The 288358-nt window shown below is 43.6% G+C and overlaps 6 protein-coding genes and 1 pseudogene across 21 annotated transcripts in view; 2 read left to right on the top strand and 5 right to left on the bottom strand.

Moving 5' to 3' along the window:
- The window catches only part of LOC113923649 (centriole, cilia and spindle associated protein), a 21414-nt gene extending 18755 nt beyond the window's left edge, over window positions 1-2659 (bottom strand). Inside the window, exons 1-3 of the mRNA XM_027596630.1 lie at window positions 2624-2659; window positions 2117-2270; window positions 1249-1677 (exon numbers count right to left, since the gene is read on the bottom strand). Coding sequence (XP_027452431.1) covers window positions 1249-1630 — 382 coding nt within the window. The 5' untranslated portion in view covers window positions 1631-1677; window positions 2117-2270; window positions 2624-2659. The remainder of the gene's footprint in view (window positions 1-1248; window positions 1678-2116; window positions 2271-2623) is intronic.
- A 68006-nt stretch (window positions 2660-70665) lies between these two features.
- Window positions 70666-73559, bottom strand: ACTA1 (actin alpha 1, skeletal muscle). Of its 2 annotated transcripts, none has more exons than XM_035724221.1 (7): window positions 73446-73559; window positions 72441-72581; window positions 72010-72334; window positions 71738-71899; window positions 71442-71633; window positions 71151-71332; window positions 70666-71068 (listed from the first exon to the last, which is right to left on the bottom strand). In XM_035724221.1, exons 2-7 carry the CDS (start codon window positions 72567-72569, stop codon window positions 70925-70927), a joined length of 1134 nt encoding a protein of 377 aa, XP_035580114.1. In that variant the 5' UTR covers window positions 72570-72581; window positions 73446-73559; the 3' UTR covers window positions 70666-70924. The 2 variants fall into 2 exon arrangements, with proteins under 2 accessions (XP_035580114.1, XP_035580115.1); XM_035724222.1 differs by having other exon boundaries at window positions 73464-73525.
- Window positions 73560-77838: 4279 nt separating this feature from the next.
- NUP133 (nucleoporin 133) lies at window positions 77839-137122 on the bottom strand. 2 transcript variants are annotated; one of them, XM_027596286.2, is made up of 26 exons: window positions 136843-137122; window positions 134472-134590; window positions 131997-132100; window positions 130544-130651; window positions 128835-128969; window positions 128041-128211; window positions 126032-126187; window positions 125654-125724; window positions 120915-121062; window positions 119781-119928; window positions 118669-118826; window positions 115226-115317; window positions 109263-109426; window positions 108310-108404; window positions 103389-103613; window positions 97288-97410; window positions 96636-96735; window positions 95706-95957; window positions 94973-95106; window positions 93092-93250; window positions 91912-92047; window positions 88521-88639; window positions 87485-87565; window positions 86672-86736; window positions 84880-84968; window positions 77839-80588 (listed from the first exon to the last, which is right to left on the bottom strand). In XM_027596286.2, exons 1-26 carry the CDS (start codon window positions 137022-137024, stop codon window positions 80452-80454), a joined length of 3471 nt encoding a protein of 1156 aa, XP_027452087.1. In that variant the 5' UTR covers window positions 137025-137122; the 3' UTR covers window positions 77839-80451. The 2 variants fall into 2 exon arrangements, 1 of the variants encoding a protein (XP_027452087.1); XR_003520342.1 differs by lacking the exons at window positions 77839-80588; window positions 84880-84968; window positions 88521-88639.
- Window positions 137123-142313: 5191 nt separating this feature from the next.
- On the bottom strand, window positions 142314-177087 carry ABCB10 (ATP binding cassette subfamily B member 10). 5 transcript variants are annotated; one of them, XR_003520386.2, is made up of 14 exons: window positions 176405-177084; window positions 165893-166093; window positions 164808-165010; window positions 162128-162262; window positions 160999-161145; window positions 159768-159903; window positions 154953-155048; window positions 153593-153802; window positions 151464-151543; window positions 149543-149723; window positions 148734-149004; window positions 146917-146960; window positions 144891-144925; window positions 144116-144178 (listed from the first exon to the last, which is right to left on the bottom strand). XR_003520386.2 is itself a non-coding variant. In XM_027596627.2 (13 exons), the coding sequence occupies exons 1-13, from the start codon at window positions 176919-176921 to the stop codon at window positions 143947-143949; spliced, it is 2331 nt and encodes a 776-aa protein (XP_027452428.2). In that variant the 5' UTR covers window positions 176922-177087; the 3' UTR covers window positions 142314-143946. The 5 variants fall into 5 exon arrangements, 4 of the variants coding, with proteins under 4 accessions (XP_027452428.2, XP_027452427.2, XP_027452429.2 ...); XM_027596627.2 differs by lacking the exon at window positions 148734-149004 and having other exon boundaries at window positions 142314-144178; window positions 146917-147077; window positions 153593-153799; window positions 176405-177087; XM_027596626.2 differs by lacking the exon at window positions 148734-149004 and having other exon boundaries at window positions 142314-144178; window positions 146917-147077; window positions 176405-177085.
- On the top strand, window positions 160900-160983 carry LOC113924015 (annotated as a pseudogene).
- A 34181-nt stretch (window positions 177088-211268) lies between the features above and the next one.
- Window positions 211269-242116, bottom strand: TAF5L (TATA-box binding protein associated factor 5 like). Of its 5 annotated transcripts, none has more exons than XM_027588583.2 (5): window positions 241894-242116; window positions 231457-231601; window positions 227904-228008; window positions 219443-220167; window positions 211269-213283 (listed from the first exon to the last, which is right to left on the bottom strand). In XM_027588583.2, the coding sequence occupies exons 2-5, from the start codon at window positions 231596-231598 to the stop codon at window positions 212486-212488; spliced, it is 1770 nt and encodes a 589-aa protein (XP_027444384.1). In that variant the 5' UTR covers window positions 231599-231601; window positions 241894-242116; the 3' UTR covers window positions 211269-212485. The 5 variants fall into 5 exon arrangements, with proteins under 5 accessions (XP_027444384.1, XP_027444398.1, XP_027444393.1 ...); XM_027588597.2 differs by lacking the exon at window positions 241894-242116 and adding an exon at window positions 241593-241699; XM_027588592.2 differs by lacking the exon at window positions 241894-242116 and adding an exon at window positions 241516-241644.
- An 85-nt stretch (window positions 242117-242201) lies between these two features.
- URB2 (URB2 ribosome biogenesis homolog) lies at window positions 242202-270411 on the top strand. 6 transcript variants are annotated; one of them, XM_027588551.2, is made up of 10 exons: window positions 242202-242324; window positions 247010-247148; window positions 248566-248742; window positions 249721-253042; window positions 256704-256864; window positions 258763-258873; window positions 260679-260921; window positions 263643-263730; window positions 266149-266288; window positions 269857-270410. In XM_027588551.2, the coding sequence occupies exons 2-10, from the start codon at window positions 247023-247025 to the stop codon at window positions 270052-270054; spliced, it is 4566 nt and encodes a 1521-aa protein (XP_027444352.1). In that variant the 5' UTR covers window positions 242202-242324; window positions 247010-247022; the 3' UTR covers window positions 270055-270410. The 6 variants fall into 6 exon arrangements, with proteins under 6 accessions (XP_027444352.1, XP_027444361.1, XP_027444334.1 ...); XM_027588533.2 differs by having other exon boundaries at window positions 242228-242422; XM_027588523.2 differs by having other exon boundaries at window positions 242229-242452; window positions 269857-270409.
- The last annotated feature ends 17947 nt before the right edge of the window (window positions 270412-288358 follow it).

The raw sequence follows: 288358 nt of genomic DNA, 5'->3' as shown, positions 1-288358 counted from the left end.
AGCAATCTCTGGGAATTGACAAGGAACATGAGGATGGAGAGGCAGCTCTGCACTGAGATGTTGCGCTGAGAATAACTGACGATGACAGATCAAGAACTAAGTCTCCTGGCTCTTCCACTCAAAGATTACATCTCCCAGCCTCTTGCAGAGAGTCGAGGGCGACGAATTGCAAGGAGTTGATTAATTACCACTTACGATGCCATAAACAAAAATAAAGTCACTGATCATTTATCCCGAGTTCCCATTTCTTCATCTATAAGATTGAGACAAAAATTATGCTACCACTTAGAATTATTTTGAACGTTAAACGAGAAAATAACATATTCTAAGATCAGTGACTGGAGGCATAATAAGCTCTCAATACATTTCGGTTATCCTAATCGCCAGAGCCTCTTTAAAATTGAGTGACCCGGGGTGGAGAGTGTGAGGTGTCTGGCCACCGTTAGAAAGTAGAAGGAAGGAACCGCTCGTTACTCCAGGCTGTATCCTGCCTGAGGCATTTAATTCGGCCCTGAGCACCAGCGACCATCCCCCGGGCCTCTGATGCTGAGACCCCAACTCTGCAACCGTCTGGCCAGGAGACAAGGTGTAGGGCCGCGGCGGAAACAAGGCACGCGCCGCCCGTGAGCCATTTTCCAGCGGCTGCTCCGGCCCTGCATCTCGGCAGCCTTTTGATGAGATGCGCGCTTTGGCTGAGCGGAGGGGCAAGAAGCCAGAGGACCTAGCACTTACATCCCACCAACCAGGAGTTACGCAACAGCCTGCGTAAACAAATTCAAAATATTCTTTAGACACAATGCAGCGAGGTCAGGGAGTTAACACAGAAAACAGCGGCCCCGTTCATAAGACTGAAAGCTTGGCTCCGTGATTCTTAACCTCTCGGGGTAGGTCCTCTTTGAGAATCCGATGAAAGCTGGGCTCCTCTACGGAAAAAAAAAATGGGCGCTTAGATATAAATAGATGGGATTGTGGAGCTCACTCCGGCAACCAAGGCCCCCGGGTGAAGAGACGGAGTTCAGCGGCACTTCAACTCTATTCACAACCAGAGCCACCCTAGTACGGAAATAAAGGGTGGGAGGGCAAAGGCGGGGCTGACACCACCCTTACTTTGTCAAGGGAGGTGGATTCTTCATCTACCAGGGGGAAAAAAGAAAAAGGGAAGGGCTTGCCCTGAGCGCAGCGAGACCCTGAGCTGGGCAGCTCGGCCGCCAGGAGCAGGCCCCTCGCAGCCCCCTCCCGGCCCGGTACCTGGCAGAGCCGCAGCGGCCGCCTCCTCCACGCTCTCCGCGTCCCGGGCCTCCTCGGCCTCCGCCGCCTCGGCGCCCCGCTCCTCCGCCGGCCCGCGCGCCCGCCGTTCCGGCCCCTCCGGCGCCGCGGGCTCGGCGGGTGGCGAGGCGGGGGCGCACTGGGGCGCGGGGCCCCCGGCGCCGGACGACGCCGATGACGCCGAGTCGTCCGAGGCTCCGGCCGGGCCCCAGTCGTCCCAGAGCCAGGGCGCGTGCGCCTGCTCCAGCAGCCGGCGGCCCAGGCGGTAGTGCAGCAGCTCGCGGTAGCACGGCCCGTACTCGTCCCAGCGCGGCTCCCGGTAGCGCTTCATGTACTCGCTCTTCACCCCGCTCCCCGGGGACATGGTGCCTCCCGCCAGGCTGAGTGCGCGCCGCTCCGAGCCGCCGCCGCCTACGGACCGGGGGGACACGACACAGAGGCCCGCCCCGCCCCTCCCGCCGGCCCGGCCCGCCGCGACGTTTAAACCCGGAGCCCCGCCCGCACGGGGCGGGGCGCGGGCGGGGGCGGGGGCGGCGGTGAGGGGGCGGAGGGAGCCGGCGGCCCGCCCCCGGGAAGGGGCGGGTCCCGGGAGGACCCGCCAGGTAGCGTCGCGTCTGGTGACCCTGTCCTGAGAGCCCGGGCAGGGTACGGGGCGGGAGGTTCCCGGAGGCGGGCGGAGCGGCCAGCATCGCGGGGGACGGGCGCCCCCTCGGGGGACGGCTCGGGAGGTGGGACGCCAGAGGCTCTGGGCTAGGGTGACAGGGCCGCGGGAGGCCGGGGACAGGCGGGCGCAGGAGCGAGGCAAAGCAGGAGCGGGCCTAGGGGTCCTCGGGGCCCCCTCCAAGCTTACCTCCTGGGTGCCGCCCCGCGCTGGCCCTGCGTCTCCCGCCCCGCGGCGCCCGGCCGGTCCAACGCGCGCTGGGCGCTGCAGCTCCGAGCGGCCCGCCCTCCCCCGCGCTTTCCTCCCGAGCAAGATGTCGCCGACGGCGCGGCGGCCCGCGTCCCTGCGGCAGCGGGCAGGCGATGGCGCCGCCTCAGTCCCCGGGAGCAGACACCTCCCCCGCGCGCTCCCGGTCCCGGCCCCCGCCCCGCCGCGTGGGGGCGGCTGCTTCAGTGCTGAGCGCCGGGCGCGGGGATGCGGCGCCTCCGCCAGCCCCGGGCTCCGAGGCCCACGGCCCCGGCCCACCCGTCCGAGACGCCCGCCCGCCCAAGCCCCCAGTAGGCGCCGTCCCAGGCGCCTGCCACCGCAGGAGGCCTCGGTTAGGGTCTGGTGTTGGTGCCGGGTCCGGGGAACGGTGCCCTCCGCCCCGCCATCCTGCCCCGGCCGGCGACCCGCGGCGCTCCCCTCCTGACGCACCTGCCCTGCTCGCGTTTCCCAGAGACGAGTGCACGCGTTGGCTCTTGGCTTCCCTCCTGTGTTCACAGCACCTGTTACTCTGGTTTTAACCTCTTTTTAGTACAATTCCTTTCTGGTCGATACCCCAAACATTTTTTTAAACTTAATTAAAACCGCTAACCCACCCTCTCAGAGACCTTTGTACAAAAAACCTTGACAGATTTCAGTTGTGTTGTGCGAAAGTATACAACGTTGCTCTAGTCGCTACAGTTTCCAGAGTGGCCCCAGGCAGATTCTTAACTTCTATTGAAAGGAGCCTTGATATGTTCTTTACAAAAAGATCTGAAAGAAGCTTTGGAAAATCAGAAACAATTAGCAGTTGAAAAGCAGGCCTAGGCCCGGAGTGAGAACCCAGTTCTGGCTTCCATACTGGGATTCCCATCCCCCACCCCCACCCCTTCACCTACCGTGTTTTTCTCACCTACTATTTTGCTTCTCCCTTTGTGGGGCAGAAGCCCCAGCCCCTCGTAGCTGAATGATCCAGAGGTAGATACTGCTCAAGTGGGACAGGTCAGACTATCCTGAGAACTTGAAGTTAGCAGTCCAGGAGTCATTACCCCTGGGCTGTTAATGGCACTTTTCTGGACGGTCACTCCATGACCCCCACTGTTGACGTCCCCACAGTGGCCCTGAGTTTTCCCCTCCCCAACTTTACCTTTTATTCCTTGAAACTTCCTAATGCATTTCACTTTTGTTTAAGCTGTCCAGGGTTGGTTTCAGATGGTTGCAACCAAGAGAATTTTAACAAGTAACATTAATAACCTGGGGGGGAATGACCACATGCAGTTATATGAAACATGCAGAATACAATCTGTTTCAGTTGGCCTTGGCTGCACAATTAACCACCCCAAAAATTAGTGGTTTAAAACAATTAAGATTTGTTATTTCTCATAACTCTGTGGGGTCAACCAGGCAGTTCGTCTGCTGGTTTCACGTGGCTGGGTTAGACTCATTCATACAGTTGCATTCGGCTGGAGGGAGAGCTATCCTGTAAGGCTCCAGAGGGCCTGGTCATGGACCTGGCTGTGTACTGGCCCTAGTTTGGTCTCCTCACTGTGGCCTCATCCTCCAGGAGGCTAGACTGGCTTTTTCACCTGGTCCTCTCTTCTGAGAGGCTAATGACAGAAGCTGGAGGGCCTGGGAAGTTCATAAGTGTCTCTTCGGCTGCATACTAAGATTCAAACCACAAGGCCAGCCCAGATTCAGAGAGAGAGAAATAAACTCCACCCCCGCACGAGAAAAGCAGCAGCAAACTTACCTGGCAAAGGGGCATGAGTTCTGCACGGAGAAATGTGTGATCATGCCTTACAATCACACCTCTACACACAAAGTGTATAAGGTAAGATAACATTTTTTGTATAACAAAAAATAGAATTAAGAACAATTTATTTGTTTTACTTTCACCTGTTCTGCACAATTAAGGGTATTACTTTCTAATTTTTTTAAGTTGTTATTCATCAGGGCTCATCCGCTTGGAAGTGACAAAAACCAATTCAATCAGCTTAAACAGAAAGGATATTTAGGGGTGCCTGGGTGGCTCAGTAGGTTAACCATCTGCCTTCAGCTCGGGTCATGATCCTGGGGTCCTGGGATCAAGAGCCTTGCATCGCAGGGCTCCCTTGGGGAGCCTGCTTTTCCCTCTGCCTCTGCCACTCCCCCTGCTTGTGCTCCCTGCCCCCCCCATCAAATAAATAAATAAATCTTTAGGAAGAAAGGAAGGGAGGGAGGGAGGGAGGAAGGAGGGATATTTAGTGACTCTAGCAAAGCTAAACCCAGCAGGGACCTGGTCAATGTCATTGGGATTCTGTTTCTTTCCGTCTTTGAGCTCTGCTTTCCTCCTGGGGCTGGCATCTTTGTCTCCCACCGTAAATGGACTTCCTCCACATAGCTGAGGAAATACCCTTGTAGCCCCAAGCTTGTGATGTCTTAGCACTGGATCACCAGCAAGAGAGAACTTCTCGGTATTCCAGTTATAGAGAAAGATTCTTTAGTCACATGCTTAGCTGTTGCTGGGTGTGGGAAGGGATATGACTGTCCAAGCCTGGGTTACAATGCCCATCACTATGGAAGGCGATAGGGTGGCAGGCTGAGAGTGACAGCCCCAGGAAAAGCACATGGAATAAGGAGGGAGCGGCTCCTCAGAAGGAGAAGTAGTAGGCAGACAAAACTGCGTGTGCCCATGTGTATGTTTGTCTTTGTGTCTAAGAACAGGAGAAGAGCGTTCTAATTTCACAGCACTTGTTGGGGGCGGGGTACTGGGAGGTAGATGATCACAAGTAAGGTACAGCTGTTACGAAATTGAATACAGGGCACCTGGGTGGCTCAGTCAGTTGAGCGGCTGCCTTCAGCTCAGGTCATGATCCCAGGGTCCTGGGATGGAGCCCCGCATCGGGCTCCCTGCTCAGCGGGGAGCCTGCTTCTCCCTCTCCCTCTGCCCCTGCCCCCCCCCCCGCTTGTGATCTCTCTCTCTCTCTGTCAAATAAATAAATAAAATCTTTTAAAAAAAAGAAATTGAATAGAATCATAAGCAGTATCTATCAAATTGTATTTCTCTATCAGGGTGGTAAACATTCCCTCTAAAGAACCCTCTGTTCATATAGTACTGAAAGCCAGTGTGGATGAGAGAGCCCCTTTGTTCTGCAGGCAGAATTGGGGCCACTGAGCAGAGATAACACGCCACAACTGTGGAAAACGTTGTGGACTTGGATCTGATTTCTAAAGCAAGAGGGAAATTTTAGGGATGGCCTGAGAAGCTCACAGAAGAAATAGGGAGGGTGGAAAATGAGCAGGCATCGAGGAGACCCCCGAGGCCTGGCTGCAGGGTCCTGGACAGACAGGAGAGGGAAGATCTGCCCCCTCGACTTTGGGAGAGGCAGCCCTAGCCCCCGGGGAGAACCTCTCCCCCCCCCCCCGCCCCGCCCCCGGGGGACTGGGGAGCCAATAGAAGGGAATGCTGCACTCCCGAAGATTATAGGAAAATAGTGTATATTTGCTACATAGGCATAGAGATCCCATCTAAGACCTGCTAGGATAAGTCTGGCCAGCCGTGGAATAGCAGCCTCACAAAAGGGGAGCATTTCAAGCTGTTCTCCACCTTTAGTGGCGCACCCCTAATTCTTTGAGCTCCCCACTTCTCAGAGCCCTTCCACCCAAAGCCTCTGGTGCTATCACCCCCAGGGTGCTACCCCGTCCTGTGTCAATAACCTTGGCCTGAGCTGGGGAGGCTGTCTTGCAAGTGCTTCCTCCACCTCACTCTTCCTTTCTTCTGAGATGTTCTTTCCATGTCATATGCTCTCCTCTCAACTCTCCCTCCCCTCTACCCCCTCTCCAAATACACACATACTCAGAAGTCCCCTGTCCACTCTGCCCTCTTTATAACCCCACCTCCCAGTGGAGAAGCTACAAATGCTCCATATTTTCCCTAGTCTCTCTTGCAGCCAGAGTGCTGTTGTGAGGCCTTAAACTCTGATCATCAGTTACTGCTGCCCCCAGGCTCGGCATCAGGGTTTACTGTTGCATGGAAGCAAGGACCAGGAGACTCTGGCTGAAATGCCAAGTTCAAGCCTGAATTCCTGGAGCAGCGGTGACCACGGTGCTTAGAGAAATGCTGGCATCCAGAGCTCAAGGGAAGCCAGCCGCATACCTAACACTCCTGGGCAGTGGCGGTCTCCGTTACTGTTCTTCCTCTCAGAGCTCTAAGCCTGTTTTTTGTTTTGTTTTATTTTGTTTTTCAAGATTTTGGAAGCCACCCAGGCAAGTTTTAAATAGGTGTCTTTTCTTCTAAAATTAGCAGAGTTGATTTCTCTGATGAATAATTAAGCACTTTGTTGAATACACTGGAAGGTCCTGAGTCTTCCTCCTCTCTGCAGGGGTCCCCAGGTTCCTTGGCAGCTTCCCATTCCTCCTTCTCCTTGTTTAAACTAAGGATTCCCCATTCGCCCCTCGCCTCTTTCCTCCTGCTGTCTCTGCACAAGGGATCCCATAGCAGTGATGACCTCTCTCGTGGCATCGACGCCCCCACGTCCTGCCCCTCTCTGCAGGGCCAGACAAACTTGCAGCTTATTGTCCACTATCTCCTTGTGCATAGCTCGCTAATACTGAGTGCTCCGTGTTCAGATCTGCCATCTTGCTCCCTCCACCAAGCCCTTCTCCTGCATTCCCACTTGCTACTAACAGCATTTCCTTCTCCCACTCGCAGAGCCAACCTGTCGGAGTCATCTTTGCGACTGGGTACTCCACATGCAATCACTTGCTGGTGTGATCCTATCGGTCACACAGTGGCTCGTGTGCCCATCCTCTCACCACCTTATCATCCCAGTTGGGGGCACACTCACAAGCACCAAGCCCCCTTCAGGGCCCTGCAGAGAGCAAGGACCTGAGCAAATAAGGGTCTACACCCAGGGGCAGGCCTAGCTGAGTTACTGTACCCACAGGGCCTCCCCCAATCCTCAGCTGGAGGGGAAGCCAGGCCTTTGCCCTGGAAAGGAGCTTTCAGAGCTGCAGGCTGATCTAGACTCTAAATAAGAGCACAGAAAAAAATAACACTTAAACATTAAACAAAATCATCAAGTGGAGCTCAGAACTGTTGAATCGCCTTCTTTCCCTCCTTGTCTACAATGAACACAGCCAGGAACGATCATATACAAAATACAGATAGTTCCTTTCATATGAACAAGATCTAGACTAAGCAATTGTTTGACTGGGTTACTCCTGGTAGTCATAACCTTATTTCTCAAGGCCATACCAGCCACAGGAAAAATGAAAATATGCAAACTATTTAGCTTGAATATTTGCAAGCTAAAATGAATATATGCAAAAAAGTATTTAGTTTGAGTTCCTTCCTACCAAGAAGCCTGGGGAAATCCCCCCGACTAGGTCTCCTGGACCCCTGTTCACAGGGAGAGGGTGGCTGCACAGAGAACACCAGCCATATACACTCTCTCTGGGTGGAAGTCAGGTTACTCAGACTCCTCCCTACCAGGGGCTTCAGCAGTCCCACAAGGAAAACCACCCTAAGTCTTTCACTTACTGAGAATAGGCAAGGAGAGTTTCTGTGCCAGGATCCACTGACCCCAGACCCTGAGCTTGACCACTAATTTGAGCTCCTCTGAGAGGCTACTCAGCCCTGGGGCTGGCTCTCAGATGGGGACCCCCGTCTTAGGCCATTCAGGCTGCTGTAACAAAGTCCCATAGGCTTTGTAGCTTACGAACAACAGAAGTGCATTTCTCAGAGCTCTGGAGGCTGGATGTCTGAGATTAAGGTGACAGCACAGTTGGGTTCTGGTGACAGTCCTCTTCCTTGTTCATGGCTGGTGTCTTCTGGGTCTTCCCATGGCAGGACAGGGGGTGAGGGAGTCCTCTGGGGCCTCTTTTATAAGGGCACTAGCCCCATTCAGGAGGGCTCTACCCTCATGGCGGAATCACCTCCCAGAGGCCCCATCTCCTAACACCAACTGATGGGGTGTGGGAGGGGTTGGATTCAACATATGAGTTGGGGTGGGGGGGTCACAAACATTCAGACTGTAAAAACCCCTGTATCCTCCCTTCCTCCACCACTGCCACCTTCTACCTCCTGTTCTTCATGCCCTAAACAGTCATACAAACTCTTCCTCCTCCTTCCCCCTCCCTCTCCCCACCCCCTTCTCCCTCTTTCCTTGACTTCCAGCACAGTGCCTCTGACTCCCTCCAGAATGATCCCCTTTCCCCCCGTCTTCCTACTCTTGGTCCTATCTAACAAAGAAACAAAAATATCTCCAATTACCTTGACTACTAGATAATAAGCCATCACATCCAGAAACACAGTGGGATTACCATGGCAATTTGTCAGACCTTGCAATTCTGTGTGCAGTCTCATCCGGCTGCATCGGTAACGCCTGCTTTGAAAGAGTGCCCAGACTGTGATTCTTGCTGTCTTGCTCCATGGTGTTGCCAGCTAAGCCCCAGGTTGCCTGTTTGTGTGTGTTTCTGTAGAAATTCTTGGCCCTATCTGCATACATTCTGTCAGCCCACCCCCGTGAAGATCAGGATACGCACCTTTTTTCTGAGGCTTCGTAATTTTTATGAAAGGATGGACATTCTACTCACCACTTAGTAAAGAGCATCTATACTCCAGGTCTGTCTCCCAGAGAACAGAGCCCCCAGCTCTACAGGGCTTGGGAACAAGAACATATTTTTCATGGTGGATTGCCTGATGGATATGCACTCACTCCATTGCTCCAGGTGATTCTTTCTCTTCCCCTCACCTAAATCTTTTCCTTGCGTTCTAGCCAACCCATTAGAAGAGTGTTCTTCAAGAGCATTGCTGGTGCCTCACAGAATTGTTTTTTCTGAATTGCATGTGGTGTTAAGAGTATTGGCTTCACTGGGGGACTCTACAAGAAATGGCTAGATACTCTTTATTAACGCCATGCAAGGTAGTTGCAGTGATCTGCCCACCGCTTCACCCATTATCTCTTTGTGAAATCCCATAGGAGAAATTTGTCTTAGTCCTCGATTGACAAATTGACTTATTTTTTTACCTTTCAGACACTGAAAATGCTGTGGTTTTTCTTTCCTTCGACTGCTGTGTAGAGCCAAATTTGTGGCCCACTCTTGTGCACTGACCTACCACAACTTTGTTCTTGTTCTTGCTCTGGTTGCCTCTCTTACTGATCTTATTCTATTGTATGACGTGTATTTTGGATGCTTACTAAAATCCTTCCTTAATCTATTAATTCTTTATTGTTTGAAAATTATTACTTATCCTTCAGAATTGATGTGAAATGTAAACTTTTTTAACTCAACGAGATTTACAGGAGTATGTAATATAAACTACCAGATCTCACATAGGAAGCCTGGGTATTATTAAAGACCTTAATTGGAAATCAATATCTAAATGTACTTGAATCCTTTTTAAATTGAGGATGGCTGTAACAACCCACAAGTAGATGGATAAAAATAAAAACGGATGACTTGTGTTTCCGTTCTTTGGATGGTAGTCGCTATTGTTTCAAGGTGTTTGCATGAGGAAAGAGCAATGGGAGCTCATAGGGACATACAGACCCACCCCTGCCACCCACCTACCAGTCCTCCAGCAGGAGATGTCATCGTGCTGTTTGATTGGTGTAATCAGCGTCCTTCTCCAGTGCAACATTTGGAATACTCAGCTTTGGATAATTGTTGTCAGACAAAAGAAGTGATTTTGGAAATATTTTCACAGTGGACATCTTTGTATGGAAGGAAGGCAGGCTGGCAACATCAGGGACCCCACCATCCTAGGGCTTGACACCCACCACTGAATTCCAGTGAAATTCAATTTTGTGCAGTCACGGAGAGCTTGCTGCGTGTCCAGCACTGTGCTCAGGGGAGGAAAGCTAAAAGACCCAGGTCCAGCTATGTGCCCAGCTGTGCTGAGGGCAGGAAATGTGAAGGATTCAATTCAGTTCTGAATTCTGAAGGACTCAGGTCTCAACCTCCAGGCTCACTAACATTCACTGGTTCCCAGTTGGCAGTGGGGGGCTGGAGGGGGGGGTCACCTACTCTTCTGGGAATATGACTAAAGCTATAGACTCTTTCACCAGAAAGGAATAGATGTACACACAAGACATTTGCCTGCCTGTCGTCCCGTGCTGGTTTATGGATCCCAGGAAAAGAACCCCTATCTCCTATTTATGAGACAAATTATATGATTAGATGTCTAACAGCTAGCATCAAATGCCCGCTAATATCAGGCGCTTTACTCACATTATCTCAGTTAATTCTCAAAACAACTCTGTGAAATAGACTTTTTTTTTTTAAATAAATGATGACACTGAAGACTAGCCCTAATAAGTACCTGGACCAAGATTACACAGCTAATAAGTAGCAGAGATAGAACTGGAACCCAAGTATGGCTGACTCCAGGGTTATCATTCAATTTTAGTATATGTGCTGCCGAAGCGAGCACCAGGGTTATCATTCATGTTGCTAGAAGGGAGGATTAGGACAAAAAGAATTTGTGGGGCGCCTGGGTGGCTCAGTTGGTTAAGCGTCTGCCTTCAGCTCAGGTCATGATCCCAGGGTCCTGGGATCGAGACTGGCATTGGGCTCCTTGCCCAGCGGGGAACCTGCTTCTCCCTCTCCCTGCTGCTCGAGCTCTCTCACTCGCTTTCTCACAAATAAATAAATAAAATCTTAAAAAAATAAAAGACAAAAGGAATTTGGCCGAGGAGTATTTGGCCAGATACCCTGAGGCAGAGAAGAAAGACTGTGGAGACAATATGGTATGGGGGGTAAGTAGAGCAAGTACTAGGGCTAGGTTGCCTGAGTTTGAATCTTGGCTTTGCCACTATGTGACCTCGGTCAAGTAACTTAACTTCTTTGTGCTTCAGTTATAAAATAGACATAATGGCAGTTCTTGCGAGGATTGGATAAAATTATAGTTTATGAAGTAATAGAACTGTATATTCACTTAATAAGCAATCGATAGGTGGTAGCTCTTTTTATTAGAAAGCGGCAGCGCAGGATGACCCTGTGCCTTTGAGGAGTCTAGGTCAGAGGAAGATGCTCAATTTAGAAGTCTAACCAAGGGGGACCTGGGTGGTGCAGTTGGTTATCCAACTCTTGGTTTCGGCTCAGGTGGTGATCTCAGGGTGGTGAGATTGAGCCCAGCACTGGGCTCCCCACTCAGATCCAAGTCTGCTTGAGTTTCTTTCTCCCTCTCCCTCTGTCCCTTCTGCTCGTGCTCTCTCTCTCTCTCTCTCTCAAATAAATAAATAAATCTTAAAATAAAAGTCTAACTGAGAACCAGCTTCACCATCATGCAGGTCCCTTCACTGAGAGTTTAAGTCAATCTTTGACACATGTTCTTTCTGCATTTGTAAGAGAGCTGTGTGGACCCCTTCGGGGGAATTATACCGTGTCGGTCAGCTCTGGCTACCATAACAAAATACCACAGACAAGGGGCTTACCTAACAGAAACTTATTTCTCACAGTTCTGGAGGCTGTAAGTCCAGCCTGATCATTTGCTGGTGGGGGCCCTCTTCCTGGCCCTGGCTTGGAGGTATCTGCCTTCTCACTGTGTCCTTACATGGTGGAGAGAGTTCCGCATCTTCTTATAAGGGCACCCGTCCTATCATATCAGGGCCTCACCCTTAGGACCTCGTTTAACCTTTATCACCTCCTCAGAGGCCCTGTCTCCAAATACAATCATATTGGGGATTAGGGCTTCAACATATGAATTTGGAGGGAACACAGTTCAGTTCATAGCATATACTCTGATGGTTCTGGAGATCCATTGTGATGGCAAAGTGCACTCAACTTTCAGAGCCAATTAAACTTTATTGCCCAAAAAAGTGACTCAGGAGTGTCAGAGAGTTGCTCATCTTCTGAGCCCAGAGAGGAGAAAGTGGGTACGTGACAGGGAATTGAGTGACAGTGACAAAATAACTACAGGTTCGGAGGCTGCTGACATTGTCCCACATCCCATTATGCCTTCTTTTCAGAACCCTGGGAATTGGCAACCATGACAAAAATGGCTGGTCAGAAGCCAGGTTGAACCTTTGGCACTGTGTGGTCAAGGGGTGATAAGACCTCCGTAACTTCAGCCAGCCTGCGCTGCTGGCACATGTAAGCACGTCCGCCAATAGATAAGGGAGCGCTCAGACATTGTAGGGTCAAATCTGTCAACAATTAACACAGGGTTTTCCAAACACCATAGTAGATGTTCAAAATGCAATTGCTTTTGATGATGCAGTTGACTCTGTTTTGTCTCAAATGGAAAACAAGATTTATTTTTTTAATAATTTTTATTGTTATGCTAATCACCATACATTACATCATTAGTTTTTGATGTAGTGTTCCATGATTCATTGTTTGTGCATAACACCCAGTGCTCCACGCAGAATGTGCCCTCTTTAATACCCATCACCAGGCTAACCCATCCCCCCACCCCCCTCCCCTCTAGAACCCTCAGTTTGTAGAAAACAAGATTTTAAAAAAAAATTGGTCTTCACAAACTTATCTAAAAGAAAACTTTTCTACATGCATAATAAGGGTTTTAACCTTGCTCAAAAGGAGGTCTGGCCTTTGTCCTCAGCTCCTGGTAGGTAATCTCCAAGCTCCTGGAATGTCTTCACTGATGAATGTCTTTGTTTACGTGGGGGTCTTGGACAATACCAGAATGTCTAACAATGTGATTTATGGTGGGGGCTTTTAGTCATGCAGTATCAGCTCAACCTCCAAAAGATCTGGAGACTGAGGCCAGTTACATAGACAGTTGACTATGGAGCCACCATATAGACTGTAGACACTAAAGTGTGGGTGAACTTTCTTGGTTGGAAATATTCCACAAATAATGTCAGCATCATAGCTGGGAGGAGTTAACACTGCCCATGACTCCATGGGGAGGGGACAATCAGAAGCTCTGTGTTTGGACTCCTCCTGGACTACCCCATGCACCTCTTCACTTGGCTGATTTTAATCTCTATCCTTTTGCTGTTATAAATTGTAACCATCAGCTTTCAGTGAGTTCTGTGACTGCTTCTAAAGAATGATCAAACCTAAGGGTGGTCCTGGGGAGTCCCAAACTTGCAGTTGGTATCCAAAGCAAGGGTCTTGTGAACTGTGCACCCTAACTTCTCAATACTAGAAATTAAACACAAGTACACAATGTATCAAAGAAATCTTGATTTGAAAGTAGAGAAGAAAGTGCTTGAACCTTTCTGATCATTGCTACAAAGTTAAATTAGAATCTTTGTTGGCAACTGCTTTCATGGATCTCCTGAAATTCAGAGGCTGCTTACATTTTGGTTACTCCACAGTTCTCTAGTCTTGAAAACATGTTTATAAGGTCATTTAGTGAAGGTAAGTTTTCTCAAGATCATACACTTATTGCCAGAACTGAGACCAGAATTTACTCTTTCATTTTACCCATTCACATGGAAATATATATATATATCTTTGGGGTTTATGTCAGGTGTCCTCTCCCAGGTGGGCTCTCCCAGAATACTGTTGTTCATGGTTCACAATAAAAATGTTTCAAACATATAATTTAGATATACAGGGTGTTAAAATAGCAACAGAGGTACAGCCCAAGGGGACTGCAGATCCTGAAATCAGTACTTCATTCCTTGCCATGATGTTGAAATACACTATTTTATAATAATACCTCTCTCTGCAATGGAAGGCTGACTGGAAACTCTCCTTTAGCTCTTTCCTTTTCCTGTACAGATCCTTTGTCTTCTTAAAATGGAAAGATGCATACATAATATAGTGGTTCTAGTGTAGGACTCGATTCATTAAGCATTTATCAGAGGGCTGGGAGGCAGATTTCACCTCAGGATAAAGAACTTTCTTACAAATTAAAATGGGCCAGCAATGTGATTGGCCCCTACTAGGTAGACCACGGAAGACCCTTGTTGGGGATTCAGGGGTTCAGTGGAGTCACTTACCAGTTAGGAGCTAGGGCTCTGTGGTTGGACAGAGCTGGGCTGAACACCCAGCTTCCCCACCTACTCCTGGCGTGCCCCAAGGTTAGCCATCTGCCTCTGTGAGCCTCAGCTTCCAAACCCTGAAAGATGGGAATAGTGACAATGCCTCTGCCATAGAGTCATCGTGAGGATTAGGTGAGATGCACACTGAGGGCTTCACAAGGACTCCAGAAATGCTAGAAACTTTTTGAAATTTTATGCCTTAAAAAAAAAAAAAAAAGGAAATCGGGGCGATTGGGTGGCTCAGTCGGTTAAGCGTCTGCCTTCGGCTTGGGTCATGATCCCAGCGTCCTGGAATCGAGCCCCGCATTGGGCTCCCTGGTTGGTGGGGAGTCTACTTCTTCCTCTCCCTGCCTGCCACTCCCCCTGCATGTGCTCTCTCTCTGTCAAATAAATAAATGAAATCTTTAAAAAAAATGGAAATCTTTTATTAAAGAAAGTCTGACCAAGGAAGCTTAAATAAGTGACACAGATCGAAATAGAGTTCTTTTATTTTTTAAAAAAAGATTTTTAGGGCGCCTGAGTGGCTCAGTTGGTTAAGCGTCTGCCTTCTGCTCAAGTCATCTCAGGGTCCTGGGGTCAAGCCCTGAATCTGGTTTCCTGCTCAGCAGGGAGCCTGCTTCTCCCTCTGCCCCTCCCCCTGCTCGTGATTTCTCTCTCTCTGAAATAAATAAAACCTTTAAAAAAAATTTTTTTTAAATTAAAAGATTTTTATTTATTCATTTGAGAGAGAAAGAGTGAGCACAAGTTGGGGTGGGTAGAGGGGCTGAGGGAGAAGCAGTCTTCCCGCGGAGCAGGGAACCCCATGCGGGACTCGATCCCAGGACCCTGGGCTCATGACCTGAGCTGAAGGCAGACGCTTCACCGACTGAGCCACCCAGGTGCCCCAAAACAGAGTTCTTTTAGATGAAGCTAAGGTAACAATCCTTACCCTCTAGAAAAGTAGGAATATCTGATAAGGTTTTTACTTCCTGTTCATTTCATCTGGATAAGGGTGGTAGTCTCTGAGAGCATTTCCTACCTGGTCAGACCAGCTTCTATAGTAGACTGATTCCAAAATCTCAGTCTCGGAAAACAATAGAAGTCTATTTCTCACTCACACAAAGAGGGGGCTGTCCTCCCAGCAGTGAGTCAGAAATCCTCCGTCTCTCCCCCTTGTGACACAGCCATCCCAACACAGAGCTTCCAGGTCACAAGGAGAAGGGGAGGGGGACGACGTTGGAAAAAAACACTCTGTGTGTTTCTCTTGTGCTCTCCCACGACCTCCACAGTCGCAACTCCTCTGACACCACATATGTAGGGCTTTCCACATCAAGAAATTCTGCAACACCAGCCAGGGGTCCTACAATTGAAACTATCTACCTGGTGTTAGCATCAGATCCCATGGGTTAAGGACTCCGTCCCACAAGACTGCCCCCACTTCAGAGGCCAATCACAGGTCATCATTTGTCCCTCGGTACCCACCTGGCTGCAAATCAGAGGTTCCCGTGACCCCTCTGCTCCTGTAGTTCCTTGGGCAAGCTCCGACTCGTCTTTAGGCTCCGCTCGAGCCTTCATTCCTCCAGCCCCCTGCACTGCCTCTCTCATAGGAAACCCTGAGCACTCCTTCTCCCGGATGCACTGGCATGCATCTGCAGTCAGGTGTTACCCGTGGAGTCAGGGCTGTGTCCTCTCTCCCTGCCGGACCAGGAGGTCTCTGAGGCAGTAACCAGACACATTCGCTCAGCTATGGCCTGAGCCTCTGATGTGTGCTATACCAGCGATTTCAGTGTAAATCGCTCTCTTATGGATTTCAAAATACAGTAGACCCTTGACCCCCACACAGTTGAAACATTAAGTATAACTTCTGACTACCCCAAACTTCCCTGCTGATAGCCTCTGTTGGCCAGAAGCCTTACCAGTAACATAAACAATCGATTAACACATATTTGTATGCTACATGTATTCTACACTGTATTCTGACAATAGAGTAAGCTGGAGAAGAGAAAATGTTAAGAAAATCACAAGGAAAATACATTCACGGTAGTGCACTGTACTCACTGAAAAAAATCCCCGTGTGAGTGGACCCATGCGGTTCAAATCCATGTTGTTCAAGGGTCAGCTCTATACCAAATCCCTTTTCACTAGAAAGTAAAAGCAGAAAGGAAAGAGCAGGAAGGAGGGGCAGTAAGATGGGGAAATTTCTGTGAAAATTTTTGAATTATAAAGGGTTGGGGTTTTTTTCTAGTTTATTTATTTTTTTCTGGTAATCTCTGCACCCAACGTGGGTCTTGAACTCATAACCCCGAGATCAAGAATCACATGTTCTTCTGACTGAGCCGGCCAGGCGCCCCTGAATTATAGAGTTTTTTAAAAAGCTCTGTTTTCTGGGCATATAAGGCAAATTAATATGCATCTGTGGCAGCTAAGCTTGTGATTAGTTAGTTAACACTACCAGACTTCCAGAGCCCGGCTGCTTTATACACAGCCATGCTATGAAAACAGAAAGCCTTCCACAGGTATCATCTCAGCTTGACTGGGGCCTCAAATGTGTGGCAAAGATCTGCAATTCTCTGGGCTCTCCCTTTGAAAAGGTCTTGGAATTCGGTAACTTTTTCGTTTTGTGTTTAAGGTTCTGAGAATGTGGAGGAAGACATTATTTCAACACTTGTAGCCTATAAGAATCTCCTTTCTCAGTACATGTAGTTTCTCACTAAATGGGGATCTGGGTCGATGAGGCTTTTGTAGGGGCTGGGCTCATGGAACTTCGAGGCAACTTTAGAAATCCTCTCTTGGCCAAACTGAAAGTGACAAGCCATGGGTAGCCCATGGGCAGGTACTCGGTGCTTGACGAGCAGTCCTCCCTATTTTGGGATAGTTCTAATTATTAATAAGCTAATGAAATGTATTTATTATTATAGCTATAATAATAAACAAATATGCATATAATTATATAAATATATAAAATTTACATCATATAATAATTATAATATATTTATATTATACATTCTATAATAATTATATAATATATAAAAATGTGTAATATATATAAATATATAATTATATATAAATAAATTTTTATATATAATCTTATATATTTATATAAATAGTAATACATTTTAATTAGTGATAAACTATATTAAGCTTTCTTAGTTTACTTAGCCTTCTGATTCTAGTTTTATCTCCCAGAATCTGGAATAGCGTTGATCAATCTACTCCTTTGATTACCTGACAGCCCTTCAGCCTAGGAGACAGTCTTGCCCTATCAGTAAGCCACTCAGAAGTGGCCTGAGGGTCCCCTAATCAAGCCCTTCATCTTGGTGAAGAGGAAACTGAACCTCAGAGGCCAAGTCAGTACTCCTGGGCCCTAACCAACTCCCCTCCCAACCACAACCAACGCCCCCCCCGCCCAGGGCCCCTCACCTTCTCCTGTCTAAAAACAACTCTTCCTTGGGGAGAATGAATTTCTTTTCTCCACTCCTCCTTAGTTTTCCCAATTTTTATAATGTGTTTGTTTTTCTGCGGTAAAAAACTAAAACACGTTTTAAACATTCAAGTTTCCTTCACTCTCCGTTGTATGACATTCCAGATGCCTCCTTATTCTGATTGGCCCGCTCAATGTTCTCTGGTTTGTCACTGTTCCTGATCTTAAAATGCAGATCCCAGGATTGAACTGAGATGTGGCCTAACGGGAACTAGGTGCAGGCCATTTTTCATATATAATGGCCTGGACACGATCTCGACAAGGATGCTCCAGGAAGGCGGTGCAAGGTTGTGTCTTTTAATCACAGCACACTGTGGTCAGTCTCTTTAACTCCTTGGTGATTTTTCACATGAATTGCCAAAATGTTTCTCCCATATTTAAAAATCTAAATCCAGGGGTGCCTGGGTGGCTTAGTCGGTCAAGCGTCTGCCTTTGGATCAGGTCATGATCCCAGGGTCTTGGGATTGAGCCCCTGCTGAGTGGGGAGTCTGCTTCTTCCTCTCCCCCTGCCGCTCCCACTGCTTGTGCTCTCTCTCTCAAATAAATAAATAAAATATTTTCTAAAAATTAAAAGAAAATAAAAATCTAAACCTAAACTTGGCATTTGTCCCGGTTGTCATTTTACCCATTGATCTGAGTCCACCATTTCAGGTTGTCAAGCTTGATGTCAAGTCTATTTATCTACAGACTAGCTTTCCCTGTCACTTCTATAGTGTCTACAAGGTTATCAAGCAAGTTTTCCATTTCCAAACACTGAGAAGCTAGAACAGAATACTCCATGCTCCACTATGATATCAATCCAGTTTTTAAACATAATTGTTCAACCCACTCATCTCTCACCTGTCCAGGTGTGCCACTATCAAGCCAACATTTCTCCATTTCATGCATAGGATTTTATGTCAGACGCCATATGAAACAGACAAAATGCTCTCTGAGGGATTCCTTGGTGGTATTAAGTGAGCACCACGATCTGAACACAGAGTGGCCCGAGTTTGGCACAACCCACGTGCTCTTTCTGAATTAGTGCAGACTCCCAGAAATCTCCTAATCCCTTCCCTCATAGTCAAAATCATACATTCAACAATCAATCCCAGGAGTTTTCTGGAAAGCAACGTCAAGCAGACCTACAGTTTCTCACACTCTACTACATTTTCCTTAAAAAAAAAAATGAAATGCCAGTCCGATTCTAATCTTTTTTGATATTCCTATCATCTGTGATTCCTTTAAAATCACCAAAAAGGGTTCCAAATTATATCCAGGAGCATCTTCAGAATGCCCAGTTATAGATTATCTGGGTCTGAAGTCTGAAACTCATAAAGCATCTCACTCTGCCCTGGATTATGTTTTTGCTTAAAAGGACAATGCAGAAGATGGTGAGGCAAAGGGAAACTCTGGTTTTCATTATAACACATGAGGACTTCTCTGGGGTCATCACTTGACAAAGAAAAGCGAGTGCCCGAGTCTTCTCCAACCCTAGTGCATGTTATAGGTTCAGACATTTCCAAACCTACCAGCTGGGGTCCTCAGGGACTGAACTTTCCGCATGGAGCCCTGGATCTCTCCAGGGCTCAGATGGCATTTCCCGGGCAGCGGGCCACCACGACTTAGAAGGTAAATGCTATCATGGCCAGATTCGGACTAGGGTATCTGTTTCCTCCTCCCAAAACTTCAAGTTCTGTGTGATCCACTTGCCAAGGCAGACATCATCATGTGTCACATTTATAAATAGCTCCAAACATCTCTGCAAGGGCTCAGGGGGCCCCTGGACATAAAGGGTTTAGCTGAGATGAGAAGAAGGAGAATTTTTTAAGTTCTTCAGCAGTTGTTTTGCATGAAGTGAAAGCATTGAACCAAGCCCATTACAGAAGCAAGGATTTTTAGATGAACTCCCTTTTGGAATTAGATTTGGGCTTTTAGGACAGCAATGATCAGCACTTAACTAGAAAATTTCTGGGAATTGAGGGAACTAATTTTGGGAAGATCTGTAAAGGACTGAGGTACTAAAAAGAATATAGGACTTAGTTCTTAAAGAGGCTGATGGCCCAATTTATTTAAGAAGCTAGAACCCCTTTTTGTGGCTTTCTGACCTGATACTCTAGTTCAGCCCAATCCTCTCCAGGGGTCTCAGCTGGGAGGTCAGATTCTCACCTTCTCATGGATGGGGCTGAAGGTCCAGATTTGTCTTCTCCAAAGAAACAGAAGCGGACTTGGTTGGGGAATTATTTGAAGAGTGGCCAGCAGAATTGATTATTTTTTTTAAGATTTTATTTATTTATTTGACAGAGAGAGACACGGTGAGAGAGGGAACACAAGCAGGGGAAGAGGGAGCGGGAGAAGCAGGCTTCTGGCGGAGCAGGGAGCCCGACGCGGGGCTCGATCCCATGACCCTGGGATCATGACCTGAGCCAAAGGCAGACGCTTCACGACTGAGCCACCCAGGCGCCCCCAGAATTGATTCTAACTACAAAAGTCCTTACCCGGTGGTATTCTGTTGAAACCCAGGTAGCAGGTAAAGCACCCTGTGGTCTGAAACAGACACATCGTGCACTCAGAGATCTAAGGTCTCAAAGATGGAGACTGACCAACCCTCCACTGAGGGCTCTGCATGCCTGGGCTGGTGGGCTAAGCAGGAGGCTGCTCTAAGTATTGATTTAACCCACATAACACCACTACATTCGTGGCCTTATCACTTTTCACCACTGACTACGTCCCCAGAGGTGAGGGGTGGAGGGCAAGGCCCAACTGCAATGGACAGCGGAGCCAGGTTCTAGCCCCGTCCCTCGGTCCTGCAAGAAGTGAGAGCAAGAGCAACATGGGGGAGGGAGCAGACCTCCACTGTCCACAAGGCCATTTATGTTGTGAAACGTGTGCCCTGTCCCTCTCCCTGCCTGAGGGATGTGGGAGCCATGTTGGGTGAGTGCGAGGCTGGGGGAAGGTTTTTGGTCCCTAGAGAACTATGCTGAACCAGATCCCTCTTGGGGGCAAGTATGCACTTGCTGGAGGAAGGGTGTTGATGTCTAAATGAGTGCTTGGAATTGCTTTCTGGCCAGCAGAGCACACAAAGCCTCCTGCTCAAGAGGTGGCAGGCTGTTTTGAAGCAAATTGTGTGGCTGTTGTCTCTTAGGTGACCCCAACTTCGCCCCCTCTGACCCGCCCCTCTGCCTCAACTACAATTTTAATTATGATGGCCATCCACTTAACGACCTTGGTTTCTACACCCACACCAGGAGTCCATGAAAATACCTTCCCTGTGTCTGTCCTTCCTAACCAAGAGCTCATGAATCTGAGCCTTCGGGCTTCACCAAGTCCTTTGAACAAATGGGCCACGTCCCCCATTTCCCCTTTTAACTGCCACACTGGTTGGGAAAGTAGGAACTAAGGTCCTGTTCTCAACAGCAGCCCCCAGTTTCAAGTTTTCAGATATAAGTGTGAGGATTGTCCCCGGAGAAAGATTCAGAACAGTGACTCGAGGGACCGCTTGTGGATAGTGTTTCAACTTTCTAAGTGACCCAGAATTTTTTCTGACTCTGAGGTCAGCTCCAGGACCCCTGCTGCTCATTTGATGCCCTGAAAGACCAGGAATCTAGTTTGGGACAAGATGCCCTGGGTCCCGCAGGTTGGGGCTCTGAATTAGAACCTGAGCTCCTCAGGGCTGGGTTCATGTCTGATGATTCTAGTACCAATTCCAATCTGTGTGTGGTTTTCCCTCACACCACCAATAAGAAATTCTCAGACACCAGCTGGGTGTCCTACAATTTAACTTAATTCTAAATCGATCTTCCTGGACATGGTGTTAGATCCCACGGGGTAAGGGCTCAGTCCCCCAAGACTACCCCCATTTCAGATGCCAGTCACAAGCCCAGGTGGTTCCCTGTGCTTCTGACCAACTAGCTATGGATCAGAGGTTCCAACGACCCCTTCCTTGGGTTTGATTAATTTGCTAGAGCAGTCCACAGAATTCAGAGAAACATCTTATTTACCAGATCACCAATTTATTATAAAAGGATATAACTCAGGAACAGCCAGTGGGAAGAAATGTATAGGGTGGGGTATGGGGCAGCAAGGGTGAGGTGGTCCCATGCCCTCTCTGAGCTGGCCACTGAATCTTCACCAACCAGGAAGCTCTCCAAAACTCTGTCCTTTTGGGTTTTATAGAGGCTTCATTACATGGGCATGCTTCATTAAATCATTGGCCACTGGTGATTGAACTCAACTTCCAGCCCCACTCCCTTTCCCAGAAGTCAAGTTGTGGGACTGAAAGTTTCCAACCCTGTATTCACAGAGCGGTTCCCCTGGCAACCAGCCTCCATCCTTAGGTGCATTTCAAAAGCCATCTCATTACCATAAACCTAGCTGTCTATGAATAACAAGATACCCACCTCACCTACATGGATCTGAATTTCAGGAACTGAGGACAAGAGACCAAGTATTATAGCAAAAGCTCCTTTTTCTCTTATTGCTCGGGAAATTCCAAGGGTTTTTGGAGCTCTGTGCCAGAAATGGGACAAAGACCACCTATATATTTCTTATTATAAATCACAATATCACAATGCCCTTTACTCAATTCAACAAATGCTAACCACTAAGAAGATGGATTCACAGTAAACCTAGTTAAGCTCAAGTGTCAGGGACACTCACTTGCCTTGGTCCCTATCAAGACTCTGAGAGAGACTCTAACAATGCTTTTAGGAAGTCCTTGGTTTGGGTACAATTTACAAAAGTAAATAATTTAATTGCAACTTTCCCTCCAGTGTGCTTCCCTTCACATGGAATAGGGGTAGCTACAGGTAATTTGGGATCTGGCTGGTAGGATGTTGAGTTGGGGAGACGTAAGTTTGGGTTTGGTGAGGTTTGTTTATGTGGTCATGGGCACTTCCACACATAGGCCCTCCACGGGGACCGATGACACAGTGACACCGAGCACTCCGAGCACCTGGCCAACAAAGGGCCACCTGCCACTCCATCTGCCGCAACCACAGCTGATGCCAGCACCAACCTGCTGTACCTTTAGGGACCACGTCACTTGCAGGGGCAAGTAGGCTTTGTAGGCTAATTTTAAAAAATTAGTAAAAAAATAGTATTTGTCATAGAAAACTGTAAAACACAGGGAAATGGCGAAATTACATTATAAGAAATGCTCACTTGGAAGATTATTATAATTAATTATATATCATTATATATATATGATATATATTTATGATATTATATATGATATATAATTATATATCATTATAAGAACCTCCTCACTTGGATGCATGTCCTTATGATATTTAAGCGTATACTCATTTTATTTTTTTAAGTTCAATTTAGTTAACATATAGTGTGTTATTAGTTACAAGGGTAGAATTTAGTGATTCCTCAGTTGCATGCAAAACCCAGTGCTCGTTACATCATATGCCCTCCTTAATGCCCACCACCCAGTTACCCCATCCCCCACCCACCTCCCCTCCAGCAGCCCTCAGTTTGTTTCCGAGAGTTAAGAGACTTTCATGTGTTGCCTCCCTCTCTGTTTTTATCTTTTTATTTTTCCTTCCTTTCCCTTATGTTCATGTGTTTTGTTTCTTAAATTCCACATATGAGGGGTGCCTGGGTGGCTCAGTTGTTAAGCGTCTACCTTCGGCTCAGGTCATGATCCCAGGGTCCTAGGATCAGGTTCCCTGCTCAGTGGGGAGCCTGCTTCTCCCTCTGCTTGCCGCTCCCCCTGCTTGTGTTCTCTCTAACATGCTCATGCTCTCTCTCTCTCAAATAAATAAAATCTTAAAAAGAAAATTCCACATATGAGTGAAAGCAGATGGTATTTGTCTTCCTCTGACTGACTTATTTCACTTAGCAGAATACCCTTTAGCTCCATCCACTTCGTGGCAAATGCAAGATTTCATTATCTTTGATGGCTGCATAATATTCCATCACACACACACATATATATATATATATATATATATGTACACATACACATCTTCTTTATCCATTCATCTGTCCATGGACATCTGGGCTCTTTCCATATTTTCGCTATTGTGGTCATTAAGATTGGGGTTCATGTGCCCCTTCAAATCACTATGTTTGTATCCTTTGGATAAATACCCAGTAGAGCAATTGCTGGGTCATAGGGTAGCTCTATTTTTAACTTTTTGAGGAACTTCCATACTGTTTTCCAGAGTGGCTGCACCAGCTTGCATTCCCACCAATAGTATAGGAGGGTTCCCCTTTCTCCACATCCCCGCCAACATCTGTCGTTTCCCGACTTGTTAATTTTAGCCATTCTGACGGGTGTGAGGTGGTATCTCGTTGAGGTTTTGATTTGGATTTCCCTGGTGCCGAGTGATTTGAGCACTTTTTCATGTGTCCATTAGCCATTTGGATGTCTTCTTTGGAGAAATGTCTGTTCACGTCTTCTGTCGATTTCTTGACTGGATTTTTTTTGTTTTTTGAGTGCTAAGTTTGATAAGTTCTTTATAGATTTTGGATACTAGCCCTTTATCTGATATGTCATTTGTGAATATCTCCTCCCATTCCATAGGTTGCCTTTTAGTTTTGTTGACTCGTTTTAAAAAGTGAAATTGAGACCATGCCGATTTTGTGGTTTAATCTACCGGTTTTATGTGAGACCGCATCATGGTCATTTTCCTCAGCCATTTCAAGATCTTGCAGTACATACTTGTAGTGGTTGCTCAGCAGGGCCATCTTACACCATGCACCCAAGCTTATCCAGCTGGGCTAGGCTTGATCCGTGATTTACCTCTTCCAAGTTAGGTTTGTCAGAAATAACACCGCGGGGTTCTTGTACATACACATCTTTGCTGCCTCGTTCATTTTTTCCTTAAGATAAATTCCTGAAAGTAAAATCACAGAACAAGGCATTGTTATGGTGTTGGGTTTAATTGTCTAAACTGCTTTCAGAAAAGTTTCCAGTTTCCATGGCCGCCCCTGGCAATGTTGGAGAGGGTGCCCATGCCACCAGCCTTCTCAGTACTGACTTGTGTGTTAGCTTCTTAAACATCGCCAATTTGATATATGAAAAGCAGCAACTCTCAGGGCTTGAATGGTCATGACTTTGATCAGTAATAATATTAAATAGGGTTAATTACGTGCATTGGTTTGTGTATTTATTTTATGTCCTTTGTGCTTCTACTTATTATTTATCTTAAATTATGATTTGTTCGTACATGTCCTTTGCCTGCTTTTCTATTAGGATTTTTAAAGATCTGTTTTCTGTTTTCTTTAATTATGACTGTATGAACCATTTGTCTATCTAATTGTGGCGAGTATTTTCCCTGTCAATTGTCTGGAAATGAGTTGGTGGCTGGGCTCCATCTGTCCTAATGTTTCCATCTTAGTGCTGGATGGATGGCCTCTTTGTCTTCCCTGAACGGATCTATCCAGGGCATCAATACCCTTTCTCAATGGAGCTTGAAGGACAGTGAGTGAACCGACCCATGATGGACACTGAAGTTTGCAAAAATCGCTACTAGTTCAAGGGCAGAAGTGATTCGCCAACAAGGCCTTTCTTGCCGAGGCAGTCAGCGGTGCATGCCTCCTCCAGGGCCTCCTCCTCACGGCCGGCCTTAGGGAGGCTCCCCTGCTGAGCACCTTCCAGGGGCTTCTGCAAGAGGGAAAGCCAAACCCCTTGGCAGGACGTAGAAAGCCTTTCCTGATCTGGCCCCTGCCTGCCTTTTTAACGTCTTCTCCCCCAGCCCCTGCTTATCCTAAGTGCCCCAGGGCTGTGCTGTTTGCAGTTGGCTGTGTGGGAAAGACCTTCTAGCCTTAGTGCATCCAACTCCGGCTCAGCTTCCAGGGCTCAGTCTGGGCACTGCCTTCTAGCAGCCTCCCTCCCTGCGCAGCCCAGCGCACATCCTCACCACTCTTGCGGCGCTCATCACTGCGGTTCCACCAGCTTGCTCGTCCGTCTGTCTCTGCCCACACTGTCTACTCCGTGACCTCCGTGGTATCAGGAGCTGTCTCTTCTCTCAAATGCCCACTCAACACATCGCAGGCACGCACTTTGTATTCATGGGGGGGAGGGAGGAGAGGGAGGAGGAGGGCTAGTTCTGGGTCTCCGTAGATCTGGCACCGTGGAAAGGTGCTTCGCAAAATATCGTCCCTTTCCACGCAGAGGACATTATAGTCGCTCGCGGAGGTGGTGGCCATGTTCGCGTTGCTATTATCTTCTACATTAAGATGAAAGTGGAAACCATCTACAGTCTCAGGGGCAGGCAGACAACCTTCATGGAAGAGAAAATCATTGTTTCAGGGTGAAACTTCTCACTGGGCAAGAGAATCACAGAGACGAAGCAAGGTGGTTTATTTTCTAATTACACTCTCTAGGGTTTCAGCAGCACCAGGTGTAGACGTCAAGGGGACCGCACCATCTACTCCTGAGACTGGACCCATGTATGATTTGTCACCTGCGTTTTTCGGGCATCGGACCCGGCACACATCCTGGGCGGGGGGGGGGGGGGGGGGGGCGGGCAGGAGGAGCACCTGCTGTGCTAAACTGCCCTTCACGGCTGTGCTTTGTGGTGGATCCGTGGGCAGGCCCTGCCCACCCACCGCAGAGAGAGGTGGCAACCCCAGGGCTACGTCTTGTGTTGGCTTCCAGAGTCCCGCCCGCCAGCTCTGCGCGGTTCACCGCTCCCCTGGCCTCCTCGCCTGCTCAGGTGATTGCCCTGTGCCCAGGGCTGCAAGTGCAAGGGATGCACCGTGAAACAAAGGAGGGCGAGGGTCCTTCCCCACCTGCCGCACTCCAAGGGTCTCCTGAGCTCTTTTTCCTTTAGACAGTAGTTCCCTCCGGGGCTTCTTTATGACAATTTATTGGCTAATTATTGGAGCCATCCCATGAAACAGATCTATTTCGAGGAGTCAGGAGACCAAAACCTGGGGGCACAGAAGGAGGACGAGGTGCACACAGTAGCAGCACAAGCCCATGGACCATTGCAACCTAGACTCTGCCACGAGTGACTATAGTTCTCTTCCCTGCAGCAGCTGCTCACCAACATCTGTCTGCACTAGAGTCATCTGGGGCTTTTATTAAACTGCAGATGTCAAGTGTCCTCCCCTAGATTCTGACTGGGGTTGGGAGTAGACCAGAGATCTGCATTTTCACACACGCTTCAAGGGACTCTGATGCACACGGCCTGAGAAACACACACTGGGAGACATGGCCTTGCCTGGGTTGAACTGGGATTCAGAGATTCACTAATCAAACTGTGGTCCACGGACCACCAGCAGCATCTCATCATCAGGGATCTTGCATTAACTAGACTGTCTGAGCATCTCAGATCTACTGAATTAGAATCTGTATCTTAACAGAATCCCCAGGTGATGTTATGCACCAGAAAGTTTGAGAAGCACTGATCCAACTGCAGTAGAGGGAAAATGAGAAAAGGCAAAGAGGAGTCTCACAAAACTCTTAAGGAAGCACAAGTCCCGCTGGGAAAATTTTGGAGGTATTTGGAGTTGCAAATGTGTTTTTCTAGAGTAGAATTTTCAGTTCAGGAGAGAAGCTATACTCCGTCTGCCATCGACAGGGATGGGTGTGTTACCTGAGCCATGCAGGTGAGGCAGAAACTGGTGCTGTCTCTGGAACATCAAACAGTTCTCCTTGGAGAACATTCAAAGACCAAAGCCCACGACTCTGAAATGGCAATATTCTCAAGTAGCAAAAAAAGGAAAATGCAGGCTGATTTTGCTTTTCATTTCAACTCACTTGTTTATTCGTGATAGAACACAGATGTCCGCTCGAGTCTCCCTACGGCATAAATTTGTTTATGCTAAATTGGTTTGGCTGAGACCCATCTCCAACCCCACCATCAGTCCTGGGGCCCGTCAGAGTACAAGCCCTCCTCATGATGTGTGACGGCCCTCTGCGTCTGATTCCTACCTTAGTGCATGCTGCTTGTGTCTGCCCCCCGGGCAAAGTGAGCCTCTTGAGCCCTTCCCACCACAAGTCCACTCACCCTGAGCATTTGGTGAGTTTAGTGCCCTTTATTGGAGATTTGGGGTCATAAAGGGGGCTCATCCTTTCACTGGCCCCTTTCCCTGTATCTCTCCCTAGCCCCCCCTGCCGCCCCTTCCCCAAACAAAACAAGTACCTCTTGTTTCATAACAGTTTTGCAATCACCTTCTGGGATTTCACTCCATGGGCAGGGTGGCTTATGGACACATGCTTCTGAATAAACACCTGCGCTTTCCCTAAGAGAACTTCTGATAAATAACATCTGCTCCACTTGTGGCAATGGGGCGACTGAAGGCGGAATAAGGTGAACTGAAATAGATCCTTCACTTATTTCTCAGACTAAGATGAAGATTCACTAGCCAAGTCTAACTCCATCTCTCCACATCCCTCCCCTGATCCTAAACACTGAGGTTTTCTGATAGGGATAGGAAACAGAAGAGAAAATATGAGTACAGGGTCCAGGGGGAGCCCCTCTGAGGCTGTGTCTGTGGCCTCAAGGGTAGATCTGACAGGTGACCGATCGGACCTCGGGTTCTAGGATTTTCCTGGGCTCTGTCTATTGATCATCAGGGGCCATTCCCTCACACCACATCCAAAATGCACCAGACTAGGACCTCTGTGTTGGGGAAAACACTTCATCCCTCTTTCATCTGTGCCCTAAAAAAATACCTGTCAGTGAGCGTGGAGTCAGGAAAGGAAGGGAGCCTTCCTGCGGGGCTGAGCACGGGCCACGGTGCTCCTTCCTGGAAGGCATGTGGCCAGGGATGGGGAATGGGGAGAGGTGTGGTAGACAAGGCTTAGGGGACCAGGAATTTGTGGCCTGTGTTTGCCCTTCTTTTTTTTTTTAAGATTTTTTTTAAATTTAATTATTTAAGAGAGTGAGAGCACTGAGGGAGAGGGAGAGGGAGAAGCAGACTCCCCCCTGAGCAGGGAGCCCGACTCGGGGCTTGATCCCAGGACCCTGGGACCATGACCTGAGCTGAAGGCAGACGCTTAACAACTGAGCCACCCAGGTGCCCCTGTGTTTGCCCTTCTTATAAAATCATATGGTGTGTTCTTTTTCTGTAGGAAAACTCTGAGAACAATTTTTTGCAAATGAATTCAAGGAGAATAGCTGGGCGGAGAAGCAGTTAGGCCTCCCACTCAGGATGACGTGTGAAGAAATTGGCCACCCACCAGTCTGTATTCAGCGCGAATAATAAGCACCCTTTCTCTTCACCACGAAAGCACGGTGCCCCCATCAGATGCAATGACATCATAACTTCCGGGAAGCATCTTGCCTTTTCAGGCTTTTCCCTTTCATTAGATTTTCTGTGAGGAATTCTGACATGCACTAGAGCCAGATGCATGAGCAAAGCCACATGTGGGAGAAAAGGGGCCTTTATCACAGCCGACAATACTTTTGCTGCCTCACTGTGTATCAGAACAGACACGACCCTCCACCCACATTTAGCCATATTTATCCACACCCCGCCCCCCGCCATGCCCTGCATGAAAGCACGGTCCAAACATGAGTACTGCCAGGCCTGACGCACCCCAGCCATGGGCCAGGCATCTGCCTAATCAGCTGAATCCGGATCAGGGAGCCCCTATGATCCGTCTCCCTAGGGAGGGGCAGGCAGGGGGCTCACTTTGGATCTGTTGGAGCGCAGTGTTCCCTTACTCTTTATTTCCCGACCTCTCCTGCTGCCTCATCTGTACTTCTACTTGACTCACGCACAGAGGGGACAATTCTGGCCACCCCGCTCCAGTGCCCAGAGAATTTAGGCAGGAAGCCGGAAGGCTTCCGGGGGTGCTGGGCAGGGGGCACAGTGGCTGCCCTCCTGCCATTGTTTCCTGGCCTGGGCCCCACTAGACTCCACCTCTGGGCCCCGGGACTGGGAGCAGGGATGCTGCTTGTCCTCTGGGTCCCAAAGGGAAGGGGCCAGGGAGGGAACAGAAACCAGGCTGGCCAGCAAAGGAGGCTGGGGGACAACAGCGGCTCTCTCTGGGTGGTGTGCCACCAGGGAGCCACCCAGCCCCTCACCCCTCCTCAGGCCCCTCTCTGCTGAGAGATGGAGGTGGGAGGTAGTGTGACCAGCAGTCAGCACCCTGTCCCCTGGCAGGGCGCAGGGGTGAGGCTGGAGCACCCCCAAGACCGCCTCCCCAGATGTGTCAGGGCTAGGCTAATCCCCAATCCCAGGGCCTAACTTCGGCCCTTCCCTCCCGCTCAAGAAAGGTCACTGTCGTAGGAGTTAGAATGGCATTAGTAGAGGGATAATCTTACCTCCTTATACACTCACTCCATCGTTTACAGCTGGGGAGGGTTTACTTGTGGGGCAACAAGTCATGACGAGCAGCGGCCGCCTCAGGACAGGCTGAGCTGGGCAGAGTGCATGGCAACCCTCCCCCCTGCACCCAAGCATGGGTGACAGGACAGGTAGGCAAGCGCTGGAGGGATGACAGTGAGGTGGGCTGGGGGTGGAGGCGAAGAGGGCCACAGGGAGCAAGATCCACAAATCCAAGCCTGAGTTTTGCCTCAAGCAGTGCTCAGAAATGTGCATCTGCAGAACTGGGACAGGTCCCCTGGGGATCAAGGAACAGGAGGAAACATCGGTGACAGCCCGCCAAGGAGGGCTTTGCAGAGACAGAGTTTTTTAAAAATATGTTTTCTGCTAGCAATGTTGCCCAGTGCTGAACTCCAAGGGTAAGTAATTCTGTTTTCCCGGCCTGATGCTTTGATCCTTTATGAGGAATCACCTAGCCCACAATTACCCCTAGGCCTTGAGTGTGAATCATTGATCAATATTAAATCCCTCAGACGCAGAATCACAGAATCTTCAAGACGGAATGGTCTCAGGGAACACTGAGCTCAAAGCCCTCATTCTACACAGAAGGACTGATCAACCCCTGAGGCGCGCAGAGGCTTGCCACTGCTCTATGGTGCCCCGGGTTTGAGGCCCTCTCCAGCCAAAGGAGGGTGTCTCCAGTACCTGTCTTGACACTACCTGGCATATCATAGTTGCCCAATTACTGTTTGCTGAATTGGATTGACATAAATGAAGAACTCCTAGCGTACGGTGCCAGAGGTTGTTCCTTATTCCCCAAACCGGTCCCCTTTCTCTCATCTTTATAGAATCCCCACATTTTAGTTGAGCATATCAGTGCTCAGAATAAAAATGACTTTTCTGAGTTACCCTTGAAGCAATGTATTTTGGCCAAGTTTTGACCAATAAAGCATAAATAGCAGTATCACATGACAGCTTCCAGGAGCTTTCCATAAAAGATAGCTAGTCATGTCCTTTGCCTTCCTCCTTCCTGCTAGCTGCAACGTGTGTGTGATGACCGGACCTATGCAGCCCTCTTGGACCGGGAAGTGGTGACGTGAATTGGGACCACATGCAGCAAGGTAGATAGTCCTGGGTGTCTGAGGATTTCGTGGAGTAGAGCCTCAATTCCAGCCCTGGATGAACTATCCTCAGACTTTTAGGGGAAAGAGAAATAGATTCTTATCTTGTTTAAGTCACTATTGTGTCTCTTACTGACAACTGAACCTAATCCAAACTGATGCACCATGCCTTTGCTGCCTAGAAGTCCTCAGTAGTGCTTATTGAATGAATAAATGCCAAAGCAATAATGTTTGTTATTGAAAAATAACAAAATTAAGGAAATATAGACAACCATTTTCCTGCAAGGATAAAAGAGAAAATTTGAGTCTCATGCTTGAGTCCTGCCTACAGTTAATAATCAATAATAACTGGGTAAGAAATAGTACAGAGGATCATAGGGGAAGGGAGGGAAAATTGGGAAGAAATCAGAGAGGGAGACAAACCATGAGAGACTCTTGACTCTGGGAAACAAACAGAGGGTTGCTGGAGGGGAGGTGCGGGGCAGGATGAGGCAAGTAGGTGATGGGCATTAAAGAGGACACGTGATGTGATGAGCACTGGGTGTTATACGCAAATATGAATTACTGAACACTACATCTGAAACTAATGATGTACTATATATTGGCTAATTGAATTTAAATTAAAAAATATAATAACTGGGTAATTGTTGGCATTGCAACAGCTATTGAGATACTAAACACCAAAATACCCTACACAGAGCTTCCCTATAACTAGTGGGCTCAACTGTGCAAAAATGAAACAGTATTTTCTTTTTTTTTTTTAATTTTTTATTGTTATGTTAATCACCATACATTACATCATTAGTTTTTGTGAAACAGTATTTTCTGTAATCATTTTATACTTTTTCTTGAGCCCCTGTTTTCTCCCAAGAGCAAAAACAATCTTGTTGGGGCGCCTGGGTGGCTCAGGCGGTTAAGCATCATTCTTCGGCTCAGGTCACCATCCCAGGGTCTTGGGATTGAGTCCTGCATCAGACTCCCTGCTCAGCGAGGAGTCGGCTTCTCTCTCTGCCCCTGCTGTGCTCCCTCTCTCTCTCTCTCAAATAAAATAAAAATCTTAAAAAAAAAAAGATCTTGTTATTTCTAAATAAATTCCTTTAATGACTATGAAGTCATTTTAGGATTTAAATTCAGATGTTTCTGCCCTCCTTTCCGTGGGGATGTGGCAAGGCTCTAGGGGACTTGGGTAAGTGCTGAGGAGGAGGTGCCGACCTCAGTCCACCTTTGCCCATGTGGCCCTCCTGTGGGGTCCTCATTCCCACAACTCTGCATCCTTTGCAGCTCTGCAAGGAGTTACACCCTCCTCAACAAAACTATGGGACTCCTTGAGGTTCCCTAGCCCTCTTGGCACTTCTGGGACCTCCTAGGGTCTCAGGACCTTTCCCTGGCCCAGCTTGAGCACCATAACCTTGGCCCCCGGAAGACCCCACTTAGATGCTGCTCCAAGCGCTAGTTTATGCTGGTCACATCAGTGCACAGCTCCCAGGGCTCAGGGGTCCTTGTCAACTTATCAAGGGGTCATTATCATGGCTAATTCAGCCTGCGTGTGCCTGACACAGAGTTCCTTCTCCAACTTGCAGCATGGGTGGCCTCCCTACTACCCTACCCCACCCTCCCAAATTTGAAAAAACTCTCTTCTTTTCGTCCCAGAAAGAGCTTTCCTCCCCTCATTCTGTGGTGAAGAAAATAGGCTTCCACATGTCACTTCCGAGTGTCTTCCTGTCACTTATATGTGAACTTCAAACACTTAACTCTTCATTTCTTAGCCTTTTAATCCCCAAACCCGCCCCCACCCCCAGTCTGACCAAGCCAGGGGATCCTGCCAATCGAAATCCTCAGTTTCTAAGACATTACTTAGCTATGGTCCACACAAGCCTATTTTCTTTAGTGCCAAGGCTAAGAATGTGATTGTTTTTGGTCTCTGAACTTAGCCTCTAATGTTGGAAAGAAGGGCCGTGGAATAGACAGGAATACCAAGAATTAAAATGAGCAGCTAATATTTCAAAATGTTGTCCTACCCCATTAAGATCAACAGATCTTCTGTGTCTCAGAAAGTGCGCAGGGGTGAAACAAAAAGCCCAAAGGGTCACAGAGAACCCAGGCTCCCCTGGAGTGGTAAATCCCAGGGAACCACCCTCCCCTCTGAACGTCGGTGCTTACGCTGCTTCAGCCCGTTTTCTATTACTTGCTGCTGAAAGCATCCTATTCAAGTATGAATTTGTCTTTGAGGACATTGCTTAGTGCATGAGGCAATGTCCCTTTCAAGAGGGCTACAGGTGACAATGACTTTTAGCCTCACTTTTCTGAGCAATTCTGAGCATTGGCTTGTTTTTCTCACTGGATACCGTAATCACTGTGATAGTATGTGCCGGGGATTTGTTTTATTCCGGTATGATAAGACACAGGAAAGGTGTAAAGGGGAGTCTGCTTCTCCCTCTGACCTCTTCCCTCTCGTGCTCTCTATCTCTCATTCTCTCTCTCTCAAATAAATAAAAATAAAATATCTAAAAAAAAAAAAGAAATGAAAGGTGTACAGGGAACACAAGTTCAGTGAGGAGGTGGGGGGGGTGTGGGGGAAGATGTTGCCAAGAGCCTCCATTGTGCCTTCCATTGGAAAGGCAAAATGAGGCAGGGGAAGCAGGTTTAGGATTGGCTGGTTTGAATAACCTCCATGGGTTCGGGGGGCATAGGAGCTGTCCCCGATTGTCTGCTACGTGGGCCTTGGTGATTAGGGCAGGGGGATAGTGGCCCGGAGTATGAGAGCCCACTGAGCAGGTGACTGGGGTGTGGGCTCTGGATTGGTGGGTTTGCCTATGGAAGGTGCTTAAAGATGGGTTGTTGACTATCTCTAGGAATTAGCTAGCCCTGGGACAGGCATTGGCCTTTGCAGGCCCCAAGCATCAGAATAAAGACATGATTAATACAATCATATTGTATCTCCCTCTTTGCATAAATTGTTGGTGAACTCAGAATTAAACTTACGGTGTGTTTCTACCTGCCTAACTAATCTCCCTCCTAGCTTTGTCTTAGCTTTCCAACCCTCTATGTTCCAATTTCTTCGCTCATTTTAATTTTATCTTTTATAATCTTAAATCCTTTTTAGAACAAGAAAACACTGCAGCTTCCCACGAGGATCGGCACAAATGAAAGCATACAGTAAATTTGTAAGAGGTGATCACAAACACTATGGAACATGTCCTGTAGCTCGGACAAGAGGCTCTGCTCTTAGAACATGAACGTGACCTCCTACTGTCCTGTCGTAAGAGGTATTTATGACACACTGATCTTTTTTTTTTTTTTAAGATTCTATCCATTTATTTGACAGAGAGAGACACAGCAAGAGAAGGAACACAAGCAGGGGGAGCGGGAGAGGGAGAAGCAGGCTCCCTGCCGAGCAGGGAGCCCGATGCGGGGCTCGATCCCAGGACCCCGGGATCATGACCTGAGCCGAAGGCAGATGCTTAACGACTGAGCCACCCAGGCGCCCCTAGGACACATTGATCTAAAACAACTCTGCCTTGGAATCCAGCAGAAAGTTTGGGGTGAGGGGATTTCCTTTCTTAGCGGGCTCTCTGGAGGAATGGGAATGGCGGGGCTCTTTCCAGGTACGTTCCCCTGAAAGCAAGTAGAGGCCTTCAGATTTATCCAGTTACACTTCAAGCTGCCTCAAAGATGAAAACATTTCTTTCTCGATGAAAGCTTTTGTTTGGAGCACCCAGCAGTTTGGAGGCCTTGAAAGGACTCGGTCACAGTAACTGACAGGTGTCACACACGTTCTGCTCATTATACTCAGGCACGACTCACAGACTCTAGGAATGCGCTGGCCCATCTTCCAGCCGAGGAAAGGGCGAGGTTGCATTATGGCCTGAGAATTATCCATTTGGAGAAGTGGAACCAAGATCAGAACTGAGGCAATCTGATGCCGAAATCCGTGCCTTTAACCACCAGGGGCACTGCCTCAGTTATGAGGGGCTCTTAGCCTGGACTATTTTAGGTGAGAGTGGCAGAAACCCCAATCAAACTGGTTCATACCAAACAAACAACAGTGGGAAGGAATTTGTAGACTCCCCAGTTCCACTCTGAGCATCCCCACCCGACTCTCCGCGTCCTAGCTCCCACCCCAGGGGCCACAACTGCCTGTAACCCCCACCCGCCCGTCCCCTACCCCCCGACTGCAGCCCGTTCGGTGTGTCCAGGCCCAGCAGAAGCAAGCCTCCCTCTCTGAACACCACAGACCAGTCTAGGCAAGGACTCTTACTGGACAGTTTGGCTCATTGGCTCATCCAGGACCAACTGCTGTTTCCAACTTGGCTCACGCTGCATCATGGGCCTGGTCCCAGTCTTTGGGGCTGGGGGATGGGTGATGCACAACAGTGTGCTTGATGGCACAGGGAGGAAAGAAGGGTATTGGCAGATGAAGACACAGATGGTTACCAGAAAGCGTCCATACCACCAGCATGGCGCCTGCGTGAGCAACAATGTGCTTCCTAGGAGAGGCACCTCTGCCCACCCCTCCCCAAGCGATGAGCAGCTCTTCTGCTTTCCCCCCAGCTGAAGGGTCCATGGGAGGGGGGGATTCCAGCACTCAGGTTCTCACGCTGAAGCTGAACAACATGACGCAGGTGTGTTCTGCTAGCAAACCCTCACCACTGTGAAAAGTTTCAATTAAGGTGTAATGTGGGCATGCTAAAGACAACTGCCAGACGACCATGGGTGCATAGGAAGGGCCCTAAGAACCCCAAGGCTTTGACGCTGAACCAGAGACACATTGACATGATGGCTTCCCATGAGAGCTAAGATCCCTCCAGGGACAGCTTTCTGAATTTTCAGTGCAGAGTGGTTTCAAATACGTTATGGCTGGCCCAGGTATCAGGCCATGCATCCCGTATTTTCTTCCAAATACATGGGTGCCCTACAAATGGCCCCAGTTTGAAGGTCACCAGAGTCTTCCAGGACCCACTCATCTTCTTACCTCCCTGCAGTCCCAGGGCTAGACAGTCCTTTAAGGAGATTAAGGTGCACACTGTGGGTTGCATGGAATACTCTCGGACCAAATGAGACAGATCCATGATGTTTCCATGATTCCAATGAGGCCATTTCTGTCCCTTGGGCCTGGTCAGACAGGGGCCCTGACACCAGTTTATGGGGAAGGAGAGATCAACCCAGGGGTGGTGGAGCCATGGCAAAGCATGAGGCACCAGGACTCTGGGGCCCCTTAGATGTTCTGTGTGACTCTGCATAGTGTCATGTGTATCTGGCTTTTTTCTTTTCTTTCTTTGTTTCTTTGTTTCTTTGTTTCTTTGTTTCTTTCTTCCTTCTTTCTTTCTTTCTTTCTTTTTTAAGAGGGAGAGAGTGAGAGAGAATGCGTGGGGGTGGGGGGGAAGGGGGAGAAAGAATCTTAAGCAGGCTCCATGCCCAGTGGGGAGCCCAACACAGGGCTCTATCTCACGACCCTGAGATCATGACCTGAACCAAAATCAAGAGTCAGATGCTCAATCAACTGAGCCCCCCAGGTGCCCTATGGCTTTTCTAAAACTGTGAAATCAAATTCATGTATTGTTATCTGTCAAGAGAAGGTGTAGAGATGAAAAGTGCTCCAAAAGGAGAAAAGAAGTTTATTTACAAGAAGGGGCAAGAGAGCCAGACTTCAGTAGCACTCTCTCATCCAATAAAAAATCCAGCGAATATCTCATATTAAAACTCACAAGACTACCATGTTTACATCTGTCTTTTCATGGTGGAAAAGCAAAAACCCCCCACACGTTGTGTTACATCCTCAGACAACAACTCTGAAAGCCAGGGATGAGGTGGTTTCTGCCGAGAGTCCGGGCTTATGGGAAATGCTCAAGATTTTGTTCTTTGGGGATCAAAACTAGCCTGAGTGACTGTATTGTTTTAATTTTGTATGAAGGTACAGAGTGTTTTTCCCTCCCTGACTGGTGACTGTGGAAACTGATCTGCACGCACACTGGTAATGGGGGCTGGGTCTAGTGCTGGTTTGCCCGGGGTGAGTCATTTGTTTGCATTGGGTCCATTTCTCTCCTTCTTCCAACATGGCTCCCGGCCCTTCAGAGACATGATCAAAGTTAGTACCCCTCCCAAGAGGACACTCCTTTTTCCTACTGGCATCAGGACAGTCCTAGGGCCATAAGGAAAGGTGGCCTCGACAAAATGACACATGCCATCTGCCATTAAAGAGAAGAAATAGTGCCAAAGCTGCGGATTTCTGCTTCTTTCAGCTTTTTTTCTTATTCCCTGAAATCATCTGAGATGCATGAATCATTACATCTGTTGATCTTAATGAGGTAGAAGAATATCTTGAAATATCATTATTCTTGGTACTTCCTTCCTACCCTGTGACTCTTTCATCAGTAAGAGCCTGAGTTTGGATGCTTCAGGGGAGGCTGAGCTGAGAGAGCAGAATATCCTTAAGGCCTTTGACTTCTAAACTGAGGTCGTGAAATACATCCCAGAGACACAGTATCAAAGCTCAAGCACCCGACTTCCTGGGTAAGAATAATAAAGGCATTAGAGTCTCAGGAAGGACTCAGAGCTAAAGCTTGCACACACACACACACACACACACACACACACACACACACACGACGCATGCACACATGTACAGGTGCGCACGCATGAGCACACACTTAGAAGAGTCTGTTTTCCCACCACTCCAAGAGGAGAGAACTTTCTGAGTTGGGGACTTGGGCCTGTTTTGCCAACAAGACCCAATTTATTTATTTTTTTCATGTAACATCTTTTTTTTTTTGTAAGTTTTTATTTTGAGTGAGTTAACATACAGTATACTATTAGTTTCAGGTGTGCAATATAGTGATTCAAATCTTCCATACAACACCTGGTGCTCACCACGACAGGTGCACTCCTTGATCCCCTTTCTATATTTGACCCATTCCCCCCCCTTTCTGGTAACCATCATATTGTTCTCTGTAGTTAAGAGTCTGTTTCTTGTTTTGTCTTTCTGTTTTCCCTTTGCTTATTTGTTTTGTTTCTTAAATTCCACATATGAGTGAAATCATGGTATTTGTCTTTCTCTGACTGACTTATTCCACTTAGCCTTATACTTTCTAGATCCAACCATGTTGTTGCAAATGGCAAGATTTCATTCTTTTTATGGCTGAATAGTCCATTGTATATACATACCACCTCTTCTTTATCCATTCATCAGTCGATGGACACTTGGGCGGCTTCCATAATTCAGCTGTTGTAGATAATGCTGCCATAAACATAGGGGTGCATGTATTCCTTTGAATTGGTGTTTCTGTATTCTTTGGGTAAATACCCAGTAGTGCAATTACTGGATCATAGGGTAGTTCTATTTTTAACTTTTTGAGGAACCTCCATACTGTTTTCCGGAGTGGCTGCACCAGTTTGCATTCCCACCAACAGCGCAAGAGGGTTCCTTTTTCTCCACATCCTTATCAACACTTGGGGTTTTGTGTGTGTGTGTGTGTGTGTGTGTGTGTGTGTGTGTGTGTGTGTGTGTGTGGTTTTTGATTTCAGCCATCCTGACAGGTGTGAGGTGGTATCTCATTGTAGTTTTGACTTGCATTTCCTTGATGATGAGTGATGTTGAGCATCTTTTCCTGTGTCCGCTGGTCATCTGTATGTCTTCTTTGGAGAAGTGTCTGTTCATGTCTTCTGCCCATTTTTAAATTGGACTATTTGTTTTTTGGGTGTTAAGTTGTATCAGCTCTTTATATATTTTGGATACTAACCTTTTATCAGATGTCATTTGCAAATATTTTCTCCCATTCAGTAGGTTGCCTTTTAGTTTTGTTGATTATTTCCTTTGTGGTACAGAAGCTTTTTACTTTGATGTAGTCCCAATAGTTTGTTTTTGCTTTTTTCCCTTCCTTGGGAGACACATCTAGAAAGAAGATGCTTTGACTAATGTCAAAGAAATTACTGCCTGTGTTATCTTCTAGGATTTTTATGGCTTCAGGTCTCACATTTAGGTCTTTTATCCATTTTGAATTTATTTTTGTGCACGATGTAAGAAAGTGGCCCAGTTTTTTTCTTTTTCATGTGGCTGTTCAGCTTTCCCAACACTATTTGTTGAACAGACTGTCCTTTTCCCACTGGATGTTCTTGTCTGCTTTTTTGAAGATTAATTGAACATATAGTTGTGGGTTCATTTCTGGGTTTTCTATTCTGTTCTATTGATCAATGTGTCTATTTTTGTGCCAGTACCATACTGTTTTGATTACTACAGCTTTGTAATAGAGCTGGAAGTCTGGAATTGTGATGCCTCAGCTTTGCTTTTCTTTTTCAAGAAACTTTTTCAAGATTGCTTTGGCTATTTGGGATCTTTTGTGGTTCCATACAAATTTAGGATTGTTTGTTCTAGTTCTGTGAAAAATACCGTTGGTATTTTGATAGGAATTGCCTTACATGTGCAGATTGTTCCGGGTAGTATAGACATTTTAACGATACTTGTTCTTCCAGTCCATGAGCATGGGTTGTCTGTCCATTTCTTTGTGTTGCAACAAGACCCAATTTCAATGGTAGTTCCTGTTCTTTTTATCCTGTAGCCTCTGAGAAGTCCATTGCCTTTTTCATTCATTCATTGAATAGTTATTGAACATCTGTTTTGTCCCTTCTAAAACAGAATGTGATGGCTCTGGATTTCACCTTGGAACGTTAAAGAACAGATTCTGAACTCTCTGTGACGGTGATGCTGATGGGGATTCTACCCTCCTATCATGCCAATGGGCCCTCATGCCTCCATTCAGCTGGGACAGAGACTCAGAGAGGAACTGCATGGGCTGAATTTTGCACCCCCCGCCACCACCACCTAAATTCATATATTGAAGTCCTAACCTCACAATATGACCTTATTTGGAGATAGTGTTACAGAGGTAATCAGACTAAAATGAGGTCATAAGAGATTAGAGTTACTAATCCAATATGACTGGTGTCCATATAAAAAGAGGAATTTGGAAACAGAAATACACAGGGGGGGAAGGGCATGTGAAGAGGAAGAGGGCCACCTATAAGCCAGGGAGAGAAGCCTGGGACAGATCCTTCCCTCACAGCGCTCAAAAGAACCAACCCTGCTGACACCTTGATCTTGGACTTCTGGCCTCCAGAACTGTGAGACAATAAATGTCTATTGTTTAAGCCACCCAGCTTGTCAAACTGTGTTACAACGGCACTAGCAAACGAACACAGAAACCAACCCAAGCCCTTCGAGCCCTTCCTCTCGTGACCCACACAGATGCCCCTGGGGCACACTGAGGACCATCGTTGTTTACTGTCTGTGCTTTCCCTAAAGACTCTGTGTGTCCTACCCTTCCTTCCCTGCGAGTGAAGAGGTCTCCAGCAGTGGATGGGGCAATAGGATGTGGAGTCACGGGGCTTTTGGATTGCTAGTCCTTCTGTTACGCCAGTTCTGCTAAGGGGTATCTGTTGGGGTGCCTGCCAGCTCATAAGCCGCTGATGCTCTTCTCTGGGAAGTTTTGCCTTTCCCTTATCTCTATTGGTGACAAAGAACACCCATTGGCCATGCTAATGCTGGGGCACCCTTTTTCTTAGCCATTGCTTATTGAACTAGGGATGGAAGTTTGACTCAAGCTAGGCCAATCTGATTTTTCCTATTCTTGGAAGTGTCAGATGGAACTGAGACAGAATCTGAACTTTCGCCTATGGCTGGATCTGTAAGTGTAAATTTGGAGCTGCGGGGTGTCCATTGTCTATGGTGGGGCAGATAAGCAGGAAGGGAAGAACAAAGCAGACATTCAAAGAGGAGGAGGGTGGCAAACAGAGAGAGCCCTTCCAGCCCTCCTGTGCATTCCCTCCCTGAGACCTGGCTGCATCCCCCACATCCTGGTAACTCCCCTCCCCACCTTTGCTGAAGCTAGCTGGGCTACTTCATACTCACTACCCAATCTCTACCATAGCTCCTTCTCTTAATGTAGCTAAATACTTCTAAACACTAATTTTATAGCTAGAAACAAGCATCATAATCCAAAATCATGCATCTATTTTTTGCCAATTTCCTTTTGATTGGAAATAAGCCAGACTTGAATTCAAATCCCAGCTCTGTGACTTACTTGCTGTGTGATGTTGGACAAGTTTCTCAGTCTCTCTGGGCCTTCATCCCCTCATCTAAAGCGGGTAGGTGGTAAGGGTACCTGCCCCGATAGATTGTTGTGAAAGACAAATTTCACACACAATCTTATCACTTCTCTTCCATAAGCCTACAAAAGTGTGATCTCAGGGTCCTGAGATTGAGGCTCCCGCGTCGGGCTCCTTGCTATGCGTGGGGCCTGCTTAAGATTCTCTCTCCCCGTCTCCCTTTCCCCCTTCCTTCCCCTCCCCTTCTTTAAAGACAAAAACAAAAAAACAAAAAGCACTTCTCTTTATGAACAAACTAAACAAGTATTTACAAGAATATTTGATATATATCTGCAACTTCCTTTGAAATGCATCAAAAAATCAGACAGATTTAAGGGTGGGTAGAGGGCTGAGTAGGTGGACAGGTAGGTAATAAAGCAAGTGTAGTCAGATGTTAGCGGTGGATCCTAGGTGGAGGGCATATGGGTGTTCATGCACGATTCTTGTACCGTTCTGTACACTTGATGTTTTCCATAATAAAACTTCGGAGAAATTCATGAACACATGGAGGTTCTAACGGCCCATGTGGAGCAGAAGCAGACAGAGGGAAAAGTAAGAGTTCCCCTTCATGTGTACTCCCCACTCCCACGCTCTCTACCCAGGGAACCTCTCTAAATTCCCATCATCCCCTCACTTTTTAAATGAGCTCCCAGAGGCCCAGAGAGAATCCACTTTTGGCCAAGATTTCACTGCAAGTTAGGGAGCCCATCCAGCGCTCTCAGCCCCGTTCGGTGAAAGACACTTGAGGGAAGCAAGTTCATCATCCCCTGGTGACAAGAGTTTTTCTCACCAGCGTGAAACTCGAAACTAGACTCGAGCCATAGACACACGCCACTATGTTAATGGATAACGTGTAAATAACTGCAAATCCACCTCAGCTTGGCCATTCAGAAAGAAGCTGCCTTGCAGCGAGGAGCCAGAAACAATGATTACAACATATAAACCAGTCCAGAAATTAGCATGTAGACGGTCCTTACAAAGGAGAGAGAAGAGTGGGCATGCTGTTCAACAAAATGGGCAAAGCGTGCGAACGGTCCAGTCACAGGAGGACAAATTTGCCAAGTAAGCATGTTCTGCACACACTACACAAAAAGTAAAGTTCAATGTCACCAGGAAACAAGCAATACAAACAGTGCCTTTTTCTCACCTGTTGCATGTCTAAAGAAAAAAGTGATCATAACCAGTGTGGGGAGTGGTCTCCACACTCCGCCTGCCCTTCTCCTCACTGTTTTACTCTTCTCTGCCCTTCTTCCGCAGGGAGGGCTTGGCGGCCTCCTTGTCCTCAGCCCTCATCTTCTTCCAGTCCCAGAAGACTCCACAGCCTAATTTGAAACCTCTAATTTGACGCCCCAGCCAAAGGGAATTCATCCACGTTTGGGGGAGTGCCTGCTGCATATTAGGCCAGTTTGGAGAATTACGTGGCCAGGGAGTTAATTCTACAGGAATTAGCACAAGTGTTTTGTCCCATTAGAGGCCTGGTCTAGAAAGTATTCAGCCGGAGATAACACATCCCTTCAGTGAAAGTACAGCCTTCCCACCGTCTTGCCATTTTCAAAGCAAAAAATGCCGACTGAAAAAAAAAAAAGGAGCTGGTAGGAAAATAGGGCATGAGAGACAGGTGTTCTGCCCTACTTCATCCCATACTGTCCCCTCCAGGCAGCACTTCATTGCTGACGTCATGAGTGGGAACATTTGTCAAAACATTTGGGAGATCTGACCGCATGTGGGGCAGGACAACAGGGGAGGAATGCACTCCATTATGTCCAACTAAAAAAAAATTACATATGCACATACACACGCACAATTAGGACTTTAGGAGAACAGACCTTAACATTTCAGAGATCCCCTAAACCAGTAGGATTTGATTCATGTGTTCACTAATTCACTATTTATTGAACATCTACTAGGATACACTGGCAAAGAAGACAGGCATGGCTCCTCCCCCCAGAGCTTCCACTCCAGTGAAGGAAACAGATCCAACAGGAGAGACAGGAAATACGATCAATGTTATTGTTCTGGGAAGGCTTCCGTAGTAACCAATGTCCTTTATCTTCTGGATTCTGATGCTTTCACATCCGGGGCCTTGCTGACCCTGGAGGGAGTCTTCCAGGGTTAGACACAGTAAACAACTTGCCCCAAGAGTGTGCTTTTCAAATGCGAACCAACCAACACAGAGCCCACACCCCTGACCGCCTCTTCTGTCCGGCTGTTCCCACTCAGGATCACTACCACTCGCTCTAATCAGCTGGGGACACCCCTCCACCCAGAGTCCACTGAAATGACTCAAACCAGCCAAGCCAGAGCCCGCTTCTTCTGCCTCCCACTTTCCTTCCCACAGAAACCGTAATAAAGCCTCTTGCCCACATTTCCCCCTTGTTCCCTCCGTCTCCTGCCAAAACCTGGGACGTCCTGAGTAGCACTGCATAGCTTGGTATGCCTCCTATTTCTAGGAAACTGCTAGTATAAAAAACTTCTTTTTTCTTCAGTCATTTCCATGTCTGCCTGTGTTACCACACCTGACTTAACACACATCTTGGGCCCCTTAAAACAGCCTCTCTGTAAGCTGGTGCTTCAGCCCCTCTCCGAAGGATGAGAAGGAGCCAACACACCCAGACCTTGGGTCCATAGGAAATAGAAACAGTATGAGCAAAAGACTCAAGGCAGGAAAGAGATGGGCTTATGTGAGGGCCTGGAAGTGACCTCAGTGGCAAGAACATGGCGGCATGGTGCATCCTCCACATGTGCTTTCTGTACGGACATATGGGAAGCCTACCCAGAGTTCCTTCTTGGAGTCCTTGATGCCAGGAGCTCAGTACAAATCCACACAGAGTGTCCTTGGGCTCTAGAGGCCACCATGAGCTCCTCACACACCACGGTGATGGAAGGGCCTTCGTGCATGAACTCATGCTCACGAACAACCTGGCACAGGAGAAGATTCTCTTAGAAGTTCCACGAAAATTATTTTAGAGCATATTTTATACCAGTTAACATGGTGTTTAATAACCAAGGGCAGAAAGAACCTTCCAAATATTAAGCACTCATGCCCATTTCCCTTGCCATCTGTTTTCTCATAAAATATTCCCTCGGTATATTACCTATTGCCTTCTGCATTAAGATTCAGCAGTTGAGTAGATTTTGAGAGCTTAGCTATGATTTCTAAGGTCTCTGGTGTGAGCAACGGAACTCTCTTAAGGTCAAATCTGCTACTGGTGAGAAGATGAAAATACTCCCTCTCCCCCGATAGCAATAGGGAAGGGAGACAAGCAAGCAGGAGGGAGGTGGGTGAGGGAGGGTATGGGGAGGAGTGGAGATTAGTGGGTGTTGAGCCTCTCTTATGCTCCAGGCATTGTGTTAGGCATATTTTTTTCCTTTTATTTAAGATTTTATTTATTTTATTCATGAGAGAGAGAGAGAGGCAGAGGGAGAAGCAGGCTCCCCAAGGAGCAGGGAGCCCGATGTGGGACTCGATCCCAGGACCCCGGGATCATGACCTGAGCTGAAGGCAGATGTTTAACCATCTGAGCCACCCAGGCGCCCTGGGCATATTTTTTTTCCATTTTAACTTTATATAGATGTGTAATATACATCCAGCAAAGTGTCAGATCATAAATGTACAGCTCAACAAATTTTCACACATTCAGTATCCTTGCATAGTCCACATTCTAATTAACAAACAACATTACCAGCAACCCAGAAGCCCCCAGCGTCCTCTTGCCATCACTATATCCCGCCCAAGGAGAATTACTATCCTAATTTTTCTTGTTGAGATGAAATTAACATAACATGAAGTTAACCATTTTCAAGTGAACAATTCAGTGGTATTTAGTACATTTACACTATCATGCAACCACCTCCTTTGTCTAGTTCCAAAACATTATCATCACTCCAAAACCCCATTACCTATTAAGCAGTTACTCCCCATTACTCCCCTCCCCACCCCCCAGCTCCTGGCAACCACCATCTACTTTCTGTTTTTATGGATTTATCTATTCTGGATATTTTATATAAATGGAATCATGCAATATGTGACCTTTCATGTCTGGCTTCTTTCACTTAAAGTTTTTCAAAGTTCATGTACATTATAGCATGTGTCAGTGCTTAATTTTTTCTTTATGGCTGAATAATATTCCACTTGTATGGATAGATTACATTTTGTTTATCCGTTCATCTCTTTTTTAAAAATTTATTTATTTATTTGAGAGAGAGAGAGAGTGTGCGTGTGCAAGCAGGGGAGGGGCAAAAGGAGAGAGCGAGAATCTCAAGCAGACTCCCCGCTGAGCACAGAGCCCCACCTGGGGCTCTGTCTCATGACCCTGACATCATGATGTGAGCCAAAATCAAGAGTTGGACACCTAACCGACTGAGCCACCCAGGTGCCCTTATCCATTCATCTCTTTCTCTCTCTCTTTCTTTTTTTAAGATTTTTATTTATTTATTTGAGAGAAAGAGAACGAGCAGTGGGGAGGGGCAGAGGGAGAGAAAGAGAAAGAGAAGCAGACTCCCTGCTGAGCAGCAAGCCCGATTCGGAGCTCGATCTCAGGACCAGAGATCATGACCTGAGATCATGAACCAAAGGCAGACGCTTAGCCGACTGAGCCACCCAGGCGCCCCTCCATTCAACTCTTAATAGACATAGGGTTATTTTCACTTTTTGGCTGTTATGAATAGTGCTGCTATGAACATTCATGAACAAGTATTTGTTTGAGTACCTGTTTTCAAATCTTTTGGATATAAATTGAAGGAGTGGAATTTCTGGACCATATGACAATGATGTCTCACTTTTTGGAGAACTGCAACAAACTGTTTTCCAAAGTGGCTACTGCATTTTACATTCCCACCAGCAATGGGAATGAGTTCCAGTTTCTCCATATCTGTGTCAATACTTGTTATTGTCTGTCTTTATTCACATCCTAGTGGGTATGAAGTGGATCTCATTGTGGTTCTGATTTACATTTCCATAATGACAAATGATGTTGAGCATCAAGTGCTTATTGGTCATTGTATTTTTTTTTTTCAGAGAAAAGTCTATTCAAATCCTTTCCCCATTTTTAATTAGGCTATTTATTCTTTATTGTTGAATTTTAAGTTATTTATCTGTTCTGGGTACACGGCTCTGTAGTGTAAGCCCTACTTGTTTTTTTTTTCTTTTTTGTAATGTGAGTGCCTGACAAGCTTTGATAGCTTAAGCATCCATTTCAATGAGGTATCCATTTCAAAGGTGGCTATCTTGAATAAACATATTGCCAGCCACATGATTAGATAAAGAGCCAGGCCACCTCTGCCCACTGAGGCTCTGTTGTTTTAGAGATCTTGGTTAATTTTGATAACTGGCCATTTAGGTCACTTGTCTCTTGTCTTCCTATGCTTTAAATTCCCACTCTTATGCTTTAAATTCACCAATAAAGGTCGAGCCTGTGAAACCCTAGGCCCCCACCCTCAACCCCAAAAAAGCAGAACCCCAGGCTTATGCACTTTTCCTCACCCTCAACCTCATATGGCCCCAAGTATGCTGTGTAATTTCTAGGTGTTGTAAGTAATAAACTCCTATTTTTTCAAAGCTTCCTGATGGTTGTTGCTGGAGGGCATCTTGCAATCATAGTAAGAAAGATAAAGGCCAGTCCAACCACAACACTGGTTATTGGTAAGTTGAGATCAGCACAAAGCTGTCCCTTATTAGATATATAATTTGCAAATATTTTCTTCCATTCTGTGGATTGTCTTTTTACTTTCTTGATGGTATCATCTGAAGCATAAAATTTTAATTTTGGAGTTCCAGTTCAAGATGGCAACTCACTTCCTCCCATGGATACACTGAAGCCACATATGGAACAATGCCCTCTGGGTGGAGAGGGGGACTAGCTGAGTGACTCCTACAAATCAGGTGAATGAGAAAAACCCACATAGAAGCTGGCAACAGAGTTAACTTTTGTGTATAGTGTGAGGTAGGGGTCCAACTTCATTCTTTCATATGTGGATACCCAGGTTGTCCCAGGACCCTTTGTTGAAAAGACTGTTTTTTCTCCACTGAATTACCTTGGCCCCTTTGTTGAAATCAGCCGGCCATCAAAGACTACAAATGACGCAAGCTAATCCAACTGCAGTTTTAGGCCCCAGAGTGAGGCAAGTGATACATCTGACATGGGTTCAGGACAAATACTTGCTTCAAAAGGATGCTGTGAGGGCCTCCATCATGGTAGGCATTCTAAGACCCTCTTCATTCTAAGACATTTACAAACATTATCTCATCTCATTCTCATGGTAATCCCCTGAGGGTAAATACAATTATTCCCTCCTATAGAGGAGGAAACTGAGGCACAGAGGGGCTAGGCGATTTGGGCAAACCCATTCAACCAGTAAGGGGAGAGGGTAAGAGAGCGGAGCCAGTAATCAAATCCAGGCAGTTTGGGTTCCCAACCACTACACTAGGTAAGAAGCCTAGCACAGCCCCTGGCATATCTCAAGCTCTCAGAAAAGACCAAAAAAGCAGCTCTTATTTATAAAATGAAAATAATAACACCTACGTTAGAGGTTTTAGATGATGTGTGCAAGTGCCGCTTTATAAACTCGAAAGTGCTGTTTTACTGATGTAGGGGAGATGCAGGATTTAGGCATTGTCATTGGCTACATCTGTGACATGACCCAAGACTTCTTTTTCTGGAGGGCTCTGCTGACGGAGGAGCTTTTCTTAAAGGTACATTTTTCTGCTTCAATTTTAAACCAGCTATGATGCACAGAGAGTAAAGTAGGTTTGTTGTTTTTAAAGCCTCTTCAATCTCATGGGAAGTTTGGCTCATCTATTTCTGGAGAGGTTGAGAATACATGGACCCCACACCCTCACAGACACGTGCACACACAGAATCATCACAGTCCTGCATACCCAGCTCTGGGAAGCTGCCTTTCCCTTGAGACACTTTATTGTTTAGAAAGGAAAAGTAACGTGAGAAAATAAATCCTCAGGCTGCAGAGAATTTATCTACAGAATACTGTTGTCATCCTGATGTTCAGGGACTAAAAATGCTCTAAATAGCAAAGGCAGATAATTACTGCCTTCCAAAGGGAAGTTGGCAAGAATTTCAAAGAAAGGAAAGCAAGTTTGCTTCCATCAAGTAAGGTTGCAGATAATAAATTTGCCGTTGATGTGGAGGCGGGGGGAACCCGCATAAGCGTCAGTGTTAATTCCCCAGGTAATCTGTATGTAATGCAGATATTTGTGATACAGATCCTAAGGAAAACATGCCCCCTCTACCACATGGACTCTTGCTTCTGTGGGAAGTTCGGTCTATGCTTGGAAGAGGGAGGTCAGCCCCAGAAAGGATCACTTTGCTTAAGACACTTGTATTAGTGTCCTATCATGGCTGTAATAAGTTACCACAAATTTGGTGGCGGGAAGAATACAAACATATCGTCTTGCATTTCTGGAGGTCGGAAGTCTGAAATGGATCTCAAACCCTGGGGCCGGCAGGGCCGCGTGCCTTCTGGAGGCGGTCAGGGGAGAGTCCATTTCCCTAGAGGCCGCCTGCGATCCTGGGCTCCTGGTTCTCTCTGCAACACACTGCATCACATCAGAGCATGTCTGCTCTCACCGCCACCGTCTCAACTCCTTCTCTGATTCTGACCCTTGCCTCCCTCTTGTATGGACTCTTGTGATGACATTGGGTCCACCCAGATAATCCTGGGTAACCTCCCCATCTCAAGGTCCTTACCTTAGTCACATCTGTGAAGTTTCTTTGGCCACAGCAGCCAACAAGTTTACAGGTCCTGGGGATCACAACATGGCCATCTTTGGAGGCTGTTTTTCTGTTCGCCTTTTCTGCTTTCAAGAGAACAGGTCAGGAACCCAGTTTGCCTGGCCTGCTCCAATTTCAGGCAAGACCAGAAGGGCACAAGGTTGTACTTGTATTCCTAAGGGAGAAGGCATCTTGGAAGATGCCCTGAGAGCATGTGGTCTTGGACTTGACCTTCTTTTTTATTTATTTATTTATTTTTCTTTTTTTTTTAAATTATGTTATGTTAATCATCACCGTTAGTTTTCGATGTAGTGTTCCATGACTCATTGTTTGTGTATAACACCCAGTGCTCCATTCAATACGTGCTCTCCTTAATACCCGTTGTTTAAGTAAACTTTTTTAAAAAAATTTTATTTATTTATTTATTTGACAGAGAGACACGGCGAGAGAGGGAGCACAAGCAGGGGGAGTGGGAGAGGGAGAAGCAGGCTTCCCGCGGAGCAGGGAGCCCGATGCGGGGCTCGATCCCAGGACCCTGGGATCATGACCTGAGCCGAAGGCAGACGCTTAACAACTGAGCCACCCAGGCGCCCCATTAAGTAAACTTTTTATTTGAGAGCGGGTTTTGATTTACAGCGAAGTTGTGAAGATAGTATAGAAAGTTCCCATATACGTCATACCCAGTTCCCCCAATTATTAACATCTTAAATTAGTGTGGTACATTTGTTAAAATCAATGAACCAATACTGATACATTATTATTAACTAAGGTTCACACTTTATTCAGATTTCCTTAGTTTTTACCCAGTGTCCTCTTTCTGTTCCAGGATCCCATATTTCATTTAATCCTCGTGTCTTCTTGGGCTCCTCTAGGTTGTAACATTTTCTCAAACTTCCCTCATTTTTGATGACCTTGACAGTTTTGAGAAGTACTGGGCCAGGTATTTTATAAAATGTCCTTCAGTTGGGATGTGTCTGATGTCTTTCTCATAATTATATTGGGGTTATGCATTTTTAGGAGGAAGACCACGGACATAAAGTACCACTGTCATCACATCGCACTCAGGACATGCCCCATCAGCCTGACCTAACACTGGGGATATTAACTTGGTCACCTGGTGGAGGGATGTTATGTTTGTCAGGTTTCTCCACTGTGAAATCACTCTTTCTTTTTTCCTTACCATACTTGATAAATATGTGGCTTCCCATGGGCCACAGCTTCATAATTCTGAGACCACCACACAGGTATACTGGGATCGAACAATTAAGTAAACGCATGACAGTGGGACTCAGTGTTCCCCCTGTTGGAGGGAAGGTTACAGAGGCGAGGGAAGGTGGCTACAGTGACCCATGTGGCAATGTACTGCAGTTGGAAACATCAGTATGAACTCGTGCAGATTGCTTGATAGAGCAATACTTAGAGTTGTGTGCAGACAAGGTTTATAGCACATAAATACTTTCTTGCTCTGTCAGCTGAGAGGTTCTCTAAGCAATGATACCCAACTAGCAATAAGCAGAGCCAGCCCCAGATCTTTATGTTCTAAAACCATTCTCCAATAAAAGGAACCAGAACTCCGGAGAAATGGCTGATTCCAGGACTGGGGCAGAAAATATACAAGGGGAAGTATCTTGTAGGGCCAGAAAGTAAGGGAGTGATTTAAAAAAAAAAAAAAATCCCACAGTGATGAGGTAGATCAAACTGACACAGGAGCCAATAGACAGAACTGGAAGAATCGGGCCTTCCCTTTTAACTGTCAGTGATAGTTACTACCAGGCGCTGCATGGTACTTCACACCCAGCTAAGGCTATGCAGACAGCATCACATCAGTCCTCACAATATTCTTGTGAATACTTTCCTTAGTTTTATGGACAAAGAAGCGGAGACTTGAGATGGTGAAGTGAACCAAGATCACACATCTGGGAAGTGACCTCTAGGATTCACGACCTTCATACTCAGGGTCTGCTCCCAAATGCCACTCACGGCCTGCTCCCACGGCCTCTGGGAAGCCCTGGTCATGAGTGGCCGACCCACAGAGGCCTCACAGGCCAGAACACATACTCCTGGTGCGGTTTCTGGTGCATCTCACCTTCCCCAGGAGATGGTAAGCTTGTCAGGGCAAGACAGATGTCTCCCTTTCCCTTGCTCTCTCCCACCCCAGTGGCCAGCAGAGTGCTCGATACACAGTCCAACAAGTGCCTGTTACCTTGCCTTACCTGTCTCTAAGGTAAAATCCCACTTCTTTCTCCAGAGAGCACACAGTTCCCTGCAGGATCAGCACATACTAACCACCACGCCTGTAAGAAGCCTAAAGCAGAAGGCAGAGTTATGATACCTTTCTCTGTTTTACAAGTCACGTCTCTTAAGACTCTTTGTGCCTCAAGCCAAGATTCCTTTCCCTTTAATTTAGGAGCTTCCAGAATCTATGAGCCCTACACGTCCCTCAGATGTATCCTCTATCCTGACTTAAAGAGGGAGATGCGAAGCTCAAGCAGTACAGCCCTTTGTGCCCATGCAGAGAAGGGGGAGCCGGGGAGGGGAGCTGGGCTCCGGCTGCCAGGTATGCCCCACCACCTGCCACAAAATCCCCTCCAACAGGCCGTGGTGGCTGGCTGTTAGTCACTGCCATCTGCCCCAAAGCTGAAGGCAGGCCTCAACATAACAGTAAAGCCTCGGCCACCGTCAGACTGAGGAACCAGAAAACCAGCATTGCCTGGGCCAGACTGTGCTGGGGGCAGACTGAACTGGCTTTTTCCTCAAGGAGTGAAGACCGGCTTTCTCGTGACCCTTGTGGAACGTCTCCACCCAGGCAAGGGGGCTCTGTGGGCCCTAATGACCCCACGAGGGTCATGAGATGCTGAAGGTGCCAGCATCTAAAGTTGTCAAGGCCCCACCGGCAGAGCAGGGGGAAAGGGCAGTGCCCAGAGCTGAGAGAAGGACATGCCCCAGAAGACAAAGACCCAACTGCTTGGACAGCACTGCCTTCCTACCGTTGAGAGAGCTGGCTCTGGAATGGGGGAGTTTTCCTTTCCTTATGTGAGGATGTGTCATTTAAGTCTGTCTCCATCTGTATCTATATAATGGCAGACAACTGGCTGAAAAGTGAAAATGCAAAGTAATGAAATGCCCTCTCTGTCATCCAGACGTCAACTGGGGCCATGTGGTCTCCTAAGATTGAAATAAGATAGGCTTGAACCCTCATTCCATCCTGTGGAAAATCCAACATCTTCCCTCTACATGCCAGGAATGGATATTCTTGTTTTCATGTTCGTCTTTTTCTCTGAGCTAGTACCACTACCAGTAGGAACTCATGTTTAACTTAACACATATGCAAATGTATATATGGAGATAATTATAGATGTATGTATACATGGGTTAATATACACATCATTATTCCCTAGCTCTGCCTGCTAAGAGGTCCTAGAAACAACAATGAACACCCCAGGAGCGATGAGCACACTAGTGGCCCAGATCTTGGTTTCTAAATATCATTCTCCAATAAAAGGCACCAGGACTCCTTGGAGACATGATGGGTACTAGGGCAGCGAAAACACAACACGCGCCTGGAGCGTATTGCAGTAGGAGCAAGTAAGGAAGTGCTCCATAAACAAAAGTATTGTGATGTCAAAGGAAAGAGCACCTAATGGCCAAAGCCAGAATGATTTGACAAGAAAACAGATAACATAGCATTGGATTATAACCCAGAGTGTGTATATGTAAGTGATGATTGAATTAGTAAAATAATGGGTGAAGAGAGGCAGTTCCTCCTTACGGAAAATTCTAAACAATGTATGGAGAGACCCCCCCCCCCACGCCGCTGCAGGGTGTGGGGGGAGCTTTAGCCTCCTCCTTTAAGCTCTAAGCCTGGGCTCTAAAAAATATTGTAGGGAAAGTAAAAAATAGTAAGTTAGGGTGGAGAAACCTGGCAGACATCCCCTTAGCCACATGGTGAGGACAAATGCCAGAAAGGGTGGCACACCATCTCATGCAACCTTCTATATGATGTGCTGAGAAGGGCACTTGGCCTCTTTAGTATTCTTTCCAAAAACCCATAATCCCAGTCTGATCATGAGAAAAAGATGAGAGAAACCCAAATTGAGAGACCGTCTACAAAATACCTGACCAGTACTCCTCAAAACTGTCAAGCTCATGGAAAAAAAAAAAAAAAAAAAAAACACAAAAAAAACCCAGAAAGGACTTGAGAAACTCTCCCAGGCCAGATGAGAGTAAGAAAACATGGTAACTAGATGCAGCGTGGTGCCCTGAATGGATTCTGGGACAGAGAGAGGGCATTCATGGGAAAACGGCTAAAACCCAAAGAACTTTTGGAGTTTAGGTGACAGTAACGCACCAAGCCTGGTTCCTTCGTGGGTATGAAGGATATGAAGACAGGAACAACAGGAGGACAGGGTGCAGAATACACAGAAAGAAGCTCTATGTACTTCCCCTGCAACTTTTCTGCAAATCGAAATTTTTTCCAAAGTAAGCGTTTAAAAAAAAAAACAACTCTACTTGAGCTTTGAAATAATATATCCTGAAGGCACCAAACACGCACATCACACTTATTCAGGAAACGTTTCGAAGAGCAGCCCAAGTATTAAGCTCTCCTTCTGACGTTATTGCCGGCACGCCGAATCTGTGCGAGGCCTGCATTCTCGAACACTCACTGCCTTACCTCCCCGCTCAGGCCCGCTGCCCTGGCCTGCACCGGGCCCACTGAGGCTGGTCACAGACCTGCTTTGACGGCCACCTAAACAATTCCCCAACACAAAAGCAAACGGACCCAGCTCTTTGTGTGTGGCCAACTTTACTAAAGATGTGGAGAAATGGAGAGTTCTCCCATGTCTAAGCTCATCTTGAAAAGCAGTGCCTGGGCCATCTCCACCCTGCAGAACTCCTGCCACTGCCCCCCCCCCCCCCCACTTCCCTCCACCCCAGTTCCTGGCCATATCTCCTGCTGAGGACTTGAACCTGCCCTTTATTTACTGCCCCCGACCCTGTCTATGTGAGGGGAGTTTTTCCGCAGTTGGCTTTTCCCCCCCACAGGGCACAGGCTGGCCTGACACGGGAGTCCCTCCGCAGTCAGGGGGCCAGCCCTGCATGGACTCGCTCCGGAGGTGGGAGCACTGCAGGCCAGGAGGGCACAGAGCTTCTGCGGGGAGGCGCGCCGAGGCTCTGCCCAGGCGGCCACAGGCCATCATGGCCTCAGGAGCCGGTGTGTCCCAGAGCTATAAACAGCGATCACAGGCAGGAGCGCAGAGCTTCTGGGCAGCGAGGGACCCTGGAGGGGACGCTTCTGCCCCTTGTGTTGCAGATGTGGAAGATGAGGCCCGCAGTGGGAGCACTGAGTCACGGAGGGACTGTCCCAGAGTGAAGTCAGGAGAACCCCGGCCATCCGGCTGGGAGCACAGCCCAGGAGGAGGTGGGGGCACCCCGAGGCTGTCCGAGCAGAGCGCCCGGTGAGAGTGGCCCAATGGGGCCCTGCTGTGGGGGACCTGGCTGTCCAGGGAGAGCAGCGCCACACCCATGCATCCTACAGGGCCCAAAGGGTCCAGGCCCAGGGTCCCCATCTCAATGTCCCCCCCAGCTCCGCAGACGTGGCTTCTCCTGCGGCTTCTCGGGAATTCGCCCCCGGTGACCAACTGTCCATGTGTATTCCAACCAAGCTTCGGAGCGGTGGCCATGAGTTTCGGTGAGGCTTCCGAGAATGAGGTGAACGGAATCGTGTCAACTTCTGAAGAAGACAAGACAGAGGAGGGACTGGGAGCTGCTAGTTTGTTCTGTGACTGCTCTTCACTCCTCCGTTCATGGAGCTGATAAAACCTACCTGATGTTCTTAAGCGGAGCCCCTTGGACACATCAGCTGCTTCCCATCCTTCTTTATGGGCCACTCACCCTCTGCAGCTCATTAAGCTGAAGAGGCCTGGGAATAAGGTTTGAAACGAAGGTTAATGAGACTCTTTGTCAAGGAAGGAAGGAGGGAGGGAAGAAAGGAAGGAAGGAGGGAAGGGAGGGAGGGAGGAAGACAAAAAGAAAGAAGGAAAGAAAGAAAGAAAGAAAGAGAGAGAGAGAGGGAGGGAGGGAGGAGGGAAGGGAGGGAGGAAGGAGGGAAGGAAAGTCAAACCAGAGCTGCGCGAGGCCTTGGCTCTGAGCCCCTGCAGAGGCGGAGGGCAGCTCCTCTGTGGCTAAATGCCACCAGTGAGAGGGGCGCCTGTCCTCTTCTCTCACTGCCTAAAGATGCTGGTCACTTCCAGTCGTCCCGTGGCAGAGCTGCTCAGCCTCTCTGCGGCTGCCAGCCATTGTCAGATCACTGGGGCGCTGGGGCCGAAAGCAAACACGCGTGCCTCCCTCCCTCCCAGAGCTGGGCAGCTCAGGGCCCTGTGTGGGGGCCCGGGGTGGGGGAACTCAGTGCCCTGCCAGGGCCCTCGGCCTGCACCTCCAGGGCAGCGTGCTCCCGATTTCCAAAATTAACTCTGCTGTCGTGACATTAACCGCCCTAGTAAACATGCTCATATGTTACCAGGGAGAGAAGGCCATGAAGCCCCCTCAGCCGCGAACTAGGTTAATTTCTGGAACCGAAACAAGCCAGGGGTGGGGGGACAAGGGGGGAATGGGGGGGCAGCTGAGCAAGGCAGGTCCATGCGCGCTGGGGCCGTTGGGGGCACAGCAAGAAAAGGCACTGATAAAAGTACCCAAGGCACTTCTTCAACCCTCCTGGAGGAGGCGGGGGGGCCTGCTTTCCCAGCCAGGCTTGGAGGACCCCCAGAAGAGCTCAGGTTGGGGGATAAATTCCCTCGGCAGGCTGGGTGGCGCCCTTACCCTCTGCAGCTCCCCCACGGCCGCCGGAGTCCCTGGGACCTAATAATACACACAAATCAGAAGACAGGCTGCAGGCCGTGGCCATGCAAGGAGAGGGAGCAAGCTGACGCCTGCCCTAGGCTGTCCCCACTGGCCTCGCCCTCCAGCAGCAGGGTGTCCGGGCCTGGGGACACCCTATATTGAGAGGATGAGAGCGCCGGGGGGAATGGCAGGCATGTGGCCCGTGGCAGGCATGTGGGGTGAGCTGTCAGTGAGCCCGGCCCAGAAAGCCTGTTCTCTCCCCACACCGTCCTTCCTGCCCGCGGGCTCCAGAGCCAGCTCCAGCTCCCAGAGGGTACCGAACCCTGCGAAATGGAAAATTGGGCGCGTGGAGTGAGCGGAGGCCGCTAGGAAGATGGAAACGTTCAAAACCTGCTTAAGGAAGGCGGTGCCCTGACTGAAGGGATCTAAGAGAGAAATACCCTCTTTATCCACCCTCCACCCAAAGACGCCCGACAGCTCCGCATTTCCAGGGCTGCCCTGGACGTCTCCACCAAGCCCACCACCACACTCCCCAGGCATTCCGTGGCTCGTGGCTCATGGCTCTGGAGAAGTAGCAGGCTAGAGATGCAGGCTTTTTGATGCAGTACTAGCCTGGGACTTTGTGATCTACCCTCAGTCTTGTCTTTCAAACCTGCAAAATGGGAACACTTGTAGCTTTCTTCCTGAGCAGGCTGCTCCTTGGCCACAAAGGAAGATGCCCTGACCCTGGTTCATGAAGGGCAGAGACTCCACCAGCAGACCCTCACTGAGCCAGCCCTGGAGGAAGGAACCTCGTGGGCTCTGGGACCACGTTATTGGGGGGGGGGGTGTCCTAGCCATGCAGGGCCAGGCTGCCTTTCCCCCTGGGGCCACTAAGAATAGACAGGAAAGGGAAAAGATCAGATGCCTGTCAGGAAAGGTGCAGGTACTTGGGGCGGCGGGGGGGGGGGGGTGTCTAGTCTGAGCACATGGGCAAGCCGGGCACCCGAGGCATTGTCCAGGAGAATGGGGCCCTCGGCTCAGATAGGTAGGGGACAGGGCAGGGCAGGGCGGGAGAGGACAGCACAGGCGCTGAGCCTGGCTGGCCCCTTGCGCTTTCCCAACAGGGTCTGGAAGCTCTTGTCTCTCCCCCAGGGCCTCCCAGAGCCACTCTTGGCTTTAAAGTTTGGGTTTAAAGCTGTGCTTACTTGTGTAAGGAGAAAGGGGGAAAAAAACCCAGCGGCCTCCACTTGTCAGTGTCCCTCTGCTTCCTTCTAGGGTCAGGCAGAGTGTATGAAGGAGAGGACAGCTGCCTATTCTGGGAGGCCCCAGAAAAGGGAGGTCTGTGCCAGTGGCCAGGCACCTGCTCCTGGAGGCATGGCCCTCAGGGCACTGTGCTGGGGTCTGGCGCTCAGCCTCTCTGGTCCCAGGCCTTAGTGCACAGGCAGGTCCTGGGGCCCTGGGTCACCAGGATCTTGCTCTGAATGTGAGGATGCTTGCCATGGAGAGACTAGAAATGCTCATGCCTCTTCTCCACCAGACCCAGGAGCTGGGAGCCTGGGGATACAACGGCACGATGCGTTCTGGCTGTCCACCCTTTGCAAAGCATGGCAAGAAGGATGCATGGCTCCCAGCTCGCCCAGGTCCTCCCAACAAGAGTAAACCCTAATTCTCCTCCTCCGAGTACCTGTAAAGCACCAGGATTGACATGATCGATATTCCCGCCATGATTTGATGCGAACAAGTTAACTTCAGAAGGCAGGGCTCAAATAGCTCAACACCTTTCACCCTGGAGATTATGCAAAAGGAAGATAATCCAGGGAGGCTCAAAGCCACATGGCAGCGCACCCCTTGCCCTTGACCCCTGCCAGTGGCCTCAGAAAGGCTGTTGTTCGCACCGCAAATCAAAGAAAAGCGGCCCTCATTCTCTAGAAGGCACTAGGGCGCAGAGCTCTTCTCAAGACTGGGCCCACCGGTCTCCCCCTCGGCAGAGCAGAGGACAGTGACACTGGGGATCTCTAGTCACTCTGCTGTCATCCTCCAACCCTGCAAGGCTGGGCACACCACCCCCGTTTCACAGATGAGGGGATGGAGCCTCAGAGAAACGCAATGACTTGCACAGGGTAACCGGCCGCGGATCTGACCTCCAGCCCCGGGCTCCGGCGTTTGTCTCTGACCGGCTGCGATCCGCTGGGCCCCGGGGAGGGCGGCAGCCTTGCCCGCCGGCCGCCGAGGAGCCCTGTTCTGCCGGGGGTCACAGTCAAGTGCCTAGCAGCACGGCCTCCCAAGCCCCTCCCGCAGCCGCCGCCACGCCCGCTGCCAAAGCCCAGGCGGCCGCTCAGGGCGCCGGACCCGGGATCATCGGTGCGGCGGCCGCCCGGGGCCTGGCGAGCCTTCCCTCCCGGGGCCGCGGCGGCTCCGAGCGCCTGCTTACTAAAAAGGCGCCGCTCTCCTAGCAAGACAGAGGGATCGCTTCGTAATTCCTATTGCGACTTCTCCAATATTCCCTCGGTCCTCATCCTCGGCCATCAGATCCGTCCCGCCCCCCCACCCGCTGGGAGGCTTACTCAGCGAGCCAGATAGGGGCAGGCGCTGATACAAAAATAGAGGCAGGCGGCGGGAGCGGGTACCGTGACTCACCGCGGGGCGGGCGGCGGCGGGCCTCCCGCTCCGCCCCTCCTCCTCTGCCCCGACCCGCGCCCGCTCTCCCAACTCCTCTTCCTCCCCTGCCCTGTCCCTGCCTTTCTCCTCCGCCTCCGTCCTCTCTCCTCCCCCGCCTCCCCTCCACTTCCCGGCCCCCAGAGCGCAGGTCCTCCGAGCAGACACTGGATAAAGCAGGCCTATTTGAGGCAGGCTCCCCCAAGGCTCGCTTACCATTTAAGATTCCCCAGCCTTCGTGCCTGAGATGGGAGGAAACGCCAACATAGCACAAACTCATTCTCTTGTGGTCTTCCTGGGTTTTCTGCAGAGAACACTCCAGTTCTAATGATCCTCCCCGCCAGCTCCAAGGTGGGAATAGACTGAGAGGAAGTGGAAAGGCTGCAGCCCAGGCCGCACCCCCAACTCAGGGCCCAGGCCGCACCCCCATCTCAGGGCCCAGCCCCCCATCTCAGGCCCCAGGCTGCACCCCATCTCGGAGCCCAGGCAGCACCCCATCCTAGAGGCCCAGGCCACACCCCCGTCTCGGAGCCCAGGCAGCACCCCATCCTAGAGGCCCAGGCCACACCCCCGTCTCAGGGCCCCCGGCCTGATCCCCCCTCCCCACCCGCGGCTCCTTCTCCGGCACTGCCAATCTGCCCGGTGTCCCACACCCGCCAGAGCTCACTAGCTCCCCTGTTTCAGTGAGCATGCTAATGTGAGTCAGAGGCCTGAGAGTTGTCATGAAGTCTTTCCTCCTGCCCCCTGTGATGCCAGGTTCTCTGTCTCTCTCTCTCTCTCTCTCTCTGCCTAAAATGGTTCAATGGCTTTCCATCACTCTTAGATTAAAGAAAAAATATATCCTCTGCCATGGAGGGTCTGCTCAAGCTGGGTGTGGCTCCTTCTGCACCCCCAGCCACAGCGACCTGTCCTCCTGGCTGGGGGCCCCACCTTCAACCCCAGCCCCGGGAGGAGCTGTTCCTTCCCATGACCCTTCGGAGGCACCTCAACCTGCTCTTGCTCATCGAACCCCTCTGTGGCCCTTGACTTCTCCTATGCTGTCAGTGTGAGCCAGATTTACAGAGTTACATTGATTTGTGCTAACATGTCTCCCCTCACCCTGATACTGTGAGCCCCCTGAGGGCTGAGACCCTGAGCCTTTGGCTCATCCTTTTATCTCCTAGCTCAGTGCCCGGTGCATAGTAAATGCTCAGTAAAGGTTGGTTGGTTGAATCAGCAAATTAACTGCTGACCGGTGGGTGTGCCAATAAGTAGGCGAGAGTGGAATTACAGGGTTCTGGATCCTTCTGGAAAATGAGGGGACTAGATTTTGGATGTCTTGACTTCTCAGACTTATGAAAAGGACAGCCCCCACGCCTGTGACCTTGGACAACCAGGAAGTCGGGTGGAGGAAAAGGGTACTTCCCTGGCTGTGAGCCATGACCCTGTATCCTCCCGTGGCCTCGAGCAAATGTTTGCCTCACAGTGTCCACATTGTCCTTTGGAAAAAATACAGCCACTCGGCACAGGGCTGGGGTGAGGGTGCGGCAAGGGGGTGCCCAGGGGGGCAGGGAAGGAAGAGAAAAAGCCCGCTGTGAGGACAGCGCCCACCCTCATGCTGGCCCAGGCCAGACTGTGTCTTCCCCGTGAAGTCCCTAAATCTCAGAGGTGCCGAGACCCTGGCTCTCAGATTCCTGGCCTCCAGTGCCAGTGTGGTGGACGAAGAAACACCGGGCCCCCGTCAGGAGGCAGAGCCGGGCAGGCAGTTTCAGCCTCTGTGTCCCCGGCGGTTTGAGCACACGTCCTGCCTGGGCCTGGCCCTACCCCTGCGGCCCTGCCCTCCACCTGCCTGCTCCGCCCTGCACTCTGGAAGTCTGAAACAGAAAGTAGAGGAAAACCCAAGGTGGGGTGGGAGGGACGGCGTGGCTGGGTGATGGACATTGGGGAGGGTATGTGCTACGGTGAGCGCTGTGAATTGTGCAAGACTGATGAATCACAGACCTGTACCCCTAAAACAATACATCATATGTTAATAATAAAAAAAAAAAAAACAAAAAAAGCAGAGGAAAACCCAGGTTCCAGAGAACCTTCCAGAGATAGATGTGAAGGATACGAGGCATCCCTTTTAAGCATTTACTGAAGAAGTTCAAGTACAGTCAAGCGATTCCTTCTCGGTGCCTACAGTGGAAGAGATACTTGGCAACTATGCGTTGGGAAATGGACAGGAGGGGAGGGACAGAGCGGGGGAGAACTTGGAGCACTCTGGCTTAGGAAGGGCCAAGCGTGAACTGGAGCCTCGGCGGAATTTGCAGGGAATCTGGGCGTGGAGACGCTCTTCAGTGGCACTGCGTGTCCCCCTTCTGCTCGCTCACCAGCTTGTCCTGCTCCTGACGTAATTCCGAACAGCCTCTCCTTTCTCTCCCGTGTGTGACACTGTCAGAGGAATGAGGGGCCAGCAGCCACGGCGGCTCTTCCCCCTCCTGCTAGAGACAGGGCCAGGACCAGAAGGCAGTCTCTGGCACCCCGGAGACTCTTCCCTCACTGCTGTCTGCCCAGCTCCCCCAGCACTGCTCTGGAGCTCAGGGCAGGGGAATGGGAGGAGCAAGTTGCGCTCCTTTCAGCCACTGCCCCCTGGGGACCACGCAGGACACAGTGGTCCTCTGATGCTTTGCCCAGCCCAAACCCCGGGGCTCCTCCGTCTGTCTCAGGAGCCCAGCCTCTGGCCACCAGGCGGCTTGTGAGTGGCTCTGCCCAAACCCATCCCCGCTGCTGGAAATACCATCCAGCCCCCCCCACCCCCACAATTGAACTACTGAGGCCTCCTCTCTTCTGGATTTTTTTTCCCCATTTTTCACTTGACTATTTTTAACATTAACATAATACACATTTCTTGAAGAAAAATAAAGTTAGAAGAAATATTGAAGTATAAAAAAGGCAGAAAAAAATCACCCATCAACTCACTTGCAGAAGTTGTAGGGTGACTTATTACTTTGACCCAGTTCCTTTGTCTCTTTTGCCCTTCATTTTTTTTTTTTTCATGGTTCAACTGATCCCTGTTGACACATGGCACATTAGCATTGGGCTGCCAGGGCTCCAGGCACCTCTGCCTCCCAGCTGGTACCCTGTCAGCCTGGAGAATATTTCAGACCCAGAGCATTTTTAGACCCAGAGGGAAAAAAAAGCTTTAAAATAAGGCAGCAGAATTTGGGGCAAAATTCCTGAAGACTGCATAGGAGATTTGTGCTGTTCTTCAGAGGTGGCTCAAGCCAAGCCTGAGAAGTAAGAGATGTGGAGTTCTATTTTTAGAGAATATGGCAGGCTAAATTCTCAGAATCAACACTCCTGTTGAAAACAACTTTTAAGAAGCCAGATAAAGTATTTTAGAAATCTTACAGGCACTGAAGAGTTGACAAGATACTAAAGCACTACTAGGGCCCAAATCTAAGGGAAGCCAGAAGTGCAGTAATTCTAGGAACAGCTCTTTCCCTGAGAGTGTTTGCTTATCTAGATTACCTTGCACTTGGGGGTTAACAACTCTGTAAAGCTTGGGGCCTTCCTACCTGAAGCTGAAGGGCTACCCCACAGGGGAAGAGGGAAGGAGTTAACCAGAGGTAAACCCCACCCCACACTGACACGCAAGCATCTGAAAGGTAAGTTGCCTTAACCCAGAGCACGTGGCGGCGATGTTGGTGTGGGGGGCAGATTTCCGAGAAACTGTGACAACAGCTGGGTCCTCACAGGTACCTGCGGTCCCGATTTGTATCACCTGGGAGGACCCAGAGACCTCAGGCTGTGGAGTTTATCATCGTTTCAGATTAGTTGTATCTTAGGGGATCCCTGGCAGAAGCAAATACAAATCCTTTCTGGAGAGAGGCACTTGTATTCCAGGTTTCCAAGTGTTCTACAAGTAATTCCTCAAGGACAGTGAACATGACTCTGTCAAGAAAACACATGGAAACAAGGTAGTATGAACAAGAACCCAAACAACAGGTAACACAGACTCCAAGACTCCGGTTACTGGGATTATTAGGTCCACATTGTTAAAAGAAACAAAAACAAAAAAACCTGTGGTTACAGGGGCACCTGGGTGGCTCAGTCAGTTAAGCGTCTGCCTTCAGCTCAGGTCATGATCCTGGGATCCTGGGATTGAGCCTCACATCGGGCTCCCTGCTCAGCGGGGAGTCTGCTTCTCCCTCCCTCTCTGCCCCTCCCCCCTGCTTGTACTCCATCTCTCTCTCTCATTCTCTCTCAAAAAAATAAATAAAATCTTTAAAAAAAACCCACCTTTGGATCCTTTATTAAGGAAGTAAGAGAAAAGCTAACAAATATCCATTGGGAACAGAAAGTATAAAAACATGACCTCATTGATTTGGAAAAAAACAAAAGAGAATATCTAAAAATTTCTATAAGGGAAAAAATTAATAACAGAAACTTAAATGTCCACAAATGAGCTTAATGATAGAGTAAAGGAAGAATTAGTAGATTGGACGATCAATTAGAGGAATTGCCCACAATGCAATTCAGATAAACCCCTTAAAATGAAAAGTAATGAAAAAATTTTAATGTAGAGCATATCTGATATTCTGGGGCATCTGACTGGCTCAGTCAGAGCATGCGACTCTTTTTTTTTCCCCTTAAGATTCATTTATTTATTTCAGAGAGAGAGAGAGAGAGAATGAGAATGCCCAGAGAAGAGGGGCAGAGAGAATCTCAAGCAGACTTCACACTGCATGGAGCCTGACACGGGACTTGATCTCATGACCCTGAGCTCTCAATCCTGAAATCACCACCTGAACCAAAATCAAGAGTCAGTCACTTCACCAACTGCACACCCAGGTACCCTAGTATGTGACTCTTGATCTCAGGGTCATGAGTTTAAGTCCCATGTTGGGCATAGAGAATACTTAAAAAAAAAAAAAGTTCTGATATTCTATTTTTGCTTGCAATTTTTTCTTTTGATTAAAATGTGCATTGAATGAAATACACAGATCTTAATTGTATGCTCCCTGATCTTGATCTGTTTGACATAATTTATATTTATCAAAATATAGACCATTTCTATCACCCCCAAAATTTCCCAAATGCCACTTCTCAATCTCTACCCCACTCCCCAGAGACAACCACTGTTCTGTTTTTTTTTTTAAGAAAAAATTTTTTTTTAGATTTTATTTATCCAAGAGAAAGAGAGAAAGATCACAAGCAGGGGTGGGGAGGGGTAGAGGGAGAAGCAGACTCCCCAGTGAGCAGGGACCTCAACCTGGGGGTTGATCCCAGGACGCCAGGATCATGACCTAAGCCGAAGGCAGACGCTCAACCCACTGAGCCACCCAGGCTCCTTGTTCGGTTTTTTTCTATATCATCGACTAGTTTTGCTTGTTCTCAAATAACATATAAATGGAATATTACATATAAAGGCTTCTGTGTACATTTTCTTTCACTCAGTATGTTTTTGAGATCCATTCATGTTGTGTGTCTGTAGTTTGCTCCTTTCTATTGCTGAATAGTATTCCATTATATGACTATATGCAACTTACCTATTTTTCTACTGGTGGATACCTGAGCTGTTTCCAGTTTTTTCTGTTTTTTGTTTTGTTTTAAGTAGCCTCCATGCTGGTCAAGGAGCCCAACATGGGGCTTGAATTCATGACCTTGAGATCAAGACTTGAGCTGAGGTCAAGAGTCAGAGACCTAACCAACTGAGCCACCCAGGCACCTTGCTGTTTCCAGTTTTTACTATTATGAATAAAGCTGCTATTAGCATACTGGTACAAGTCCTTTTGTGAATATATGTTTTTAATCTTTGTGGGTAAATTCCTAGCAATAGAATTATCAGTTATTAGAGCAGATGTATGTTTAGTTTTATAAAAAACTTCCAAATGTTTTCCAAAGTGATGGTACCATTTTGTATTCCCACTCAGAGTATGAAAATTCCAGTTGCTCCATATGCTTGTCAACATCTAGTGTTGTCAGTCTTTTTAATTTTAGCTGTAACAGTAGGTATATAGTAGCTTCTGATCGTTCTTTAATTTTGTCTCTAATGGCTAAAAATATTGAGCACTTTTTCGTGTGCTTATCTTTTCTTAAAATTGGGGTAAAATATACATAACATATAATTTGTTATTCTAACCATCTGTTCTGTGGCATTAAGTTCATTCACTTTATCATGCAACCATCACCACCATCCATCTCCAGAGCTCTTTCATCTTCCCCAGCTGAAACTCTGTGCCCATTTAACAACTAACTCCTTTTTCCCTCTTCCTCCCAGCCTCTGGCAACCACCCTTTTACTTTCTTCCTCTATGAATTTGACTACACTAGGTATATCATATAAGTGGAATCATATAGTATTTGCCTTTGTGGGACTGTTTTATTTCACTTAGTGTAATATCCTCAAAGTTCATCCATGTTGTAGTGTGTGTCAGAATTTCCTTCCCTTTTAAGGTTGAATAATATCCCATTGTACAAATATACCATATTTTGTTTATCTGATCATCCATCACTGGACACTTGGGCTGCTTCAATTTTTTGATTATTGTGAATCACGCTGCTATGAACATGGTTGTGTAAATATCTCTTTGAGTTCCTGCTTGTATTTCTTTGGATATATGCTCAGAAGTAGAATTACTGGATCATATCTTCTGTCTTTAATTTTTTTAGGAATTTCCATGATATTTTCCCCAAAGGCTACACCATTTTACAGTACTACCAGCAATGTACAAGAGTTCCAATGTCTCCACATTCTCACCAACACTTGTTATTCTGTTCTCTTTGTTTGTTTGTTTGTTTTTGACAATAGCCCTCCTAACAAGTATGATCATGTGCTTATCTTATTGGCCATTTGCATATCTTCTTTTGTGAAGTGTCTGTTCAAAATATTTTGCCCGTTTTACTGCATCTTTATCTGTTTGTTATTGAATTGTAAGGGTTATTTATATAGCCTGGATACGAAACTTTGTCAGGTATGTTTTGCAAATATTTTCTCCCAGTACTAGACTTGACTATTCATTTTTTTAAAGATTTTATTTATTTATTTGAGAGAGAGAGAATGAGAGACAGAGAGCATGAGAGGGAAGAGAGTCAGAGGGAGAAGCAGACTCCCCGCTGAGCAGGGAGCCCAATGTGGGACTCGATCCCGGGACTCCAGGATCATGACCTGAGCCAAAGGCAGACGCTTAACCAACTGAGCCACCCAGGCGCCCGACTATTCATTTTTTTTAATGTCCTTTGATGAACAAGTATTTTAAATTTGGTGAAGCCGAATTTGTCAATTCTTCAGAACGAAAGGAGAGAAAACATGGGACTGGAGCTAGTATTTGAAGAAATAACGGCTGATAATTTCCCAAACCTGTTGAAAAGACACCAATCCACATATTCGAAAGGCTCATGAATTCCAAAGAAGATAAGTAAAAAAGAAACCCACAATTAGGTACATCGCAGAGAAACTGCAGATTATCAAAGGCAAAGAGAAAACTTAAAAAAAAAAAAAAGTTGAGAGGCGGGGAGAGAGAAATACAGCTTGCCTCAAAGAAATACCAGGCTGACTGTTGACATCTCAACAGCAACAACGGCACTCAGGAGATAGAGAAATGTCATTTTCAATATGGTGAAAGAAGTAACTGTCAACCAGGAATTCTATATTCAGGAAAAAATTCTCTCAAGAATGAAGGAGAAATAGACATACATAAACAAACAAAAACTGAGAGATATTGCGACCAACAGATTCTCATGAAAAAAATTCTAGAGACTATGTGCTCAAGCAGAAACCAAAAATGATCCCACTTGGAAAGGATCCACAGAAAGCAAGAAATGGGCAAAGAAAATTGTTAATATACAAGTAAATCTGAACTGTATAAAACAATTATAATATCTTGAGGAGGTTAAAGCCATGGCTGATGTAGAACAAATGATAATATCTGGGGGTTTAAAAAGATAGAATGGGGACGGCACATGGGTGGCTCACTCACCTGTGTGTCTTGATTTTGGCTGAGGTCATGGTCTCAGGGTCGTGAGGCTGAGCCCCATGGCAGGTTCCCCACTGGTTAAATCATCGATTCAATCCAAATATGTCAGTGATTACATCAAATATACATGGACCAAGTGTTCCAATTAAAAGACAAAATTATCCTGCTGGAAAAATTATTTAATCATATGCTGTTTACAAGAAATACATATAAAGTATAAGGACATACCAAGGTTGAAAATAAGAGAATAGAGTCAAGAGTTCCATGTTCAAGTCTTTGCTCTACCTCTTTTCCTAATTTATAAACTTGGGCAAGTCATTCAATCTTGAGGTCTCAGTTTTATCATGTATAAAAGTGGCATAATAGTCTCTATTCTAGCTACCTTGTAGGTTAAAATCAGTTCATGTATGCGAGAGTGCTTCATAGAGCATAGACACAATATTAATGTAAGAGATGCATGACTTATTAAAATGAATTGTTAATGTTAATACAAATGAGTTGTTATAGGGTTTCTTAGGTACTATAGAGGGTCAATTTGCTGCCCCTATCTGAGGCTGAATTGTGCAAACCCCCCCATTCATATGTTGAACTCCTAACACCCAGTACCTCTGAATGTGACTGAATTCAGAGGCGGTGTCTTTAACGAGGTAATTAAATTGAAATGAAGTCATTAAGGTGGGCACTAAATCCAGCAAGACTGATGTTCTCTAAGGAGGAAATTTGGACCCAGACATGGAAGGATGGAAGACAAAGTGAGGACACAGGGAGGGAGAAGATAGCCATCTATAAGCCAAGGAGAGAGGCCTCAGAAGACACCAATCCCACCACCACCTTGGTCTTGACTTTGTAGCCTCCAGAACTGTGAAAAAGTTAGATCCTGTTGTTTTAAACCACCTGCTTTGTGGTAATTTGTTACAGCAACCACAGGATCCTCATACAGGTGCCATGAAGGAAAGAAGTGAAGATGTGGTAGCATAAGGATCCAAGGGTGTTATGGCTGCCCCTTGGCCCATGATACAGAGAATCTGCCATTCTTGAGACCAGCTCTGGTCACCAGGAACTCTGCAGTGATTAGGTTTAGGAAACGCCAATCATCATACAAAAGGCAATCCTGATACTACTATTGGTGCATATGAGGACCACCAATGTCATCTTCTCACCTTCCACAATCTGTCTTTTACTCACATATCACCCTCAGAAGCTGTTCATTATCAGGAGGAGCCATTAAGAAACTGATAAGAGGGGCAGGGTCACCAGAAGGCTCGGGGCTCCTTCACCCAGTGCAGGTCCTCCAGCTTCCTATGTGACAGGACCACCCTTGGTGAAGCCCCAGCATGTTCCTCATTCACATCTGACTAACCTTCAGCTGCCTTTGCCTCCCTAACCCACCTTTGGAAGTTGCAGCCCATGATGGCTTGGGAGTTGGCTCCGGCTCTGGGTGGCGAGGAGGCAGGTGGCCCAGAATCCTGCGCTCTTACTGTGCTGCCTACCCAAACGGAGAGCCATCAAAACCAGATTTTCTCAGTTTCTTTCTGAGAGCTGCAGTTGAGGCATGTATCATCGGCTTATGGTAATTAGTCCAAAGCACTATGACATATCAACGGTGCTGAAATGGATGCCTTCCAAATAACAGTACAGGACAGAAAGGAAATGAAAGTGACAGAAATGAGACAAAGAGGAGAAGGAGGCAGTCAGGTAGGTAAGCTGATGCCCACATGGCCGTGCCGTTCTGTGGCATGAGCCCATTTCCACCTCCAGTCCTCGGGGCTGAGGCACTACCTGGTAAGAGGCAGTGCTACTCTGTGTCCCCAGCACCAGAGGCAGGGCAGACCCTCTTGAGCACAACGAGGGATGTGTTTCCCTATAAGAACCAATATTTGGAGCCCATGGAGCCTTGTCAGAAAACAATGGAAGGGAAGCCAGCCTCATAGTGGCAAGTGGCTGAACAGGCTACAAAACAGCCACTGTATCCACAGCATCAGAGGGTTCACAGTGCAGAGTGGGCCCGGCCTCTAGAAGCTCCGATAGGCTTTGTGGTAATCAGGGTCAAGGCGTAAGTGCCCGGTGATATTGGGGATCGTGGCACCAAACTCTTAAGGATGGGACTGTATCTTAGCCCTCTCTGTACCCCTTGCACATGGTACGTGGGCAACAAAATATTTCATTAACCTTTTGTGGGTTTGACCACATCTGGGGCAATAGGTCAGGGGACAGATGCAGCTGGGAGGGACCCTGATATTCCATGGTCCAAATCGAACTTCCAAAGGTTTAAATGATGGAGCCTAGGGTGTACTGGGGTACGGGGTCCTTTCCTTTCTCCCACTCAAACTTAATCCTTTTTAATCCTGACACATTCTCTCTTCTCATGTTCTTCTCTATTCCTTCTTTCTTCAACTGAACACTAGTCATATAGATTTAGTGAAAACAAATTGGTGGCAACTTCACAAGCTTTTGTGAGAAGGAAATAAGATCCCTGATAAGTCCCACTGCCACGTCTAAAGAAACACACCATAAGCAATGGGTGGGGAAATTTTTTGATGTTTTCAATTCTCTCAATGCTCCAAAAACTGATTCTCTGAGATGGCTGTTCAGTTGGGGAATCGGTTGTAACATTATTCGCTCCACTACCACCACACAGGGACTTCCTGATTCCTCTTACTACAAACACTCTTAGAGCTGCTGGACTCAGTTTTTCTCCTCTCATCCAGCACAAACATTTGTATATGCTCTAGATATATATTTTCAAACGACTCATTCTTTACCACACCCAACATCCTCTTTCAGGACAAATATAGGTAATACAATTTACCAAATACCTATAATCATGACCTAATAGGAAAGCAGGAAAGCTAACAGAACACTAATAAAATGTGTGATGTTTTGCTGTTGTTGTTGTTGTTTTTAGAGACGTGTCAGTAAGGAAAGTAATTTTTAGATTTGGCGCATTCCCAGTGAAACCACAATTGGTAATGTTTGCACATTTTTTCAGTAGAAGAGCAGTATCAAAGGTAGTGCACAAGGAAAGGCTACCAGATTATACTGAAAACTTCTGTGAGTTCTAAATGACCATGAGTCACGTAATGATTATGATCACAGGAGAAATGGGTCATTATCTCTTTACCTACCTTACTGAAATCTTACTTAAGGTATTTTGGGTTTTGGTTAGAAAACACTTAACAATTAGTTAACTCGTGTAACTCTGACATTTTTCCAGGCGGCTGGCTACATGAATTATTCAGTCTGTGTGTACGTGGGTTTGATTTGCTCAGATATGCCTATGTATACTTGTCATTATCAATAAAACCTAGATCCCTCCAAGAGACTAGAACTTGGGCCATTTTTAACATTTATCCACCCTTCATGGGGCAATAATACATGGAATCATAGACTTGTTTTATTAAAATTTTAAATTCTACTGAATTACTGATTTTCTTGATATCTGGGTTTGGCAGTATTCCCACATTAGAGGCCTCAAGGATTTCAGAAACTTTTCAGTAGGCCATAAAAGGAGACAATGAATAAACACATGTGGCTATGTGGCTTACAACATTGCATAATGTTAATTCTACTTGCAAACCTTCTTTGAGTCAGAATCTATTTTATTTAGGTACCACTGTCCTTGGTCATCTTGACTAGAAAACATTAAGCTAGCTCTTAAAAGTAGGTACTGTGCTCTCCCATAGAAATTCCACCTCTGTTAGTATATTTTGTACCTTTAGACTACGGCCAGTGGTGGGAAGGAGAGGGTGGTGTTCCTCCTCCTTTGGTAACCCCTCTTCTTCCAGTGCCAGTCTCAGCTCCACTCCCTGCAGACATGTCCTTGTTGGGCTGCCCTCGGTGTTTGTGCATGCCCAGCATACGCTGTCCTTTCTGGGCCGCTCATTTGGCCCTTGCTCACCCTCCTCCCACCTCTGGGCGTGGCTCCTCCCCAGCCCCACACTGGAAGAGGCACATTTTTATACCACCATCACCTTGGCATGAAGCAAAGGACTTCCCGGTCTGGTAGAGAAGTGATTGTCTTCACTGGTTCATTAAATGCAGAACACAGCCCTTTCAGTTAGACCTCGAGATTCAGGAGGGAATACTGATTTCCTCGAGGGAATGCCCGACGGGCCGTAGGGGGAGCAGCTCTCGGGCGCCAGCACCGCGGACAGCGCCCGATGCCTGCGGCGGGCCGGAGCCACCCGCCCGCGGCCCGCCTCGAGCCTACTGCTCAGTGCAGCGCCCTGGAGAGGGAGAGGTTCCTCAGCTCACACCGGACGGCCAGGTCGGGCCCTCGACGGGACTGCCAGTGTCTGGGAATGGATCTGATCGGGGGCCGGGGGGGCGGGGACCGTGAGCACGGGAAGACTTAACTAATGGTGTGGCTCGGAGCGCACTCATTCCGCCCTCATTGTGAAAAGTGACACAAGAAGATGGGGCCCCTCTTCCTCCCCTGTGCCCCACCAACCCCCGCAAGTAAACACAACGAACAACTTTAGGCAACAGACAGAATGGCTGAGTTTAATGCTTCAAGTTTTCCATTTCCTTCCACAGGGCTTTGTTTTAAAAATAACAAAATGAGGTAAATAAGTTAATGTATGTACACTTTATAAACATTGTGTCGCGTTGCGGCTGCCAGCAACTCAAGTTGTTAGAGACGAAGTTGCTGCGCGGTGGCTCGAGGTCAGCCACCTGCAACCTGAGCCGATTTGTCGTCCTGAGGAGAATTCGAGCGCTGTTGGTGGAATGGGGTCTAGAAGCATTTGCGGTGGACGATGGAGGGGCCGGCCTCGTCGTACTCCTGCTTGGTGATCCACATCTGCTGGAAGGTGGACAGCGAGGCCAGGATGGAGCCGCCGATCCACACCGAGTACTTGCGCTCAGGGGGGGCGATGATCTGAAAGACAGTGAGCGCGTCAGGGGGCGAAGGCCGCACCCCCGAGCCCACGCGCGGGCAGGGGGCGCGGGCCGCCGCCCACCTTAATCTTCATGGTGCTGGGGGCCAGCGCCGTGATCTCCTTCTGCATGCGGTCCGCGATACCGGGGTACATGGTGGTGCCCCCCGACATGACGTTGTTGGCGTACAGGTCCTTCCTGATGTCGATGTCGCACTTCATGATGCTGTTGTAGGTGGTCTCATGGATGCCCGCCGACTCCATGCCTGGGGGCCGCAGGGAGGAGCGTGAGCCGGCGGGGGGCGACCCGGGGGCCGGGCGGGGCTGGGCGGCGCGGCCCCGGGGCTGCTGGCGAGGCCGGCGGGCGGGACTCACCGATGAAGGAGGGCTGGAAGAGCGTCTCCGGGCAGCGGAAGCGCTCGTTACCGATGGTGATGACCTGTCCATCGGGCAGCTCGTAGCTCTTCTCCAGGGAGGAGGAGGACGCGGCCGTCGCCATCTCGTTCTCGAAGTCCAGGGCCACGTAGCACAGCTTCTCTTTGATGTCGCGCACGATCTCGCGCTCAGCTGTGGGGCGGGGGGGGGGGGGGGGCAGGAGAGGAGCTCTCAGCTCAGGGCCCCGGGGCCCGCGCGCCACCCCGCCCGCCCGGGGTGTCCGGAGCGCCGCGCACCTGTGGTCACGAAGGAGTAGCCACGTTCAGTGAGGATCTTCATCAGGTAGTCGGTGAGGTCGCGGCCAGCTAGGTCCAGACGCATGATGGCGTGCGGCAGGGCGTAGCCCTCATAGATGGGCACGTTGTGGGTGACGCCGTCGCCAGAGTCGAGCACGATGCCTGCGCGCGGGGAGGGGCGGGGGACAGGGCGGCGAGTGAGCGGGCGCCCCCCGGCCGGCGCGGGCCGCGGGCGGGAGCGGGGGGGTGGGGCGGCGGGCGCGCGCACTCACCGGTGGTACGGCCGGAGGCGTAGAGGGACAGCACGGCCTGGATGGCCACGTACATGGCGGGCACGTTGAAGGTCTCAAACATGATCTGGGTCATCTTCTCGCGGTTGGCCTTGGGGTTGAGGGGGGCCTCGGTGAGCAGGGTGGGGTGCTCCTCGGGGGCCACGCGGAGCTCGTTGTAGAAGGTATGGTGCCAGATCTTCTCCATGTCGTCCCAGTTGGTGATGATGCCGTGCTCGATGGGGTACTTCAGGGTCAGGATACCTCTCTTGCTCTGAGCCTCGTCACCCACGTAGGAGTCTTTCTGACCCATGCCCACCATGACGCCCTGCGGAGCGGAGACACCACGCGCACGTTACCGCGGCTCACGGTGGCCCGGGGCCCGGCTCCACGGGGACCCCGGCCCGGCTTCCTCCGCCGGGCGGCAGCCTGACCTGGTGGCGAGGGCGGCCCACGATGGAAGGGAACACGGCCCTAGGGGCGTCGTCGCCGGCGAAGCCGGCTTTCACCAGGCCGGAGCCATTGTCGCACACGAGGGCGGTGGTCTCGTCTTCGTCACACATGGTGTCTGGTTTCTGCAAAGGACAGGAAGGCCGTGGAGACACACGGCGCGTCAGGACAGGCGGCCCCGCTGGCCCGAGAGCCCTCCCTTCCCGGGAACCGACGGACGCCCCCAGCCGGGAACGGCGCGCAGCCGGCCAGGGGAGCAGCCGAAGGGACCCTGCGCTGCCCTGAGAGGGAGAGGGGCACAGGATCGTCGTCGCGTCGTCGCGACCACACGGAGGATTTCTCCACCCCGGGAGCCCCGGCCCGGGGTCCGCCGAGACTTCTCTGCCTTCCTGCAGGCTCCCCGCGGCAAGAGCCAGGCGCAGGCGCCCACCCTCTCCGCGCCTCCGCGGCCTCGCCTCTGAGGTTAGGGCCGGCGATACCCGCTCGCTGCGCACGCGTGCGGCTGCAAGGGCACGGCCGTGGGAGGGGCTTTGGTGCTCCATCCCGGGAGGAATGGCCCATCCCGGACCCTCCTGACATTCCAGGCTCAGAACAGAGGCACCTTTTCGTCTGCTGGCCAACCCAGAGGATTGTGGCCTCTGCTGATCTTTGGGGGAGGTTCGTGGGGGAGGTATTGCCTTTGGGACGACTAAAGCAAAACCTTTAATCTACGGGGCACACGCTGAGCTGCCAGGTAGCGGAGCCCAAAGGGGCTGGGGATAAATTTGGAGACGTTTCCAAAAACTGATTGTGTCGTGTCTCCTCTATAAAGCGCGTGTGGCTCTGAGGACCAAGACGCAGGGGGGCAGAAAGTAGGCCTTGGGGCTGCTCAAACGAGTCGGCTGGGTTCTACCCCGGATTCTCCAGGCTCCCCTCGGTGGTGCCCTGTCACCTTGTCCCCCTGTCCTACGGTTCTCCTGTCCCCGACCCCTCCCCCACTCCCGCCCTACCTGGGCGGGTGGCTACACCTGCTGCTCTCCGGCTCGGGCCCCTGTCGCCGCGGGAGGGAAGCGAGGCTTCTCTCGGCTCTGTCCGCTGCGGTGGCCGCCGGGCCTCGCGCTCAGGTTTTATATAGCCCGCGGGCACCGCCCCCCCGCGCCGCCCCGCAGGAATGTCGCTCCCCTTCTCGAGCCATATTTGGGTGTTGGGCACTAGAGCCCCCTCCCCCAGCCGGCCCACGGCCCTGGGCCCCAGCCCGGGTCCCCTGCGCTGACCAAAGAAGGAGCGGCCTGGCCCGAGCCCAGGTAACGCGGGCCGGGCCGTATATGGAGCGTGTCCCCGGCCGGTCGGCCCCTGCCGACCCGGCCCAGTTGCCCGCCCGAGGGGATGGGGTGGGGCGAGGGTCACCGCGCGCGCCAGTGGGTGCGTGGGTGCGCCTGTGCTCCCGGAGCTGCACCTGTCCGAAAGGCCTCCCCACCCCGTCAGCTCTGCTCGCACTGGGCGCTCCGGAGGGTGCCTCCCACATTTCAGCCCATCTCTGGCTTTACTCAGACCCCCGAGACCCCACGCGCGGCTACAGGGAGGAGGGAGTCGTGTCCCAGCGGTGGGACAGAGAGGACGCGGGTAGCAGTCACATCCGGGGTCCCAGGAAGGGAAGGAAGGAGACCCCCGCGTCCCCCCGCCCCCGCGGGGGAACTTCATTTCGCCCTCTCCACCGCTGAGCTCCCCAGTTCAGAGGGCTGACCCAAGTCGGCCCCCGCCCCCACCGCGGAGAGGGCAGCCGGCGGCGGGAGGGCGCGCAGCTGTCGCGGGCCAGACAACTGGCGGCGGGAGGAGAGAACCGAGAGGCGGGGGGAGGAGGAGGAGGAGGAGGAGGGCTCCCGGGGACAGGCACCAAGCCAGGGCACAGCCGTTCGCCTCCGTGACGCGCAGCGCACCCGGGCGCTCACGAAGGGCGTGAATTTGGGGGGTGCTCTCTCTCTCCCAACTGACCTGGCCCAGGTTGGGTGAGCCGAGCTGAGCCCCCAGGTCCCCACCTCCTTGGTGGGGCTACGAGTGCCCCTGTCCTGGGACTGAAAGGCCAGGGTCAGAACCCACGACCTGGTGGTGGAACGGGTGAAGCGCCCTTACTAAATGAAACCTTGCTCGACCTTCCTCCCAGTGAGGACGACAAGGACATTGCACTCTAGGATGGGTAGCAATTTTTCCTTCTGCAAAGGCTGAACAAACTCATCTTTATATTTAGAGGATGATGCCTTGCCAAGGCCAGGCGGCTTCCCAGTCCACCCTGGAGAGTCACCATCTACCAGAGGCTGCTGAAGCGGTTCTATTTATATCACTGATATATGGGGATATGCCTTTCAGATTTTCTAGAAGGATTTGGATCTACTTATGGTAAGGTGGAGTGAGGGTCAGAGGAGGTTATCCAGTTGGTGCCGGTCTCACATTTTCTTTTTTGGCAGGGGGTGGGGGAGCAAGCGCAGTCCTAACCCTGATGTAGAAGGCACAGGGAGACACAATTTTCTGTGATGAACTCAGGGACATGCTTTGAGGGGGTACATCAGTGACGTGGGACAAGCGAGAATGGAATCATTCATTTTTCTGATGTGCTTGTGTTCCCAAAATAGTCGTGATTCACATTTGGTAGTGGAACTCAGCAACTGGGACAGGTGTGGATTCTCTGGAGGAGGGACAGAAAAGCACATGTAACCCTCCTCTGTAGCCCACATCATGGCAGCTCTTCCTAAAACCATCAGTCAATTAAAAAATAGTTTGGTTATTATGGGGCTTACACAGTGAGTGTAAAGGGTCAGCTAAATGCAACCATGGTTTCGCATTTAGCTTTTTCCGTTATTTTAGAGAATGAGTGACTGACAGAACTACATTTCGTTTGTAATACCTCATGTCCTGCTGTCAGTGGGTAGTGAAGAGACTAGAAAAAAATAAACTGGCAAATGCATTATAGGTCCAATATAAAGGGAAAAGCTTAAATTTTGCCCCGAAAGTAGGAAGAATACCTAAGAATATATTTTAAAGGGGAACAGGGTTGTCAATATTTCCCCAAACTCTTGCTCAGTGCCGTTCTTCTCTTCTATTGCAAGCTTCTCTAAGCCCAGAGTCTACGAGCTTCAAACACACAAAGCTATGAAAACACTCAGGAGGGAGGAGACTGCTAGTACAGCAAACCTTGGGAGAGCACCGCGCCGGACACCGGCTTTCTGCGCACGGTTGGGGCTGTTTAAATAGTCTCTGACAGGTCACTATGGGGCCACCCAGTCCCATTCTGGTATTGTTGAATTCTCATTGGCCTAGGGGATAGACCTAACGGGTGAGTGGAAAAACTGTCTCCATACATGTACACTTTTGGGGAACACACCAGTGCTCTGCTCTCCCCTGATAAGCGGGTGCCTGCCTGCATACCCTTTTGAGAACTATCACTAAGTAAAGCTCAGCCATGTACGGTATGCCTGAGAGTGCCTGCTTCTAAGTTTTCAGGTGCAGCCCTGCTCTTGAAACTCTGACAAGGCCCTTGTGCAGCTCCTCAGCTGTGGCCTCACAGCTCCCTCCTCTGCAGCCCCATACCCTGAGCTCCTCACACATCTGCAGACCCCACTATCGCTGGGTCTAAACCTTCTATCATTTCCTATTGATTCAAATATGAATTCAGGGGTGTCTGGGTGGCTCAGTCTGTTGTGTGCCTTTGGCTCAGGTCATGGGTCTCGGGGTCCTGGGATTGAGCCCAAATCAGGCTCTCTGCTCAATGGGGAGTCTGCTCCCCCCCCGCTCGTTCTCTCAAAAAAATATTAAATATGTATTCATAAAACTTCATATGCTTTCGTATTGTTAAAAGCATACAGGCGTTTAACTATCTGAGGTAAATAAGACAGGTACTAGCTATTCAGTTTTAAGAATCAGAAAAGCGAGGCTCAATGAGCTAGACCACACTCCCAGGTCCCAAAGCTGGGGCTTGGGTGCCTCTCTCCCACTAGGAGTAGTCAGGGCAGGGCAGGGACTGCTTTCTACCTTCCTTTAATCCTTCCCAACACTTGGTTTGGTTCTGAAAACGTAAGAGATCCTCAAGAGATCTTTTCCAACGAGGGGCCAAAGACATCCTGCAATGAAGTCATGGCTTCTGCCTTGGCCATCTCTACCGGCCTAATGATTCCACTGGAGCCATCAGCTCTCCGCCCCCACCCCCCACCTCCTAGTATCCAGCATAGTAAGTGGGTTAAAAGCTTGCACTTTGCAGTAAGGTATTTCTGGGTGTACCCTCTTCCCCTTCTGACTGGCTGTGTGACCTTGGGCAGCTCACTTCAAGAAAGACTCCATATTCTCAACTGAGGATACTACCTACTCCTTAACATTGACTTGAAGATTAAAAACTAGGTAAGTGCCTGGGACAGAAACACTCAATAGCACAGTATCTTCCTTCTGAGTGTTTGGAGGAGGTGAGGGGGGTGAGGTGGTAGAAGAGGGGAGCAAAAGACATTCAAAATTATTAGAACTGTTTGCTAAACATGTCAGCTTCACCACAAACTGAACAGGAAGAGTCATGTAATTTTACAGGAATTTGGAGTACACACAGATTTTTGTACAAAGATTTATTCTAGTAGTATCTAAAAAGGCAAAAAAACAAAAAACAAAAACCCAACCCAAGCCAAAACCATTAACTCAAGTGTTCAGATCGTTAAGGAGGCAGAGAACCATTAAATAAAGCATGGCACAGCCATGTGGTGAAGTATCATGCAGTCATTAAAAAATTGTATCTTGAACAACTGTGAAGGCATGCATTTTTGAAGGGGGGGGGGATTGTTTCTTCGGGGTGTGAAAAGAATCTTAAATTAGGTATTACAATGATTTGTGGCCTCCAGAAGCACAGCACATAAAAAAAATACACAGTATATCTGCAGAATTAAACTTTGCTGGGGGGGATGGGGGTGGAGTGATTAGGACAAAACTACCTAAAAAGAGTCCTCAGGAATGACAATGGGAAAAAGACTGGGAAACACTGGATGAAGGATACGTGGAGATGCTCACAATACACACCGGGCTACAGAATACACGGGATGCACAGTCCCAAACTGTCCAAGATGCGTTTCACTTTTTAAAAGTTTAATCTCTACACCCAACATGGGGCTCGAACTCATGACTCTTGAGATCAAGAGTTGCATGCTCTTCCGACTGAGCCAGTCAGGCGTCCCTAAGATACACTTCAAACTGGTACCTGAAGCTATGTCTAGCTGGTGGAATTACAGGGCTTTATCTTGTTCCTTCTACTTTTTAAAAAAATAGGTTTCACATTTTCTAGTTTTTTTTTTAACTTAAGAATTAATTAGGGCGCCTGGGTGGCTTAGTTGGTTAAGCGTCTGCCTTCGGCTCATGATCCCAGGGTGCTGGGACTGAGCCCCGTGTGGGCGGCTCCCTGCTCAGTGGGGAGTCTGCTTCTCCCTCTGCCCTACACTCGCTCTCAAATAAAAATCTTTAAATTTTTAGAATTACACAAAATTATTTTTTAAATTATATTTTGGTATCTAATGAGTGGATTTTACATAGAAATACATAAAACTCTTTTCTCTTCAGGCATTCTCCAAATTAAAGGTCCAGGAATAAGCAGGTAGAACTACATTAATATTTCTGTAGTTATCAGCTTCAACATGTACAAGTACGCTGGATTACAATAGATTAAGTGAGTCTGACGACATTATGGTGTGGCTTTCCTTCCATTCCTGTTCTAGAGAAAGCAACTGGCCTCAAAGGGGAAACATGCTGGACAATCTACCCGCAGGCCTCATGTGCCTGGTGGGCGATATACTTCAGGACTCTGATTCAGACCCCAAAGTAAAAGAAACAATCCACTTTTGAAGTTTTCTTCAAAAACGAAATCCCTACAACAGAGGGGATCGGTAGCCTTTTACTTCACTGGGGTTTCAGCAAGTCCCTTATGTGTATCCAGTTCTGCCTTCATCCTTGACACAGTCACGATTTTTTTTTTTTTAATTTACTTGAGAGGTAGAGAGAGAGAGAGCACAAGCAGGGGGAGCAGCAGGCTCCCCGCTGAACAGAGAGCCCGATGTGGGGCTCGATCCCAGGACCCTGAGATCATGACCTGAGCCGAAGGCAGACGCTTAACCGACTGAGCCACCCAGGCACCCCATATTCACAAATTCTTAAAACCTATCAGCACGCAAAGCTGGCTGCTCACTTTCAAAAACACATTATTGTTTCATTTAATCAAGGCTGCAAGCTGTGACTTTGAGAAAAGCAAAGACAGGAGGGGGGGGGAACCTTTCCCAAGTCAGTAAAATTTCTCTTTCCTTAGAAAACATGCTCACCTTTATAACGTGTCTTTATCAATTACTCAATTTATTTAAAAATCAATTCTTTGATAAAGACTATGTTGTGAAATTTTTAAAATTTAGAAAAATTATTCAAAATCTTAGGTCTTAATTTTACTATTACTAATTTTTAAAAATGCAACCATTTCGGTGCTAGGCTACTGACGATGAGATAGAGCTAGAAGAGGGAGCCTTCCCCTCCCTCAAAATAAGATGACTACGCATTACACTGTGACAGCAGTAAAGCAAAATCATGCCATCAATAAGGCCAGGGCCACTCTCGGCCTGGCTTTCCTGTCACACTAGGGCTATCAGATTTGTGGCAGCATGCTGAAGGGGGCACAATCCTGTGTCCAGAGCACATTACTGAAAAGGATCATACAGGCAAGAACTGTTAATGTCTATGTCCTATAAGATAAAAATTCTGCAATTTCTTATCCGCCATCTGACAAGTTCAACTTCCCTTAGCACCCTTCAGTAGATTCCTAACTTGGAACCCGATGCTGTCCCCACACACAAGCTGCAAAAAGAAAAAGACAAGGCTGCTAGTGTCTTTCCTTCGGTTATTAATGTAACGAGCTCCATTAACCTCTTCTTGCCAACGTATTCAAGGCTGGATTTGAAGCCTAGAGGGGAAGAGGGCACAGACGGCTGTCCTTTGTGAAACCCGGAACCGGACTCTCTTCACCATATTTAACTTCTGACCTTTTCAGCTGCTGGAGCAAGTTGTTTAGTGAGCATTCAACTGGGCCAAAATCTGAATATGCAGCAACTCCCTGTCCAATCTTTAGTCTTTATTTAAAGCTGATAAAAACTGAGTGAGGACATTGCTCAGAACAACGAAGCTTTGAGAACCACTACTTTTCAGTAAATTGGATGCCATATTAAGAAAACCTATAATGGCTTCTAGCATAACACATGCTTTACATTAGTTAGACTGTGGTAAAGCTGGAATTCGGTGTAAATCACCTTGAAAACACATGAAGCTAATTGAACCCCCATACTGAAGATTGTAACTCACATTAATACTATAAACTTATTATATGGTAACTTACAGATAGGTTAGGAAACACAGGTCTTATTCACTCCTCTCATTAATACTCTATTATTTACACAGAAATGTTTAATATTTTCCCAATGAATAATCAGTTCTTAAGCTCACATGAATTATGCCTTGTTTAGTCTTTTAGTCCTATAGCAAGTCAGCAAACCTGACATCTATCTTACTACATATTTCCCACTAGCTCTAACCAAAAGACACCAAATACTCCAGATTCTCTTCAGTGCAGAGTCACAGCCATTTCAGAGACAATCAGTGCAATCTTGTCATGTTTAAAGTCACAGAAACTGAGGCCGAGAAGTGCTTTGTGCATACAAGTAGCCAGAACCAGAGTTAAGAACTCCAGAACCCCTGACAGAATGAGAAGAGGAAGAAAGGGTAGCAAGCATGGAAATAACAAGTGATACATTTCAGATGGAAAAAGGAGAGAAAATATCTTGTAGCAAAAAAACAAAACTACATTCAGTCACACAGCTGTTTTGTAGCAGCTTTCAAATAAAGTATACAAAATTCAGCAATACATGTTATAAAACTACAAATTTTTAGATGTTTAAGGCCTAAGATTTTTATAAGGACATGCTTACACAAATTTTCAGGGACAGTGACCATTTTTAGAAAAAGTTACATTTGTCCCAGAACATAATATTCATAGTTTGCTTTCAAAACAAACTCAAAGTAAGGATTAGACTTTAAGCTTCCAAGCTGGTCGGCTTGCAGGAGGTCTTTCACCTCTGGCAGGTATTCACTGAGCTGAATGCCTATAAACACAAACACAGAAAGTCCTTTTTTATTTTCATAAGACTCCCAAATGAATGAAGATGATTAATGATAACATCTGTGCTTCTATTTAAAATATAATGTCACTCCACTATTGGGAAATACTCTGTTCTAAATTCCTTCCACTGTCAAACATACTTGCAGGTCTAACGACAGGACATTCTTTACTTAGAAGAGGTTGCTTGAGTGTTTTTCCCCCTAGTGGTCAAAATAGCCAATCTGATTAAAGTCTTTAATAAGACCTGAAATACTTTCATTTTTCTCCACAGCTTAAGTCATTTCTTCAATGTGGAAGTTTTTAACTAATAATCACCTGAAAACAAGTATTTCAAACAATTATATATTCCAACAATTATATATTCAAGTATTTCAAATATATAATACATAATTATATATTCAAGTATTTCAACAATTATATATTAAATATATAGCCAATTATATATAGGGAAATAATTTAGTAGAATAGGATCATGAAAACTAGCTCCAGTGTCTCAAAATATATTACAGTGTGAAATGAGACAGGTGAAGAATCATTTCTTCATTAGACTTCTATAAAGGTGGAAAGTCAATGAGCACTGATGAAATGAAACTGTTGAATTAGGATCTGTGTAGTTACAAAAAGGTATATACATTTTCTCACTTGATAAAACTGGAAAAAAATTTTCAATTAATAAGACTGTTTTATAATTTGTCACATTACCATAAGGTTCCCAAAATCAAATACTGAGTTTTTTTTTTTTCAATACCCTCAAAGTGCCTAGCATCACTTTTTGTACTTAACTGTTATATAATAAAAATCTGGGTTAATAAATGTTATGAGGTGAAATCTGAACTATTTATAGATCATTATAATTAAAATACTTCAAATACTTTTTGTCTGTAACACAGCATTACACTTCTGAAAATACAGTAATTTCTAAAAGATCAATTCTCTAAAAAAATTAAACATCTTGGGGTGCCTGGGTGGCTCAGTCGTTAAGCGTCTGCCTTCGGCTCAGGTCATGATCCCAGGGTCCTGGGATTGAGCAGAGCCCCGCATCGGGCTCCCTGCTCAGCAGGGAGCCTGCTTCTCCCTCTCCCACTCCCCCTGCTTGTGTTCCCTCTCTCGCTGTGTCTCTGTCAAATAAAAAAATAAAATCTTTAAAAAAATTTTAACATCTTGTTTGGCTTCTATTTTTATCATGCATGCCCTCTGTTTAGAACTAATATTTGATGATTTCTTTTCTTCACAGCAGGCGTTGAAACTCTGCCCGGTGGTATGAGGAAGGCGGCCTCGGGGATCTTGGTAAACTTAAGAGCCAACGCCTCACCCAAATGGGGCAGCGCTCATCAGATTGTTGACTGTTGCCAGGACAATATTTCAGTCCAGTTTAGGCCAATATTTTGATTCTTAGAATTAAGAAAGTAAGATTTTTTTTTTTTTAAGATTTTGTTTATTCATTTGAGACACAGAGATAGAGATAGAGAGAGAGAGAGAGAGAGAGAGAGAGAGAGAGAGAGAGAGAGAGAGAGAGCATGAGCAGGGGGAGAGGCAGAGGGAGAGGGAGAAGCAGACTCCCTGCTGAGCCAGGAGCCTGATATGAGACTCAATCCCAGGACCCTGGAATCGTGACCTGAGCAAAGGCAGACATTTAGCCATCTGAGCCACCCAGGCACCCCAAGAAAGTTAAGACTTTTGTAAGAACACTTCTCAACTATTAAATGCTGGTGGCTAATTAGAAAAAAACTTAAAGTCCATGTATCGATATATGTATTTTGTGTATAATGTACCTCAATAATATTAAAAGCAAACTGAAAAGCTCCATGTGGGTAAGTTAAATGTATTATAGAATCAATTCTTTCCATAAACTGAAGTAATTGTTGGCTGCCAGAGCTTATGAAATATGAGGCTATCTATATCTCTCTACCGTCAGGATCTGTCCTTTTAAAAACATCTGCTATTGTATATAGTAGCTATATTATTAAAAAGCTTCCAAAAATAAATGTCTATAACTTCTTGTTATAAGTCTATATACACCTTTCATTTGTATATATATGTTTATTTATTTCTATAATAGTTTCTACTTGTTTTTGTCCTTTGGTCACAATTTAACAATTCTTTCTGTACAGTCATAACTTTCCATTCCTATTGTTCATCTATGATTTATTATCTAAGAATAACAAAAACAGCAAAGTCACCTTTAAATAGCACTAAACACTTACTTAGCCACAATTCAATTCTGTGGCACTTTTAAGAAACAAACTTCATGGAAAACACTGGATTTGGGTCCAAATGCTTTCTAATAATCTATTAGGCTCAACTGGAAAATCTCTCCAGCAGTACAGAGAAATCAATCATATCCAGTTATTTTTTCATTTCTAAATACAGAAAAGAGAAAGTCTTATAGGTGCATTTTAGCTCTTTATGAATTTCAAGTATTTCAAATACTTTCAAACAAAAGATTATTTTGCTATATCCCTTCATTATTTCATTTTTAATTTTTATTTTTGTGACAATGAAAAGGCTTAATTAACCTTTGTGTTATTTGCTCATCTTTGAAAAAGAATGCACTTTATTAAATCTCTCATGGTAGGATGATCAAGTATCCCTTTTTCAAAATAAAAGTCCAGATCAATTATGAGCAAGTTCCAAGTAATCTATTCACAGAATTACATTTTCATTGGATCACTTACAAAAGGAGACTACAAGTCTGAAAAGTAATGCTAAGTGACCATCAGATGGGCTGTAAAACAAAAGCTTCTGACACGCAAACACTGAGAGTTTGCTTCTGTTTCACCTCAGATACTGGTTGGTGTGGTTAGTTTCACACTACTTTTCTAAGGGTCCCCCTTCACGTCCCCTGGTTAAGCAAGCAATTCTGAAATAGAAGACTGCAGAACACAATCCATTACAGAGGAGTCTGGGCTACGAATCTGCAAAATACATGTAGGTATTCAAAGGACAAATGTCTATTGAGTGACTACTACGGACCAGGGACGGGGTTCGTCATGTTTTATGTAGATTAAATAATGTATCTTGCATATATATGTATAGAAAACTTCCAAATGCGTGTAAATGTTAGAATGATGGATAAAAGTCCTATCCATTTAGAGGGGCTGAATTTACAATAACTTATCAATGTGTATTTTTTCCATTTGGTATAACACAGAGTATCCTTATATCTGCAAAGATTACTGGTAAACACTAAGTCTATTTTGCGCATTGCCTAAATTTAGTATGACACATTTTGACAGAACATTCTGTAATAAATATGAGCCACACATGTACAAAATGTGCAAAACTGCTCATCTCTAGTCTAACACTCTCCATATATTAAGCTCCCAGTAATATGAAAAAAGCTGAAAGTAAATACAGTTGATCCTTGAACACGGGTTTGAACTACATGGGTCCATACTTGCAAATTTTTTTGATACAGTACAGTACTGTAAATGTATTTTCTCAATTAACAATTTCTCTTCTCTAATTTATCTTATAAGAATATAATATATAATACACATGCAAAGTATGTGTTGACTATGTTATTGGTAAGGTTTCTGGTCAATAGCAGGCTAATGGTAGTGAAGTTTTGAGGGAGTTAACAGTTATATGTGGATTTTCAACCATGCTGGGGGTCAGTGCCCCTCATCCACACATTGTTCAAGGGTCAACTGTATCCTCTACTTCAGATTCCCCCGAGAATAGCATTTTATCCATAAAAGCTTCTTTACCTAATTTGTGTCTCAATCAGCAAATGGAATTTTGCTGTTTTAGGTGCAAAACATACCCTTGTTCCTTTTTATTTTGTTCCTAAAATGAATTTCAGAGTGTTAATGTCCAAAATGAATGTGTAAAAGCATTCTGTAATTTGCACTTTAGTATGGTCAGTTATATATCAAAAAGTTATTTCTCATTTATATATTATTTCAAGTTTTCAATCTTCACAAGAGTTAACTGAAAAATTAAAGGAAATGGCTACTTCTATCATACAGATTTTTGGTGTCACAACCAACATCTGAATCCATTCCTTGTCCATCCTGAATCAGCATGGAGACTTTGCCCACTGGAGTCCACCAGGACCCATGTGGATGGAGACTTCACTTTGACACATGCTCCCCCAACTGGGAGAGGAAAGAAAAAAACCCTTCCTTCATTTTAAACAAATCTAATTCTGAGTATGATACTGTTTAATCTTAAATCGCCCTGGCATTGACACCTTGGCAAATCCCCATTTTTCTCAGATTTCTAAAATTGAGGACTGATGCTATAACTTCCAATATTAACAAACCACTTACCATCTTTTAAAAGTTTCTGTAAGATTTTCACAAATATACTGTCTTTAGATACTTCAATTGGATCATCCTTACCATCTGAACTAGACCAGCTAGAAAACAAAATTGCAATGAGAAGAAAATGAAATCATGGACAGATCTGAAATAAATGACTTCTGTTTGCTACTGTAGTTTTGTTTTGCTGTTGTTCCAGGGGTGGAGAATCTTGAGTTTTGTGATACTGTTTCAAAGTACTTAAATAAGGGAGGTTTTAATGTTGAATATACTTAAGTCTCTGTATTAGAGACAAAATGCTACACTCACGTAGCGATTCGCCCAACATAACCATATGTATTTGATGTCAAAACAAAGTAGCAAACCATCTTTCCCAAAATAATTCTATAAATAAACAACAAATCTAGTAAAGACTCCAAAGCAGATCTTCAGAGCACAGGTAATAGTTACAATATACTGTAACATATTCTGCTTTTCATAAAAGTAAAATGGTAACCAGGGTCTATTACAATATAAGTTTTCTTTATCTAGTGAAATTATCTACTGCTGAAACACATACACATACACACACACACACACACACACACACACACACACACACACAAACCACTGCTTTGTAGTAATCAATGAATATATTCCACAATACCTTAAATGCTCCCCCAATGCATTATTTTATTTTATTTTATTTGAGGGGGGTAGACCACCCCCTACCCCTGATTGGGGGGGGGAGACCACCACGATCACCACCCCCCACCCCCACCCCCGCCCAGAGCCTGATGTGGGGCTCGATCCCAGGACCCAAAGATCATGACATGAGCCAAAGGCATGTGTGAGCCACCCAGGCGCCCCAATACCTTAAAGTTTTTAAACGTGAAGCCATGACAAGGAATTCCAGTCAAACGACAGCATACTTTTTTAAGATTAGGAAGGAGAATCAAGTGGGCAGAGCTAGATGCTTCAGAGAGTGACCTCCAAGACCAAATAGAACAACAATTTTAACTATTTGGGAGTGATCAGAGGAAGAAATGCTTTAGTAAAAATAGTTCTACTGCAATTTCTCAGCACCATATAAAGGAAAACTGTAAGTAGGAAAGGGTGTTAGCACTCAAGTCACATTCTCTAAAATTCCTTTCCTAGAAACAATTCAATCCCCCAACTGATTATTCTCAGTCTTTCACTGCCACCACCTTTCTTTGCCACCATTTCCCGTAGAAATCTCCCTTCTCAGGAAGGAGATGATCATGAAAAAGAGGTCTCAGTAACTTACAAGAGAGTACTGATACTCTAATAAACTTTTTATTTAAAAAAAAATGCAGCTTCTTGTTTGGTAGAACTGGCCCAACTTCTGTGAAAATCAGGAACATATATATTTCTGTGCAAATTGACAGTCCAAATTTTAAAATCGAAAGTACAGGGAGGGGCGTCTGGGTGTCTCGGTTAAGCCCCCGACTCAGGTCATGATCTCAGGATCGTGGGACTGAGCTCCACACTGGGTTCTGCACTGGGCGTGGAGCCTGCTTGAGATTCTCTTTCTCCCCTTCTCCCTCTGCACCCCACCCCCGCTCTCTCTCACTCAAATAAATAAAATCAAAAGTAGAGATTTATTATACCAGTGGTCCTAAGTCCTTAAACTCTTCCTTAATTATTGAATGAAAAATTAAGATTACTAATGCACACAATAAAATTTTTATAATTGTTAGAATACAATTAGGTTACAAAACCATTTGATATAGGATATCATAATCTTCCTAAAGAGTCCTTTTCTAAAATCATAGCTTAGAGTCATGCTATGAGAACTTACTTATCTCTCTGAAGAGCTTTGCAAAGGATTTCCAGTTTTAGATCATTTATATTTACATCTTCCTCCTTTACAGTAAAACAAAAAAATCCTCATTAAGTGCTGATTTAAAAAAAATACATGCTTAAATTTGAGTTATGTTAACTAATTCTGCATAAATACAATTGATTTACCTTAATTCATAATCTAAAAAAATTTCAGACATGAATACTCAGAAGCGTAAGCCAATTAGTAACTGTGAGAATTAGTTTCTGATTATTCTGTGATAATCTGATTTTATCAGGAACTTGAAAGGGTTAAGACTTTAAACAAGGTAACATAAAAGGCAATACACTACATTTTTAAAATCTATCTATTGCAGGGCCAACTATTTAACCTACAGAATTGTCATTTAAAGCCCACCCCCCACCCCCAAGAAAAAGGTTGAGAAACAGCTCCTCTTAGGGTGAATAATGTGAAGAATAAATTGATAAAGCAACATATCAGACTGAGGAACTAATAATGACTTAATGATGAAAGAGAAAAAATACCTCAGGACTCTGAAAAATGGTGTTTTTTATTCATGCACAGAAAAAGACATCTGGGAATGTGTGAGAATTATCAGGAAAGGGAATCTCCTGACAGCTTTTTAAAGAACTATACACATTCCAAGAGTTAGGAATAGCTGAACCAGAGAGTCTTTCTAAATTAACATATTGTCATGATTGGCTACAAGAGGTATTTTTTTCTCTTTTTAGAGGTATTCAGTTCTACAGAAAACCATATATATAAACTGTGATACTTGCCTGTGATCATCTCAAGTGATTTTATACTTACCTCATCAATATACTCCAGCAAGTCCAAAGCTTTCTTGAAATCATATTCATTAGCTCTTCTGTTTTCTTCACAGATATACAGCTATAGAAAGTTCAAATAAGGTTGAGGATTATTTTAAGTAATCATATAACCAAGACTAGAGAAATTTATGGACAAAATATGTCATTGTCTTTTAAGTAAGTCAAAGGTATTTTTATTTTATAGTAAGACTATCATCTTTGGAAATCACATTCCATCTATCCTCATAATAAACTAACTGATTTGCAAATCTTGGTATACGTACTTTTAAAATGTCAGTAAATTTATATTCTTAGGTTCAAGATAGTAAACATATTTTAGTATTCTTTTGAGCATATTCTTTGCAATATGCTATATAAGGAGAGGCCGTTGTGAGCTCAATTACAGGAAATCTGTTACTAGTAATGTCTAAAATACTGAAGTTTTTCAATTGTCCTCTTTTTAATAAAATTAGAGCAAATTCAAAGTGATCCTACATCACTCTTGCATTTGAAATGCTTTCCTGAAAGGCAAAGAGAGAAGCAGAGTTAAGGCTACAAGTGTACTTAACAACAAAAGTATCTTTTGTTGTAGTACCCAGGCTACAGCCCATAATGTAGCTATGCCCTTAAGAATGTGTTATGTTCCAAAGGAAAAGGGTGAGGATGGTACTTATAGGCTATGAAAATCCAGTTCCTTAAACCATTTTTCTTATGGAACAGCCTGAACTGTACCTCATGGTACATATGTGTCCTATGCTGGAAAAGAAAATACAAGAACTTTCTTCTGGTCACCGGCATGAGCATCTCTAGGAACAGGTGGAGATCTACAGGGAGGCAGAAGCTGATCCACTACTTTCTGCTAATGTGCATCCTGCTCTCAAGCAGCTTCTAACAACTTATTCTGGGGGAAGGGGAAAGTTACCAGAAAAACAGGAAGTGAGGAGATGACTACTCATAGGAACTATACCATCTGACTCAAGAAATACCGATGCTGTTTTGAGACTGAGAAACGGTGCAAGGATGGGAAAAGCACGCACGCTGATGAGCTGAGGGGCAGTCAGCACTGGCATCGCACTGAGACTTAGCTGTTTCTCCGCCAGCAGCTGTTCAGGCAGGGTCTCCTGGTGCAAAAGAAAGCGCTCCTGCTCAGCCATTTCTAGAATTCAAAATGAGAGGCAGGGAGGGGAGTAAACTCTTCTGCTCTATCATAAAACAAATCTAAATTAAAAAAAAAAAAAAAAGAGGAACATCTCTAAAGGTAATCTCATCACTACTTGGTGATCCTAAAATGTTATAAATTCTGCTAACTCTTGATTCCTGATGTTAAAACATACTCATGGTTTGATTCAAATCATATAAACAATCACAGTCACCACAAATAGGAGGGGAGAGAAGAGCTATGAAAATAACACTACTGTTTGAAGGAGTTGTAGAACAGATGGCTATTTCATGAGGCACAAGTCTCTCAAATCGGGGGTCACCCAGTCCCATTTTCTGGTAACTCAGCAACTCCTGCCAGAGTTTCTAATATAATCTTTCACTAAGGGAAATGATCTATTTAAAAGCCACCATGAGTATATTCCAGGAAAAACAAAACCTGGAAGTTTATGTGCCAAACCTAATTAGCAATGGTAATCTCAATAGGATGAGGTGACGGGGTGAGGCTATCCAGGCTGCAGCCCATTCCCAGGCTTTGCCCAGGAAAGTGTGCTGGGCTGCAGGGGAAAAGGATCGAGAACTGCCATGCAGCCTCATAAACACAGCAGTCACAGCAAAGTACAGTGACCAAAGCATAAATATGCTCAAATACTGACATCACTCCATGTGATCCTAATTTTATAACAAACAAATCATTTTTGTGCAATTTCCATACCAAGAAAAACAGACTGGGAGGATACACGAAATAGTAACGGTAGTAATCTCTGAGGCAGTGAGATTATAGGAACAATTTTTTTTTATTGTGTTCTTCCTGGTGATTTACAAATTTCCATAGGAATTTTTCATATAACCAGAAAGTTATTTTTTAAAAATCTACTCCCTATGACCAGACACACTGATAGTCCATAGGTAATTACTGACACCTGAAAATACTCCCACTGTTTTAAGAAAGTGAAAGTTAAGAAGTGATCAAATCAAAACGGTGACCAGAGTTCTAATGATTTCTGGTGGGTGGGGGAGCAAGAAATAAAACCTTGATTTGATTAACATAGTCTATCTCTGGTGACCAGGCTAAAATATGGTTTCCCATGTCAGACTATCAGCCAACCTTGCAGAATATATACACACTTCTCTAGAGCAATAGGCACTACTAGTACTTAAAAATGAAAGACTGAAGAATCTCCTAAAGAGTGAATAATAATTTTAGTAATAAAAGTTAAATGATAAAAGTTAAAAGTTATATGATTTATTAAGGACTTAATATATGTGAAACATTTTTTTCAAGGAATAGTGTCTCCAATCCTTACAACTACCCATTTTATAGCCAAGGAACTGAGGCTCAGAGGGTACCCAAGGTCACAAAACTAGTAAGCTGGAGAAAATAACTGAAACCAGATCTCTCCAACTTCCATCCAGATTCTTTCCACTATTCCCACTCCCCAAAGAAAAAAATGATGGCAGTATAATTAGAATCCATACCTCAGAAGCTGGACTCTGTGGCTAAGCCCTGCAACCACACACCTATATTTGCATATACTTCACTCCTGACCACATAGCTAAGATCCCCTCCAATTTTAATTTTGAAAAATTCCAAACCTACACAAAATTTTAAAAAAGAATGCAGTGTACACTGTATACCTAGAGTTACCTGCTATTAACATTTTGCCATCTTTCTTTATCTATCTACCTACCTACCAACCTACCTATTTGCTTTCCCCCCTACGCAATATGGAAGTTGCAGACTTTCATGCCATTTCGTTTCTAAATACTTTAGCATATACCTCCTAAGAACAAGGGCATTCAACCAAGTATCATTATCAAGTCTGAAAAATTTAACACAAATAAAGTAATGTCATCTAATATTATGTTCACATTTCCCCAGTCGTCCCCAAAATGTTTGTCATAGTTAGTTATTTGGGGGATGACTGAGGAGTTGATCAAGCATCTCACCCTGTATCTGGTTGTCACAGCTCTCAGGCTACTTTAATCTAAAACAGCCTCTTGTCTTTTTTTTTGTCTTTCATGCTGCTGAATTTTGAAGAGTCTGGGCCAATTATATTGCAAAATGCCCCACAAACAGGATATATCTAATCACTCCCTTGTGGTTAGATTCAGGTTGACCATTTCTAGCATGAAAGCAACACAGGTGGTATTCTACACTGTCACATTACATCACTCCAGGAAGCATATAATGTGAGTTTGTCTCACTGCTGACGACGGTATCTATTAGATCTGTGTAATAATACTCTGAAAACATGACATGATCTTCTTCCCCTAACCCTTAAACTCAATGGTTTTAGCATCCTTTGATGACTAGTCACCAGGGTTGCAAGATGACTTCCCAAGTCCTATTCTACATTTATTAGTTGGTATTCTTTTTTTGTAAAGAAGCATTTCACTGACCCCTCCCCTTTTGGGTATCACTGTGGATTTATGGATTTTTTGTTTTTAAACGTTTTTTAAACGGTGAAATAAAATGCTTTACTATCATTCTTTTTGGTGTTCAAATTATCCCCAAACTTGGCTAGTGGAGGCTGTTGTGTTGACATCTCTACATTAACCCTGCTTTCTGGCTAAACAAGACTTCCCAAGATCATTTCTTCAATAACCCTCAATTCCTTTTACTGAGAAATAGTAGTTAGAAGCCAAAGTATAGGACTAGGTATACTCATGCTACGGGGGTGTCACTGATTTTAGGCCTTTTCACTGAACAGAGCCAAGAAATACTTTAATTTTAAACAATCATGATTCCATCTGATTATCTCCAATTCAAATGCAGTACAGGGTTCTTCCTCATCTTCCTTCTAAATTTCATCTCCCTTCCCCTTGGTTCTCAAAAATAACAATATACCCAATCATTTTCTCAACCTACAATATAACAAAATAGTTGTATACAATGATGACACCAAAAAGTTTTGAATTCTGAAACCAGTAGCTTCAAAATTACCACTATCTACAATAAAACCCACTGAGTAAAGGTCAAGATTTCTTTGCAGTTCTTCTTGTTCTTAGAATATGAGTCACTACGGGTGTACTCAGAACACTCTTCAAATCATGTAACATCCTTCTTAGGAATTCTTATTTAACATACAAGTTTTCTCTAAAAAACAGAATCCCAAAAAATACATACTTGAGTAAGGGTCTAACGACACTGAATCACTCCTCTTAAAGGAGAGATGGGTCCTGGTGTCTAATGAACCCTATTAAATGATAATAGGAATGCACAGAGTTCATTGATAGCATGACTGATGTTCAAATCCTTTCTTTTACCTTCAATTTTTTCTTGCAGTATATTCTCTGAAAAGTCTGAAGCCAATGCAGCCAATTTACTCAAACCAAGAAGGGTTTTTTTCTTTGCAAAGTAATGAGTTTCCACGTTTGCCAAACCCAGCAGTGTTGCATGAGCCTACAATAAACAAAATATGGAAAAATGGTAAGATCCTGAGTATTAAATTCAAATTTAAATAAAGGTTTAGTACAACCCATAGTTGTTTCCCCCCCTTACTGATACCAAGGAAAGATCAGATCCAATACTAGCAAACCTAAACCTGACTGGTACTATATACTGAGAGTAATTACTCAATAAAATATTAACCAGCCACACTAATTATTGGGAAAAGAAACATGTACAAAACATCTGTTCTATAACAATTATACATTCACTTCAACAACTTGTCAAGGACAAACTTTAAAACTATTTAGTGTACTGTTTTTACTCATAATTTGAACATTTTTAAGAAAATACTCATTACAAAAAAAAGGCCACAGACTGTTATTTACACATTAATAAAATTTTTGTGCTTTACTGTAATAGTAGTCAAATCACAAGGTACTGGGCGCCTGGGTGGCTCAGTTGGTTAAGCGACTGCCTTCGGCTCAGGTCATGATCCTGGAGTCCCGGGATCGAGTCCCACATCGGGCTTCCTGCTCAGCGGGGAGTCTGCTTCTCCCTCTGACTCTCTTCCCTCTCGTGCTTTCTATCTCTCATTCTCTCTCTCTCTCTCTCAAATAAATAAAATCTTAAAAAAAAAAAAAAAAAAAATCACAAGGTACTTTTTTTATTGAGACATTAAAAGTAATGGCAATGCCATCATAAATAAAAAAGAACACTTTATTTAAATTATGTCATAGAATAGGAGATACATATTTAAAAAAATCTCCAGGGGCACCTGGGTGGCTCAGTTGTCAAGGGTCTGCCTTCAGCTCAGGTCATGATCCCGGGGTCCTGGGATGGAGACCCGCATGGGGCTCCCTGCTCAGTGGGAAGCCTACTTCTCCCTCTCCCACTCCCCCTGCTTGTGTTCCCTCTCTCGCTCTGTCAAATAAATAAATAAAATCTTTAAAAAAAATAAATAAGATAGTAAAATAATCTCTAAATAGTATTTTAATCACTAAACTAATCAAGTAAAAAATTGCCTAAATCTGCTCCATGTAACTCAATCCTTCTTACCTTTTCTAATTCTTGGCTGTTAATTTCATGTAACCAGCTGAGATGTTCATGAGCCTGCAAAAAATTCGCCAACTCTCCATGCTGAGAAATGGGCTGAGATAATAATTTGCCTCGCTTTCCTTTCTCCAGATACCAACGGAAGAGGAAGTCTGAAAAATTCTACAAATAACAGGGCAAAGAATCCAGTAATATTCAGTAATACAGTTTTAAAAAGTACATTTCTTATAATAAAATATTAATTTTTTTCAAAGGTCTTAGATTGCAGAACAGAAATTCTTAAATACTTATTTTCTATATGGTAGGGCCTTAAAAAAAACTTAGTCATCTCATTTAATAAATGAGGAATTCGGACTCAGAAAGGGAATCTTGCTCAAGATCATGTAAACTTTAGATGTGCGTGGTATGGTATGGTAGCCATTAGCTACATGTAGCTGTTTAAACTTAGTTAAAATTTTAAAATTCAGTTCCTCAGTCACACTCGCCACATTTCAAGTGCTCAATGGCCCTATGTCCTATCTTAGACAAAATATATGAGTAAGATCTTCAGTGTCACAGAAAGTTCTATGTGACAGTGCAGAACGAAAGATTCTCAAAGACTGAATTCTGTGCCAGAAGGCCATGCAGACTGGCATGATAAATAAGAATCTAGAGAGGCCCTCAATGCCTAGCTGGTTTTTCCCACCAGACTTTGCTGAATGCTGGGGTAAGTATGGAAGCCTAGGGTGGAAAGGAAGACTAAAATGTCCTACAGTCACACAGTATGTAAGAGATGTTTCCACTAAAGAAGGAATTCTGCAACGAACATACCAATCCCACAAGACTTCAAAACCAGAAATGAAATGAATATAACAAAAGCCACAACCAAGCCTTGGCCCACCTCTATTCTTGATGAATCGAGTGACCTGCCTCTCACCCTATCTGCCTCCCCAGAGAAAAATAGCATTCATTTCCACCTTTAAGGTTCCTTTATACACAATATCCAAAATAAAACAAAAAAATTACAAGACATAAAAAAGCAGAAAAATATGACTAATAACTAGACAACAGAACCAGACCGGAGAATGATCAGATTTTGGAGGTAGCATGGAAGGATTTTTAAATAATTACTAAACATATTAAAGAGAATAAAAGAATGCAAAAATGGATGGAAAACGTTGACAAAGGGCTAGAATCCACAAAAAGAATAAAAATCATATGGGCACAAAAGTATTTACTTAAGCACCATTGTGAAATACCAAATAAGCCGTGTCCAACAATCAGGCCCTGGTCAAATACGGTAAGTTACACCCAGTTCACAATATACCATAACACCATCAAAAACATTGTTGTGAAATACTTAATAAGAAGGACAAATATTTGTGATATATTAAGGGAAATAAGCAATTGGCAAAGTATGTTTGTCTGTAATACTATACAGTGAAAAGACCAGAACAATATAAACCAAATGATAAAAAGGGTTCTCTCTGGGTGGTGAAATTGTGAGTGACTTTCACCTAGAGAGTGTCATAATGAGAACTTCTTTAAAAAAATAAGCATGATGTCAACTGAGGAAAGCTGAGCTCTCCAAAAGCTGCAGCATCCTGTTCTCCCAAGATCTTTTTTCAAAGTTTTAAAACTCTCCCAATATTCGTCTATTTACTTTTAATTATAACTGGAAATATCAGAATAGAAATGAAAGTTTTAACACATTCTTCAAAGGTCAAAAAATCTTTCAATATTTGGAATTGTCTGCCAATTTACAAAGAAACACAACGCACAAATTAGTATCTAAGTTAACTGCAAAAAGACTGTACATCATCTTCCTAAAAACCCAAGTAAGGTTTGAAATGGTAAAACCTACTACAGGATCTACTGCCTATGTCCCTGACATTCGTTACCTACCTGATCGGCAAATTGGGTCATGTAGCGCTGGAGTCTGGTCTGGTTGTCGGTCTGCTCACACATCTGTACTAAGATATCAAAGTCACAGTACTTTTCTGCTAATGAAGCAGCCCACGGGTACTGGCCTAATGTGACTGTAAAAATGAGAACAGATGGAAAAAAAAAAATCCTGTCAGTGAAAACTTAGTATGTGATAAAAAATATTACATGAAATTTTACCCTTAACTCATACCATACTCTAAAAATAATGGAATAGAAATCTTTCCAGTTACTGGCATTTAGTTTCATAATCCACATAAATTCATTAAAGAGGCAAATTTAATCCACTTTGTTCCTGCCTACCTATGAAGCTATTCCCTTCCTATGTGTACAACCCCACCTCCTCATCCTAACTATGAAAAGAACGTGTCCTCTGCTGAACAGGCTTCATCATGCTCTACTGGGCAGACTAGTTATTCGTGTCAAGGTCTCAGATGACAAGCTCTTGGAGGGCAGTCTCCATCTGTTGCTAATTTACTTTTTCAAACGCTCTTCAGCATGGTGCTTATACCTGGCAAGTTTTGAAAACAAGGTTGAACAAATGAACACAGAAAGCTGTATGTATGTGCTTTAAGTTCTTGGTTAGGCTTGGATGAATGACAGCACACTGAATACGCTGCATTAACGATCTGACTCCTTCCTCTGTTCTGCAAATTCAAAGACCCATGGGCCTTGCTAAATACCATGCACTTACGAAGTGGAGATAAGAGATCTGATCTTTTCTGTAGGTATTCCATTTCCAGACTGTTATATCTTTCTTGATCACCAGATCGGTCCAGAGACTTCAGCTGGGAAACATAACCATCCAGGAAGCAATCAATCAGTGCTACCAGCTGCTCTGTCAGAATGTTTCGGAGGTTGCTGTCTGCCTGAGGATAAACCACTTTCAGGACAATTCCATGCTGGCGTTCTATTACTGTCCGGATGCCTGAAGGACCACCCGTTGCTGTGAAATCACACAAAGTAATACGGTAAGTAAGGGTTCTATACTGGCTAAGGGAAAGACCAACTTCCTAAAAACTATCACCTCACTGCTGCTGGAAAAATAAATCAAATAGGGTTTCAGTTGATACCTCTCTGTCCTGCTCAAATCCCATCTTCTATACAGGAGACTTCCTCAACAAAGTCAGGTAAACATGATCCTTTTTCCTTCTAAATCCCTTTAATGCTGCTCCACTTACTTTTTTGTATTAAATCAACATTAAATAAGTCAACACCTCCAGAGCCAGGACCTGCTTCTTTGAATAACTATATGCCCTAAAATCTAGTAGACATGGAGCGCCTAGCTGGCTCAGTCACAGAGCATGCGACTCCTGATCCTGGGGTCGTAAGTTCAAGCCCCTCACTGGGGGTAGCGATTACTTAAAAAACAAATAAATAAAATCTAGTGGACACATAATAAGTACTAGTGAAATACATCATAGAGAGATCTATAAATTATTCAAGAGAATAAAGCAATTTTCACAAGAATTGCTCATTCTGGAGATAGCACTTATTTTTCATTTTACTTATAAACCTACACTAATGGAGTAATACAGCTTCCAAAAATGGGTCATCAGGAATATATTTTGAATGACTGCTAATAATAAATCAGTATATTTGCGCTCAGTGCTTGCAATCTCACCTGTCCAAGGAACATATTCAGGTTCTTGTTCTAGTGGTTCTTCTCTTCTATATAAGGAGTTTCTATTTTGTCGATAATGACTAGCAGCTTGTAGCATGTCCTAGAAAAAAAATGTGATAGCATATGCAGAAAGCGATGAATCCCAGTATTTTTAAAGCTAATTTGAAACACCAAAGTCTATTAATACTAAAAAATACTCAGCACAGGTCTGCAAAATTACTTTTTGGTTCTTTCTGCACTAAAATTTAATTTCAATTTTGGAAAACTATAGTAACCAGAGTAGGGAAACAATTGCTATAAAGACCATTAGCTAAGATTAAATGGAACATTTTAATCAGTAATATAAACAGTAAGCTTCTGAGTGATTCGGTTAGTATAACATTAATACATTTGTAATGATATATATATCCCTCTCCAAATAAAAGGTTTATTTTACCAAACAGAACTCAGGATCATAGACACTCAATAATGCCCAAGGCAAACATTCAAAATGTTTGCCTGATTAATAAAATGGCATTTTTCTAAATTTTTGGAATTAAATGCTAAACACTTAAAAATTACTGGCGATACAGAATAGGAATATGGAAACCACTCTCTCTTCTATCCACACTCTGGTCTTTGATTTGCCGAAATCTTCACTGTAATTTTGTACCTTGAGAATACTGTTCACATTGATGACCACCTCAGCCCATTCAACGGATTCCAATGATGTATCCTTTAAGATCTGCTCCTCATGCTCTAGTAAGCACTCACAGACGGTGTCTACCTGGGACACCTGGTGAAGTACAGAGAAGGCAATACTTACAACAAAAATTATGTTGATGGTAATAATTACAACTGCCCAGAATCTACTCAAGGGGCTTTTCTCATCAAGGAATACCCTCAGCTCATTAGCCAGAATAAAACAGCTGATGGTGAAAATAAATTTAAAAGGAAGTAGAAAGAGAAAATATTGTTCAAGGAATCCTTGAGCAACAGGTTTGAACCACATGGGTCCACTTACACGTGGATGTTTTTTGATACAGTACAGTAAATTTATTTTCTCTTCTTTATGATTTTTTAAAACACTCTGACTGCATGGGGGGTCAGCACCCTTAACCCCCTGTATTGTTCAAGAGTCAAATGTATATAACTTCTGTTCTTTTCTAATTTTTTTGTCATTATTAACACATGAAGGTAATGAAGCAAAAAATACTCTTTAAGCACTGAAACACCTGTTTCTGGTTTCAGTCCACGGTTAAACTTTCCCCCCTTTATTAAGTGGATATTTACTTAATACATTTAGAGTCTGCATAGCATTGGGCATGCAAAGAAATAACAAAGGAGGTTTGCTGTCCTTATGCTTACAAGCTAGTTGAGGGAACAAGACATATGTATATGCAAAATATGGCCCAAAGAAAATCTTTTTTTTTAAGATTTTATTTATTTATTTGACAGAAAGAGACATAGTGAGAGAAAGAACACAGGCAGGGGGAGTGGGAGAGGGAGAAGCAGGCTTCCCCGCAGAGCAGGGAGCCCGATGTGGGGCTTGATCCCAGGACCCTGGGATCACGACCTGAGCCGAAGGCAGATGCTTAATGACTGAGCCACCCAGGCGCCCCCAAAATCATCTTTTAAACCCTGTTATTCCTTTCCTATTTCAGGTGTTAGTCAAAGGCATCCTAATAGCCCCAGCAAGAGACTTTTGGCTCATTTAATTTGCAAGATTAAATGTAAGAATTTCTTAATATCGTTAAAATGAAAATGGTAAGATAGCATATATGATATAAAAAAGCAGAAAATATAAAAGCAGGGATGCCTGGGTGGCTCCGTCAGTTAAGCATCTGCCTTTAGCTCAAGTCATGATCCTAGGGTCCTGGGATCAAGTCCTGCATCAGGCTCCTTACTCAGCGGGGAGCCTGCTTCTCCCTCTCCCACTCCCCCTGCTTGTGATCTCTCTCTCTGACATATAGATAAAATCTTAAAAAAAAAAAAAAAAAATATATATATATATATATATATATATAAAAGCAAATAAATTGCTAAACACCTTCACCACGAGAGTTACATACTCAGTGGTTTCAAATACTATTCATATGCTGACCCAACAGTCTATCCCTTAAGCAGTTACCTCTATGGAACCCTAAGATTCAAAACTACACCCCAAAGGAAATTTAATACCAGTAAACGTCATGAGGAATTAAGATAAATGGTGATATAGGGGCGCCTGGGTGGCTCAGTTGGTTAAACCGCTGCCTTCAGCTCAGGTCATGATCCCAGGGTCCTGGGATCGAGCCCCACATCGGACTCCCTGCTCATGCAGGAAGCCTGCTTCTCCCTCTGCCTGCCGCTCCCCCTGCTTGTGGGGAGATCCCTCTCTCTCTCTCTTGCTATCTCTGTGTGTCAAATAAATAAATAAATAAATAAATAAATAAAGATAAATGGTGATATAAATAGTCTTAAACATTACCATTCCCATATGGAGCGTTCTTTTGAAGAACCAGTCACATTTTTGGTTTTGTCTATCATATTCCTAAGGTACTACTCATGAATTATGTATCCAACTGATAATTTCCAGATCCTTCCTTTTTTTCCCCCCAGTTAACTGGAAAATGCAGGTATACTGAATTAACTAGTATGCTTTCCACTTTGATCCAAATGCAGGAAAAGGAATCAGGCTCTTACTCAATTCTTTCAAATAATTTGTTAGTAACTTTTTTAAAAATTTGCTTTGCCATGTAAAAGTGTGCATGAACAAAAACTAAAAAAGAACACAAAAGTTACAACAGTGTGATTGTGAAAGGAATCTATACACCTTAAGGATCCTACCTTTTCCCCTTCAAACCCCAATAACCTCTCAAACCTGAGGCCCTGAGAGGCTTACAACCCCCATTTCCAAATTCCTTTCCTCTAATAAACCTACTAACTCTCCTTACAGTACTCTAATCCTTCTAGTCAAAAAGCCATACGGTTCTGGGTAGATGAGAGTAGGGAGGGCCAGAGACAGGAAGATTACCCATTTGCAAAAAGAGAGTGGACTTAAACCTGAGCTATAGAAAAGGCAGATTTACTTCAGAGAAGAACTGAGGACTAGGCAACATGCAAGTTGAAAGGAAGGAGCAAATAAACAGGGAAAAATGAAAATACAAGAGTGTGTGAGTGGGACCACAAGCAGGTCTAATAGAGTGAATTGAAAGAGGGGTAGGAAAGACCTGCGGGAAGAATTTAAACTTAGAATAAAGAATCTTTCTTTTATGAAACTAAAGGAGGAAAAGAATCCAGACACATGAAGATGGAAAAAAGAAACAAGAAATACGTACCTTATGGCCTCCTATTATTTTAGTGGTAGACACTAAGATGGCCCTCTGGATTCCCAACTTTAAAGCACATGCCCTGTATAATCCTTTCCTTTTGCATGTGGAGGGAGGGTGTCATGAAAATGGCTTCAAAGAGCTGAGAACAACCTCTGGCTAAAAGCCAGCAAGGAAATGAATGCTGCCAACAACCACGTGAGCATGGAAGAGGAATCTGAGCTCCAGACTAATAAATAACTGAGAAACCCAACTGCTTAAAAATAAGCTACTATTCAAGAGGACTGACCAGACCTGAGAGACTCCAAAACAGCAGCAAGGCCTATTTCAAATAGCCACAGATGTCCACCACATGAAAGCTAACATGCTGACCATAAGGGACATGAGGAAAGTCCTCTGTCTCCAACGTATTTGTCATAAGGTGTGAGCAGCCATCTGTTCTTTATTTATGTTTCCAGAAACCCAATAACTTTGGAGATGTATTCACATAGAAAAAAAAAACATATATTAGAAACAAAAAGGAGACAGCTCTGAAATGACTCAGTGACAAAATGTGTGAGACATTTTAGCAGCTAAAGAGGTGGTCAGGAGTTTACTGAAAGTGAACTCCGTTATAAGCCATTATTGCAAAATGACTGACATTAAAATAGGAACCCAGAGATAAGGGAGAAAATAAAATGCAACTTATTTCACTTTAATTTTTTTCTCCTGATTAAAGATTAATAATAGCCAGGTAAAGTTAAGGAAGCTTAGAGTTATCTAGTTAAAATAATAGGAACAAGCAGGGTAACCCAAAAGATGAGGGAATTAGCATCTTCAGGGCAGAAAATAAGTGAACATAAATTTGGTTTCAACAGTTACTCAAATAGACTGAATAAGATTTTAAAGGCATACGCCAGACCAGAATTTAAGACCAGAGATACCAAACAATTGCTGGTATCAGTTAACTCTAAAAGTTTATAAATTCCAAATTCACTTGAAATCATGAGTCCAGATTCAAGGATGAGATAGGAAATATAGCTTATTCACTGAAGTTCTTTATACTTCTAACAGACAAGACAGATAAACAAATATGCTGAATGAAGGAAAAAACAGAACTTCACAAGTAACCTTCATGAGTCTTTTATTAGCACCTAATTCTACTGAAGTCTAAAAAATTATCCAAATGCAACTGAACTGAATTAAAATAAATGGAAGTTGAGTATATTAATAAATATGAAGGGATTCCCTAGACTTCCTAAAAAAAAAAAAAAAAAGCCAGACGGTTCTTATAGACTCGCTCAGGATCTCGGAATTATCAACGAAGCAGTCTTCCCTATCCACCCCATCGTCCCCAATCCATACACCCTCTCCCCACCATTGCACCCCCACCATGTACATCACTGTCTTAGACCTTAAGGATGCATTCTCCAATGTTCCCATCTTCCCAGAATCCCAAGACCTTTTCACCTTTCCCTGGACTGACCCCAACACCTGACACTCCCAACAGTTAACTTGGACAGTTCTCCTGCAGGGTTTTAGGGATAGCCCCCACCTCTTCGGACAAGCTCTGGCATCAGATAACCTCTCCCTCCCAAATAGTACTCTTATCCAATATGTAGGTGACCTTCTCCTCTGTAGCCCTTCTTGGCCCACTTCTATTTCTGACACCATCACTCTCCTCCCCTTCTTACACAACAAAGAGTTAGGGCCAAGTGCAGACACCTGTGAGTTTTGTCTGTAAGCTTGGCTGGAGGTGGGGGAGTGAGGGCTTTGCACAGATTTCCTTTCAGATTGGTTAGATGATGGAATTTGAGGAAACTGTTTTTCTTTCTTTCATTCAGATTTTGGGGATATTTCCTAGATTTAAAAAACAACAACAACAAAATAAAACAAAAAAGTGCTTTGCCTTACATCCTTAGACAAAAAACTAACCCAAATATGTAAGAACAAGGCATTCTTAGAACTAAATACATTTCTGGAATCAACAGAAAACCTGAACATAGTTCAGTGTCTTAAATTATTTTTAGGTTATAGTACATGAAACATAGCTGACCCTTAAACAACACAGGTTTAAACTGCATGGGCCCACTGATGCACATATTTTTTTTGATACAGTACAGTACTGTGAATTTATTTTCTTCCTTATGTAAATTTTAACATTTCCTTTAAGAATACAGTATGTAATACTGTATGTAACATAAAAAATGTGTATTAATTCAACTATTGGTAAGGCTTCCGGTCAACAGTAAACTATTAGTAGTTAGTTTTGTTTTTTTTTTAAAGATTTTATTTATTTATTTGACAGAGAGAGATAGTGAGAGAGGGAACACAAGCAGGGGGAGTAGGAGAGGGAGAAACAGGCTTCCTACAGAGCGGGGAGCCCGATGCAGGGCTCGATCCCAGGACCCTGGGATCATGACCCTAGCCAAAGGCTGACGCTTAACAACTGAGCCACCCAGGCACCCAGTAATTATAGTTTTGGAGAGTCAGAAGTTATACACAGATTTTCCACTGTGCAAGGGGACTGGCATGTTGTTCAAGGGTCAACTGTATTAAGAAGAGAAAAGGACTTCTTGGCATAGCCTGTTAGATGCTAGATTATAGCTAGACTGTGGTAGGAAGGAAATAAAAATGAAACTGAGCAAATAGAGTTAAAAGTTCCCCAAATGTAAAAAACAATTACAGGGAGGGAGTAAAGTCTCCCTGCCCCTGCATGAAGTTGTAAGAAGTTGCACAAGAACAAGAGCTATATGCTATTATCACAATAGTCAGCTGCCACTAGTTGGCCAGCATCTTAAATCTTTTCTTCCTCTGATGTTTATAGCGGGTTTTTCTTTTCCTTGGAAAATAAATGATTTTAAAAGCAAGGTAGATAGTAGGATCCTAGCAGGTAGTGAGCAGAGTTTAGTGAAGGGCCCGTTTGTGGTGGTGCTGGCAGGGGCCAGGGGATCTACATAGGAAGGTGCAGCATCCAGGGCTAGCAACAGGGGAGCCACTACGAAGGCCAGGCGTGAAGGGGCACTGGGTGGAAGCAGTTACTGGAAACGTGGAGAGCAGCCAGCGAGAAGCTGCAGTCTCTGACAGAAGGCACAGCAAACTGCAGTGGAAGCAGGGAAGGAACGAGGCTGGGGGAATAACAGATAGAACAAAAAATAATAGATAACCACTCCCGGCCTGATAGTGCCTCACCGTTATCAAAGACAACAGGAGGGCAAAGGAACCCACTGACGAGATGCCCTCTAGAGGGGGCAGCGTCAAGAGTGGATTTGGAGAGGCAAAAGGAAAACATCCAGCAGACAGTAGAGAAGACTTAGTCAATTTTGCAAGCTCTAACTTACAGGGAATGTGCTAAATAAACATGGAGTCCTATTTAAAATTTCAATGAGATTTTTTTGTGCTCCATCTTTTCCCTGTTTGAGGCATGATCAACAAATGGCATAGCTCTAAAAAGCCACGTTAAAGGCAAAAGAACTCCTCTTACTTCTCTAAAAAAGACATCTGCGGGAGTCAGGTTGGATGGGATTTCACAATCCCTCTTGTTTAAAGCAATCATGATTGCTGTGTTCAGCAGGTCCGAGAGCCTGGAGTGGTAGTTCTTGAGAACAATGGCGGCTGATAACTTTTCCGCATGCTCGCAGAGCAACAGTCGAGTTGCCATGGGCATCCCTCTTACTGCAAAAGTGCCAAGACGTCCAAATAAGCCAACCTGGGGAAAATACAAACACATGTTCTTAGGAAACATTTACAGTAACACACGAAATAATGCAGGCTCATCTCCACCAGAAGCACAATGGGTACAGAGCTGTTGGCCTTAGGTGTCCCCCAGAGAGCACCTCAGCTATCTTCTCCTTTCCACCGTTTTACACCCGCACACACACAACTTCAGCCAGAGCCACTAGCCCCTTTGTAAGTACCAATGTTCCTCTTCTGAGATTAGGGTCATTCCACTACTCTTATTTCTCATTATTTATGGTTATCAAAAGCGTAAAATTGCTCTTTTCTACCTAACTCCCCAAGATTCTAGATCTTTGTGAACTAGACACTCCGCAGTCTCCATCTTCAGCGATTACTTTCCACAACCTGAAAGTCACAGGAAGGGGGCGAGAGTCCACGCTCCCTTGCACTCCCACCTGTGCCTGGTCCCCATCTCTGACGTTACTCTGGGGGTCCCTCTTAGCTTTCTCATCTGAGAAAGCATCAACAGCCCAACTAGGAAGAAGCCAACAGACACATCTAAATACGGAATACTCTTCTACACTTTATTGCTGAGTGACTTGATTTTTATATGTTGAGGTTTATTTTAAATATAGTACACAGTAAACAAAATAAACAATGCCCCAAATCCCCAGAGAAGTCCTACGACATGGGTGAAAAACACACATGGTTAGAAAACTTTTTTTTTTCTGAATTAGGTTTCTTTTATTACAATGAGCTTAAGGAAATAATAAGGAATCTACCTTTTGCTAAATGGGCTAAAATGGTTTTATACAAATCCCCCATGAGGTTAGGTGACAGTCTTCTTTACTCTTTTTTTTAAAAGCATAAAGATAGCCCTACAGTGTGTAAATGGGAAGCCCCAGGAGAAGGCTGCTTCCCATACAACAAACATCAGAATCATGGAGGAACAAGAGGTAATTACAGTGAAAAGCCAAAACAACTTGTGTCTTGGAAGTGTGGTTCACACATGTGTGTCAAGAACAAAAACTGCAGTATCAGCCAACTGAAAACAAAAGATAAAAGATGACATTCATGGGTCTTTTCCCTTTTTCTCTGTGCAAAAACGCTCTTTCATTTTTTTCTAAATGAGAGAAGACCGTTTCTTTTTTGAAGATTTTATTTATTTATCTGACAGAGACAGAGAGAGCACAAGCAGGGGGAAGAGCAGAGGGAAAGAGAGAGAAACAGGCTTCTCCGCCGAGCAGAGAGCCTGATATGGGGCTCGATCCCAGGACCCTGAGATCCTGACCTGAACTAAGAGAGACGCTTAACCGAATGAGCCACCCAGGAGCCCGAGAAGATGGTTTCTACACTGTGACCTGACATGAAAATGCTGTGTGCCCAGGGTGCCACGCCCAGCAGCACCTCTCATTGACTGCCATTGTGAGCAGAGACTCTGGACAATAAGAGGATGAACATGACCTCCCCTGGCTGGAGAACCATTTCTTGCCACTTTGCTGCTGAATTCACTCATGAAGCTGTTCAAAGAAAAGCTGCACCTGACTTCTGAGAATCTACAGCAATTATATATAAAGACTATCGACTAAGAGGACAGCACACGTGAACCCTTCCTTCAGAGAACACAACCAAAAGAGAGTGGGTCTGATAAACTGGGGCCAGAATGAAGGATAATACTGTAGGTCAGACCTCAAGGCTCTCAGGAACATCATCTACCATCCCAAATGAATACCAAAGCCAGGAAAGAGGGTGTGAAGCTCTGACCCATGAAAGAGAACAATACAAAACATTTAACAAAGGCATCTCTTCCCAACATGCTACCCCCCTGAGGTTCAACCAACAGTGCAGGGCTTGCCTGGCATAATGTGGACACCAGAACCCTCAGTTGAACTTGGTCTGCCACCTTTGATTCCCCATGTTGCAAAGAGAACTGGAACCCTCCTCCTGCTTTTCCTTCACAGAACACAAGATAAAGGGAGAACTGACCAAGATTGTGGTAGGTCACCATTCTGGAAATGTCTCCACCACATTGTCCATGGCGAAAGCGGAGAGCCTGGCTTGCACACTGGTTAGAAAACTTAATAGTATGGAGAGGTAAAAGTCCCCAGCCCATTTCCTACTGGAGCTGCAGTTAAATTTCCCTGCTATCTTTATAAGCTTTTGTGGCATTCATATGCTAGGAGGCATTTTTTTTTTTAACACAAAGGGGTCACACTATATATATTGTTCTGTACCTTGTTTTGATAGCATCTTATTTTTTCACAACACATTTAGATACACTTTTTTTTTCCTCATTATTTTTAAAGACCATGGAATAGGTTGCTGAATCAATCTGGCTTAGTTTATTCACCCCGTTCACCTGGTTATTTTAAAATAAGAGTTGCATTGTCTTTTCTGATTTGAATTCTCTTCCTGGTTCCCTCATAAATATTGAAAATGTAGTTTTTACATGAGGGAATTCTGCTTGCCTCAGCGCGGCAGCACTGCCAGTGAAGTGATGTCTACACATGAACTCACTTGGGCCCCAAGACAAAGAGAAGCGCAGTAACACCCTGCCTCTAAGCCTCTCTGCACTACGTGTGAGGACATATGCTTCCCTCAGTGCCAGAAAACTGCAGGCAAAGGCACTGTCCTGAGGCCTGGATATTAATTCTCATCCCCTTTAGCATGAGATATGGCCTTGTTGGCACAGAGTCTGGCTTGAGGAGGAGAGCCTCATATTCAGAAGTATTTCCTTAGGGGCGCCCGGGTGGCTCAGTTGTTAAGCATCTGCCTTCGGCTCAGGTCATGATCCCGGGGTCCTGGGATGGAGTCCCAGCGTCGGGCTCCTTGCTCCGTGGGGAGCCTGCCTCTCCTTCTGCCCCTCCCCCTGCTTGTACTCTCTCTCTCTCTCTCTCTCTCTCTCTGACAAATAAGTAAATAAAATCTTAAAAAAAAAAAGTATTTCTTTAGATACAAGTGTCTGGTTACACAATTATTTACATTAATAATAATTAACAATTAATAATATGCTCTAAAATATTAAAGGTAATTCAAACATAAAGGCACAGCCAGAGTGGGATTTTTAGATCCAGCTAGATATTACCTTGCAATGGACACTGCCTCCAAGAGTTGAATGACTCCAGCAGGGTTTCTGAAGCCTGGGGAGGCTGTGCCAAGAGATACGGCAACCACTCCTGGTCCATGGCTCTCTCAACCCTCTGATAAATTAGTGTGTCCTTGGTGTGGCATATTAAGGCATGAACTCCTTCCATCCCAGTATGCACATCCTCCTGCAACATGACTTTGGCACTCCTCCCATCAAGAGGTAGAATCCATCTCTCAATCCTTTTCATCTGGGCTGGCCTGGTGACTTGCTTTGACCAATGTCACTTTGGTGGAAGCAACATTTTGTGACATCTAACGTTAAGACCTGAGGAAGACTACAGCTTCTAAGTTCATCCCCGTGAGGGCTGCCCTGAGACCACAGGAAGCCAGTGCAGCCTAAAGGAGGATTAGAGACTAAGTGGAGGAGAAGAACCATGTGGCCCAGCTGACAAACTGACATCAAATGTCAGGTAAGAGAAGCTTGGGGACCTTCCAGCTCAGCCTACCCTAAATGCAGTTCAAGGAGTGGCCCCAGCTAAAATTCACAGAAAAACCGCCCAGGTACCCGAAAGAAATGTTTTAATCCACCACATTTTGGGGTGGTTTGTTAGGTATTAATAGTTAACTGATACACTTGACTAAATAAACAATTACATAAGAAAATGTTGTGTTTTTCCCCCCATTAATTTGTAGTCTATCTAAACCACTTAAAAAAAAAGGAGAGAGACCTGAATGATTGGAGTGCCCTTGCCAAGACAATAAAAGTAGACAGGAGCCAAACCATACATTACAACTGAAGCAGAATGTGGAATTAAGAACAATCAAGGTGTTTCTGGAATCATCTAGAATTGCACTGTCCAATAAGGTAGCCACTATCCACCAAAGGTGCTCAGCAGCCACCTGTGACTACTGGCTACTGAGTAACACAGATATAGAACATTCCCATCACCACAGAAAGTTCTATTAGACAGCATCAGAATCTCTTTAACATGAAGGCATTATTGATTTTGGAAAAAGTAAGCGAAAGTGGGATTAAATGCATTCATTTGGATATATAATATGCCTGGGAGCCACTACTGATCAACAAGGCAGAGATGGGTGACACTGTGTAACAATTCTGTCTAGCAGTAAAAACATATTCTAATTTTAGGCCCAATATAAATGAGGATACTCCATTAAAAACAAAACAAAAAACCACAAACTTTAAATAAGGAATCGATTCTAATGGCACTTCAAAACTATAAACCCATATATCAAAATCTGTCATCACCTTAATATTCTTCACTATCTTTTCAATAATACAAAGGCAATTCATGAAAACCCAAGTTTACTTAAAAGCACATAGGTATCAAAGAATGTCAAAATAAAGATGAAACATTTCTGTGGAAATACACTGTTTTTCTTCTTTTTAGTCTGTTTTCCGTGCAGCTTTTATACTTGAATAGCTCCCTCTCCCCCACCAGCCCTGGACTTTCCTACTTTGAAGTCAGCAAAGAAAATGGAAAACACTAGTCATGTCCGACCTCACAAAACACCTCAGAATAAGAAAGGATCTCCCATTATCCTGGAGAGAGCTGACAAAAGACACAGTAAAGCCTGGTGTCCTGGCCATCCCTGTCCATAGCAACTAGGATGCTTACTTGGTGAATAAAGTCCATAAGGAAAGAATGGGCTTTCATCTTGTCTTCTAGCTGGTGAAGAATAATCAGTGATGTATTGCTAAACCCAGGTGCTTCTGTTGAAACATAATAACAAAATTTAAACACATAACATACTAGCTTTACAATAATTACTGCTATTAAAATAAAAAGTTAAAAAATATACCAAAGGAAACTACCAATCTTTTAATGCAACTATTTGTAACATTACCCAAGAGTTTAAAAAATTTAGAGGAAAATTTTGGGAGTCATACCATATTTATTCAAAACACAAACCCTGTTATTGTTAATCATTTATATCATTCTAAGCTTGCCAGCTCAAAATGAAGTCAAAGAAAAAAGGTAAGCGCTGATGTTTCCTTCCTAACCCTCTAATGAGGTTTAGCAAACTTGCTAAGTAGGAATTTAGAGAGAGAAATGGACATTTGAGACAGTTTGCTGGTACCTGGGAATACCGAGTGCCCGTGATGCTGTGGTGGAAGTGTAAGAAGGACAGTCACCCAGGGCAGAAACATGATATGTCCATTTCTATATGTTGAGATTTGCTCATTGCCACTCTCAGGGAAATGTATAATTTCTATTAGGCAAATACAGTGATTATACCAAAATTGCCATTTAATTTGGGAGCTAATAGGTGCCAAATGCTTACCTATGCCACCAATTTCCTTTGAGAAATAAAATGGTGAGAAAGCTAAGTAGGGCTAGTTAGTCTGCTTCACATAGAACAAGCAGGATTTGCTCCAATACTCCTTCAGTTTTTATCCTGCAGATCTGTTCTGAGCCCCTTTCAAAATCTACTGTAAGGTAAGTTATAACCTTTTAAAAAATAATAAATTCAAAAACTAAAAAAACATGCTTTGAGAGATGCTTTAATAAAAGAACCAGAATATTCTCAAAACAGATCACTCCATAATATGAAAAGTAAAAGTTCTTACCCTCAGGGACAGACTCAGCCCATCGTGGGTCGGAGGCTGGGTAGTCATCCACCAGATCTACACTGATTTGGGTAACAGCTCTGTCTAGTTCACAATCAGAATCCAAATCAGAGTGGGAGGAAAAGAGCTCATCAACCATCATTTGAGCATGACCTAGATCTTTTCTGAAATAAAATTGGAAAATAAAAATATTAAAGGAGGCAAACCATTTTCAAAATTCACCATGAAAAAGTTAACTACAGGGGTGCCTGAGTGGCTCAGTCAGTCAAGCATCTGCCTTCGGCTCAGGTCATGATCTTGGGGTCCTGAGATCGAGCCCCGCATCCAGCTCTCTACTCAGCAGGGAGTCTGCTTCTCTCTCCCTCTGCCTCTCCTCCCGCTGGTGTTCGCTCATGCTCTCTCTTGTGCTCACTCTCCCCCTCTCTCAAATAAATAAATAAAATCTTTTTAAAAAGAAAAAGTTAACTGGAACAGTCCCCTATTTTAGTCCAAAGTTATCTTTTTAAAAAAAGACTGATCTATTTATTTGAGAGAGAGAAAGAGAACGAGCATGCAGGAAGGGGAGAGGGAGAGAATCTCAAGCAGACTACCCGCTGAGTGCAGAGCCCCACATGGGGCTCAATCTCACCACCAGCAAGATCATGACCTGAGCGGAAACCAAGAGTCAGACGCTCAACCAACTGAGCCACCCAGGTGCCCCAAAGTTAACTACTCTTAGTAACATTTATTTAAAAGGGATACAACTATTACGCATTTATTAATTCAACAAATACATGTTGAGTACTTACAATATGCTAGGCACTGGAGGCAGAATGACAAGACATTAAAAAACACTCTAAGACTTCACAAAGGACACAGTGTCACAAGAAGCAGAGAGTTAAACAAGTAGTTACATGTACACTGTGACAGAAAAAGAACAGAGCACACAGAAGGGAAACCAAGACTGTCTGAGGGGCAGGGAAAACTTCCTGGAAGAAGAGGTGCATAAGCAGAGGCCTACAGCTGAGGAAGAGGAGCAGCGAGGCTGAGGGGACTGTGGGGAGGGGCACACGGTGGCAGAGAGCACACGTCACATGTGTAAGTATGTCCGTATCTTAGCAAAGAACTGAAGCCATGGGGAGGATGAGATCGCCCAGGGAAGAAAGGGGGAAGTAGGCTTCCAGGGCAGACTCTCAGAAACACCACCAATTAAAGGACAGAGTACATAAAACGTCATACACCATGTTATGGAGTTCTAGGCACTAGAAGGCCTAAGAAGGCACTTCTTAGGCACTAAGAAGAAAGTGTCACGATCTGTTCTATTTTCTCAAAAGATCATTTTATGATAAGGAAATAGGGGATTGGACAGGAGCAAGAAAAACCCAGTTAAGAAGTTATTGCAGAAATTCAGACAAGAGAAGAAGGGAGTCTCCACTAGCAGTAGCTGCAGAGGAGAATGGAGACAAGTAGACAGGTTTGGGGGAAAAAAAAGAGATATAAGGTAAATACTGGCAACTCCTTGGATCTGATATATTTTTGCTCTGAAACTGAATGGATTATGGTAGGACATTTTTGCCAGTGGCAGAAACAGCGGGTAAAAAAGAAAGAATAAGCTTTGGAGAAGACAAGCAGGGCTGTGGGTATGTCGAAACTGAGATGCCTGTAGAATATACAACTGCTTTGGAACAGTCTTCATTTGTATATAATGACCTAGAGCATGGTAGATTGGTGTTTCTTTGGCAAATGAGGTCAAGGAAAGAGAAGAAAAATCAGGGAGTAGAGAAAGAAATTATGACAGACAATGGCAAAGGCAGACAACTTTTCAGGCAGTTTCGTTATAAACAGGAACAAACAAAAGGGGTGGGAGATCAAAGGGGGACACAAAGTCAAAGACTGGTTTGTTTGTTTTTTTTAAGATTTATTTATTTGAGAGAGAAAGAGAGATCACAGTGGGGGGAGGGTCCGAGGGAGAGGGAGAAACACAAGCAGACTCAGCACAGAGCATGGAGCTCAACAGGGGGCTCCAGCTCACAACCCTGAGGTCACAGCCTGAGCCAAAACTCAGAGTCAGACACTAACTGACTGTGCCACCCAGGCGCCCTGCCCCTGGTTTTTTTTTTTAAATGACATAGTAAATATGATTCATGGCTGGTGAGAAGAACCCAGCACAAGAGAGGTCAAAGATACAGAAGAGGAAGAACAAAACACATAGTCTCAAGAGAAGCAGGAGACTGTGGCATTCAAAACAAGGACAAAGAGGGGTGCCTGGATGGCTCAGTTGGTTAAGCATCCAACTCTTGATTTCAGCTCGGGTCGTGATCTCAGGATTGTGGGATCGAGCCCCATGTCAGGCTCTGTGCTCAGCAGGGAATCTGCTTGAGATTTTCTCTCTCCCTCTCCCCCTCCCTTCTGCTCGCTCACGCACACGTTCTCTAAATATATAAATAAAATCTTTAAAACAACCAAAAAAGACAGGGATTCTTCTTAGAAAGAACACCCCTTCCTACTTTATAGGGAGCAAAAGAGGAAAAATAGCTGAGGCTCAGGTAAGTTTGTAGGTATTAAGTCCAGGGAGTTGCTATCTGATGGCTTCTATTATCTCTGTGAAGTAGGAGGCTGAGTCCTCTTGCTAGGTATGGGAGAAGAGGCAGAGAAATGTAAAAGGTGGAGGAGAGTTAGGAAAGCACTGAAATGGACTCTTGGTAGAACAAGAGAAGGAACTGAATAGAGAAACATAGAAAAACTGACTAAAAGTGTTAGGCCAAGCTGAAGCTAGAAGCCTGGTTATGCTACAGGTTATGGGAGTACAAAGTTGACTATGGCACGATAATCAATAATTAACTATTTCAATTAACAGAATAAGTCTCTTAAAGCTCTCATGAGCAAAAAAGCTTATATTTATATTGAGTCAAGTGAAAATCAAAATAATATAAAAATTAATTTCAAAGAAACCATGCCATAGAAATAGCAATATTAACCTTAGCAAAAAACTAAACACAGAACATTTTTGAATGCAGTCTACTCATTTCAACCCCCAGGGAGCATTTGGCAATGTCTGAAGATAATTTTGGCTGTCACAAGTTGGGGGAGGATGCTACTGGTACCAAGTGGGAAGAGGCCAGCGATGGCTGCTACACATTCTACGATTCACAGGATAGCTCACAATAAAAAATTGTATGGCTTCAAATGTTAACAGTGATGAGGAAGCAAAACCCTGCTTTGAAAGTATGATTCCACTTGTTAAGAGTCCAAATCTTTAAGACTATTAATAGGTTCACACCACCCCAGAAATGGTTACTTGTTAACCTCACAGGGTAAGTTGAAGGCACAGCTGTGCTAGAGATCCATGACCCTATTCCTAAGGTTACTATACTCTCAGGACTTCAGGTCAGGGGATTCCTCTTCCTGCTTAATAATCTTCCCCTATAGAACATTTAGAAATGACTATATGGGGTTGAACAGCATCCCTCCAAATCGCATTCACCCAGAACCTCAGAATGTGACCTTATTTGGAAATAAGTTTTTGAGTATATAATCAGTTAAGTTATGATGAAGTTATACTGAATTAGGGTGGGCTCTAAATCCAATGACTGGTGTCACTATTAGAAGGACATGTAAAGGCAGACACACAGGGAAGAAGACCATGTGGTAAGGGAGACAACTGGAGTGATCCAAGTGCAAGCTGAGGAATGCTGATGATTGCCAGCAACCACCAGAAGCTAGGAGAGAAGCAAGCAAAGATTCTTCCCTAGAGCCTTCAGAGGAAGCATGGCCCTGCTGATACCTTCATTTTGGATTTCAGGACTCCAGAACTGTGACAAAATAAAGTTCTATGAGGTCACCCGGTTTGTAGTGATTTGTTACAGCAGCCACAGGAAACTAATATAAGGACTACAGTAACTTGCTCCATTATCATTTAAATTTTGAGATGCCACAGGTCTGTCAAAATTGTTAAGGGACCAACTTGCGCAAGACAGGATCATAGTATTTTAATCCAAATCTTGGCAGTAAGACTGAACACCTTGCAATAGAGCAAAATTAAAAGCATATATATATATATTTTTTTTTAAAGATTTTATTTATTTGACAGAGAGAGATATGGCAAAGAGGGAACACAAGCAGGGGGGGGTGGGAGAGGGAGAAGCAGGCCTCCCGCGGAGCAGGGAGCCTGATGTGGGGCTCAATCCCAGGACCCTGGGATCATGACCTGAGCCGAAGGCAGTCGCTTAACGACTGAACCACCCATGCGTCCCTAAAAGAATATATTTTAAAAACAGAATCAAAAAAATTGTCTAATGGTGCCCTCTTCTGGATGAGAAACTAAGCTCAGTAGATCATTATGATGGCACAGAATTGTGTGTGTGTTTTTTAAGAATTTATTTATTTGAAAGAGAGAGAGAGTGCACAAGCAGGGGGAGGAGTAGAGGGAGAGGGAGAAGCAGACTCCCCGGTGAGCAGGGAGTCTGATGTGGGGCTCATTTGCAGGACCCTGGGATCATGCCCTGAGCCAAAGGCAGACACTTAACCAACAGAGCCATTCAGGTGCCCTGATGGCACAGAATTGTAAAACTTTACTTGCTATCCCTTCTGTGGGAGTGAGCTCCTATGCATCAAAAACCAATATGAGTGAGACTATGGGATCACAAGCTGAGAACTGGGCGATATGGAGGTAGTAAACTCTGAATATAACTTTAAAACAAAGATCTGCCAGATAAACTAATGATCCTTCAGACAGTCCAACGGACACCCCACTCAACACTTCACAAAGGAAGAAACAAAATTCCAGGAATGTTAAGCAATCTGTCCAAAGTCTCACACAGCTACTTGGGGCAGAGCAAAGGCTAGATCTCAATTTTCCTTAGTGTTCATTCAAATGTGAATTTACTATACCTTTTAAGGAAGGTACAGGATATGCAGAATAAATGTCTAGGACAAATGACTGAACTGGCTTTAAAACCAGAAGTATCAGGTCAGCAAGTGTGGCAAACTGAGTATCATTCCCCTTCCATATGCACACTCCCTAGCAGCACCCTCCCATGGAGGGGGAGGGAGGGCTCGCCCCTGTGACTTGCTATGGCCAATGGGATATCGGCAAATATGACCCAAGCAGAGATATGAAAAGCACTTGTACACTGAGGCTTGCTCTCTTGCCACTCCTGGAACTCTGAGATATGTAAACCTGCTAGATGATGAGAGGGCACATGAGCAAAGAAATGACGAGAGCCCCCAAAATGTGAGCAAGTCTAGCCGGGATGGCTGGCAGCTGATCATGGACAGTGAATCCAAATGGGAACCATAAAATGGCCACCTGAGCCCAACCCCAAATAGCCAGATGGCAGAATCATGAGCTGTATTAAACAAGCCACTATGTTCTCTGGTGATTTTGTATGCAACAAAACCCAATGAATAAGCCAAGTCTAATTTCTTTATAACATCATAACAAACCTTTGTATGCAACTTATTTGCCTTCACAGTATACATAAAACATGCTTGCTAGATGTCTTTCATGATCACTATTTTTAATAGCACATTGTTATCCATTAAGTGGAGAGGGTATGTTACATCATGTTTTTCCTAGACTAACTGGAAGACTCTTGTGGCTACCAAGTTCAGAATAAGTTTGTTAAAGCACTGAGAAGCTCAGAAAAACATTTTCTCTTTGGTGGCATCATTCCTCCACCTTGCTCCCACCAGTCAACAAATAAGTAGCATATATCAGTAAAAGGTCCTCAGACATAAAATAAATTAAGCCATCATTTAAAAACTTTTCATACCGGGTGCCTGGGTGGCTCAGTTGGTTAAGCAACTGCCTTCGGCTCAGGTCATGATCCCGGAGTCCTGGGATCGAGTCCCACATCAGGCTCCCAGCTCAGCAGGGAGCCTGCTTCTCCCTCTGATCCTCTCCCCTCTCATGCTGTTTCTCTCTCTCTCTCTCTCTCTAATAAATAAATAAAATCTTTGAAAAAAAAAAAAACTTTTCATACCTGCAGTATTGCAGAAAAGCAGCTTTTAACAATTTGGTTTTATCCTCCTGGGCAATGGTTTCATTCTTTGTAGAAGCCTCAAAAACCATACTCTGTCAAATAAAAAACTGTAATTTAGAGGTGAAGGTATCAGAATATACCGAATTGTTGGACTAAAAACCGGACCCACCTATGACAGCAACAACACAGACACATAAGCTATTTACCATGTTCTTCATATACCAGCAGTTTACTTAAGACGTTTACTGAAACAAGATTAAATGGACTAAATGATCAACTAAAGTCTTATCAAAAAAGTATATATAACCACAGGAATCCTGAAAAATAAAAAACTGGAGGAGGTATCACAATCCCGGATACCAAGTTATACTACAAAGCTGTAGTAATCAAAACAGTATGGTACTGGCATGAAAACACACAGATCAATGGAACAGATTACAGAGCCCAGAAATAAACACAATTATATGATCAATTAATCTTTAACAAAGGAGGCAAGAATATGCAGTGGAAAAAAGACCATCTCTTCAACAAATGGTGTTGGGAAAACTGGACAGCTACATGCAAAATGAAACTGGACCACTTTCTTACACTATACATAAAAATAAACTCAAAATGTGATTAAGGACCTAAATGTGAGGGCGCCTGGGTGGCTCAGTCTTAAGCATCTGCCTTCGGCTCAGGTCATGATCCCACGGTCCTGGGATCGGTCCTGCATCCGGCTCCCCGCTCAGCGGGAAGCCTGCTTCTCCCTCTCCCACTCCCCCTGCTTGTGTTCCTGCTCTCGCTGTCTGTCAAATAAATAAATAAAATCTTTAAAAAAAAAAAAAGGACCTAAATATGAGAACTGAAACCATAATAATCCTAGAAGAGAGCAAATGCAGTAATTTCTCTGACATTGGCTGCAGCAACATTTTTCTAGATATGTCTCCTAAGGCCAAGGAAACCAAAGCAAAAATAAACTATTGGGACTATATCAAAATAAAAAGCTTTTGCAAAATAAATGAAACAAAGCTAAAGGACAATCTACTGAATCTCATTGTAAATGACATATCTGATAAAAGGTTAGTATCCAAAATATATAAAGAACTGATAGAACTCAACACCCAAAAGACAAATAACCCAATTAAAAAATGAGAAGACATGAACAGACATTTCTCCAAAGAAGACATCCAGATGGCCAACACATGAAAAAATGCTCAAAATCACTCATCAGGGAAATGCAAATCAAAACCACAATGAGGTATTACCTCACACCTGTCAAAAAGGCTAAAGTCAAAAACAGAAGAAACAGTTAAGTGTTGGTGAGGATGTGGATGAAAAAGGAACCATTGTACACTTTTGGTGAGAAGGTAAACTGGTGCAGCCACTGTGGAAAACAGTATGGAGATTGCCCAAAAAATTAAAAACAGAACTATCATATGATCTAGTAATTCCACTACTGGGTATTTACCCAAAGAATACAAAAACACTAATTCAAAAATATATTATGAACCCCTATGGTTATTACAGCACTATTTACAATAGCTAGATTATGGAAGCAGCCCAAGTGTCCATCAATAGATAAATGGATAAAGAAGATGTGATATAGACATACAATGGAATATTACTCAGCCATAAAGTTTGCCATTTGCAACAAAATGGAAGGATCTAGAGAGTAAAGGCTAAGTGAAATAAGTTGGTCAGAGAAAGACAAATACCATATGATTTCACTCATATGTGGAATTTATTTATTTTTTAAAAAAGATTTTTATTTATTTATTTGACAGAGACAATGGCAAGAGAGGTTCGGAACACAAGCAGGGGCAGTGGGAGAGGGAGAAGCAGACTTTCCACCGAGCAGGGAGCCCAATGCGGGGCTCGATCCCAGGACCCTGAATTTATGACCTGAGCTGAAGGCAGATGCTTAACGACTGAGCCACCCAGGCACCCCTATGTGGAATTTAGGAAACAAAGTAAACAAAGAAAAAAAAGAGACAAAGTAAAAAACAGACTCTTAACTATAGAGAAAAAACTGGTGGTCACCAGAGGGGGGAGGTAAGTGGGGGATGGGTGAAATAGGTGAAGGGGATTAAGAGTACATTTATCATAATGAGCACTAAGTAATTTATACAATTATTGAATCACTATATTATATACCTGAAACTAGTATAACACTGTATGTTAACTACACTAGAATAAAAACAAAAATAAAAATAAATAATATGGATCAACATACAATTTTTTTTAAAAAGATATATATAATTCAGGGATTATATTTTGAGTAAAATTATCTGGGGGTTTCTTCATAACCCATACAACCTTTTATAGGTTTGCTCTTACACAATTCATTTCATTGTGTATTACTAAGAATAATGGTTGATTTCAAGCTCAAACAAGGATTTAGAAAAAATTTTAAAGAAGCAGAATACTCTAACATAGCTTCAGAACATAAGGCGATATTATAAAAATCACATGACTACAAAGGAATAAAAGTAAAAAAAATTGTTACTTTCTGTTGAAACTATCAAGTCATTTTAATTTTGAATTATAAAAATAGTCTATATAGTTCACATTCTATTCAAGTGTAAATTACCCCAAATGATATTATTTTTAGTCTCCTATAAGAGAATGATACAAATCTCCAGATCAGGGCATTTCATGTTTCAAGGTGAGAGGGAAAAAAAAAATGTTTTTTTTTCCCACTCTCCCTGCCAAAATCATCCCACAATAGCAAGAAGTGCAACCACCTGAACACCTTTGCTTCCAGCTACAACACATGAAGATGGAAACCAGAAGAATTGGCAGAGAACAGAGTAGAGAGGAGACAAGCAAACTGGTGTGTGTGGAGCAGGGACAGGTCCTGGTGGGGATTTGTGGACTATGAAAAGGAAAGTTCCAAAATGACGGTAGACGCAGAGTTTCTAGAGATTTGACTATGGGGAAAACCATACTGACGGGCATTTAAAGAGCTCCTGGAGGCTGTGAGAAGTTGGGCCAGATATAAAAGAAGAGTGAAAGCAAATATAAAATTAGTCCATTAAACACTCCAAGAGTCACATAAAGCTGAGTAATGAAGGAAATGTAATCAACATATTACTTGACTCAGTGAACCATAAGTAATATTCACACTGTCATTAAAGGAAAAAAATTTATATTGGGATGATAAAGGCAGAGGAAGGGCTAGAAGTTACCCTAAATCCTTACCTTCTGTAATAGGAAATCAACAGATGTCTAATATTGGTGAATTAAGAGATGGCAACACATGATATTACTTATATATGGAAAAAAATACCAGCAGAAACAGCTAAAAGACTTAAAAGAAGCTACTTCTGGAAAGGAGGACAAAGGAGATGAGGGAGGTAAAAGAACTATGTTTTCATCACAACTCTTTTAAAACTGTTAAACTAAAACATTTGTGGGAAATACCCTGATAAAAATCTTAAAATCTTATGGAACCACATTACCTCATTGCTGGGTCCAGCAACTGAAGATGCTAGGGAATCTTCAAGATCTTCTGCTAATATGGACACACCTTCCCTTGAAGTAATAGACACCAACCCACTGTTTCTCGAAAAAAGGATAGGAAAACCACCGCAGGAACCAGCTCCTAAAATACTATCTCCTAAAAGAAAGAAAAATACACAGACATATATAACAAAAACATGCTTTCTAAAATCTACTGCCCTAAGCAGAAAATCATCTTGATACACTAAGAACTTTTTTTTCCCTTTACAATATTCCTTCTACTTTGAACTCAGCTTTTTAATTCCAGGTCAAATGTCAGGAACCTGTTGCTACTTGAAATAGCAGGCTCTGTGTCCTTCAGTTTGGGGACAATAAAAACTAGCCTTCCAAATAGCAGTGAGTATAATAAACCAAAAAAGAAAATTATTCATTCTGCAAAACTCAGAATGACAGCTTTATCAATCCAATGGAGTCCTCTTGCCCTCTTTCTATCTTTATTTATTAAGTAGGTCAATGGAGAAGGGAAGAAAAGTCTCAGCTTGCTCAATTCCTTATTAACATTCTCCCTACCCAAAGTCAAGGCTCTTGCGTTGAAACTAGAAAATCTAGGTTCCATCCTGTTGCCTCAGTTGGATTTTGCCCTCTGCCTGATCTCTTTAGATAAAAATCCTGATTAAACTGCCTGCCTGGCTTCTTTTTCACTCCTGGCTGGCTCCCCCCACTCTCTACCGTCATTCCAGCCCTTTGCATGAGTCCAGCACCTGGGATTCTTCTTAGCCAGGGGTCTGGACAAACTTACTTAAGGAACATCATCTCAGAATAAATTAACCTAACCAGGAATAAGCAATTACTTTTCTTTGTGTCAGAGTTTTGCTTCCTGGCCTCTTATGGGGGAAAACATTACTATTTTTTTGCCCATAAATGTAACAGTTTGGGAATTTTACTACCCTTTTGATATTTCAGTAGGGTTGTGACTTCAGCTACTACTGCTCTGGTACTGTCTCAATAACACCTGGAGGCATGCTGAAAACACCACTTACAGAAAGAGAATAAAAACTGCTAAGAATGACTAATGAGTCATTAATCATCCTTTCTGAAACTGATACTGTACCTTGTGTGTTAAAGACAATTTTCTCCCGAGGAAGAGAAAACTTCCCAGTTCCTGTGGCGCACACATAGACAGCACTTTCAGTATACAGATAGGCAGTCTGATTTGAAAAGTTTGGGACCATTAACCGACACATGATCAAGTCTTCAGACTGAAAAACGTCAGATTACATTTAATGGTAATTAAAACAAAAATACTTGTTTGTGTAATTTTGTAATTTATATTTTTATACACTATCTCATAAAAATGATGAAATAATTCAGATTGTCCTTGTCAAAACCTAAACACTAGATGATTTACAAAATATGACAGGTTAAGTTTACAAACATCAATTAAGAGAAATCATTTGTCGAGTTGTAAACAATCAGCAAATTTTGAAAATTCCATGGTGGTAAGATTTTAACTAAAAGCCTATAACAAATGTGAGAAAACAAAAAGATTAATTTATTATTGATTTAAAATTGGCAAATACTTTATAAGTGACCCGTGGTGAACATTTTGGTTCTAACTTCCCTGTGAAGATATCAAGTACAAGAAAATTGAGTTAATTTGTTTATATATAAAATCAGAAGCAGAAATAGAAATACAACCTAATTAAATGAAATCAGCAAATGTTAAAAATATATACTGTTTGTTATTAAAGAAGTAATTTTATTTCTTTACCCCTCTTTTGCATTGCCTGAAAAATCTTAACACTAAGCATGTTTCTCTTGAATAATCAGAACTATAAGGTTTGTTTGAAACAAAAGGACAAATTAAACGACTTCCTTACAGTATTTAGTTACAGTCATATTAATAAAGACTTAACAAAATTAGATACTATACTATATAAGGCTAAATGAAATGAATTTACAGTTAAGCCTTTTCCTTATGAATATCATCATTATTCAATATTTACAATATTAAACGATTGCTTGCTAGCAGCTGCTTCCACTCTCATCTGTCTTTAGCTAAGGCTGTGCAAAAGAATGATTCTAAAATGGCAAACAAAATGCAATGCCTAAAAACCAGCTATTTAAAAATATTTCCAAGCCCTCCAGGTGAATCTCTCAAAAGAACCTGACCCTACAACGGTTAGGACAAACAATTCAGTACGTTACTGTCATTTTTAACTTAATTTACAGATAGAAATCTTACCTGAAAAGGTGGATTATACTGAGTGACTTCTACAGTTACCGCATCAGACATTTGGTGGCCATTATCTTCTACTGTTATCAGAGAGTAATAGATGAGACATGGATTGTCTGCTGGGTGCCATGCGGCTGCCAAAATCAGGAGCCCATCACTAATCAATGAAAAAGAAAGATCTGCAGCCTCTTGGAAGTCAGTCTGTCAGTTTCTTATAAACAGATACTAACCATATGACCTAGCAATCCCACTCCAAGATATTTAAAAATAAAAACTTACATTCACACAAAAACCTGTGTGCAAACAGCTATAGTGGCTTTATCCATAATTACCTAAAACTGGAAGCCCAATATCCTTCAACTGCTGAATAGATAAATCCTGGTAATTTTTTTTTTTTAAGATTTTATTTATTTGAGAGAAGAGAGTACAAGTGGGGAGAGGGGCAGAAGGAGAGACAGAATCCCAAGGAGACTCTGAGCTGAGCATGGAGCCCAATGCGGGGCTCAATCCCTTGACCCTGAGATCATGATCTGAGCTGAAATCAAGAGTCAGGACATTTAACCGACTCAGCCATCCAGGTACCCCAAGCTCTGGTAATTCTACAGAGTGTGCCACTACTCAGCAGTAAAAATGAAGAAACTATTGAATGCACATCAAATGCATTATGCTAAGTGAAAGAAGCCAGTCTCGAAAGGTTTTATACTATATGATCCCATTTATAGGGCATTCAGAAAAAGGCAATGTAGTTTACAGGGACTGAAAACACATCAATAGTTGCCAGGGCTTGAAAGTGAAGGGGGGTTTGATTACAAAGGGACATGAGGAAATTTTGGGGGTGATGGAACTATTCCATATCGTCATTGTGTCTTACAGTCAAATGAGTCTCCATTTGTCAATTCACTAAATTATACATTAAAACAGGTGAATTTTACTGTATATAAAATACAGCTCAATAAATCTGACTTTTAAAAAAATCAACAAATCATCAAATGCAGGACCGGCAAAGCATAGCCCTCAGGCCAAACTGTGCCCAAGTGAGTTTTTATAAATGAAGCTTTACTGGAATACAGCCATGCCCACTCATTTCTGTATTATCCATGGATGCTTTCATGCTATTACTGATAAGAGTAGAATAGCTGCAGTGAAGACCACATGCCCTCAAAGCCTAAAAGTGTCAGTTTGGGGCCCTTCAAAGAAAAGGCTGCCAAACCCTGGCCTAATCTGTTCTTGAAAGCTTACTCTGGTCCAGAGGAACACTTTGTTTCTAATTTTAACAAACAGTTATAGAAACTTCAATGTGAAAACAAACCTTGTTCTATCTTAAAGCTTATATGTTTCTCTTAAGTCTATCAAAATTGGTGCCCTCGGGGCGCGTGAGTGGCTCAGTCGTTAAGCATCTGCCTTCGGCTCTGGTCATGGTCCCAGGGTCCTGGGATCGAGCCCCACATCGGGCTCCCTGCTCCGCGAGAAGCCTGCTTCTCCCTCTCCTACTCCCCCTGCTTGTGTTCCCTCTCTCACTGGGTCTCTGTCAAATAAATAAAATCTTAAAAAAAAAACAAAACTGTTGCCCTCAACAAAGAATTAAATGGTCTCTAATCTCAACCCCTCCAAAACATTCAGTAGGATTTATTATCAGCAGCTTTCATTCAAGTCTCAGAAATATCAACGGGGGGCAAGCGCCCTCTACTGACAACTAAAAACAAGAAACAGAAAAAAAAAAAAAATGAAACCCAGCTAGTGATTAAATGACATCACTCCAAATCAAGCAATCCTAACATGGCTCTCATTTCTTTTTCCCCTGTGATCTTCACCCAGCTCCTGGACTCTTATCATTTCTATTTGGACTCTTGAAAGGAATCCAAAAATACTGGCCCAAACTTGTAACATACTGGCAGTGACCTAAAGAGCTAATATAGGATATAGAAGAATGTTTTGCATAAAAAGGAACTAATAGATTAAAGACCTAAATGTGAGATCTGAAACCACAAAACTCCTAAAAGCAAACACAGGCAGTAATCTCTTGGACATCAGCCTTAACAACATTATTTATGGATATGTCTCCACAGGCAAGCAAAAGCAAAATCAAACTCTTGCGGCTACACCAAAATAAAAAGCTTTTGCACAGTAAAGGAAACTATCAACAAAACAAAAAGGAAACCTACTGAATGGAATTTCAAAAATGATATATCTGATAAGTGGTTAGTATCTAAAATACATAAAGAAGTTACACAACAACACCAAAAAACCCCCAAACAACCCAATTTAAAAATAGACAGAGGCCATGAATAAATGTTTTTCTAAAAACATAGAGATGGCTAACAGACATGTGAAAAGATGCTCAACATCAGTATTCATCAGGGAAATACAAATCAAAACCACAATGAGATATCACCTCACACCCATCAGAATGGCTAAAATAAAAAGGACAAGAATTAACAAGTGCTGGTGAGGATGTGGAGAAAAAAGGAGCCCTCACATTGTGTTGGTGGGAATGCAAACTGGTGAAGCCACTGTGGAAAACAGTATGGAGGTTTCTCAAAAACTTAAAAACTGAAATACCAGATGATCCAATAATTCCACTACTGGGTATTTATCCAAAGAAAACAAAAACACTAATTTGAAAATATATATGCACCCCTATGTTTATTGCAGCATTATTTATAACAGCTGAGACATGGAAACAACCCCAGTGCTCATCAACGAAATGAATGGATAAAGAAGATATTACACACACACGCACATGCACACACTCACACTCACGATGGACTATTACTCAGCCATAAAAAAGAATGAGATTTTTACCATTTGTGACAACACGGATGGAACCAGAGGGTATTATGCTAAGTGAAATAAATCAGACACAGAAAGACAAATACCATATGACTTCCCTTATATGTGGACTCTTAAAAACAAAACAAATGAACAAACAGAAAAACAAAAGACTCTTAGTTGCCAGAAGGAAGATGGCTGAGGGGATAGGCAAAATAGATAAAGGGGATTATCAGGTGCAAATTTCCAGTTACAAAATAAACAGGTCAGAGATGAAAAGTACAGCCAAAAAGACAAAGACAAACAAAAAAAGAAACTGAGTGAGGTCCCAGATAATGTGGTCCTGAATGTACCAAGGAGGGAGGTAGAGTTGGCTATACCTAGGATAAGGCTCTGTATTGAAGTTACTCTAAAGACTGTATCACTGGAGTGCCACTGAGTCATGGAGACATGTCTAAAAGAATTCCTTAGAGTGGTGCTAGACCAGTTCTTTTTGACATCTTTATAAAAACATCTTCACATTTAAAAAAAAACATGAAGCAATTTTAGGTAGCAGAGATGACAGGTAGATAATCTAAATTTTGCAAATCAGTAAAAATTTAACAATAAATTTTTACATGAGTATATACAAGATAATACACTTAAGACAAAAAATCCAATTTCACATCTAAAATGAGGCTATCTGAGCTCTGTGTCAGTAATAATCTAGTAAAAGAATTTATAAGCCTATTCCCTGAAAATATATGCCTAGGTTGCATACCCGGCCAAAACGAGCAAAAGATCAAGGAGCATCAGTGAGCATGAGGAAGACAAACACTATTCTTAAATAGAAGAAAGGTATGCAGATACGGACACTCTGTATGGATCACTAGGAGAACAAGAGCTGTGTCTCACAAACCCCACAAGCATCTTGTTAGCATGACAACAGTGGGGGAGAGGAGCCTGGTCTCTGACCCAGTCCAGCAATTCTTAAGCACGTTTCTCTTCTGTTTTCAGTCCACATCTCCATTCTGAAAACTATGTGAAAATGTCTGCATCATATGCCCACGTGCGCTGTGTCCTAGCAGCAGTTCTAAATTTCTGAAAGTCTGGTAAAGATACATGAAAACAAATTAAATATATATTATTTTTACCTCTTTGATAGTTTCTATAAGGTTTTCAGAAACTATAAAGAAGGATCTTACTTTCTCAAGAGCCTAAGAAAAATTATACAGACCTGCAATATCCTTCCAAAAAACAAGTAGAATTTGTTCTACTAAATAAACTCAATTACTCTAAAACACATAAAAATTGCTCTTAACTTCTGGTAAGTTGTGTTTTGAAGAATGACAAGTCATATATTTGTACTCATTATGAACTTTCTCATGGAAGCCATGTTACAAATGGTTTTTAAGTTCCATATGACCTTTGGTATTAAAACTAAATAATCACACAGGATAAATTAACTTTATCAGACTAACCTAGGATCTTAAGCGCCACTTAGAGCATTGTCTCTAAAAGGAAATTCACTGTGAATACAAACCCTGAGTTCTCACTTGTACTGCCAAGACAAAACCTCACCCTACCTTCCTTTCTTCAATATCACCACAAACATAGGCTTACTAAAGCCAAAGGGCTGGAGAAGTATGTCTGGTATCTCCACTGAGAAGAGAAGGATGGCAGCATGGAGTACACACAGCAGCAGGGAGTGCATCTCTCAGCGTGAAGAAAGAAAAGCTCCAGCCATGAGAGCAGGAAAGATGAGTCTCAAACTAGGGCAGACAACTAATATAAGAATATGCAGCTGAAAGCTGAGAACTGCCTATATTTCTCAAATGAACCAGCATCTCTAGAAAAGGACACAAAACCATTTAGTAAGGTATAAAAGTATGACGAGAATAGCATTAGAAGAACAGATAGCAAGGTTGCTCATCATTTTACAATAAACATTATTTATCCAAACAACTACCTATATTCTTGATGACAAACTAAATGCTTACCAGTTTTGCTTCAAATCCAAATACCGAATGTTGACCCCTTCTTTAATAGCTTCATAGTTACTTTCAGATCCCTATATGAAAATATCAATAACATAAGGTCCATGAGTGTAAGGATCATTTCTTTTCACCTTTGTATTCCCAGCACCTACTAAACAGTTCAAATAGTTATTGAATAAATAATATGTGCATTTTAAAAACTACCAAGTAAATCAGTGAGCTCCAATATTTCTAGGGGTTGAACGCCATATTTCTGCTTATCTGATCGCTAAAAGCTACACTGCATTGAAATGTGTTCTAATAAATAAAACAATTAAAGAAACTAGCATTCTCATATACTCAAAAATGTGAATTACAAAGATGAGTATGATTTTTCCTTACCCAAATAGCATCAGTAATGTTTTCCTTCAGGGCTCTATTTATATCCCAACTATGTGCTTGTTTTTCTGAAGAATCATCTAATTCCCATTTACTGATGTTTGAACTTGTCAGGCTATAAAAGCTTGCTCTCTCTCTATCCCAGAGGACACTTGAAAGCTGTATGGAGAGGAGAGATGAAAAAAGTTATGTTTATAGATTTTTAAGTTCTAATGTGAATGAACTACTTTTCTGAAACTCAAATTTTACATATTTTATAAGTATTCCATTAGTAATCCTAGCAGAATTCTTTGTTTAGTATTCAAAGAAAGGAGCGATCCTAAAATGGACCTTGAAGGCAAGGTAAGATTTCCATAGGCAGAAATACAAAAGCAGACAGCCCACAAAGAGTACAGTTGTGGGAAAGTTATAAGATCTTTCAGAGAACAAGTAGTCTTGTTACATTGGAATGTAGACTATAACTAGAAAAGAAGTAGAAATAATGCTCAAATGAAAAATTAGGGACACACAGCAGAGTCCTGAATGTGAGTTTGTAAACCTAGTAAACAAGATATTATCAATGGCTTTTGAACTCAAAAGCTGTGTTATAGGAAAACAAAAGTGGCAAGTTTGTAGACAGATTATTTCACCTTTTCAAGTATATACTTGGTTATGAAGTACAGTTATGTTTTTAGTTGGGCACACGACTGTTTTGACTTAAAGCCCTAATTTTCTCCATTTCTCCCGTCACCATGTTTCTGGCCACTAATGGGATAAGGGAGGCAACAGAGAGTAAACTGAACTGGCACCAAGAGCTTAGGGGAAATTTACCAAGAGTGCAGATCAGGGCATAACAATGGAAGTAAAAGATAGGGATGAAAATGAGACATGACAGAAGTCAAATCTATAGTACCTGATAAGTACGGAATTTGCTATGGCAGGGGAGACACACACACACACACACAATGAAGAGTTTATACCGGGGTCACTGAAAAAAGTGACAGGTCATGAACAGAAATAAACAGGCCAAAAGAGAAACGAGTTTTATACACACTTTTGGTGTAGAAAATGTGAGAGAAGAGGGAATATGAGCAATTTGTTTTCAGACATGTTAGGTTGTAGGTTCGAAGACCATCAAGAAAGCAGATGATGAGAGCAACCTCAATTAGAAGGAAATAGCACAGGGGCACCTGGGTGGCTCAGTTGTTTAGCTTCTGCCTTCAGCTCAGGTCATGGTCCCAGGGTCCTGGGATCGAGCCCCGCATCGGGCTCCCTGCTCAGTTGGGAGTCTGCTTCTCCCTCTCCCACTCCCCCTGCTTGTGTTCAGGCTCTCTATCTCTCTCTGTCAAATAAATAAATAAAATCTTAAAAAAAAAAAAAAAAGAAGAAGAAGGAAACAGCACAGTGAGAAGAAAATGTGCTTTCAATCAAAGAAGCCTGGGCACATATCTGCCATGGAGCAGTTGTGCAACCTCAGGCAGTTTACGTAAATGTCACTGAGGTTATTTCCTCATCTGCAAACTGAGGAGAAAGCGCTCTACGTTACAGGTCATCATATTACTCGAGATAACAAATATAGAGCCCCTAGCAGAGAGGAGATGCTCCAGGTTCAATCCCATCTGCCTCCCTTCACTATTCCAGAGCCTGAGGCAGAAGCACAGCTGACAGATCTAGATTTGAGTCATCCACACAAATAGCCGGAGTCATGGGAGTGGAGAACACATTTCTGGTTAAGTCAAAAAGCAAAACTGGTCCTTAAACACATTTGTAATTTTATATAACAGTTTTAATGCAAAGAATGTACATATAAGAGAATGTGTATGATTTAAGAATATTAAAGTTACAGGGTTTGTGAGAGGGTTAGTATGAATTCATTTGATCACGATAAAAATGCTTCACCGAAAAGATCAAAAGTTTTACTTCATATACGCTAGTGTTCATACAGAGGCAATACCAACTTCGTAGGAAACTTCCAACTTATGGATTTCATGAAGAAACAAGCTTGTAAAACAAAAATCATTTTATCAACTTACGATGAGATCACTACTTGGAGATAAAATTCCCAAAAGAGAAGAGACCTTCCGACCAATTCCTGAAAGCATGCCTTGTCCTTGAGGCAGAATGTGTTGATGAATTTTTCCTAAACTATCAGGTATCAGCCGAACCAGCTGGCTTCCCGATGAGGACAAAATAAAACTTCCTCCCTATGAACAAATATTGTAAATAAGTTATGCATCTATAACTAAGAACATTAACACAAAATGCTTTGATACAGAAACAAATCATCTATCATCTGTACCTTAAAACAAATCTAAAAGAATAAAAAAAAAAAAGTGTCATTTTACTAAAATGATTTACTTATGAATACTATTACATGATACTAATACATGATACTATTCATTCTACATAGAGAGACTGGTTTTTTTAATTGAGTGGGTTTTTTTTAATTCTGATTTTTAAACTATAGGTTCACCACACTGCAGGTTCAACAAATCAAGTATCACATTTTGTTCTTTGGTAAACTTGCAAAGAGTACATTAGCAAGCCATTTTTCATAATGTCTAAGGGTTTCTAGGTCACTGTCAGAAAATGTTTCTGAAAGAAATGAATACCATGGGCTACGATCTAATATTGGTATTTCAGAGTCCTAGAAGGGCTTTCCTTTGTCCAACTGTTCAACTCCTAGACCCTTACCTTCTTCTCTTGCCTCTTTTTGATCCCCCTCTGGCCTGTATGGTCTATCCAAAACAATTTTTAGTCATTCACATATCACTCCCAAGCCAAATCACAGCTTTCCAATAAATATGAAAGAAAACCCATTATATACCTGCACTGCTGTTAGGAAACTGTAAGTCTTATCACTTCCCAAATCTACAAAGGTCTCTGTGTAGATATCTTCACCGGCAAGGCTTGGCCAATAGCGGATGGATCCTTCTCTGGTGGCAACCATGACAGCAACAGCCTTGAAACAAGATCATTAACACTTGGCAATCACAGTAAAAAGGACCCTGAAACTGGGAGTCTGGTGACACTGATAAAAAGAAACTAGGGGAATTTATTATTTAACAGAAATTAGGGGGGACAAAACCCCTCCTTTTTATATTTTAAAAATTATCAGACTATAAATTGACTTTCTTTCCCTTTTGTTGTGCAGTTCTATTAATTTTAACACTTGTATAGACCCATGTAACTACCACCAATATAGGGACACAGCACATCCCAAACTCCCTAGTGCTAACTATCCCTTAATAATCACATCTTTCCCCTATCTTAACCCCGGTAACCAGTTTCCACCATTATAGTTTCATCTTTCTGAGACTGTCAAGCAAATGAAATCATATAGAATGTAACCTTTAAGCACTGGTTTATCTCACTTCAGCATGTCTTTGAGATGCATCTGGGTTGTTGCTATACTGAGTTCATTCCTTTTTACTGTTGAGTAGTATTCCATTCTGCGGATGAAACCCGTTTGTTTATTCATTCACTTGTTAAAGGACATTTGGGTTATTTCCACCTTTGGCTATCACAAATAAAGCTGTTAATGACATTCGTATACTGTTTTTTGTGTAAACTTAAGTTTTAATTTCTATGAGGTAAACAGCCAGGAATGGAATTGTTGGGTCATAATGGCAAGTGTCTTTCAACTTCGTTGGAAAGCGAAAATCAAGTAGCTGTACCATTTTGCATTCCCATCAGCAATGTATGAGTTCTAGTTGCTCCACATCCTTGCCAGCACGTGGTAGTGTTAGTATTTTGTATTTTAGCCATTGTAATAGGTATATTGTGATCTCTCATTATTGTTTCAATTTGCACCTCCCTAAGGGCTAATGATGTGCACATCTCTGTAATACCTTGTATCTTCTTTGGTAAAGTATCTGTTCAAGTCCTGTGCCCTGTTTTTAAATTGGGTTGTTTTCTTATTAAGCTTTCAGAGTTCATTTTACGTTCTAGATACAAGTTCTTTGTAGGATATGGCTTCTGAATATTCTCTCCCAGTTTGTAGCTTGTCTCATTCTTGTCACTGTCTTTGACACAGCCAAGTTTTTAATTTTGATAAAGTCCAATTTATCTATTTTTTTCTTTTATGAATCATGCTTTTGGTGATTTCCAAGAACTCTATGTCTAACCCCAGGTCATGATGATTTTCTCCTGTTTTCTTCCAAAAATTTATAGTTCTATGTTTTACATCTAAATCTATGATCCCTTTTGAGTTAATCTTTGTATGAGGTAGGAGGTTTAGGGGGAAATTATTTCTTCCTTTTTTTTTTTTTTTTTTTGCATAAGGATGACCAAAGGTCCCAACACCATTTACTGAAGAGACTATCCTTACTCCACTGAATCGCTGTTGCAGCTCTGTCGCAGATCAAAGGGCCACCTCTGTATCTGCACACTCTATGTGTCTATATGCCAACACTACTGTCTTGGTTCCTGTGGCTTTACAGTTATGTCTCCGAATCAGGTTGGATGATTCCTCTAATATTACAACTCCCTTATTTAAAAAAAATATATATTTCAATAAGCATTTAAGTCACCTACCTGAGTAGAATGTGCTTCACCTGCAGTATCAGAATAAGAGAGAGCCACCAAGTCAGCACTCCAGTGGAAGTCACTAGGCGGCAGCTGAAGTTCTTTGCAAACAGATAACTAAAGAAGAAACCCAAACAAAAAATCTTTCACATCAAATCCAAGTTTTTTGAATATGCACCTGACTTCACTATTTTCTTTCCCTGCATATTTCAGATTCTGATTCACTGCTGGAAATACCATTCTATAAATATTCTTTCTTCTCACATCTTTTTGATCAGGCTTTCATCAGGGCTTTCAGTAATTTCAAAACAAAATATCTTAAGAGATACAGAATCAGGAAAACTTAAGAGGTAGACCAGACACTGAATATCAACTAGCCCGATACCTTTCTGGACTAAAAAAAGTCTACTGGTTAAGAGACCTATGTATGGAATTTTCCCAGGCTAGTCTTGATTTGTTTATTTGACATCTAAAATCAGAATGACCACAGAATAATTAATTATACCAAGTTGTCCAGAAAATATTTCTTAGCCTCACCCAGATATCAGGCTCCTTCTGCTAACTCATCGCGGCCCCAAGACATCTCCTCACCTATGCTCTCAACTACAAATACTACTTTCTAGGCAGCAGTACAAAGGCCACAGATGTCAAGGTTCAGATAATCACGAATCCCCAGTTCCAACAGAACAATGGCCCAGTAACTAAAGACCCGTGATTGGTGCAAGGAAGGATGCCTGATATGGAACACACAGGAAAATTAGGTTGCTGACAATAAGTTCTTGGAAACACAAATGATAATCCTATGTGAGAAACTTGACAACCGAAAGTTAAACTAGTAACTACTAAAATTGGTATCATTTTTTCCCTATTTTTAAAAGACTTATTTACTTATTTGGTGAGAGGGGAAGGGAAGAGGGGGAAAGAGAATCCTGAAGCAGACTCCCACCTGAGCACAGAGCCCGACAAAGGGCTCAATCCCAGGACCCCGAGATCATGACTTGAGCCAAAATCAAGAGTCGGCGGCTTAACTGACTGAGTCACCTAGATGCCCCCGTTTTTCCCTATTAAGCATCATTCAGCAGATTTAGTGAAACAGAGTCCTATCTTAGAAATAAATAAATTCAATTCATTAGCTTATGTGCATGGCATTTAGCCTTAAACTTCATTAGGTAGACTGACATTACATTTATAACATTCATTAAAAATTTTGAAGTCTCCAGTGTTATTAAATGTAAATAAGATGGATCTAGTTTAAAATTATTAAATGGGAGAAACTTTTTTTCCCCCAATACAACAATGTATATGCATGCTCAGTATTTCATATAACAAAAATGCAAATCCATAATGTTTGAGTAGATTCAGATTACTGTCCTCTAACAACTCTAAAGCTTTAGGGTAAACACTAAAAGCCAATTGGTAATCCTCTCCTCTATCTCCTTCTAGCTTTCTAAACAGCAATTACCTTAGTAATAGGTGACAGAGCAATCTTCCAAATAATGAGCTTCTCTTTGCAGACCAGACAAGCCCATCCACCTCCATCTATGTGAACAGTCAGCTGATCATCAACTTAAAAAAAAGTACATAATTAAACTTAAAGCATTAATAAGAAAAACTGTTAAAAAAACAAAAAGAAAAAAAAAACCTTAAAATTCCTTATACCAAGATCTTCTTGATAGCTACACTCTTTATATATGTTTGTCTATATATATACATAAAAAAGTAATTACCACATAAAAAAAGACCTCTCGAGTAATTCAAGAGTTATAAATATCCAAAACAAGAAATCCATTTAACTTTGATAACCACACTTAGAAATGTATCTGAATGCAAAAAGTATATTTTGGACTTAGGTTTAGTATCTTTTAATATTGGTTATAAACAGGTATCTTACTTTCTAAAATATTTAGTAACATTTGTAGTTTTATTTTGATACAGCAACACAAATAATGATCTCTCCCATTAAATACATTAAAAATTTCAAGGAAAAACTGTTCCTTCAAAATAATGTGATTTTCAAATACTTTCTTTAAAAGTATGATAAATCACTTCACTATATGCAGACGTCAAGGGTTACACTCCATATTTTTTAAAGAGTTATTTAAAGGGTTATTTATTTATTTTAGAAAGAGAGAGCGAGCACAAGGGAGGGGCAGAGGGAGGAGAGGAAGAGAACCTCAAGCAGACTCCTCACTAAGCGCAGAGTTCCACACAGAGCTCAATTCCACGACCTGAGCTAAAACCAAGAGTCGGCCACTTAACCGACTGAGCCACCTAGACACCACGTGGGTTACATTCCATATTAACTAACAAAACTAAATTAGTATATTGCTGTCGTAAGCATTGGTGGTAAACCTCAGTGTGTTAGCCCTAGAAATTTAATTAATTTGAGCTCTGCTCTTTGCCTAAAGAAGGGCAAGATAAAAGGCATCAATAATGTACAAGCTAAAATACTAAGTCGTGCCTAGGCTAAGTGCGGGCTTTTTGCTGAATTAGCATAACTGCTCAATATTTTCTTTTCCTGAAAGCAATAAAGCGGCTCCAAATACTCTACTGGTAAGCCCTTGAGGTCTCTGACTTAACAAACAGCACTTGGTAGGTTTCCATATAGGGAAAAGTTCTTCCAGTTTACACACCCCTCAGTTTAAACATCCTAATTTCTAGGGACTCTCTCCTCTGAGGCTGTGTACTATTTATTAAAAGTCTGGTGGCATGAACCAGGAGTATGTTAAAAGGTTTAAATATAATTTAAGCTGAAATTTTTAGAAGAGTAAAGAAAAATATATATATTTAAAACAAAAACAGTGCAGGGCGCCTGGGTGGCTCAGTCACCTTCAGTGGTTGCCTTCAGCTCAGGTCATGATCCCAGGATCCTGGGATCAAGTCCCGCATCAGGCACCCTGCTCAGTGGGAAGTCTGCATCTCCCTCTGCCCCTCCCCCTGCTCATGCACGTGCTCTCTCTTGCGTGTGCTCTCCCTCTCTCTCTCGCAAATAAAAAATCTTAAAAATAAATAAATAAAAACAAAAACAGTGCATGACAGAGGTTAGTGGAAGTTTAGTTGTCTGAAAACCACTGTACCTGAGTTCTCAAGGACTCATAGGGAAGATAGGCAAGTTCAAGTTGATGAGAAATATTCCTTTCTAGAATGGAGTACTTTAACTTTTTTGATTGTCATTCACAGTATGAAATACATTTTATATCATGATGCATTCACATACAATTTAAATAAAACAAACAAGTTATCAAACATTATATGAAATGCACTCTGGTATTTTTTAAGTGCTGGCCATGAGCCACCAAACTGGTATCGGTTACTACCTGCAGTTTGAAAAACACTGTTCCAGAAAATCACAAAAATCTAATTGCATCATAAATAATGCCTTGGGAACATCACTGAGGATGCTCTGAACTTTGCTCTTCAAGTCACCCAACCCCTCATCCTTACTGCTGCCTTTCTAACACTTGTGTGACTGCATCTTTCAAACTTCCACTCTAATTCTCGGCCAACAGAATCTTCTAAAGATACACCACACTGATAACACAAATGTGTACATATAACCTCTGGGATACTACACAGGATCCAGAAATAGATGTAGTAAGACTTGACCTTACTGCATTATCACACCCAATAATGTGAGGCAGTGTTTTGGTTTTTTTTAAAGCTAAACTTCATACACCCGATCAACTTTTGAAATCAGACCGAGTTTTGCATATGCAGTGTTTACAACCATAAAAGAAGTAATGTGATTGTGCTAAAAATAAACTCATTCTGCTTCTCAAATTCATTACATTTCTCAATTACAGTGAAAACCAAAGACATTACCTGTTTCTACCCCATTTAAGTGAAGGTATATCAGAGAAAGCACAAATTTCAATCTGAGCCAGAGCCAGGCTGCATTTTGAATTGCTAACAGAGGCAAATGGAAAATGACACCCACCTTCAGCCAATGTCAAGGCTTCCATTATTTTAACAGGAAGAGAAGATCCAAATGTTTTCACATCATAGTTCATAGACTCAGTTACACAGTGGTGTGGCAATATTCGTGTAGGTGTTCCTCTAAAGAAAAGAGACCACATTCCTTGAACCATAACTTAAAATTTTCCATTATCTTGTGGCATTTGGGTGGCTCAGTCGGTTAAGCGTCTGCCTTGGGCTCAGGTCATGATCCCAGGTCCTGGGATAAAGTCCCACAACGGGCTCTCTGCTCAGCAGGGAGCCTGCTTCTCCCTCTCCCCCTGCCGGCCACTCCCCTTGCTTGTACTCTGTCAAATAAATAAAATCTTTAAAAAAAAATTTTTCCATTATCCTAATTTTAAGGTACATATTTTCACATAAAGAGAAGATCTCTGATGAAGAAGAATGATGAGGTGTGACAGTAAAAAAAAAAACAAAAAAACAAAACAACAACTCTGGTTCATGTGTACTAATATATTTCTTGTTTAAAAAAAAAAAAGACTGACAGGATCTAGAAAAATGGCTTCTGACTCTTATGCTCTAGGAATCAGACGCATGCTCTATTCAAAACTATTTATAACCGCTTCCTTAGCTGTGAAATACAAAGGTTGGACTAGATCAGTATTTTCCAAATTGTGGGTCATTTTGAGGGTCTCAATCAACATTTTTGAAAAACAAAATAGAATATAATCTAGAGTTATTCTACACTGTGGTCAAAAAAGCTTTACAAACACTGGGTTAGATTATCTTTTTTTTTTTTTTTTAAGATTTTATTTGACAGAGAGAGACAGTGAGAGCAGGAACACAAGCAGGGGGAGTGGGAGAGGGAGAAGCAGACTCCCTGCTGAGCAGGGAGCCCGGTGCGGGGCTTGATCCCAGGACCCTGGGACCATGACCTGAGCCGAAGGCAGAGGCTTAACGACTGAGCCACCCAGGCGCCCTGGGTTAGATTATCTTTAAGCTCTCACCAACCCTGGAACTTTTTTTTTTTAATTGAAGTATAGTCGACACATAATGTTACATTAGTTTCAGATGTACAAAACTGACTGAAGCACAGCTACTGTCTGTCACCATGCAACCCTATTATAGTATCACTGATTATATTCCCTATGCTGCCTGTACCCCCCACTCCCTTTCACCCATTTTGCCCTCATCAGGCAAATTTTATGAAGTCTACCAGATTTTTTTTTTTTTTTTAGATTACATTTATTTATTCTTAAGAGATAGAGAGAGAGGCAGAAGCAGAGGAAGAAGCAGGGAGCCTCATGTGGGACTCCATCCCAGGACCCCTGGATCATGACCTGAGCCAAAGGCAGACGCTTAACGAACTGAGCCACTCAGGTGCCCCCAGATTTGTGCAACCAAGAAATTAAGAGTCATGAGTATCTGCTGTTACCTGTTCTTCAACAGCAGATACAGCAGTTGAAATTGTATCTCCTCACCTTGTTAACATTCAAAAAATAATGTAAAGCTACCAGTATAAAATTTATTCTCTTATCATGAGGATTAAATGAGCTTTGTTGACATACTGTTATAACAAAGATTTTTCTTTAAATAATCACTAGAAAGAAAAGATTTTAAAAACCACACATTAAATACAGGTTTTATTCCCTTTTTTTCAAAAGGAGTAGAAAACACTGGCAAGATCACCACTTTGAAGAGCACTTTCAAAATGTTTTCCTGCAAAACAAAGTTCTTTTTTGGTAGACTAATTCAGAGGAAACAATTCAGAAACATGTTACCTTCTAAAGTTCTAGATTAAATATGAAAGGGTGGGTGCGGAGCATGATTTAACAAGTGATGTGGACTGATGTGCCACGGTTTTATTTGCTAACAAAACTACTCTTAACTCACTTGCTATGGAAAGCCTTATACCTATTAATTTAGCTACAAAGTGAACTTGTGTGGCCAAAACTCCCTTAACTATTAATCGACAGATATTAATGGCAATAACTATGTTAGGCAGTATACGGTTTTCCTGGGTTGGAGATGCTCCTTGCCACCATCGTCGAAGGATTTCATATTGATTCATTTGGCCTTAAGTGAAGACTCAAGACTGACTGACACGGGAACACAGGGGTAGTAAGAAGGAGGCGGGTAACCACTGACTGAAATCCAATTTGTTCACTTCTACACAAAGCTAATTCCATGAAAAGTGCAAAGTGAAGGCTCGATAAATTAAAGCGAGGCTTAAATAACTACCCGCAAAGATGGAGAGGATCTATTTCCCCCAAATTTTGGCATTCTTCCCCGCCGCCCCCGGTTCCGGAGGCTTCTGAAGACACTATCCCATCAGGCCCGCTGAGGCACGTAAGCCTATCGGTCACCAGACTGAACCGGGGACAATCACTTACCGCGAGCTCAGCGAGCTACGCCGGCCGACCGGCGAAAAGAGCACCGGGGAGCTGACTGCCGACGCCAGGGACAGACCTTTCCTGCTAGTCGCCCGGGGCGTGGAGCCCGGCCCGACTCCACCCAGAGGGCCCCTTCGGGTCCCGGGCCCCGGTGTCCGCGGAGAGGAGACGGCCGGGAACATGACGGAACGCAGAAGCGACACAGGGCGCGCGGATTCCGCTCGTGGGCCTGAAGCTCGGCTCGCGCGCAGAGCTCGAACACCCAGAGGCCGGAGGGCGCGCTGTGATGACATAAAAGCACAGCGCCTAGAGGCGGGCTTTGTCGGGGAGGCGGGGGAGGGCGAGCGGTCAGACGTAAAAGCGCAGCGCCGAGGCCGCGGGGTGTGGTCGGAGCGGTGTGTGTAGGGTGGCGGGGGAGGGCGCGCGGTAATGACGTCAGAGGGCTGCCTCTAGCCGCGGGACTTGGTCGTAGAGGGAGCCAGTGGAGAGTTCTGGGGGGCTGGCGGGTGTCCGGAACCTCAGGAAAGTGAAACTGGAGAGCCAGGCGCCCTTTTCGACTGGCCCTCTAGCAGCCTGAACGGAAAGCCTCTCTTTGCGTGCTGGTCTTTCCTGAGCCTCTTGGGAACTGAAAAATATCGGTTCCCTGGTCCACGCTGAGAGGAGAGAAAATCGGAAAAGCTGCCAGTGGTTTCACACTCTGTTATATTTGTTCTTCTCTACATTTGTCATTTCACACTCCACACTGTCTCATCCACGCTAGTGAACGCAAGTGACGCCACAAGTCCACATCTTTATCCCGGATCTTGCTCAAAAACTGTAGGCTCTAAACAACTCCCTAGTGGACACTTCGACCTGCGTGTCCTTCAGATTCCTGACGATCCACGTGTTAAAAACTGAATTCTTGTTTTCCTTTAGGACGGACCCCTGTTCTACCACCTTTTGCCCCACTTGGTAAAACTGACCAGTTACCCCAGTCAAAAAGAAGAACTCTATCCTGGAGTCATTCTTCACACTTAACCGCCACTGCAACACCTTGGTACACTGTAGCTCCTGAATGCAGTCCACGGATGTCAGCCTCCTGCAGTGGAGACTGGAGACCGCAGCGAGAGGAACAGTATCAGGACCTGTGCCTTGGGGACAGCCCAAGTACTTCTTTATTACTACCCAGGATTCTACATTTTCCTAGTGGTTACCATTTCCTTTAAGAAAAAAAAAAATCATTTCCTTGTTTATCCTTTGACCTCATTTTAAATAGTATAGTCCCTTATACGGGAAATCTAGAAGAAGGGATAGTGTAGTGCAGTGGCTCTCACACTCAAACATGTATCATCACCAGGAGGGCTTGTTAAACTGCGTTGCTGCCCACCCACAGTGTCTGAGAATTTGCATTTCTAACAAGTTTCTAGGTGTTGGTGATGCTGCTGTCCGGGGACATTTTGATAACCACTGGCGTAGTAATTGAGTGTATAGACTCCGGAATTATTAAATGGGACTTGGTTCAAATCTCACCTCTGCTATTTACTATCTGTGTCACCTTTTTGAGCCTCTATTAAATTACTAATAGTACTCACTTGTGAGAATTAGATAATATAAATGTGACTGTATTTGTGAATGTCAAAAAACAAACATAGAATGAAGGCAAACAAACTGAAGAAAAACAATATTTCCAATAAAATAGTACTCTTTGAAGAAAATCAGTAAGAGAAAGCAAGCGACCCCAATAGAAAAAGATGGAAATGTATGAAGGGCATGAACTAGCATTAAGTCAAAGACTAGAAATGACCAAAATCACATGAAAAGATCTTCAACATCACTAATAGTTAAAGAAATGCAAATCAAACCACCTATCAGTATTGTTTGCCTGTTGGATTAGCTGGAAAGTTATAAAAAATGAAAATAGTTCATGTTGAAAGGCCGTGGAGGAATAGGTGCTGATGTATACACTTCTGGTGAGATTTTTATAAATTAGTAGAGTCTTTTAAGAGGATAATCTATCAAAAAGCCTTATAACTTGTATATGCTCTTTAAACGTGGCAATTCACTTTTAGAATTTATCTGAAAAAATCATAATAAATAGTATTGTTTATAATAGCAAAGAGTATAGAAAGATGTCCAATGATAGATTTATAGGATAGTCACATTATAAAATTGTATGTGGTTAAAAAGAATACATGTAGATGTGTGTAATGAATACTTAAGGATATAGGAAAATATTGTAAAATTTTAAAAAGCAGATGGGTCACAAAACAGTATGTCCACTATGAGCCCATTTTTTATTGAAATAAAAAAAGGCCTCATAGACACATGTATACATGTGAGAAGCTCAACTTGAACATGTGCCTCCCTTCTATACACCCTTCCTAAAGTACTGCCCTTTCAGTTAAGACCAAACTTTGACTTCTCTAGTACTAATCACTGCAATCAACAGTGGGATAGTAGCCAGAATTATTTCCTGCAGCTGTTGTAGAATTGTTAGAATTCCACTATCACCAACATATTAATGGTGATATTATTAAAATGGAAAGACAGGGAAACAATGAAGAACCCATCATGGAAATGATCCATGCCCAATCATTTTCAAGGCATTCATTTAATTGCCTCTAATGGCAATGGAACTTTTTGAGATAACTCTAAATTTCACTGTAGTTTGAAAGTCCTCCAAGCAGGGAAGAATGCATATCGTTTTCACTAGTTCTGTGGTCAGCAAACTGTCAAGGGGCAGAGAGTATCTCCAGCTTGCAGGCTGTAGTCTGTTGCAACTGCTCATGAATGAGTGTGGCTATGTTCCAATAAAACTCTATGTATGGACACTGGAATTTGAATTTCATGTAACTTTGATGTGTTATGAAATATTTCTTTTGGTTTTTAAAAATCATTTAAAACTGTAAAAACTGGGGCACCTGGGTGGCTCAGTCAGTTAGGCATTCGACTTGTGGTTTTGGCTCAGGTCAGGATCTCAAGGTCGTGGGATCAAACCCCAAGTCAGGCTCCACACTCAGTGCAGTCTGCTTGGGGTTCTCTCCCTCTCCCTCTACCCTTCCCCCAGCTTGCACACTCTTTCTCTCTCTCACTAAATGAAGAAAATCTTTAAAAACAAACAAACAAACAAAACTGTAAAAACCATCCTTAGCTTACAGGCCATACAAATCAGGCAACTGCTCACAGTTTGCTGACCCACGGGCTAGTTTCATGAGGGAGGCACAGGTCCTTTGTTGGCATAGGACCTAACAAAATAAGAGGATGCTCAATAATGTTTTTTGTTTTTTAAAGATTTTATTTATTTATTTGAGAGAGAGAGAATGAGAGATAGAGAGCACGAGAGGGAAGAGGGTCAGAGGGAGAAGCAGACTCCCTGCTGAGCAGGGAGCCTGATGTGGGACTCGATCCTGGGACTCCGGGATCATGACCTGAGCCGAAGGCAGTTGCTTAACCAATCTTGAGCCACCCAGGCGCCCTCAATGTTTTTTGAATGAGTTGAACGAATAGAGATTGCCATGATGCCTCAGACGTAAAAATCATGTAAAACATTCCCAAAGGAACATTTACAATGTAGTTCTCACATACTTCTTTCATTAATATACTTAATGTTTTGTTAACATGTACATTTGTTTTCATTTATTTTCTAACAGCTTTGGCATTTTTTATGAAATAAAGTGAATTTCCCAAAATAGAGCCTTAACTTATAAAAATGTACTGACAAGGGTTTAGCCTATAATGGTTTATTTAGCTTATGATTATTTCCTGAGAACCAGTCAAGTCCAGGGTCAGAGAAGGCCTTGCACATAGAGATGAGCCTGGGAGGGTGGACAACAAAACACTAAGCTCAATAACATGAAATTTTATCTTCACAGATAGAATTTCTGGTGATTAAAATTTTCTTTTTTGCTTATTTTCTAAATTGCTTATATGAACATATGCTCTCCATGCATGTAGGATGAAAGCTAAGATTTTCAGCATAATGTCGAAAGTCCCCCATGATTGGCTCCCATTTCTCGAATCTCTTTGTATAAAGCATCAATGCTGAATTTACGATTTGCCTATTCTTTTTTTCTTTTTTAAAGATTTTTATTTATTTATTATTTGACAGACAGTGAGAGAGGGAACACAAGCAGGGGGAGTGGGAGAGGGAGAAGCAGACTCCCCGCTGAGCGGGGAGCCCCATGCGGGGCTCGATCCCAGGACCCGGAATCACAACCTGAGCCGAAGACAGACGCTTAACGACTGAGCCACCCAGGCGCCCCTACAATTTGCCTATTCTTATTTCCTCTTCTGTGAAAAGGGGGTGATAGGTATTTCTTTAAATTATAGGATTGCCTGGGGTGCCTGGGTGGCTCAGTCGGTTAAGCATCTGCCTTCGGCTCAGGTCGTGATCCCGGGGTCCTGGGATCGAGCCCCGCATTGGGCTCCCTGCTTCTCCCTTTCCCTCTGCCTGCCACTCCCACTGCTTGTGCGCCTCCCCGCCCCCCCATCAAATAAATAAAAAATAAATTATAGGATTGTCAAAGTATCAAACACGGTAACATGTATAAACACTCTGGAAACAAAGTGGTACCATCCACAGTGTTAGCAACACCACCTCTGTAATATTTAGCTATTTTCTTGTAATTGATTTTTATCTGCCTTATCTTTCTAAATAAGCTAGAAGCTCCTTGAGGGCAGATAATCATTCTGTCATCAACTCGACAGCACAATTCCTTGTCCAAGGTGGGGGCAGGGGATATTTATTTATTGCACTGAAGCAACTAGAGTGTTTATGTAGGAGTACTGACAATACGGACTCCATCTTTAGCCCTCCATCTTGTTCATGTTTGCTCAATGACCACTCATGTTCCAGGCCCCTTGAAGATTAATATACATACCTTAAAAATGCCCACCAAGGCTGGGATGTGTGGAGGCTTGCTTTGGCCTCCCATGAATGTTAGAGATAAGAGTCTTTACCCTTCCCGACACATGGATGGTGCCACAATATCTAATTAAAGGTTAGTTGTCAGTTAGGTGCATGCAAGCCCTCTGATCTCACTACGGTGCCCTCCCCACCCACACATCTCCTTGCTCTATAAAATCTGTAGACCAAGGTCTGGACTTTATGGAGAATTGCTGTGCAGCTGCCTGGATCGTCATCCACATGACCCCCCCATCAGCAAGTTACCCTGAATAAAACTGTGTCAATTGGATGGAGTCACCTGCTTCATTCTCCAGTCTCTACGTACTTTCTCAGTTTGGGGGATACTTTACTGTCCTTCCCCCACCCTCTAACAGTTTGTAAATAGAAAAAAAAATTTTTAAAGTAAAAATAAAAATGAGAACATTAACAATCAGGTAGGGAGGAAATGAAAGGAACTTGTAATTACTACTTACTTTTATTTATTTATAATGTTAGTTTTTTCTTTATTCCTGAATCTCCACAGCCAAACTCCAGTAAGAAACTGAATGTAATAAAATTTAATAAGAAGTGACAGACACAGATAAAGTTCACTATAAATTTTAATCCAGGATATAAAATGTTCCCTAAAGACACAATTGAACATCTTGTATTAGAAAATAAAATATAATGATCAAATTCAATTTTGTAAATACTTCTATGGCACAAAGCGATTTCCCTCAGATCCAACCTTGTAATTGTGTTTTGTCTGCTTTCTGAGAACCACATCATAATTGCAAATTGTATAAAGAATACAAGTAAAGCTTGTTAAAATGATTGTCACCGATGTACTGTTTCCTAATACAAAGAACGTGGAGTTCATTCATTCACTGAGTTCATTTTATTCAATAACAAATTCCCTTATGTAGAATGAATTATAATACCGCACGCTTATCATGAAGTAGTGGTTTCTCCTTCCAGCATAATCAGTGAACTCATCAATACTTAGAACACAGGCAAACTTCCATTTTAGTTACATCAACACAGTTATTTCTTAGGTTCTGGCATCATCAATGTAAAAAAAGCACTTTTTCTTGAGGCAACAGCAAATTAACAGCACTGATTTGAAATATGGCAAATCTAATGGTTATCAGCATTGCTTTCAGAATTCTGAGGCATTTGGGTGAATAAAACTATAACCATAAATAAAAAGGGTTATTGTCCTCTTTTCAGAAGAATAACAAGTTCTGAAAGTTTCTTGATATTCTGTAGAATAGGAAGAACTAAGCTTTCTTCAAATGTTTTAAGGTTGAAAATTACAGTTTAGGTTTTTGCTTCATTGAATGAAATTTCAAAAGTACTTAATGGATAAAACCTAAAATCGGGCTAGGAATTACAAAATTTTAAAAGATAACTTTCAAAATAAATGCCTCGGATGACTTAAATGTAAAATTCATTTTTACCTCTTGATAGTACCTAGCAGTTCATGCTTGACTTTCCACAGTAACAAATGTGTGAATAATGAAAATAGAAGTTTCCATATTCAAACGTTGGGCTTCTTCCCTTTTTAAAACTTGTCAGGCTTTCACATGCTGAAAATGTTGAAAACCACACACATCCAAACATGGTCTCATCCCAGAGGAACACATGTATCTGAAATTTCATACCCCTGAAGACACAGGAAGTAGGAACGTAAATGTTCCCTTCTCGCTATGTGATGCTAACTACTCCTCTATTCTGTATGTCAGGTTCACTTCAGGAGATTACCAGAATAAAAAAAGGGAAGATTTTCATCTTCTAGGAAAATGAGACACAATGTAGGTAGAATACTACCAAGAAAATTACACAGTGGTTGGCAAATCACCTAAAATAATTAAGCTTTTTATTTATAATCCCCTTTTCAAAGTTGTCATTGGACAACAGCTTCAATCTGTAACAGCGCATAAAAAATAAAAATGAGGTGCCATGTTATATTAAATAAAGTATTCCAGGATAAAAGAAAGTAAAAAACCTGAAAATAACTTCAGTGCTATAGACATTTAGAAAGTTACAATTATTAAAACTCTGAATAAAAAGGTCTTGAGAACAGGTACATCTCAAAACGATATTTTACCCACCTTGGAAAAAATAGGCATATTTTAAATAACCTGAAGTATGACTTACAGATTAGATACCATCTCTAAGTATTTTTCCTGCAACGATGTCTAAAGCCTCTCATGTTCACTTTATCAGTAATTGCTCCTTTACACTGAACTAAGCCTTTGCTTGTCCATTAATTTCCTGTATGTCCCATCTGGTTTTGAAAGCAGTTCTTCATGTTTCCCGCATTCTGTAATCCTTCCTTGGTCAAGAACAGCCACCGTATTAGCATTCTTAATAGTGGACAGACGGTGGGCAATAATTAACACTGTTCTTCCTTCCATGAGTCGGTCTAGAGCTTCTTGCACAAGGTGCTCGTTTTCAGCATCGAGGGCACTTCAAACAGGAAACCGTGTGAGAAAGCAAAGACGTCAGTCCCGCGCACACTGTGCACTCATGTGCTTCCTGTCACACACGCAGTTGCCCTAGAGGAGCAGCGCATTTTCACCACGACCAAGATCACCACTTCTACTATATATACACTTCTACTATCTATTTTTTATATTATAAAAATACTACAAAAAGGAAACTTGGGACCCTTGATTTCCATAGACCTGCTGTCACAGTAGAAAGCACTCTGTAGAGCTGCTGCTGAGTGTGACTCAGGGCTCATCATAAACGGGACTGAACTGAGACTAGAACCCTCCACTTCTTTTTTTTTTTTTTTTAAGATTTTATTTATTTATTTGAGAGAGAAAGAATGAAACAGAGAGAGCATGAGAAGGGGGTGGGTCAGAGGGAGAAGCAGACTCCCTGCCGAGCAGGGAGTCCGATGCGGGGCTCGATCCTGGGACTCCAGGATCATGACCTGAGCCGAAGGCAGTCGCTTAACCAACTGAGCCACCCAGGCGCCCTAGAACCCTCCACTTCTGACCTGGCCTGTCCACTGCCTCCCTGCTGTCATTATTAATTCAGACCTGGTCACTTTAAAGTGGGAGCGGGAAAAACAGCATTTTCAGCTGTATCGCTTTGAAATACAGAAGAGTAAGTTTTTGGTAAAGGAAGAATTTGGCTTGTACAATCACACAGAGTATTAAGATACGCTCACCTGGTTGCTTCGTCTAGGAGAAGAATTTTGGGATTCTGAAAAAAGAAAAACACTATTTTTAATTGTTTTTAATATGTTTTTAATGTTCTTTTCTTTTGAAAAGGAACACAGTTTTATTATAAAAACACAAACTCTCAGTAATAAAAGGAAATGAAGTACTCATACACGATACAACATGGATGAACCTTGAAAACATTCTGCTACGTGAGAGAAGCCAGACACAAAACGCCCATATTGCAGGACCCCATCCATATGAAATGTCCAGAACAGGCATATCCTACAGAGACAGTGAGTAGGTAAGCGCTCACTTGGGGCTGAGGTCAACAGAGAAATAAGACAGGGGGCCATGTGTGACTGGTAAAGAATCTAGCGTCTCTTCCTGGGGCGACGAAAATGTTCTAAAATTGATTCTGGTGATGGATGCACAACTCGGACTACACTGAAACCCACTGAGCTGCACGCTTTAAATGGGTGAACTGTATAGGATGTAAATTATATCACAATAAAGCTGCTACAAAAAAGAAAAGCACAGACTCCTAACTGTGTGAGCTAAGCACATAAATGGAAGAGTTAGAGGTGACTCTCTGAGCCACTGTCGCGGGCATCGCTGGACTGGACCTTGTTTACAGTGCAGTTTACCCTGTTGGCCAGTCAACGAGCAGTGTGAGGCAGGATCTAAAGTGAGTAGGACAGAGTCTAGACTCTCAAGGTCCTGCTTGTAGTTTAGTTAGGAGCATCACATAAAACTGAGACAAGGGAAGAGTCAGCTGATGTCTCTAATTCTAGCTGTGCCTAGGAAGCTGCTGACAAGAAATGAAAATGTACGTTCACACAGAAACTTGTACGCTGCTTGCTCACAGCAGCACTAGTCACAATAGCCCTAGCCTGGAAACAACCCCAGTGTTCAGCACTGGTGAATGGATACTCGAGTCGTGTTGTGGCGCACAGAGGAATACTGCTCAGCAAGAGAAAGGAGTAAAGAAGGACTGATATACGCAGAGATGCGGACAGACCTCAGAAACATGGTACGCATGGCGCGCCTGGGTGGCTCAGTCGGTTAGGCCTCCAACTCTTGATTTCGGCTCAGGTCATGATCTCAAGGTTGTGAGATCGAGCCCCACGTCAGGCTCCACATTGGGAGTGGAGCCTACTTAAGATTCTCTCTCTCCCATTCCCCTGCCCCTCCCCCCTTGAAAAAACAAACAAACATTATACTAGTAAAAGAGGCGAGATGCAAAGGTCACATCTTGCCTGATTCCATTTATCTGAATGTCCAGAAAGGCAAATCAGGACAGACAGAAAGTACATTGGTGGCAGCCTGGGACTAGGGCTGGGAGCGGGGAAAGACTGCAGGTGGGTACAAGGGATCTATCTGGGGTGACAGAAATGTTCTAAAATTGGACTGTGTGATGGCTGAACAACTGTACATTTACTAAAAGTCACTGAAGAGTACATTTAAAACTGGTGAGTTTTTATGGTATGCTTCAATAAAGCTGCTTTTTAAAAACATCATTTATAAATCTGAGGAGAGTAGTTACATAACAAAGGGGAAAGCTATCATTTCCTACAAACTACAATGTCTGGGGCCTTCAGCTAAAATGGCTTTCCCTCTCCTCTTAGGAGTTTTGGGTAAGTATTTCCAGCCTATACTACGAAGTTTAGCAGTTGACTATAGATTACACAAAGAATCATACTTGTATTGTTTTGATATTTTTATATAATCACTGTTTCGCTTGTTAGACCTATACTTCTTCACAGAAGGTCCATGTGTTAAAGTTTTCTCCCTCCAACAACCCTAGCACAGCACTGGGCTCCTAATAGTGAAGAAATCCTTGTTAAATTGGAACAACATGTACTCAGTGGAACTCCCAACTCATCTTTCACCTGAACTATCAACCATATATCTACCCTCCTGTCCAAAAAAAAAACAAACAAAAGGAAGAAGAAGAAGAGTAAATTACAAATTATAAGGTCCCTAATTAAAAATGATAATAAAAAAATTCTGGCCAAATGGCTTCAAGCTTACCTTAAGCAGAGCACGGGCAATGGCAATCCGTTGTTTCTGCCCACCTGACAAGGACAATATTTTTTTTTTAAACTTGAAAGCCTTAACAAAAATTCTTGGTAACAGGTTTTTCTGATAAGCTAAGTGGCAATTTGAAGATAGCTTCTTCCAGTTAGTCACATCTGAGATAGACAGTAAAACAAAGGCCTATTTTTTAAATATATTGTCTCCTCATCAACCTCAAAATTAATAACAATGATCATAGCTAACATTTATTGAGGAGTTCCTATGTACCAGGCATTGTCTAAAAGCATTACAATGTTGTCTCATTCAATCTTTAAAAAAATCCTATGAAGTAGATCCTGTAATTATTCCCTTTTCACAGATGAAAACCAAGGCACAAAATAACCAGTCCCAGGTCTCATAGTTGGTTAAGTGGCAGAACCAAGGTCTGAGTAAGCCACTTGAATCCGCCCTCTTAGAACTCAAATTCTACTAAAAGCAAGGGAAGAAACTGGGGGTAGGGGTGGATAGGAGTGAGTAAATGCAGATGGGACAGACAGAGGGAGGCAGAAGAACATCTACGATAATCCCTTTCCTCATCTTTGCCTCACACCACCTTCTCTCCTTTACTCCAGGGGACGGGACTCCCAAGTTACAACTGGTAGAGTCTCAGAGAACACTACTCAGGACTCCTCCCGACTTACTTCATTTTGGAAAACTCACTACATTTTTGGTGATGAAAACAGTCCTTTTTGGTTGGTTTTATTGGATGAAATACTTATTAATAGTAATTACTGGACATTACATTATTTCATCTAAAAGCAGCTCATCAAATGATGAACTGAAATCAAATTACAACTGAAATGTGTGGTGCTCCTAAAAGCTGTCCTCAGATAGGCAGCCCCATGCTCACAACAAGGGAACCAGGGAAATCCCTTTCTTTTGGAACCTCTGAAGTTGGTGAGGGTGTCGGAGTGCTCTGAGGTGGGCTGGCTGAGCAGCCAGCTGAGAGCTTTGGGTCAGCTCTGAGAAATCCTCAGTGCCAATTAGTGCACTGGGAATCTGTCACTAGATATTCTCTCTTCCCCCCCCCCCCCAGAAAGTGAGCATGGGCTGAAACCTTTGGTTATTTCACTCTGAAATGGGAGCTTGAGAATCCTGGTAGAGGGAAGGACTCGTAGAATCTGTTCCAAGAGAGAAGGCGACACGCTTGTTGGATGGAGTGAGGTAGCTCCTGGCTCCACCCCCTGATGCTCAATAATGTCACCATGGGGAGCTGAAACTGGTTTTCTACCCAAGGACGTGTTTCAGAGATGCCAGAGCAGGTCATTTTTACATAGCCATGTGTGATTCTACTGCTGCAATCTTGCAAATCTATCCAAAACATTTTTTCATCCACTGCCTATTGTTTAAAAAAATCATACACAATCAAAACATGCCTGTGTTAAATTTTCTGTGGTCTAACCTGAAACAAAAAGTTTTGAGTTGGAGGGGCGCCTGGGTGGCTCAGTCGTAGAGCATCTGCCTTCGGCTCAGGTCATGATCCCAGGGTTCTGGGATCGAGCCCCGCATCGGGCTCCCAGCTCAGCGGGAAGTCTGCTTCTCCCTCTCCCACTCCCCCTGCTTGTGTTCCCTCTCTCGCTGTGTCTCTCTCTGTCAAATAAATAAAATCTTTAAAAAAAAAAAAAAGGTTTGAGTTGGAAAGGACTACTGCTCTAGTCCAACCCAGCCACCTTCACTCTGACATGGAGGCAGACACCTCCAGTGACAGAGCGCTCATTCCATGGAAGGGAGCATGTATCAATAACTGTAATGAAAAAATTATCTGTGTTTACCCAAAAATGTATTTCTCTTTAAGTCTACTCATTGGTCTCACTTCTGTATTCTAGGCAATAGAATACAAGTTTTTTCTTTCCCTCCTGAAAATACGGTAGCCAGAATGCGATGCGCTCCGAGGTGCTCTAACATCCCAGGGAACAGCGACTGAGCCTCAGCCGCAAGTCTTGCCTGTGTCCAGCACAGGGTGTGGCACACTGTGCCATGGGCCAGACCGGGACCAGCTCCTGTTTCTGCACGGCCCTCAAGCCAAGAGTGGTTTTCACATTCCTAAAGGGTTGTTTAAAAAAAAAAAATCAACAAAGGATATGTGACAGAAACCACATGTGGCTCATAAAATCTAAAATATTTACTCTCTGGCCCTTTATAGGAGAGTCTGTGGACCCCTGGTCTAACATGTAAAGTACAAAGTGGGGAGCAGAGAACTCTTCAATTTCAGTTCTGCTCTATGCTCACAGCCCCTGCCTCCCTGGACAAATCATCCTTCCACGCTGTATCTGTCTTATTTTCTGCAATTTTCAAGGATCTCAATTTGCAAAACACATTCTTTTCTCAGATGAGAAAAAAGCTGCTGTGGCTGAGTTATTACCCGGTGGGACACTCCGTGGGAATTTGGGAACACCTTTGAGGTAGAAAGTGAAGGAAACCGGGGAGCTATCCATATACAAAAGAGATTTCAGGAAGGGGAAAGGCCAATCTCATAAACTCTAAGGACAAAAGCCTAATTAGAAATTAATACTGCTGTATGAAATGCTGCAGAGTTCTTTGGAGCAAGAGTTTTTGCTGCCAAGCAGTAACAAAAAGGTACCTGAAAGGAGAACGCCCTTTTCTCCGACCACAGTGTTGAATCCTTGGGGGAAGTTTCGGATGAAAGCACCTGCGTTGGCTACATCAGCCACTCTCTCTATCTGCTCGGCAGTCACCGAGGAAGGGTCGTCTGCACCATAAGCAATGTTCTCAGCAATGGAGCAAGAAAACAAAATTGGTTCCTGCAAATTGGAAACAAAACATTATTTCTTGCAAATTTCAAAACAGACTTCAAACATATCTAGGAAATATAGTGAAGCTTACTATACAGTACTTACATCTAAGAAACTATTAAATTGCTCTCAAAGAATACACAGTCAGCCACTGAATAACATGAGGGTTAGGGGTGCTGACCCCATGCCGTTGAAAATCTGAATATAACTTTTGAACTCCCCCAAAACTTAACCCCTAATAGTCTACGTAGACTGGAAGCCTTACTGATAACATAAACAGTTGATTAACGCGTACCTTGTGTGTTATATATTTTCTATACAGTATTCTTACAATAAAGTAAGCTAGAGAAAAGAAAACATTATTAAGAAATCATAAGAGAAAATACATTTGTGGTACTGTACTATAAAAAACCACATATAAGTGGTCCCATGCAGTTCAAACCCATGTTGTTCAAGGGTCAACTTTATACTATTTTTTTAAGATTTTTATTTACTTATTTATTGGAGAGAAAGAGAGAGAGAGAGAGAGCACTTGCACATGCACATGAGTGAGTAAGGGAGGAGCAGAGGAGGCGGGGAGAGGGACAAGCAAACTCCACAGTGAGCACGGAGCCCAACGCGGGGCTCAATCCCAAGACTGGAGCTGAAACCAAGAGTCAGATGCTTAACCAACTGAGCCACCCAGGTACCCGACATTATACTATTTTGATTCTATTTCCTCATTCTCCATAAATTCGCCCAGCTGACTTTTAAAAAATTTACGCTTTTCCATGAACAGGATTGATTTCATCATGATACCACAGGAAATGAGATCCCATGGCAGGTGCCTGGCACATAGTTGATTCTTCATAAATGCAAGCTCCCTCCCTCAGGAATACGCAGGTATGGAAGGCACCGGGTCCATCTATATTTTCCAGCTGTGGGCTTCCCACTGAGGATTGAGGGGGACTCCATCTCTATTCATTACTTTTTGAAATAGACACAAACCAGGTGGGAACATGACATTTTAACAGCACCTTGTGGAACAGTCCTAAAAAAGCAAATAAACCTCCAGCTTCTTTCCTCCATCCCTAAACACTATGCACTGCTGCTATCCATATACTAACAAGCCGCTCCCATCACTGCCCCTCCTGCTCCTCACCCAGTGGAGTGGGATGAGGGTAAGGTCTGAGGAGAAATTCATTAGAGGGGGAGGCTCAGAAATGAGGGAAGCCTCAGGTTTGTCTGCTGTGCACATAGCCTGGTAGTAAAATATAAACAGCTGTGTCAAAATTTCCCTGCACCAAATGATCTCATTAAAGTGACCATATTACACTAACATTCTGCCTTGAAATCTGTGACCCCTTTGCAAGGAGACCCTGGCTCTTGCCATACTCTTTGCTTGCTTATTCCTGAAACTCATTATATAAAACAGTAGACTGTGCTGTGATGAGAATGTGAATTGTGGAAGAGTCAGTAAAAGCTAAAAAGTTCTATCATTTCCTCCCCATCCTCTGGACTACCTGAATTACAAAGTTATACTAGTCCCCAGCTTTGGATAAAAAGTCAGTTTCAACTGGCTCAAGTGTTTAAGGTCTTCAGGATACAGCACTATTTACAAACCTAAAAAACATGCGATGGGAGATTAGTTTAGCACATCTGGAGAACTTCCATTTCTTCTCTTTTGAGGGGTTCAAGTCTAAGGAAAAGATATATAATAAAAGTGAATATAAAAGACAGTGTAATAAAAATAGAAACCTCTCTTCTCACCTGACTCACTGTCCCAATCTTGGATCTCAGCCAGACTGGATTTAGCTGACGGATATCACGGCCATCGAGACTGATAGTTCCTTGTAAAGAGGAGAGGAAAGTCACAGAATGTCATGGGGCCAATGACTAATGTGAACACAGAAAGGATCTGGTGGACAAATTCCACATTCAGTTCTTTTAAAGATTCAAAGTATGTTCAAAATCTCCAAACAGCATCTAAAATCAACGTATTTCACGGCCTTTCCCTGTCTACTGTCTCCCTACAGTAGTTGGCTGGCTAGCCCACCCACTAGTTCATCCACCCAGCTCGCTTTGCTGCAGTGGCTTCCTTTCTGGAGGGACTCGGCTCCCCGAGAAGATTCACGTGTGCCACGCTGATTCAGAAGCCGAGTTACGTGGAAGGGGCACGCGGTGAGGTGCCCACGTGCTGGCACCAACACTGGCAGTCCTGGCACAGTTCTGAAGCTGCCTAACTCTGGAGCTTCCTGATATGTCAGCATCAGCAACTACCGTGAAGGCCTGGTTCTGCGGTGAAGTTTTGAGGAGTGTCCTGGAAATTCAATCCTGCCAGTGATTTTTTTTTAGCTCTTTTATTACTCCTTAAAATATCCCTTCCTGCATAAATGCAGTTGGAGGAGACTCATCATCCACAGCCATGAATCTGATACCATAGCAGAGCTTTTAAATAATCAGATGTAATTCCGTGACCCTAGCTAACAGAATTAATTCTACAACACGGAGGGAACTCAGTAATGCTTGGGGATGACGATAACGTTGACTAAGAAACACCATGCTTTCTCCATCAGTGGTGTGGAATTATACAAGCCAGCTGTAAACTTTCATACACTGGCAAAAACCTGAGGTTTTTGACTTAAAAAGTACAAGTGTTCTACAGTCTGTGAAGGCTGGAATTTACGTGTAGTTTCTTTTCTCCTTGATATTTATTCACCGTGATAAAGAAACTAGAGGCTTCATATTTTGACTTGCTTTGCATTCACCTAACTAGGATTTTTCTAAATTCAGAATTTTATAGCAAGTAGCGTGAATCAAAACAGGGATTCCAGAGGCAAACAGTATAGTTAACACCCATTTTAACATAGTTGGTGATTCCGTGGCTCAGGATCTGCAAGTCAAATAACTATCTGGCATATAACCAGCTCCCTCGTGGTTTTAACCAAAAAGCACAGATACAGAGATCAAAGACACACTGATTTTAAACTAATAATGTAATTTTTACCTAGAGTTGTTTTCTTGCCGAGAAACATCGTTTTCTCAGTCCAAAATTAAATCCATTAATATGGACTATCTACTCCAGGCTCTGATATAAAGAAGGATATAAACTTTATGTGCGGTGACGGATGTTAACTAGACATTTCACAATATATACACACAGCAAATCATTTTGCACACTTGAAACTGATATGTTATATGTCAATTACATCTTAATTAACAGGACATAAAGAAGTAAAATAACATATTCTTTGCTCTAAAAGATGCTATAATCCAGTTAAAAATAAAAACCAAAACATAAAAATCCATTAAGAAAATCCCTACTACCTCAAAATAGCTTCAATAAAGCAGTCACATAGAAGGGGATCCCTGGCTGCCAAATCACCCATCTGCATGCTAGCCACAGGGCAGTTCATGGGCAGATGCAGCCTGAAGGCTTCCAGAGAGCTTTACAAGCCGAGTGGCCGGCACAGAGTGGTACTCACTCCACGGTGCTGCTCAGCCAGCCACACGTGGGCACCTTTTTGGAGATGTGGAGCAGCCTTGCCCACCCCAGGAGAGGGGGCATCAGAAGGGCACACCAGCATGGGAGATGAGGAGGTAGAATTCAGGAAGTCACTCGCTCCCAGAGGCGTCCCCTGGCACCCAGCCCTTTCATCAGCTCCAAGTAGAAAGAGGTGAAGAGGTCAGACACGAAATATACAAACTGCCCGACAGGCCTTCTATATACTCCTAAAAGTGACACCTTTGTATAAGGGATTTCTTTCCTGGGAACAAACCCTCTGGCATTTCAGAATTCTCACATACAAGGTCTCTGCATAATTTGGTCCTCTCCCAGAACATGAGAGTAGAAGGGCTCTGGAGAGTCCTCTCACCCTACCATGTGATGAAGCACTCACCAGACATGGGGTCATACAACCTCAGCAGGAGGGACACCACTGTTGATTTGCCAGAACCACTTGGGCCAACCAGCGCTGTGACCGATGCTGATGGGATAGAAAGGCTGAAATCCTGGAATATGGGCACCTCTGGGCGAGCTGGATAGGCGAAATGCACATTCCTAAACTCCAAAGTGCCCTGGAAGCTCTCCTTGTTTAAAATGACCCCTTCTGAAACAAGATAGAATACTAGTTACTTAACGCAAAGATCAAGCTGACAGCAGAACTCCGTTCTCCCATTTGTCTGCCTACAGATGGCCCCGGCCCACAGCTCCTGTGCTCACCTGCAGTAGGAGCTCTTACCGGGCACAGCAGGAACAGGCCTCTGCCTAATGCTTACCTCGAGCCTGCTCTGCACCCACTCTGTCCGAGGCACTCTACGTATGCGCTTGTCTGATTCTCGCAGCCTTGAGAGGCAGAGAGGACCAGACACTGAATCTCAGAGACAACCACCTGCCCAAGCTAATGGGTAGTGAAGCTCGTTTTCACCTGTGGAGCAGTCTGGTTTCAAGCCCCACTGCCTTTCCTCTGTGCCACTGCCTCTGTAGTTCCGCAGGTCCGGGTTTTATCTTATCTACTCTAAATAAATATTTTGATAGAATGATGGTAAATGGGTGAGCCTTGTACAACAGCTTCAGAGTCTGATATTACCTTGCTAATGACTTGGGAGAAGCTGCTCAATCTCTTTTAGCTGTGTTTATTTCCTCCAGCCCGTCACACTGGAGAATGCTGGGCTTTCACTCATGATCTAGGGCTAAGCCACAATGTCCTGGGAGTCAGTGAGTGAGGAGTGGTTACTGCTCTGGCCACACAGCTCCCCCAGTCCTAGCTTCCAAGAAAGGAGCTAATAAAGGAGATGGCTCTAGCCAATTAACACCAGCATGCCCTGGCCCACTACCCAAAGCCAAGAAATTCAGAGGCTTTTATATGTGTGATCTGTCTTCCTTTCCCTCACCCTCCCCACCGCCCAAACATCAGAATCACTAGAGAAGACAAATCTGGTGGACTGGCCAGGGCCCTTCCTATGTGCAACCCTAGGTGGTACTCCCTTCCTTCCTGCTGTGGTGGTAACGAATCACCTGCAGGAAGGCACACCGCCTGGTCAGCCCCCTCGCTTCCAGGGCAGTCCTCTGCTCAGCAGCAGTGCCTGGCACCATCCTTCCTCTCTCACTGCCTGCCCCTCTGATCACCCTCTCTGCTGTGTGGCAGGGATGACATCCTTGCCCTGCTTGTCATTTGCAGGTAGAACAGGGAGTTGGTCTAACTGTCCAAAGCCACATTTGTTTAATCCCAGCAAAGAACAAACCCATGGGAGACCCACCATTAAAAGGCAGCTCAGGCTCTCTCTCAAGGAGCTCCCAGAGGCGTCCCCCGGCACCCAGCCCTTTCATCAGCTCCGAGTAGAAAGAGCTCAGACCTGAGGACAAGAAGCAAACATATCGGTCACCGATGCCAGGAAATGATCATCTGCTACTCCCAGACCTCTGTGGACAGTAACAATAACTTGCTTTTGATATAAAATCTGTTACCTTTCAAAAAAGGATTTGAGGCAACTACCATATTCAAAATTCCCTGTCTCATACCCTTGTTTGCCCTCAGCTTCTCCTCCTCCAATTTCATTGATTTCTAATAAAGATTAAATGTTTGGGAATTTACAAATGCATAGAGCCATAGTAATCAACCACTGAATTAAAATCACTATGTTACAGAGAAAATCTACCTAGTCAAAAAAACATAACAATATAAATAAAACACTTACTTAAAAGGAATATAAAACATCTCAATATTCATTTTAAATTCATATCCACAAAATCAACCCCCCCCCCTTTCAGTCAGTCAACAAATAGAACTTTTACTAGGCTAAAAACTGAAAAGTAATTTGGAAATGTTAAATATTCCAACCATCTCTTTTTAAAGTCACCTTTGAACTATGAATTAATTAATGACTTAAAACAAACAAACTCTAAGTACACTAGGCCATGTCAACTGCAAGAACATAACACTTGTAATACTTTCCCTCAGTAAGGATGCTGCAAAAATACTATCCAAATATTCTTTCTAAGGTATTTTTGTGCATATATTCGTGGAAATTTGTGCAAAATACAGTGGATTAAACTCTTCAGGTTAAATTAAAAATGCACTGGGCAGAAATAGATCCAGATAAATATAGTCAACTAATCTTTGACAAGTGAGCAAAGGCAATTCAATAAAGAAAGGATACTCTTTAACAATGGTGCTGGAACTACTGGACATCCACATACAAAAAAAAAAAAAGAATCTAGACACAGACCTCACACCCTTCACAAAAATTACTCAGAATGGATCATAGACTTAAATGTAAAAAACAAAACTATAAAACTCTTAGAAGATAACATAGGAGAAATCCTAAATGACTGTGGGTTTGGTGATGACTTTGTAGATAAACACCAAACACATGATCAATGAAAGGAAGAACTGATAAATTAGATTTCATGAAAATTGAAAACTGGAGCTCTCCAAAGAGAATGAGAAAACAAGCCACAGAGTGGGAGAAAATATTTGTAAAAGACGTATCTGATAAAGGACAGACATCCACGATATAAGAACTCTTAAAACTCAACAATAAGAAAACGAACAACCCAATTTAAAAATGGGCAAAAGACCTGAACCCAAAGACCTCACTAAAGAAATACAGATAACAAATAAGCATATGTAAAGATGCTCCACATCATATGTCATCAAGGAAATGCAAACAAAACAACAGCGAGATACCACTGCACACCTAACAGAATGACGAAAACCCAAAATTCTGACAGCACCAACAGCTGAGGAGGATGTGGCGCATCAGGAACCCTCTTCCACTGCTGGTGGGAATGCAAAATGGTACAGCCACTTTGGCAGTTTCTTACACTCAACATACTCTTTGCATATGATCTAGCAATCTCATTCCTTTGTGTTTACCCAGAGAAGGTGAAAACTTATGTCCACATGAAAATCTGCACATGGATATTTATAGCATCTTTAGTTATAATTGCCAAATCTGGGACGTAACCAAGATGTCCTTCAATATGTGGATGGACAAATAAACTGTGGTACATCAGACAATGAAATATTAGTCAGTCCTAAAAAGAAATGAGCTATCAAGCCCTGAAAAGACATGGAGGAATCCTCAATGCCATTTACTAAATGAAAGATGCCAATCTGAACTATAGGACATTCCGGAAAAGGCAAAACTATGGAGACAGTAAAAAGATCAGTGGTTGTGAAGGGTGAGGGGATGGGAGAAACAGGCAGAGCAGAGAGGATTTTTAGGGCAGTGAAAGTATTCTGTATGATACTGTGATGACAGACACATGTCCAAACCCATAGAATATACAACACCAGTGAACATAATATAAACTATGGACTTTGGGTGATGATGATGTGTCAGTGTTGGGTTTGTCAATTATAACAAATGTACCACTCGGATGGGGGATGTTGATACTGAGGGAGGCTGTGCTCATGTAGAAGCAGGAGATATGTGGGAACTCTCTATACTTTCCCCTCAATCCTGTTGTGAACCTAAAATTCCCCTAAAAAAAATTCTGTTAATAAAAAACAGAAAGGAAGGAAGGAGCCGGAGGTAGTTCAACAGAGTAGAGTTTAGACTCTGGAAAATAGAAACAAAACAAAATGGCCCTGAATAAACAATATGTGGTCTCTCCATACAGTGGAGTATTAGGGTCATAAAAAGTAATGAAGTACCAACCCATGCTACAATGTGGGTGAACTCTGAAAACATTATGCTATGTGAAAGAAGCCAAACATACAAGGCCACATATTATGTAATTCCATTTATAGGAGCTAAAGTAAACACACGAAGACACAAAGCAAACTGTGGTTGCTAGGGGCTGAAGAGGGGAGAGATATAGAAACAGACTGCTTAATAAGTACGGGATTTTCTTTTGAGGTACGAAAATATTTTGGAACTAAGGTGAGGTGGTGGTTGCACAATGCCATGAATGTACAAAATAGCACTGAATCGTAAACTTTAAAGTGGGTAATTTTATGTTACGTGAATTTCACCTCAATAAAAATAAATCAGAAACAAGATATCAGGTTCAGTAGGAAGATGTCAGAGCATTCTCCGGTGCAAAACAAGCAAGCATGCTTTTCTTCAAACAGCACTCTGACCCTCTCTCAGCAAAGAATGCAAGTAGAATTTGTTTTTGTTTTTCAGCATGCGGTTCTAAGCAGAAAACAACATCTAAAAATTCTTATTTATTGAATAAATAAAATAGAATTTCTTGCTTGAAGATTCATTATGCAATTATTCTGAACAGTGAGCTTTACAAAGACATTCAAAATCTAATTCAACTTGTTGAATAAAGTTCCTGTAGCCTTACGTACCTGTCTGGCTTGTAACTGTGGGGAGACCGTGTGCTAACAGACTCCTCCACATCCACCTGTACCTTTTCTCCTTCCATCACCAGACAGCAGGTATCATACAAGACAGCGACCAGAGATGTGGGACAGCCTGCGGCTCTGAAAGCCAAGTGAGTGACCCCAGACCTCGAGCACAGACAAACCTCAGCAGCCGTTTCTATAACGGGGGAGGTAACTGACTCCCCGCAGATGGGAACTGTGTTTCCAACCTACTTCTGTGCAAGACACAGTTGTGAACTTGTCAGGACAAAAAGTAAGACAGTGAACACACCAAATCAGACGTGGCTTCTATCAGGTCAAGTAGTTTGGAGAAAAGCAGGTGGGAGGAACAGAGAGACTTGAGAAAGATCAAGTCAATTTGTGGCAGAAAACGTACGGAAAGGGGAGGAAAGCTGACTGTGGTCAAGCATGGAACGTGAACAGAAAGGCCATAGGGAGGGGACGTGGTAGTAGGTAAGTCCACTCTGAGGCAGGCCAGAAGACCTGAAGGAACGTGACCACCCAGGTTTGAGACCCTGCAGCCCAGCAGGCTCAACCCAGGGGTGGAGAGAGACCTAACCACATCACCGGCTCCTCCTGAACTGACCCTCTCACTTCCCAAGCCACTCAGCACCCTGAACCGTGTTAATCAGGTTTTTCTTCAAGAGCAGCCAGCAGAGGGGCGCGTCTGCCTTCGGCTCAGGTCATGATCCCAGGGTCCTGGGATCGAGCCCCGCATCAGGCTCCCTGCTCGGCGGGGAGCCTGCCTCACCCTCTCCCACTCCCCCTGCTTGTGTTCTCTTTCTCGCTGTGTCTCTCTCTGTCAAAAAAATAAATAAAAATCGTAAAAAAAAAAAAAAAAAGCAGCCAGCAGAACTAAAATGCTATTTTCAGGGATCTCTGGAAATCTCAGTCCAGAAAATATATATCCTCACTTGCCTGCAGATGTCTAAGGAAAAGCCTCTACCTTTAAACCCTGACAATAAAAATCTCAGGTTGAGGTGACACTGTGGGATACCAGACTTCCGTTGATCAGACCTCAGGCTATTTATCTAACCTTCCTATCTCAGTCTTCAAAGAAAGGAATCAAAAAGCAGGAAATCTCTTGCCCCTTGTTGGCTGGGCATGCCAGAGAGGTACAGAAAAGAAAACCTCACTGACTTCCCACATATTTGCTTCCATGGACCTTGCTTCCCTTTAGCCAGGAATGGACAACAAAAGCTGAACTCTGAGAGATTCCTGACAAAAGCAGGCAATTCTGTTTCATGAACTTTCTAATTTATACCGTTCGATCGTTCATCAATTTTGAACATGGTTGACTTCTTACGAAAGGAATTTTATTCTCCAGTGATTTGTCAGTCGGGAAACTACCACTACTACAGGACTGTGGGTTTGTGTTCACAGCTGTTCAGCGCTGTCCTTCCCCCTCCCCATCTCCTAAGGCCAAAGCAAACAAGCTGTCTTAATAGGCGAGTTGGAAAATACGGCTCCAGTACGACCCCAAGCTCAGTGAGCTGCAAGAGGCCTGTAAAAATCCTCAGCTTCCCAGCCAAGTAACTGCCCACCTACATGGGATCACATTCATATCTTTATTTCTTCTTTCAAAGTCAAGTTGGACTAACATTCTAGGAAATGTTTTTTCAGTTGGAAGTTAATTGATGAGAGGTGGTGTAATGGGAAAGTTAAATTTTTATTTCAGAAACAACAACCTGATTTTTAGTTTGTAACTCTCAAGCCTATTTAAATTATATACCTCCAATGCTTAATCCAACCCAGAAAGCATACATTAGGAAGGACGAGAGTTCACCCACGGTCATGTGGGCACTGCCCATCAGCAGCCCTCCTTTGTACAAGACAGAAAGCACGATCAGGTTCCCGGAGAGCCCTGTCTGTCAAATGAAGAAAACAGAGATGTCAGGTGGGAACCACAGACCTAAATGCTACAAGGATGAACATGGCCTATAATTTCCTTTTTACATTTAACTATCACAACAAGATTTTTCCAAATAGTAAGTTTTAATGTGAATTTCAAATAAAAAAATACTTTTGAAATATTACAGTACTTGAAGGAAATATACTCATCAACAGGAAAACCTAGAAGCTAAGACACCCATCTGATTCCTATTTTACTCAATCTATTCAGTTTGCAAAGGAAAGAACAATATTAAGAACTCCCTCCATAAGAAGGAGATGAATATATAGTTAATATGTGTGTTTATATATTCTAATGTGATACCCCGAGCAAAGCTGGATAAGCAGTTGGAGTCCTGTCTCTCTTATCTGCCTTGAGCGTTGTTAGGTGCGTGGTCTCTGGTCAATGCTGCCTTATCTGGGCCTCTGCTTCCCCCATGTCCCTAAATCATGACCATTATTGAATCACCTGAAGTTCTTTCCAATTTGAAGATGCTATGGATTTCCCTTCATGGTGATTTTCTATTCAGTGTCGTATTTTTTCATACTTCTTTCTTGAGATACACTGAAGTTATTTTGGTTAATCCTCAGTGGGTCTCAAACTGCCTGCATCAGAATGACCTGGAGGCCTGTTAAAATGGATTGCTGGCCCCTGCGCCAGGGTTTCTGATTCATGGGTCTGGAGTGAAGCTGAGGATCTGCACATCCAGCCAGGTCCCAGGTGAAGCGGATGCAGGTGGTCTGGACCACACCGGGAAGCTGTCTGATCCCACGCTGTTTTGGTCTCATCACCCACTTCCCTTTGTTACATGTAGCGGTTTTCCTCTTCCTTCACATAAATAGTTTATGAATGCTCACACCTAGTCTTGAAGTGGAAGAGAATTATTTTCTATTCATGGCAAAGTCACAGAATAAAACTGTCTTTCAGTCATAAGATCCACCCTTTGCAGGCTTTTTAAAATGATCTACTTACTAGCTTTGCGCAGCGGCAGTATCATAGCCAATGAGGTTTATCCGAGGCGCGATTATTGCTAATTGAAAAAATAAATAAATAAATAAAATGATCTACTTACTGCTCCGAAGAAGCAAGCCTGAGCAAATGCTTCTTTCCTTGCTAACTGCATCACGCGGTCCACTTTGCTGGTGTATTTCTCTATTTCAGTCATTTCTTTACCAAAAGCTCGAACAGTTCTTATATTTCCAATACGTTCCTCAGCTAGCTGGGAGAATAATAAATACATTTCAGGAAAAGGAAAGTCACATTTCAAGATTCCTACAGGCAAGTTAAAATGGGGCTCTCATTTTTTTTTGAAGATTTTTATTTATTAGACAGTGAGAGAGGGAACACAAGCAGGGGGAGTGGGAGAGGGAGAAGCAGGCTCCCCGCTGAACAAGGAGCCCGATGCGGGGCTCGATCCCAGGACCCTGGGATCATGACCTGAGCCGAAGGCAGACGCTTAACCGACTGAGCCACCCAGGCACCCTGGGGCTCTCATTTTTAAGACATTATCAATAGAATGCTGCTCAGGATACATGACTAAGTCAAAAATAGGTTACAAAGCAGAGTATATGACCAATCCTATTTTTGGAAACAAATATTTATCTATACATACAAACACCATATATAAGTAGATAGAAAGACAAACAGGAGGGCTAATAAACAGACACTGAAATATATTTTTATGCAGAGAAAAAAGATAAAAAGGATAGATTTTAAAATGTTAATAACATTCATTCTGAGAGACAGGGTTGTATGTGTTATTTTCCCTCTTTATATTTTCCAGCTTTCAGTTACAAACACACTTGGTTTTTGTAACATGAAAATGTAAGTTATTTTTAATTTTTTTTAAAAATACAGTATTGGATAGCATTACAAAGCTTCACTTATTAATTAATAAAGGACAGAGTGTCATGCAGAAACTATCCTCAAAATATAATTAGATTTTCCATCCTATAAGAAATAGTGATGGTAAAGCACTAAGGAGTTCATACAGTGTTCAGTCAAGTGGGATCTACGCCAAGGTGTGGGTAGTAATGTAGTCTAGAAGGCAGAGTATTTTAGGTTTCTAGGATCTTGAGGGCTAACTTAAGGAAAAGTAAGCACATTTTTGGAAAGCCTAAGTACATCTCTTAGGGGGTGCCCACTAGTACCTGGACTCTGAGTTCATTCTAGTGGAGACCATACAGGGGAGCAGCCTTTACCTGAGTGGCTTGTGCCAGGGAATCCTGTGTAACTTTGGTTAGTTTCCGTAGATAACGTCCATAAACCACAGCAAGGATGGATATTGGAGGCACCACACTCAAAACAAAAGTGGCCAGATTTGGTGAGACAAAAAACTGTCAAAAACAAAAGCCAAAATGTGCTTGTTACACAGAGTAGCAAGACATTCTCATTACCTACTATAGGGGTGTGGGTGGGTGTGTGTGTGTGTGTGTGTGTGTGTGTGTGTGTTTGTGTGTGTGTGTGTGTGTGTGTTTAAATTAACAGGCAGGTTTGAAGGTGCTGTCTCAAAGTTGTACACCCTGTTTTGGTGGAACTTTTCGGACATCTTCAATCTTCATAAAACTCCACGAAAATTCAGCATGCCACACAGGGGTAACATGGCAAAGCTGCTGAAGGAAGGATGGAAGTATTCTCCCCTCCAGCGCTGTACAATGCTGTATACAGTAGGCGACACTGGTCAACCACAGAGGAGAGGAAGGCAGGACAGGAGTAACGGAAGGAGGCCCATGCGTCTCCATGCCGACCAGACCACACCAGGAATTCTGTGTTCCAGTCTGGGTCCCCTCGAAGGCACTGAAGAACCAGAGCAACGTGTCTCATTGAAATGGCCGAGAAGGCAAAGACACCACAAAAACCCGTATCAAATGAAGATGAAAGAGGACTCTCCGCAGGGGGTGGAACTAACAAGTGGGAGAAGAGTTAGAGCTGTTTCCATACCTCAGAGGAATGACGGCTCAGCAGGACAGATGCGAACTCAACATAAGGAGTTTCTAACTGGAGTTGCTCAAAGAGGAAGTAATCAACTTCTATAGAAATAACACAGTGAGTTTTCCTGTCAACCCTGCAATTTGGTGACTGGATTTTAAACGGCACTAGCATCTTTTCAACAAATTGTTAAAATCTGCCAAATCTCATTTGCACAGAAAGTAGTATAATCAGCATAAGGCTTTCTTAAAAAGCTGAGGAAAAGTTGCACACGGAAATGTACGGTAATAGATGGATCAACCAATCATTCATTCATTTTCTCATTCAACAGCTCGTTACTGAATGCCTACACATGCACACGCTATTCCAGGCACCTGGAAGATAAACTGACCCATGTGGAGTTTTATCCAAGGGGAGAGCTAGATAGCAAATGGGTAAAAGAGGGACAGAGAGAACAATTTCAGGTGTAATAGGGTCTTGGAAGAGCAAGTGACAAAGGCCCTGAAGCAGGAATGAGCTTGGCACCTTCAATTTATGGAATGACACCCCCGAGCAGACAAGTCATGCAGTTCAGCAGGGCCCCGGGATGATGGCTGCCAGGAGGACACACGCAGGGGGAGTGGTGCAATCAGGGCAGGTCTGATGGTTCTGGGGCCTGACTACACGGGACCTCAAGCAAACCATCTGCATGGGGTGCCCTCTGCGGTGGGGCAGGAAATGCATCAGTCCCATTCCATTCCATAATCTGATGTTACCAGCTCAGTCTGCAACACGTCCGTCTGCTCTGGATTGAGTGCTACGTGGAAGCAAAGAGGACATAAGCCCAAGCTATTCCACTTGGGGGATGGGAATAATTACAGTCCTCGTTTAGGGATCTGGAACTGCACTGCTTAAAATGACAGCATCACATGGCTACTGAGCACCTCAGATGTAGCTAGTGTGACTGAGAAACTGAATTTTTAAATTTGTTTAGTTTTAATTAAAATTTAAACTTAAAAATGAATATTCTATTTCTATTCAGTTATTGGTAAGGTTTTAGGTATGTCTGGAAAACCTGGTACGTCAGTCTACTTTTTCAATGGCAAATTTTATAAATCTAAACGAGGATGAAATATTTCCAATGAAAATTTAGCATCCGAATTGAGATGTTCCATAAGTATAAAAGACATTGGATTTTGAAATCTTAATATGAAAAAATAATATTAAATTTCAGATTAATAATTTTTTATATAAATTACATGTTGAACTGATACTTCGTTTATATTGGGTTAAATAAAATATATTATTAAAGTTAATCTCATCTTTCTTTTTGCTTTTTAAAATGTGGCTGTTAGAAAATTTAAAATTACCTATGTGGCTTGCATGACATTTCTCCTGGCCAGCAGCACAGGTCTGATGAGTGAGGTAAACAGACAGGACAGTGCTCAAGCCACCCAGTTAAGGCAGGAAAGAGGCTGTGGGGGTAGAGAGAGCTCACTTCAGTGGAAAATAGATCTACTTCTGTGTACAGAAGGATGGAATTTACCCTCCTCCGAAAGGCAATGATTCCTTGGTCTTGTCGAGTTTAACACTGCCTTTTGGGGGGCAGGGAGAGAATGTAACTTACAATCTTTCCTTTAACCCAACTGCTTGGCACCCAAAGGGCTCCCACCACCTGTTGCTCTTTTCTGCAACATTCTTTCACACAGCCTTAGAAAACCCAGGCAATAATGTAATCTTTGCTAAATGTAACGGTCCACTCTTCCAAGAAGTCATTCTGGAGAAACCAAGGTGGCAGGGGGCCACACAGGAAGAGGCCATCTCCACATCACGCAGCCTCTGTGACAGCACTCTTGGCTAAGTGGCTTACAGGATGATGAGAACAGCTCAACTTGAGCTAATCTCATGACTGAGAGGCCTGGAACAGGCCAAAGCCCTGACTAGAAGGTACCAACACAAGCCAGGCCAACATACCATCATGCCAATGCCAACAGAAGCCTGGGCCCCAGCCCGGAGCCCATCCGAGAGGTTTACGGTCACCGAGCGCCCTAGGAGTGCGGTGTCTGAGGAGAGGCGGTTAATCAATTCTCCTGTGCGAGTCTTGTCAAAGAAAGCAACTTCTTGCCTCAGAACAGAGGAGAATAACGAAGTTCTCAACCTATTCACAATGCGCTGACCTGCAAAAGCAAACAGGAATGGCATCAGCTTGGGTGCAGCCACCTAATAGGTTGCAGCTTGGCCCGAGGTCATCAACCTCTTCTGAGCACCACAGCCTCTGAGGCATGTCTGGTGCCCTGTATCCACCTGGTGGGAACAGACTCACCTGAGCCCTGGCATATTGGCAGACGTGCACCGGTAACAAGCACTGATTTTCTCTTAGCAACCATATACAAACTGCGGATGTGGAGGACGGGGTTCAGGGATAAAATACAGGATCTCTGAGAGATGTTTAAAAAGTATTATTTACAAATAAGCTTTACTACATTAACTTCTCAAAAGCTAATTTTGTTCCTCCTTGGCAATCCTTTTCTGTATTGAACTTTCAAATGGCAAGCACTGGTTAATTATCTATTTTATTAGCTAAATACTGAGAAGCGACTTAGAGTCTGGCATCCCGGGCTCTGGGATTACTGTGGTAGTCCCCCACCTGTTAACAACCAGGACTCATCACGGAAATGCTGTAAAAAAATCATTGCCCCAGTGCCTACTGAAGGGGAAACACAAACATGGAGCAGATAAGGTTTCCACAGTTCCCTGGAGGAGGCTCAGAACTCCAGCCTCCTGACCACGGGCCGTGTCTGCAAACCTCCCATCAGACAGGCTCCGTCCCTCACTTCACTTCGTGTACAGGGAGAGTTGAGAAGCGAGTGCCTGACCTAAAACAATTCGTAGCTCCAACGTCTGGCCATACATAGGGCTCTGTCCCCGCTGAACGTGATGGCAGGAGAAAAGAGGAACAGACGGCCTGGAGCACACGAACCTCGAGCCCGGACAGCCCTACGTGACGCCACTCGAGGCCTCTGGAATACCTCGCTCGTGCAAGGCGAGGGCCGTTTTACCTGAAGTCTGCATGAGGTAGACGCGAACAGCGTTGGCGGCAGCGCCACACAGGAACATGCCACTGAGCACCAGGCAGAGGCGGGTCAGCTTGGAGAGGCAGTCCACGGTGGGGTTTGTGTAAATGACATCGATGATCTTTCCCAGGAAGAAGGGGGCAGACATGGTGATGACACTGGACACGGCCAGAAACCCAACTGCGGCTAGAAAAACACAAGCAGCTCTCAGGTCCGTGGGCACTTCGGCAAGGGGCAGGGGCCCAACTTCACCACGCTTCTCTCCCAGAGCTGCCATCCAGAGCACGCGCTGCTCTCATGTGCTGGGAGTTTCCTTCCTTTTGCTCCTGGACCCTTGACTAAAGGCAAGAACCCAGGGGGTTCCAGGGACACACGAGTAGGGTGGCTGTAGGGAGGCACTGATCATACCCAAGTACCCAGACAAAATGACTTTTGCTTTACCCAGGTCTGATCATGTGAAGACAAGAATGACCAAGGACTAACTGAAAATCTGAAGGTCCATTCTGACCTCCCTCCCTGCCTCTTGCTCTGGGTGTTCAGCTCAGATAACCTTTTTCCTACATTCATGCTATCCATTGTCATTCTCTGGCATCTAACTGTGTCTTTGCTTGAAGATCAAACAATGCAGGTAAAGCACTTGATTATGTATACCATTTCCAAAGGCTATTTAAAGTTTTGAAATAGTATACTGTTCCTGGCACCCATTACACATGTGATATGTTCCTTCTTAATCTTATTGCTTTGGGGAATAAAGCACCAGAATACCAGCATGATATGGAAATAGATAATAACACAATTGTTCACACATCTAAAAAACAGGGGAATAGAGTCTTATCAGAAAGGAAAATATTGAGAAAATCCAATCAGGAACAACACACACCCCAGGCAAGTAAGTGCATTCACAAAAAGAGGAATGCAAATTTATACTACAAAGATATACCAGTTTTCATCTATTAGATTGGCAAGGATCAGAGTTCGATAACACACTGTGTGGGTGAAGCTGTGGGAAAAGAGGCATTTACACTGTCAGTGGGTGTGCAAAGTGGTACAACTGCAATGGAGAATGATGTGATCATTTTGGTTAAAATGTGAAAGTACATTCTCTTTGATCCAGCAATTCTACCCCTAAGATTTTAACTTAACATATACTCCCATATGTGTACACAAAAGATGTACCTTCGAGGATGTTCATTACAGCATTACTTATACCAGCAAAGGACTCAAAGTATGCAAACAACCACCAGTGGGAAACAAGTTAATCAATTAAGAAGCATTTATTTTATGCATCTTACACAGTCATTCAGAAGAATGAGGCAACTCTCCAGGTACAGACATCACCAAGATACACTGTTAGTGAAAACGGCCTGAGACACAAATGTTAACATTTGCTCAGTGGCTCTTAAGTTTATATACACACAGAACATCTCTGGGGTAGTAATAAGAAACAGGCAAGACTGGGGTTGGGACACCTGGGTGGCTCAGTCAGTTAAGCATCTGACTCTTGATTTTGGCTCAGGTCACGATCTCAGGGTCATGAGATTGAGGCCCGCATCAGGCTCTGCACTCAGCAGGGAGTCTACTTCTCCCTCTCTCCCTCTGTTTCTCCCCCTACTCTCTCTTTCCTTAAAATAAATAAAATCTTAAAAAAAGGAAGATTGGGGTGTTTGGGGGCAGGGTACAGGCCACTGCATGCCTTTTGAGTTTGGTCCTATTAGGAACCCAGCTAGTGCCACCACCACAGATTCCATGGTGAGGCTCTAGATGACTACAACATGAACTGACCTCTGAGAGAGGGGAGCTCTCACACCCCACAAACAGCAGTTGCTTCTCTTTGTGTTTTGCCTAATGCCAACACTCCAATTAAAGGTATTGTTTTTATGTAACCTTAATAAAAAGAGTATACATTGTATTATTTACAATACTGAGATATGGAAGCAACCCAAGTGTCCACCCATACATGACTGGATAATGTGGTGTGTACACACACACACACACACACACACACACACACACACACACGACTATTAGCCACAAAAGAATGCGAGCTTGCCATTTGCTATAAGACGGATGGACCTAGAGGGTATTATGCTAAGTGAGATAAGTCAGACAAAGAAATGATTTCACTTATATGTAGAATATAAAAAACAAAACAAATGAATAAACAAAAAGTTTTAGACTCTTAAATACAGAGAACAAACTGGTAGCTGCCAGAGGGAAAGTGGGAGGGAGTACTGAGAAATAGATAAAGGAGATTAAGAGGTACAATCTTCAAGTTATAGAATAAGTAAGTCACAGAGACCAAAGTACAACATAGGGAAGGAATATAGTCAATAATACAGTATTAAATGCTGTTTGGTGACAGATGGTGACTACACTTATCGTGGTGAGCACTAAGTAACAGATAGAATTGGCAATTCCATATATTATACACCTGAAACTAATATAACATTGTACATCAACTATACTTCAATTAAAAAATAGTTTTTATATTTAAAAAGAGTATAGAGCAGAGCACCTGGGTGGCTCAGTCAGTTAAGCGTCTGCCTTTGGCTCAGGTCATGATCTCAGGGTCCTGGGAGCGAGCCCCACATTCCGCTCCCCTGCTCCGCGGGGACTCTGCTTCTCTCTCTCTCCCTCTGCTCCTCCCCCTGCTTGTGCTCTGTCTCTGTCAAATAAATAAATAAAATCTTAAAAAAAAAAAAGTATAGAGCAAACTCAGTGCCAACAGTTTCAGTTGGCAGAGCTCTAGGAGAAAGGAGAGCCTTTTAAGTAAGGACGATTTCACACAATCACGCTCTTCCCTCCTCGAGGCCTTCTGACATCCTCTTCTCGAGAAGACCCACTCTGACAACCTTATTTAAAATACAGATACCCAATACTGGCTGCCTCATTCCCTCATTTTCCTCCTAGCACCCCCCACCTTCTGGCATTCTAAACATTTCACTTGTTTATTGTCTATCTCTTCATTAGGACATAACAGACTTTTTTAAGAATTTATTTTTAAGTAATCTCTACACCCAACGTGGGGCTTGAACTCACAACCCCAAGATCAAGAGTCACATGTTCTTCTGACTAAGCTGGCCAGGTGCCCCAGGACATAAAAAAGATTTTTGTCTGCTTTGTTCACTGCTATATCTGCACCCCACAGACACATAGTAGAAGTTCAATAAACACCTGTCGAATGTACTTTGGCAAAGAAGGCACAAAAGTTTATCAGACCAAAGTTCCTCAGTTGTCTAAATAGGAACGTAAGATCTGGCACCTCAGAAAATCCAGATGGAAATGACTCTTTGCACAGAGCCGGAAAGTCCCTGCGTCTGGCTTAAAATCCCATAATCACAATTTAACTGAGTAATGTAAACCTGGCCAAGGGCCATTTCATTTTGATGTAAGACCTGGGGTCTTGTTTCAAAATGCCACGCTCCTGACGATAGGGCCCAGAGGGACTGAAAGCCCACAAGGCACGCAGAACTAACTTGGGATTCCGCACTTCACAACTGTGGTGAACAGGCACGCTCCAGAAGGAGGAGTCCTGGGGAACAAGGGATCAACCCGAGAAGCCTTTCGGCTTCATCTTTCATCAGTAGCTAGTCTCTCCAGTCTGTTCATTCACTCTGGCAAAAGCTTCCCAGAGTATAATGTATGTGAAGTGCTAGAAGTGTTCTTTTCTCCCTCCCTCCTCCAGGGTTCTAATTCAAAGTTTTGATTCCAAATCAGAATCTGTAGTTTGTGAATAAAATGCCCTATGATTTTGATTCTGAACACTAGTTCTTACACAATAATGATAATGACTCCAAAGAGGAAGGAATTTAGTTGAATCCAAACTCATTCCAGCATATCCCCTTTTGCCTTTTAATTAAAAAAAAAATTATGTTTGTTTTATTGCCATTTGTGTCCTTTTCGTACAAACTGAATATAGACAAAAGTAAAATAAAAGTTTTTCAGCTTTTGTTTAGATGGATTCCTGTTAATGGAGGTTTTATTTACTACATACCACTGTCTTAGACATTAATGAATAATTTAGACTTGCACCCTATCGTTTCAGATTCCTCCCTAAACCTGACATGCTGACTATACTACAATCCTTCTGAAATCCTTCTCCAACTTTTTTCTGTGGTTAAGCCTCGTGCTTGTTCCTATCCTTGCCTGATGGGACCCCAGCAACTCTTACGTATCTCTTGACAGGTATCTTCAGGCATCTTTCTGTTATCCTCATTCTACTAAATCATGGCATCCAAAAAGTGAAAGAAATATTCTTCAAAAGAAGGGGGACAGAAACCCTAAAATGCAGTTAACTCATGAAAAAAACAGACGTTTGGGATGGGTGGAAGAAGCTGCACAGCATGCCCATCACCTGCTAGACATGGTACCCATCTTTTAAGGATTCATCTGACAATTTGGCAGGTACAGCTAAGTCCAGTGTCATTCCAGGACTAAAGATGAAACAGAAAAATGAGTCCCCACCACTGTCTGAAGCATTTGGTAGGCACTATCTCCTTGAATCGTCCCCCAAATCCTCTTATCCACATTTTCAAAGGAAACTCAAGCACAGAGAGGCGAGGGAGCTTGCCCAAGGTCACCCAAATCATATAATGCAGAACCACACTGAGACAAAGCCTTCATCTTACTACATTCGAAGTAGAGAAAAGGGCACAAGCCTGGGGGTTGGGGCAGGCCAGGAAGGAGAATGCCTGCAGGACAGAGTTGGAACTGGGACCTCATGGCGCAAAGGAAGAAGTACTAAGAAACAAAGTGGAGAGGTAGTGGGTTCTTGATTATAACGTGGAATAGGGAATTTACAGAATGGCAGGCTAAGAGGGCTTTAAGTTGGGTAGTGCTACAGTCAGCTTTGCATTTTATTTATTTTCTTAAAGATTTTATTTATTTGTCAGAGAACGAGAGAGAGCACAAGCAGGGGGGAGCAGCAGGCAGAAGAAGCAGGCTCCCCGCTGAGCAAGGAACCCAATGTAGGACTCAATCCCAGGACCCGGGGATCATGACCTGAGCCAAAGGCAGACGCTTAAGCGACTTGGCCACCCAGACGTCCCCAGCTTTGCATTTTATTTATTTATTTATTTATTTATTTTTTTTAATATTTTATTTATTTGACACAGAGAGAGACAGTGAGAGAGGGAACACAAGCAGGGGGAGTGGGAGAGGGAGAAGCAGGCTTCCCGCTGAGCAGGGAGCCCGATGCGGGGCTCGATCCCAGGACCCCGGGACCACGACCTGAGCCGAAGGCAGACGCTTAACGACTGAGCCACCCAGGTGCCCTGCATTTTATTTTTAACTTATTTTTTTATTATGTTATGTTAGTCACCATACATTACATCATTAGTTTTTGATGTAGTGTTCCATGATTCATTGTTTGCATATTACACCCAGTGCTCCACACAATGTGCGCCCTCCTTGATACCCAGCTTTGCATGTTAAATGATCCACTCTGGCTGCAGAGTGAAAGGGGAGGGCTGGAGGCCAGCATGACTGCAGACAGAGACTCCTTAGAACACGCTAGTCCACTGCTCCAGGCAAGAGGGACTGGAGGGAACCAGGGCAAGGGCAGAGAGGACAAGGAGGGTGACAAGGACAGGGGATACTTTTATGAACTAGGCTCTACAGGACCTGAGGATTGGCCGGGTTTGGGGAGCATGTTAGGAGGACAGGTTCTAAACTGGACCTTGCTCTGCCATCTAGCTGTCTGACCCCCAGTGAGTCACTCAACCTCTCTGTGCCTCAGTGTCTTCATCTATAAAATGGCAATAAAAGTTATACCTCCTTCATAGAAATATTACAAGGAGTAAATTAAGTGCATATATGTAAGGCATCTGATACAGGGCCCAATATCTAGTGAACAATAATCACCTATTATCTTCATCACTGTTACCATCACAAGGAGCCAAGAATGTCTCCGGCTGTGGCAAAGGGGTTCACACAGCAGTCCACTCTCTGAGAGGAGGGACAGAGCAGAAAAGGCAGCTTTAGGGAGGAAGGCAACTTTGGTTTTTGGACATGTTGAGTTTTCAAGTGTCCAGGAGACATCTCCATGGATGCAAGGTGGGTATTATGGGGCACAAAGGAGGAGAAGGTATTGCAGGTTAGAGGGTGAGGTGAAGAAACCTGGCATCTAAGCTGGATAGGGAAGGAAGTGAAGACATCAGGGGCTGGTAGACTAGCAGGAAACAGAGTTTAGGAAACTGCTCAGTTCATGGAGTAATCTGCAGAACAAAGATCTTCCAGACTGTCAGCTTGTGCTGAAGACTGAGGCATCTGGGCCAAATCTGCAATAGTGGGAGGCCTGCCTTTGACTCCAGAGCTCGCTGTTCAGTAGACATATGATGTACTTTCAAATCTTCTGCCACATTAAAAGAGTAAGAGTGGGTAAGATTAATTTTAACAATGCATTTAATCCAATATACCCAAAATATTAATCAACCTGTAATCAACATAAAAATAACGAACCCTACTTTTTTTCATACCAAGTTCTTTTAAAACATGGTATGCATTGTCTGCTTATATCAATTCTAACACGTTTCATAGCACAGCTAGAGAATGTTAATGTTTTCTCTGAAATACAGTATTTCCAGAGCAAACAAACCTCCTTGGCTTTCTGGAGCAGTCTCAATTTCAGAGGTTCAGCCTCACTGTGCCGGCAGTACTGTCCTTGGAAGAGCCTCCGTCCTGACCTGGGCTTCAGGAAACAGCCATTCTAAGCACGGCTCACCCTCTCCTTGCTTACTGCATTCACTGGTTTTATCACTCTATTCTTTTTGGTCACTTCATAAAATATAACTATACATTCAGCAAAAGCTCCTGGTGGGCATCAGGTGCTAAGAATGGTCCTAATCTCAAACCACACAAGTCCTTATCAGTATTTTAAATGAGGGGCACCCTCCCCAGTTCTCCAGAGGCCTCAACTGAACGGTGTGGGTGGAGGGGTGGAGGTGTACCTTGCTTGCACAGTGTAACCAGGAACCTGCCCGGGAAGTGTAGGGAAGGCAAGCTGGCTCTGTGTGCACCTCCAGGTTGGCATTGTCATTATAACCTCACAGTTCCCCAACGACCCACAGCTCACTCCTGATATCAATTTATGCAGTGTTCCCTGCCCCTAACTCAATGGGGTGGCTACAGCCCTCCACGGCCTCCCTCTATCTGCCAAACGCAGCAAGGGGCTCGGACAAATTCCTTCTTATCCCAGCAGTCCATCCACAGGGGCTCCTCGATGAGCTCCTGTATCTTTGAAGGCTCCTCTGGCCAAGGCGATAAGATGAAGAATTATGAGAGAGAGACTGGAGAGCAACTTTGTAAAAGGCCATGACTATAGGATGATGGTGCGAATTCCTATACCAAGTGAGCCGCAGGGGGGCGAGGGCAGGTGAGGGGACTGCAGTGCCTTTGGGAGGAGAACGGGAACAATGCTAAAACTCTTCTCTGCACACATGTGGAAACATTTCACATGGCAGACCCTGGTTTTAAAGTTTCTGATATAAATTACTTCAGATCAAAGTGTTCTGCTCACAGGCTTCAAGTGGCATACTCAGCAGATTGCTGAAGACAGATGAAAATATTGTTAATCAAATGTATAGCTGAATCGTTGAAAAAGGATTTTTGCATTTGTTTTCCTAAAAATTGGCAAATTAACACTGGAATTTCTTTTCTTCAGCTCAGCTTTTTTTGGTTTCTTGATTCACACACACACACACACACACACAGCTCTTTATCCACAGCATTTCAGAGAGATGTGCCAACATCTGAGGCTGCTCTTACGATAAGTTACAAATTAATGATGACACCCCACTTCCTTTTAATCCCACAAATGCCAACGTCCAGATGGGCTTCGATATATCATATATAATGGCTTTTAAGGAAACCATATGTCCTAGTAAGGGTTTTTCAACAGATTTCCTCATAAGATACAATAAGTATTTATTATCTGTTTAAAATAAATTAGTGTATCAAGCTCGGACTTATTTTCTCAGATTATATGTTCACAATTATTCAATGAGGCAGATCAAAATCGTTTTTAAAAGATTTTATTTATTTATTTGAGAGAGAGAGAATGAGATAGAGAGAGCATGAGAGGGGCGAGGGTCAGAGGGAGAAGCAGACTCCCCGCTGAGCAGGGAGCCCGATGCGGGACTCGATCCCGGGACTCCAGGATCATGACCTGAGCCGAAGGCAGTTGCTTAACCAACTGAGCCACCCAGGTGCCCCCAAATCGCTCTTCTTAAAATAAAAGGAGGTACAGCTCTGACTTCATTTAAAGCTGTCTTCTCAACACACTAGCATGGTAGGACATGTGGGAACGGAAGGAAGGTACAGGGATGATGATTATGAGAGAGGCAGGGCTGAGCTACCCAGAGGGCTGAGCACATGTGGGCACCAGCAAAGTCTGATGCCTAAAACACCTTCTCGGCACCTGATATTTCAGAAATAAAACAAAACTGGCTTTCCTTGCAGTCACTCCGAGTTGCATATGGGAATGGCAGACATACCCTGTAGTGCTCAGGGACTCTAAATTTGGGCCTCAATCTGGGCCTGGTGGGACCATTATTTATTCCTTCATCTTGGGCACTCTGAGCCCCTGCTCTGTGCTGCACACATGCTAAGAACTAGACAATCACACACAGTGCCTGTCTCAAGCAGCTCACAGTCCAGTGAGATTATCTAGTCTCAAAATTTTCTTTTAATAGGGTAAAAGATCTTTATTTCCATCAAAATCTACATACGCCCAACTGAGCAATGAAATAAATTCTCTTTATACCTCGGTGATACCAAGAATTGCCCTAAGCTTCAACAGTCAGCGACAGGTAAAACATTCCTACTCCACCTGCCTTCCTCCACATCACAAATGACTCCCTAAGAAAATCCTTTCTAAAGCAATAGTTTTGCAGCAAAGCGTGCGGGCTTCTCACCTGCTTCAAGGGCTGCATCTGACAACCTCACAGGCCCTCGCCCTCATCATGGCTGCAGTTTTATCTCTAGTCATATGATTATTTCATTTATGTTTCCTCCCCATTAAACTGGAAGCCCTAGCAGGAACAGGAACTATGTTTTTTTCTGCTCGCCAATGTAACCCCATGCATGGCCTACCATATATTGAGCGGGCTCAATAAGTATTTATTAAAGAAATGAAGATTTAGGGGAATCTCAAAAACCTTTAGATCTTAAAAGGCCCTTGCGTGTAAACATTTCCCCAGCTACGGTTAAAAATGAGGAACTACAGGGGCGCCTGGGTGGCTCAGATGGTTAAGCGTTTGCCTTCGGCTCAGGCCATGAACGCAGGGTGCTGGGATCGAGCCCCACATCAGGCTCCTGGCTCAGCAAGGAGCCTGCTTCTCCCTCTCCCTCTGCCTCTTTCCCTGCTCATGCTTTCTCTTCTCTCTGTATCTCTGTGTCTCAAATGAATAAATAAAATCCTTTAAAAAAAATGAGGAACTATAGAAAATAGTTCTAAATACATTCATTTCAATTTCTTTAAAAAAATTACTCAATTATGATTTAGTTGGGTTATGATCTACAATTTCTCATAGTTCCTGGAGTTCACAGATCGCCGATCATGCCAGTGTTTGATTTTTTGAAGAGCTAGTAACTTCCTGCTTACCACTCAGGGAGGCAAAAAGCACCTGAAACAAACCTGAAAGGTTTCCATTGTTTTGCTTCACATAGCAAAAAATTGTTGACTGTTTAATAAACTTGCCTAAAGCAAATAATGTTTTTACTTATTTTTATTTAAATTCAATTCAGTTAACACATAGTGTATTATTAGCTTCAGGGATAGAATTTAGTGATTCATCAGCTGCATACAATACCCAGTGCTCATTATATCAAGTGCCCTCCTTAATGCCCATCACCCAGTTACCCCATCCCCCACCCAGCTCACCTCCGGCAACCCTCCATTTGTTCCCTATAGTTAAGGGTCTCTTACGGTTTTCCTTTCTGTTTTTGTCTTATTTTTCCTTCCCGTCCCCTATGTTCATCTGTTTTGTTTCTTAAATTCCACATATGAGTGAGCTCATACGGTTTTTGTCTTTCTTTGACTCACTTCGCTTAGCATAATACATAATGCTTTTAAGAAGTACTATAACTGCGTAAAACAAAACAGGTATATTTTTGGCTAGAATAAATTTTAAAATGTAAAAGGGGGGGAACCCAGCTCATTCTGAGAATGCTGGCAATGCCAAAGCAGAGCGGACCCAAAGATTCCAATAATGAGATGCTGCTCCACTTGTATAATGTGTGTCAAGCTAAGAAAACAAACATAAAAGACAACTGACAACAGGTTCTCGGCCAACCTGAAAGGCTTGACAATGCTACCGAGAGGTGAGCGCTCCATTCAGCACTTCTTGGTAAAGATCCCCATGTACAAAGCCAGCCCGTCCCTCCTCACGGTGTTACAAGTGGCCCAGGGTCTCTCTGCCGCCCCCACCGTGTCCCGGGACCACGCGCTCTGTAAGGTGTGCTGACCCGCAGAGGGGAAGAGGACAGAGAAAGCCCTACCTGCCAGCCTCCCGCGCTCCGGATACGCCAGCCCCAAGAGCTTCTGGGCCTCCGAGCGCCCGGCCACCGCCGGGCGCAGCCGCGGCTTGTTTCCGGGAGTAGCCGCGGCCGCAGGCAACGCCGGCCGGCGCTGCCAGGCCTCGCCCCCTACCCGGGCTGCGACTGCCGGGCCGCCCCGGAGCCCGGCGCGCGGGAGCCGGGGAGCGTCTGGCCCGGCAAGCGCCCGGCACCTGCTGGCGCCGGGGGGCCGCGCCCACAGCCCCAGGAGCCGCACGAGGCCTGCTCCACCTCCGGGGCCGCGGGGACCCCCGCCCGGGCAGCCGCTTGTGCAGCGGCGCGGGCCTCCCGCGGCTCCGGCATCCCCGAGAAGCCTCGGCCTCGCGCCCCAAGGCCGCGCCGGCCACAGGCCCGTCAACTGAGGCCGGGGCCCCGGGACGCCGGCGCCCAGGGTCCACGTGCTGGCGGCCGGGCTTCGCCACAGGAGCAGCCGCAGCGGCCAAGCAGGGGGGCCGTGCATGGCGCCGCGTCCGACCCGCGCGCCTCAGCCCGCCCGGCCCGGCGCGCACCGAGTCCGAGGACCCTCCCGGCCCGGCCGAGCAGAGGGCGTGAACGCCCGCCGCCCCGCCCGCTGTCACCCGCCGTCACCCGTCTCATCTGGCCCGCGGCCCCTGCGCACGCCCCGGGAAGCGCCCGCCCCATACCGGTCCTAGCCCCGTTCCTCCGCCCGCACGGGTCCCCGCCCCCGAGGGCGGTGACCCCGGCCCTGCACCACCCCCTCCAAGGAGCCCCCTCCCGCCTCGGGCGCCTTCCCCGCAGCGCCCCCACCCGGCTGCCGAGCGCCCGGCGCGCAGCCGGCGCCGCCAAGGACCGGGCTGAAGAAAGCCCCGCGCGCCGCTGCGCCTGCGCACTACCGTGCGAGGAGCTTTTTCGCGCTTTTCAGTTTCCTCCCGTAAAAAAACCTGGAAGCGGCGCGAGCCTTTTCTCACGCCGGAGCACTCGGCGGAGCGCACAGACGAGATCACACGATGACCGGTGAAAGGATGTGGCGGCCAGACTGCGAGCTGGTCTGGGCTTGGGGCGGGTCTGCTGCCCCGGCGACCCAGGCTAGGGCTGGTCCTGTCACCCTGCGTCCCAGTACCGAGCACCGGACTGAGACGCAGAACACTGGTGGAGAGGACATCGCTGCGGGTCAGCGCAGTTGTGGGAGGCGTTGTGGAGGAGGTGGTTGGCGAGCAGTGAAATTGGGTAACTTTGAGTACAGAGGACCGGATCATTTCATAACTTGAACCAAAGTGCAAAAGCAGACACGGTCAAGGCACTCCGGCTGCTCAGGGCGAGAAGACCAATCCAAATGCAATGTAGTATTTTAGTACACGTGCAAGGAAAGCCAGAGGAGAGGATCCTAAAACTCACGGGGCCGCAAGGAGACTTCATGGTGCGGGCATCTCTACGCTGGGGATTGGGGAGGGGAGCGGCCTGATTCTCTCACATGTAAGAGTCGTGGTTGAACAAGATGGATAGATTTTTGTTGACTCGTAATTTTACAGGGTCGATACTAGGGTAAGGCTAGTGAGTGACACGTGCCTCACTGCAAAATTTTGCAAAAAATCGAAAAAACCCCCACACTTCAATAATCAAGATAAATATTTTAATGTAATATTTTTAAAGTCAAAATTAGTTTCAAAAAAATCAAAATTAATGCAAAAAATCCATGATAAGCAATATATCAAAACTTCAAATGCATTTTTGCACTTGCATGATCCCGCCTCTCTCTTCCCATCTTAATCCCACCCCTGAAAGTCTTATTTACAGAAATAGGCAGTTAGCAGCTGGCCTAGTTTACCGATTTTTAAAAAAATTTTTGTTAAAATATTATTTATCTTGATTAGTGAGACTTTTTAGACCCCCTTTAAGCTTCACCCCCAGCAGAGTGACTCACTTCACCCTACTTGCGGCCCTGGTAGGCGAGGAGTGTAGGACTTTTGAGAGGAAGTACCGATAATAAAAAGATAGTGTGGAATTAAATAGTGCTTTAAATGTCCCGATGAGCAGGAAGTGAGCAGGAAGCATGTTGTCCTTTAAATTCCAACCTCTTAGACCAAGGGGAGCATGGAGTGCCCCCCTCCCCACCCAAGTTAACCACGACTTACATTAGCCTCTCATTGGTGTCTAAATTCTAGAATGCAGGGTATAGATTGAAATCAACTCCACTAACTTATGAGTAGGCGTGTTCCTTTTTGGAAAGATTTTATTAGGTGACTTTTAAAAAGCCAGGAGATAGTGCCTCATACCCCACATTATACGTTCCCACTTAAACCCCAGCTGAAGCAATGTAAAAAAAATGACATTCTCCCAGTTGGAAAGTGACAATTTTAAGTCAAATCTAACCTTCCTCTGACTTTCTTTTTCCCATTTTTCGGAAAACAGTTGCCGCTCCAAGGGCTAGGGGAAAGCAGGACCATCCTTTGCTTTCTGCCTTCCCCGGAGTGATGTCCACTAGACTTATTCAACAAGCACTCTCTGGGGCCTGGAGTCTACAGAAAAATAACTTCAAGTGTAGTTGATTAAAAAACAAAACAAAACAATTGTTGATTGTTCGCATTTCTAAAAATCAGGCAGGGGGCGCCTGGGTGGCTCAGTCCTTAAGCATCTGCATTGGGCTCAGGTCATGATCCCAGGGTCCTGGGATGGAGCCCCTCATCGGGGCTCCTTGCTCAGTGGGAAGCCTGCTTCTCCCTCTCCCACTCCCCCTGCTCGTGTTCCTGCTCTCGCTATCTCTCTGTCAAATAAATAAATAAAATATTTAAAAAAATAAAAATAAATAAAAAGGCAGGTAATAGGAAAACAATTAACCCTGACAAAAATGTCATGCTAAAAATAAAAATCCTTTCCAGCCATCATATAATATACAAGGCAAGAATTATTTCCATAGACTCTAAAGAAAATGTCCATGGCTCTTAAAAATATATATACGCTGGGGAAATGGAGTAGGGAATAAATACTGGCAGAACGATCACTAGGACTTACATAATCATCACACCAAAAAAAAAAAAAAAGAGCTACTCTAAATAGGTGTGTGCGTATATTCAATATATATTCATATGAGAAGAGAAGGTTGTAATGCAAAGCACTAAATATATATGTTTTGCATATGTATATATGTTATATGTATTTTATTGCTTTGCATTCCTAGGACCTCTTCCCATTTAAAAATAAGGATAATTTCTCTTTGCCTTTTTAAAAGTTCTTTGGCCACTGCAAAAGGCAAGAAATACTCTGAACTGTGTTTGGGAAAGTAAGACTGAAACACTTAGATGTGAATGGATTAATAATATAAAGTATCATAGAAAAGCAAGAAAAGGCTGTGTATTAATTCTGAGACAACAAAAAAAGTCCAAATCCTGCCTCACTGACAGACAAAAAGGGCTCTTGGTGGAGGTGTGATTGAACCAAGCAGTAAAATCTGGCCCTCAGTGAAGAGACTCTTAATAGGTTTAGTGGCCAACAGGTGTTGAGTTCAAAAAGGATGTCTTTTGACGGAAACTTGAGAGCAATTGGGATTACTTCAAGAACAGTTCCACCTGTGGGTTCCTGTGCCTCTCAAAGGGCGATAAGTGTTCTCACGTGGACAGCAGGAGGGGCCCTGTGAAGCACAGTAGCACAAGAAGCAAGCACAAGGGGTGCCTGGGTGGCTCAGTCGTTAGGTGTCTGCCCTCAGCCTAGGTGATAATCCCGGGGTCCTGGGACTGAGCCCTGCATCAGGCTCCCTGCTCCGCGGGAAGCCTGCTTCTCCCTCTCCCACTCCCCCCTGCTTGTGTTCCCTCTCTCGCTGTGTCTCCCTCTGTCAAATAAATAAATAGATCTTAAAAAAAAAAAAAGAAGAAGAAGCAAACACAAATCTTCCTGGTGTGAAGCCTGTGATCTGATGAGGGCGGGGGTGGGGTTGTCATTTGACCTTAGTACATTTCTTTTTCTCTTAACTCAAGCTTGCGGTTCATCCCACGAAGGACGGGAGTGGCAGGGCAATGACTGAAGGTGGAGCATGCAGTTCAGTGAAGCAGGAACCAGGAAGGGGGTGGTCTCCACATGGGGCCGAATTTGTAAATTCCTCTGGAGTTCCAGATTGAAGTTTTGGTAACTCATCTGCGCTGTGCCTTTCAGGGAAGGCTGAGGCTGTAATTTAATCTCAGCAGTAGGACTCAAGCGGGCTAAATGCAATGTAGGTAGGTTTCAGCATCTTTGGCTTTTACATTCTCTCTCACCTTCTCCCCAAAGATTCTAGAGAAAGGTTGTTATGGGTTGAATTGTGTCCCTTCAAAAAAGATATGTTGAAATCCTAACCCCTAGTATCTCAGAATGTGACCTTATTTGGCAATAGAATGTTTGCAGTTATAGTTAAGTAAGGTAAGAGGAAGCCATATTAGAGTAGGAGTAGGGTATCTTGATGAGGAGGTGGCCATATGAAAACAGAGACACACAGGGAAAATGCCATATGATGACCCAGGCAAAGATGAGAGTTATGCAGCTGAATGCGAAGGAATGTCAAAGATTGTCTGCTAATCCCCAGAAGCTGCCAAGAGGCAAGGAAGGATTTCCCTGTGGGTTTCAGAGGGAGCATGGCTCTGCCATCACCCTGATTTCAGCCTCCAGAACCATGAGACAATAAATTTATCTTAAGCCATACAGTTTGTGGTATTTAATTAAGGCAGCTCTAGGGAAGTACTACAAAGGTCTAACATCAGTGTCTTTTATAATACTACAATAGATGCTTAGTATTTGTCCATTTAACTCATGTTTAGCCAAATAAGCAACTGAGTTATTCAGGCTACTCTAAACAGTTTGCAGGTTTTATCTGCTACACCACTTAACTTTATTTTACCAGGACTATGTTCCACAGCTGTCCAGATTTTAGGCTACAAAGAAGCTTGTATGATATGAAATGTAGCTCAGGACTATCACACAAAAATAACATAAATGAAACCCGTGAGCCTGAGTCTATGATTTTTATAATATTTAGGTATAGTGTTTTCTCTTATGTTAAGAGTCTGAGGTTGGACCCAGACATAGAGAAAAATTTTAGCATATTTTGAATAGAAAGTGAAAGACCCAAAAGTTACAAGAGGACACATAAACTAATACCCTAGTCATTCACTTCTCTCTAGAGAAAACCACTGTTCCTTGTGTATCCTTGCAAAGATATTCTGTTAATATATAAGTGTATGTGTGTCTAAGTATATATATTTTTATTTTTTACACAAATATAGCACACTATACATGCAGCCCTGCACCTTGCTTTTTTCATTGTACATCTTAGGGTTTGGTTCCCAACTGACACATCATCCTTTCCCAAAGGTTGCATGGTCTTCCATTGTCTGGATGTACCCCCAATTTATTTAACTAATGTCCTAATACTAGACTGTAGTTTCCAGTCTTTTGCTATTATAAATAATACTGCAATGACTATCTTTGTATGCATCTATCATTCCACACATGTGGGAGTATGTATATAATTTAAATTCCTAGAAGTGATACACCTATTAAAATGACTAAAATCATTGATTAAAAATGACAAAAACAGGGATGTCTGGGTGGCTCAGTCGTTAAATGTCTGCCTTCAGCTCAGGTCACGATCCCAGGGTCCTGGGATCGAGCCCCACATCAGGGTCCCTGCTCAGCGGGAAGCCTGCTTCTCCTTCTCCCACTTCCCCTGCTTGTGTTCCCTCTCAGGCTGTGTCTCTCTGTAGGTCAAATACATAAATAAAATCTTTTTAAAAATTACAAAAACAATAAAAGAGAGCCTCCTATGTAGAAAAAGGGAGGAAAATTTTAAAGATACCCAAGGATTACCTGAAAAAAACATATGCTTGATAGGTTCTTTCTTATTTATTTGTAATTTTTTTCTTATTTTTACAAACCCTTGTGTTGAGGGCCTCTTTCAAGAAAAATTTTTTTATTTGAGAGAGGGAGAAAGCAAGAGACAAAGCACGAGCAGAGGGAGAGGGAGAAGCAAACTCCCTGCTCAGCAGGGAGCTGGATGCAGGGCTCGATCCCAGGACCCTGGGATTATGACCTGAGCTGAAGGCAGATGCTCAACCACCTGAGCCACCCAGGCACCCCCCTCTTTCAAAAAGAACAAATGACTCCCATGGTATATAACTACCCCAAAGCATAAAAAAAGATAGACTTCTTCATCTATTTTATGAAATTCATGAGCCCTAATATTTAAATCTAACAAAGATAGCCACCAAAAGCAAAACACAGAAAAATATTAACATACAAGTCCTTAATAAAACAACAGCAAATCATATCCAACAGAATATTACAAGACTTTAAAAACCACGTTATTACTAAACTAACATGATAAGAATAGAACTGTCACATTGCACAATCAGTCCTCCGAGAAAGAGTGTCTAGAGCAAGCCATCAGCCAACGTCATATTCACTAGTGAACCACTAGAGAAATAAAACAAAGATGCCAGTCATCACTGCCACTGTTAAAACATGGTGCTGGAGGTCCTAACTGATGGAAGAGACAAAAATGAATGAGGTGTAGTTATCAACAAGAGAAAGATGAAATTATCAGCACATGCAAATTATATTCTTGTTTACCTAAAAAAACAGAGTTAAGTGAAAAAATAATGAAGCAATAAGAGAATTCTACGAGGTAGTTGAATCCAAAATTGACAAAAATAAATTTTCCTGTGAATGAAGATAGAGAATACACTGCCCCAAAATGGCATTAATAATTGCAATAAAAATGTAAAACATCTAGGGATGCCTGGGTGGCTCAGTCAGTTAAGCATCTGACTGTTGATCTCAGCCTAAGTCTTGATCTCAGGGTCATGAGGTCAGGCCCCGCATTGGCCTGCACCCTGGGTGTGGAGCCTACTTTAAAAAAAAAAAAAAATGTAAAACACCTAGTAATCAAATTAAAAGGAATGTACAAGACAAATGTGAAGATAATAATAAAGCTGTACTGAGGTATAAATAAGAAGACTCAAATAAAATGAAGAGATATTTTCCTGGATGTGTAGACCAAATGTTAATACATAATATGTACCAGGTTCTGTGTTAAGCAATTTACACACATAATCAAACAACATGTTGAGGTTTTTTGTTTGTTTGTTTTGTTTTTAAACAAATGAAGAAGCTGTGGCCCACAGAGGTGAAGCAATTTGCCCCAAGTCACACAAATAGTGGATGGCAGAGCAGGATTTGAATTCTGGCAGTTTCCAAAGCACATGCCTAACAGCCACGTCAGTTTTCCCACATTAATTTATAGATTTAACGTAATTCCAACTAAACTCTTGAATTTTTTTTTTAATTGCTAAAGTGAATCTGGGATATAAAAAAATAAAGAAGCCGGGCGCCTGGGTGGCTCAGTTCGTTAAGCGACTGCCTTCAGCTCAGGTCATGATCCTGGAGTCCCGGGATCGAGTCCCGCATCGGGCTCCCTGCTCAGCGGGGAGTTTGCTTCTCCCTCTGACCCTCCCCCCCTCATGTGCTTGCTCGCTCTCTCTCAAATAAATAAATAAAATCTTAAAAAAAAATAAAGAAGCCAAGGAAAACTTCTGTCAATTGTAGCCAACTAAATATGGAGCTTCTCATACCTGCTCCCCAAAACTATATGGACTAATAAAAAGAACAAATAAAGGCACACAAATCTCACACCTATAATGTAATTACAAAGCTCATCTTGCCAGTACATAGAAAAATAAACACCAATTTTTACCAGAGCTATCTGTCCAGCTCTGTCATAAGGCTTTGAACAGAACTGGGATAGGAAGACTCCAGAAAAACTATGAAAACAAAAGAAGAGGGGAGCAAGGGGTCTAAAATTGACCTAAAGTTATGAGAGAGGAGGAAAACTTAAAGCTGAAACTATGGGGAAGAGGGAAGAGTTCTAGTGGATCAAAACACTAGTCACAAGGAAAGAACTTTCAGATGAGCAGAACTTAAGGTAATTGCCTCAAAAAAGGAAAAGGAAAAGCGGGAAGAAAGTTTAAAAGAAACTGCAGCCAACTAAATAGGGAGCTTCTCATTCCGGCTCCCCAAAACTATATGGACTAATAAAAAGAACTCTTTGGAAAGTTGGTGGTACAGAGAAAAAGAAGAGGGAAATTTAGAATCCTAAATTTGGAAATAAGAACCAAATCAATGATCACAATCCCATGGTCCTCCCTTCAGAGAGGCATCCATTAAATAAATTGTCTTTTACTACCCTGACAAAGGAGAGCACCCTCAAATTAGCCATTTTGTAACTTAACCCCCAACTGCCAACTCTGCTCATAGAATGCATAGACTTTTCATCAACACAAAACTATAGGAAACAGAAAAGGAAGATAAAAGCATTTCAGCTGATAAAAATTCTTCCCCCCAAAATGACAGAAGGCAGAAAAAAAAAATTCTTCCCCCCAAAATGACAGAAAGCAGAAGAAAATTGTGATATCATACACAAAATTAAAATGAATATTTTCAAGTCAAGCATTTGGGATATGAAAAACACCTTGAATCAAAAATTAAACTAAGAACAAAATAGGCAAAATTAGGAAGAGAAGAAATGAGTTGATTGAATTCAAGAAAGAAATGGATGAAAATAAAAAGATCACCTCCGAATTGAAGACTAAATGGCTAAGTGCCCAAGGGAAAATAGTTTCAAATAAAAAATTTAATAAACAGCATTGAAAAGAGGCAGGAAAACAATCAAAAGAGAATAAATGGCTGAAATGGAAGATGGGTAAAGAAGGTCCAAAAGTCTTATAATGGAGAAGCAAATCAATAGACCAGAACTAATATTAAACCTATAATCTGGGGCACCTGGGTAGCTCAATCAGTTAAATGTCTGACTCTTTTTGTTTTGTTTTTGTTTTTGTTTTTTGCTTTAAATTTTTTATTGTTATGTTAATCACCATACATTACATCATTAGTTTTTGATGTAGTGTTCCATGATTCATTGTTTGTGCATAACGCCCAGTGCTCCACGCAGAATGTGCCCTCTTTAATACCGATCACCAGGCTAGCCCATCCCCCAGCCCCCTCCCCTCTAGAACCCTCAGTTTGTTTTTCAGAGTCCATCGTCTCTCATGGTTCATCTCCCCCTCCGATTTACTCCCCTTCATTCTTCCACTCCTGCTATCTTCTTCTTTTTCTTAACATATATTGTGTTGTTTCAGAGGTACAGATCTGTGATTCAACAGTCTTGCACAATTCACAGCGCTCACCATAGCACATACCCTACCCAATGTCTATCACCCAGCCACCCCGTCCCTCCAACCCCCCACCACTCCAGCAACCCTCAGTTTGTTTCCTGAGATTAAGAACTCCTCATATCAGTGAGGTCATATGATACATGTCTTTCTCTGATTGACTTATTTCACTCAGCATAACACCTTCCAGTTCCATCCACATCGTTGCAAATGGCAAGATCTCATTCCTTTTGATGGCTGCATAATATTCCATTGTGTATATATACCACATCTTCTTTATCCATTCATCTGTCGATGGACATCTTGGCTCTTTCCACAGTTTGGCTACTGTGGACGTTGCTGCTATAAAAAATGTCTGACTCTTGATATCAACTCAGGTCTTGATCTCATGGTCATGAGTTCAAGCCCCATGTTGGGCTCCACACTGGGCTTGGAGTCTACTTAAAAAACAAACAAAAAAACCCCTATAATCTAAGAAAACATTCCAAAAATAAAAACAATCTGAATCTACTATTTAAAGAGCCCACACCTACTTGAGAAAATTGACACACAAAAATCAATTCTGAGACATATGATAGCAAAATGGTTAAACTTTAAATTCTCCAAGACTCCAGGCAAAAGGATCAACCGACTTGCAAGGGCAAGAGAATTAGACAGCTTTCAGCCTTCAGACTTTTCGAAGTTAACATGCAAAGTAAGGCAACTATGGAGCAGCATTTTTTGAAAAGAAAAGAAACTTGAGGGGCGCCTGTGTGGCTCAGTCGTTAAGTGTCTGCCTTCAGCTCCGCTCATGATCCCAGGGTCCTGGGATCAAGCCCCACATCGGGCTCCCTACTCAGCGGGAAGCCTGCTTCTCCCTCTGCCACGCCCCCTGCTTGTGTTCCCTCACTTGCTGTCTTTGTCAAATAAACAAATAAAATCTTAAAAAAAATCTGCAATGACCCTATTAAAAAAAAAAGAAAAGAAACTTGAGGAAAGAAAGCATAAACTAAAGATTTTATAACCAGCTAAGCTGCCTGTGTTGGTTTCCTAGGGCTATCATAATGAATTACCAGAAACTTCGTGGCTTAAAACAAATGGACATTTGGGGCGCCGGGGTGGCTCAGTCGTTAGGCGTCTGCCTTCTGCTCAGGTCATGATCCCAGGGTCCTTGGATCGAGCCCCGCATCGGGCTCCCTGCTCTGCAGGAATCCTGCTTCCTCTCCCACTCCCCCTGCTTGTGTTCCCTCTCTCGTTGTGTCTCTGTCAGATAAATGAATAAATAAAATCTTTAAAAACAAAACAAAACAAAAAAACAAATGGACATTTATTCGTTCAGAGTTCTGGAGGCCAGAAATCTGAAATCAAGGTGTTGGCAGCATTGGTTTCTTCTGGTGGCTCTGAGGGAGGATCTGTTCTACTGTCTCCCAGCTGCTGGTGCCTGCTGGCAATCCTGGCACTCTTCGCCTTGAGGCTGTGTAACTCCAATCTTTATCTTTTTCTTCACATGGCATTCCCTCATGTGCCTCTGTGTTTAAAATGTCACCTTCTTTCCTCTATGAGGGCACCAGTCATTGGATTTAGGGCCTATCCTAAATCCAGAATAGTATCCTCCCAAGATCCTTAATTGTATCTGCAAAGACCCCCTTTACCATTAAGTTAATATTCACAGGTCCCTGGGGTTAGGGCTTGAGCATCTCTTTTTGTGGGACACTAGTCAACTCACTACATTGTTCTTTAGGTATCAAAACCATAGAAAAATTGTTTTGAACATGGAAAAGCTTGGGAAATATGGAACTTAGGAGCCTTTCTTGAGGAGTGTATGAGAGGATGACCTTCAACTAAAAGATGATTGAGAAATCCTTAGCAAAAGGGCTGATGGTGAGCATGTAATAATAATTAATTTAAATCTAAGATCAAGTGGCTGTCTGGCCAGCTCAGCCAGTAGAGCATGTGACTCTTGATCTCTGGCTTGTGAGTTCAAGCCCCATGTTGGGCATGGAGCCTACTTGAAAAAATAAAAAAAATAAAAAATAAAAACAAACAAATACATCTAAGCCCCCCAAAAAGTTGGGAATAAGGATGAAACAGTAATACATAAATGTGATATATTCTAAGTAAAAATTTAAGCGACTAAAATAGGAAGAGAAGGAAAAGAGAAAGAAAAAGCAAAAGGAACTCACTGTCCAGAAAACAGACGGGAATCAGTGGCTATGAATACAAATGGACAAATCAGGAAAATAAAAGGGAGCTAACATTAGAAAACAGAGAATTCCAAAAGTAAGCTGTAGAATAAAAATACAAAGTTTCCTAAATATCAAAAGAATATTTACAAATAATAGAGCAAAGAAAACACATCATGTAGAGAAACGTATCAACTAATTATACATAAAGCAATTTTAATGCAAAATGAATAAGTAAATGTGAACGGATTTAGTTAATCTATGAAATAGAAAGGTTTCCAATTTGTTTAATAAAACAAGATCAACTGTATTCTGTATATAAAAGAATGGCGGAAAACAAAGGAATGGAGAGATGGGAAAAAAAGCAAGTTCTGTGATCTTGATAGCAGACAAAGTAGAATTCAAGCCAAAAAATGCACTAACCATGAAGAAGCATTTATATATGTGTATGTGTATGTGTATATATATTTTTATTTACATACATATTTATATATATATTTTATACACATATATATATTTTAGAGAGAGGGAGAGAGGGGGGCCGAGGGGCTGAGGGAAAAAGCACTAATCATGAAGAAGCATTTATATATGTGTGTCTGTATATATATTTTTATTTACATACATATTCATATATATATATATAAAAATTTTTTTTAGAGAGAGGGAGAGAGGGGGCCGAGGGGCAGAGGGAGAGGGAGAGAGAGAGACTCTTTTTTATTGTTATGTTAATCACCATACATTACATCATTAGTTTTTGATGTAGTGTTCCATGATTCATTGTTTGTGCATAACACCCAGTGCTCCACGCAGAACGTGCCCTCCTTAATACCCATCACCAGGCTAACCCATCCCCCCACCCCCTGAGAGAGACTCTTAAGCAGGCTCCATGTCCAGCAGGGAGCCTGATGTGGGGCTTGATTTCACAACCCTGAGATCATGACCTGAGCCAAAATCAGGAGTCGGACTCTTAACTGACTGAGCCACCCAGGCGACCCAAGAAGCACATATTCACTTTTTAAGATTTTATTTATTTATTTGGGACACAGAGAGAGACAGAGCAGGAGAGAGAGGGAGAGAGAGAACCCGAAGCAGACTCCATGCTGAGCACAGAGCCCAATGCAGGGCTCAATCTCACGACCATGAGATCATGACTTGAGCTGAAACCAGAGTCGGACGCTTAACAGACAGAGCCACCCAGGCGCCCAAAAAAGCACATATTTTAAAAATAAAAGTCAGAATTAGCAATGATGATATAACAGTAGCCACTCTTAAAAAGGCAAAAAGAACAGGAAATGCAAGGAGAAAGAGAAGCACATTAATGATAGCACTCTTGCACATACCAATCTTAGTAGAAGAAAGGTCGAGATGGACTAAAATTAAATAAGGATACAGAAACTCTAACCAACAAAATCAATGAGGTAGATGGTATGGATATATATTAAACTTCACATCCTAATAACAGTCTTTCTCAAGTGCCTGTGTAGTACTCACAAAATATGATCCTATATGATGTCACAAAAAAGCATAAGTTCCATAAAACAGAATCATTAAAACCACACTCTATGATTACAATGCAATAAAATTCAGAATTAATAAAATCAGGTGATAAAAGGAAGCTTTCATCAGAAAGTTTTAAAAAACTTCTTCATTAAATAACACTTGAACAAAAGGGAAATTATAAAGAAAAATGATATAATCTAATTAATTAATTAAAGCACTATGTATCTGGGGCACCTGGGTGGCTCAGTCAGTTAAGCATCTGCCTTCAGCTCAGGTCATGATCCTGGGGCCCAGAGATCAAGCCCCGCATCAGCCTGCTTCTCCCTATCCCTCTGCCACTGCCCCTGCTTGTGCTCTCTAACGTGCTTTCTCTCTCTGTCAAATAAATAAATAAAATCTTTAAAAAAAATTAAAATAAAAAAATATAAAACACTATGTATCAGAATCTATAGGATCTATTTTAAAGCAGTTATCAGAAGAAAATCAATGGTCTTAAACATGTATTAATATAAATAGAACAATAAAAAGTAGTGAATTAAATATTCAACTCAGAAGCTAGGAAAAGAACCAAAAGGTAAATAAACAAACAAAAAAGCACCAGGAAGGAACTAGTAAAAAATAAAAGCAGATATTAATGATATGGAAAATAGATAAATAAATAGATATAATTAATTTAAAAATACTATTTTTAAAAAATCATTAAAGAATTCAAACAACTAACCTAATTGAGAAAAAAAGGAGAAAGTCACCAAATATACAAAATAAGAAATGACAAAGGGGAAATACCTATTAAAAAAATTATAAAACTATGGGACTATTTTGTGGACCACTGTGCACATAAATTTTTTTTAATGCACATAAAATGTGAAAACACTGATAAAATAGATAATTTTAGGGATGCCTGGGTGGTTCAGTCTGTTAAGTGTCTGCCTTCGGCTCAGGTCATGATCCCAGGGTCCTGGGATCGAGTCCCGCATCAGGCTCCCTGCTCAGTGGGGAGTCTGTTTCTCCCTCTCCCTGTGCCCCTCCCCTCCCCTCTGCTTGTGCTCACTCTCTCTTTCACTTGCACACACCCTCTCTCTAAAAACAAATAAATAAAATCTTAAAAAAAAGCAGAGAAATTCTGCCAAAACTTTAAAGACCAAGTAGTCATAATTTTTCATAAATTTTTTCATAGCATAGAAAATGAAGAAAACTTTTAAGTTCCTTTTATAACACCAGTATAAGATTGATACTTATTGCTGTTAAAAATAATACAAAAACAATTACTGACCAATGTAATTTAGGATTATCAAGTTTAAGATATTACATTAGTTTGCTAAGGTTGCCAAAAGAAATACCACAGATGGGGGGGGGGGGTTAAACAACAGAAATTGATTTTCTCATGGTTCTGGAGGTTAGACGTCTAAGATCAAGGGGTTGGCTGCTACTCCTGCTTGTGCTCTCTCTCTCTCTGACAAAGAAATAAAATCTTAAAAAAAAGAAAGAAAGCTGTATTTTGCCAAATGCTTTTTCTGCATCTATTTAGAGGATCATATGGTTCTTGTCCTTTCTTTTATTAATGTTGTGTATCACATTGATTTGCAGATGTTGAACCACCCTTGCAACCCAGGAATAAATCCCACTTGGTTGTGATGAATAATCCTTTTAATGTACTGTTGGATCCTATTGGCTAGTGTCTTGGTGAGAATTTTCGCATCTGTGTTCATCAAGGATATTTGTCTGTAATTCTCCTTTTTAATGGGTTCTTTGTCTGGTGGTGGGATGAAGGTAATGCTGGCCTCACAGAATGAGTTTGGAAGTTGTCCTTCCATTTTTATTTTTGGGCACAATTTCAGAAGAATAGGTATTAATTCTTCTTTAAATGTTTGGTAGAATTCCCCTGGGAAGCCATGTGGCCCTGGACTCTTGTTCATTGGGATATTTTTAAAAAAATTTATTTATTTGAGAGAGAGACAGAGAGAGCACAAGCAGGGGGAGAAGCAGAGGGAGAAGGAGCACTCTGCTGAGCAGGGAGCCCAACTCGGGGCTTGATCCCAGGACCCTGAGATCACTACCTGAGCTGAAGGCAGATGCCCAGCTGCCCCTCATTGGGAGATTTTTGATTACTGATTCAATTTCTTTGCTGGTTATGGGTCTGTTCAGGTTTTCTATTTCTTCCTGTATCAGTTTGGTAGTTTATATGTTTCTAGGAATGCATCCATTTCTTCCAGATCGCCTAATTTGTTGGCATATAATTGCTCATAATATTCTCTTATGATTGTATTTCTTCAGTGTTAGTCGTGACCTCTCCTCTTTCATTCATGATTTTATTTATTTGGGTGCTTTCCTGTTTTCTTTTTGATAAGTCTGGCTAAGGGTTTATCAATCTTATTAATTCAAAGAATGAGCTCCTAGTTTCATTGATCAGTTCTTTTTTTCCCCCTAGATCATTGATTTCTGCTCTAATCTTTATTATTTCTCTTCTCCTGCCAGATTTAGGCTTTATTTGCTGTTCTTTTTCCAGATCCTTTAGGTGTAAGGTTAGGTTGTATATTTGAGACTTTTCTTGTTTCTAGAATAAGGCCTATATTGCTATATACTTCACTCTTAGGACAACATTTGCTGCATCCCAAAGGTTTGAACTGTCATGTTTTCCTTTTCATTTCCTTCCATGTATTTAAAAAAATTCTTCTTTAATTTCCTGGTTGATCCATTCATTCTTCAGTAGGATGTTCTTTAACCTCCATGTGTTTGTGGTCCTTCCAATTTTTTTCTGTGGTTGACTTCAAGTTTTATAGTGTTGTGGTCTAAAAATATGTATGGCATGATCTTAGTCTTTTTGTACCAGTTAAGACCTGATTTGTGACCCAGTATGCGATCTATTCTGGAGAACGTTACATGTGTACTAAGGAAGAATGTGTATTCTGTTGCTTTAGGATGAAATGCTCTGAATATATCTGTTAAGTCCGTCTCGTCCAGGTGTGTTATTCAAAGCCCTTGTTTCCTTGTTGATCTTCTGCTTAGATGATCTGTCCATTGCAGTGAGTGGGGTGTTAAAGCCCCCTACTATTATTGTATTATTATCAATGAGTTTTTAAAATTTTGTTATTGATTTGTTTATATATTTGGCTGTTCCCAACTTAGGGGCATAAATATTTACAATTGTTAGGTCTTCTTGTTGGATAGACCTTTTTATTATGAGATAGTGTCCCTCTTCATCTCTTATTACAGTCTTTGGTTTCAAATCTAGTTTGTCTGATATAAGGATTGCTACTCGAGCTTTCTTTTGATGTCCATTAGCATGATACATCATTCTTCACCCCCTCACTTTCAGTCTGGAAGTGTCTTTGGATCTAAAATGCGTCTCTTGTAAGCAGCATATTGATGGGTCTTGTTGTTGTTGTTGTTTTAAGATTTTATTTATTTACTTGAGAGAGAGAGCAAGCAAGAAAGAGAGCATCAGCAGGGAAGAAGGGCAGAGTGAGAGGGAGCCTGACTTGGGGCTCAATCCCAGGACCCTGAGATCATGACCTGAGCTGAAGGCAGACACTTAACTGACTGAGCCACCCAGGCACCCCTCGATGGGTCTTGTTTTTTTTTTAATCCATTCTGATACCCTATGTCTTTTGACTGGAGCATCTAGTCCATTTACATTCAGAGTAATTATCAAAAGTTATGAATATAGTGCTATTGTATTACCTGTAAAATCTCTGTTCCTGTATATTGTCTCTGTTCCTTTCTGGTCTTTGTTACATTTGGGCTCTCTCTTTGCTCAAAGGATCCCCTTTAATATTTCTTGCAGGGCTGGTTTAATGTTCACAAATTCCTTTAGCTTTTGTTTGTCCTGGAAACTCTTTACCTCTTCTTCTATTCTGAATGACAGCCTTGCTGAATAAAGTATTCTTGGCTGCATATTTTTCCCATTTAGCACATTGAATATATCATGCCTGTCCTCTCCAGCCTGCCAGGTCTCTGTGGACAGGTCTGCTGCCAGCCTTATGTGTCTACCCTTGTAAGTTAAGGACCTCTTGTCCCAAGCTGCTTTCAGGATTTTCTCTTTATCTTTAAAATTTGCAAGCTTCACTATTATATGTCGAGGTGTTGGCCTACTTTTATTGATTTTGAGGGCAGTTCTGTGTGCCTCCTGGACTTGAATGCCTGTTTCCTTCCCCAGATTAGGGAAGTTCTCAGCTATAATTTGTTCAAATAAACTATCTGCCCCTTTCTCCCACTCCTCATCTTCTGGGACCCCTATTATAGGGATATTATTTTGCTTTATGGAACTGCTGAGTTCTATTAAGTCTCCCACTGTGATCTAACAGTTTTCTTTCTCTCTTCTTTTCAGCTTCCTTACTTTCCATCATTTTATCTTCTATATCACTGATTCTCTCTTCTGTTTCATTCATCCTCATTTTTATAGCCTCCACTTGGGACGACATTTTTTATTTCAGCCTGACTAAATTTTAGTTCCTTTATTTCTACAGTAAGGGATTCTCTAGTGTCTTCTATGCTTTTTTCCTAGCTCAGCTTGAAAGTCATTGTTTTAAATTCTAGTTCAGACGTCTTTATAATCATTGTTTTAAATTCTAGTTCAGACGTCTTACTTATATCCATATTGATTAAATCCGTGGCAGTGAGTACTACCTCCTGTTCCTTCTTTTGGGGTGAATTTCTCTGTCTCGTCATTTGTTCAGAAAAGAAAAGAAGAAAGAAAGATTAAAAACGATAACAACAATGACAACAGGAAAAAACAAAACAAACAAACAAACAAAAAACAAAACAAAACGAAACGAAAAACTAGATCCTGGGTGTGTTTTGGTCTGTTTGTTAAAAGAACCTTCCAAAAAGTGGTTGCTTTTCTATTTGTAGAATTGCAGCATTTCTTTTCTCAGATCTCCAATTGATTTCTCAGATGTTCAGAATGATTTGTTAACTATCTAGCTGAACTCAAGGGACCAGAGAAATTAGGGTTCCCCTACTCCTCCACCATCTTAACTCCTCCCCTATATCTTAGTTCTAAACTAACATTTTACTTAAAGAGGAAGTGTTAACTGCATTTCTGTTAAGATCAGGGACCGGAAAGGATGCCCAGTAACTATGTTACTATTTCACATAGTACTGGAGGTTTTAGCCAATGCAAACAATAAAGGGAAACCAACTAGAAACAGGAGAATTGGTAAAAGAAGTGAAAAGGTCTATATTGCAGATGATATGATAGTATCCCTAGAAGTCTCAGAGAATCAATGATAAAGCTGACTGAAACAACACAGTTCTATTATGGTAGCAAAATATAATACCAACATATAAAATTTAAAAGCCTTCAGATATACAATAATTATATAATATAGAAATACATTTAGGAATAAACATAAAATATATGTTCCAAATTTATATAAGGATACTTTAAAACACTTCTGGAAGGTACAAAAATGGATTTTAAACAAATGAAAATATATCCAGTGTTCTTGGATAGAATAGTTTAGTATCATAAACACACCAGTTCTCTGTAGGTTCATTTCTAAATTTAATGCAATCTCAATAAAAATACCAAAAATCTTTTCTAGAGAGCTAAACTAAAGTTCATATGGATAAATAAACACACAAGTAGAAAATTAAGGTGAAAAATATGAAAAAGTATTGACCTTACTAGTAATTAAGTGCTAATTAAAACCATGAGATACCAATCTCTCTATTAATTAACTAACCATATTAACCAATATATTAAATGGACCAATATATTTAAAAATAGCAATAAGCAACTAAAATAGAACACAAATAAAACTATTGTGGAGAATGTAAGGAAAAGCACATTCATATACCTGTTAGTGGTATTTTTAATTGTACATACTTTGGAGGACTATTTGGCAACATGTTAAAAAAAATAGAAAAATACACTTCTTTTTAGTGTTTCACTTCTAGGAACCTATCCTAAAGAAAATGTTAGGAATGAGCAGCAAACTAAATGGCCCATGGTAAAATGAATTATGGCACTCCCTACAATAAGGCCATGAAAAATCATGCAGATTATATTTAATGACAAGAGAAAATATTCATGACATATTGTTAAGTGAAAAAAGGAGATGACATTAGTGGCATTGTCAGTATGATCCCAATTTCGCAAATGAGAAGAATCGGTTAAGTAGCCAAACATTGTATGATTCTCTCTGAGATGTGTGGCTACCTCCAATTCCAATATTTATCTTTGTGATTATTGGTCTTTTTCCTAGTAGCCTTTAATAAAAACCCTCTTTTGATTAAAAAAAAAAAAAAAGAAAACCCTCAGGGTGCCTGGATGGCTCAGTCGGTTAGGCAACAGACTCTTGATTTCAGCTGGGGTCATGATGTCAGGGTCATGAGATTGAGCCCCACATTGGGCTACCCACTCAGCAGGGAGTCTGTTGGAGATACTCTCCCTGTCTCTGCCTCTCCTCCTGCTTGTACTCTCTCTTTCTCTCTCTAAAATAAAGAAAGAAATCTTTAAAAATGATACCCTCATATACTTACACGTATCCCTCTGTGTATCTATACCAAGTTTCAAATACTGAATTAAATGTTTGAAATCAGGATGTATACGTTAGTTTCATTTTCTAAATAGCAGAGCTTCATTTTAATGTCAGGGATGATTAGGGGATGGGAGGAGTATGTGAATTGATTAACTGTCTCACTGTTTAGACTTATTTTGGGCTGCTTGAAATTTTCCTTTGGCTTAATCAATAAGGATCATCTTGCCTATTTACACACCATGCCTTCCTTATTTCTCCTGTCTAAAAGAGCTTTGGCAGCAGGTTTCCAAAGCAGACTCCTTGTTTTATAGTGCCAAGGAATGTCAATGGGCTTAAACGAGATTAGACAAAAAGCTAATGGTGTTTCTGCAGCTAAGTAAGTTTGGAAGCAGTTTTTAAAGTATAATTTTCAATAAGTTACAAAGCACGACTACCTCTTACAAATATAAAATCAAAATGCGTCAAAGAACTATTAACTACATCATTAATGAGGGAATAGCAGGATGGTAAAACTAGTTCAAGAAGCATCTGAAGAACAAGAGTCCATATGTTAATCAGGAAAATATTTAAAAAAAAAACATAGAATAAGATTACTGTGTCAGATACAAACATGGTTAATTTCCCACAGGGCAATAAATGATACTTTGGGGGATTATCTTTACTCTACTAAGACAAATACCATGTTATACTATTAACTGTGTTCAAGTTAAACTCCTTTAGAGTTGCAAAATAGCCTAATCAGTATGAAGTAGGAAGTCAAACAAAGGTTTTTCTAGCAAGCTTGTTAGAAACTTTGACCTGGACAGTGAGAAAATCCCCAAGAATCCCTTTTGCCTGTTTCCAAATTTGGATTATTTTTCTTTCTTTTTTTTTTTTAAGATTTTATTTATTTATTTATTTATTTATTTATTTATTTATTTATTTATTTATTTATTTTAGAGAGACAGACAAAGAGAGCACAAGCAGGGGGAGGGGCAGAGGGAGAGGGACAAGGAGGCTCTCTTCGGGTGGAGAACCTGATGCAGGGCTCTATCCCAGGACCCTGAGATCATAACTTCAGCCTAAGTCAAATACTTAACTGACTGAGCCACCCAGGCAATACTGGATTATTTTTCTTAATAAGCAGGTTAAACCAAAACTGAACAGGTTTCTTTCCTACTGGACGTCTTCTATTAGTATGTTAACATGCCATATAACTGGTATTTCAAACAAGCAGTGTTTGTAACATGCTGAAAATACAATTTTATTTATTTATTTAAGTATTTATTTTTCTATTTAGTTAAAGTATAGCTGACCCACAATGTCATATTATTTTCGGTGTACAGCATAGTGATGTGCCGAGTCTGTACGGTATGCTGCGCTCACCACGATCCAACTACCCTCTGTCACCGTACAATGCTGCACAATACTATGCACCATATTCCCTCTGCTCTATCTCTTGTCCCCATGACTTATACATTTCATAACGGGAAGCCTGTATCTCCCAATCCCCTTCACTCATTTTTGCCCATCCCATCCCCTCTGGGAACCATAAGTTTGTTCTCTGTATTTATGGGTCTTTTTCAATTTTACTTTAGTCTCCCACAACACTTACAAAGTTTATTGAGCGGAGGTAATCTTCCCTTGCTCCTGGAGGAAAAGCCGGGTAAGCATAAAGATTTTCTACTTCACCTAGGTAACAGTTCTAATTTGGGACCAAATCGTCTTCCTTGTCACCTCTGGGGTTATCTTTTCTATCTGACAGAAATCTATGTGGTAAAGTGCTTCATACATCCTGGGCTTTATAGCACCTTTTTTTTTTTTAAGAGAGAGAGAGAGAGAGCATGAGCAGGAGGGACAGGGACAGAGAGAGAATCTTAAGCAGGGTGCACACCTAGCACAGAGCCTGACGCTGGGCTCCATCTCAAGACCCTGACATCATGACCTTAAGGCTTAACTGACTGAGCCATCCAGGTGCCCTCCACAGATTCTGGGCTTTAATGAAATAATAAACAACAAAGTCAGACATAGTGCATTTCTCTAGATGACTAAATAATCTTCTGTGTAAACTGAATTGACATGCCCCCCATCTTTTTTTACTTTTCTTGTCAACTGGGGCCTCTGGGAAGCAGACACTGAGTGCAAGTGGGTTATTGGGGTGTGTGAGTTGAACTGTGCCCCTCACTCCCAAAGAGCACAGAGGAGGGATGGGAAGCTCAAAGTCCCCCAGTGGGTCAAGGTTATGATGATAAGCAGGCCACTCTCACTTATGCCCTTTGGTTGTTGGACCCTTGTATTCTTTCTATTGGAGAAAGAGTGTGGCTACAATGTAGCTGCCATTTTTGGCTTGAACTTACTCACTGAGGCATCCACCACAAATCAAATTTGGGCATTTTCTTCTGCCTCACCCCCCATGGTTATTCATGTAAGTTGAGGGAGGGTTCCTGGTGCAACTGTGGTGAGTGGCAAGGGATGTGGCTACTCTAGCTCATGGTTTACTTAAACCCTCTTGTCCTTCTTGGGCTTGATTTGGATGTGTCATTTCCCTCTTATGATGGATTGTCTCTGGGCTCACCTGATCCTATGAGCTGATGAGTCTGACAGAACCCAGGTCTTGATAGGCAGCTCTCCATGCATGGCCACATGGTGTCTCATGGGCAAACATTTGATCTCTTCCAGAGCCCTGCTGCACATCAGGAGCTATTTTTATTTTTATTTTTTTTTATTTTTTTAAGATTTTATTTATTTATTCATGAGAGACAGAGAGAGTGAGAGAGGCAGAGGGAGAAGCAGGCTCGCTCCCAAGGAGCAGGGAGCCCGATGCGGGACTCGATCCCAGGACTCTGGGATCATGACCTGAGCTGAAGGCAGACGCTTAACCATCTGAGCCACCCAGGCACCCCAGGAGCTATTTTTAAAGTAGCAGATAGGACAGCCTTGTTCGAGACCCTGAGCCTGCATTGTGACTCGCCCTCTGGAGCTTGCCATCAGCTCCTCACTGCATCTTCTCCACCACTGATACCTCTGCTGGCTTCAGGCCTGTTGGGCCATGTGGCTAGAGCAGGGCTGCTTTGCCTGCAGCCTGGGTCCGTTGAAGAGTTCCTTCCTGCTCCAGGCCCCATTCAAAGGGGGAAGACTTTTGTTGTCACATGGTATAGGGGCTGGAGCTCAGAATCTTTGTATGGTTTATCTCTTAGCATCTGATTTTATTTATTTATGAGAGAGAGAGAGAGAGAGAGAGTGAGAGTGCATGAGCAGAGGGGAGGGGCAGAGGGAGAAGCAGACTCCCAGCTGAGCAGGGAGTCCAATGTGGGTGACCCTGGGATCACGACCTGAGCCGAAGGCAGACACTTAACCAACTGAGCCACCCAGGTGCCCCTGATGCATTGTGTCTTATCAAGCCTTCAGCATGCTAGCCATTTCTTGCTTATCCAGTGGATCAGCATGATGTCAGCATCGTATATTGTATATACCTAGGAAGGTCGGCTACCTTCCCATGTGCTGGGTCAGGCACATAAAGTGGTAGAAAAACATGACATATATCTCCAATATAAAAATATGTGATCTTAAAAGGTAAAAGAATGATTACAGAAGATATTTTGCCATGCCAATTTTCTGGCTTTGAGACCAAATCATCAGATAATGTATATAACACGACAAAAATAGAGTTAAGTTTTAGACAAAGTATTGAGATTTGCCACAAAACAGGATTTTGAGCATTGTCTTAATAAACTGAACTTAGAAGGAATTTGTTTTTCCTTAATAGGCTACATCTAAGGCATTAATGTTCATGGGAATTTCCTGAACCATTGGGTACATTTACCAAGAACAAAACAAAACAACTTACCAGGCAGGCTTAGCACACATGGTTAGTATTCAACTCACAGGCAAACATTTCTTGTGTCTGAGTACCTACTATTAACAAGGCTGTCCTTTCTGTTACCTGAAAAATAGAGGTACGAGTTGAACAAATCTGGAAGTGTGAACTATTCACCCTACATCCCACAGCCCTGACAACTTCTAGAAGTGGGCCTTACCTACACATGTATAGAGGGCACAGTTGAAGTAGTGCTAAGTGTAATGAAATAGTTTATATGATCTTAAAATTCTTGGGCCACACTTAACAGTATCCTCTTTGAACTTGCAGAATATCACATCAGTGGACAGGGTGCCATGGTGCATCACCCCGACTGACCTGGTAGAAGTATTTTAGGCTTGTTTTTTGCTAATGGGCTAGATCCATGACGTTACTGTTCATAGGAACTTCTTGAACGGTTGTGCACACTTACAAGAGGCAGGCCGATCTAAAGCAGCAATGCTGATATTCAACCTACAAGCAAACACTTCAAATCAGAGATGTCTGAGCAAGGCCTCCCAGGTAACTGAAAAACAGAAGTAGCAGTTGAACACCATCTCTACGTGATTTCTCACGGAATCTCTGGCATGCAGCATGATGCCTGGCACACGGCATATATTCTGTAACTGATAGCTTTTATTATTATCCTTTTAATTATCCTATGCTTCTGTCTCTTCTCTACTTCCTCTCCCCATCTCCAAATGTCCCAGAGACCAAAAGAAGAACATCACCCAAAAGAGTCTCGATATTTTATCATAGCTTTGATTTGGCCTAATGCTGATTATAACCTAAGTGCTAATCCTGCCCTGACACTGGGGGGCCCCACAGAAACAAAACACCTGGCACAGAGAAGGGGAAGCTACTTCCTCCTTCTCCCGGGATTCACATTTCACCTTCATCATTCACAAAGAAGGCGAGAGGATGGCGAATGAGGGAAGATCTAGGGGACCTTCAAAAGGAACGTACGAATCATTGGCTGTAAGAACTATGTCATCAGAACATAAAGCCCTGAGAGAAAAGTCCAAAAATAGAGAAAAGGAGCAGGGAAATTAACTTCTGGCCTGCCTCCAAATCATGTAAATATTGCTTAGAGCTCAGCTGAGAGGTAGGAGAGATGGGGGCAGGAAGCTGGGCTGCAGCTGATGGGAGACTCTCAGGTGTCCTCATCATGGTGCGCTTTTGGACCGCAGCGTGGATGGGCAGGACACACAAATAGAGGGCCATTTCAGGACTCCCCAGCTGCAGTCAGCAGGCCCTCTGCGTGCTCTGACTGCCACTGGAAGGAAGCCCGAGCAGCTCTGCCCTCACTGTTCAGGACTCACAGATCACTGGGCTGAGAAAGAGTGGTCTTCGGAGCCCAGGCTGGGAGCCACATGGTGGAGCCTGGCCCTGCTCCGTGCTCAGGTGCTGGGATCTGACCCGTCACCCTGTCTCAAGTCGAGGCGATGGTCATATTTTGGGAACTCTTAGCAAGTCAAGAAAAGGCTTGAGGTTTGAAAACAACCTGGGAACTGGCTAAGAGAGAGGAAGATAAGACAGAACAGGGCTCTCCAAAGACTGCAAAACTTCGGGATGACAGATTCTCAGTAGCATTGGAACCTAGGGATCTTATTCTTTAGGGGTATTAAAAGTTCATAATTAAAGAGAAATGTTTCTAATTATGGAAACATTAGTTTTTTGTCCTTTAAGAGGTGGGTTTGTTGACTTCTCTGTTTTACGTAACTAACCCTTAACCAAGATGATGATTAAGAGGTAGATTAAGTGGACAGCACAATATAGTGCATTTCTGGGCACTGAATTATAGCTTGATATCACTGCAAATCACTTTATTTTATTTTTCTGAGCTCAAGTAATAATTGCAGTACCTCGTCCCTTGTTATGCTTACTTATGGTTTTATTCTGGGAAGCCAAAGGATTTTACCAACATAAATTCAATGAGCCATCAGACAGCTGGTGGGTTAATTCAGGTTTGAGCTTTGCTTTTTTTTTTAATTTAATTTTATTTAAATTCAATTAATTAACATATTGTGCATTATTAGTTTCAGAGGTAGAGTTCAGTGAGAGATTTATTTTATAGATAGAGGCAAACTTAGAAACATTGATCAACCCAGTATATTGGCTTAGCCAAGAAATACACTTGAAATAAATTTTAGAGACATTTTTAGGAAGCATAAGCCCTATTTTTTTTTTTTTAAATAGCAAAAGAAACTACAACAGTTCAAAATACAAAACTTGATGCATGGATTTGATATCTGTGTCACTGCTCCAGGGAAGAAGTCAGCCTTAAAAGTCCTGCAGGTTAGTTGAGTTGAAGTCCTCACCAAGGGCGAAAGGAGACCTATTGTTTTCTCCCATGACTGCGTAGCTACCATGTGCTATGCATTCGTTTACTCACTCGTTCAGTGGGCATTCGAGTCCCAGTTATAGGTGAGTTACATTATTTGGAGGCAGTATCCTATGTTTTGAATTTTTTCTTTTTTTGGTAACAGCTTTATTGAGATTTAACTCACCTTCCCTACAACTCACTCATTTAAAGTGCGCAACCCAGTGGTATTTAGCGTATTCAGAGTTGTGCGGCTATCATCACGATCGATTTTCATCAAGCCCATGTGACCTTTTGATTCTATCTTTGATTTCTCTAGGCAAACGTGTTGGCTTTTGCATATTTTTGGTAATAGATATTTTACCAAATTAGATTTTTCGGTTAACATTGCTAAGTACATATTATGGCACCATTTGACTATGAAAATTTAACGGTCTTAAATGCTACTTCAATTCTTTTTTTCCACATTCACAGATGGAAAGAGGCTCAGAGAAGCCAAGATGCTTACCCATGGCCACGGCACACCTCACTGCAGCTGGGCATCAAGAGCACGCCTCATCTCTTTAGGCCACAGCGTTCCACGTTCTGCAAATAAACCCTGGGCCACCTCCCCTGCACTAGCTCAAACTAAGCAGGCCAACTAAAATACCCTTCTCCTCCCCTCTCCAAAAAAGCCCCCATACTGCTTTCTGACAGGTGTGCGTATTTCACAGCATCTGAATTCAGTGTCCACACTGCTGGAGGGAGTATACTGTACATCCTACTCCCTCTCCAGAAAGCCAGATTGAGAGCAACACCGCCAGGCTATGGGAAAATCAAGTCCAGGCTGAAGCAGTCAGCATTACTGAATTGTACCCAGACAAAATAGCTAGCATTAACTGAACTCTTTTTCTTTTTTTTCCTTTTTCATGTTTTCCAAAAACAATCTCAAGTTCAGAGAGGCTAAGCAGCTTATTCTGGTTATCATATCTCTGTCAAAGCTGCGTGTTGTGAACAAAACCTAATGCAAAAATATAAATCCGAGTGAATCAAAATAAATCATAGTGGTTCATAAGCTTGTTCTTTTATTTACAACCTCCCTCCCTCTCCTTTTCCTTTCTTTCTTCCCGCCTGTAAGCACCGGGGAAGGGCCTGCACCCAGGACAACTGACCTTCTACCTACTTGTCTCCATGAGCAACACGTCTCGTCCTTCCTTCTCCCCAATCTCGACTCCCCTCCCCAGCATTCAGGGGCCCCAGAACAATACTGTCCAGTTTCCACGTAATGGCCTCATTAGTGGGCTATGGAATTAATCAGTAGGTTAAAAATTATTAATTTTAAAATTTACTATTACTATTAAAAGTTATATATCATAGTATATCATATATAGAAATTTTTTATGCACTACACTGTTGAGTCCCAGATTTAATTAAAAAAATTTTTTTGAACATTTCTGGAATGAAGAGAGGATGGGACTTACAATTGGACGACACTTTATAGCTGCTCTCAGCTAGACGGTACTTGTGACATGTGAAGCGGGTTGTTAGTCCAGGTGCCAGGACTGCATCACTGTGATCACTCATTATTTCCATCAGAAAACTATTTAAGGACAGTTAAGGAAGGAATAAGAAGTTTGGTTGTTTTCTGAAAGCCTTCTGTTGACACCTAAGATAAAGAAGGTGCCAACATCAAACCTTGAGGAAAATCCTGGAGACAACAGTGGTACCCTCTTTTTTTTTTTTCCTTAAGCACTTTTAATTAATTAATTTATTTGAGAGAGAGAGAGGGAGAGGGAAAGAGAAGGAGAAGGAGAGGGAAAAAGTGAGAGAGAGCACACGAGCGAGAGAGGCAGCAGGAGAGGGAGAGAGAATCCCAAGCAGACTCCATGCTGAGCGTGGAGCCTGATGCAGGGCTCGATCCCAGGACCCTGAGATCATGACCTGAGCTGAAATCAAGAGTCGGATATTCAACCAACTGAGCACCCAGGCGCCCCAGTGGTGCCCTCTTTTAAGATGCTTCATTCAACATATATTCAAGGGCACAGAGGGGAGAACTTAGATATTGATGATGGACTCAAAAAGCTGAATTCAAGGTAAAGAGGTTTTTGGACCACAATACCAATGTATTTCACTCATGGGGGAAAAACTATGTAAGCCTAAAAGTTTTAAAATAAACATAAAGTTCTAAATAAACATAAAACTTCTAAGTGACAAGAAAGCATTGCTCAACATTTGATGACAGCAAAAATAAATGGTACACAGAAGAATATACCTCTTCTAGTCAATGGAATCTTAGTTTAATAAAATCCAGTATATGTGCATACTAGGTCACTATGTAAAATACATTTTTCTTGTGGGTTGAGGTCTAAACATTTGAAAGCCCCTGCTTTAGGAACTTTCATTAAAGATCAAACCAAACCAAACAACAGGCAAATCAAATGATTCTTTCTTACTTCCACATGTCTGAATCTCTGCCCCTCTTTAAGTGTCTCAAGAGCTGCCCACATCCCTCGCTCTGCTCTCTGCTTTCTCAGCAACTTTTTATTCTTTCAGAAACGTTTTATTTTTTTAAAAAGATTTTATTTATTTATTTTATTTATTTGGGAGAGACAGTGACAGAGATCGTGAGAGAGATCACAAGCGGGCAGGAGAGGGAGAAGCAGACTCCATGCTGAGCAGGGAGCCCGAAGTGGGGCTCAATCCCAGGACCCTGGCATCATGACCTGAGCCGAAGGCAGATGCTCAACTGGCTGAGCCACCCAGGCGCCCCATGAGACGTTTTAAATATAATGAAAAAAACTTCTTTGTACCACATAATGAACAGTTCTCGAGTGCACACTGGGGTGAGCACCACCTAAGTCAAGAAATAGAACATCCCTGGCACTCTAGTGTCCCCCACCCCGATCGGGACTCTTCCCCCTCTACAGTTCTGTCATCACTGTATACATACTAAAATCTATACACTTGGTTTTGTCTGATTTGAGCTCTATGTAAATGGAATCATTCTGTGGGAATAATTTGTCTTTCTCTTCAGTCAACACTGTAAGGTACATCCACGTTGTGGCTTGTAGCTCTAATGTTTTCTTAGGGTCAAGTTTGTATGACTATTCAGTAATGTATTTATACTTTCTATTCATGGGCATTTAGTTTGTTTCCAGCTTTGGGAAATGATAGACAATGTTGCCATGGACATTTTCATGTATGTATCCTGGTGGATTTGGATTGTTGGGAATAACAGAGTTCAACTTTCTTCAATTTAGCTACATAATACCACACCCTTCTCAGATAGGTTACAAATTTACAGTCTCACCAGGGTAGGAGGGTCCAGAGGCACTTGACACTTGACATTGTCAGGTTTTTACAATGTTGTTAGTCTGAAGGGTGTTTAACAGTATCTCATTGTTTTAAATTTGCATTTCCCTGAGTAATAACAAGGTTGAGTAATTTCTAATTTATTGGCCATTTGGATTTCTTTTCTGAAGAAGTGCTTCCCTTTAAGACTTTTGCCTTTCCCTCCCATTGACTATATGGTTTTCTTCTCACTGATTTGTAGTTCTTCATATATTTTAGAATTCTTCAGTCTGATACGTTAGCCACTAGTCTCATGTGGTAATCTGAGTATAAATTAAAAATTCAGTTCCTCAGTTACATTATCCATATTTCAAATGCTCAATGGCTACATGAGGCTAGTAGCTACTTTATGGGACAGCAGAGAACTACAGAACGTTCCCCCCCTCACAGCACTTTCTACGGGGCAGGAGAGAGACTACAGAACATTTCTGTCCTCACACAACATTCTATAGGACAGGACAGAACTAGAGAACATTCCACCGCACAGCCGATTCCACCGTACAATGTTGCTCTAGACACTTGTCTCTGTTGCTCATGTGTTACAAGTATCTCCCCACGTCCATTAGTTTTTCTCTGGTTCTTTTGATGAATGAACGTTTTTGAATTTAATCAATCTTGTCCTTTTTGGTTAGAGCTTTTTGTTTCTTTAGAAATTTCTTCCTATCCCAAGGTCATGAGGATGTTCTTTAATGCATCCGGAACTGGTTTTGTGTTAAGAGAGGTAAGGGTCCAATTTAATTTTTCCCCTATAGATTGCCAATTGTCTTAGCCCTGTGGTAAGGGCTATCTTCCTCCATTGCTGTCACCTATCACAAATGAAGTGTCTGTATTTGTTTCTATTACCTTTCCACTTTTCAATCCATTTCAATGTCCTTTCCATTTCTGTTACTCAACCATAACTGCTAGGGCTGAGATTCTCAGCCACCTGCCCCCAAGTCTAAAAGATATTCTCCAATCCTTATTTGAATTCTCGGTAGCATCAGGACAGTTGACCACTCTTATTATTTTTTTTCCCGAAGTTTTCATTTTTCAGTAATCTCTACACCCAACATGGGGCCCCAACTTACAACCCTGAGATCAAGAGTCACATGCTCCACCAACTCAGCCAGCTGAAGCCTTCCCCCTACCACTCCTGTTTTGAAGTACTTTCTTCTCTTGGCTCCTGGGACAGTGCCCTCTGCTGTTTTTCTTCCTTTGTTGGCAGCTCCTCCTTTCTGACCTGTACATGCTAGAGAACGTAAAGGCTTAGTTGTGAACCCTCATCTATTTTTACTCTATGCTCTTATCCTTGGTAATCACGTCTATTTGGAAGGCTTCAGATTCCAACTACATGCTAATGACTCTTGCCTTTGTCAGGGATAGGTTCAATGATTAGCAGATCTAATGCAAACTGGACAGGTTTACTGGAACTTCTAGACTTTTTTTTTTTTCCTTGCTCTTAATAGCAAGGAATGGAAAGTAAGCTCACATCCCCACTAGATATGAATGAGGGGGAGTCTGGCCTTCATTGCTGTTGGTAGCCCTCTCCCAATGGGAAAAGTCAGGCTGTGCTCAAGTCAAACGCAGAAGAGAACACAGCGGAGTTACAGAACACAGGTGGGGCCCTGAAACCCACCTGACCTCTACACTTCCTGGTAAGTGAACCAATAAAGTTCCTTATTTTTAAACCACCTGGAATCAGATTTCTGTCCCTAGTGGCAGAAAGCACTCTAATGAATCTAAGTCCCAAACTAGCATGTAAGGCAGAGCTCTGCTCTGAGCTCCAGGTGTGTCTATCTAAAATGCCTATCTGGGGCGCCTGGGTGGCTCAGACGGTTAAGCGTCTGCCTTCGGCTCAGGTCATGATCCCAGGGTCCTGGGATCGAGTCCTGCATTGGGCTCCCTGCTCGGCAGGGAGCCTGCTTCTTCCTCTCCTTCTACTGCTCCCCCTGCTTGTGCTCTCTCTCTCTGTCAGATAAATAAAATCTTAAAAAAAATTTTTTTTTTAAATGCCTATCTGGTATTGTCACTTGGTTCTCTTATATGCATCTCAAACTTCAGAGGTCCAAAACTGAATTCTTGATCTTTGCCCCCAAATCTCCACTTCCTCCAGAATTTTCATCACAATAAATTGCAACCCTATCCACTGAACTGCTCATGCCAGAAACATCTGGGTCATCCATGATTCTTGTCTTCTCTCCCCATACAACCCAATAAAGTCTAGCCAACCCACCTCTAAAATATTCATTGAATTTGTCCACTTTTCTCCATTTCCACTGTGGCCCCCCCCTAGTCCACACCATCCTCATCTCTCTCCTGGACAACTGCAATGATCTTAACTGGTCTCCCTGCTCACTCTCATACCCTCAGTCCATATTCCTTATAGCTGCCAGTGATTTTGTTTTAATCAGTAATTATTTCGTTTTCTATAGTGTAGCAGTTAGAAGAATGGACTATGGAGTAGGACTGATGGGCTAGTTATCTACTCCACACAAGAAATTACCCCAAACCTCAGTGGTTTGAAACAATATTGGATATCTCACAGTCTCTCTCAGTTGGGAATCCGGGCAGACTTTTAAGCTGGATACCTGTGTCTCAAGGTCGATCAGGAGGTGGCAGTCTTACGTGAAGCCTTAGCCGGGACAGGACCTGCATCCAAGCTCACTTGTGTGGTGGTTGGCAGGACTCAGGTCCTCACAGGTTGTTGGTTAAAGGCCGCTTTCAGTTCATTGCCTGAGAGGCCACTCCATGTAGGGCAGCCCACTACATGGTAGCTGGCTTCCATCAGTTGGCTGTGCCCTGCAGTGCTTGGCACAGGTGAGTCCAGTAAATGTTGCCTTGTTATCCTGATGCTGAAGTGTAAGTCCACTGCAAATGTGTCTATGTCCCCTTGCTGCCAGTGATATTAAGGTGGAACTTGGACTTGATCACTTCCCTGTCGTACAACCTTCAGTGGCTTCCATCCCACCTGGGAGAAAAGCCAAACTCCCGATAGTGCCCAAAGCCCTGCCAATTATCCAAACTCATGTTGTGCTGTTCTGTTCCTTACTCACATTGCCTCAGCCCCAGTGAACTTTGAGTGTACCAGGTTCTTTCCCAGTTGGGGGTCTGGACCATTCTTCCCTCAACTCTGCCTGCCTAACTCCTGCTTACCCTCCAGATCCCAGCTTCATTATTATTTCTTCAGGGAGGCCTTCCTTGAATGCTTGATCTAAATTAGATCCCTGGGCATATTCTTTCATTGCACCTAGTACAGCACTCCCTACTGTTTGAAATTACATATTTATTTATGGTATTAGTTGATCAACATCTGCCTCCCTCTTTAAACTATAAACTCAAGCCAGGGCCTGTATCAGTTTTGCTTACTGTTGCATTTCTGCCCACTAACACAATGTCTGATTATAATAGATATCCACATATTTAATATAAAAATATTTCTTTTAGGAATTTCAGAATCATGGGGAAGTATCTAAGTTGTCCTTTAATGGGTCAAGCTGGCAAGGAACATTTGCATTCCTCAAATTCTATAATGAAGATTTTGTTTACCACAAGGCAGTTTCAGACTCATGTGGTTGCTACGTAGGGGTCAATAATATGAATCCTTGTTGTGGGCTGGGCATAGATATAATGGACACTTTTCTAAAACATGCTACTGAAAGACAAGTTGAAGTACAGACTAATCTTTTTTTTTTTTTTTTTTTTTTTTTTAAATTTTCCTAGAATTATAAGATTTTATTTTTTTTATTTGAGAGAGAGAGAATGAGAGATAGAGAGCATGAGAGGAAAGAGGGTCAGAGGGAGAAGCAGACTCCCTGCTGAGCAGGGAGCCCGACGTGGGACTCGATCCTGGGACTCCAGGATCATGACCTGAGCCGAAGGCAGTCGCTTAACCAACTGAGCCACCCAGGCGCCCCAGACTAATCTTTTAATCCATATATTTAAATACCAATCTGGGCAATAGCAAAATTAGAAGCCTACATATTCAATGGATTTGTTTTTATACAACCAAGACATTTTTAATGTATGAATAAAACAAATGAAAAGTTAGTAATCACAGCTATCTTTAGAAGCTGGATCTTGAATATAAAAACTTCAAATTGTTTCCCGTTTCATCTCTATTTCTTACTTTCCTTTATCTCAACGTTCTCTTTCTTTTGGCCAGTGTACTGCTGAATTGAAATTACAGTCAGAGTTTTCTGAGCCTATCAGCCTAAGAAATTCCAGCATATTTCCCCCCTGCACCTATACACATTGCAGAGATTTATCATTGTGGTTCAAAATTGAGTATTTTCAAATTTCTTTTAGCCACATATTGTTTAAGTTTGTTCTTACCGCCAGTTCCTGATCCTGCTAGATGCTGCTGACTTATTTGGCAAAGGGAAGCATGAATCTTATAACTATTGCCAGGAACATTTAGTTACTAGTAACCTCAGGTCACTCTTTACCTGGTACTGCGGGAATGAAGGGACACATGAGCCTGTGGAAGAACTCTGGAGCCAGAGTGTCTGGAGCCAGCCAATTTCCCAGGGGCAAATTCTGGCTTCATCGGTTACTAGCTGTGTGACCCTCTGGCAAAGTGACTTAATCCAACAGGGCCTCAGAATCCTCATTTGTAAAATATAGATAAAAGTGGCATTTATCTCACAGAGTTGTTATGGAGATTTAAAAAAAGTTAATTTTCGTAAAGCTCATGGAATGATTTCTGGTAGATAGTAAGCAGTATATATGTGTTTCTTAAATATTCATACTTCCTTTTTGGAGGGTTAAAAAAACAAAACAAAACGTTTTTCTATCATCAGGGCTATATCCTCCAGCTAGAACTGGAGGACACTGAATATAGATCTATGTAACACATCCAAGACATGTGACCGTTCCATGTTGGGTATAGATAACAGAGCTTCTCTGGGCTTTAGATATTTCATCTACTAAATGGTAGTATCACCAGTCCTGTCCGTCTCTTGCTCTGAAGAGTAAATAAAACAACGCCGGAGAGCACCCTGAAGAGTCTATGTTCTTATGCACCCTTGTGGCCATAAACATACATATGATATTTCTAAGATTCTGGGGAATTTGTGAGGGGTATTCTATAAAGTTAAATTTATCCCACATTAAAATCAGTTCAAAGAAAGAGGCCAAACATGAAGCTCATTAAGAGCTTGAATTCAAATTACAAAAGTATATACATGATTGATAATTTGAAGACTGACCAACCCAATACGTTTTTGTGTTTAATCAAAAAAATTTTGCATTAAAAAACAAACACAAAGCCTTTCCAAATCATCCCTAGTCAGTGGTATTTTCACTCCTGAGAATGATTCGGCCCAATTTAGGGATTTTATCGTTTCTAGCAATATACCATAGAATTTAAGTTGAGAGTTCACTTATTACAGATAAGAACATATTTGAATTCTATCTGGCCTTCTTCACGGCACACTATGTGGAAGTGGCTGAAGCGCTAACAGATCCTTCTTACAATGTTTCAAATATATAGGTTTTTATGAATAAGAAACATTTCTTATTAGTTAGAATCTTAGGCTCAAGTAAAAGAAAAATTTGGCATAGAATTCTAGAGTCTTTCTTTAATTTCCTGATAATTCTTGGTGTTCTTGTATTTTGGCATCATTTAAATTTTCGAACGAGTCCTTTATCTGGAATTGCTCGAGAAACAGTTTAAGTTAATTAAATAGCACAGTTCTTATGCCCCTTAGAAATTTTATAATGGGGTCATTAAAGAAAACTGGAAGTGGGATCTTCCCAAATTACTCTAGATGGTAAAATATACATTGTCTCCTGTTAGCAAGTGGTAATCTTGGATGTATGAACAGTATTAAATGTTACCAATAATTCCTGTGTATGCCAAGAGGAAGCGCGATTCAAAGTTAGCTGAACAGAATACAGGAACAGGTGGGAGCGTAGCTGCGTTGGGGCTAGTCTGGCCTACATGAGTGGCTATCATCCCGAAGAGAGGTGGGCTGCACACGTCATCCCAGGCCGGGCCACATACCCGCCTGCCCTCACAGTTTAAATGACATGACAACACTTTTTTTTTTTTGAAACTAAATACATTTTAATAGAAAACAAAATACAAAATAACTCTTTTCAGAAAACAGAAATATTTAATCCTTTTTCCACGAATTCGAACTTGCTTTATCCTCAAAGCACAGTTTTAGATGCGTGCGTATGTACTTACGATTTGTTTCACAAAGTGTTCATTAAACCACTATTGCAATGCAGGAGGTGGGAGCGAATGAAGGCAGGAGGAAAAGACGCTGAGCGAGCCACACCTCCGAATAAATGGGCATTTGGAAATTTCACATCTTCTAATTCTATCTTTTGCTTCATCGCCTCAAATTCTTTTCATTTCTTTACCACCATCTGTCCTTCCCGGGGAGAGAACTGTTCACAGAAGTGCAGCCATGAGGAGACTCTTCCTCTCGCACAGTCACCGCCAGAGCCCAGGACTTTCTCAAACCAACCCACCCACCCACTTCTAGACACATGTCAGCCGGGGTGACCCATCGTCACCCAGAAAGTTTCCCTTTCTCCCAAAACACTGTGCTACCAAATTCTCTGAATTCCCTGAACCTCAAGATTCCAAGTATCACAGCCAGTGCCAGGAGTAAAACCTGAAAGACGAGAGCAGAGAAGGCCCCTCTGCCAGTGCTAGGTTTCCTCTTCTCAATAATAATAATAATTATAATTATAATAATAAAAAATCCTGGTTCTCTGTAATTACGGAAAAGGAAAGCCTTTTCGCCAGGATGATGCCCGCCCCTGTTCCTAGTTCCCACCCCCGCATTCCTACGCCAGGAAAGCCCCCTTGTGCCCGCCGACTGAGCAGCGGGGACCCCGTGGCACCACTCCTCGTGAGGGCACCCTGCAACCATCCTCGGACCAAAGGCAGCACCCGGCGGCGAGGTAAGCAGCATCTCGGGTTGACACACGGGAAAATGAGACAGACGCACGAAGGTGCTCACGCGAGGACACGGGCAGGATCTCCGTTAAGAGCTTGCAATCCGACCCCCAGAGCCTCTTCATGCTCCATCTCATGTCCAATCACAGCACCTTCCCCCTCCAGTCCTTCAACATGTGGGGGACCGAGTGCAGGGGTGATGAGCTCAGGATGTCTGCACGGGAGAAGGGGGAGAAGCGGGGAGTCTTTCACAGTCAGTGATTCAATCTCAATTTGTCCTACGACTTGCAACCTGGAGGCTTTCCACTACAGCCCCAGTCCGTTACCACAAAGATTAAAAAACAAAAATTAATGTTCCTGATTTTCTTGTGTGATTCCAGTCACTAGAAGAAGGTTGCAGGCCATGAACTGCACACTGAGTACATTGCTCATCTGCCCGGTGTACACACCCACCAGTTCCCCAGAGGAGCCGTCGGCAGGCGTGCTGCAGTAAGTGTTCCTGATGTCCCAGACGCGCACGGAGTTGTCCATGGACGCAGACGCGATCAGACTGCTGTCCGGACTGAAGGTGAGGCTGGTGATATTGTCCGTGTGGCCTCTCAGTTCTTTATAAAGGGTCCCGGAGGCCAAGTCCCATAGCTTCAGCCGCTGGTCCTCGCCAGCTGATGCCAAGTACTTACCGTTGGGAGAAAAGGCAAGAGAGAGCACGGGGCCGCGGTGGCCCGTGAAGAGCCTCACCGAGTTGCCCTGTTGAGCGCTCCACAGCCGGACAGTCTTGTCGGTCGAGCCTGTGGCTAAGTAGTTTGAATTAGGGTGGAACTTGACGCAGTCCACATCTGCCAGGTGGCCGGCATATATTCTCAGCGGGTACGTCCGATCAAATGACCACAGCCTCGCGGTGCGGTCGTGGGACCCACTGGCAAAGTACAGGCTATACGGGCTAATGTCCAGGTCCCACACAGGGTAGGCATGTCCTTGGTACAACACAGTGTTGGTGAAACTCCCGAGGTCCCAGTACCTAATGGACATGTCTTCAGAACAAGAGAGCAACCCTGAGCTGTCTGCGAGGAACCTTGTGCTGTACACTGGTCCACAGTGTCCCCGTAGTATCTTCATCTCTGTGCCCGCATTGTCATCCTCATCATCCTGGGGACAGTAGGGGGAGGGGCGAGTGGCAGAGAGACACACAAGGGAAAAATGTTTAGTGGTCTGCCATGACAACCAAACAGTCCAGCAAAAAGAAAAAGAAAAAAAAAAAGCCACTACTTGGGAAATAGCATCTGCCCAGTAAACGACAGCGGTCTTTGCCCTGAAGGGCGACCCCAGGAAAACAACTCGTAATTGCCCAACGGAATAAAAAGTCTCCTGCAACTTACTAACCGTCTTCCTCAAATTCATCTTGCAGCTACGACTGTCAAATTAAGAGCACACAAATGCGAGGCTATCACACGGTAACGACCGTAGACCTTACTGTTAGGCTGAGCATAACCGATTTCAAAGGCTGCTTAAAAGATTGCCCACGGTGACTTCCATTGTTCATCCTGATAGACATCTTTTGGAAAGATTTACTTCTGAATTTACATTAAGTTCTCAGATTCTTTTATTCTGTGGGCCTGTCTTCATCTGCTGGTTTTAGCTGCTTCATAAGCCACATTGCTCCCTGTTTCTACTCCACTAAGAAAATTCCTGGCACGTTCATTACTCTCATGAGTGGGGTCAATGATGAAGGCAGACATGGTCTCACTTCAAAATTAATACAAAACCACTGCAGGAGGTTAGCCAAAATAAAGCCCAGACATATCAGAACAAATAGTAAACCAGAAAGGTACAGTTATCAATAACTGACACTCACACCTTGTGACCAGGCATAAACTGCCAGTGTCCAAAAAGAAATAAAGATGAAGTTTTAAAACTCCAACTTTCTAGAGGGTCTCAAACATTTTCCCGAGTGAGGCATGGGTTCAGAATGGCTTTAAACAAAGCCGAGTGACTCATGGGATTCTTGGAACTAAACTCCTGTGTGTGGGGACAGAAAAGAAGACAGCCACTCAGGGTACCGAGGGGGGAAGTCCCCTTCCTCACCCTCTTTCCCACAAGGACGGTATCGCTGTTCAAAATCCATTTTCCCTTCATTCCCTCACAGACAAGCTCCTTAACACTACAGCGGTCTCTCATCAAGAATTCACAGATTAAAATGGGTTTTAATTAACACCAGAAGAATGAGGAGTAACAAGAGTTCAAACCAATCGGCTTTGTTAGCTTAGATATAAATATGTCTGTGGGCCTTAGGTTCTTGTACAGGAAATGGCATCCTTTTAACTTCCTTTTGAAAACTATTAAATTCAAAATAAAACAAACGCCTTCAATGTGTACAGATTTCAGAAAAAGTTAAAGAGAAAATAAACACTGATGTCCATGAATATTCAAAATGGCTATTCCAGACACTCAACATTAAAAATACATAAGCATTTGGGAGCTTAACGTTCTACCAAGTGTTACCAAGAATATTAGTAATTTTCCTTTCAAAAGAGGTCACGACAACACTTTAAAATTTCAAGGATGACTCATTACTGTACACCAGGAAGTTTATATAAAAACTGTGGGAGCAAAAAACGACCCCAGATGAATTACCCTTTGAAAGTGAGTGGTGGATTAAAGGGCACGTTACCATCTCTGAGGCTTAAGTGGTCTTCGTTCGGAGCAGGAAGTTAGGGAAGTGGGTCTTCAGCTCCTCAGAGGGGACCTAAACAGCAAGCTCAGGGATGGGAAGAGGAGGGTGCGCCAGGAGTCAAGCTGGCACTTCCCAGGGGTCTTGATGATTGTCCCAAGCACGTGGACAAGCACCTGGTTGACTCCATAGACCAAGAGATGGGGAAACCAGAGCATTTCTAAGCTGGCTATCGCTATCAGCTCTTTGCCCAGGACCACAGCTTAAAGTAACCCAGCCACATTTTCTTCCATGGCTCAACCCGGTCCCACAAGGGCCTCGGCACAGTCGAACCGAAACTCTGAACAAGCAGCTGATTCACACATGCCCAACCCCAGATTCTCCCTTTCCTTCCTTTCTTGCTCACAGGACAAAACCCCAAACTCCCTACAATTGACTGAACACCCTCCAGTAAGTGGGCATGCAACCCAAATAGGAATTTTTGATTTGTTAAGTATATTCGTGTAATAAATCGTACTATGTACATTATAAAACATGCACAAAGTAAGAAATTTAAAAATAACAGGAAGAGTAAGTACAAAAAGACCTTCAAACATTATCTTATGTACCCCTGTGCCATAGTTTGCTAAGCCCTGCTTTCGACCATGGAGGCCCTAAAAATCTCAGACTTGTTATGGATGTCTGTTCCTGGACTAGGAGGTTCAGAGTGCCTCAGCTCACACTCCAGTCTTTCCTAGCTAGAGGGTACCTTCTGGGGTCTGAAATTTAGCCTTGGGCTGTTCTCCCAACATTAGCTGCCAATGGAACTGAAGGAAATTAAATCTGGCTGGGCTTGGGAGTGGGTTAAGACTTGGAAGCAAGCGGGGGGCTGCTCTCTCCAGGAGAGATGACAATGGCCGAAACTGGAATAGAAAAGGCGGCTATTGGCTAGCTGAGCTGAACATGTGCTGTGAGTGTAAAACACACCAGATTTCCAAGACTTAGGACAAAAAAGGAGAATGTAACAGATTTCATTAATAATCTTTTAATATTGCTTACATGTTGAAATGATAATATTTTGGCCATTACTGGATTGAATAAAATACATTTTTTAAATTAATTGACTATGTCTTTTTACTTTTTTAATGTGGCTACTAGAAAAATCAAAGTTACAAACATGGCTCACATTATATTCTTCTAGGCCAGCACGGACCTACACGACCGTTTTATATACAAATCACAGAACTGAATATTATACAACACTGACTTCTTTACTTTTGAAACTTAGAGACTGCTGGCCTGGGGGAAGGCTCACTAGCCAGTACACGAACCGAGTACTGGTGCTGTAGTGCTGGGCTAGGAGGGCGGGAGGCTGGCAGTGACGAGGGTGATCGTATACACATACCTGAAACGAAGAGCAAATCCTTGATTTGGTATCTGTGGTTTTGCCATGTTGCTCAAATATATAAAAATACATAGTTGCCAATCAACAAGGGTAAAAGTTGGACCTCATTTCCCACTCCATGTAGTGTGGAACAGAGGATGGAGGGTCTCAGACAGGGTAGGGGCTACTGGTCCTGGTGGGAAGAGGGGCACTGCTATGCCAATTAATAGCTTTTCAAAGGTTAATTTAGAATCGCTTCTCGGCCTTTTGGCTAAGATCAAGTGTAGAATAGCTTTAAGTTGCAGGTATCAGAAGCTACAGGGCAGTGCTGTAAATCCCGTTTTATTTGGCTTAAATAAACTGAGAAAATTTTATGCCCTCATAGGAGCTTTTGATGACTATTTTTGACTTTTTAAAACTGAGATATAATTCACATACTATAAAATTCACTCTTTTAAATATAATTCAATGGCTTTTCGTATACTCACGGAGTTGTGCAACTATCACCATTATCTACTACAGAACATTTTCATCACCTCAAAAAAGAACCTTTAACCCATTAGCAGTCACTGCCTATTTCCCTGTCCCCAGGCCCCAGCCGTCATCAATCTACTTTGTTTCTATGGGTAGGCCTATTCTGGATATCTCCTAGAAATGGAATCATATAGCATGTGGTCCTTTGTGATTGGCTTCTTTTATTTAGTTAGCATAATGTTTACAAGGTTCATCTACAACATAGCATGTCTCATGTCGCTTCATTCCTTTCTATAGCAGAATAATATTCTATTACACAGATATACTACATTTTGTTTATCTCTTAATCAGCTGACTGACATTTGGGCTATCCCCACTTTTTGGCAATTATGAATAATGATGTTCCGAACATTCATGTACAAGTTTTGGCGGGGACATATGTTTTGAATTCTCTGGGATGTATACCTAGAAATGGAACTGGTGGGTCTGGTCAATATTTTAAATACCCACTATTAAAACATTTTATTCACTAATTTATGCAACAGCTGTTGCTTCACAAAGATTAAGGCAGAGGTTGCAAACTGGCTTTTTAATGGGGTTTTCATGTACTTTCATACTTCCTACCATCACTTTGATTCAGGCAGCGGTAAACCGTTTACATTTACCTGCTTGGCGTCTATAGGCATGTGAATCTGTGACCTCTGCATTAAGACTTTCTATTTTAATTGTGAATTCTATAAGCAAAAAAAAAAAAAAAAAGTCCAAGTTCTCATTGAAGAAATATAAAAACTAAAACTAACTACCAGAAATGATTTATACTTTGGTTTTCCCCAAAATGTTCCTCGTCAGGAACAACAACAAAAAACAAAAAGCAAAAAACAAACAAAAAACCCCAAAACACCCCAAAAAACCAAACACCAAACCCTCCCCCCCCAAAAAAACCCATTAACAACAAAAACTTTTGTAAACTGCTGTAACAAAATGGGTGGGGGATGTAGAAATCCCTAACAGGAAACCCCTTGACAACATAAGAAGATCTCAACTTTAGTTCTAAAATGAAACAAAAGTTTGTTCACAAGGAAAGCAGTACCTTTATACTGTAGCAGAATCTACAATACTTTGTGGATAATGGCAAATACAAAGTATCTTCTTTTGGAGTGGAACAGCACCTCCCACCAGACTCCCTTCCTGGGGCCACACCCCTAGCTCAGGCCACCATAATCCCTAGCATAGCCTGTGGTGCCATACTGCTACGCGTCTTAGCCCTCTCAATGTTAGCCAGATTGAATTTCTTTCACTTTCTGGAATTCTTCACTTCTGGGTCTTCAAATGCATACCTCCCAAAGCCTGGAAATCTTCACAGAATAAGTCACAGAGCTAATTTTCAGTGGTAGCCAGAGTAGAAGGGTAGAATCTTAAGCATTTTTTTTTAGTCTAATGTTCTTTCCTTCTTTGTATCTACTTTTCTATCTTTGCTGTCCTCCTTTATATTAATTTGTAATGCTGAGAATACTCTCCAAACCCAATGCCATCAAGCTAATAAGGTCGGTGGAAAAATATTTTTCCTTGTATTTACAGAAAGTTGTAAATCAATGATGGCAGCATCCTTCAGTTGCACGTGAAGAATGCTCAACAGGCTAGAATTATCTCCTAGGAAAAATTTAAAACTCAAATACATGTGCAATAAAAAAATTTTGGAGGGTACTATAAAATCCTAGAAATCAAAGTGTGTACACTGGAATGTAGACCTTTTATTCACCACAACAAACTCCTCTAATTATATTGTCTCAGTTGCAAGAAAAAAAATTCAAAGACCATGCTAACTGGAAGGTGACTAAGAAAACAAGAATAGGAAAAAAGGGCTTATTTTGTGCATCCAATATCACCCGTGGAAATTAACTTGAATGTTGGTTTTTTGTTTTTTTTTTACTCCTTTATTTTTCAACCCCGTGCAAAGAATTTTCCATTGTAAATAACCTGAGGCAGAGCAACCTGAAATTTCAGTGGTGAGATGACAAAAATATTCTAGCTTCCAGCTTTTGTGGGCCACTCGCAGGGAAACGTTAACTCTGTGAAGTTCAATTTTATCTCTCTTTGCGCACATGTTTTCTAAGGCAGTGATTCTCAGTGCCCCGAAACTCAGGCCACCAGGCCTGCCCTTTTCAGTAACCATGCCAAATCACTACACTGATTGATGGATAAAATAGCAATTGTACTCCCTGTGCACTTTTCAAAATGGGGTTTAGGAACACCCTGGAGCACATGAAGCCAGAGGACGTGCACTGGCTTCAGAGAGGCTGGTAACACCCAGTGTTGGTGAGGGTGAAGAGCCACCAGTGTTCTCGTTTACTGTTTGATGAGGCTGGAAAGTGACAATACTCCTCACAATTTAAAATGCAGACCCCCTTGACCCAGTGATCCTACTTCTAATTGTTTATATTTGCATAAATGTACCCACACCCACACCCCCACACACACCCACACACACACACTTACTGCAAATCTCAATATTAGCTAAAGGTCTTTAATTAGGCTTAGCAATGCTATCCATATTCAGACAGTAATAAATACTGACCAATCATTAATCACGTTGTTAATGTTGTTAAACATAGTTGTCATCTCTTCCAAAGTTAGATATGAGCAGGAATTCAGCGGCTACAGGTTACACGGGTATTAGTCTGGCTTTAGCTATACGATGGAGGAATTAATGAAGTCCATTCTCCACAAGAGCTGTCATGTCTGGTAAGAATTCTAAGCAAATTAGTAAGGCAGGTGTAGGGAAGAAAAATGATATTCATACCTCCTCCTCCAGAATGTCACAAGCCAAGTGGATGCGGGACACGTCTACTTGATGGGGTTCTGATTTTAACTTCTTGGATCGTAAACTCCAGAGTTTTATACAGGAGTTGTCAAACCCAGCAGCAAGCAGCTTGCTGTCTGGGGAGATTTCTGCAGTGTTCAACAGCTGCTCTGTGTTATAGAAGGCATAGAAACAGATGGTGGTGAGGGAGGGAGGGCCATCCTTGACACGCTTAATGCTCTCCTGCAAGACCTCCAGGGCAGCCTCGTTCTGCAGAATAGGGGCGGGCATGTCAGTGGGCTCTAAGCCGCTGCCCTCGCTTCGAGAGGAGTTGCCGCTGGCATAGAGCTGGTAATCTGTTCTCTTGGCAGGCTGCACGTCAAGATGGATATGCAAGGTGAGGACCTTGCACAGGGCGGTGTTGTTGTCACTTTGGAGGTAGCGGATAAGGTAGTTGTAGCTGTCTTCCTGGAGACGGACCACGTACTTGTTATCTAGGAATGCTCGAAGCTTGAAGTTAGACAGGATGTCCTGGATGGTTTGAGTGGTCTGTAGCTGCTCAATGACATCCTTCTGGCTAGCGTTCTGCAGAAACATTCCATGGAAGCGGCTGTAAAAACTTTCCACTGTGCTCTTCGGACTATTCTGGACCAGGTTGAGATGGAGGTAGACAAAGAGAGGATAGAGGAGAGGCATCACTTCGTGGCTATGCTGGGAATCAGAATCTATAATGGAAAAAAGTAAGGGCTTTATAATCGGTATAATTTCAAAGAATAATGTGGCCCTCCTGGGGAGCCCACCATCACACTACACATTCTGGTCAGGACTGTTGATTGAACTAGAAGCCCGACACAGAATTATGGAAACTCAAGATCCAAGCCTTTTGATGGAGGAAGAGCAGGGACTCTGAAGTCCAGCAAACCTGGGCCTGAAGTCGGCCACAGATCAGGAATGTGATGCCCAGAGAGGTTAAGAGACCTGCCTAAGTTGTCACAACACTTCAGGAGCTTGTCCTCAGGTCTTCAAGGTTCACTGTTTTTCCCCAGTACATTAGTGTTCCTCTAATTGGGGAGCACAGACCTCTGAGGGTGCTTAGATATATTCTTGGGAGACTATGAGTTCTTCCCAGAAACTTTTTAGTTGTCTAATTTTTAAAAACAATAAACACAGGCCTATTCATAATTATCCGGCTGGTCCTTAAGCAAGTATTGACATACGACTTTAGTGCTCCCTTTTGTTTTGTGATTACTTTGGGCCTCCATCATCCAACAGTATTATCAGAGTACTTATTTAGTGAGTTCATTAACACGCCTAGCTACCCAGGCTGGCACGCCCTAACACTAACATGATAACACTCACCCAAAATTGTCCCATGTCTGCCAGTGTAATCATTTTGATTATGTTGGCTAAAAAGTAAAACGACTCTTTTTGCAGTGGTAATTTACAAATGAGACATTTTCATGTCATTAAGACTAAACCATTTACTAATTTGAGACTTAACACCATGCAACTACATGACAGAGGATGTTCAAAAGTGTCCAGCTTTAATTGTCACAGGCAAGGGAGAAAAGCACAGAGGTGCATCTGACGCCCATATGTGAGGGCGGAGGGGGCTGTGATGGTGCAGAGGTTCTGTAGCTACTCAGCCAGAGGCGAGTGGGGGCAGCAGGGCCGACACAGGGCGTAAGCACCTCAGGAAGCTGAATGCAGACTAGTCTTGTCACAGCCCTCAGGACCGGCCCCATGCCTATGTGGAGCAGCAGGTCAGTTCTGGCAAAATCTATCCGTTATATTCACTTGCTGTTCATTTGAACTTTATTGCTTTTGTGGTTTTGCTTGTACTTGATTTGTAAATGAGTTTCGGTTTCATATAGAAATACAGTAACCATAAACGTGTTATATCTTATGTAACATTTGTACATATTTAAGTAAATTAATATCAAAATGCTTTAAGTCAGCATTAGTACTTCTGCTAGCATTTTTTTTTCCCTTCATGAAAAAGAATCCATACATGGCTCAAAATCAGGAATATTACATTAGGGAATCTTGCCTCCCTAATCTGATGATAAATGATACCAGCATGCTATCTCTGCTTAATACCCTATTTCACTTTATCACAGGTGAATTAATTGCATAATATGTGCATTTTAGAATAAATGTGTCCCTACTCAAAGACATATTTAGAAAATGAACTTAAATTACAACGATGATTCCAATAAACTTAAGACTGTTACCTGGCCACTTTGGGCTCCTCATGTCTTCAATAGGCCCAGAAGGGAGTTATGGTGCTGGCTGGGGTGACTGATCCTGACTACCAAGGGGACATTGGACTGCCAGTCCACAGTGGAGGTAAGGCAGAGTGTGTCTGCAATACAGGAGATCCCTAAGGGCATCTCTTAGTATCATTCTGCCCTGTGGTTAAGATTAATGGAAAACTATAAAAATCTAATCCAAGTAGGACCAGTAATGGCCCAAGACTCTTCAGAAATGAGGTTTAGGTCATCCTATCCAGTAAAGAACCAGGACCAGCTGAGGTATTTGTTGAAGGCAAAGAAAATGCAGAATGGGTAGCGGAAGAAAGTAGTTAAATACCAGATATGAAGTATGTGACCAGTTACAGAAATGAAGACTATTTAAATTACCCTCCTTATTTTGTTATGAATATGTGTGTATGTAATTTATACATATCTTTGTTTTCTTCCCTCTCTTGTTCCATTATCATGTACACAAGTTATCCTTACTTTGTACCAGAGTAGTTAAGTGTTGTTAACTCTACATCATAGTATTTAAGTTACACGATATCAAGGAGAAAAGTAAATCACCTAAGGACTTTGCTTTTTCTTCTGGGGAAGGGATTCGTGCATTTTTCGTTGTACCCAGGAGAGCTGTATCATGATAGGGGGATTAAAGACCTTGTTAATCATCGTTATTTGGAGATTAAGTATGGTTTAAGGAGATAGATATGGGTACGAAATTGACAGAGGGTAGACTTGGGGTGGTTAATTCTGTGTCATCATGGCTGGGCCACAGTGCCCAGATACTTAGTTAAACATTATCTAGATGGTTCTGTGAAGGTATTTTTCAGATGAGATCAACAGTTAAGTCAGTAGACTTTGAATAAAGCAGATTACCCTCCATAATGTGGGTGAGCCTCGTCCAATCAGTTGAAGGCCTTATGAGAACAAAGGCTGACCTCCCCAGAAGAGGGAATTCTGCCAACAGATTCAATTTGGGTTTGAGTTGCAGTTCTTCCCTGGGTCTCCAGCCTGCCTTCCTGTCTTGCAGATTTTGGACTTGCTAGCCTCCATAAGTGCACGAGCCAATTCCTTAAAATACATCTTTCTGTATATACATCTTATTGGTTCTGTTTCTATGGAAGATCTTGACTAATTCAGATTTTGGTATTTCTTTAAATGCTGTAATTCTTTGGAAGACCTCTGGAAATTTTTTTCCATAAAATACTAATGAAAAAACCAAAACCCCCAAAACTCAACCCTTACCAATTAGACTTCCAATATATCCTACTGGGATGAAGGATTGTTTGCTATTCCTTAAAGTATTAGTTTTAGGCTTATTTTTCAAAATGAGAGGCATTTTAGTTTAATAAGTTTAGAAAACAAAACAAAACAAAACCCAGCCACCAAGAGATAGGGCTGCACTATTTTAAAATTTAGTGAAATTCACTGTTGTTTCAGCTCAGTTTCAAAACTGTTTAATTGTCCCCTCTTGTCTGAAGAGAACAGTATATCAGGTATAAAATAAAATTTTGATCAACATATTCATTATGTGGAAGTAAGACTCAACATAAGACTTAACTCTCATTTTTAATCTTGTTTCCTTGAAATCGTAACATATACTTCGTATTTTACTGAAAGTGTATTTGCTTGAAATATATTTTTTTCTAATTTCGAAATTAACATATCCTCTGAAAAGTGCGCTTTTCCTTCCTTCTATCCATCTATCCACCAGCTTTGTAACAAACTCCTACTTGGTGCCACACTCTGCTGGTGGTGTAAGTAAGAGGAAGTTTTTTGCAGTTTGCAGAAATTAGTAGTGAAAAGGACACCAAGTTAAATGAAAACCTAGCTTGTTACCCCTTGTTCTCCTGCTGACCTCACACTCCTGTCTTCTGTTCTGAAACATCACACTACCCAGCTCGACTCTTCACCTCCCTCCCTTTCGGGCCTCCCCTCCTTCTCTCCTTCCTCAGATACTCATTTCATTTCAAGGACGAACATGGAGTGTGTGCTTCCTGTGACCCAGGCACTGGACATCTATTGTCGTGTCTAAGGGTCACAGCTGGCCCCAGATTCACACCCAGACTGCTTGATTCCAAAGTCTTTGTTCTTCCTCCTATACTTCCTGAAGAAAAGGACCCAGAGCAACAGGTAAGCTCACAGAAATCTCTCACTCACAGAGAACTTACGGAGGAAAAATACACTTAGGGTACTACAGCCCGAGATGCTCTTATTTTCCTCATATTTTCCTTTGAGATTCATCATCTCCTTAAAGTGGCATTTGCACCTCCATGAAGCTGATACTGAGTTCTTTATCACAAGTCTGTATCTTTCTTTTAAATACTAGCCTCCAATTTCCTACTGCAAGCTACACAGCAGGAGGCCGCCATCATAATGATGTAAAAAACCTGAGTTATTCCTGCTCAATATAGCTTAAGCTTCCATTTGTCACAGAGCCCGAGTCATCCTCAACTCTTCCTCCTTTAATCCTGAGCCTTGGAGAGTCTACCTTGGGAATTTTAACTACGAAATCAAGACCTTGCTTTCCACTTGCACAACACTGTTGAGCTGTGGTCCTTTTTCAGCTCACTTTTCCAGTACACAGTGGACTTTAGGCTGGCTTCCTGGTCATCCCACTTGCAAACCCTTTCATAAACTGCTTTCAGACTTTTGTCTCCTAGGCCCGATGGTCAGGTCTCTCCTCAACCTGGCTCCACTGTGGCTGGCTTTATCTCCAATCTGAAAACCCCATTCTCAACAAAGCTGCTTCCTTCACTGTTCCTGCCCAAAGAATTGCCATCTCTGCCCTTTTGCTCATGTCTTTCCACATACCCCAAATCCTCCTACTTCTCTTCCACAGCTTACTGAAATCCAACCCATCTTCCAAACGCTAACTTAAATTCCACCTCCTGATTGATAGTAAGGCCTTCTCTGACTACTCTGTCCAAACCATATTCTCCTTTCATTCCAGAGTTCCTCTATGTACAAACTTTGGCACTGATTTCATCCTGGCCTGTTAAAACTCTTCCACCATATTTGAACTTTATTTAAAAACTTTTACTTTTAGCCTTCTTATGTTAGGATTGCTCCCTATTTAGATTAATGACTGTATCTTATACTTTATCTTGGTGCTCAGGAAACACTTGTTCCTTTGACTTGGCTGACTGCTCTTTAGAGACCTGAGGGTAGGGAAAAATATTCCAGGAAAAGCAGTCTGTAAAAACACAAAACAGGGGCGCCTGGGTGGCTCAGTTGGTTAAGCGACTGCCTTCGGCTCAGGTCATGATCCAGGAGTCCCTGGATCGAGTCCCGCATTAGGCTCCCTGCTCGGCGGGGAGTCTGCTTCTCCCTCTGACTCTCCCCCCTCTCATGTGCTCTCTCTCTCTCTCTCTCTCTCATTCTCTCTGTCTCAAATAAATAAATAAATAAAAATCTTTAAGAAAAAAACAACACAAAACAGGGCAACCTTTTCGGGTCCCCTCCCTCCTCAGGAGCTTTGTGCTATCACTTTGCTATCGCTCAGTAAACCTTGCTAAAAATAAAATAAAAAATAAAAACAAAAACAAAAAACCCCACAAAATATATATTTACCCCCTCCAAATGACCTGTGCCTAATGAATTAAAGAATTATAGGTAAAATAATAGACAACTTCCTCAGTTTTGAAACAAGACAAAGGAGAAGGTTAATACGTTACCAGTTATTGAAATTTAAAGTTCTGGGGGAAGGAAATTATGACAGGAGAATAAAGAAGATACCACATATTAGGAAAAAACTAGCATCATCAGACACAAGGAGTCAACAGCTAGTCTACATTAAGAGTTTTAGTAAATAGTCAAGAAAAATAGTAAGAGCCCAAAGAAAAATTTTTTAAAGATTTCTTTAAAAAATTTATTTTAGAGAGTAAGTGAGAGAGAGAGCATGAGCAGGGGCAGAAAGAAAGGGAAAAGCAGACTCCCTGTTGAGCAGGAAGCCCAACACAGGGCTGGATCCCAGGACCTGGGATCATGACCTGAGCTGAAAGCAGACGCTTAACCCACTGAGCCACCCAGGCGCCCCCCAAAGAAATAAATCTAAGCAGAAAACTTTGCACCAGAATAAATCACATTTGTGATCAACTAAATGTATTAATTCTTCATTGTGAAAAGTAACCACAGTTCTGTAATAAAATTATTCCAATGAGTCTATTTTATTACAACTATGCTTCAGTGATTAAAGAATACAAACAAAAACCAGTATGTCACTAGTCACGAGCATCATTCATAATGGAAATAAGTCACGTCTATGAGTACATGGAAGGCATCACTATTATAATGATACACTGGGGCTTTATGCTTTTGTCTGTTTCCCTCATTAGGCAGTAGGCTCCACATCAATATGCTCTATTGCAACATCTAGCCCAGCAAGTAGTCAGTGCCTAACATAAATATCGGCTGAATGAATGAAAGAGAAAGGCTGAGAGAAGCTCGGCATTCCTTCTTAAACCAGCTTCCCCACCCCTAGCATGGAGAGAGAAATCGATCATGGGGAAAGAAATATATTTTAAAAACGGAGTAAAATGACTTTCTAAAGACTTAAATTTAAAAAATAAATTGCTTAGGGGCGCCTGGGTGGCTCAGTCTTTAAGCGTCTGCCTTCGGCTCAGGTCATGATCCCAGGATCCTGGGATCAAGCCCCGCATTGGCCTCCCTGCTCGGTGGGAAGCCTGCTTCTCCCTCTCCCACTCCCCCTGCTTGTGTTCCCTCTCTTGCTGTGTCTCAGTGTCAAATAAATAAATAAAATCTTAAAAAAAAAAATTGCTAAAAGCCTCAAAAAAAAAAAAAAAAGGCCAGTGATTACGTAACTCAGTATCTCCAAGTTCTTGCTTACCTCTCAGTGAAAGCTTTCTTATAAATTCAATTTTTCTCTTTTTATCCTTACTGGAGATAGAAAGCAGCTGATCACTGTTCTGAGATATTTAACATTCATATGATATGAAGATCTTACACTTCTTTCTTTTTCAGTTTCAACATAATAGGCTCTTTTTACTAAACCTTTAAGCTTCATGATTTTTTCATTTTTGTAACAATAGATGGTACTTATGAATTCCATCACTCTAATAACTCTGAGGCTGATAAGATAACTCTTTCTAAGGTTTTATTTTGTAACATTTATTTCTTGTAACATTTTGGCCACTTTCCCTAGAATACAGAAAATGTGGAATCTTTCCCTTAAAAAATACAGATCATAATGAGGGTCAAGTAAAATCAAGTGATGTAAAATTAGGTATACTATTGTGGCTTATACATTGATCGCCTTATATGCATCTTTACCATTAAAACCTATTACTCTGAGGATTTTTTCAAATAAAAAAAGAAAAATGAAATAACCTCAAAGTGCTTTAACTACAATTTGCCACTAACCAATACCTACTAATTACTCTCAACCCTTTGAGGGCAGAGAAAATTTTGTGTTTCTTACACCTCAAAGTGTTCTGAATGAAAAAGTACTCAGAAAAGACTTTGATTAATAACCTGAATCAACGTAGTCTCCCTCACTGCGATAATCTTCCCAACATTAAAATTATAATCAGTTATCTTAGGACTGGATGAAATCACTTGGTTACACCTTTGAATCACCTTATTTCACAGATGAAGAAACCAGGGCTCCAGAGATGCTAAACAACTTCATTTTTTTTTTAAGTGATTCATTTAAAAAGTCATACAGTGAGTTAAAAGAACTGACTGGAACTCATATCTACTGATTCTGTGTTTTAATGGTCATTACACCACCCACAAACTGGACTAAACTACTTCTAATTTTTTTTGTCTGATTCATGATGAGTAGTGTCTTGCACTTTGGGAAATAAGGGGAAAAGGTCATTTTGAGATGTACTATATTATTAATAGTGATTTCAATGTCCATTTCAAATTCTCTGCATTTAAGGATGTTTCTCTACATGGCTAATTTAACTTTCACTGTTTCATCGCAAGTTTTAGTCACTTTGCTGACAGCCATGGACAAAACAGTGACCAAAACACCGGGAGCCCTAGCCCTTGCAAACTTTAACTTGTGACTTAACTCTCTTAGGAGGTCCGATAGATTGTAAGACTGAATGCAAGGACTGCCCTCAACTACCTTTGAATCCGTACTAAGTACACTGTACCCGGAATACAGTAGGTTCTGAGGGAAAGTTGCGGGATTCTTTCTTAATAAGAGGAAGTTCTTCTTTAAGCTGAGCACTTACCAGTGAGAAAATTCCGTAGGCGTCCAAACTGTACTTCATATTGCTGGGGCTCTGCCTGGCAAGGGGCTGCAGACACTATGTTGGCACAGCCGGATTCTGATTGGACTAAGGAGAAAAAGATATATACAGTGGGGATGGGAAACACAATTATTAATCCAGTATGTGGCAAGGTGGGTGGAAGAGGGTGTTAAGTATGCATCATAGCAATGGACATTTCAGTAGATTTTCAGAGTATGGTGGGGCTTCTGGTTAAATATGGCCGAGTGATGACACCTATCTCCTCTTCTTCCTGATATCCAAATAAAATGATAGTGGAGGAATGAAAAGGTATAAAGCACAGGGTTAAGTTGAATGAGAGAGGACAGGTACATAAGTGCAAGAGGGACATATCTGAAAGTATTTGACCCCATGTTCTGACATCCTATGATAATGTGCCTTGGTGTGGGTCTATTTGCAACCATCATTATGGACACTTAGCCAGCCCTTTCAATAAAAATTCATGTCTCTTGGTTCTGAGAAATTTGTTGATTCTCTGTTTTCTCTTTCAGGGACCCCTCCTATTTCTCTTTCTTCTTCTTCTTCTTTTTCAGAAAGCTCTAGGCCTAATGTGGGGTTCACACTTACAACGCTGCGATTAAGAGTCACGTGCTCTACCAACTGAACCAGCCACGTGCCACTGGGACCCCCTACTATTTCAAGGTTAGATTCCCTGAACTGATCTGCTTCCTCAACTTTCAACCTTTCTACTGATTTCTCATTTTTATGACCATTTACTTCAATTTGCTACATTTCTTGCTGTTCTCCTAATGTTGTTTGCTTTTTAAAAATAGCATTTTCTTCTCGTCTCAAGGCTATCAATGATGGTATTTTTGAAATTTTCTTCTCTCGGCTGTTTGCTTCACTCAAGTTGCTTCTCACTGATTCTTTCCACCTCTCCTCTTTATACTGAGTACATTAGGTTCTTTCATGGCTGAAGGTGAAGTACTACAGAGCTGATGGAAACTCTGCGTGTTTATCACCCAGCATGACCTGGATGGGCAATTTCCCAATGTCAATGTCTTCACAGGTCTTCTCTCTTGGGCAGGTCAGATTCGCCAGGGAAGAATCTCTAATCACCTTCCTGAGGGATATGTGACTGACTGCTAGTGTTCTAGGCAGTTCGGGATGTGGGGAAGAAGGCTGGAGTCTCAATATTCAGATACACAGTATGTAAACATGCACTTAGTCTCCATTCTGTGAATTTATTCTTTCTAAAAAGAGAAACAACATTCCCGTACCCTTTCTGCGGGGGTAAGGGAACACTGGGGAAAGGTGGCTGGGGACCGAGGGAGCCATCTTTAATAATCTGGATGAAACTAACACATTTCAGAAGACAGATTATGGATGGAGGAATGAAATTAATGCAGCAGGACTGAGGTAGCCACAACATAACATGTACAGGAAGGGGGACACAGATGAGAAGTCAGTGTGCCCTACGAGAACTCAGAGCAACAGCCTGAAGCAGGAGGATGTGCTGCACGTGCACGAACGGTACGCCTCTCTCCTTCACGTGGTTCCCACCTTGAGTTAATCAGTCACCAAATCCTACAGATTCCTCAATCTATCCTCTCCTCTCCACTCCTATTACCACCTCTTTAACTCAGGTTGTCCTGACTTCTCACTGGATCATTCTATGGCCTTCTAACTAGTTTCCCTGGTTCTACTCTGGGCCTTCCCCAATCAATGCAGCCACCAGAGTGATCTTTCCACAATTCACACTTGAGAACCTAGATACCCTTCTCCAACTTGTCCCCTGGTAAGCTCCTAATGGTTCTTTTGAGACTCAGCTCACTCCTTCTATTTATTAACCCCTACTATATACTGGGAATCATGAAACCTTTGGGGAGGCAATCCTTGACCTGCCAGGCTAATTTCGATGAGCACCTTCTTTGTTCCTACAGAACCTGAAACATTCTCCCTTCATAGAACTTACTACATCATACCCTCCTGTCATCACTGATTTATCCGCCTCATTTCCTCGCTGTAATGTTAAGCTCTTTAGGAGCTAGGATCAAACCTTAGCTATCTCTAGGACTCTTCAGCACCTGACCTATAGCAGATGTTCAATAGGTGGTATGCTGAAGGACGACACAATCATTCAGATTACTCAACTGACAGAAAGACCTAGGACAAAATCTTATGATACTCACACTTCCTGGTGGTTTTCCAGGAACAACAGTGCCCTTCCTAATCAGCCATTATATCTGCATTAAGACGACTAAGAAGAGTCATGTTCTGGCAGTCATGTTCTGTATAATAGTACTTGTTTCTATTTTCTATCAACAACTGCATAGAATTACTGCTCCCAGGTTCTAATGAACATGGGGCAGCAGGAGATTATTCATGCACATTAAAGGCTGTGCTGGCAAGATGAGAAGGAATTACTCTGGCTCTATAAACTGGCCATCCTGCTCGAAACAATAAGGCATTTAGTAATCTATTCCAAGACCCTCGTCTGGCTCTGTTCTTGTCAGGGGTAACCCAGTCTGAAAGAAAGGAACAATGGGGGTGGATCTGATGCTAAAGAATAAGAAGGCAGCTACCTTCTTATAAGAAGGTATAATAAGAAGGGCTACTTCTACTGTCTCAGGAGGAGTCAGGAAGCAGCTCTTTGAGGACATCCTCATTCTACTCTCCCTTCATTCTCTTCCTATGGCAACAGCAGTGCACCCTTAGAATGTGAAAGGTCTGGGTTCATGACTCTGAAGATAATAAGAGGGAGGAGAGGGAGCTGCTGCTACCAGTGTGGGGGTTGAAACCATTAAGGGATAAAGTAGGTGGTGACAGATACTTAGAAGAGCAGAAGGAAGTACAAGAATCAAAAAGAGAGAACAGTCCAGTCGGAGCAGGTAAGAGGAACCAGGGCTGAGCTGGAGAAAGCACTGTGGTGTTGGAACTCCTCGTACAGCCATTAAAGCAGCTCACAATCACCTGAAAAGCACTGCGGCTGTCTGTTTTTTGGCAAAGTCTCCAGTACCCAGGTCCAACAGAAGAAAATTATATCACATAAAAATTCAACTCACAACATAGCTAAGTAATAACTATTTGCTGTTCTAAAGAGATTTAAGACACATTTTTCTAAAAAAAGAATCTGATTTCAAAACAAAACCCCCAAAACAAATCTTAAAAACCTCAGGAACATATCTAGGATGCCAATCTTTCCAACCACTGATCCCAAAGCACTCGTTCACCCGGCAAACCTGACTTCCATGGGCAAGGCTCCGGGCTACAGGGAGGGACATGATGGAAGCCCTGGCCCTCCGGGTCTCATAGCAGACTAGTTCACAGAGGGAAAACATCAGATACAGTGGAAAGCAGAGAATTCTGAAGCAGGATGGATTACGACAGGAGGCCTCTCAAAGTGGCTTTGAAGGACAGATAGCATCTCTGAAGGCCTGCACCATCATGTGGTGCTGCCTCTGGAGGCTGCCGCAACTCTCTCCAGAATAGGAGGGGAAGTAACTTCTCAGGGTCCTCTGTGTGAGTTCTGCTCCAGACTGCCCGCCCCCATTACCTGCGAGGTTGGCCGCCATCTCCTCAGCAGTCTGTGACAGCCGCAGTCCTTGCTTCAGGGGACCGTCGGAGTCCACGTACTGCCGGCGTTTGAGGTAGCAGGACACTGCCATCTGAATCTGCTCGGTGCGCACTCGTTTCATGACCTTCAGGGGGAACCACAGAACACTAAGCCACGTGGGACATGACCCAAGCCGGTGCGCACAGCGCACAGGTAAAATAAGGCGTAGACAAAGACTAGCCATATGGCTAGTTACATGACCTAGTTAAGACACAAAGCAAAGTTACTAACCTAGCACTCTCCCATGTATCTATTTTCTCAATAGTGATACAGTCAACTTCAATTGCGGAAAATAGGAATATCATGGAGAATAAAACCCCACAGACCGCCCCCAAACTTAATTTAATACCATGATTTCAATCTTTCTGGTAGAACTTTTCGTTAGAGCTGTTAACAAGGAGCCTACAGGATCAGGTCAATTCCAGGGCCTTTTATTTCTCCTGCTTACTCTCGGAGAGAGGTGTTAATTGGCAGTGAACTGGGCAAATAAAGCAGGCAGGAGGCAAGACGAAAATCAAAGATCTGAGAAACTGAAGACACTGGATAAATGGAAGTTGAGAAAGTGAGCAGTTACTAATGAGGAAAGGAATGCTATGTTCTTCCTGATAGTCAGGAACACGCGGGCAGCACTACGTCAAAGGTTGGGGCACTGGGTCTTCATTGTAATCCCATTATTTACCTCTTTCACTCTTTACAACCTCAGGCCCAGGAAAGCATCAAAATGGAAAGAGGGTATGTATATGCATTAGAATATATCTCACAAATTCTTATAAGAAAGGAAAAGAAAATGGTAGGAAGTGCACCGAATAGGGCTAAATTACTTTTGGTAATTTAAACTAATTTGAGGGTTCCCCTCACAAAGGACTATTTTCCTTGATGATTAAATTAATGATCAAGAACAAGAGGAACTCCTGAAGGTACCATGGGTCTCAAACACCGCTTTGTTAGAGGTAAAGGATACTGCAGTCCCGGTGACCCACGACAGCTGGATGAATTTTCTATGTTCACTTCTCTCATGTAAAAACGGAATGCTTGCAACATTATCCATATACACGTGATTGTCCCCATCAAAGTAACCTTCCCTAAATCAATGGCTCCCAATGTTTTGCATGTGGGAGATCTGCTTTTGGTAATTTATTTGGAGTGTCTGAGTTTTCTGTTTCAACGACATGCACTGGCCTCCTTTGTGATTGCCTCCATTCCCTTTTAAGATTTGAAATTCCCCCCATTCCAGAAATCTGCCTTTTTTTCTTTAAATGTTTCAAAAAATTTTATTTGTATCTCATTTTTATTCATCTGCCATTTTTTAGCATATAAGTGTGGCGAATAGCCAAATGTTTTATACAGATACTGTAGCAACAAATTATTCTACAATTATTTGCAAATAATCCTTTCTTTTCAAACTGACTTGTGGTATACTCTGAATAATTCCCTAAAAGTCCTACAACAGAGCAAACAGTGAAGGCTGGAGACACATGCACTAAAAAATATATATCTATATAAAAATACAAATGTTAGGATATCATAAATATGTTATTTTAAATTATGTATTTAGAAAAATTATATTCTCTATGCATTTCAGTTGTGGATTACCAAAGAAAGTATAAAATCATTTGCTAAAAAGAAGGGGCACTGGGTGTGATATGGTTGACAGTGATACAATGAAAATTACTAATAAATTTCCCAAGACTGAACCACCTTTTTACTGTGGAATTTGCATCACTCAGTTTTGGTGTATTAGTCTTTCACTATATTGCTAACTGAGATTGTTTTTTTAATTAAGTTTTTTTTTTTTTATTGCCAACACAAGGATTTTGATACTTTGAAAGCGGGACTCCCTGCTCCAAGCATTCATCTGTCCGTCAATGAAAGCAGATAATTGTTTTTTGGTGGTTACTAATAAGCATTCCTGTATCATTTTGACTGTATCAGTGATTCTCTATGGTTCTCTAACCTGGCTACACCTAAGAACCTCCTGTAACTGTGTGTATGAATAATTTCAAACCCTGGAGATTCTGATTCAATGTTATACTCAGAGAAAAACAATGAAATGCACACAGAGACTGTGACAATATACTGCCCTTTCCCAGTTTGGCCCCAAGTCAGGACTAGTCAAATCCAACCAGCTCCCACTGCCCCACCCTGTGCCTCCCCCCTTCCCCCCACAATGTTTGCTAAAGCTGCTTTTAATCTAACTTCAAGAGCTCCTCGTCTCCGAACTCTTCCAAAGCAGCCTGATTCCTCGTATTTAGCTGAGACTCACACTTTTTCAGATTTCCTCCTGCCAATCTCTTGTTGCTATGGGAATACATGCTTGTATCAATGCGTGTCCCTCAGTGCTCCAAATAAGATGGGAATAAGAGATCACCTCTCTAACAGGAAGAAACCATGCATGTGAAAGACACAGAACAATTGACAGAGAGAACAGACCCTGTGATGACACATTGTCCTCACAGTAGGGCAATGTTTATGCACATCAGAGGAGGAGGGAAAAAGATATGAAAGATATGGAAGGGTAAACAGGAATGAGAACGAACAACAGCAAAAACTGGCCATATTCGGGATTGCTAAAAATTCATTTCTAAATACTGATTCTGATGAATTTGTCCAAATTAGCTGGCCCAAATGGCAGTTTCTCAGAACCCAAACCACTATTTATGACAAGGGACCTTCCCTGAGGGTGGGCAGTGAGTCAGCTGTAGGGCCAAGGACCTTAAGAGCAGGAATGCTGGTGTTAACTAACTCTCTTTTACAACCACACTCAACTGAAATACCAGAGACATGACCCAATAGACATAAGTGGATTTGATTCCAACACACACATATTTCAAATGAAACAAATAATGAAGAGTTCTGTGGAGAAACCAGTTCCCCTCCCCCTACTGATTTCTCTAATACTAATATCCATAAATGGACACATGAGGGAAAAAAAAAAAAAACTCCTTACAATAGACCTGTCTTTCGGCAGACGTGACACTAACACTGAAATTTCAAGTTACTTGCTTAGCTTTTCCCATAATTATAAAATCTTTTAAATTTAAATTAAGTTTGGATATAATTATATCCTTGTTAAAATTTCAGGATTTCCCATGATTTTCAATTTACATAATATCTTAACTTTAAAAGTAAAAATAGATGATCACACACCTTTCTCTTCATGTCATATTAGTAGTATTTCTGGAAATTAAAAAGAGGATTCTGACACAATATGTATCTATTTCTCATATATCAATAGCTGCCTACTGTTTAACTAATACTTTAACAAAGTTGCTATATAAAATCAAGACACGATCATCTTCCTGTCTCAAAGTAACAACTGTGCAGGAAAAACCACAGCCATTCTTGGTATTTAACTACAGAAATATGGGGAGGCAAAGACACATGGAACCCAGGCACACTCTTAAGATGATGATGATAATACGGGACTGCAGCCAAGCAAATTTCTTACTGGTTACAGACTGTATCCTAACACTGCCCACTTATGTTCAAATGTGTGTGTTGGTGGAGGGTGCAGGGGGGGACATCCCCAGGGCACCACGTGAAGGGCTAAGCAGGCAAAATACTACACAATTCCATTAAATGCTAATAGAATACTGTATGGACAAATACCCACTGGGTAAGGTGGCAGCTTTGAGCATGGGTGAATTCAGAATAAATCCAGGCAAATTCACCACCACCATTCTCGAATCAGCTCCCCAAATGAGTTTACTGACAGGTGGCTAGGGGTGTGTGTACTTTGAAGCAAATGTATTCCAATTATAAATTTATGCTTAGAAACAGATAAAAATGCTTATGTATTTTCTCTTAAATAAGATGCCATGTAAAGTGCATACTAGGTACTCAAATACATTAGTTCTCTTCTCTTTACTTGCAGAAGTCTAAATATAATATCTGTCAAAAGGTCATTCTAAGGAGGACCTAAAAAGCTAGCTTTTGCATTAATCATCATGGTAAAGTGTATCCAATCTTTGTGAAAATATAAATCACAGGTGACAAAATGAGCCACGGTACTCTCAGTTTTAGTAATACTTCATATAATTTTAACATTATCATGGTCTTTCATATTCAATCTTTGCTCATAGACTGACATGAATATACTTGAACTAGAAGTTGTGTTCTTTCTTATGGTGTCCCAAGAAATAAATGGCATGAGAATAATGCTCGGAACTAGGGGCTCAGGACACAACACAGGGCCTGGAGGGTGTTTTGTTTTGGTTTGGTTTTTTGGCGGGGGAGAACTCACACAACTAGGCAGACAGATACCACTAAAACTGACCTTCTCTAACATCACCTGGGACCTCTATGATGTTCCAGAAGTCTTTTTTCACTAATTTCGTTTCTTTCCCGATAGCTTCCTACCTAGCTATTCCAAAGCCATACCAGTCTCCTTATGCAGCCAGCTGACCTGCTCCCTACCTCAGTGGGCTATTTATTAAGACCTGAGATTCCTCAACTCTTGCCAAACCAACAGTCCCTTTTCCACACTATCCCACAAGGTCTCTTGGCTGCTGAACACGCCTCCTCCCTTGAAACTCCCTCTCCCTTGGTCGCTCCCCCTCTCCCATTCTTGGTCTGCTTCTCATTCTTCACATTCCCTACATCATCATACTACTTACACAAGACTTACACCGCCTCTAGTCAGACTACCTTCCTGAGCTCAAGTCTGAGGGACACCTCTACCTAGATGCTGCGAACGTGAAATTCAACATGCTCAAATTTATTATCTTCCTTCAAATCCTCCTTCTCCTACTGCCAGCTTGATGTTTGCCATGATCTATCACTAAAGCAAAAACCCCAGTCATCATCTTAAGATTTTTCTTCTCTCCCTCTCATTTCCACGAGGCCACGAACTCCTTCTATTCCACACAGAATTCTCTTTTGCAGCCATTGCTGCTACCCCATCTTCACTGCTGCTATGGGACAGCACAAATCACTTCTCAACTGGAATATTCCAATATCCTCCCACCTCTAGCCCTACCTCAAACCACCCTCTAGAATGCAGCCAGAGTAGAAGACAAATCTGATTATGCTACTCCCAAGCTTAAAATTTCTCCCCAGCCCTGCCCCAATGCAGGTTGTCCAATCCTGCCATCACTGCTCCTTAGTTTGCCCAGACAGACAGAGAATTCCTGGAGAACAGAGTTATTCTTATCTTTGAAACTCACATTAAAAATAAAGTGAGGGTTGGGGCGCCTGGGTGGCTCAGTCAGTTAAGCGTCTGCCTCCGGCTCAGGGCGTGATCTCAGGGTCCTGGGATGGAGCCCCGCATCGCATTGCACTCCCTGCTCAGTGGCAAGCCTGCTTCTCCCTTTCCCACTCTCCCTACCTGTGCGTGCTCTGTCAAATAAATAAATAAAATCTTAAAAAAAGATAAAGTGAGGGTTGTCTAGCTTCTGTTTGGAATTCTTGACAGTTTACTCTAGGTTCATGATCCTCCTGAATTTTTATGGGCCACAAATATTTGATTCCTGTTTTAACACTGTTTTACAGCACAGAAAAAAAAATATTCCTACACAAAACCTCATTACACAGAAGAGTACGGCACAAGAATGGATATCTACATTATTTACTATGACTTCAGAAAGAAAACTTTCCTAAATGCTCTATTTGCAAACACCATTGTAGATGGAAAAAACAGATGTTTTGTTCTCAGAGAATTAGGAGAAATATGTTTTCCTATGTTAATTTTTCTCCATGAAACTGAATCAAACGCAGCCAGGTTTTACAAATAGTTTAATGACATTAAAACATTTATGTATGTGTCTCAAAATAGAATGATATTAATTTTTCATTTTATTTTAAAGATTTTATTTATTGATTTGACAGAGAGAGACACAGCGAGAGAGGGAACACAAGCAGGGGGAGTAGGAGAGGGAGAAGCAGGCTTCCCACTGAGCAGTGAGCCTGATGCAGGGCTGATCCCAGGACCCTGGGACCATGACCTGAGCCAAAGGCAGACGCTTAATGACTGAGCCACCCAGGCTCCCCTAATTTTTCATTTTAGAGCAGTACTGTTCTATAGGACTTTTCTCAATAATAAAAATGTTCTAAGTCTGCACTGTTCAGTATGGTAGCCACCAGCCACACAGAGCTATTGAGCAATTAAACTGTGGCCAGTGCTGAATTTTTATTTTAATTAAATTTAAGTAAACACATGCACCAATGGATTAAGAGTGTGGTATTACTTTGTGAAACTAATGTACTAGCATCTTAGCCTAAAGATGCTGATTGACAAAGTTTTGCAAAACATGTCTCATTACTAAATAACCAAATATCCAAAAGTGAGTACCATTGACCCCTGAACAACATAAGTGACCCTCCCTGTGCCCCCGTCAAAAATCTGCATATAACTTTTGACTCCCCAAGAACTTCATTACTAATAGCCTACTGTTGACTGAAAGCCTTAATATAAACAGTGGGCTAACATGTTTCAGGTAAGAGTTATATACTGTATTCTTACAATAAAGCTAGAGAAAAGGAAATGTTAAGGAAATCATCAAAGAGAATATTTACAGTACCATTCTGTCTTTATGGAAAAAAAAATCTGTGTGTAAGTGGATCCACAGTTATACCTGTGCTGTTCAAGGGTCAGCTGTATTTTGCTAGTAAAACAGAACTACCCTTTATGACAACCAGTCACTGTAAGGTGACTAAGATACATTTCAATACATTTTACTGGAAGAGTATCTGATTTGACTGCTGAACAAAGAATTATGAATGGAAGTTCTCCACAGTGTTTTCTAAACCTCACCAGTACGCAATGTTCCTTAAACCTTCTAAAAGTTAAAAAATGAGAAAAGGGAATTTGTTCCAGGAGAGAAAAAGATCAGCAGTCAATTTCTGTGAAACATCCAAATAAAAGGTTAAGTTCAAACCTAAGACAATGATACCCTTGCAATGATAAAATTAAGAAGAAATTTTGGGGGTGAATTTAAATAAAAAAAAAAACCTTTGAGGACTACAGAGGAAACAGTCAAATGTCTGCTTATAATCTTTATTAACTCACATATATTTAAAAATACATTATATAGTGCAATATATTAATTCACAAAACAATTTTACTCTATTCACTTTCATCTTCCACTTATCAGTGTCTCTGCGGTCACTTAAGCCACTCAGAATTATCAAATTCCATTTTCCAGAGCACATCACCCTCACAATGACCAAATCAGCTATGACAGAGTACTTCTTGAATCCACACATGATGCTCTCATCGGAAATCTCAACCAACCAAAGCCATCAACACCTATTCAGGAGGGCAGAACATTTTTTCAGTCATCATTGACTATACTGATTGACTGAATAAATACATCAAACCAGCATCAACTGAAGTTATTTTAGCCCAATATGTATTTCCCAAACAGCATCCTGTTGTTCAAAATAGAGTGACTGAGGGACGCCTGGGCGGCGCAGTCCATTAAGGATCTGCTTTCTGCTCAGGTCGTGCTCCCAGGGTCCTGGGATTGAGTCCTGCATCGGGCTCCTTGCTTGGCAGGGAGCCTGCTTCTCTCTCTGCCTGCCTCTGTCTCTCTCTCTGACAAATAAATAAATAAAATCTTAGGAAAAAAAAAAAACCAGAGTGACTGAGAGAGCCCTGTAATAGGAGAGACTTGAACACGTGGTGACACTCTCTTTACAGAGGAATACGTTTGGGGGGAACTTTGCCTTATAATCAGGTGTACACAGTATATCCTTGAAGTCAACTTTTAAGAGGGAAAGCTGCCTGGGATATCTAAGGATTTCTTCCTGCCTTTTGTAAATGCTCTCTAAGCTTCCAGATTTGGAATGAAATGCCTGTCTCTGCTAAGCAGTCATTTTCCTTTTCGAGTCACAGGCAGATACAAAGCTGCCAGCACAAGTGGATGGATGGGCCTTCCCTACTTTTAAGCCAATCCCATACTACTGCAGGTACAATCGGCACAATCTTTCCAAAAAACTAATCTGATGGCATCTGCTCAGCTTAAAAACTTGCTACTGCCTCCATCGGTTGGAGGGTAAAAAATTCAATCTTCCTTGTGTCATTTTGAGGTTACTCTGATCCACCTTTGTTAACTGGTAGGTACCACCCCACCTTCTCATCTCAGGGGCTTTGGCCAAGACCCCTCCATTAACTGGAGGCACCCCCTGCACTGGCACTCCAACTTGGTTAAATCCTACTCTTTTTTTCACAGCTCAACTCAGCTTCCTCCACCACTGAATCCAGGAACAACTTCCGTCTCACTGCTTACCATAATATTTGTTTTCTATACTACCACTACTAATACCTAATACTTATTCAGTGTATGCCACTGGTAAGACACTATTTTAAGTGCTGCACATAGGTTATCTCCTGTATACCTCAAAAGCTTTCTAAGCTAGGTAACACTCTTGGGCTAAGAAAGCTGAGGCCCACAGAAGTCAGACACAGTCCCAAGGTTCTATAGTGCTAGGATGGAAAGTCAGGTCATCGGCAGAGCTTCAGGGTCTGAACTCTTACCCTTTACAATGTCCTACTGCCCAAAGGGTTCTACATTAAATCAGAGGCTTCTTGACAATAGTGAAGGCTTACCAGTTGCTTGTTGAGAGAATGATCAGAACAATTACAGGTAGAACAATTACTACCTAAGCAGATGAAGGGAGGCTGGAAACTGAGTAATGTTGGTTTAACAGAAGATTCCTAGGGCTCCCTTCCAGCGAAAATCAATCATCAAAACCAAACCCCTGTCCCTTTCTCCAAAGATGTCCTTCACAGGTGTTATGAAGGACATCTGTTTGCAAAAACAAAACCCCTAAACTAGTTGCTGAGAAGTGAGGCCTTTACCTAGCTTCACAGTGACAGAAGCACACATAAACTTCACATTTATAGGCAGAAGCAACAAAACTATTCCAAGACACAATAACCTGATTTATTGTTTGAGGACAAAGAAAAAAAGCTCAAGGCAAGCCCACCCTTTGGTTTCCTAGTTTAACACTGATTTTCAAGGCAAGACGAATTTGTAATTCCTAAAGCAAATCAATGTTAGCATAAGCTTCCCATTTAACACAAAATATTTAGGCCTATAAGGAACCTAAAAGGTATTTTCTCAAAAAGGAAACTACAACAGCTAATATTTAGAGTGTTTTCTATATGTCAGGCATTTTCACATTCATTATTCCTTTTTGTGGTACCCTTTAAAAGATCCACTTTTAAACTTTCAGTCATCACCTCGTTTTACAGAAGAGGAAACTAAGGCTCACAGATAGTTACACTGATAGTTACATGGTTTCAACCTTCGCTCTACATAGTCACCAAGCCCCAAGCATTACATGAAGTTTCTCGGAGTTTAAAGATGTGACACAAACTCCCCTTTCCTACTCTCACTTTCAAGCAGGGCTGTGAGCAGGGCTGGGGAACGGCCGCCTTGTCCTCCTCCCACCCCACAACTCAGGTATGTCACACACTTGTATCACCTAAGAGAAGTCAAACTCCGCCCTCACTGCTCCTCCCGACACAGCACCCAACTGCTTGTTCGCGGGAGTCACCATTCCAAGATTTTAATCTGCAAGGTCAGAGTTTAGGTAATTTAAGACGAACACCGCATGGGATTGGCAGACTTACCTTCTGATCCCAGAACCATTCAAGCTGCGAGATCCGCAGTATAACGACACTTTCACAACTGATGGGAGAACTGCATGAAGCTTTCAAGTGCTCCACTTCCGCTAAGTCTAAAATGACACCACTATTTCTAACCATCAACTGACTTCGGACCAACGCCTCAGCTAATACATTTTCAAAAGCCCTGGAGCTTCGCGAGTACCGCCTAAGCGCACAAATCTCTTGCTGTCATGAGTTAAACAACCCCAAAGGCAACCTTGCAGGTCGGTATCCTCTAGCAACAACTAGTCTAACTCGAGATCTCCCCTGTCACATGCAGAGGTCGATCTCACACCCAGCCACCCGCAATCACCATGTGCGAAGTTTAATCTTGAGTTCGGCCAAAAGGCATTTCCTTTTTCCTTAAATGAAAAGGAGATTCGGACCTGTGCTCCTGCCCGGCTGCCCAGCGCTCAGGACCCCTTCCCGGCGGGTGCCCGGCAGCCACCCCGGCAGGACCCACCCCAAGCAGGAACGCGGAGCCTTCCAGGTGTAGCTGCCGACTGCAGGCCACGCCGCCCGCGGCCGCCTGGGACTCGGAGGCCGAGGGCGGAGGCGCGGCCGCCGCGCCCGCGCACAGCCGGCCCCGCCCGCCCGCCCCGCCCCCACCGCCCCGCCGGCGGGAGCTGCGGGCGCGCGCCCCGCCTAGGCCTTGCCGCGCGCCGCCGCCCGCGCTCCCTCCCTCCCGGCCCCCGCCCGCCCGCGCGCGCTCGGCTCGCGACCCCCCTCCCCCGACCCTCCCCACCCGCGCGCCCCGCACTCACTGAACATCCCAGGCGGCTCCGGCTCCTCCCGCCGCCGCCGCCTCCGGGATCGGGTTGCTTCCGCCTCCGTCGTCTCTGCCGCAGGGTCTCGCTCCGACGGCCGGCTCAGCCGGGCCCCCGCACCCCGCGCCCTGCCGCCCCCGCAGCGGCGGCTCTGGGCGGCCGCTCCATGACTGACTGACACGGAGCGGGCCGCGGGCTGGGCCGCTCGGGCCTCCAACGCGCAACCGTCTCCACCAATGGGCGAGGCGCCTCGGCGCTCTGCTGGCGATGCCTGGCGTGCGCGCCGCCCCGCCCCGCCGCGCCGCCGGCGTCGGGCGGAAGGGGTGCGGGGACCGGTCTCACGTGGTGGGGCAGCCCGGGATCCCGGACCTGCCGCCGCCACCGTCCTCCGTCCCCGCCCGCGGTCCCCAAGCGGGGCTGGCCGCCAGGTGAGCTCCTTAACCTGGAGACTGCCTTCCGTCGCGCCCGCCGGCCCTACTTGGGGCGGGGCCTTGAGGTGAGCTCTTTACCTGAGGACGGCCTCCAGGTGAGCCCCTTCCCGGGGGCCGGCCCTGAGGTGAGCAAACCCCCCCGCTCCCCCGGGCAGGCGCTACGCCCCCTCCCGCGGCCCCCATCCAGGTTATAAGGATGAGCTCCTTAACCGAGGAGGACCCTCCGCCCCGGGTCCGGCCCCGGGCCCTCCAGTGGACAGCAAGCGCTGGGGAGAGCGCACTGGGCTCGCTCCTTCGGCGGCCTCTCACGTAGCTCCTCGTTGCTCTCTTGTGATTCTTGTTGCTTGGTTTCATTCTGCTCCGCAGGGTTCCGCGTGTGGCCGCGCTTAAGCGCCCTTTCCGTGAGTGCTAGCAGGGGTTTGCGTTCGGCACTGGGCTTTTTACGTCTCCTCACAGAGACCTCTGGAGGGCCCCGAGAGCGGAACAAACGTTGTAGCCTCCGGGAGGGTGTCTGGGGCGTCTTTGTAACCAGTTCTGTAAACACTTTTTAAGTACTTTGTAGCTGGTACGGTGGTTTTCTGACATAGTGAATTTAGAAGTAAGTTGTTGAGCGGGTACGTCTTGGACGTTTTGACAAAATGGGAAAACTGACAGCACCTGAGTGTCTCTGTTCTCTGTAATAGAGTGAAGGATGCCCTACTGAATGTTAGTGTCCTTCTTGCGGTGTTTGCTCGTTCCTTGTGTAGTTACCTATTGAGGGTGAGTTCTGAAGGTCGGTCTGTAGGATTTCAGGTCCCCTAGATTGAAGAAATGAAAGTGATCCAGCCCTTGGCAAATTCTTTTCGTTTCAGAGTGTATTAGAAACATGGGACTGCGATCATTTTTTGGTATTGTTCTATTTTGTTTTTATATACGATATTTTTATTTCAGTATTTTGAAAAATTTTCCTTTTTGAGGAACTGACTTGTTTTCTTTTATATAATGAAAATCGCTTAAAGTGATGTTTCCCCTTTTTATTATGACTTTTAGTAAACTCAAAGCTATGTTTACCTCAGGTTTGTAGAATTATAGCTGGTTGGTATGCATGCTTTCCTTTATTCGCGATTTTATTGTGCTCTATTTTTACAGTTTCAATTGTGTAACTGTATTTTGTAGAGGCTTTCTGGAAGCAGTGCATGTCCCTAAGCTCGTATGTAAATGAATAAAATTACAGTGGGAAGTTACTGTTGCAGCTGAAATAACAGTATTTCTATTGGGGCTGGGTTTATACATTATTTCTATTTTACTGCGTGCAATATTACTGTCTCCAAATACTGCTTATTTCTCTCTCTCAACTAACTTTTTATAAGATTATTTATTTGAGAGAGAGGGAAAGAGAGGGGAGAGCAAAAGCAGCAGGGTGGGGGTGGAGAGGGAGAAGCAGGCTCCCACCCAGCCTGCGGGGGGGGGGGGGGCGGGGGGCTCCATCCCAGCACCCAGGGATCATGACCTGAGCCAAAGGCAGCTGCTTAACCGACTGAGCCACCCAGGCACCCCCCTCAACTATTTAATGGAGCTTTTCTTAGTACATAGTATATTTCAGACGATTTGTGCAGAAACCTTCAGTCTAAAACCACGTGTGAATCTTCTTTCACAAATAATTTGAACACTGGGTTTTGCCCAGTTGTATTCCTTCACGATCACCTCTGAGGATTTTTGCCCAGTTTTATTCCTGCACAGTCAGCTCACAGCAGGAATACTCTTACGTATGTCTGTATAATCCTTCTGCCTGCTTTTGTCTGAATTTCCCCCAGAAAATTCATGGGCTGAAGCATTAAAAATTTTTTTAATTTAAATTCTATTTAGTGGACATATACTGTATTATTCGTTTCAGAGGTAGAATTTAGTGATTCATCAGTTGCATTCAACACCCAGTGCTCATTACTTCAGGTGCCCTCCTTAATGCCCATCACCCAGTTATCCCCTTCCCCCCCATCCTCCTTCCCTCCAGCAACCCTGTTTGTTTCCTATGATTAAGAGTCTCTTATGGTTTGCCTCCCTCTCTCTTTTCATCTTATTTTATTTTTCCTTCCCTTCCCCTGTGTTCATCTGTTTTGTTTCTTAAATTCCACATGAGTGAAATCATATGGTATTTGTCTTTCTCTGACTGACTTATTTCACTTAACATAATACCCTGTAGTTCCATCCATGTCATTGCAGATGGCAAGATTTCATTCTTTTTGATGGCTGAGTAATATTCCTGTGCGCGCGTGCGCGTGTGTGTATACATATATGTGTATATATGTATATGTGTGTGTATATATATGTATATACCCACACACACACATACTACATCTTTATCTATTTATCGTGGGACATCTGAGCTCTTTCCATAGTTTGGGTACTGTGGACTTTGCTGCCATAAACATTGGGGTGCATGTGCCCCTTTGAATCACTATGTAACCTTTGGATAAATACATAGTAGTACAATTATTGGGTTGTAGGGTCACTCTATTTTTAACTTTTTGAGGAACCTCCATACTCTTCTCTAGAATTTGCATTCCTCCCAGCAGTGTAAGAGGATTCCCCTTCCTCTGCATCCTCGCCAACATCTGTTGTGTCCTGAGTTCATTTTAGGCATTCTGACCGGTGCAAGGTGGTATCACTTTGTGATACCACTCATTGTGGTTTTGATTTGTATTTCCGTGATCATGGGCTCATTGTGGTTTTGATTTATATTTTCGTGATCATGGGCTACAGCATTTTATGTATAGATTTATACCCAATGTTAAGGTATTTTAATTCACTAAAATTGTTTTTTAAAAAAGGAATATATTCTCTAGGATTTTGATGGATTCCTGTCTCACATTGGGGTCTTTCATCCATTTTGAGTTATCTTTGTGTATGGTGTTAGAGAATGGTCAAGTTTCATTCTTCTGCACATGGCTGTCCAATTTTCCCAGCACTGTTTATTGAAGAGACTGTCTTTTTTTCCATTGCGTATTTTTTCCTGCTTTGTTGAAGATTATTTGACCATAGAGTTGAGGGTCCATATCTGGGCTCTCTATTCTGTTCCATTGGTCTGTATGTCTGTTTCTGTGCCAGTACCATGCTGTCTTGGTGATCACTGCTTTGTAATATAGCTTAAAATTGGGCAATGTGATGCCCCCAGCTTTATTTTTCTTTTTCAGCATTTCCTTGGCGATTTGGGGTCTTTTCTGATTCCATACAAATTTTAGGATTGTTCTAGCACTTTGAAAAATGTCATTGGAATTTTGATTGGGATGGCATTGAAGTTATAGATTGCTCTGGGTAGCATAGACATTTTAACAATGTTTATTCTTCCAATCCATGAGCATGGAATGTTTTTCCATCTTTTTGTGTCTTCAATTTCTTTCATGAGTGTTCTGTAGTTCCTGGAGTATAGATCCTTTACCTCTTTCGTTAGATTTATTCCTCTTTGACATCGGCCACAGCAACTTCTTTCAAGATACATCTCCAAAAGCTAGTGAAACAAAAGCAAAAATGAACTTTTGGGACTTCATCAAGATAAAAAGCTTCTGCACAGCAAAGGAAACAGTCAACAAAACAAGGAGGCAACCCACGGGAGAACATATTTGCAAATGACACTACAGATAAAGGGCTGGTATCCAAGATCTATAAAGAACTTCTCAAACTCAACACCCAAAAAACAAATAATCAAGTCAAAAAATGGGGAGAAGACATGAACAGACACTTCTCTGAAGAAGACATACAAATGGCTAACAGACATATGAAAAAATGTTCGTCATCATTAGCCATCAGGGAAATTCAAATTAAAACCACATTGAGATTACCACCTTACACCAGTTAGAATGGCAAAAATTGAGAAGGCAAGAAACAACAAATGTTGGAGAGGTTGTAGAGAAAGGGGAACCCTCTTACACTGTTGGTGGGAATGCAGGTTGGTTCAGCCACTTTGGAAAACAGTATGGAGGTTCCTCAAAAAATTAAAAATAGAGCTACCCTATGACCCAGCAATTGCACTCCTGGGTATTTACCCCAAAGACACAGATGTAGTGAAAAGAAGGGCCATGTGCACCCCAATGTTCATAGCAGCAGTGTCCGCAATAGCCAAACTGTGGAAAGAGCCAAGATGCCCTTCAGCAGATGAATGGACAAAGAAGATGTGGTCCATATGTACAATGGAATATGACTCAGCCATCAGAGAGGATGAATACCCAACTTTTGCATCAACATGGATGGGACTGGAGGAGATTATGCTAAGTGAAATAAGTCAAGCAGTGAAAGTCACTTATCATATGGTTTCACTTATTTGTGGAACATAAGGAATAGCAAAGAGGACGTTAGGAGAAGGAAGGGAAAAATGAAGGGGGGGGAATCGGAGGGAGAGATGAACCATGAGAGACTGTGGACTCTGAGAAACAAGCTGAGGGTTTTAGAGGGGAGGGGAATGGAGGATGGGTTAGCCTGGTGATGGGTATTAAGGAGGGTACGTACTGCATGGAGCACTGGGTGTTACACGAAAACAATGAATCATGGATCACCACATCAAAAACTAATGATGTATGGTGATTAACATAATAAAATTAGAAAAATAAAAAAGGAATATATGTCATGTATGTAATAATATGTATGTGATGTTCATTTTTTGGTGCCTGTTGAGTTTGACCGTAATATACTTTTTCCATTTTAAATTATAGATAAAGTGTAGCAATGGCTGCTGTTTACTCTGGCATTTCCTTTAAGCTTAAAAGCAAGACAACTTCTTGGGAAGATAAACTAAAACTAGCTCACTTTGCTTGGATTTCCCACCAGTGCGTTCTTCCGAATAAAGAGCAAGTAAGTGTAATGTGAAGTTACATTTTTACAACCGAAAAGAATGGTCACTTATATGAATTGTATATCGACATTTAAAATTTGAAAAGATTAAAGGAAAGGTTGGAGGTTAAAAGTAATGTCAGTAAAAAACTGCACGAGTTAAATATTTCATTGACAGAGTTTTCCTGTTACGAAGTCTCAGCATTTCTTTTATTTTTGGAAGCATCTCATATTTTGAATTAAGTATATGCTTCAGTGAACAAATTGGGAATTGAGTATAGAAATTAGAATCTGAGTCTGGGTAGCTCCATTTGTTTATAAATCCAAGGTGATGCTCCATAAGCAACTGCTTGTTGGTGCTTTGTTAAACATCTCTGAAATTTGGTAAATTGACAGGGAAATAGAGAAACTTTAGTATTTGTAGTAAGCCATTCTAGAAATAGATTAGGAACCAAGAAAGGCTTTTCTCTTTGTTAACATTTTTCAGGCTTATTTGGCAAAAACAAACAAAAAAACTGTAAAACACTAGAGACCCCAGGATGTTGAACTCATGAAATTGGATTAACACAAACCATATGCTAGTATTAAGGAAGACTGTGCAAAATGTGTCAAAGATGGATGACATCTATTAAAATGATGATGAGGTACAGTATGTAGAGCACTCTTAACATCCAGTGGTTCCTAAACCTGGCTGCACCTGAGAATCGTCTTGGCAGCTTGATAGTCACCTGGCAAGTGCTACCTAGGGTGAGATGAAAGGGGAAGTGGTGGTGGCAGTTTGATTAAGGTCTCACCCTGTCTCATGGTGAGAACCTTTTTCCGTTTTAGCATCTGACAGTTGCATACTGGTATTGAGAGTTCTGCTATCATGAGCTGAGGCCTCACTGCCTTTCCTCTTGTTTATGACTAAGGGACTATGTCACAGTAATAGAAACTATGTGTGACCAACCCTTCTTTTCATAAAGCACTTGCGCATTATTTTGCAGAAGACTGTCTATGTCTTCTGAGGAAGTAAATAGACCTAGAGGTTTTACGGGTAACATGGGAAGCCAGGACACAAGCTCTGTTTTTTGACTCTGCATTTTTGCTTCTGTGTGTGATTCATTTTGTGGCCATTCTGAGCAATTGTTGTGCTTCTAACTTTTGAAAATTAGTCTAACGAGAAAAGTTGGAAGAAACTGTTAGAGTTTCATTTGAAACTTTTTATTGGCCCTACATGAAGACAAAATTACTTTTTCTTTTTATTCTTTAATAATAAGCATTTTAAGATACTAGGACATTTATATAATTTTCCAAAGGTAAGTTTTAAAGGACAGCTTTTTTCCTGGCAATTGGATTTGGTTATGCATGGAATGTCTTTTTAATTAAAATGTCCAATATCTTTCTTTCGTGGTAAAGAAATTCATTTATTTTTAGAGCATATTTCTTCCAAATTCAGGTATTACTTGATTGGGCAAGACAGTCACTGATTGCATTTTATAAGAAAAAACTTGACCTGAAGGAAGACATTGTTGAAAGGCTTTGGATCTATATAGATAACATTCTACACAGCAAAAAACTGCAGGATCTGCTCAAGAATGGAAAGACAATTAACCTTCAGATTTCCCTAGTCAAGGTAACTATCTGTTTTCTGTGTTGTCCTGTATGTGTGACATGTATCTCTGTTGATTTCCTGTTAATTATTGAAGATGCAGGAAGTATCAAGGTAGAGAAAGAGAAGGAAGTAATACTAGAATTATAACGATGACTGATATTTATTGAATGCACATGGTATGCTCTATGCTGTGTGAAATACTTTCTGTTTAATGTTCAAGGAAAGCTTAGAACTATTTCATAGAGTGGTCGTTGATTACCTTTTTAATTGGAAAATGTCGCCAGCAAGTAATACTACTTTGTGCTCCCTGCCCCCCCCATCCCCCCACTTTTCCATTGTCCTCAAGGAAGACCAAAGGCCAAAATTTGGATAGGAATTTCCTCAAAGTTTTTTGAGTCAAAGCAATTTTGAAGTCTCAGATTAGAATTAATGAACTTCATTGTCACAACTGAGTGTTTTGAAATACTGTGAGAATAGTTGGTGACAATAGCACGTAGTGTGCGCCAGGGACAAAGAGGTTCAGTAACTTGTTAAAAGTCACACAGCTCGTAGTGGCACATCTAAGCAATTCAGCTTAGATGCTAAAGATGGACGGTGGCCTTGGGCTGTGATCCTATGGTCCAAAATATATTTTTATAGTCAATTACACTGTTTTTCTATTTAAAAAGCCAAAGCTGAATTGCAGATTTAGGATGTAAGCAAAAGCAATCTTTGGAATTTAAGTCTTACAAAAACCCAGCTCTTTAAATAGGGACAGCAGAATTAAAAAGGTACTGATTCCTTTTCTGAATTCATGTTGGTAGGAGATGCATGAATGAAGGACTTAAAACAGGTACTCTGCCTTCTCAGTGCATTAAGCAAATGTCAAGTTCATTTAGATGTGATAATCTGGGGATTTCTTTCTCATCAAGATACGGGCAAAGAGTGAGTTCATTGATTCTCTTGTATTTTTCTTATATATGTGTATAGTCAGTAATGAGTTTTTTTCTTAATGTTCAGATCATAAATGAGAGAATAGCTGAATTCTCTCTTTCGGAATCCCAGAGAAGTACGTGTGCTGTGCTGAGCTGCTGCCAGGGCATCCTCTCGACTCCTGCCCTTGCTGTCATCTACACGGCTAGACAGGAGCTGATAGTGGCATTGCTGAGCCAGCTGTTCTGGTTGGCCTGTAGGCAGCCAGAAGGAACCGAGGTGGCCCAGTTATTCGAGGTCATTCGCCTGGCACTTGGCCACTACCTCTCGATCCAGCAACAGCAAGTCAACCCAAGACGTGCCTTTGGGGAGGTGACTGGACACTTGCTTCAGCCCTGCCTGGTCCTGAGGCACTTACTCTCGGGGGGCACGTGGGCACAGGCTGGGCAGGGCCAGCTGCGGCAGGCGCTGAGCCGGGATGTAAGGAGTCAGATTGAGGCCATGCTTCGAGGTGGAGCTTTTCAGCCCGAGTTACTCTCATCCTACAAAGAGGAGCTCTTGGACCAGCAGCAAGGGGACAAGAAGATAGGGGCCATGAAGAATCTTCTAGCTCCCATGGACACTGTGATTGCCAGGCTGGTAGATGCTGGCTACTGTGAACCGTCCCTTCATGCTGCTGTTGTAGCCAACTCAGTGGCGTTGCTGTATAAGCTCTTTTTAGATTCTTACTTCAAGGAGGGGAACCAGCTTCTCTGCTTCCAGGTACTCCCCAGGCTGTTTGGCTGCTTGAGGATTTCACACTGGCAGGAGGAGCAGCTAAAAGCCCTGGCCACATCAGATTGGACCACAGAACTCCTGGTTGTAGAACAGCTGCTCAACTCAGTGGCCAACAACAATATCTACAACATTGCTGCTGATAGGATCCGGCACGGAGAGGTTCAGTTCCACTTTTACCGCCGTTTGGCTGAGCTACTGATAAACCATTCACAAGCATCTGTGCCGGCCTGGTTCCGCTGCCTCAAGGCTTTGATGTCTCTGAATCATTTGATTTTGGAGCCAGACCTGGATGACCTGTTGGCATCAACTTGGATCGATGCAGAAGTGACAGACTTTCGAACCAAAAAAGCACAGGAGGCGCTTCTTCACACTCTCTTCCAGACGTATGTCAAACTCCGACAAGTGCCACGATTGTTTGAGGAGATTCTGGGGGTGATCTGTCGTCCAGCTGCTGAGGCGCTGAGGCAGCCCGTACTGACCTCGGGCCCCTCCAGGGTGCTCAGTGAGTGCCTCCTGGAGTTGCCTCCGAGTCAGATCTTGGACACGTGGTCCCTCGTGTTGGAGAAGTTCCAGTCTTTGGTCTTACCTTATTTGCGGGGTGATGCTGACATGGCCTTGAAGTCGCTGTCCCTGAGCTCATTGCTGCACTGCATCATGTTCAATATGAGGAGCCTGGACAGCAGCACCCCTCTGCCCGTCATCAGACGAATGCAGTGCATGATGGAGAGGATGCTCCGAGAGCTTGTGAGGCCCCTGTTGGACATCCTCCTGGACCCCCAGGGCCCAGAGCTTGAGCTCTGGCTACAGAAGATCAGTGACTCTGCACTCTTGCTCTCTTACACTTGGGCCCAGGTTGACACCATGCTCAGTATAAACTGTAGCCAGTATCACTCTGTGTCTGGGGCTCTCACAGATGTTGCTGTAGAGATCTCAAACCTCCCTTTGTTGCTCCCAGGTGTTGAAACATGCCATTGGAAGAAGATAGAAAAGTTTACAGCTCAGTTTGACTCTCTTGGCAGGTATTGTTTGGAACAGCTCTACCTGCAGAAAATGAAAAGGACTTTAATACAAACTAGTTGCCAGTCTGAAGAAGCCCTCTGCCGTTTGAAGTGTGATGCTGCCTACATTCTTGGTTCTGGCAGAGAAAGCTTGAATCGAGGGGCAGCAGCTTCCTGGGATGGCCAGGCTGGGACAGTGAGTGCACTCACATACCCTGTAGCTCACTGGCACTTGATTGTGTCGAATCTCACAATTTTGATATCCTATCTTTGTCCAGATGATGTGAGATCCCTGGCCAGTGTGCTGCTAAGAACTTTACTAGTGAGCAAAGCCCAGGAAGGCTCAGCAGATGAAGAGCCAAGCATCACACTTGAGAAGATATCCAGCGCTATCCTTCATAGCCCTCTCTTTCCAGAAATGCAGTCTCTTCATTCTGCTTTCTTAATGTGCCTAACTGAAGGATGTACTAGCATCCTTTGTTCTGGGGCCCAGAGTGACCCGAGTCTTCTCAGTCAACAACTGCCCTGGCTTTTTGAAAAGGACCACATGGTGGTGGCTCTTTGGGAAAACAGATTTGCAAAAGTCGGACCTGAAAGTGTAGAACCAAAAGGAGAAATTGCCCAAAACTTACTGTCCTTGGTCAAGAGTGACTTCCCCATTCAGCTGGAGGGAGAACAATTAGACAGCATCCTGGGACTTTTGGAAGTTATTTCTGCTCTGCAACTGGACAGCCTCTTGACTCCCTATCATGTGCATTATTTTCTCCTATTATTGTCAGTGGCCATCACCAAGCTGGGTAGCTCTTGCTCCTCCTCACTGACCCTCAAGTTTTTGATGACTTGCTACCGGCTTCTTGGTTACCTGCAGAGAGGGAAAAGCGCTCGCTCAGTGCTCAAGATTATGTATGTTAGTGATATTTTTGAGATTATGTTGACCTCGTTGTTCAAAGCCAGTAGTAGATTTCCTGTTAATATAGATGATCCCTCTTGGTCGGAATTCCTCCAAGTGATAGGGGCATTCTTAGAACAACTAATGCAGATGCTTATCCAGATGAAGCTCAGCTTGGTGCTCAATTTCGGGAAAATCACTGGATTCCTCCACAAACTGTACACTGAAGCAACTGCAGGCAAACAGGTGGAAAATCAGAATCCTTGGGGCCGGCAGCTCCTTCTGGTGTCTTTAACCAAGTTGTGCCAAGTTCTGGGGCCTTTTGTCAGAGAGCGGAAGCAGCAACATGAGGCCCCAGCAGTGCTATCTGAGTTGCTGCAGAAGGCCATTCTGCACACAGGAGCTGTGCTGCAGCTCTGCTGGGCACAGGGGGCCCAGGGCCAGCACCTTCCCTCCGTCTTCATCGCGTCGGTCAGCACGCTCTTGGAGGCAGAGGTGGGCCAGCACTCCAGGCACAGGACAGAGATTTCCCGGATGACAGACAGGATTCCACTGTCCCATACTGCCTTCTACCAGAATGTTTACTCTCAACTACTGTCAGAGTTGCCGGCTCTTGCAGGAGATAGTCAGTGTTTCCAGGCAGCCATGCGGTTTTTAACTCTGTTCTTTTTGGCCCCAGAACTACATCCCAAGAAGGATTCTGTTTTTACCTCCATGTTTCATTCTGTGAGAAAAGTTCTTGGAGGTAAGATGTTTTCTCTTGAACTAATTCTGTGCTGTAGAGCTTTTGGTAAAAGCAAGTAAGCCACCAGCAAGGTGAGTGTCCCTCCATCCCCCACACCCTTTCGGAACAGGTGTTCATTTCAGAAGGTACAGGCCCGTGAGCCGGGAGGAACACCTCCTCACCCCCAGTCCACTCCCAGGAACTCATTTCTGGTATCTGCATTCACTGCACGGATAAGCAGTAACCCTCACAGTTCTGCTTTGTACACAAATAGTAACCTTCTAGGTATATTGTTTGGCACTTTAGTTTTTCATTTATTTTGGAGATTGTTCTAGGTTATACTTTTGAAATCTATTACTTTAATCTTTTTTAGCCTTTATCTGTCCTGGCCCTGGATGGGCAACATGTATAATTTCATCTTTCTTAGTAGGCTCTTTTGTATCCGATTTTCAGTGCCATCTTCAGTGACTTAAGAAAGATGTAAAACTTGCCAACTTAAAAAATGCAGTGACTTAATTTATAGGAAGCGTCATAAAATTCCTTGAGGGCCAGACTCCCACTCCTAGTCTCAGTGTGGTGCCTGGTCGTCATCAGGCTGTGGGTGCTAATAGGGCAGAAGCTTAGCTGTCATCTTGGTCTTTTAGTCTGATGTCATCCTTCTGGGCCAGCCAATCAGTGCTGCAAACCTAGCCCACGTCTGTGTGCAGAAGCGTTCAATATCTGCTGTCCCCTAGCTCAAAGGCCAATGGGCCAGATTTGTCTCTGTTTCAAGATAGCACTGTTTCAAGTTAGTGAAGTTTGTTTTCTTTTTCTTTTGGTTGTTCCTGAGAGGTTGGGCTTAGGACAGTCCTTAGAGGTGAGGCTGGGGAGTCCCTGACTCTCAGAACGAATGCCGACTTCTGTTTCTCAGTGGAGAAGCTGTGACAGGCCGGGGGGAGCCACAGATGGGGCTGCAGGCGTGCTCAGACGCGAGAACGTAAAATAGGGCCTTGTAGGAAGCAAAGCTGCCCAGGCCAGCGCCAGAACTGCAGTGTTGAGGCCAGAATAACACTGCTGCTGTTTCCCTTTCAATAGCCTTTCTATCCCCGCCTTGATTGTGGATTGACTGAAAAGGCTTTCGTGTCACATGTTCTGTCTTATTCTGTCAGCGACTCTTTTAGGGAATGGTGTTCACCTTAGTGGAGGCTAGAATTTAGTCTTTTATTAACACTAGTTACAGTGTCCTAAATGAGGCATCTAAGAAATGGCCCCTGGTGGTCTGAAGCTCTGGCCTCTGTTCCCCTTTGTTAAACAGATCCTTCTTTTCCCTCCAATCCTCTTGACTTGAGGTGGCCTCTCAGTCCTAAGTGTATGTCTGTGGACTTGGGGCACCTCTGGCTCCAGGGACAGAGCCTCAGCTGTGGCAGACTGGGGGCCGAGGCCATCTGCCCCGCTGCCCCTCAGACCACGGGCTCAGGTGTTGCTCTTGGGTTCAGGACTCATAGCCTTGAGCTGCTAAACTTTGTCTAGAAAAGGGACTGGAGTGAGAGGTCTGGAAGAAATGCCTACTGAGGAGGGCCCAAAACTTTGAGGGGGAGAGACAGAGTTAAGGGGGCTGTGGATAACCAGAGTGTGGCCCTCTGTGTCCTCAGGGGTGTTTCAGGTAGGTTTCCCCTCGTCAAAGTGAGCATTTGTTAGGAATGCTTTCCAACAGTAGAATAGACTACCTCAATTCAATCACAAAAAAACAATTACTTTTACAAATGTTTCATATATAGGTGGAACTATGTTCTACTCGAGGTGAATGCAGTGTTGATTTTGACCTATCTAATCAAGTCAACAGACATTCACACAAATCACACAAATTGCAGGACAGTGAAATGCTGTCAGGTACACCAGAACTAGGGGACTGTGGGTTGAGAGTTTGTATAGGCAAAGCAGTAGTTGGCAGTGGCCTTTGAGGGATAGGCAGGGTGGGTGGAGACAGTGGGGAGTGCTAATGTTGAGCCTACCATGTGGCGGACACTCTGCAGTGCTCCTTTTATTTGCCAACCACGGGAGTTAGTGCTGTTATGCCCATTTCACTGATGAGGGAATGGAGGCTCAGAGAGCTCATGAGTCCAGGATCTTACAGCTTGTAGGACACTTTCGGGCTGACGTCTTTCTCTCTCAAAGCCTGTTGTCCCCTCCACCCTCAGTGCTTACGGAGTGAGCAAAGACTGAGACATGGGAGGGTATTCTGGCAATGTGGAACAGTCTGGGCTGAAATGTGGCTAGGAAGGTAAGCTGGCATCAGACAATAAAGGGCCTTAAATGCCCTGACTTTGGGCTCTAGTATGAAACCCTGGGGCCATTAGAAGGCTTTCCTGCATCAAGGGGCGCCTGGGTGGCTCAGTCGGTTAAGTGTCTGCCTTCTGCTCAGGTCATGATCTTGGGGTCCTGGGATCAAGCCCCACATCGGGCTCCTGGCTCAGCGACGAGTCTGCTTCTCATCTCTCTTGCTCTCTCTCACTCTCAAATAAATAAATAAAATTCTTAAAAAAAAAAAGGCTTTCCTGCATCAAGTGGGAAACACCTGGATGACTGAGGCAGATAGGCACTGAAAGTTTGGAGCTCTTTTAATGTCTTCAACATTCCCATCTCTCTCAACGTACCACGCCACGCCCATGTCCCTACTGATTTTACAAAAGAATACAGGCATACCTCATTTTATTGTGCTCTTCTTTTTTTTTTTTTTTTATAGATTTTATTTATTTATTTGAGAGAGAGAATGAGATAGAGAGAGAGCACGAGAGGGAAGAGGGTCAGAGGGAGAAGCAGACTCCCTGCTGAGCAGGGAGCCCGATGCGGGACTCCATCCCGGGACTCCAGGATCATGACCTGAGCCGAAGGCAGTCGCTTAACCAACTGAGCCACCCAGGTGCCCTATTGTGCTCTTCTTTATTGAGCTTCACAGATACTCCATTTTTTACAGTTTGTGGGCTTGGGGCAGCCTTGCTCAGGCAAGTCTGTTGGCACCATTTTTCCAGCAGCATTTGCTTCTTCGTGTCTCTATCACATTTTGGTAAATCTTGCGATATCTCAAACTTCTTCATTATTAACATTTGTTAGGATGATCTGTGATCAGTGATTAAGACTCAGAAAGCTAGATGGTGGTTAGTATTTTTCAGCAAGAAAGTATTTTTAAATTAAGGTATGTGCATTGTATTTTGGACGTAATGCTACTGTACACTCAGTAGACCACAGTGTAGTGTACACATAACTTTTATCTGCTCTGGGTAACCCAAAAATTCATTTGATTCATTTTATTGCAATATTTGCTTCATTGCGGTGGTCTGGAACCGAACCTGTCCTGTCTCCGAGGTACACCTGTACAAGGAAAGTAGGAAAAGTATGGAGAAAGTAGCAGTCACCTGTGTTCCATAGTCCAGTGTTCGGCATTGCTGACCGTTGTCATCATCCTCTCAGGCTTTCCCCTTCCCTGTGCTGTGTGTGCACTCTGCACAGGTCAGCTGTGTGCAACAGAGCACTCTTGCTCTCTGGCATGTGCCCCGCCTTCTCTGCTTGCTCCACGAGTATTTCCATGCCTCTAGAATCATGATTTTTAAGGGCTGGGGCCCCATTCATCGTGTGGTTATTCTAGTATATTTCACCTGCCCCTTTTCTATCATATCTCAGCAGTTTTGGTTTCTTCTCCACACAGATCCTGCAGTTCCAGTTGAGGTAATTCAGGATATTGAACCTCATTTGGGAGTCTTGTTCACCCAGATGTTAGAAGTTGGGACAACAGAGGACTTTAGGATGGTGATGCAGTGTATTCTCCAAGGATTAGACATCAGTAACATGTGGAAAGCCAATCTGCAGGTGGGTACTCCTTTTCTCCCTTGCATGGCAGGCACATAAATAATAGCTCAAATGGGAAACTTAGTTGAGATGCGATGTCACCCCTAAAATTAAACACACAAGATCAAACCCCAAGGGGATGTTTATGGAGGTAGCCCTGGCCTGTGGAGAGGCCTGGGACTTTAGTATAAGGGGGCCTTATTTTTTAAAGAGGAACTTTTTCAAATTACAGCTATGTGTGCTTATTATATGAAATTTTAAGTATTGTATACTTATAATCGACATATTAAAAAAAAGCTAAAGTCTGCTCATCTTATGTAAGACATCTCCCATCGTACTTTTTAAAAATTTTGCTTCACTTGGTCACATAGCCCTGATCCCGTTTGAAAATCACTCCGATTAGCAGGCTGCCCTGCAGTCCTTTGCACCGTAGTGTATTTGGTAGTTGCTAATAAAGCCCTGCATTTGCATTTGGCATTACATATTTTGGAGAGCCTCTCTATGGAGTTTACATGCTGGAATTTGGTCTGCTAAACAGCCCTGTGCACTGGACTGGTCAGATGTCCCTGCTTGCACAGGAAGAATGTCACAGAGCTAAGTATCTCAGAGCCAGCAACGCAGCCCATGTCTTCTGGTTCTGAGCTTTCTCTGCCCCATGAGTGGCTTCTTGACTTGCGGTTATAATCAGCACTCAAGCTTGGGTTTTGATTTGGATGGGAGGAGAGCTGGAGAGGGTAATCGAGGCCACAGAGGGGCAGCAGGGAGAACTCACATCTCCTGTATGTGAGCAAGGAGCCCCGGCTGGACCAGAGCCACTGCTCTGCACCAGTCCCCTCCTCATTGTCCGTGGCTCTTTCCCCTCTCTCTGCAAGATTTCATTGTGTACATTTGCAGCACGACTGGGCCCTAGCTTTGAGAAGGTTTCACTGTATTTTTCTATTTAAACCAGTCAGTTAGAAGGTTTATGGAGGAGGCGAGGCTGGAGCCTGAGCATTCAGAGCTGGAGAGGATTTGGATGGGGGGCTGTTGCTATGGAGAGAGGGAGGAGGGCGTTGTGTGCACAGCAGGGCAGAGGTGGTGTGGGTGTGAGAGGTAGACAGCAAGGGAGGCACCAGTGTGCAGGCCCTGTGTGGGTACACGCATCCTGCAGGTGGGCAGGAAAGTGAGCCCCCAGCTCGGGAGAGGGCGGGGCTGCTGGGGGGACGGTAGCCATACGTAGGGGTGTGGCTAATCACGGAGGGAGAGATGGGAAGGAAGCTGAGAGCAGAGGGCTGAGGCCAGAATTGTATGGGTTGTGGGGCTGCAGTGTTAGGGGGGGAAGGGCTGGCACGAGGCTGAAATTTGATGGTGTAAAATGCCAGCAAGGGTTGGACGTTTATTGACATAGGCACTCAGTAAAGTGAGTTCCCTTCCCACATAGTTCCTTCCTCATGGTTTAAAACCATCACCTGCAATTGTGGCACCAAATCTAATTGTTTCACTTTGTCCCTGTTTTCCCCTGACTCCTCCTATTATCCACAAGCATATGCTGTTCTTGCGTAGGTAGGTTATAGCTTGCCGCCTCTTTCCACACTATCTTGACGGGATGGGATCTCTGTAATTAGGTCGCTGTGTCCGTGTGTGGTCTTCTTTTATTTCACTATCCTGGCTCATTTGCATGCTTGGTTTAGTGAGATGCTACTGAAAAGGCCTCCCCTTGGCCACAGTTCTGCTCATATGCATTTATTTCCTGGCTGCCTGGTGATAGAAGGGGCCTCACCCTCAGGACTGAGCCCAAACCAGGTCTTGTCCATGCCCCGACACCAGGGTTCTAATTTCTGTTCTGTCTCTTCAGCACCCGTGATTGGGTTTCTTCCCAAGCTGGACTTCTTAAGAGAGAGCTGGCTATTTCTGCTAAGTTTTTGTCCCTTTTCTCTCAGGCCATTTTGTCAGCTGTTACATTGACCAGGTTGCTCCTGAACTGCCCACTCGGCGGAGAGAAAGCGAGTCTGTTCTGGTGTGCGTGCCCCCAGATAGTCACGGCTCTCACTGTGAGTACCCCTGAGCGGTGCCCTTCATTTCACTTCATCTTATCACCCCTGTTCCTCTGCAGACAAAAGGCTGCATTTTGGCTTCTGCCATCTCTGGTTCTATGCAGAGTATGTTTCTGGGCACTCCGTCCTGATGATGGCTGCTGGCAGGATGCTTTTCTGTCAGTGTGTGTGCTGTACGTGCTTTTGTGTGTCTGCAAATGCTGGTGTCAGCTCCAGATGTGGGGAGGTGGCGCGAGGGGGTGTTAAGGAGCCCGGGAAGCATTAGGCAGGCAGTAATAGGAGGCGTGCAGTGATAAGATGGGGCTCCTGTGGAAGCCCGTTGAATGTAGATGAGATGAGAAGGAATTCTGGGGCTTTCTTTTGTCCCCACCAAATTCTGTAGTCAGTTTAGTGCATTTGTTCATTTGTAGGGGGGTTGTATATGTTTAAAATCTATGATATAGTGAGAAAAGAATGGCTTTATAGAATGGGACAGTAACGTTGCAGATAGATTATTGTTAAATCGTTAACCCCATTGTTAAATTTTGGCACCTGGTGAATATACATGGCAGTCACATGACTTTTTGTTTCACTAGCACAAAAACCTAGTTTTGATTGGGACTGTCTCAGTGTTTTTGCCATCTGGAGAGTCTCCAGTCAGTATTCTTGCACTTGGGTTTGAAAGATCAATATCTATTTTACCATCATTATCAGCTGTAATTCACTTGTGCCACCTGAGAGAATTGCCCTGGATTAGCATCTTCTCAGGGCAGAAGGATCTAAAGAGTAGACATATCGTTCCCTCCTATTCTGTTTTGTTGCTTTGTTGTTTTCCTGGGAATCTGCATTAGTGGCTGAATCTCATCTTTCCCTGGTGTTGTGTAGTAGGTGTCAGGAGGAAGAGTGCAGGGAATTGGGGCAGGGGGGAGAGAGGGACTCATGTGTTAGGCAATCAGTGTCAGTGGTGTGCACAGTAGGGCTGCATTAATAGAGACACTAGGCCAGAAACCACATAGGTAAATCTAAAAGTAGATTTACCAGCATGAAGTCAGCACAGTTGGAGTCCCCAGGCCATGGGAGCGCTGTGCAAGGCCCCAGCAGGCTGCATCAGGGCTGCTATATACTCCTGTAGCCTGAGGATGAGGGTCAGAGGTGAGCTCTCCCAGGTTAGGGGTGTAGAACTTTGAGTTAGCCCTCATCTTGAGCCTGTTCTCTTTATTCTCTAGAACAGTAATTGAACATCTTAGCTAGAGCTGATTTTTTTTTTTTTAAAGGTCTTATTTATTTGTCGAAGAGAGAGAGCACAAGCAGGGGGAGCGGCAGGCGGAGGGAGAGGGAGAAGCAGGCTTCCCGCTGAGCTGGGAGCCCAATGTGGGGCTCGATCCCAGGACCCTGGGACCATGACTTGAGCCGAAGGCAGATGCGTAACGACTGAGCCACCCAGGCTTCCCTAGAGCTGATTTTTTATGAAATGTAACAAATGAACTTTAATTATAGATACAACTAATGATCTTTTTGGGAAAATATTGTTACGTATGTCTGATGTGAAGTTTTCCTGTTCTGAGAAATTGGATGAGTCAACTCTTGTAAGAAGTTCATTCTCTTCATGGTTGATGAGTCCAACAAAAAGCATGGACCAAAATGGCCAAGTCCTCAGTAGGTCGCCTTCAGAGATTGAACACTGGCCTCCTTGTCTCTTCAAAGTGCTTTCTGACTGCATAAGTACATTTTGGACATTCTTACCTCTGTCTACTTCAGTTTTTATATTCTTCCTTTAGAGAATCGCCTTCATTTTCTTTCCTTTGTTCCTTCTTTTCCTGTAGCTGCAAAACCGAGAGGCTTGTCAGGAACAGCCTGTGCCCGTGGCAGTGGTGGGGCCTATTTTGGACGTCCTGGCGGCCCTGCTGCGACAGGGGGAGGAGACCATCAGCAACCCGCACCATGTCAGCCTGGCCTTCAGCATCCTGTTGACAGTCCCTTTGGACCACCTGAAGCCCCCTGAGTATGGGAGCATCTTCCTGCGGGTGCACAATGTGCTCTTCTCCATCCTGCAATGTCATCCGAAGGTGAGGAGGAGGAGCAAGGCATGAGGCAGGGTAATTTTAGCAGCAGTAGAGCTTTACTATTGGAGGATAATAAAGACAGTGATTTGCTAAGCAGACTTTTTGGTTCCAGTAATTTCCAGGGTCACAGTGGTTTCTCAAGCACAAAAATGTTTGATCTTCACATCAGGCTATTTGAGTTTCATCTTTGTTGGGTCTGACACTTAGTGTTTGTATACTAGCTATTTAAGGAAGCTCATTACAAATTGTTCTGTTTTTGCAGACCACACATTTAAAATCTCACTCACTTGCTTAGATGTCTTCATGGGTTTATAACTCAGATGGGTGTAGGGAGTGAGACTTCCTGAGTTCCAGTTTTATAGTATGCTACCTTTGAAATTAAACTGAGTAGAAATAATTGTCCCACAGAAAAGATTCTAGTTCAGCTGCCATCTGTTGAACATTTGCTATGTTTCTCATTTCACCCTTACAGCAAGTCTGTAAGGTAGATGGTAGTCCATTTTTTTGATAAGGAAACTGAGGCTCAGAGCTGCTAAGTGATTTGACCAATGCCACACAGCTGAGTCTAAATCTTAGCTTCAGAATTGTTGATTCTTTGGCCCGTGTTCTTTCCACTGCACCACTGCTGTACATGTGATGCGTGGGAAGTCATAAATAAGATATGTACACATATACACAGGCACATTCAAATATTTTTAAGTGTTTTAATGTTCTCAAGTTAGAGACCTGATAGCAGCGCCATTTTTAAAAAAATTTATTGTCTGGTAAACTAAGCACTCATGACACTGGGCCTCACTCCAGTGCCTTTGGCCCTGCCTATCTTGTGAGCATCTTTGTTTTAAATCTCTCTGCTGATTGTTAGATTTTTATGTGACCATACAATATAAATGCAATACATATCAATTACAAGCTGAAATTGCCCATCTTGCAAAAGATGCAGGATTTCATGCAGTTGATGAAAAGTGATATTAGAAAGCTGTGGGAATCTCCTGCAGAACCATTGACAAATGATCATTTAGCAGAATTAGACAATTTAACGAAAGGAGAAAATTGACAGGGATAATGACATGGTGTTGCAATAAAGAATGATGTGACTAATAATCACATTCCCACTCACTGTCTGTGGGTTAGAGTGGGGGATGGGGGCCCCATGTGGTGCATGATCACACTGTTGGCCCTGTGCATAGTTGAGTTGAGAAAAGCACCAGGCTAGAATCTGCTTAGGTAAATCTAAAGGGGATAGCATGAGGTCCGCTCAGCCAGCGTACCCAGCAGAACGATCAGCAGCTGGTACCATATTAAGCCAGGGTGTGAACTCAAATAGTCTGGCTCTGGATTTGTGTGCTTTTAATCAATATGATAGCAGAGGCTTATGAGGGGACCTTAGGAAATTTGATGAAGCTCTGGAATACTTTTGCAAAAATGACTTCTTTCAGAGCATGCTGTGGATGTCGGTAATTTGATGTAAAGAATGGGATGTTATGCTGTCAAGAATTTGGTTGGATAAATTATAGCAAAGGAAAAAATCTCAACTCTTGATTTAGTCTTTGTTCATTCTAAGAATTCTGAGAAAAGAGCAGGACTGGCCGGTAGATCTTTAAAGCACTGTTGGATATGTTCTGTGTCTGTATTGTCCAGCACAGTAAACACAGGCCACACGTGTCTTGACCACTTGAAATGTGGCCTAGGAGCTGTATGACTAGTAACTGAATTTTAGTTTAAGTAACCTCCTGTAGCTCATGGCTGCTTTATCGGGTAGTGTGTTGGTTTGATCATGATCTAAAAGGTGGTTGCGTATAAAAGAAACATGTTTTAAAATTTTCATATTATTCTTCAAGATAAAGTCCCAACCAGACCTTTTCATCACTAAAAAATGAGAAGTTTGGATCCTTCTTTTAAATGGATTTGCTTTATGTAACCTCTTTCTAATGCCAGTTACACTTGAATATGTTGCTATTGTTGCTTCTGTTATTTATTTCTACCCATTTCCAGAATGCACTGGTAACAGCTTATTGTAACAGATTAAGTGGATCCTAAACTGAGATCACTCCATTAGATTCCTAAAGTTAGGAGCCCTATCCCAAACCATTAAAACAAATGTTAAAGAGTCAAGGAAGGTGGGTGAGCTATTTCCCTAGAAAGTTCAGGCAAAAAGAAGTTGTCACGATGTTTTGAGCATCCTGATAGATATGGTTAAGAAGGAAATAAACATGCTCTCATTTAAAGTTGAGACAAACCAAGAGACTCTTAATCATAGGAAACAAACTGAGGGTTGCTGGAGGAGAGGGAGGTGGAGGGATGGGGTAACTGGGTGTTGGGCATTTAGGAGGGCATGTGATGTAGTGAGCACTGGGTATTATGAGAGACTGATGAATCACAGGCCTGTACCTTTGAAACCAATAATACATTATATGTTAATTAATTAAATTTAAATAAGAGTTTATTTTTGTTTATTTTTTTAGATTTTTATATATTTGACAGAGAGAGACAGCGAGAGAGAGAACACAAGCAGGGGGGAGTGGGAGAGGGAGAAGCAGGCTTCCCGCTGAGCAGGGAGCCGGATGTGGGGCTCAATCCCAGGACTCTGGGACTGTAACTTGAGCCGAAGGCAGACACTTAACGACTGAGCCACCCAGGCGCCCCTAAATAAAAGTTTAAAAAAGTAAAGTAGAGCTTGAAATAAGCAATTACATGTTTTTATATTCTTTTTTTCTGTTATTACAGGTAATGCTGAAAGCCATCCCTTCCTTCTTGAACTGTTTCAATAGATTGGTGTTTTCAGTTATGCACGAAGGGAGGCAGAAAGACAAAGGTAATGCAAAGTAACAGTATCAGATACATGATTTCAATTGTGTGTATCTTGTGTTGTCTCCGGTCTCCTATGTTACAGAAAATAAAACCACTTAGTTGAGTTTAAGTAAGAAATGTTCAGATCATTAAGTGAATACCCAAAACAATTTTCTAAAAAATTTCAAGCTGTCACCATTTTTTTTTTTGCTATGTCCAAAACAATAAGTGCATTTGTGATTTTCTAATTGAAATAGTTCTTTTCCTGGGGAAGGAAAAAAGTATCTAGATTCAGGAAATGTTTATTCTCATGTAGAGGGGTTATAAAGTGATGACAAGGGGCACCTGGGTGGCTCAGTCGTTAAGCGTCTGCCTTCGGCTCGGGTCATGATCCCAGGGTCCTGGGATCAAGACCCGCATCGGGCTCCCTGCTTGGAAGCCTGCGTCTCCAACTCTCCCACTCCCCCTGCTTGTGTTCCCTCTCACGCTGTGTCTGTCTGTCAAATAAATAAATAAATAAAATCAATTTCATTTTATTAAAGGGATGAGGTCTGGCAAGTCATCATTTCAGTCTTATCTTGGCAGGGTTGTGTTTGTTTACCAATGAAGTGAGCTGCCATATGGTGATAGCATAAATTATGTGTACAGCTTGTTTTCAGCCTTGCAGGTTGTTGATTCTTGCTAAATTTCTAATTTGGGGCAGAGTCTCATTATTTAAAAATTTGCATGTAAATTGACGTGTTCTATATTGTGTTGTTTCAAATTTGCATAGCATGGTACCTGATGGAATGCTCTGGGACCAACAAGGAGGGCTTTATAACTCAACTTGGAGGGTGTCTGGGAAGAGCCTGTGGCAGCAGTTCAGGACTAACTAGAAACGTATGAGTGGTACTCAGCCCCCTTCCCCGCTGGGTGAACCACTTCGATGGGTTCTGACTTGTAGATTTACGCTACTTAAACTATTGAGAAAAGAGAAAGGTATAGTTAACACTGGACTATAATTCCCAAATTATTCTGCCTGGTTTTGAGATCAGTCAGTGGCACAATGAGGTCTTTTGCTTTCTCCCAGGCCTGGTGCAGAGCGATGTAATATTGGTGCCAGTGTAAAATTGTGACTATGTTTAGGAACAGGGTAGGGAAACAGGTTCCATCTCCCAAGCTAGCCTTGGTCAGTTGGTGGTGGCTAGCTGTAGCATTGCGTTGAGGCCGCTAAGGTCGTGGTCCTGTTTGAGCTCAGCAAGAAGAGTCCCTGTTTTTACTAGTGATATCTGCCTGGACAGGAGTTGGGAAATGGCAGTGTAGGGAAGGCCCTGGTCCAGCCCTTGCTGAGCAGTGGGGGAGCAGAGCCCTTGTCACACGCTGCCATGTGTCCTTTGTCGTGTGTTCTGAGGGAGTGTGGGGGCATGTTTCATGAGTGTGGCTCTGCTGTGTCCATGTTGGTGCAGCTCAGTTACCTCCCATCTGCCAAGACTGGGTTCTCTGATGTGTTCGTAGCTTAACTGAGTAGAGTTTTAACTGTTTACTCTTTTCTTGTTGGTATCTAAGGCACTCTTAATAACCACACATTAACTGTATAGCTGAAATAATAAATGCCAGGTATTCACTGAACTGCATATATGTGCTGAGCACTCTGAAAAGAGGGAAGAAATGGTACAGAGTAGATACTCAAGTGCTGCACTAAAGTACTTGCCTGTTGAAATGTCCAGTGAATGTTAGAAATTTATGTAATTTCATGAAATTATATTGTATCTAGAAAAATTGCAAATATGTAACATGTTTATATATTCAAGGTCTTAAGAAGTCTTATATGAGTCTTATATCTGCCTGCATGATATCTGAAACATGAGGCAAAGGTATAATTAGGCCATCTTTTTTTTTTTTTTAAGATTTTATTCATTTATTTGACAGAGAGACAGCGAGAGAGGGAACACAAGAATGGGGAGTGGGAGAGGGAGAAGCAGGCTTCCCACTGAGCAGGGAGCCCGATGTGGGGCTCGATCCCAGGACCCTGGGATCATGACCTGAGCCGAAGGCAGACGCTTAATGACTGAGCCACCCAGGTGCCCCTAATTAGGCCATCTTATCTTTAAAGTCATATGATGTAAAAAACTATGTTTTTTAAAGGTAATTTTCCAGTTTAAACCTTTCTTATAGACTTTCACCTTTTTTTTAAAATACAGAGCAATCATAGATTTCATCCTAAAATTTTTGATTCTTCTAGACTCCTAAAAAAACACATGTATTCGAGTATTTTAAGTGTTCTTTCCTTTGTAATACAGATAAATATTTGGACATATTATCTCTCCCTCATTCTGTCTGTGAAATAAGACAATGAGTCTGGGAAAAAGGGAAGACTTGAATAATTTTCAGCTGTATTAAAGTTAGAAGGGTTAAAATGCATGGGTTTTGGACTAATCAGTTTGGAAACACTTTGCTTCCATAGGAAGCACAGATGATCTGTCGGTGGCCCTTGAGTGTGCCCGCCTGGTGGAAAGGATGTACAGCCACATTGCAACTCGGGCTGAAGAGTTCACGGTGTTTTCCCCCTTTATGGTGGCCCAGTATGTCACGGAGGTGCAGAAGGTAAACAGAGCTTGCTCCCTCTCACCAAGTGCTTTCATTTGTAGTCCTTGGTAGCAGGGCTTCTCAACCAGAGTGGCATGCGATATCTTGGGCCTGATGGTCCCAAACCATGCATCATAGCAGGCTGTCCTGCCCATCTGCAGGGTTCCACAGCAGCCCTGCAGGGTTACCAGGATGACTGAGTGAGGAGACATTCAAAGGGCTGGTGGTGCTGCCTGGTACCTAGGAGGCACTCCATGACGGCTAACTCTCCCTTCTTGTTGCAGCAGAAGCTGTGGGGCCTGTTTTGGTCAGTTTCTTGAGTAATGAGCGAGCTGAAATGCTCCCTAGGTTTAAGAACAGGAGCTCTCCTAGGGCTAGGCTTAATGGTGATGAGGAAGAAGGGTCTTGGGACCCCCAACAACAGGAGTTCCTGGGTTTATCCTCTTGGAGTGCATCGTGCATGTGAGTCAGCTGCTCTCAGACACTCGAAGTAGATGACGTGGTAGAGATACTGGCAGATTCATTCAGCTCCATTAAACAAAAGTACCTTTGTCCTATTTAACCTGACTCTTTGATTTCATGTTCTGGATAATTAATTCATTGTTCAGCAGTGGTCTCACTTTGGAATGTTAGCATGTTATTTCCAAAATTCCACAAGACCCTGTGTGACCCGTGAAGTGAAGACTTCATATCTTATTTGGTTTAAATTGAATGTCAGAGGCTTAGAATATAGTATGTTTCTGTGTGTATCTACTTTTGCAGGTGTAGATATATACATCTGTGTTGTTTATGTTGCTCTCAGCAGAATAGCCCCCCTTTGTAAATCTTGTAAGAATAATGTTAAAACTGCTGGTAAACTTGTTACGTCAAGAGATTTCTCAGGGGAGATTGAGCATTTTCAGAAAATCTGGTATTGCATCCATTTTCATTCTGACCCTCTTTCAGGATGAATCTAGAACTCTTAAATAATTTTCAGGCATGCTGGCTCTGCTTGCTTCAGCCAGTGCAGATGCCTGTCATGTGGGTGGGCACTTGGCCAGGTTTGAGATGGGGCTGGAGTGGGGGTGGGGGGGCTGTAGGATGCAGCCTGCCCTGTGGGTGTGCACGGGGTCCTCATGAGCCATGGTGTGTGGAGGGGTGGGGGCAACATGTGAGGACCCCTTCAGGTCAGCCTTTGAATGAAAGATGGGCTTCGTGTTTGGTTTCCTTGGAATTTCTTAGCGTTTTTATAAAATCTTGGTATTTCATAGGCACTCAAGTCATTGATATATAAGCCTTTGCTGAAAGAAAAGCTGGCATTATTTTGTGTTTCAGTGAAAAATAAAATGAGAGATAGTAATATCACTTAACTAAGGACCAAGAAGAGAGGTGATAATTTGAACCCTTAAGTCACTAATTATTATTCTGAGATTTATTTTATGAAAAGTCTCTGGTTTCCTGGCTTCATTATTCATGTCTAATTTATGCTTCTCAGTTATTTTTTTATTTTAAATCTTGCAAGTCAAAGGCCTTGGGAATTATCTAAGGCTGTAGCATCCCAGAATTCATTGGCGAGAGTCTATGTTTTATCTTTCATTTGTTTTTTAACTCAGTAATGAAGAAAATATTCCATATGTATTAGAGGCTTCTCCTGAGAACTGGAAATATTTCCAGACCAGAAAGACATTTGTAAGTTAAATTAAATGCTGGATAGCTAAATGAATTTCCTTTGCAATCTCGGTAGTCCTGTGGAGTGGGTATGGGTGAAGGTCTGGCAGTGACCTGGTGAGACCACATTAGGCAGGACACGCAGTGACTCCTACAGACCTTGTACCCTCCATGCAGTAATGTGTCATGTTGGGGATGTGCCAGGGGAAATCCTGGGCACTGGTCTCTTTCATCCATAGATCAAACTTACATCTATCTATGTTGACAGCCTAGAGTAAATAGTTTATACTGCCTATCTTGTGTAAGGTCATTTTATGCTACTTAGAGATTTTTTTCATTCATCGGTCAGTGATCTTAGTGTCATAGAAACTGAGTTTTTCCCCTTTGTTTTATAAATAAGTGGGCTGAAACATAAAGATGCACAGTGGTTGTGTAGGCCAGATACTGCGGACCTTCCTGTGACCCAGCAGGGCTGTGTGCTCGGCGCCATCCTTTGACTGAGGAGCCCTAGTGTGAGGGAGTGGTGGAGCTCGTGGGCCCTGGCCTCTGACTGGCGGGCTTCAGTTCTCCGTTCTGTCATTGAGACAGTTACTTCCACTCCTTTGCTCTTGGAAGTGGAGTTATCTCTTTAGTGAGTGCTGATTAGATGAATAAATGAGTGGTCAACTTACGGGGTCCTCACCTGGCTGGTAAAATTCAGGACTTTTTTGTTTTATTTTTCCTTCTCTAATGCCTTCCGCTGAAATCACAGATAGTTCCACCTTCAGTCCTTGAGTGTTGTTATCATCCATAAATAATAAAACTTAAGATGATTGTCAGAAATTTTTTGAGCTGTCATGTGAAAATGACCGTAACTGAAAAACAGCACCATCTTAGTGACAGAAACAAACTGCCTCTTTAGGTACAGGCCTCCCAGTGGTTGCTTTGGTGAATCTGACTTCTCCGAGTGAATACCATATATCCTCCCCAGAAGCTACATGTTTGCAGAGGGGCATTCACTCTTGTAGGCCATTAAGACATTAATAAAGAATCTGCCAAATCCCCGGCCTGTCTGCCGGAACCTTCCAATTGCTTTTTGGTTTCAGCTCCTAGGGTGTTCGGACGGTTCAGTGCCAGGTTCAGCTGCAACCTGAATGGTTGTGGCAGATGCGAGTAGAGCTGCTCTGTCGGGCTTTTTGTCTAGACAGTAGTCTGAATCTCTTATCTGAAAGTCTGTGTGCAATAAGCACCGATACGGCCAAATTGGAGCCAGACTGCCCACTCTTCCTTCTGTTCCCCAGATTTTAGTTAACCCAGAAGAGAGAAAGGGAAGAAAGGCATCTCTAGTCTCAAGAACCGATTCAGCCATTCAGGGGCAGTTAGAAATTCAGATCCCATTGAGCTGTTGTTGATAGAAATAAAAAGATGTATTAAGTGTAATCATAAATCACATCTGATTTGTTTGGATGTGATATCTAATTACTAATATAGGCCTATCAAAGATCCATTTGCGGAGTGTCAGAGCCCGCCTGGCTGCCTGCCTTGCTGGCAGGGGGTGTCAGTCACACAGTGAACATTGCTGTACTTGTCCCATGTTAGTGCAGCTTCCCATGCGATTGGTCATGGCAAAGGATTTGGCACAGTGTGCAGGTGGCTCTCATAAGATTTGTAAGTTTAAAGATTCCAGTTTTTTAAATGCCCCTGCTAGGCATCATTCACCAAATAGCAAAGCTACCCCTGTGATTTTTGTGAGGTTTTGTTCCAGGCTTTTGTCACTCGAGTTGGCTTTTATTTCCCTAAAACACAAACTTTTAAGATACAAATATTTATTTCTGTGCAAAATGATAATTTAAAAGGGATGTCTTTTCTCAAGTTGGGGGCCGAATTTGAAACTCCTTGTCAGGTCTTCGGAGGGCTTGGTCTGTGTCTTTGCTCTCACAGAGGGCGTGTCCTTTGACAGGTCACCTTGTATCCGGCGGTGAAGGGCCTTCTGCAGGAGGGCATTTACCTCATCCTGGACCTCTGCATTGAGCCGGACATCCAGTTCCTGCGGGTCTCCCTGCAGCCAGGGGTGAGAGACATCTTTAAGGAGCTGTACAATGATTATGTGAAATACCACAAGGCGAAACACGAAGGAGAGAGAAGATACACGGTTTGAGGCTGTGTTCCGGAAGTACTGCTGGCGTTACTGTGGAGTGGCTTTGACTCTCTGGTCTGGAAGAGCCGGAGAAGGAGAGACTGAAGGTGTTCTAATTTGTGATGTTGGGATATGTGGAATACACTTCGGGTTTATATAATGTATACTGTGTTTTATAGCCATGTTTTTCACACTGAATATTTTTTAACATATCTTTTTAAGCAGTATATATTGCAAATAGAATCCTGATAATTGACCCCAGAATAAGATGAATTTAATAAAAAAAATTGCTGAATCTCTCTTGTGGCTTTTCCAAATGTAATTCTTGTCTCTGTCATCCACTGGTTTGGTGTCTCTTCTCCCCGGGGGAAACTACCTAGGTGCATGGCTGTATAATTAAATCCCATTTAAATATCTTTGCTTTTTATAGTCTCCAAGTAACATGGGCAGTGTTCTTGAAATGTCACTTGCTCTACCTTCCCTCCACGTATACCTTCTGATGGGGGCTGGGGATGGTTAGAGCTTTGAGACCCTGAGGTGCCTTCTCCCGGGCAGGGGTGGGCAGCCTGTGTGATGTGGGTCCACCCCTTCAGTGCTCCATTATCCTGCCTGCTCTGCTCTTCCTGCTTTAGCTCTCTGAAGTTTAGTTTGGAACTGTTTTTTCTTTTCAGTCTAAGAAATACTCTTCTTTTTTTAGTTAAGCAGTATATTTTATTGTAGTAATCTTGGAAAATAAAAATAAAAAGGAAAAAATTTAACAAGACACCCCTAGTATCAGCTACACGGACAGCCTCTGTCATCTTGAGTACCTTGTTTCCATCTTTGTGCTGTGCATCTATTCATTTGTCTAGATATACATGTAAGTAAATACATAGTTGCCAAATTGGATCTTAAATGCATTTTTGTTTTGTTTTAGTCACCTAGCTTTTTCCTCTGTAATACTGCAGTAACATCTTTGGGTCCATAAAGACATTTGACATACTTTTTAATGGCTGCATCCATTGAGTTAGATACAGCTGTTTAATAAATCTCCCATGGTTAGACATCAAGATCTTTCCAAACTTCCTTTTACACACGGTGCTTGCAACTGTCTTTCCTTCCATCTTTACTTCCATAAGATGAACTCCCATAATTGCATAGTTTGTCAAAAAATCCTATGCAGTTTTAAGGATTTGTAGAAATATTGCCAAATTACCCTCTAGAAAGTGTACTAGTTTCTTTTCTCACCAGTGAATCAACTTTAATTGATTCTCTTGGTGTTATATTTCCTTGAGAGACAAATGTTATTTTGTCTTGAATTTCTTTAGTTAGCTAGAGATTACATGTTTTTCATATTCACCATTTTTATTTCTTGTATAAATTATATTTATGTAATTAGGTTTCTTATGTAGTATTAGCCTGTTTCCCAATTGGAATATTTTTCTTACTATGTTTGTGGAATTTATGTTGTAATTCTCCTGAAGTACAGACTTAAATTATTTGAAGGATCATACCTAAGCAAAAGGCTTGTTTTTACCCTGCTTTTTCAAGCACGTATGATTGGAACAGACAATATAAAATGGATTTTTTTGGCTACCTAAGAGAAATAGCTCATTTTTCATGCCCCAGATTTGATTTTCTTTCTTGCATCGGCTGACTGAGTTGAGGAGATGGTTCTGCTTTGCATGCTACATGCTGGATCCATTTCCTTCCCTCTGTCTAGACGGTATGTGTCTCGAGGTTTCTAAGCTCTGGTAACCCAAAGTGGATTCAGGTGGTCTGGCATCTTTTTGCTTAATGTGTGCTGTATTGATGAGATTTTGTTTCTGTGCCCCATTCCCTGAAGAATCCTCTAACTGTAAGAGAGGTTGATGACATTTCTTGTTCACACCTGGAGATGGTGTGTTGGGGCAAGCAGGCGACCTTTCAAGGACACAGGCTGTAAACAAAGCTGGAATTAAAACCCCATTCTTGGTTTTACCATTTTGGTCAAATGCCCAGACAGGAGGGTCGCTGGCCTCAGAATTCCCTCATGAAGCTGTAACTATTTTTTTGTGCCAGGAGTCCACCGTGGCCAGAGATTAGCAGTAATTGGTTTTCTCCTGCCTTGGGAATGTTCACGGAGTGCAGACCAACATGGAGCAGTTCCCTGGGCATCCTCACGGTGGCACTGCAGGCTGCAACTGAGGGACCCCGCCCATGCCTTGTCAAAGCCAGCGCAGACACCTGTGTATAAAGTGCTCCTTGGAAGGCGGGGAACGAGGAAAAGAAGGCTATCAGCCCTGTGGCCTTCCTGCACAGTTCTGCAGTATGCCTGTTCCTGAGAAACGCTGTGCACCTCTCCTCACCGTCATTGCTCGGGGAACTCTAAACCTCCCTCAGGAAAGAATAATTTTCAACTCTATTTTGCTAATTAATGGGGAAGAGGAGACTTTTCTTTTAGTGGTAACAAGGGCAGCTATGCTGTGTATTTTCATTTGATAAGAGTAGATCTCACGGGCAGTGAGAGCCGGTCCAGGCTAGCTGTCTGCAGGGCAGAGCGGGAGGCTTTCAGGGTGACAGTGAAAGACTTGAGCAGGACCCCATCGGATCCGCTGTGGCACCAAACGCCTCTGCACTGCAAGGCCCTGGCTGTACATTCATTTCACAAGTGCGCATCACTTTCTTCCGTATTCTGCCAAGTGCTGGGGCCCTACTCCTGGTCTTCATAGAGCTTGCTTTCTGGCAGGGGACGTGGACAAGGAGCCAGCAATCAGATAGGCATGATCATCCGGGCCTGTGGTCACAGGGATGGGAGGCAGAGATAAACAAGTGCAGGGGCTGGTGGGGAGGAGGCCATCCTGGGGAGGTGACATTTGAACTGAGACCTACCTGATGGAAGGGCAGGGGCTTTTAAGGAGGCCTGCTCTGAAATCACTTGTCAGACTGGTTTGGGCAGAGATAAGGCACCCGAAGGGAGGGGCCAATGTGGGGGAAGTTGAGTTGGAGAAGGCTTAATTGGGGGGGGCTGCTGTCTGGGATGGGACTTTGCAGAAGCCACTGGGGAGGTGCTGGCTGGTAGAGGAAACACTGCAAACTGCCCCCTTCCCAGCCTTGACCTTGACCACCACCCGTGGACCACAGCGGGTAGGTCTTCACAGCCTGTCTTCCTCTTCACCTTCATGAAATGCGGACCTTCCACATGATCTCCCTTCCTTTCTTGCCACACCCTCTCTGCCTCTGTGGAAACTGCCTGATGCTGTGGAAGGAAAAGGCTTAAGAAGAAAAGACGTCAAGGAGAGCATGTGCAGACCTGAAAGTGTTGGGGTCGAATCGTCCAAATAGTTCACACTGATCTGTGAACTCTCATGTGCCAGGCTACAGCCCTGTCTCTCTTGTCTAATAAGCTCCCATCTTTATGCTTTCAGTCTTGTAAAATGAACCGCGGAGGCAGCAGTCCTACCTGGGTTTGATTCTTCGTTCCCTGTTGTGTCTTCTCAACACTCTCCCTTTCTCTTTATCATTCTCCTCTCCTTTCTGAGGGGCTCAAGTTTCTCTCTCTTTTCCTTTTACAGTTCTTCCTTTCCTGCTCAGCCGGTAGGTAACCATTGTCTCTCTCATGGGTGTGACTTCTGTCGGCCGCCTGGGCCATGGGGCCTGAGGGATCTTTTGTCCCCATATTGTTCGGGGACACTGTGCTGCCATCCACAACAGCAGCTTCTGCTCCAGGCTCCTCGCCAGCCGGCTGCGTCTGTGCCTGCAGCTTCCAGCTCTCTCCTCTGTCCCCAGTCTCCCCTCTTGTTTCCTCCTGCTATCCTTTGTATCCTCAGTGTCCGCAGTGAAGACCCTTCTGACACTCCAGCCTCACATTTCCAGGTCTCCACCTCTCCTCTCCTTAAGCCATCAGTCTCTCCAAGGAGCAAATGTCCCCTCCCCCTCTGTGCCACCTTGTCTCAGTCTGCCCGCTTGTCCCTCCACCCAGCTTATTCCTCGTTGCCACTGTGTCCACCATGCCCCTATTCCCTTCCATGCATCTAGCATCTCCCTCCTTTGGCTGTTGTCACTTTGTCAAGCTCTGGAGATGCCCCTGGTTATCCTCCTGCGTTCTGTGCCCCCACCCCCACCCCTGCCCTACTCCAGGCGGACAAGCTCTGTTGCTAGGGAGGGTAATAGGATCCTGGTGATGATTCTGCACAAAATCCTGTTATCTCCTCAGCTGGGTCCACCTGTTTGGAGGAAAATACCTTTCTTTTTTAATCAGGGGAAGAAGCATCCATGAGGCAACATAGTTTTGAGATGTTATGAGTTACTGGTGATCGGTTTATTGTACGGTTTTAGTATGAAAACTGGTTGATTCTGGTTGATTGTAGAACATAAATTTATGGGCAAGAGAAAGTGGTCTGTAAGATGCTCCATAATGGACATAACCGATATGAGCAGGAGAGGTTTTCATTACCCAGGAGGACTGAGGAAGGTGCCTCGGTGCTGCCCATGCCGCACGTGGCGGGAGAGGAAGGTGCCTCGGTGCTGCCCATGCCGCACGCGGCGGGAGAGGAAGGTGCCTCGGTGCTGCCCATGCCGCACGCGGCGGGAGAGGAAGGTGCCTCGGTGCTGCCCATGCCGCACGCGGCGGGAGAGGAAGGTGCCTCGGTGCTGCCCATGCCGCACGCGGCGGGAGAGGAAGGTGCCTCGGTACTGCCCATGCCGCATGCGGTGGGGCCAGGCTCACCTGGTGTGTGGGATGAGAGACACATTCAGAAAAAGGGGACCATGGAAGATCCTGTAGTGGATGCCTGGCCGATGCCACACTGGTGCTAAGCCCCCAGGGGAAGAGTCCTGAGAGAAGCCACCCAGACGCGCAGGGACGTAGCAACATCACGGTGGAGAACGTAGTGTGCTCACTTTTACCAACTGTGGCCACTTTTAAAGACTGAGGTGATTGGTCGCGTGTGCATGAGTGTGGATGCCCACAGCGTTCGATGTCCAGTGTTCCGTGGACATGCAGCGTGTGCTGGTGTTCCTTCTAAGCCCTCTTTGAGCTTGTGTCACAGATGAAATGAGCCAAACAATCTGTTTCCAGTCTTCTCACCATATCCCTTCTGTCTCTTGAATCTCTGTCCCTTTCCTTTCTGTTTATAGACACACACAGAATACCCTTAATATAAAAAAATTTGAATATTATTCCTGTTACCCTCCCAAATCACTGTCTTGACTGCCAACCAAATAGAAGGAGTAGCTTATGTTTGTTGTTCGTACCTTGCCACCCTTTTATCTTGATAATCCTCCCCATTGAAACTGCCCTCTGAAAGGTAATTGGATCAATTTTAACCACCCAATGTCATGGCTGTCTGGTTGGTCCTTGATCTTGTTGGTCTTGAGTCACCTTTGGTTTGTTGGGCCCACCATTGGCTTCTCTGACTCTTTTTTTTTTTTTTTAAAGATTTTATTTATTTATTTGAGAGAGAGAGAATGAGAGATAGCATGAGAGGGAAGAGGGTCAGAGGGAGAAGCAGACTCCCTGCTCGGCAGGGAGCCCGATGTGGGACTCGATCCCGGGACTCCAGGATCATGACCTGAGCCGAAGGCAGTCGCTTAACCAACTGAGCCACCCAGGCGCCCTGACTCTTCTATTTCTAGGGACTTCCATATCTCTGATGCTTTCTTACCTCCCCTGGCTCCTTTCCCTCTCCCACCCTGAAATGCTCATGTCCCCCAGGATCAGTCCTTGGCAGTTCTCTCTTGACCTTCTCCCCACCCCCACCCCCCTTCCATTCCTCTGATGTCACCCACTTGCCTCTGTGCAAGATTCTTTCAAATTGCCCGATTTCTTTTCTTTTCTTTTCCTTTCTTCCTTTCTTTCTTTGCTTTCCTTTCCTTTCCTTCCCCTTTTCCTTTCCTTTCCTTCCCTTCCCTTCCCTTTCCTTTCCTTTCCTTCCCTTCCCTTTTTCCTTCCCTTCCCTTCCCTTTTTCCTTCCCTTCCCTTCCCTTTTACCTTCCCTTCCCTTCCCTTCCCTTTTTCCTTCCCTTCCCTTCTCCCTTCCCTTTTCCCTTCCCTTTTCGCTTCCCTTTTCCCTTCCCATTTCCCTTCCCTTTTCTCTTCCCTTCCTTCCCTTCCCTTCTCTTTTTCCTTCCCTTTTTTCTTCCCTTCCCTTCCCTTCCTTTCCCTTCCCTTCCCTTCCCTTCCCTTCCTTTCCCTTCCCTTCCCTTCCCTTTCCTTTCCTTTCCTTCTCTTCCCTTCCCTTTTTCCTTCCCTTCCCTTCCCTTTTTCCTTCCCTTCCCTTCCCTTTTTCCTTCCCTTCCCTTCCCTTTTTCCTTCCCTTCCCTTCTCCCTTCCCTTTTCGCTTCCCTTTTCCCTTCCCATTTCCCTTCCCTTTTCCCTTCCCTTTTTCCTTCCCTTCCCTTCCCTTTTTCCTTCCCTTCCCTTCCCTTCCCTTCCCTTCCCTTCCCTTCCCTTCCTTTCCCTTCCCTTCCTTTTAGAGAGTGCACAAGCAGGGGGAGTGGCAGGGAGAGGGAAAAGCGGGCTCCCGATGTGGGACTTGATCCCAGGCCCTGGGATCATGACCTGAGCTGAAGGCAGACGCTTAACCAACTGAACCACCCAGGTGCCCCTCAAATTGTCCAGTTTCTACACTGAGCCACCCTGCCTTGTTTCTTGAGTTGACAGCCTGAGAGGACAGAGTGGATTTCTCACATTGGGTCCTCCAGACTCTTGTCTAACTCCTTTGGTTTGAGCTCTCTTGACCAGCATCTGTGTTGCTGCACCAGCCCCTATCTCTCCTTTCTCTCCCTCTGGTCATCCCATGTATTGTTCTAAATCACCTTAATGATTGTAGCTCCGCCTTGCTTGAAAATCTTCAAGGACCCTTTGCTAAAAACAGACCCTTTATCCTGGCACTAGAAGCTCTCTGTGATCAGACTACACTCCATCTCTGATCTTCCCAGCTGTCAAGGAGGGACCTTCACCAAGGTGATTTCTCTGTCATCTCTCAAACACATCCTGCTTGTTAAACCTGCACCTTGTATGTGCTGTCCCCTCCACCTGCAGTGTCCTCCCTGATTCATGTGCTGTGTTAAAAAGCTGCCCTTGCTTGCAGCCTCATTCTGGGGTTGCCTTCTCCTGGTCCCTGTAGCTGAAGATAATGGCTTCTGGTGATGAACTCTCTAGCTCGCCTTGGCCTGATGCTGCCTTTGTATGCATCATCTCAACTTGCTTACTGGCTGGTGCATTCCTCGAAGGCAGGTCCCACGTCCACGCTTCCCACAAGTGCAGCCTAAACTATAGTAGGGACAGGGAAACCATCCACTGTGCTCTGATAAGTTCCAAAGCCTGGGCCAATTGCTCCTTCTCCAAGTCTCCCCATGCTGGGCACACACAGAGTGAGAAGTGAGAGCTCCAGGAAACTCAGGCCACAAGTGACCAACCTGGGAACTGAACCCAGCACTGTCTTATTCCAAAGCCTTTGTACTGCATGTGGGTTTTCTTTTTTTTTTTTTAAAGATTTTATTTATTTATTCATGAGAGACAGACAGAGAGAGAGAGAGAGAGAGAGAGAGAGAGAGGCTGAGGGAGAAGCAGGCTCCCAAGGAGCAGGGAGCCTGATGCGGGACTCGATCCCAGGACCCTGGGATCATGACCTGAGCCGAAGGCAGACGCTTAACCATCTGAACCACCCAGGCGCCCTGCATGTGGGTTTTCAACCCTCCCCCCACCCCTACTCTTTTTAGCAGTGAACAGTTTTCCAAAACAAAAACCAATGCAGAACATCAGTATTTTGAACAGATGAAAGGGCTACCATAGTTGAAAAACTGGGTCACCTGGCACAGCCCGCTCTGTCCTCCCTCTCTGATCTGCCTTCCTTCCCCTCCCTTACCACCTACTCTCTACTCCCCGCCCCCCCCCAGCTTCCCTGGCTCTGCCTTCCTTTTTCTCCCCTGTACTCCCCTCCCTTGCCTCCCTCCCTCGCTTGGCTGGACTACCAGGGTCTCCTTTTCTTTCAGAGCTTTACTCGAAAGTCTCTCTGGGAAGCCTTCCCTAGAAACCCAATCTAAAGTCCCACCCTCCCTGCTTCGACCATCCTATCCCCTTTGCCTGCTTTATTACTTTTTCCTACTATCACTACTACTGCTAATTATTATTACTATTACTTTCCAATTTACTATGTATTTTACTTACTAAACTTGTTTGGTGTCCTCTCTCCCATTAGAAGTTAAGATCCACATGGACCTGGGTTGTTTGTGCTGTTCATTGCTGTATCTCAGCACCCACCCAGAACAGTGCCTGGCACATAGAAGGTGTTCAATTCGTATTTATTGAATGAAGACCCCCCTGCAACTCTGGGTTTTCAGCAGAGCAGTTTGAAAACCTGTGCTCCACCCTCCCGCCTCTATAAATGTCAATGAATGCATCTTTCTAGAATAAATATTTGAAAGAACAAGTGAAGGGGCCAATGAGGTTTTGCATCCCCTGTGTGCAGCCTCACGGCCGGAATCTGCAGAGGCCGCTGTTTCCCGCAGGGGATGTTACTGAGGCTTGACACTGAATTGTGTCGTCATTCCACTTAACGCCCGCAGCCTACATTGCAATCAAGCTGGGGAAATGTGGCACTAGCGTTGTGTTTCGTTTTGCTTTGTTTTTAGTTTCCTGGTTGTCACAATTTCCAGATGCATCATCCCTAATTCAGCACATGTCAGGAGGGCTGCTTTCAGTCCCAGAGGCTTAGCTTTTTTGGAGCCTGCTTGCTAGGCACCTCGTTTTGGTCGTCACTTAGATTTGAGAGCAGGCGGAAGACAGTTCTGCCAGATTTGATGGTCTGATGAAGCTCCTGGCCCCATGTCCTGCAGCTGGCTCTGGTGTGGGGTGCTGGAAATGCTCTTTCCTTTGCAGAGGAGCCCTGAAGAGAGGAGGAAATATTCAGAGGAGTGGGAGTGCATTTAAAGCAGCCATCCTCTCTGTCCGCCGTGCCTTTGCAGGGAGCAGGGGCCCAGGACGGACCTAACGGCCTACTGGTCTCTCAGGATTCTCTAGGTGGCATTTGGATGCCACTGTTGGTTTTCAGCTGATAGGTTGTCAAAATGATTAGCATGCATGTCCAAGACTGTTGCATTAGCTGTGCATTCAGTGATCGCTAATGGCTTCTTCCAGCCCCTTAAATGCATATTCATCGCAGATGTAGGCATGTGGCCAGGGGGCTTCTCCTTCCCCGCTTAGTGAAGAGAAGGGAGCACTGTAAAGGTTCCTTTCAAAGTCTCCAGAAGGGCAAATGTTTCTCCTTTCAGGATACCTGGGTTGGAAGTGACTTACAGAAATCGCCCCAAAACCCCAGGGGCATTTTCCTTCCTGGTGCAGGAGTTGGGGGAGGGCATGTGTGGTGATTTGGATGGCTGCAGGCAGGGCTGCAGGAACTGTGATCTGGGTGGGCTTCTGGACTATGGAAGGTTTTGTAATGAACTTTTTATCTTACTGAACAATTTTGATGCTTCTTGCTAAAACACAAAGGGCACTTTGGAAAAAGACTGTGTATGCTGAGATTGGGATATACTAGTCAAGAGCTGGAGCAGCGGGGGAGAAACACCCTCTCCCAACTCAAAATCCATTTTAAACCCTCGTCCAGTTCTTTGGTAATTTTTGACAGCTGCTTCACTCCTGCTTGGTTTTAACTTCTGGTGAATGTTTTGAGCCTGCTGAGTGCTATGTTGAGCTCCCCTCTCCATGACCAACTTCTGAGTTTTCCCAGAGTCAGAAGTCCTGGCACATGTCCAAGGATAAGAAAAAGAAGTGCTTCAATTTAGAAACCATAACCTCTACCTGTTCTCCTTAAGGTCACATTCTTTTTTTTTTTTTTTTAAGATTTTATTAACTTATTGAGAGCATGCGTGAGCAGGGGGGAGGGGCAGAGGGAGAGGGAGAAGCAGAAGCAGACTCCCCGCTGAGCAGGGGGCTCGATGCGGGGCTCGATCCCACAACCAAGGAGATCATGACCTGAGCCAAAGGCAGATGCTTAACCCCGACTGAGCCACCCAGGCGCCCCTTAAGGTCACATTCTTAAGCTGACCTTCAAGGGTGCCCAAAGCCGCAGAGCCCCCATACCTCAGTTCATATGTGAAGTTTTCCAAGGCGTGGGCCTGTGGCTTCCATTTATTCTGTCTTAGCCTGTGCTCCCCAGAAAGCAGACTGTGAGACAGAGGATGTGTGTGATCTCATTTTCTTGCGGAGTCCACTCCCGGAGCAGGAGTGAGGACACAGGCCCTGAAGCAGAGGAGAGAGCTAGTAGGAAGGCATGTTCCCATCTTGGCCTCTGGCCTGCCTCTGCATTGTGTGGGCATCAGGTAGGGGCTGAGGAGGAGGCCTCCATCAAGGGAAGCAGTGGTGTAGGAGGCGAGGCCATGTCTGCAAGATTTCAAAATTCCCAGAGTTGGAAATCTGCACAGAGCTCTGCGGTGGGACCAAGAGGTGTCCGATACAGATTCTTTGACTAACCTGGTTAACTTTCTGGGCTGGTGTGTACAGTTTGCTCAATGCCCAAAAGTTCCTGGCTGAGGGAACAAATCAGGGACGGAATCTGACCTGACTTCTGCTTGCAGAGCCTGTACCCAGGATCCTGTGGCCATGCAGAGCAGGCATCTTCTTCTCTCAGCTCCGGGGGAGTTCTGCTCACCTGCTTTTCCACAGTGACCAGGGGTCTCCCATGCCACTTGACCCTATGCCCCAGCCTGGGCACCTTGAAGTACGGCTCAGATACTCTTCATGGGCAGTCACTGCTCCTGGGACCCGTTTCCTCCCCACCTGCCCCCAGGTTTTGTTCCAGACTCGGTTTTTGGAGGCAGTTGGTATTACCTTGGGTTTCTTGTGCCTGCTCGGATGTGAGGATTTGGCCCTAGGTTCTTTCCCTTTCTTTCCCATTGCTTCCCTTAGCTCACTCCCTCCTTCTGCCAGGCACTCCCAGCATGCCCCAACGTCAGGGCTGCCTCTGTTATGACATGGGAACCTCAGGCACTGAGCCATTGTCTTCCTTTTGACAAGCAGTTACATTTAGCTTATGGCATGTATGGCAGTCTCTGTATTTTTTATTTTTTAACTCATGAAACTACTTGTGCTTTCATTTAGCAAACATTTGTTAACTTTTACTATTTGGCAGGAACCACTTCTTAATTATGACACTCTGGGGAAGTGACTTAATTTCCTGAGTCCTGTTTTCTCATCTGTGAAATGGAGATAATTATTAATTACCCCTAGAGTGGTCGTGTACTTGAAACAAGATAATGGATTTTGAAGGGCTTCACCCAATATAGCACATAGAAGGAGTTCAACAGGTGTGAATGCTCTCTCTGCCAGTCCTCCCCTCCCTTACCCAGAGGGCTGTGTGGTGCGGTGACTGCTGCCAAGGCCCTCACGGCCAGGCGTGCCTTCACCCCCATTCCAGTGTAACAAATGCTGGGGAGGCCACCTTCCATCTTGCCATGCAGTGGTGAGAAGTATGTGCCTAGGAATTATGTTATCCAGGCTGTACTTAGTACCTACGACTGCTGTGCCTTGTTTTCCTTCTAGAACATGCCTCACCGAGTTGTTAGGAGAATTCAGTTAAATCCTTTATGAAGAGCACTCAGAACAGTGTCTGGTATACAGCAAGTGTTCAATACGTAGTGACTTATATTTCCCATCATCGCTACTCCGTAACCCATTAGAGAGGAGTGAGTGAAATCCAACCTTGCCAGTAGTCTTTGAAATGACTTGTGTTGGCCCTTTGCCTGTGGGTAGTTGGAGAAAATCATTATAGTTCCTGGAGACATTAGACTGACCAAAGGCTTATTGCATAAGTGAGAAGATGCAGTGGGTCTGGTCCTGGGAGTAGGTCAGCACCCTCGCTGTAGTCATGGTGGGTGACCTCACCAGCAGGGTCCTGAGTCAAGATTATAGTTTCTCTGAGTTCACATCCCACTGCTTCAGGGTCTTTAGAATAAAGACGGAGGGGCACTTGGGTGGCTCGGTCAGCTAAGCGTCTGTCTTCAGCTGAGGTCATCCCAGGGGCCTCCTCCCTCTCCCCCTGTTCATGCTCGCACTCTCTCTCTCTCGCTCACTCTCTCAAATAAATAAATAAAATCTTTAAAAAAATAGAATAAAGATGGAGTTTGGAAAGACCTAGAAGAAGGACTTCCCTGAACTGTAATTCTTTCTTTTGAATGCTGAGGGGGCAAGATACTTTTGTGAACTTTCAAAACTTGGATTCCAAGTCACACATACTCAATTCAGTCTTGTCATTCATTAAACTCTGTGTAACTTTGTGCAAATCACCTAACCTCTCTGCTCCTTGTTTTCTCTGTCAGGAAAAGTCAGATGATATAGCACCTACCTCATATGGTTGTTTCAGGGATTAAAAGTGATAATGTATGAAAGACTTTTAACACTTTTTGTACAGTCCCTGGAAGAAATAAGTGCTATTATTTATGAGTTCAAAAATTTTGCCTCAGCTTTTTATTGTAAAAAATTTCAAAATTATAGAAAAATTGAAAATATAGCACAAGAGATACCCATATACTCTGTACTTAGATTTTTAAGAATTGTAAATATTTGACATATTTGCTTTATTTCTTTTTGAACATATCAATTTACCTATACCTGCACATATACATATATAACATTTTTGCTAATACAGTGTGAAAATAAGTTACAAACATCATGATGTTTCATTCCTGTTCCTAGTAATAAGAACATTTATCCTACATTGTTGCAATGTCCTTATCATACCTAAGAAAAATCAAACTAATTCTGTAAAGTCATCTAATGTCCAGTCTACATTCAAATTTTCCAATTGTCCCAAGAAAAATATTTGTATGATGCCAAAGTATCACCTCAAGGATTACTTACTGAGGACAAAGAGGGAGGAAGGTATCTGTATCACAGAGAGATCTGGCCATGTTTACAATAAACATAATATCATCAAGTAGTGGTCTGCTCACACACCATCACTTAGATAATTGCCACCAAAATTTTTACCTGTAATCTAATCAACTGTCTAGACCTGTACTGTTCAACATGGTAGCCATTAGCTAGCCATATGTGGCTCCTGAGCACTTGAAATGTGACTGGTCCCTATTGAGGTGTGTTCTATGTATAAAGTGTGTTCCACATTTAGAAGACTTATTATGAAGAAATCATGTAAAATCTTTCATCAGTAGCTTTTAAAGTACTGATTAAGTGTGGAAATGATGATTTTAGATATAGTGAGTTAAATAAAGTATGTTATTGAAATTAACGTCACCTGTTTTAAAGTCTTAAAAATGTGGCTACTAAAATTTTTTAAATTACATGTGTAACACACATCATATTTCTTGTGGACAGCATTGCTCTAGACCGAACTTTCAGAAAGTCAAGGAATGGAGACATCTGTCTTTGGGACACTCTGTAAAACTCTTCAAAAAGTCAGTGTCATAAAAGAAAGAAAAACTCATAAGGCATTCTTCGAAGCTGTTATTATTAAAGACAAGCAAGAACTAGATGGTGGGGGGGGCATGTTCTGTATTTGATGAGACCAGTGCGGATATCTAAGGGGGGTTTATTATTAGATATGGTTCTTATGGAGATTTCCATGGGAAATGGGGATGCTGATGTTTTAAGATGTCACGGTTTAAGAAACGCTAGGTGATCAGACAAATCATCCCATTCTCTTGGGACAGAGTGACAAAAGGAGAAGTACACTTGGACTGAGAGGTCACATTGTGTGGAGAAGGGGTTTGGTGGGTTTTCATTGCAGACACTGAAGCCACTCTTAAAAGAATAGAAGTTGGGGTTTATAAGAGAACCAGCAATAATAACATACATAATGAAATTGAAGGAAGTCTTGACCTCCCTTGTTCTCTTTGTGGTCCTTGCCCTTGGGTCATTAGACTTGAGTTTCTATCCCTAACTCTAAGCAAGGAAGAATATTTTAACACAGAAAAAGAAAGACTCTTTGGTTCCTTACAGCGGACACAGGCCTACTGGGATCAAACCGTCCCCCCGGGGGGCTGGGGGCTTTTGATGCTACAGATGTTTCTCTGTGGGTTTTGCAGGTGTTTCATTTTTATTTGCTACCTCTTTGAAACAGCTCACTTTCTGGGAGCTTCAAAATTGTTTCTGCTCTATTTCTTTTTAGAAACATCTAAACACCAACTGATAGAGATGAATTTTATGCCAGCTCTGGGCTTTTCTCCATCCAAATTACACATTTATCGAGGATAGCTATGTCTGTAATTTCCACTGAACATGAGAAGATCACTTAAGAAAATTGATAGGCAGGGCACTACGTACCTTTGATTATATTTAAAATGTATTTCTGATTTGGGTTTTTTGTAGTTTTATTCTTTTATTCCCATTGAAGCTGTTGGCAGGAGACCCGCTTCCCCTTTCTCCCCTTGTATATGAATCTCAAACCAGAGATGTTAAATCAAAAATACTGGTGGTCTTATTTTTGAGTGCTAGGGAAAAGGCATTTGGGGATTTCTGTGCTTATTTGCCCTAAGAGTTTCTGTGATTCTTGGTGACTTTAGTAGCACCTCCTGTCTCAAATGCATGGCTGTATGGACATGCCTGCTATCATGTTGCACCTTTGAGCTGGCAGGCAGTCATTCTGGTGTATCCATGCACATTCAAGCCACGAGACCACACATTGCAGGCTAACCTTCTGTTGTCATGAAACACACATGCCCTTGATAGAAATGCTAAGGTGGTGCCAGGGGATACCTGTACTGGGCAGGCCCATAACAGGATTCCTCTGTTCTGGTGACGTGCATTCACTTTAGCAGTTTCAGAAACTTCACTGTATCGGTGAACCCAGCATTGACTAGGTTCTCAGATCTAACTCATGTCATGATCATCAAACTTGAAAGAGATTTACAATGGACAAGATCCATTGACAGTGACTACCAGATTTGCTCTATTAAGGAAGACAGTGAGCTCTTACCCCGTTTCAGAGTCTTTGGAAAACTGGTTCATCATCTGGGGTTTGCTGGGTAAGGATATTATTTGTATAAAAGGAGCTGCGTGGCCATAAAGGATTATTTCACATAGATCTTTCCATGCCATTCCTCTGTGCTTTAGATGCTGACAATACCAATCTGCTTGCAGGTCTCACACATGGCTTTTTAATGCATGACTCTGAGCCTATGCTCAGGCTGATGCACTCCCTGTTATAGGGTGTTTCTGTGCATTTCTCTGACCTCCTCCACCTGCTGTGGCCTACTTGCCCGGTGAAGTTCATGGGTCCACCAAAACTATGCTCATTTACCCCAGTGTGGTAGCTGCAGCTCTATGCCTTGTTCTCACTCAGAATCGTGTCAAGACAAAAGACAATGAGAGGGATATACAATTTGCAAGTTGCAAAAAAAAAAAAAAAAAAAAAAATCCTTCACAAACATCACTGTCCAGAACTTTTACTGGAGCCAGAGTACCCAGAAGATAACTTAGGAATGATTCTGCTCTCTGCCCCTGGTATCTGTCCTCTCTTCCACAGTGACAGAATTTTACCAGGTATGTGACCCCTGAAGAGAAAGGCTACACTTCCTAGCCTACCTCGTGTGACCATGTGGCTGGTGGGCTCTGAGCCGAAGTAGTGTGGGCATCTTCAGGGTCATTCCCTTAAAAGGAAGGGAAATGGGTTCTTTCTCCTGCTGCCTAGAGGGCAGCCAACATGGCCATGCAGACAAGACAAATGCCCTGGGGATGGTCGGTGACCAGGGGAAGAGCCTGGGTCCTGCATCTTGAGTGCCGTAGCTCACCAGATATCCTCATGCCCCCCACCTTTCCTGACAGTTCAGCAGAGCCGTGGTCAGTTGTGACAACTTCCAGTCTGTGTTCTTCTCTGGTGCAGGTGGAGATGGTGGGGTTGTGGGTGTAGGGAACAGCCCCACATGAGGCTTGACATGCAGTGAATCTGTCTTGCTAGTACGTCTTGGATCCTTCTGCAGTAGGAGAGGATGGGAGGCTTGTGTGGAGCCCTCCCAGACCCATGCTCAAGCCTCCCTCTCTCCCTTCCTAGGTTGTGAGGCAGTTTCCCATTGCTTCTGGGGTTCTGAGTGGTGGTGCTTCCTGTCGCAGCCCCTTGGAATAAAGGGTCGACGTTTGCAGTTAGCGGAGTGTCCCACAACATTGTGTTGCAGTCACCTGGCCTCTGGTTTAAGGGTTCATCCTTTCAGGCTGTGTGGCGAGGACCTCAGGAAGGGGGCACCTTTGGCCCTGGTTCCTCACTGTCCACGTAAGTAGTAAACTGTCTCAATCAGAAAAAGAGCTCTTTGTTGCTTTCTCAGCTGACCTGCCAGGTCTTGGGCCTCGCCTTGGCCTTGTGCTTGACAAAAACATTGATTCAGTCGAGATCCTTGCACCACCACCTGAAGTAGCCTTGCCAGAACACAGTCAGGCCTGTAGCAGCTGCTCCATGAGCAGGGGGAAGGAACCAGAAAAATGTTTAATTCCTAAGCCATTGAGATTTCAGGGTGGTGTTCCTGCAGCATAACTTAATCTAACCTGACTACACACGGACTGTTCCTGGAGTAACTTCATGGAACAGAGCCACAGTGTCGTCTGGATGTATGTGTGTGAGAGAAACACAGTCCTCTGCTGCTGAGGACACTGATTTTTGATTTTAATTACAGCCAACTGATCTATATCCTAATGAACACCCATGAGTCTTGACATCTCATTTGAGAACTATTCAATAGTAGATAGTCAATAAATGTTTATTAGCTGAACTGAGCTATGGTAAAGCTGGGTAAACCATCTCTGCCCCAAAATAGCAAATGTCATTCTGGTGACCAGAAGCCCTCTGTGACAGATTCAGTGATTTTTTCTCCTGGATCATGCTGGATTAACATGGACAAAGTCTTCCATGCAGGAATAAATGAATGAGAGAATTGTCTGTCCCTTCATCCATCCACCCATCCATGCATCCATCCATCCAAACAGAAAAAAAAAATCTCTTCCCTCATAAAGCTTACTTTCTTATTAGTAAGGGAATCAGAAAAATTAAAAATTCTTATTTTTTGTGTTTAGAAATTATCTTTTTTATAATTTGAGATTTTTCCTTCCAGATATGTATAGTTTTAATTTAAGGAAAATAACATCTGTAATCTCAATTTTTATTTACCATTAGATGTTACATAATTCAAAACCTGGTTTTTATTTATTTATTATTTATTTATATTTATTTATCCTTATTTTATTTTATTTTAATTCCAGTATGGTTAATATACAGTGTTATATTAGTTTTAAGTGTACAATATAGTAACTCAACAGAAAAATTAAAAAAATTTTTTTTCTTTTTTTTAGAGAGAGCATGTGTGTGCATGGAGGGTGGGAGGGGCAGAGGGAAAGGGAGAGAGAGAATCTTAGGCAGGCTCCATGTGCAGTGCAGAGCCTGATGCAGGGCTCGATCTCACGACTCTGAGACTATGACCTGAGCCGAAATAAAGAATCAGACGCCCAATCAACTGTGCCACCCAGGGAACCCTGAAAAGTTAAAAATTCTTCATTTCTGATCCCTTGTTTCCCAGATCCTATTTGGTTACATCATTTTTTCCCCCAGCAGTATATAAAAAATTAGTCTTCTATTTTTTTGGTTGTAGTCATGTTTATATCACAATTCCCTGACACTATCTCCCATATCTTAATGATACTCAGGAGTCCCAAATCCCCCCCTTCTCACATATATAGGCAAGCTTTTGGATTATTTTTTACAGATAGCTATGGTCTTTTTGTATATCTTATTAGTTTCATTCCCAGAGGTTAACCTTATTTCCAACTTTTGGCAGGCATTTACTTCCGCATCTAAATGACATCATTTACTCACTCAAAAGCATTCATTCTTTTAACAGATACTTCTTGAACAGCAATTATGTGCCATACTCTTGTAGGTGCTGGAAGTACAGCAGTGAGGCAAACGGACAAGTCTGCCCTCGTGGAGCTCACACGGTAGTGATGCAGTGGGGATTAACCTACCTACCATTCAGCTGTGATTGCAGAGGAATATGTGAATGAGTCTAGAAGAAAGAGTATTTTGACTAAATTTGTAAAATTCTAGTTAATCCTGAAATTCAAGAATTTTCCTAAAATCAGTATCATAACTTAAACACCAATATTATAATTCCTGTATCTTATATCATAGCAGTCAAAATTGTTTTTTTTTAAAAAGCTGGTATAGGTCCCCAGTTTTCTTTGGGGAACTTTTTCTGGTTTCTGTAATTAGTTCTATAAACACATCAGCCCCATTTTCACTAATTATCATCCCATTTTTTTCTCATTAAGATTTATACTCAATACATTCCTTTTTTGCAGAGTCCTTGGATTTAGCCACCATTAATTTCAGTCTGTATTATGAAAACCATTTCATGAGCAAAAACT

The sequence above is a fragment of the Zalophus californianus genome, chromosome 15, assembly GCF_009762305.2.
Source record: "Zalophus californianus isolate mZalCal1 chromosome 15, mZalCal1.pri.v2, whole genome shotgun sequence".
Lineage (NCBI taxonomy): Eukaryota > Metazoa > Chordata > Mammalia > Carnivora > Otariidae > Zalophus > Zalophus californianus.
Note: the sequence above shows the minus strand (reverse complement) of the source record. Positions and strands in the feature narration are given on the sequence as shown.

Excerpts from the sequence above, each read along its gene's own strand:
- ACTA1 (XM_035724221.1), bottom strand. The coding sequence starts at position 72,569 with ATGTGTGACGAAGACGAGACCACCGCCCTCGTGTGCGACAATGGCTCC. Across the intron at positions 71,900-72,009 it reads CGCCTCCGGCCGTACCACCG|GCATCGTGCTCGACTCTGGC; the intron begins GTGAGTGCGCGC and ends CCCCGCGCGCAG. Across the intron at positions 71,634-71,737 it reads CTACTCCTTCGTGACCACAG|CTGAGCGCGAGATCGTGCGC; the intron begins GTGCGCGGCGCT and ends CCCGCCCCACAG.
- NUP133 (XM_027596286.2), bottom strand. The coding sequence starts at position 137,024 with ATGTTCCCGGCCGTCTCCTCTCCGCGGACACCGGGGCCCGGGACCCGA. Across the intron at positions 97,411-103,388 it reads CAGATGTCTTTTTTAGAGAA|GTGTCCCAGGTAGACACCGT; the intron begins GTAAGAGGAGTT and ends GTACTTCACCAG. Across the intron at positions 80,589-84,879 it reads ACAGAAACTTTTAAAAGATG|GCATTCAGCTCAGTGAATAC; the intron begins GTAAGTGGTTTG and ends TTGTGTTTATAG.
- ABCB10 (XM_027596626.2), bottom strand. The coding sequence starts at position 176,921 with ATGCACGGCCCCCCTGCTTGGCCGCTGCGGCTGCTCCTGTGGCGAAGC. Across the intron at positions 149,724-151,463 it reads AGATTGGGACAGTGAGTCAG|GAACCAATTTTGTTTTCTTG; the intron begins GTGAGAAGAGAG and ends TCCAATTTGCAG. Across the intron at positions 144,926-146,916 it reads TTGCCCGTGCTCTGCTTAAG|AATCCCAAAATTCTTCTCCT; the intron begins GTAAGCTTGAAG and ends TTCTTTTTTCAG.
- TAF5L (XM_027588574.2), bottom strand. The coding sequence starts at position 241,228 with ATGGTTAGAAATAGTGGTGTCATTTTAGACTTAGCGGAAGTGGAGCAC. Across the intron at positions 231,602-241,093 it reads AATGGTTCTGGGATCAGAAG|GTCATGAAACGAGTGCGCAC; the intron begins GTAAGTCTGCCA and ends TTCCCCCTGAAG. Across the intron at positions 228,009-231,456 it reads GATGGCGGCCAACCTCGCAG|TCCAATCAGAATCCGGCTGT; the intron begins GTAATGGGGGCG and ends TTTTCTCCTTAG.
- URB2 (XM_027588551.2), top strand. The coding sequence starts at position 247,023 with ATGGCTGCTGTTTACTCTGGCATTTCCTTTAAGCTTAAAAGCAAGACA. Across the intron at positions 253,043-256,703 it reads TGTGAGAAAAGTTCTTGGAG|ATCCTGCAGTTCCAGTTGAG; the intron begins GTAAGATGTTTT and ends TTCTCCACACAG. Across the intron at positions 258,874-260,678 it reads AGATAGTCACGGCTCTCACT|CTGCAAAACCGAGAGGCTTG; the intron begins GTGAGTACCCCT and ends CTTTTCCTGTAG.